A 288,358-nucleotide genomic window follows, 5' to 3' on the forward strand; every position below is an offset into this window, starting at 1 on the left:
ATGGCATTTTGGTGCCTTTTGGTGCAGTTTTGGATTGAATTGGAGTACATGCATGGGGAGCAAGTTGGATGGACGTTTTTGGTGCTTAAATGAGGCTAGAAACATGCTACAAATCTGGAGTGCAAGTTGCAAGAATGGTTGGTGCACTCATTTAACCTACCAAAATTTGAGTTGTTGGTGCACTCACCTAACTTACCTAAATTGAATGGAATGTGCACTCACCTAACTCACCTAATCCATCCTCTCCCTATAAATAGCCGTGCATTTCATTAGGAAAAGCAATCAATTATTCATCATACCATTCATCATTCACACAATCAAAAACACATCAAACCATCATTTGCCACAACCATCATTCATCCACTCACCACCATACATACTTTCAGCCATTCTCTCATACAAAACACCACTCACCACCATACATACTTTTAGCCATTCTCCCATACAAAACACCTCTCAAACCTTCACCCATAGCTTGTGCCGCAACAAAAAGAAGAAGGAGGACCCTTGGAGTGCTTGCTATTCAAGTTTGGATTGCTGGATCATTCTTAGGTGTTTTCAATCTTTGTTTTCAATGTCTAAATTTATGTATCTTTATTTTGTGAACATGAGGAGCTAAACCCCTCTTAGCTAGGGGGAAATTCGAAACCATGATCATATTTGCAATATGAATTGATTTCTTCCAATTATGATTAGATAAGTTGTGAATGCAATTCAATTAACTGTTTTCTTCAAAACTGATTCTTGTATGTTGATTAAGGATGCATACTTAGTTTTCAGGCATGAATTTGATGCTAGAATATAAATGAGTTTCACCTAATCATTACAAATTTATATTCATGAGTAGTGAAGGTTGCTAGTCACAATCGCGTTAATTGAATTCTTGGCAAACGTATCATGCATTCATAGTTACAAATGTCTCGTTAACACTTATGATTTTCACAGAACGTAGTGATCTCTGATTGTATCTCTATTATTCATTCATGTAGGGGACCTTTGGGGAATGATTTGGGTTGTCGCATGCATTCATCCAATTCAATGAGTAAAGGAAAATATGAGGGTTAATTAGTGCATCACGGTTAATCTGGGGTGTTGAGCTTCATAATTTTTTGAAAAGCAATTGGAAATCGATTCATGTACAAGTGTGTCATGTGTGAAGAATGGACCTCTAGCTAATGCATCAACCATCTTATTTCTTAAAATTCGTCCAAAATCTGTTTTAAGTTTTAGTTACTTGTTTTTACTTAAAATTCATCCAAAACCCAATCCCATTTACTTTAGAGTGTCAAATTAGTTAGAATCTGTCTTAGTTTGTGTTTTTAAGTGTTTTGAGTCAAGTTAAAATCAATTTTCGTCCAAATCTCTTCCTAGTGTCTAGTTTGAGTCTATTTGGTTGTTTTAAGTTGTTTTGAGTATTTTAAGTTTGTTTTGAGTCTTGTGAGTCTTGTTAAGTGTTTTAAAGTTTATTTTTGTGTTTTTAAGTCAGTTTATAATAGATTAGCAATCCCTCCTAATCCCCGGTCTAGAACAATCCCTATTTATCCATACTACAATTGTCAATAAGAGGGTTTAATTTGTGTGTTAAGTTAATTTTCGCATCAAATTTTGGTGTTGTTGCTGGGGATTTGCTAATCCCTAGTTTAATTTTGTGTCTTTGTGTTTTATTTTGTGTTCGTGTGTTTGTGTGTTCTTGTTGTGCCTTATATCTAGTTGCTGATTGTGTTTGTTTCTTCGTTTCAAGTACTAGTTTATGACTCGTAGCTCGCAACCTATTGGTGTAAATATCTTGGAGTTCGACGACGATTTTGAAAGAACTTTTAGAAGGAAGAAGAAGCAATCATAATTTAACCCACCTAGTTCAAGTTCTGAATTTGAAAAAGAAGAAGAAGAAGAACAAGTCATGGCAGCGGACAATCGTACAATCAAAGAACTCTCAGCCTCGGGGTTGGACAATGCCGTGCCACTTTGCATTCAATACCTCGTGGCTACCCAAGGAAAGACCGATGAGTTCGAGTTGAAGTCAAGCTTGCTGCACCATATCCCCAAATACCATAGGTTGTCCATGGAAGATCCAAACAAGCATTTGAAGGAGTTTGAAGTGGCGTGCTCGAGCATGACACCAATCAATGTCGATGGGAGCATTCTGAAGATGAAGGCCTTTCCATTATCTCTTATGGATAAGGCTAAAGATTGGCTATACGAATTGGCACCTGGAACTTTCACCTCTTGGGAAAGCATGAAACGAGCATTCTTACAAAAGATTTTCCCAACCTCGAGAGTCATTATTTTGAGGAAAAGTATCAATGGCATTAAACAAGGCCAAGGCGAATCTTTCCCGACATATTATGAGCGTTTTAAAGGTCTAGTTGCATCTTGCCCTCAACATCAAATGAAGGAAGAGCTGTTACTTTAATACTTTTAAGAAGGACTGTAGACATCGAAATTTCGGTAAATAAATGTTGACCGATAAATCAAAGTTTCAACGCTCATGTATTACATAAATTTTACACGTAGCGTATGTCTAAACAAAAAATCGAAATAAGTTGGAAAAGTCATCAAACAGGACACATGTCAACACCTGGCAGAAACGACTTATTTCATCTGGAATATTATATTCAAAATTAGGCCTTGAAAAATTCTATAAATAGAAGCCAATTTCATTCATTTTGGAGGAACCAAAATCATTAGGCAAAATTCTTGAAGCTCTGAAACTCCGAAGCTCTCAAGCATCCAGGTTCCCGAAGAATCAAGAAAGCTCTATTCGTTCTTCGTTCTTCTTTCATCGTTCTTCCAAGATCAAGCCCCAACGGCCCTTTGGATCAACAATCATCCACCAATTCAAGATCAAGCCCCGACGGCCCTTGAAGAAAGTGTTCTTCGTTCTTCGTTCATCGTTCTTCCAAGATCAAGCCCCAACGGCCATTTGGATCAACAATCATCCACCAATTCAAGATCAAGCCCCGACGGCCCTTGAAGAAAGTGTTCTTCGTTCCTCGTTCATCGTTCTTCCAAGATCAAGCCCCGACGGCCCTTGGATCAACCTTCCACCAATTCAAGATCAAGCCCCGACGGCCCTTGAAGAAAGCACCATCGTTCATCATCCGTTCATCTTAAGATCAAGCCCCAACGGCCCTTTGGATCAACAACGTCGACAAATCCACACATCCAACCGTTCTTCAAGATCAAGCCCAAAATTCCTTGAAGATCCGTTCATCATTGTTCTTCAAGATCAAGCCCAAAAGCCCTTGAAGATCCGTTCATCACCGTTATTCAAGATCAAGCCTCAACGGCCCTTGAAGAAACATTCATCCTCAAGATCAAGCCCCAACGGCTCCTTGAAGATCCGCTCAAATCCACTTTCAAAGATCAAGCCCACGGCCCTTAAAGAACGTTCATCCAAGATCAAGCCTCGACGGCCCTTGGATCAATCACAAATCCACAAATCAACACCTTACGGAGATCGAATCAGAGGATCAAATTTGAGAGAGATTGTAACCCAAAATCATCAAATACAAATATTATTTTGTGCACGTTGTTCTTGTCGCTTTCGTTTCAGGAAATTTTCGTGTTCATAAATTTGGCACGCCCAGTGGGACAATCTCTACCTCTCATCTCTTTCTCCGTTCAAGAAATCCAAACATACCTTAAAGTCAATGGCATCAAGCAAGGGACAAGCCGTTCTCGCAACCACTGAGGGAAGGATCCTAAGCACTTTTGCCGCAAACAGACAATCCATTGGCACCACAACCACTCCTCAACATGCCATTTCAAAGTTGGTGCCGCTAAAAGAGCAAGGGGAGCATCAAAGGTGCAGGTCCGTCATCAACCTAACCTTGCTGGCGGCATCAAAGCATGTCGTTGAGGCACATCAGATGACATCCCAAAGCGGCCAACGGGGTCCTTCATCAACACCCTGGATGCCTGAAGAGTCACGCATAATGGTTGCACAAGTCATGACCATCGGCGTTACCTCCATTGAAGAACAGCTGGCTCAAATGAATGAAGCGATCGCAAGGCTAACACGGATTGTTGAAGAAAAAGACTTGCAAATCGCTGCACTAGTTAGCCGACTGGAGCCACAAGACGGTGAGAACCCCGACCCAAAGGATGATCCACTAAAGACAAGAGATGGCAAATAAGAGGAGCCTCCGGTGAAGAATATCGATATGAAGCTGGAGCCATACCAAGCAGCGGCACTCATGGGATCTCTTTCTATCCAGCAGCTGAAGGAGATGATCACCAACACCATCAAGGCACAGTACGAAGGGAGCTCAAATACCTCTGGGTTGTACTCGAAGCCGTATTCAAAGAAGATTGACGCCTTAAGGATGCCGAGGGGTTATCTACCGCCAAAGTTCATGCAATTCGATGGAAAGGGAAACCCGAAACAGCACGTTGCCCATTTTGTTGAAACTTGCAACAACGCAGGGACCGAAGGGGACTACCTCGCCAAGCAGTTTGTGCGCTCGCTGAAAGGAAACGCCTTTGAGTGGTACACGGATCTAGAGCCTGAGTCCATCAACAGTTGGGAGCAATTGGAGTGGGAATTTCTCAACCGCTTCTACAGCACCCGCCGCACTGTGAGCATGATAGAACTGACGAGCACAAAGCAGTGGAAGGACGAGCCAGTCATTGACTACATCAACAGATGGCGCACTCTAAGCCTCGACTGTAAAGACAGGCTCTCGGAAACCTCTTCAATCGAGATGTGTATCCAAGGCATGCAATGGGGTTTGCAATACATCCTTCAAGGCATTAAACCACGGACCTTCGAGGAATTGGCCACCCGTGCCAATGACATGGAGTTGAGCATCGCCCATCATGGGAAGAAAGAATCGATCGCCGACTATAAGAACGACAAAGTTCTTGGGCCAAAGTTGGAGAAGACTGCGTGGAAATCCACCAAGGAAGCAATGACGGTTAACACAGCTCCCGTCAAAATCCCTACACGAGGCAAGGCGATTCAAACCGAAGCTTTTTGTGATCAAGAGATGTGTATACGCACTTTGAAGGAGCTTGAGGAAAAGACTTATCCATTCCCCGACTCTGATGTGGTTGCCATGCTGGATGACATGTTGGACAAGAAGGTGATCGGTTTGCCTGAATGCAGACTGCCAGAAGAGATGAATCGCACCGATAGTCCAAGGTACTGTAAATTCCATCGCTTCATCAGTCATCCAACGGGAAAATGCTTCGTGCTGAAAGATCTCATCCTGAAGCTAGCACAACAAGGGAAAATCGAACTTGACCTCGAAGACACGGTTGCGGTACACACTACTACTATTGTGTTTGGATCACTCGATCATGTGCCTCTCCGAAGCATGCATGACCATTCCCGTCAATGTTCAAGTCACACGGTACTTCCTACACAACCATCACCGGGGGCAAGCAATCAAGATGCATCTACCGGTAATAAGGAAGGGTGGACATCGGCAACCTACAAAAAAATGAGGAAGCCAAGAACACAAGCCACAAGGCCAAAAGAGGAGCCTAAACCCGCCCCTCGAACTTTAGTCTTCGACAGGCTGAAGCATTCAAAACCTAGAATTTCGGCACTTGATCGCATCAGTGGTCAAGACCAAACTTCCGTCTTCAAAAGGCTTAAGACGCCAACACCGCAAAGATCTGTCTTTGAAAGGTTATCAAAACCCAAGAAACAAAGCGGCACAGCTAGATCTTCCCCGCAACAGTCGGCTGCGGACAAACTTGAAGAAACTAAGAAGTCTTTTAGAAACAGGAAGACAACACCAAAGGGAGAAAAGCTCGACAGTCTAGCAAGAAAATACGATGTTCAAAGCTTGATTCCTTCAAGGATGAAGCGCCAAGCAACTTTGGAAGTCGACACAAAAGGACCACTGAAGGTAAGGAGGCGCACCATCATCTACACCGGCCAATCTTCACGCCAACAAACCCAAGAGGACCGCACTGAAGAAAAGGCCCAAGAAGACAAAGAAGACAAAATCCCTAAAGAATACCTCACTTCCAGCTCTGTCAACTCAAAATCTTCACCTCAATCGCTGGGGGCATGCTCCAAAACCATGCCAGTTAAGCCAAGTGAAGTTGAAGGATGGATTCATGTCACTCCGAAGAAACTGCACAAGAAGCATATGTCTTCTCCACAAGTGCACCAATCAGAAAGGGGGCAAAACAACTTTCGTCAACCTCCAGAACAATGTGAAAGTGTTGGAGATAATGAAACTTTGACACAAAGATCATCCATCCCCATCACGATGTGTGACATCTTTCCTGAAGACTTCTTCAACTACTTAGTCAAGGCTCCTTGCTATGAAGATTGCGAGGAACAACTCTCCCGGATTGCTTGACAAAATTCACAAATTCTCCTCGCCCGCACGAGTCTAAACTGCATGGCACAAAGCTCCTGGTCTGCATGAGCATAAAAGGCAACACCAATGCTCCTTGTTCGCACGAGCCTAAACTGCACGAACCAATGCTCCTTGTTCGCACGAGCCTAAACTGCACGAACCAAACACTCCTTGCTTGCATGAGCTAAAACTGCAAACGGCACAAAGCTCCTGGTCTACACGAGCATAAAAGGCAACATCAACGCTCCTAACCCGCACGAGCATAAAAGGCGACACCAATGCTCCTGGTCTGCACGAGCATAAAAGGCAACACCAAAGCTCATGGCCCGCAAGAGCATAAGCTGTGTACGGCAAAATCATCATCAAAATCACTGTTAAATTCATCACTCATTTGAACTACGTTTTGACTTGATCTCTTTCTTTGGAAGGGTACGTAGGCAGCTCAAGCATTCAGTTTTGAGTTCAGTCACATTCAAAAAAAAAAAAAAAAAAAAAAAAGGGCTTTATTAAAGTTTCATCGATGAAGTTCAATTTTATTACAAATTTATTTACAATTTTCTTTGTACAAAATTAAATTACAGTTTCTTTATAAAAAAAAAAAATTTGAATGCATATGTTATTATGTATTAAAAAAAATATATATATATAATAAAAAAAAATTTAAAATATATATATATATATAAACAGCCTCCAAATCCAAGGAATCCAGGCCCAAGCCCAGCAAGTTTCTCCATCTCGTCCCAACCAAGCTGCCATGTCCTCCGGCCCTTCTTTCTCTCTTCGGAGGGCCGAAAATTATATACCCTACAAATAAGCCCATATATAGATGGCCTTATAGTATGTCGGCAAGCCCAAATCTCTCATGTTGGGCTGAAATGGTGAAGAGGAAGCACAAAATGAATACGCACTTAGAAGCCGTCCACTCCCCTTGGGCTTGCTATGCCATCCGTCATCCGCAACGTCCTCATTTGCCACCTAGCCCTCCACCTCATCCACTTGTTCTTAACCCTCTCTCATTCTTCTCAGCACACTCGACCGACGGCAAGGACGAGGATCCCAGCTTCCTCGAAAAGCCCACAACATCAAAACATCTGGGGCCGCTCTGAGAGAGAGAGAGATGGCGAGGAAGCCGACATCTTTAACCTGAAGAATTTGCTAGAATCCTTCAGCTTTCTTTCGTCAAAACATTTCCGACTATAAAAATTAAAACCCAAATACGAAATCGGCATGCAATTTGGAGATTAGAGAATGCCAACATGAACCATACGAATATGGAAATGATGGAGGTGGAGACGACGGCGACTGGGCGGCCGGAGCTGCCGTCCCGCACCGGCCAAGGTGACGTCGCCAGGGACTTGCTCACATTGTCTCGCCAGCTCCTCAATCAAGGCAAGCCTTCCCAGTCCCTCCAAGCGGTTGTTATGGCAATGAGAACAAGAGGTGGGGACGAGGCTGTATTTCAGTCCTTGTATCGTGCTCGTGAGCTGTACAGAAGTAGATTGCAAGAAAGCTCTGCTGCTGATCAACTAGCTTCTTTGTTTGCCGAGTGTGCAATTGTCGAAGCTCATCCTTGGAAGACTGAACAAGAAGCAGCATGTAACGTGGGTGGTCCATCGGTTGGTCTTGGACCTGATGGTCAAGGAAGTTCCATTCTAGCAGAAACTGGCAGGATGTAAATTGTTTTGGATGCATTTTCAGATGGGAGTAGCTCCATTTGTTTACACTGCGGAGGTCTTGTTAGCAATCATCGCAATAAACGCAGCACTCAAACTGAAACGACAAGCAGCGACGGCGACGGCAAAAGTCTTCGACATCAAGGTTCTCAGCCTTCACGTCCTCATCAGCATCGACGAAGCTCACTGCCTATAACTCCAGTTCCGTCCCTTGCAGCAGACGCTCCCTCAGCAGCACCAGCAGCTGCCTCACTCCTCCAAACCCCATTTGCTGCACATGGTGCGCACACTCGGAGCAAGGTGGCCTCCACCACCAGTCCACCTCCGCCATTCTCGCCAGCAACGTCGTTTCCTAGCAGTTCAACGCCCTCTTCCGTGCTCTCCTCTTTCCTCGCTCGAGCTTCCCAACTCCTAAATCAACTTGTGGCAGTGCGAAAACCCTCATGCAACAGCATGCAGTGGCTTCCATAGCAGCAACGAAGCAGCAAAGACATCACGTGCAGTCCAGCATCCCTTGCATCGATGAAGCTCAACCCATTTGCAGCAGCTTTCGTGCAGTGAGCGTAGCAAACAGCAAAGGCAGTGCAACGAGTGTGCAGTGGCTGTACTCGGTGGCGGTGCTCGGTGGCAGTGCAACGGATGCGCAGTGGCTGTGCTCGGTGGCGGTGCAACGAGTGTGCAGTGGTTGTGCTCTGTGGTTGGGCTCAATAGGCTGTGCTCTGGGTTCTAGCTGGATCCGACATCAAGGTCACCTCCACGCCAGCCCGTATCCGTCCACTCCTCCAACCGCGCCAGCAACGTCGTTCCCAATAGTCCAGTGCCTTCCTCCATGCTATCCCTCATCCATATATATATATATATATATATATATATATGCCAGAAGAATAAAGAAGGAATGGTGGTATGCCAGAAGAATAAAGAAGGAATGGTGGAGTCTTGGGTGCTCTGGCACCATGAAAAAAAATGGAATGTTGATTCATCATGGCACCATGTGTAAGTACCACCGAAGGCAAAGAAAAAAAAAGTACAATAATAATGTAAAAATGGATGGTGCTTCAGGCACCATGTGCAAAGAAAATAAAAAATAAAAAAAAATTAAAAAAAAAATAAATAAATAAAAAAAAATAAATAAAAAAAAAAATATATATATATATAAATGGATGGTGCATCGCACCATGTGCCAGCAAAAAGAAAAAAAAAGAAAAAAAATTGAGTGATAGTGGTAGTGCCAGCAAAAAGAAGAAAAAATAATAATAATAAAATTAAAAAAAAAAAAAAAAAAACAGAAGGGAGTGGTAGTGGTAGTGCCAGTAAAAAAAAAAGTATATATATAATAAATAAAAAAGAGGAGAATGGAATGGTGGTGTCGGCATGGGCATCATGTGAATATATATATATATATATATATATATATATAGTGGATTGTGGGTCTTCACCATTGAAAATATATATATATATATATATATATATATATATATATATATATATATCTTTATGCTTTTGGCACTAAATATATATACACACACACACACACACACACACACAAAGAATGAAATAAGGCTAATTTATTGATTTCTCTAAAAAAAATTTACATAAATTCGCATTCCACATGCCATAAAAAAAAAAGAAAAAAAAAGAAAAAGACAAATCAAATTTACAGGAGGGGATCTTCAAGGTTGATCAGATGGCGCCTCAGTACTCGGCGGAGCCCCAGATCGAAGAGGCACCAGAGGGTGATTATTCAGAGCCTCAGTACTAGGCAGAACCCAGGAGGAGGAGGCACCGAAGGTTGATCATTTGAGGCTTCATTACGCGGTACAGCCCTAGAAGACGAAGGCAAATGCTGCTGGAACAAACCCACAAACCTCTGATGATCAAGTAAAATCTGACCATCAGATTCCTGCATCTGGTCAATCTTCCTCTTCATGTTTGTCGCATAGCTATGTGCGAGCTTATGCAACTGTTTATTCTCTTGCTTGAGCCCTATAATCTCCTGTTTGAGACTCATCATTTCAGCCGCCAATGATTCAACTTGACGGGTTCGAGCAAATAGGCGTTGGGCCATATTAGACACAGAAGCTGCACACTGCACACTGAGAGCCAGAGAATCCTTAACAGCCAACTCATCAGACCATTTGGAAAGTAGTCTGTTATCTTTGGGAGTGACAAGGTTCCGGGCCACCACCGCAGCGGTTATATCATTCTTCATCACTGAATCCCCAACAGTAAGAGGACCAGTAGGGGATATGAAGGATGAGCGCCATATGTTGTCTGGAGAAGGCTGGACTGCCTCTTCACCAAGGTTCAAGTTAAAACGACGGTCAGAGGGTCCAGACATTTTCAATGGTGTTAAAGAAAGAAGAGGTCGGACAAATCAAGATCTTAGAAATGCAAGAAGGGAGTTTCTACAAGCGAAAATTCAAGTGTGCTTTGAAACGAACTGCGTGCCTTTATAAAAATCAGCACTCGACGGGATTTCAGAGATCGAAGAGGCGAGCTCAGAATTCGAAGAGGCCAATTCAAAAATCGAAGAGGTGCTAGCTTTCTCAAAAGCTGGGCTTGCTCAGAAACCACGGGCGATCTTCCTTTCCAGACTTGTCCGCACTTGTCACATGCAACCTCTACATTCGACGAAGCTAAAAAATCGGAGAGGCATCTTGCTTTTCCAGACGCATCAGCACCCATCACACGCAAACTCAGCTTTGCGGAAATCATGGGTAATTTGTCGAAGCGCCGATCCCAGTTATCGAAGAGGCGCCAGTCTTTTTCAGCCGTGTCAACACCTGTCATATGCACACTCAGCTTGGCGGAAATTACGGACAATTTGTCGAAGATTTCTGATGAAGAAGAAAGCGCGTGAAGCCATACTGATCAATCACTCAATAGTTGTCGACACGAGTGAAAGAATAGTACCTCTACAGGTATTGAAGAACTTCCTATAACTGTCCACCTTCACCTTCTATAGCAAGGCATACATACAGAGCCTTTCTTCATCTCCATAAATGTTTTCCCAACGAAGCCTCGCGAGTCATTCAGTGTTCCTTATTCCTTGGGGTACCTCAGCAAACAAATGACACCAAAGAAAAAGTATCTCATATCACCAGGGTAGAAAGCAAGAGTATCTCATATCATGCGTTCTCCCTATCCTTTCCTTTGTCCTTGTTCTTACCTGCAAAGACAAGGATAAAGAAAGCAATATGCCGGAACCTCCACTCAAACTCGGGTAAGGAACCGACTGCTTGGAACCCTTCCCTGATTGCCTACTTAGCACTGCTCTCGAGTACTCGTTTCCCACTGCTGCTGTACTTCCAAAGAAGCTGCCACATCTGCCTGAAGAACAGATAAGGCAAGTGAAAATAATACCTTGCAGCATGTGGAGACAACGTGCAAAAGAAACAAGCAGAGAAGAATGCAGCCTGCACAGTCAACTCAGCAGAAGGAGTCTGAGATGAGGAACTCGAGAAGATGCCACATCTGCCTGGAGGACAAAGCAGAGAAGAATGCAGTCTGCACAATCAACTCAGCAGAAGGAGTCTGAGATGAGGAACTCGAGAAAATGCCACATCTGCCTGAGGAACAGATAAAGGAAATGAAAATGATACCTTGAAGCATGTGGAGACAAGTGCAACAAAGCACGTGCTGATTCATCCGCTGCTTCTTCAAAATCAAAAGTATCTCATATCATCAGGGTTGCAATCACTTTGGACGGTGAATTCGTTTTGACCCTCAAATTCTTGGGTCTGCTTACTAGGCGTTGTGGGCTGCACGTGCCGATTTACCACCCTTGAATCAAATCCTTAAAAATCAAGTCACCAACTGGAAGAAGAGCCCATCAATCTTGAAGATCATACCATTGACCAAACTGCTCAGGTGTGAATTAGAAGGATTGAACAAAGCAACAAGTCATCACCTTCACCTCGTACCTGCTTACCATATGTTCGAGTCAACCTTCAAGAATCAAGCCTCAACGGCCCCTGAAGAAGCTTCCAGCCAAATTCAAGATCAAGCCTTGACGGCCCTTGAGGAAATCAAAAGTCCGATTCAAGATCAAGTGTCTACCACTCTTGAATCAAAACCTAGTTCAAGAATAAGCTGTGGAAAATAAAAAATTGGAGGAATCCAGAAAATCCTCCAACCCAATTCAAGATCAAAGCTGTGGAAAGTCAACAAAGCGTAAAAAAACAAATACGTGCCGATTCATCCACTACCAAAGCCAAAGATCATCTACCACATGAAGCTCCTTGGGGTCCAATTTCAACCTTCAAGATCAAGTCTCGACGGCCCTTGAAGAAATTTCAAACAAAAGTTCAAGAACAAGCCTCAAACGGCCCTTGAAGAAATCTCAAACAAAGTCCAAGAACAAGCCTCAACGGCCCTTGAAGAAATCTCCAGCCCAATTCAAGATCAAGCCTCGATGGCCCTTGGATCGACATCTACAATAAGGGACTTCAAAACAAATCTCCTACACGTGATAAGCACATGTATACGACGCGCCTTGAAGTGGGGGCATTTGTAGACATCGAAATTTCGGTAAATAAATGTTGACCGATAAATCAAAGTTTCAACGCTCATGTATTACATAAATTTTACACGTAGCGTATGTCTAAACAAAAAATCGAAATAAGTTGGAAAAGTCATCAAACAGGACACATGTCAACACCTGGCAGAAACGACTTATTTCATCTGGAATATTATATTTAAAATTAGGCCTTGGAAAATTCTATAAATAGAAGCCAATTTCATTCATTTTGGAGGAACCAAAATCATTAGGCAAAATTCTTGAAGCTCTGAAACTCCGAAGCTCTCAAGCATCCAGGTTCCCGAAGAATCAAGAAAGCTCTCTTCGTTCTTCGTTCTTCGTTCATCGTTCTTCCAAGATCAAGCCCCAACGGCCCTTTGGATCAACAATCATCCACCAATTCAAGATCAAGCCCCGACGGCCCTTGAAGAAAGTGGTCTTCATTCTTCGTTCATCATTCTTCCAAGATCAAGCCCCAACGGCCTTTTGGATCAACAATCATCCACCAATTCAAGATCAAGCCCCGACGGCCCTTGAAGAAAGTGTTCTTCGTTCCTCGTTCATCGTTTTTCCAAGATCAAGCCCCGACGGCCCTTGGATCAACCTTCCACCAATTCAAGATCAAGCCCCGACGGCCCTTGAAGAAAGCACCATCGTTCATCATCCGTTCATCTTAAGATCAAGCCCCAACGGCCCTTTGGATCAACAACGTCGACAAATCCACACATCCAACCGTTCTTCAAGATCAAGCCCAAAAGCCCTTGAAGATCCGTTCATCACTGTTCTTCAAGATCAAGCCCAAAAGCCTTTGAAGATCCGTTCATCACCGTTATTCAAGATCAAGCCTCAACGGCCCTTGAAGAAACACTCATCCTCAAGATCAAGCCCCAACGGCTTCTTGAATATCTGCTCAAATCCACTTTCAAAGATCAAGCCCACGACCCTTAAAGAACGTTCATCCAAGATCAAGTCTCGATGGCCCTTGGATCAATCACACATCCACAAATCAACACCTTACGGAGATCGAATCAGAGGATCAAATTTGAGAGAGATTGTAACCCAAAATCATCAAATACAAATATTATTTTGTGCACGTTGTTCTTGTCGCTTTCGTTTCAGGAAATTTTCGTGTTCACAAATTTGGCACGCCTAGTGGGACAATCTCTACCTCTCATCTCTTTCTCCGTTCAAGAAATCCAAACACGCTTCAAAGTCAATGGCATCAAGCAAGGGACAAGCCGTTCTCGCAACCACTGAGGGAAGGATCCTAAGCACTTCTGCCGCAAATAGACAATCCATTGGCGCCACAACCGCTCATCAACATGCCATTTCAAAGTTGGTGCCGCTAAAAGAGCAAGGGGAGCATCAAAGGTGCAGGTCTGTCATCAACCTAACCTCGCTGGGGGCATCAAAGCATGTCGTTGAGGCACCTCAGATGACATCCCAAAGCGGCCAACGAGGTCTTTCATCAACACCCTGGATGCCTGAAGAGTCACGCATAATGGTTGCACAAGTCATGACCATCGGCGTTACCTCCATTGAAGAACATCTAGCTCAAATGAATGAAGCGATCGCAAGGCTAACACGGATTGTTGAAGAAAAAGACTTGCGAATCGCTGCACTCGTCAGCCGACTGGAGCAACAAGTGAATGAGGTAAGTGTTATTTCTGAACTTCAAAATTAAATGGCTAATTTTACTACTCTTCTTTCACAGGTGGTTGAAGGACCAAAGGTACAAAGTGTAGCTGCTTGTGGCGTGTTCTCAATGCAAGGACATCTCAAGGATAAGTGCCATCAATTGATCGAGAATGGAGGGTGGGAATCTGCCAATGCCGTGGGCTTTGGGAGCCAACACTAACCAAGCAGTGATCTTTTTCTAATACATACAATCCGGGGTGGAGAGATCAACCAAATTTCAAGTGAAGAGAACCACAACAAACTGCCCAACAAGGAGGATTTTGGCCACAACCTCCTGGGATGTATCAAAGGCCATACGCACTCACTCAAGTCCAACCACAATCTGCCCAAACCAATTCAGGTACATCCATGGATAATGATCAAATTGTTCAATTACTAACTTCTTTGGTGCAGGGGCGGCAAAATCAAAACAAAACAATGCGCAATCAAGCTAAGGAGGTGGATGAGTTGAAGAAACAAATGGGCCAAATGGCGGAGTTCATGGGGTAATGTAAAGAGCAAGGCAAACTGCCTAGCACAACCGTTGTGAATCCAGGGCGAGGATTTGAATCTACCAAGGTCATTACGTTGAGAAGTGGAAAAGAAGTTGGAACGAACCCCCAACCATCAAAATATGCCCAAACGGAGGATGAGAAGTTGCAGTTTGAAGAGGAAAACCATGACAAGGCCACGTCAAGGAATGCACAACCCTTGCCGTAGCCTCCTACACTTCCTAATCCATCCAATCTGTCCACCATAGGTAAGCAAGGTCCAAATTTGACTCATTTTAACCCTATTCCACTCAATGCACCTTTCCCTCGCAAATTTATGCAAGCCAAGAACGAAGAGGATGAAAAAGACATTCTGGAGACATTTAGGAAGGTGCACGTTAATATCTCACTTCTTGATGCTATAAAGCAAATCCCAAAGTATGCTAAGTTTTTGAATAAACTTTGTACAACAAGGAAACGGATTCGGGAGAAAGAGGTGGTACATGTAAGTGAGAATGTCTCTGCAATGTTGAAAAGAAAGCTACCACCTAAATGCAAAGATCTAGGTACTTTTACTATCCCTTGCATAATTGGTAATACAAGGTTTGAACATGCCATGCTAGATTTAGGTGTTTCCATTAATGTCATGCCATATTCTGTTTATACATCTATGAATTTAGGAGAGCTTAAAAATGATGGTGTTATTATTCAATTAGCCAATCGATCTAGTGCCTACCCGAAATGAGTGTTGGAAGATGTTCAGGTGCAGGTAGACCACTTGATTTTTCCTGCAAATTTCTATGTGCTTGACATGGAGGATTTAGCCCACTCTCCACCATCGTCAATCTTACTTGGACGACCTTTCATGAAAACAGCTCAAACCAAGATTGATGTGGCCAAGGGAGCATTAACAATGACGTTTGGTAGCGATATGATTAACTTTAAAATTCCTGAAGCTCTTGAGAATTCTAATGATGTTCGTTCTTGTTTTGCCATTGATGTAATTAAAGATGTAAGGTAGGAAAATTCAGCACCAATTAGGAAGGATGAATTTCGAACCACTAAAGACGAGGGAATTTGAGTGGAGCACAAAGAACATGCCACTAACCTCAAAATGGTGCTCTTGGCCAGATTGTGCATTTTGAGGTTAGTGGCGTGTTCTTTGCGCTCCACTCCAATTCCCTCGTCTTTGGTGGTTCGAAATTCATCATTCATAATTGGTAATGAATTTTCCTACCCTACATCTTTAATTACATCAATGGCAAAACAAGAACAAACATCATTAGAATTCTCAAGAGCTTCAGGAATTTTAAAGTTAATTATATCGCCACCAAACGCCATTGTTAATGCTCCCTTAGCCATATCAATCTTGGTTTGAGCAGTTTTCATGAAAGGTCGTCCAAGTAAGATTGACGATGGTGGAGAGTGGGCTGAATCCTCCATGTCAAGAACATAGAAATCTGCGGGAAAAATCAAGTGGTCTACCTGTACCAAAACATCTTCCAACACTCTTTTCGGGTAGGCACTAGATCGATTGGCTAATTGAATAATAACACCATCATTTTTAAGCTCTCCTAAATTCATAGATGCATAAACAGAATATGGCATGACATTAATGGAAGCACCTAAATCTAGCATGACATGTTCAAACCTTGTATTACCAATTACACAAGGGATAGTAAAAGTACCTGGATCTTTGCATTTAGGTGGTAGCTTTCTTTTCAACATTGCAGAGACATTCTCACTTACATGTTCCACCTCTTTCTCCTGAATCCGTTTCCTTGTTCTACAAAGCTTCTTAAAAAACTTGGCATACTTCATGATTTGCTTTATAGCATCAAGGAGCGGGATATTGACGTGCACCTTCCTAAACGTCTCCAGAATGTCTTTTTCATCCTCTTCGTTCTTGGCTTGCATAAATCTGCGAGGGAAATGTGCATTGGGTGGAATAGGGTTAGAATGAGTCAAATTTGGACCTTTCTTACCTGTGGTGGACAGATTGGATGGATTAGGAAGTGTAGGAGGCTACAGCAAGGGTTGTGCATTCCTTGTCGTGGTGTGGTCATGGTTTTCCTCTTCGAACTGCAACTTCTCGTCCTCCGTTTGGGCAGATTTTGATGGTTGGGGGTCCGTTTCAACTTCTTTTCCATTTCTCAACGTAATGACCTTGGTAGATTCAAATCCTCGCCCTGGATTCACAACGGTTGTGCTAGGCAGTTTGCCTTGCTCTTTGCATTACCCCGTGAACTCCGCCATTTGGCCCATTTGTTTCTTCAACTCATCCACCTCCTTAGCTTGATTGAGCATTGTTTTGTTTTGATTTTGCTGCCCCTGCACCAAAGAAGTTAGTAATTGAACAATTTGATCATTATCCATGGATGTACCTGAATTGGTTTGGGCAGATTGTGGTTGGACTTGAGTGAGTGCGTATAGCCTTTGATACATCCCAATGGGTTGTGGTCGAAATCCTCCTTGTTGGGCAGTTTGTTATGGTTTTCTCCACTTGAAATTTGGATGATCTTTCCATCTTGGATTGTATGTATTAGAGAAAATATGACTCATTGGTTGGTGTTGGCTCCCAAAGCCCACGGCATTGGTAGATTCCCACACTCCATTCTCGTTCAATTGAGGGCACTTATCCGTGAGATGTCCTTGCATTGAGCACACGCCACAAGCAGCTACACTTTGTACCTTTGGTCCTTCAACCACCTGTGAAAGAAGAGTAGTAAGATTAGCCAATTGATTTTGAAGTTCAGAAATAGCACTTACCTCATTCACTTGTTGTCGTGGGGTGTCTCTTTGCCCAACAACTTCATATTGTTATGCATTCAACGCTCGGTTTGCAATTAAGATCTTGGCAGCCACCGGTGTTTTATCTTCCAAAGCACCACCCGCTGAGGCATCTAACATTTGTCTTTCAATTAGGAGAAGTCCCTCGTAAAAGTATTGAAGTAAAAGCTCCTCCTTCATTTGATGTTGAGGGCAAGATGCAACTAGACCTTTAAAACGCTTATAATACATCGGGGAAGATTCGCCTTGGCTTTGTTGAATGCCATTGATTCTTTTCCTTAAAAGAATGACTCTCGAGGTTGGGAAAAACTTTTCTAAGAATGCTTGTTTCATGCTTTCCCAAGAGGTGACAGTTCTGGGTGCCAATTCGTATAACCAATTTTTAGCCTTATCCATAAGAGAGAATGAAAAGGCCTTCATCTTCAGAATGCTCCCATCGACATTGATAGGTGTCATACTCGAGCACACCACTTCAAACTCCTTCAATTGCTTGTTTGGATCTTCCATGGACAACCCATGGTATTTAGGGATATAGTGCAGCAAGCTTGACTTCAACTCGAACTCATCGGTCTTTCCTTAGGTAACCACGGGGTATTGAATGCAAAGTGGCACGGTATTGTCCAACCCCGAGGCTGAGAGTTCTTTGATTGTACGATTGTCTGCTGCCATGACTTGTTGTTCTTCTTCTTTTTCAAATTCAGAACTTAAACTAGGTGGGTTAAATTCTAATTGCTTCTTCTTCCTTCTCAAAGTTCTTTCAAAATCGTCGTCGAACTCCAAGATGTTTTCACTAATAGGTTGATAGCTACGAATCATAAACTAGTACCTGAAACGAAGAAACAAACACAATCAGCAACTAGATATAGGGCACAGCAAGAACACACAAACACACGGACACAAAATAAAACACAAAGACACAAAATTAAACTAGGGATTAGCAAGTTTGCTAATCCCCGGCAACGGAGCCAAAATTTGATGCGAAAATTAACTTAACACACAAATTAAACCCTCTCTGTTGACAATTGTAGTATGGATAAATAGGGATCGTTCTGGACTGGAGATTATAAGGGATTGCTAATCTATTCTAAACTGACTTAAAAACACAAAAATAAACTTAAAAACACTTAACAAGACTCACAAGACTCAAAACAAACTTAAAATACTCAAAACAACTTAAAACAACCAAATAGACTTAAACTAGACACTAGGAAGTGATTTGGACGAAAATTGATTTTAACTTGACTCCAAACACTTAAAAACACAAACTAAGACAGATTCTAACTAATTTGAACTCTAAAGTAAAGGGGATTGGGTTTTGGACGAATTTTAAGTAAAAATAAGTAACTAAAACTTAAAACAGATTTTGGACGAATTTTAAGAAATAAGATGGTTGATGCATTAGCTAGAGGTCCATTCTTCACACATGACACACTTGTACATGAATCGATTTCCTATTGCTTTTCAATAAATTATGAAGCTCAACACCCCAGATTAACCGTGATGCACTAATTAACCCTCAGATTTTCTTTTACTCATTGAATTGGATGAATGCATGCGACAACCCAAATCATTCTCCAAAGGTCCCCTACATGAATGCATAATAGAGATACAATAAGAGATCACTACGTTCCGTGAAAATCATAAGTGTTGACGAGACATTTGTAACTATGAATGCATGATACGTTTGGCAAGAATTCAATTAACGCGATTGTGACTAGCAACCTTCACTACTCATGAATATAAATTTATAACGATTAGGTGAAACTCATTTATATTCTAGCATCAAATTCATGCATGAAAACTAAGTATGCATCCTTAATCAACATACAAGAATCAGTTTTGAAGAAAACAGTTAATTGAATTGCATTCACAACTTATCACATCATAATTGGAAGAAATCAATTCATATTGCAAATATGATCATGGTTTCAAATTTCCCCTAGCTAAGAGGGGTTTAGCTCCTCATATTCACAAAACAAAGATACATAAATTTAGACATTGAAAACAAAGATTGAAAACACCTAAGAATGATCCAGCAATCCAAACTTGAATAGCAAGCACTCCAAGGGTCCTCCTTCTTCTCTTTGTTGCGGCACAAGGTATGGGTGAATGTTTGAGTGGTGTTTTGTATGGGAGAATGGCTGAAAGTATGTATGGTAGTGAGTGGATGAATGATGGCTGCGGCAAAGGATGGTTTAATGTGTTTTTGATTGTGTGAATGGTGGATGGTATGATGAATAATTGATTACTTTTCCTAATGAAATGCACGGCTATTTATAGGGAGATGATGGATTAGGTGAGTTAGGTGAGTGCACATTCCATTCAATTTAGGTAGGTTAGGTGAGTGCACCAACAACTCAAATTCTGGTAGGTTAAATTAGTCAACAACTCAAATTTTGGTAGGTTAAATGAGTGCACCAATCATTCTGGCAACTTGCACTCCAAATTTGTAGCATGTTTCTAGCCTCATTTAAGCACCAAAAATGTCCATCCAACTTGCTCCCCATGCATGTACGCCAATTCAATCCAAAACTGCACCAAAATGCTATTTCTTGCCACTTTAGCCCTTTAAACCTACAAACACACGAAAATGGCTTGAAATACTAAATTAACTAAGAAATAACAACATAAATGCACAAGAATAAGCTAACTAAGTCGCATAAATATGCTCCTATCACAATCCACTCGACAAACCATGCAACTTCTCCAGTATATGCTTCTGGGTATCATTGGAGGTAATGTATAGATACTCCACATTTTTTGCACTTTTCATTTCAATGTGGTATCCATTTAAACGTATGTTTTTGAAACTCAACAAGTTTCGAGTAGATCGAGTAGCGTACAACGTATTTTGTATGGACAATATAGTTCCATTTGGTAACATAATCTGGGCTTTCCCTGAGCCTTCAATTACATTTGATTTGCCTGATATTGTTGTTACCCTTATTCTTGTAAGCATCAAGCTTAAGAAATACTTTTGATCACGAAGTATTGTATGCGTAGTTGCACAGTCTGCAAGAAAAATGTCTCCGCCATTTCTCATGTTTTGAGAATGACCATAGTTTTTATCCATGCTTTATGAGTAAGGAAATCAGAGTTAAAAGCAAGTTATAACAAGAAATTTACATGCCACTTTTATTGAATCTGAAATGCTAGTTTTACACTACAAGTTCAGCATAATAAAAGTATATCAAACATAAACGATTCAGTCGGACCAGTATACTTCATTCCCCATTTCCATAATGAAGTTTGAAACATCTAGGTGAGTTGTGTTCAACTGTCCTGATAAGTCACACACTTGATTAGGTATATCCATTGGTTTAGCCTGGTCGAGAAAATTAGTCTCGGCACCCTTCTCTTTGAGTGAGGCTTGATACAGATCCACTAGATGTTTTGGGGTACGACAAGTACGCGCCCAATGCCCATTGCCACCACACCTATGGCAGGCTCCTTCAGAGTTCCTGGGAGTATTGTTCATGTGAGCTTTGCCTTTGTGGCGATTCACATTTTTAAAGCTCGGGCCTGAATTATGCCTTGGAACCTGGTTGTGAAACTGACCACCATGATTCTTGCCTTTCCTATTCCATCGACCTCGCTTGTGGCCACGTCCTCATTTATGATTATCACCACTAGAGGATGTGGCGTTCACTTCGAGGGAAGCAACATTCACTTCTGGGAATGGTGCAGATCCAGTAGGGCGGGAATGATGATTTTTCATCAGGAGCTCATTGTTCTGTTCAGTTACCAGAAGCACAGATATCAGTTGGTTGTATTTAGTGAAGCCTCGTGCTCTATACTGCTACTGTAGGAGCACGTTAAAGGCATAAAATGTGCTGAAAGTCTTTTCCAGCAAATTTTCCTCAGTAATAGTATCCCCACAGAGCTTCAGCTGAGAGGTAATTCTGAACAACGCATAATTGTACTCTGCCACTGACTTGAAATCCTGGATCCTTAGGTGAGTCCATTTATAGTGAGCTCTTGGAAAAATCACCATTGTCTGGTGGTTGTATCTGCTTCTCAATGCATTCCAAAGAGTTAACGAATATTCAACCGTTAAGTACTCGCTTTTTAATGCCTCATTAAGATGGCGACGAATAAAAATCATAGCCTTCGCCCGCTCTTGAGAGGATGAGCTGCTCTCTTCCCTAATGGTATCTCCAAGATTCCCTGTTTCCAGATGAATCTTGGTATCCAGTACCCATGTAAGGTAATTATTCCCGGTAATGTCCAGGGCAACATAATTAAGCTTCGCCAAGTTCGCCATTTTCTTTTCTAAAAGAAAATGAGATGTGTAAGAACTTGCAATAATATGTATTCTTGGAGGAATATAGTGTTAGAACTTTTGATTTTTACAAATTTTTCATTTTGATCTTCATGCCAAAATGATAAGCACTCGAAACTTCTAGCTCGAGATTTTCAGGGTGAATGAGAAGGGCGATTGTACCGCACCATTCTCATTAAAATAATGTAACATAGAATGAGCGATTATTCCGCACCACTCAAGTAGCAGGAAAATTTAAATAAGCATAGCAGTGTGGGCGATTATACCGCACCACCTAAAATTGTAATGAAATTCAACTGCATGCAAATTAAATATGCAGGGTAGGGAAATCGATTGTACCGCTCCACCTAAAATTTGCAGTAAAATTAAATCCGTAGTCCAAGATAGGCCATGATACTGCACAATCTTGGATCGCAGTAAGATTAAATTTGCAGTTCAAGATGGGCGATTGTACCGTACCGTCTTGGATTGCAGTAAAATCAGCATAAATAAATACTGGGTTAGTAATCAATATCTATACCAAACAAGAAATCAAAGATGTATGTAACCGTTAGGTTGAGAACTAAAAGCAGGCATGGAGCAAACAGTTCTTCGTGAGGGTATATCGCGCAATTGAGGCAGAAGAAGAAGATGAACAGTAAAAATCTTAGAGGAAACATTTTTTCTTTCGTTCGGTGAAGAGAAATGATTTTCATTCGGCGAAGAGAAATAAGGAATAGTTATATTTAGATACTCGTGCTGATAACGTGTTATAAATATGTAGAAGTTAGAGGGCTAACCTTTTTAGTGAATGTAGCGAACCAGGTGTAAAATGTCACACTAAAACTATAGCACAAGAGGATAACAAATAAAGGACGGAGGAATAGATGATGTTATTGATCTTTCTTTCTTTCCTTCTGTATGTCTCTCTATATCTTTTAACCATAGTCGGAGCGCTGTATTTATAGAGCGGCTCCATACAAACAAGTTCATACAATTTGAAAAATGACATCCTTCATTTCCAAAATCTATTCTAATTTTCATGGGCATTGAACACTTTACCAAATACACTATGGGCATTCATTACCCATCAGTATTTTCAACAAACGAAACGTTATATAACAATATACGCGTATCACATCAGTCTTTTTATGTCAAACAATAACTCCAAGAGCAGGTGGGTTCCGTTTCTCACCACAATTAGGGTTGACCATTTGGCAAGAAACAGTGAAACACTTGTCCACAAGAAAGGACACATGGGCACATGCACTTGCAACTTGGCAACAACAATTTTTAGCATGAATGGACAATGGGGTCCGAGATCGAAGACCATTCTGATTGTGAGATTGATTTTGATTTGTGAGATGTGAAGGCTTCTCAACAAGTTTCAAAGACGATACGGATTATGGACCGACAATCTAGGCATTGATTATTATTATTATTATTTTAGCAAATGATATCATTTATCGAAAAGAGTGGAGGAGTGGGTCAAGTCTCAGAAATAGATTAGCAATAATGTGATTCAAATAATCAAATCTAAGACCTACTATTAGACCGTAGTACTAAGTAACAGTAATGTTCGCCTCCATATTTCTTTATTTAAGTTTTAGTTTAACCGTCAAGTGATGGTAATGTTCGCCGCCATATTTATAACCATTGTATGAGTTTAAATTTCGAAATATATGTAATGGGTGGACATAAATCTCAAAATTTAAATTTATCTAATAATAATAAGTAGAGTAATGACTATTATAACCACTCGAGAGTGATGAACAAAAATACACCCTTATAAACACAATTAACCTGGCTTGTTCTATCTAAAGAATACTTATTTCACAAAAAAATATAGAATCTAAAGTATAGTTTATTAACATTGGCATGATATCATATTTTTTTAGTTCTTAGTGTAAAGTATTAAAATAGGCTTTACTAGGATATCTGAGCATTTTCGCATGAAAAACTAGACGACAAAATTATTCACTTGTATAATTTGTTACTTACACCGACACGTTTCGATCCATGACTTGTATTACTTAGTTGGCAAAATTGTAGTATACTCCAAGTGTGTGATTTTTTTAGGTAGATATGTTCGCAATTGCCACTTAGACTTTTTATTTTGATAATGTACTACCTAAACTTCGTGTGCAAATCTATCACCTAGCTCAATTACCATTCATATTGTCGTTAAATTAAGTCATGTGCCAAGAACATCAACTAATATGAGAACAATTTAGTAAATTTGATCTATATTGATTAGAAGAAAAGTAAAGTATAAAACTTACTGAATTCAAGAACAAATTAAGAAACTAAATCCCCACACCAACTCCCCAACTCCCAGAGTCTCCCTCCACAATTCGTTCACCACCATGGAATTACCCATGGACGGAGCCAATGAAGGCTTACTGGGGGCAGATGCCCACTCAAGTAATTCGTTTGTTTAGTTGTAGACTACAATTATATAATATACACGGGTTATCTTTGAAGAAAATATATGTATTTAATATCCAACATACATTCATTCTACTTATACTCTATATCAAATATTATATGAGCAATAGTGCTCTTGTTTTGTCATTCAAACTGAAAAAACTCTCTCCCATCTATCTTGTACTTATATTTTTCTCATCACTTTGTAATTTTCCACTACTATATTGAAATTTTTGTAACATTGGAATTGTGATACATTATCATTTGAAACCATCTTTAATATCATATTGCGTATAACCATATTAAAATAAGGTTTTCTTAGTTGTTTTCGATTACCCCCATTAAAAGAAATTTCTAGCTTCATCCCTGGAATTACCTATGGGGGATCAAAATTGAAAGTTGAAAGGAGAGTGCTAGCAACATTTAGACTAACCTTTGCATTTAGATCTTTCACTCCTTCAAAGACACGTGTCATTTTTCACAAATATAACAATACCCAACCTTACCTGCCCCTCCCAACCCCAGTCCTCTCTCTCACCAAAATAATGGCAGCTACAGGCAAGTGTCTTTTGAAGGAATAAAAAGATCCACATAAATGTTAGTGCAAATGTTGCTAACACTTCATGTTTAAATCATTGTAGATTTTTTATTAGTTTTTGGATTTTCTAATACAAGGATAATTTTATAGCAAATTTTTGTAGTTTGGGTCCCCAAAGAAAATTGTAGGTTGCTCCTAAAATTATTTAACAAAAAATTGGATGGAGGTTGTAGATTTGCATCAAATGTGAGATTTGGGTGGTAATTGCATACACACCTATTAGTTTATGTGGTATTTGTACAAAATCTCATTTTTTTAATCATAAGTCATTCACATAATTAATTAAAATACAATTACATCTGTATATTTATGTGCTATATATTCGCACTGATAGTAAAGATTTTATTAGTTTTCTAGCACCACATTTTCCAACAAGTTTTACAACACTTGCGTAACTAGCATTGGTACTTACAGGATTTCAATATTTATAATGATTTAAGAGTTAATATTACCATATATGAAGATGACTTTAGCGGTAATTTAATCAGGCCGCTAACGAGCAAAAAAAGACCTCTTACAGATAAGCTAAGCGCCTTTATAACATAATAAAATGCGTTATAATCAAGTTTCTTGTTTATTGCTTTAGAAAGATTACAGGTAAATCTTAGCTCATTCCTTCAATTAACTCCATCCTATCTAGTAAATTCCACTAACAAACAAATCAACAAGAATTGGAAGTATTATGTATTATATTATATTATTGGAAGTTTTAACGAAAATTCCAAGTTATTGTTTACTTTAACGAAAAATCATTTTTTTACACTAAAAAGTCAAACATAGTACTATTCACTTTACCCTTTATTTTATCTTTATCATTAAAACTCAAAATTTTCAGACAATTTTCATTAATTTTCCTTATATTATTAGTGTCGGGAATCACGTAATGCTCACAAAAAGTTTGGGGTGATCAATTCAGTGCACATAATTGAGTTTTGAATTGATAGATATGGACTGATGAAAAGAAAAGAAAAGAAATTGATAGATTTGAATTAAAATTGAATTATGAGTTCGTGGTACACAGATTTGAGACCCTATTGACATATGGAATTATATTACTTTCAATCCGTGACTAATATGATTACAAATCGACAAATTGGTCTAACAAAACAACAACGTTATTATTCTTTCAAGTATGAAATAACAAGCTTTTTATTTTTTTATTTATTTTTTGTTTTGTTTTTAACAAACGATATTATTTACATTAAGTGGACGAGAGAATTGACTAAACCTCATAATGAGCAAGCAATAATATGATTCCAATTTGCTTTTGGAGAGAATCTAACCTAAAACCTCTCATTTACAAATGAAGATAAATACCACTAGATCGTAATATTAAATGACATGAATCATCTCTAGCCCCAAATGTATGAAACTTTGTTGCCAAACTTAATAGATTTACCAACAAAAAGGAAAATGATGAGAGGAAGTTGCATGTCACAATCTGATCGAAATTGCCATATAACGAAGGTGACACAACACCTAAGAGTGGACTCAGCATTTAAAGTAAAATATTGTTGTATAAAAAGATTTGAACGATGTACATTCGAATAGGGCTTTCGACTAGTCATATCGATCATTATTAAGGGTTGTGCTAAAAGATAGTTCACTATCCTCCCTTTGACAATTATTGATTCATTAATCCAACTAACAATTTGAAAAGGACTCTTGCTCCCACACTAAGGGCTGGTTTGATATTGCTGTGCTTTGAAAAAAAACTGCTGTGAGAATAAGCGGCTGTGATGTGAGAATAAGCGGCTGTGAAATAAATCAGCAGAGTGTTTGGTAAACTTTTTTGTAAAAGTGCTTTTGGGAAAAAAAGCAGTCTAATAGTGGGTCTTTTCATTAAAGGAGCAATGTAGCTCTGTGTGCTTTGAAAAAAAACCAGTTTTCCAAAGCTGCAAATAGCAGCTTTGGCTTTTTCCTTTGATTTCAGCTTATTCTCACAGCAGCTTCCAAAATAAGCCATTTTTTTTCAGTTTACCAAACACCTAAAATCCTCACAGCTTTTTTTTCATGGGTGCTTTTTTTTTAATCACCTTACTCCCAAACCACCCCTAAGTTTAGTTTTAGACCATTGAATTCTCATTCCCTTAATCCACAATTTATAAATGTTTTTAATTTATAAAATTTGTGGAGGTCAAGTGCCTCTCCAAGCAGCATATCCAGGTGCTTGAACGGAAACACACTTTGTTTTAAGTAAAAATTTCAACGTGCTTATATCGGAAACCTTTTTGGCAAAAAATATATTAGAGAGAAATATTTATCGGTACATGCACACATAACATTTTTTTGTTTTTAGTAGGTGTTTTGAATATATATATATGCATGTAGAAAGAGAGCTCTGGAGTATATGATATTTTCTGCTTTTTAGCCGTTATATTTTGTTTTTTGCATTTTTAATTAAAAATCTAAAGATTCAAAATGTTCGGAATCTGGAACTCCATAAAAATTCTATTTTAAATGAGACAACTTTTGAAGAGCTCATAAGTTCAACACACATACCACTAAGCACCCGTTATATTACTGAATAGATGAAGAGAAACAAAAAGGGTTTCAAGTGCCACATGGAAGAAGTTTATAGTGCGTGGAGCTTATTAAGTTAGGGCGGTGCTATCGGCATATATATACAGAGAGCTTAAGGGGAGGAGGGATCCCTATTTTTTGAAAAAAATGGGGATTAGGTATGGGGCCCACTTTATATCTAATTTCAACGATCCGAACCGTCTATTTTGTTAGTCTCGATTCATAGATCATCCTTACAAAATATTAGCTAAATTGGAAATGTTTAAGACATCTAATTGGGTTCAAGGAAATGAACAAATACTTTGTTATATAAGAAAATATGAAATATGATATTGATAATTAAATAGGCAAATGATTTCGGATTGAATTGAATTTTTGCAAGGATGATCTATGAATCGAGACTAACAAAATAGACGGTTCGGATCGTTGAAATTTGATGTGAAGTGGGCCCCACACCTAATCCCCATTTTTTTCCCTCCCCTTAAGCTCTTTGTATATATATATTTTACATATTTTGTTAATTTTTATCATTTTGATTTTTTTCAATTCATTTCAATTTGACAGTCAAAAATTAAAAAATGTGCGTAAAAAAGTAAAAAATAGTGTATGGATAGCAGTATAACACCACTTAAGTTATTATTTGGCATGGGAAGTGAGGGTGGGACATCTTCCTTTTCCATGAAAGCTCGGCATCCACTTATCCATGGAATCGTCTGTTTCTTGTTGATTCAATTGAACGATCAACAGACACACTGAATTGAAATAAGTTTGTGGTACTACTCCACTTCTTAACTACAATTTTAAATGATATGGGGTAAAGTCACATCGTTACTTATTACATTAGTCGTACTTAGGATATTTCAATTGTAAATTACTACGAAATTAGATAAAATAATATATAAATGACGTACTTATAGACATAATCACAAAAATAACATTAAAATATCAGCATTTCCTAATCTCTGTAACCTATTGAAAACAGTTCACTTGACTCAGTTGATCTATCAATATTCTCAAAATATTTAAGACTTTACCTCAAAAACTTTGTAGAAACTAGAGAGAGCTGGAATGTCGTGTGTATTGCCTTAAGAAAAAACAATGTGAGGGAGGCCATGATCATGTTGTCCTTCAGGCAGTTTTTCTTTTACAATAAAAGCGAATTTTGGGTCGTTATTTGGCTTACGAATGCATGATAGCAATTTTAATTTTTACAATAGTCATATTAAATAATTGTTTTTCCCAATCCTCTCCTTTTTGTTGGTTGTCATTGGTAATTTCCAAAGACAAGTAAGGGAAATTTATAAGGCTATATTTGGATGACGAGTTTTCAAATTCCAAGTGATGGTACTAGGTTAGTAAGAGACGAATTACAAAATGTTAGATCGGTGAAATTAAAAACGCACACAAAAGCATGTAAGAGAGAAATGTAAATAACTCATTTCAAGTAGGGGTTTACAAAAATACCTTTCCATCCCTTTGTAATACTCATAATTTTGTGATGCACTTTTTTACTAAATTGGCATCATTCCCGTTAGATTTAGAAATCCCTCGACCAAACAAAGCTAAAGGTTTTTCGAGAGGAATTATTTGGGTTCCTGCTGGGTATTGATCAAATTGTTAAGTGGAGCTGGAAATCCATTTAACTCTTTGGACATCAAAAAGATGATAACAGCCCACAGATGATGGACCTAATCACCTTTTAAATTGTTGGAGAATTCAAATGACTCTCACATACCCAATGGGCCTTCAGCCTTACGGGTTCCAGCTCAAGCAGCAACTTTGTTCTATCACTTTCCGCTTTTAAATTAGAATTTATCTTAATACATCCCACGTATTTTCTAAGACTACCTTCGCATCTCACATTCTCTCCACCTATAAACAAATAAAAAGAAAACAACTCGTGTAATCATATTCTCTATTCAATTTTAGGGTTTCCTCCTTCTCAATTGAATTAAGAATTTTAGGGTTTCCTCATATTATCTATTCAATTTTCTGCAAATCTAACTTTCTGTCGTTCGAAAGTTTTGTAATTCATCAATTTCAAGATTTCTATCAATTTAGGACCACCCAATGGCGTAGGCCCAAGGAGAGACCAAGGAGCCCAAGGCCCAAAGGTTTCAAAGAGAGCCTCCTGGGCACCCGAGCCGATCGAGACGAAAAAAAGGGTTGCCCGACCGCATCGAGCACGGGGGCAAACTGAAAAGTACTTGGCGAGACGGGGCAGAGTAACCAAGAGTAACCAATGTCCGAGTGGGACGCTCGGCTTGCCTTAGTTTAAAAAGGTGTGTCACCCAGGCTGCAGAAACGTCACCTCACTGACGAGAGCTTGGGCGAATAGGTAGAGTGATGTCAGTGAGCTAGTGCAAGTTGTTGACAGAATAAATACCAATTTGAGAGGCCCCAAGAGGGGGAGGCATATATAAAAGGGTAGAGACCTCCAAGGGGTTGTGACGAATCGGAGAGAAGAGAGTGAATGTATAAAAAAACTCATCTTCTATATTTATATTATTTTTTAATATGTGAGGTGTTAATAAAAAAACTCATCTTCTATATTTAGATTATTTTCCAAAGTCACATATTTAGAATGAACAAACATTTTTGTTTTCTTTCATCAACTAAAAGTAAAAGAAACAATATAACAATTTATCAGACTACAATAACGAATTAGAATTAAGATAGGTCTAGAGTTCGTTCAAATTAAATGTAAGATATATCAATCACCCCACTAGAAGTTACGTTAAATAATTGAATGTATATGTACATACTATAGGCTAAGCTATGTGCTAGAACCAAATCATTGATTCATCATCCTAAACAATATTAATGTTTTGATTGTATACGGGTATATATAGTCATCCAACATGATGCTTGATAGATATATTGATAAAAAAAACAGCAGACAAAAATCTATCGTTGATGCACTTCCAAACCATATGCTACACCTACACAGACGTTAACCATAAGCAACATGCCGCACTCTCATTTATTATTATTATTTGTTTACATGCATGCATATTTATACATTACTATTTGGATTTATGAACAAAAGAAAACCATTTTCTTGTTCAAAGGGCTATCAGAGCAGGTTCATCCACCTTTCCATTCTTCCGTTTTTAATTAAAATTTGATCAGATGTGTAAATATGAAAACATGAACGGCTTTATTCGATTTTTTCTCAATTTAATTAAACGTTTCCCATTGTTTGATCCAAATGCCATTTTTAGAGGTGTTTCCATATCACACAGAGATCTACCCCATAACATAAAATGTGCAGTGTGAAATATAATTGTGTTTTTTAAGAGCATCTCAAACAAACTATCTTCAAAGTTATTTTTCAACTAAAAATGTAGAGTCACGTCAGGGAAACAAGCTCCAATAGCCTCTTCAAAGTTCAAATACAAATACCAAACTTGGGACCTTACAATTCATGGTTGCGCGGTTGAGTTTTGGGGGAGGGGTTATTGTAATGTCGATAGTCCCCCAACCAAAGAAAGAAGTGGTCAATCAATTACAGTTTTTTTTATTTGAAAATATTTTATTTAATGAATGAGAAACTTAAGAAAAATTAAAAATGTGTAAAGGCTATTTTAGATAAAATGGTGGGTGGGAAAATAATGTTTTTATATTTTTTTAGTTTTGGTGGCAAGTGAGAATATAAGGTGCGTAAAGAAATAGCATTGGTGGTGGATCTAACATCAATCTTAAAATAATATTTGTGTATCCCACATGGAAGGTAACGGAAATCAAACTTTACCACGTAACGTATATCTCCTTTTTAATTATATGCAAAGTAATGGTACTGCAAGTACTTTGAAAGTTAAAACCATGGGAGTGGCAAGTTGGTAGATTATCAATCTTATTAAATACATTTTGTTAATCTGCATCCTCACGTTGCTTGCCAGAGACTTAACAAATTTAAACTTTCCAACCGATTTGTGGAATTTGGAAATTGCCCCGAATTTGACCCGATGACCATGTTTTACTAGCTGTCACACAAGCTTTTCCATATGGATCAAATTAATCAAAACCCTAATAAAGTGTAAAGACCGTGGGCAGTCGCATGCAGCTGACCATTGGAATTTGAATTTATATGCTTCAAGAAATTTCGTGGATGGAGCTTAATTAGGGTTACTTAGCAAATAATGCGATTCTTTGAACTAGCAACCAAGTCGTGCCAGTTAGTTTCTTTGTTGTTACATAAGAAAATTTTGTTTTATCACGTTGTATGCAGACACAAAGTTCACCAACTTCGGTTGAACATCATAACAACAAAATATTACAGAGAATCAAATCTAAAATGATCCCTTTTCTGATTCCTAAAATTATTGCAGCAATCTAAAGTGATATATATATTGGGAGAGAGAAATAATTTTTTTGCTAGACTGTTTGTATTAACCAAACAGTCTAGCTATATTGCAATGGGGCATGCTATTTATACACCCCTCTTAATTTTTAATTGTAAGATCGAATGAATTGAAGAAGAACAAATGATACAAATTAAAAAAAGGTGCGTGGATAGCACACCCCTATTGCCATAACATTCATCAAGTTGGTTCTTGTTTGAATATGTGATTCATATGCAATGGTGGATTCGTGATTTGAACCTTGGAGGCTCCATTGTCAAGTACAAGTTTTTAGATAGAAACATAGCGCAAAGTGTGTAGAAATTTTTTTAGTTTATTCACTGAGACATTTCGTTGATCAAGCCTTGTCGGCCAAACCATGTTGCCCACATGTCAGCAGATATCAATATATGCCGAAGCATTCTTATGAGTGATATTGAGAGAATTTGTCAAGTGTTGTCGGCACAATCTATTGAGATATGTCTAACAGACATTACATCAAACATTGAGTAGGCACAAAAGAGACTCGTACCAATGTTCAGAGGGTCCTCTGAAATATTTTCGGGACTCCGAGTGGTACTTGAACCACCTTGGTCCCGATATACATCCACCACTAATCATACGGCAACAAAAACATCACAATAACATAGAAATTTAGGGTTCTATTGCAAAGCTATGAATATAAACATTGATAAGGTACTCTTTATGGAGACGTAATTGATCATATGACAACATAAATATCCGCCTAACTAAGTTTTTTCGACGATATAGCGTTATAATATACAATCTTAATTAATGAATATCATGAACCTCATGCTGTTTGAATGTCATATATATGAGGCAGTTTAAGCGGGTCTTATACTATTAACTTCTTAATTTCTTAACAATGTTGAAACCTTAGGATGTACCATTATACATTATTTTTTACGATTTGAATTAGTAATCCAGAATTAAGAGCTAAATCCTAAATCCGAAGGCTAAATTTTCATGCTCTCATCTTTGTATATAATCGCATTATAATAGTAGATAATTAAACGTGCACAATAATTTACATGATAATTTAATTATAGGCTGGTATATATACAAAAATTAATAATAAAACTTTTGATCCTTTTTCCTCTGTGATCAGCTTTCTGATGCAAAATTGTGATCATAAGTCTGCTGCGTACATTCTAATCTCTCAAGAACAGAAAATATAACCACAAATATAAAATTAAAAAAAATAAATTCTGGCCTTCAAAGTTTAAAGTACCCTATTAGGCACCCTGATCTCTCTCACAGTCCTAGAGTGTACCAAACCTTCTTCTCTCCGCTTACTTATGGGACGAAGCAACTTCGTCCAAAACCGACTCTTCTTCTTCTCTTCACTGCTCAGCTCTCTCTTTCGTCTAGGAAAGTAATTCACCAGCGACCTACTTTTACTAAGAACATTACTTTCACCACTCAACAACCAAGTTATCGTCGAACCCTTTTGCTCGTAACCTGGTGCAGGAGACGAAGCAGAAGAACCCGAAGAAGACGAGTAATGCGAAGATAAAGAAGAAGTCGTAGAAGGAGAAGCGGAAAAAGTTCTACGCAAGTAGGGAACAGAATAAGTTGACAGCTTCTGAGCAACTCGTTCTAGCTTTTCCTTCAAGCACAAGGAGCAAACGCCCGGCGATTGTTGGTGTTTCGGGTGCTTCTTGCAGGCGATGTCGGACTTCTTTTTCGACGATCTTCTGAGCTTTTCCATTTGGTGATTGATTTGCAGTCGCAGTCTGGAGGTTTTTGTGTGGTATTTATCGAGGAATAAGTGATGCGAAATTGTGTTTTGGTGTGTTTCCACGTTAGTTCATGCGAGCTTCTTTGGGTTTTCTATAATACCTTTTCTGACGGGTTGTGGGGTTTGAAAAGTTGAAGATTGAAGACCAAGTGGACGGCTGTGATTGATGGGATAGGGCTCGTCCACTTGGGATTGGAGTCGGTTGCTGTGATGGTTGGAGGATAGATTTAAGTGTGGAAATGTCGACAGGGAAAAAAAGATAAAAAAGTACGAATTTTCCAAGCTTTCTGTGCGGGCGGCGTGGAAAGGAAAAAGTGTAGGCGTGGACGGGATCAAAATAAGCTACACGAAGTTTGGAACTTTAGATGCGAGGGAATGTATGAAAGTATTCTAATAGGACGTCGGTTTGTTTTGTTTTATTTAAAAGGAGAATTCTTGTTTACTTTTTCTTTTATCGAATAAAAAATACTTGCATTCTCTTCAACGAGATGAGCTCATTTTTCATGTAGATAAAATATTTTTATTGTACAAATTTCATATGATGCTTAAGAAATTGAATAGTATGATTATTGAGTTTATATACTGAATATACACTATTCAAAAATGATTTTTTTACGTTGAAATACTATTATTCACAAATTCCACCAAATATTACAAGTGTGGTAATCAAATTTCACCGGCTATAAAAGGGGATGCCGTGTGTATTGAAGCAAACTTGGTGCCCCTCATCACGTCTATCATGGTTAACTGATATTCGCTAAATGAACGGGATATTCTGGAGTTCAAATAGATCAGGTGTATTATGAAATATTTGGATGTGGTGTTGTCAAATCCGCCCACTATCTATTGCGATGATCAATCTGTTATAGCATTAAGTGATAATCTTGTGTTTGACTCAATAATCAAACATTTTGGCACAAACTACCATTTTGTTAGAAAAAAAGTTCAATGGTTAGACTTGCAAATTTTGTACAATCCTACTAATGATCAAACTGCAAATATCTTGACAGAGGGATTTCATAGCCCTACATTTGTAAAGGCACTGTTACAATCTCAAGCTTGGAAACTCCAGTTGAGATTGAAGAGGGATGTTGACTATTGTTGACCGTTCTATTCTTAAGTTTGTTACTTTGTTATAAAAGTAGCTGCTAAGTTTGTTAGTCTGGATATAATAGTAGCTAAGTTTCTCCATTTCGTATAGACAAGATCATTTATTGGAGCCACATTGGTCACATGACAAAATAATATACAATTAACAAATGAGAGTTTCCACCTTTTTAACAATACCAAGACTTTTTATGACAAAACCCAACACCTAACAATAATAATAGGAAAAATTAGTATCCATTCCCTAGTTATTAATGTTCATTGATTAAGACCTTATTAGTTTTCAAATTTTGTTTGAAGTCCCTAGCATTAATGTGATAATGAATTTACATGTTAATTACATAATTTTTTAAAATAAAAATTAGTAATTGATTTAGGGTTTTAATACTTACAGCTCTATTAAACTCCTAATTAATTTTCGATTCAAACATTTCAAAAAAAAAAATTAATAATAAATTAGAATAAGTTTGTACCCATTAGTTTTTTTTTTTTTTTACAAAAAGATTCTCAATTTTTTAATCTTAAATGTACCCCTTCATATAATTTTCAATTTTTTTAATCTTAAATGTATCATTCTTAAATATACCAATTTGTTATATGTAAAATGTACCCCTTTTAATATAAAATGTACCCAATTTTTCAATATAAAATCCATTCAATTTTTTAAATCTATTTTTAAAATTATATGGGTATATTCTTTTTCGTTGATTTGAGAATGTATCCATGTCAAGTTTAATTGAAGAAATTTACTAATATTATTAAGCCTAATATCTTTTTTTTTCCTGTGGTTTTTGAAGAAAGTACCCATGTTTTGGTACAATAAATTTTTTTGTTAATATGTATATGCACACAATATAATAGAGAGTATAATTTATAATTTATTATTTTTAATCCCACAAATTATGGATTTTATTTAAAATCTCATTAATATACACAAATACACATTTCAAATTTTTATTTTTAATTTAAAAACTATAGTAATTTACATTATTACATTAATGTCAGAGACTTCAATAAAAAACTAAAAATAGACAAAGTTTCAATCAATGAATATTGATAGTTAGGAACCGCATCCAAATGTCGCATAATAATATTGACAAAAAAAAAAAAGTAATTAAGTTGAAGCAATCTGATGCTCCTCGATCTTTCTCCTGCGCCTCAGCCAGTTAAAATGGAAATCTAACGTTTGGGGAAGGCAACAGTCTTGCAAATACAAGAAAAATACCATAATGTGTCGGTCATATCAAGCAACAAAACACGGAATGTGCCTCATGCTTTGAAGTTACAAAATTTGTATTAAACCTACTGCTGCATTGTGAACCTTGTAACTGAATCTTAGGGGACAATTTCGGTCTTCGAGGACTAAAACCTTTGTTCTTCATCATGGTGTAAGCACCTTAAACACCACAATAAGAAGACTTGCTCAACATCCTTTTGATTAAAAAGTGTGATATTCACACATCATTTTTTATCTCTCACACAACCTCTTAATTTTCGACCATTGGATCGAATGAGTTGAAGAAGATTAAATGATAGAAATGAATTAGGGATGTGTGAGAAGTAAAAATTGGTGTGAATATCACACCCCTTGATTAATCAGTCATGTCTATCATTTTTTTTGTATCTTTTCTTTGGTAGGATTCGGTATAGAATAGATTTCACCTTGAGTACGTTTTAAACTGTGAGATACATCTACTCTTTCATTATGTAAGCTCATTCAGTATCCAACTATTGTCAAAACTGCATCATGTTTTTACTTGGAGCGACGTGCACATTACGCACCAATCCATAGAAATCCTAAAAAATCCATGAAAATACTAAAATCCTAAGAAATCCATACAAAGCCATACAAAATTATAATAGAAATCCATATAAATATGTCAGAATCCATGTTGAATTGCAAGTCTATTAAAATCCTCTGAAATTTGTCACTTAAAAAAAAATCCATTAAAATCCCCTGAAATTCAAATTGACTATATGGTCTTAGACTTGAAATAGTTATAATATTTAAAAAGTGGGCCAAATACGACTTAGTACTACGGTCTAGTAGTATTCCTCTTCACTTGTAAGTGAAAGGTTTTATGTTCGATTCTCGCAAAAGGTAAATTTGAACCACATTATTGCTAGCCTATTATTGGCTTAGTCTACTCCCCCACCCCTTTAGTGAAGATAATATCATTTGTTCAAAAACAAAAGTGGGCCAAATAATATATAGGATAATACTTACATTCTCCCATAAGGGAATGCACATATTCTCCTATTTACGAATAATATATCTTGACCGAATAAAATCAACGGTCGGAACTGCTCGATTTATTAATTCTTTATTCAAAGACCAAACATATCAAATAAATGAATGATTCATCATGAATATATTACTTTATACCTACATCTTCTAGTTGTTCTATACATTTGAATAACTAAATAATCTCTAATTGAAATGATATTTTGTAAGTGTTCTTCAAATGAAGATTAATAAATTGAACTGTTCTAATTATAAAATTTGTACGACCAAGATACATTATTCGAAAAGAGGAATGAGATGATCCCCGATAAGGGAATGCAAGTATTATCCTAATATGTATGAATAATATGATTTGTTATATTCCTAAGTCCAAACTTGGAGTGGGAAGCATGTCCATGTGGGAACAGGCATCATATGTTGGTGAGGCATCAGCTTTTGGTCTAACAAAACTGTGAGAACGATATTTTATTAAGTAGCACGCGGAGAACCACGTCCTTGACAGTGGGACTGGATTCCTTCCAGCCAGGAAAATCCATACCCATTCCCATGCATTTAATTTCCTATTATGCTTATAGTCCTGTTTGGACTATAATCTCCTGTCCCAAGGTAATCTCTTTTAAAATGCAATAGCAAAAAAAAAGTAATCAGTGGTAAGAAAAAGGGATGTGATATCCACGCACCTTATTTTACTTCTTACACATCTTTTTAATTTTCGGCCGTCTGATCAGATGTATTGAAGAAGATCAACGAACATAAATTATCAAGGGCTGTGTGAGAAGTAAAATGAAGTGTGGATAGCACAACCCTAAGAAAAATTGACAGTTAGAAATGAAATAAGAAAGTATTATTTTTTCCCAACTGTCAGTTAATGGATAAAAAGTCAGATTACCCTGTAACCAAACTTCTAAAGACTAACCCCCCTCCACATCTGACATTTTTTGGTTGTTGCTCCATTTCTAAAATAAATTTAGAGCTACATATACAATCTCTCATCTCATGTGCAAATTATCAGGAAATTGTGTATTTGTCCTTAAAACTCACAGGTGGTCTCTGCAATTTTGGCAATTGAGTATCAAGTCTAATGTGCTATGGAAAACAACTCTGACTTGTTAATTTTTTGTAAGTTTGTAAACAAATGTAAAAGAAGGTTATGCATGTGTCAAACCATGGCATATACGTAAAAAGTATGTAATGAGCTGAAAGACATTTATGTGCATGTCGTAAAAGTTTATTTGTATTTGGTTTCAATATACTTGCTATTTATAAGTATAAGGCGAGTGTGTAATAACAAGGCGAGTGTATAATAAGAAGGCTAGTGTTTATAGTGAAAATTAAGCACCATGTGACCTTTCTCACCTGAGTTCTAGACTCCCAACTTATTTTCCCTTCACCCTAAGAACTAGACCTGACATTTTAGACCTAACACGTTAACTTGTTAAATTAGCATTTGGGTGAATGCTTAACGGCTCGGATCGTCAGCGGATTAACTCGTTAGTACCCGTTAATACACGTTAATTGATCACAAATATATTACTTTGTACCTACGTCATTGATTTGTTGTATACATTTGAATGATTAAATGATTCCCGATTGAAATAATTTTTGTAAGGGTGATTTTCAAATGACGATTAAGAAATTGAACAATTCTGATTATGTAATTGAACTATTTTGATTATAAAATTTGTACGATCAAAATAAGTTATTCGCAAGAAAATAATAAGCTCAACCCCGGGAATACAATTATTATCCTAATGTGTATGAACAATATGATTTGTTATATATTCCTAAGTCCTAACTTGGTGTGGGAACAGAAGCATGCCAATGTGAGAATTAAAGCCATAAAACAAGGTTGGGATGCTGCTGAGGCATCAGCTTTTGGTCTAACAAATCTGTGACAGTGATTTTTTATTAAATAGCATGCGCAGAACCAGCTCCTTGACAGTGGGACTGGATTTCTGCCAGCCAGGAAAATCCATACCCATTCCCATGCATTTAATATCATATCATGGTCAATCATCTTATTTAATTTCTAAGTTAAAAAAAGAAATTATTTAATTTCTTTTCAATAGTTTGGCCCACTTTTTTTTCTTTTCAAAATTTGGATTACTTAGTAATATGAAAAATTGACTGTTAGAATTTGAATTAAGAAAATACTATTTTTTCTCAATTGTCAATCTAATGGATAAAAAGTCAGATTACCTAGTAATCGAACTACTGAAGACAAACTCCCTCCTCTCATAAGTTTTTTTGGTTGTTGGTCCATTTCTAAAATAATGTGGGGTTAGATATACAGGTTCTCATCTCATGTGTGAATTATCAATAAACTTGTGTATTTGTCCTTCAAACTTTCAGGATCCTTGCAAATTGTGCAATTGAGTAGAGGGTCTAAATTGTTACGGAAAAAAACTAGACTCACTTTTTGTAACTCTGTAAATAAATAAAAAATAATAATGTTGTAGTTGTATGTGTCAAACTATAATGTGTATGTAAAAAGTATGTCATTAATCGAAATATGTGAGGAATGATATTGAATAAACAAGTGTTGATGTGGATGCCATAAAAGTTTCTATTTTACTTGCTCTAAGTTTAAGAGCAGCTCCACCCCTTTGGGAAATAATTGCTTAGGCAATTGGGCAATAGGCAGTTGGCTTTTGAGGTTTGATTTTTGTTTGTGTTTTGCTGCAGTTGAGTTGAAGAGTTGTGTTTTTAATAACCTACAGTCAATTATAAATCATGCTTTGATAGAAACCAACTGATTCAGCTGTAACTTCCCAACTTGAGGCCATTTGAAGAACACAATGATCAATTTATGTCTATGAGCCTTTGTTGAATCTTGTTTAGAATTTCAGGTTTCTTTTAGGAGATGATTCTCACACACCCATTTTTAGCCTCTCACATACCCTTATTTACTTTTGGCTATTTGTTGACCTTAAAAACTACCAAGCCTACGTGGTGCACAGACTGAGTAACTAATAAGCTAACTACGTCATTCGGTTGTGTGCGGAGCGTGCCAACTCATCTGTCGAACTCGGCCGAGGAGTAGAATGTGTTGATGTCGCGTTGGGCGCGCTGCTGACTTCTCGATCTTGCGGCTTTGGCCGAGGAAGGAACACGTCTTGGCCTTCAGGTTCTAGACCATGAAGACAAGGCTGCTAGTTCTGCAAAGTTCACAAATCGTCAGCGCCGGGTTCGGTCATGATGATTATATTCGTGAGAGCATAAGCACGCCGAACTGGCACCAGACTATATGGACATAAATACTCGAAAGAGATGTATGTCTTGATGGTAATTGTGGTTCGGCCATCAGAATGCCGAACTCTAAAGTGTACTTGTGAGTATCCAATCATAAAACAAATCGGCACTCAATGTGCCAAGCCTCGTAACCTGTAACACCTCACTTCACCGAGAAGGTTGATGAGATAACCTCTAGCAACAAGATCTTGAAAATCCTTATCGACCGAGACTTGGATAAATAACCAGTCGGCCTCGAAGCAGTACTGTTTATCTAAACTGAAGATACTCCTTGATCGGCTGATTATACGACTCCAATGTTGTTTATCCAAACTAAAGATGTCGTCGGTTACCTTCACAGTGTTGTTTATCCAAATTGAAGATGTGTTGGTGAGAAGAAAATGGAGAAGGATAAAATCTCAAAAGTTGTTGAGAAGTTTTCCGTAAGGCAATTTGTGTGTTGAATTGGAAGGCCTTGAATGATGCACTTCCTTTTCTATTTATAGCAGCAAAACCCCCTCATAACCGAACTAGAAATATACTCGGATTAGAACTCCTCAACCCAATCTAATTAGGTTTCGGCCAGTCCTAGCTCCAATAGGACTTTGAACCAAGCCCTATAACAAACCAGATACATCTCCTGATCCTAAGCACCTTCGACTTCAAGACTCTTTGTTCCATTAGGAATCGATTTCACCCTTTATCTAAACTAATCCTCTTCGAAACAAGATTCGGCTGACGCTAACTGGACGACCCATAAGAAAATTCTAGACAAATGCCATTGGGCTGAGAATAATCCCAGGCTTGGCCCAAAATAATATTTTGGACCCAAACATTACCCCTTCTCTTCTGAGGTCTTTAGCCTTCAAGTCTTGGCCGAGCCTTGACATTGAAAAAGCGAACAACCATTAGCACATTCCTAGTAACCTAGAGGATACTAAAAAGCCTCAAATACTTCATCTAGGCTCATTTATTAGACACGATTGCACGATTTTTATACTTGTCAGATTCCCTGCGATGTGCCAGTTCCTCAATCTAATTGTCCTTCTTTAATAATGACGTCCGAAGTGTGTAGGCACTGAAACGTCCGTTCGCCATTAAAGTCGTCAGTACACACAATCGTGCACCCTCAATCCACGAGCTTTTCTGCCTCTTCACCTGGATTTTCAAATATCTATTATGATTACAAAATTATCCGGTCGGATTTTCCCCTCATTTCTTTAAACTTAAACTGTTGATCTTCTTCCAAAATGTTTATAAATACCCAGCTTGTATTCACTTGACCTTTTACGTTTTCAAATCTCCAGAATTTCTTGCCATATGCTCTCAACCTAGAAAAGAAGCCAAACTTTGAAACCCAAAAAAACCTTCAACCTTCATCAATGGCTGCCAACACCTTCATCACCAAACTCACCAAAGAATGCAACAAATGCCGAGACTTCGTTGATCAGAATGCCATCAAAACCTTCCAATCCGAGGGTGAATCGAGCGCTGTCCACAAAACTTCGGGACCACTTTTCAAGGATGACGTCCCAGAAACCATCACTACGATGTTGCAGGCCCACTGCCTTGCACCCCCTTGACCTGGGCTGTTTGGGTTACCCGGATGGAGCCACACTTCGAGGGAGAATGGAAGACACTCGACATCTTTGATACTATTATGCTCTCGATCATTGAGATCATCATGGATCAAGAACTTTTAATGGCTGGCTTGAGCTTTTGGTGTTCGGCCACCAATACTATGGTCTTCCCTCTTAACTCTATTGGTCTGACCATGCTGAATGTCTCAACCATACTTGGCACTTCCCCATCCGATTTTTCAATTAATACTGCTCTTTCTCGGTATCAATTCGACCTGGACTTGAAGGCGGTCTTCAACGAACCTGTCGTCGAAACTTTGAAGAAAGACGGCCAGAAGCCATCGAGAGAAGACGTGCATAAGTTGCACAAAAACTTCTTCAACTACAGCACCCTGATCACCCACTTTGCTGGCTAAGAAAAGGAAACTCTTATGAAGGGAGAGCACGAGGCCTTCTTGTTCTACTGGTACAACAAATTCAACATTTGTACCAAGTATAACAAGTGCTTGGTCGAGAACATGCTGGTGGCCGAAGCCCTGGCCAGTGGTCATGTTTTGGCCCTCAGCCTAGCCATCCTTACCAACATTACTCAATGCCTGTCCGAAGCCTCTTCAAGGAAGATCGATCTGCACTAGAACGGCCCGCTCTGGGTATTCCAACTCTGGCTGTAGGTCTATTTTTATACGCTGAGGCTGGAGATCCTTAGCTTCAACTCATCTAAAGCAATGGGTCTTCAACTGGCCTCGCACCCCCTTCCCGCTCACTCGGCTGAAGACATATTCAAATATTTCTTCGGCCTTGAAGATTTATCTGAAGAAGAGTTTCTGGTCTATCGCTACCAGAAATATCCATCTTCTGTCAGGCTTTCTACCTCAGCGTAGGGATAAGCAGAGGAACCTGACCTTCAACAATCCTAGGGGTCATTTATCCTAGGTCGCGACCTTCCCTTTGGTTGCGATGCTCGACATGCCAGTTGGGAAGTATATCACCCTTACTTCGTGGCCCGTCAACTAGGCTACCTCCATGGCTATCCTCTGCAGCTTCTTAATTCTTGCTCACTCTTGAGCCGAGAACCCCTCTTCAAATTGAAGCGGGAATGCGAGGAGGCCGAAAGGGAATTCCAATAGCCGTGCACTAAATTCTGCCTTCGGCCGTATACCCTAGAAACTGACTGTACCAGCACCTTCGCCAACTGGTGGGATACCTACGTCAAGGATTTGTTTGGTACTTCGGCTGAAGAAGTTTCAAAAAAGCTCTTCAGCGACCAACAGAGGAAGATTTTTGCCCTAAAATCCAAAGAAACATCACAAGGTATATATCTTTTACCTCTCGTTTAATCCACTCAATTCAAACTTAGTTTTTCCAGGTGGTCGTGCAATAAAATAAGCTAACATGGTTGTGATGGTCGCGGCCAAAAGAAACTCACTCCTCATCCCAAGAAGGCTGCGACCACTCCTAGTGCCCCTTTTCATTCCCGTTAACCAGGTCTCGGCAGAAGTGCCGTAAAACCCCTCGATCCTAACCGTGGGTCAGGCGACAATTATTCGACCTACTACGCATGCCACCATTACTCCTACTAATGTCGGCCCAATAGCTACTATATTGGAGGTGGCGACCACCATGGTTGAGAGGAAATCTCCCCCTAATCCAAATAAGGCTCTAGTGGTCATTCTGGAAGAAGAGGTATGACAATTCCCTTTGTTCTTTTATCTTAACTATATATTCTGACTAACGACCAACCCTCCTTTATGTCTAGGAGGACGAGAGCGAATGACCCTTACTGGTGAGGTACCCTTGACCGGATGAACTTCTAACCATCAATCCTCAACCAATGGTCTAGACGGCTGGCTAGGTCGACACTCATGTGGCCTAAATAGGTGCGGGACATGAAGTGGTGCCTCCTGTCGAACCAGAAGCGATGACAGAGACATTGATTCATCCTCAGGACCAGAATCTCAGCATTCCTCCTCATGAGGTTACTTCGACCTTTGTAAGACTCATCATCATTTTCTTTTATTAATTTCCTGCCTTAGAATTCTAAACCAAGAAATATTAAATGCTAGGTGCCCAATCGCTCATTTCACCAAAAATTATATGCCCCGAATGGTGTTATTTATATTTCATGGCCACCCTAGTGGCCATCAAACATAGATAACCTTCATTGACCGCATGAAATAAAAGGCTACCTTAAACACTAGGCTCAGTCATTAAGCTCTTTAGGTTCAAGCAATGAACCAGCAGACATGGCCGAAGTCTCTTTTTAGTAAGTCTAACACAACTTCCTTATCTACTGTCCTTTTAACTTCTTTTTTTCTAACAACTTTTTTTATGTAGCCTTTATGGGAGGTCGAGCTTGATGCTTTCTTCTTCAGCCCTTTTGGGGAGGTCGGGCCTTCAACAACCACGGTCGAGTTTTCTGTAACCTCGGTCGTGTCTAGTGCATTTGCCAAGCTGCAGGAGCTTTTGTCTCTCTCAGCCTAGCAAATCCTTCAACACAAAGGCCTCAATTTTGTAGGAGAATGTCTGAAAGACCTTGCAACCGACGGCCTTATGAGCAACAAGAGTGTTGTTCACCTGTCTTCTGTCCTAGAATGAACCAGACAATATTTCACTATCTTCGAGAGGGCTTTTCAGGCAGATGATGACCTTAAGGCTGCAATGGTAGCTTATGAAGCTATTCGATTAGAGCTTAAGGCAATAAATGTAAAAAATGAACGACTGGCCAACCTCGACCGTCAAATCGATGAACTTTAATGTCAAAGGTCGGCTGTTGTTTCGGAGCTTGAGAGGGATTTTGAGTCAAATAAGCCTCAACTGGCAGAATACGCAGCTGGCGCGAAGCAGATACAGCAACTGTAACTTGACAAAAGAACAAGGCAGGCTGAGGTCACGATGGGCGAAGCAAGGTGGCTAGAACTAAAAGCCACTATTGAAGTTTTCCTTCCTTCAACCCTTTAGGACTTTGTAGTTGTAGGCCGGTTGACTATTTGTAACTTGTACACCCTTTTTAAATTAATGAAATAAAATTTTTATTCTTCCATTTACCAAGTGACTGGATAATATTTTTTTAAGAATTTTCCATTGATTGGTAATTTATGAATTAAACTAGTTCGATCCTTGAGGTGGTATGCCCATTTGCCGAGAACTTTGTGGACGACGAACGGTCATTCCCAATTCGGTGACCATTTCCCAAATCTAGGGTCTTTAATCCCCACTGGCAACAGGGTTTGCCATACTAATTCCCCTTTGCTGAACGTCTTCTGCCTAACTCGTCGATTATAAGCTCATTCGGTAATCTTTTTAGGTGCTACTAGTAAATTATAGGCTTCGAGCCGAGCTTCTTCCAAGTCCTCAAACTCTTGCCTCATGGCCTGACTATACTCAGCACTGAGCAAACTGCTTTGTTCGATAACTCGTAATGAGTTTATGCTTAGCTCCACTGGTAGCATTGTGTTGTGTCCATAAGTCAACGCATATGAGATCGTCCCTGTTGCTGATCAGAGTGAAGTTTGGTATGCCCATAATACCTCGTTTAACTTCAAATGCCACAAACCATGCTTTTCTTTTATCATTTTCTCAAGGATACGGATTAAAACTTTATTACTTGCTTCAGCCTGTCCATTCGCTTGTGGGTAATACGGCGTGGATTGGTCGAGCCGAATTTTCAAATTTGCAACGTATTTTTTAAACCCGTCGGCTGTAAAAATCATGTCGTTGTCTGTGATGATTGTTTTTGGAATGTCGAATCTGGTTACAATGTTTTCTTCCACAAAATTACAAACTTCTTTAGACGTTAATTCAGCGTATGATTTTGCTTCGACCCACTTGGTGAAGTAGTCTGTCAGAACAAGCATCCATGCATGCTTTTCTAACCCAGAAGACGACGTTATTTTGCCAATCACATCCATGGCCCATCCTCTGAACGACCACAGTTTGGTGACCAAGTGAAGTAATTCAGCTGGGACTCTCTATACGATCCTATGGATTTTACATTGTACACAACCTTGTGCGTATTCGATGCAATCTTTCAACATATTTGGCCAGAAATAGCCGTGTCGATTGAGCAACCATCGTATTTTACGTCCGGATTGATGAGCCTTGCATATCCATTCGTGTACCTCTATAATAGCTTGGGTGACCTTTTGTGGATTAAAACATAACAACAACAGACAGTCTTCACCTTTTTCGTACAGCTCATTCTGGTACATTACGTAATTTGTGGCATCTACCCTTGTCTTGTGGTTGTGGTTACCACTAGGATTATCAAGATACTGCATAATTAACCTTCTTCAGTCGTCAGGTAATGTCTCAACCATGCAAACATCTACAGGATCGTCTTATTCCAACAACAAAGGTAGGGACATAACTCGTGTACAGATTACGTGGTCATGTTGGAGAACTTGTTGATTAACCAAGGCCAGGGGTGGACGTCGCACTACTGGTATAACCCGGCCTAGCTTGCCCTCTAGAAGTTGTGCTCCAAAGGCTATTTAAGCCAATTTATCTGTGTCAGTATTTCAAACTTGTGAGATGTGCTTGAATGTAACACCTTCAAACGATTCGACTAAATAGTTGGTAACCATGTGATAAGGCGCCAGAGTACAACTTATGCAACGAAAGGTTCCATTGATTGGTTGATCACAAGTTCTGAATTGCCAAGAATAAGCACGCGGGCCACCCTCAAGTCGTGAAGGACGTTAAGGCCAATGATAAGGGCTTTGTATTTGACCTGATTATACGTACAATTGAAATCCATCTTGAAAGAAAGCCGAGGTCGGTAGTGGTCCGGGGATTGGATGACAATTCCAACGGTAGCCGAGGTCGAGGTACTAGAGCCATCAAAATACATCATCCAATAATTATCACGTGTTTCCACCATGACAATTTCAACGTCGTTGCCCCCAAAACCATATAGAGATGGGTGTTAAGTTAAGATATCGGCCATCGTTTATCATCAGCTTTTGGGGGTACGTATTGCAAACTAAATCTGGGCAGCGTCATTGTCCATTTTCTGATTTGACCTTTCACTATCGGCCGAGTAAGCATGTAGTGAATAATGTCTGTTTGGGCGATAACCTGTGTAACAGAATGGAGAATGTAATGCTTGAGCTTAGACGCTGTGAAAAACAAAGCTAAACAGAGTTTCTCGACGGGTGAATAATTTATCTCAGTCGAGTTAAGGTTCCAGCTAAGATAAAAAATGGCTTGCTCTCGCCCCGTGTCGTTGTTTGTGCGAGAAGACAGCCAACTGATTCCTCGGCGGTCGAGATGTACAACTTGAGGGGTTTACTGCGTGAAAGTGGCCCGAGGATATGTGGAGTAGTGAGGGAGACCTTAATTTGTGTGAAAGCATCCTGGTGCTCTTCGCGCCATTCGAATTTGTCAAAATCATTAAGTTTCAGGAGCATGGAGAAAGCTTTCATAGTCCTTGCTAAATTAGAAATGAAACGACAGAGGAAATTGATTTTATTGAGTAGTGATTGGAATTGCTTCTTAGTTGTCGGGGGTGGGGCATCAATGATCACTCAAGCTTTATTCTCATCCACCTCGATACCACGATAATGTACAAGGAAACCTAAAAAGTTGCTGGTTGATACACCAAAGACGTATTTGGCAAGGTTTCTTTTAAGGTTATGTTAGCGTATACGAAGGAAAGTCTGCCAAAGATCATCTAAATGTGTTCGACAACGTTTCGATTTGACCACAACATCATTGATATATACCTCGACGACGATGCCAATTAAATCGTGAAAATAGTATTTATAGCGCTTTAGTATGTGGCATAAGGCCGATTGACATGACGACCCATTATTAAGTCCCGAGTGCCCTCGGGAAATGAAAAGAAATTTTGTGGACATCGGCCTCAATAATGAAAATCTAGTTGTAAGCAACATGGCCATCCATGAAGGATAACATATTGTGGTTTGCTGCTACTTCGATTAACAAGTTTGAAATTGGCATTGTATATTCATCTTTAGGGGTTGCCAAATTTAAATTTTGAAAATCGATGCTAATACGTAGAGCACCATTTTTCTTTCAAACTGGGACGATGTTCGCCAACCATTCGACATATCGAGCTGTCCGAATAAAATCATCTTTTATGATGGGTTGTACTTCGGTCAAAAATCGTCAGGGGGGGTTGGTGGAACGGTTTACAACTAGCCTTGATGCGTAATTCATGCTCGACGAGTGTTCGACCTAAACTAAGCATCTCATGGTAACTCCAAGCAAAACAATCTTTAAATTCTTGGAGTAATGTACAAAGCTCTGTTTTCATAGGTTAGGGTAACAAAGCACTAATAAATAAAGGCCAAGGGTCTTTGGCTATTCTAACATTTATTTCCTCTAATAGGTCATTGACCTAGGGTTGATTGTTTTCGAGCTTGGCTAGGGCGGCTTGGACTTTGTCAAGTGATAGGACTGGATCGTTGTTTCCTTCGGCGAGGAACTCTGCTAAGTTCACACCATAATTTAATTGCTTCGAAATAACATACAATTGGGTCAGCAGTTGTTCCATGGTAGATGAAACTGCGGCCCGGTGTCTATTCTGTTTGGTATCAAACATCAGGATCCTGATTCTCGTTGAATTATGGTGAACAATCTTAGCGCCAACCTCAATGGCTTTCTGAACTGAGATTCGAGTCGGTCGTCCTTCCTTGTTAAAACCTTGCAAGGTGATCTAGCCAATGTGATCATCCTAGTAACGAGCCTGAATCATATTAGCTTTGAACGGCTGATTGTTGGTCAGATAAACCACGACTGATTTGTCGTCTCAGAAGATGAAGACTTGATATAATGATGAAGGGATACAGCTCATTTGGTGGATCTAGTCACGACCAAGCAATGAATTATACTCGGTCTTTGAATCCCCTATAAAGAATGCAGTCATGTGATTTCGTCCAGCGATTGTGACCTCTAAAGGAAGTACTCCCTTGGTCTGGGATTTGTCACTGACAAAGCTGTTCATGGTTATCCCTAATGGAATAAGTTCATTGTTGGAGCGACGTAATGTCTTCATGATAGAAACGGGCATGATGTTGATCGTTGCTCCACAATCGACGAAAATTTTGGAAACTGGGTATCCTTCTATATGAGTTGTAACATACAAAGGCTTCAAATGATGAAGATTAATGGACGAAGATCGAGGGAACAATTCGGTAAGAGCTGCTTTAAGTTTATCTTCTTTGTTTTATTACTCGATCTCTTCGGTAGCCACAAAATCAACTTGTGCGGCTTTCTCGGCAACCATGTCGTCGTCCAGGAAGTTTGGTTGAGATGTGTTTGGGTGGAACTCGGCAGGTAAGACATGGACCATGCTGATTTCCATGTTATCCAGAACCGAATGGCCCATCGGATCGTGATTTTGGACCTCTGGATTCTTTAGATAGGTATCTTGCTCATGAGCATCGCCGCTATCTTCGGCTATAGTGACAACTTGGTTATGCAGCATATCTATCAGAGCTATTTTATTTTGAGTTTTGACTTCTAGCTTACTCTATGTCGAGACTTGGTCTTGTAAAGCCTTGCGAGTCTGTTCCTGATACGCGATGCAGGTGTCTCTTGTGTCAAGGTAAGCATCTAATTATGCTACGCACTTCTTCTTATCGACCGTGAGGTCGACGAGGGAAACCGCTAAAAAAAATTCAAAATGGTATCGTAAATATTCAAGATTCTCGAGAGAGAAATGGAGATCGGCAGTGTCGAATCGGTATATGGATATACTTTAATGCCGAGAACTTGAGCCTCGCGTATATGATGGAACCTAGCCCCCATCCCTATCTTCGTGGTCTTTTGGATGATTTGTTCGGCATCAGGGCAAGTTAATGCAAGATCAAGAGCCTGTTAGTATACTTTTGGCAGGCTATATAAATCATTAGCCGAATGCTTCTTGTGGAACTCCCGCATGTATTCTAAAGCTTCGTCTAGAAACGATGGATGGAGATTCCGTCGGATTTTGATTATTGGCTCTTGTGGGGGTAATGGAGGAAGTTTGCTTTCGGCTTCCTTCCGGAAGTGCTTGAGGTGAGCTTTCATCTTCCCCGACCATAGAAGGAGTTTGATTCGCTTTTCAGATTCTTTAATCGTTGTTTCAAAGTCACGATCAATCACTTTTTTTCCTTGAAGCAACTCGGCCATGATGGTCGGAGGTTGTCGGTCGTCTTCATTTCTGGCCATTTCTTTCGGCTACCATTTGATGGTCGAGGTATCTTGGGCTACTCGTCGGCAAGCCATACAGTCTATTCTTTGGTGCCAACATTTCTACGATTTGACAACGCAGTGTATCACCAGTAAGAGAGTTGTAAGTATACCAACGCTGGTCGCGTGGCTCAGGTGGTTTGAAGGTGCGCTAGTTTAGGAGTGAACTTGAATTGCCAGTTTTGTGTGCATAATAATCCTTGTTGTAAAATGGTGTGTCGAAGTCAAGGCGTCGTCTGGCCGAATATGACTTGTTATCTTATACCTGGGGGCTAAACCTGTCGAAAACTTTCTAGCGTTGGCTTGCACCGAGCACGCTTGTTGCAGTATTTGAGCTCGAAATGGCTTTTCTTTCGACTCAGTTAAGATGACGTTTGCTTTGCACTAACTACATAAAACCATCGGCCCGTCAGTTTCCTCTGCGCCAGAGTCTGACATTGACTCGACAATAGTTAGTCATGAAAAGGTCCTTGGGTGGCACATTTGAAAATAAATCAATCTTTAATCGTGGCCGAGAGTTTTGCTTAGGGACAAATTGCATTAGAATGAACTCGACCTTCCCTTTTCCTTTATCCTTAGGTAGATGAGCATCCACCATGCTTACCGTCGCCACGAGGAAATGATCGGCATCAACGATCATTTGTTTAAAGGGAAATTTGAGTTTACCATTGTCGATCTTTTAGATGGCGTCACGAAATACGACACAGTTGTTCGTCGTATGCTTGTTTGAGTTATGGTACTTGTAATATGTCTTTCCTTTCAAATCCTCAACCTTGGGAATATTATGCCCTGGCCGAAGTTTGACAATTTTGGCAAGTAATAGCTGGTCGAAGATAGCGTTTACCTTGGTGATTTTAAAATTATAGACTTTTGACGTTTAGACGGCAGCTTCCTCAGAGGCCGAGAGGGTTTTGGCATTTTTGGGATTAGCATGAGCCAATGCTTTGCATATATATGGTTTGTCAATTACTATCTCGGCTGCGTCTATACTGGTATATTGGGACTCTTCACCTTCGGCCGATGCATAACTGACCGTAGGGTTTTTGTAGATCGTTCTACTAGATGGAGAATTTGAGATATTCTGCTCTTGGAGCAAATAATCATATTATATTGCTCGATATGCTGGGCTAGTTTGTACATATCCTGGAAATTTGCCTTCAAGAATTTCTTTTTGTACTCCACATCTAGGCTGTTTAGAGCAAGCCTAACGAACTTGACTTCAAGCAAAGGTACTTGGCACCAGTTTCTGGCCGACTTAAACCTCGTAAGGTATTGTATTGGCGACTTGTAGAGGCTTAAGCCATCATGGCCAAAGAAGATACTGACACGTCCATCCCTGATCAATATAATTGCTCATGAAACTTCTCGACTAGTTCCTCCCAGGTTTGGATGGAGTTGGGTGGGAGGTTGATATACCATGCGAATGCTGAGCCAGTTAATGAGAAATTGAACAATCATAGCTTATGGAAATCACTGTTAACGTCCCCACATTGGGCAGTGAATCGAGCCACGTGTTCTAATAATGATAGGGATGATTCTTCAGCGAAAAGGCTGAAGTCCGGGATCTTAAGCCCTTTGGGGTTCTCGAACTTTTCTACAAAAACAGGATATGGGTGAATGAATTTTGGAAACTTCGGCCCCTTTTTCAAGGTCAAATCAATCATTCTCTCGACCTCAACCATGTCAACAGATGCCGCTTCTGCTCATTGGTCGACTAAGTCCGCTCTACTACTTGATCCACCATTTTTTTCCAAATCGATCATTTTGAGCCAAGCAGAACCTGTCTCGGCCTGTGTCGTTGGCAGAAGGCTGTTCTTAAATAAGGGCTGCCTGGAATGATCGGCGAGTCCTTCTTCGTGGGCTTTGTTAACCAACACTTCGAGCAACCTATTGTGTATAGTGTTATTACCACGCATCTCTTCGAGTATGCTTTTTACCTCACGGTTGAACATTAGTTCAAACTGCCGAGATTGTTCTTAAAGTCGTCGTCGGAGAAACGATCTAATTGGTAGATCACAAGCCTCACCATTGTCCTCGTCACAATTCTCCACCAATCCTTCAACAAAAATGCCTTTTGTCATTTTGGTGGGGATTTTTGTATCACGAGTCTGACCGCCGAGATTAACTTCATTTTCTCGGCGTGTTGCACTTGTGGCTTCAAGTGTCACGGTAGTAGAAGGATTATGTGCCTGTGGCAAGCCATCTTGTCTTGGGTTTTGGACTGGGAGATTAGTCGTCGACTTTCCCATGACTGTTTTCTTTTTTACTGACCGTGTCTCAATGGCCATGAACTTCATAGCTTTAGCACTGGGTCCCACTGGGCATGCCAAAATGTTGACCCTAAAAACTACCAAGCCTATGTGGCGTGCAGACTGAGTAACTAATAAACTAACTACGTTCTTCGATTGTGTGCGGGGCATGCCAACTCGTCGACCGAACTCAACTGCGGAGTAGAATGTGTTGATGTCACGTTGGGCGTGCTGCTAACTTCTTGATCTTGCAACTACGGTCGAGGAAGAAACACGTATCAGTCTTCAGGTTCTAGAGCCTGAAGACAAGGCTTCTAGTTTTGCGAAGTTCACAAATCGTCGGTGCCGGGTTCGGTCACGGTGATTATATTTGTGAGAGTATAAGCACGCCGAACTGGCACCAGACTATATGGACACAAATACTTGAAAGAGATGTATGTCTTGATGGTAAATGTGGTTCGGCCATCGGAATGCCGAACTCTAAAGTGTACTTGTGAGTATCCAATCATAAAACAAATCAGTGCTCAACATGCCGAGCCTCGTAACCTATAACACCTCACTTTGTCGAGAAGGCTGATGAGATGACCTCTACCAACAAGGACTCGAAAATCCTTGTCGACTAAGACTTGGATAAATAACTAGTCGGTCTCGAAGCAGTGCTGCTTATCCAAACTGAAGATACTCCTTAATTGACTGATTCTACGGCTCCAATGTTGTTTATCCAAACTGAAGATGTCGCCGGTTGCCTTCACAGTGCTGTTCATCCAAACTGAAAATGTGAGAAAAAATGGGAGAAGGATAAAATCTCAAAGGTTGTTGAGAAGCTTTGCGTAGGGCAATTTGTGTGTTGAATTGGAGGGCCTTGAATGATGCACTTCCTTTTCTATTTATAGCAGCAAAACCCTCTCATAACCAAACTAGAAATGTACTCGGATTAGAACTCCTCAACCCAATCTTATTAGGTTTCAGCCAGTATTAACTCTAATAAAACTTTGAACCAATCCCCATAACAAACTAGATTCATCTCCTGATCCTAAGCACCTTCGGCTTCAAGACTCCTTGTTCCACTAGGAATTGACTTCACCCTTTATCTAAACTAATCCTCTTTGCAACAGGATTCGGCCGACCCTAACTAGACGGCCCACAAGAAAATTCTAGAAAAATGCCATTGGGCCGAGAATAATCCTAGGCTCTGCCCAAGATAATATTTTGGGCCCAAACACTATTGGATTGAATAAATTAAACAAATTCAACGGCTGAGAGTAGATGTGAAAGTGTGAGAAGCTAAAATGGGTGCATAGAAGATACCTTAAAATTGGGTACTAAAACATTCACCTTTCTTCATACTTTCTGCCAGGTAGGACTAGAAATGATGAAGAATGACATGCTTCACTTCCATGGCCCCTTAAGAGAAGAGTTAGAAAATGTGGCTTGTGAAACATATGCCTGCCAACAATCCCCCAAATCATCCTTTGGTCGTTTGCTATTGTTTGATTAATGCTTCACTTCTATGTGTCCATCAGTTTGCTATTGTTCGAATGCTTGAAGATGGTTTTTATTAACACTTTATTGTTGGACCGAAACATTTTATACGTATTGTGTAACTAGGATCGGAGGACACACGCTTTATGATACAAAATTTAAATCATTAGATAAAGAGCTTTCAATGGCTAAGATAGAAATCATATATTAATATGGCTTCTTCCATGAAACTGGTCCCTCCCCTTCGTCTTTCTCCTGCAATATAGGTATATTGTACTATAGTTTCCACAACAAGTTTCATGGAAACTGATAACTATGTGGTCGAGGGAGAGTTTTAGATAAGCTTTGAGAATATATCCCTATAATTTCTTCTTGTGATGACAGAGACCACTTTATTTTCTTCCTCGCAATGTTTGGTCATTGATGCTGAAGAAACTCAAAGAACTTAGCAGTTTTCAGAGAACGAAAAACATAAAGAAAAGGCTTTTTAGTCAAAATGGTCCCTGAGATTTATATAACTCCTCACTTTGGTCTTTGAAATTTGAAATCAATATAAGTGATCCCTAAGATTATCCACCATCAATCATTTTAGTCCTTGGATGAAAAATTATGTTAAGTAAGGATCAAAATGACAAAACTACCCTTAATTTAATAAACAATAAGCCAAAATGATTTGACAAAATTGAGGATATTTTTGTCATTTTACCCTTATTTTATGAAAATTTTTCATAGAATGACCAAAATGATTGGTTGTGGACAAACTCATGGACTAATTTTATTGATTTCAAATCACAGGGACCAAAGTGAGGAGTTATGCAAATCTCAGGGACCATTTTGGCTAAAAAGCCTAAAATAATGTAAGAATTTATGGGGTTCCTTTTTTCGTCAGCTTGGACTGGGAGCTTGAGAGCAAGATAGGAACAAAAGGAGAGAAAAGGTGAAATGAATAATATTTTTATTAGACACTTGAAAATTTAAATTTACATTTCCAAGCCACATTAAAAAATAAATTTAGAAGAGCAAAAGAAAAATAATCTAAAGGTTCAAATGGTGTCAAATATGTGTTTTAGCAAGATACAGAACCAAGTGAATGTTAATAAGTCATGCTACTTTTTCATTCTTATCTGCACGAGGGTTGCATTGGTTAGTTATACGGGTTTATTAGTTTAGCAACGATATCGAACTGCGTTTTATTAATGTTGTCAATGTAGAACTGATTGGTCAATTGAAAAAAAAAAAAAAAATCCATGTCGAATAAGATTCTTTGGCAAAGTGGAAAGTGTTTGGGCCAATAGTTTCATCACCATTCAACTCCAAAGAAAGCGTAATGAGATGAATGAATAGTGCAATATAGCGTAGCCTTATTGGGCAAGGCTTCCCTCATACGCTCTGGATTGATTGCAGCTTATAAACGTGGTTGTAACGTATATCTGAGGTCATGATACGAAATCAACATGGAAGTTTTCGAAGGTCTTGCATGGATTGATTCAAATAGTTCTAGACCTCAAAACAACTTTACAATTTAAATGAGACTTTCATTTTACGCACATGGAACAATTCGGGCGGATATAGTATACCTATATAAGTAAATATTTGATCAGTTAAGGATATACGCTCATGCGTGTACAATACAAAATTGCTAGAGTTACATCTTATGTTGATGATATGAATCTAAATTAGACTCTTGCAGAGCTTGATAAAACTACCTTGCACCGGAACTCAGACTTTGAGATGAAAGATCGTGGGAAAAATCGACAATATCTAATTCTGAAGTTTCGACCCAGAAGATGTTGCCTTTGAGTACATCCATTATCGTCTGTATGTTAGATGCAGATGAGACCCTTTAAAAGGTTATGGGGCCTGAAATTCCATATTTAAGTACAATTGGTGTTTGTTATAGTTAGCTCAAAGCACTTGATCAGACATCTCAGTTGCTGATAATCTTTTGCCTGAAGATCTGATGCGGCTACTACTTGAGTATTTACACACTCAAGGGGGAGTGTTGTAACTAATCTTTCATACAATGGGTGTGTAAATCCTAAGTAGAGATAAGTTAGGAATCCTTCCGGATCTAGAAAAATTTTCCTATTAAACTTTATATTACTTGGAGAGCAAGTTATTTTCTCCCTCTTATTAATATAAATAAAGGCATATGAAGAATCACACACAAGATACCTCAAACCTTTCACGATCTTCTCTCTATCACGCACTCTGTTTCTCTCTCTAATTTTAGGTCACAACAATTTTTGTATTTTTAGTAATTTTCAATATGACGATTAAAGGTACAAAAATATATATTTTTTCTTTCTTTTGTCAAATATTTTAAAATAAAAGTTAAGATAAACATATAATACCTCATCAAGCAACATATATGTTTTGTTCATTTTACAATTCACAACAATTTTACATAAAATTTACCCAACACATTGACATTACTTTTTTGTTTTTTTTTTTCAATTGTAATTTTCAAACACTTAACTGCTTTATCTCACAGCTTTTCATTTTCACAATACACAAAAACAATTTTTTTTCAAAAGCATATCAATACGAAACTAGCCCTTAGTCCTTTATTTTTTCGAAATACGACCAATTTTATATTCCTCTCAAAGGCTGGTAATGTAAAGTAACCTCATAATATGCAGAGGACGATCAACTATATTTCAAGAAAGATTGAATGGATTAACTATTTTTAGGGCTGGAAGTTTTTTCCGAAAATCCCAAACCTCATAATCTAAAATTTTTGGGATCTATACCGAACCGATCTCGAACATTTCGGTATGGGAATCGGGATTACATATTCATTGGTTCAGGAATCTCGAACTGAACTGAAAATATATATTTATTTTGGTTGCATGCATGTTGAATGTTGAATTTAAGTAGTTTGATAGTAGACTTACATTAAAAATAAAAGTATGAAATTAATTTCTTTGAAACTTTGGAACGTCAATTTGACTTGGTTTGAATGAATTGGTATTTCAATTGGTATGAAATTCAAATTGGTATAAAGTAAAAAATCTAAATTTCAATTATATGAAATTGGGCAACAAAATTTCAAGCCAAAAGCCCAAAAATCTCAAATTTCAGCTCAAAACCCAAAACCCAAAATCCAGTCACAATCTATCCCAAAATACCGATAACATTTTGTGAATCTTGAGAATTGGGAATACTGAAATTTCAGTTCGAGAATGGTCTTCAAATTTCCGTCCCAAAAATTTTTGGTTTGGGATTCAGGATCCCATACCTAACTATCCCTAACTATTTTATCATTTGCAAAAGAATTGGTTGAAAAATTAGAGTATATAAATTTAACTAGTACATTTGTATCTAAAAACGCGAGAGTTGCAATATTTAGATAAATGTTTGTATATCTTTTTTCTTTTGATATTGATTTTTAATGATATTTGATGTCGAAATAGAACTTTTCATGTATTTAGCGAATTCTTTTTTATACATACCAATGTACAAAAAATCGAAGTTTAGTAGGGCACCACTTCGAAGGCTCGCCTAGGATCCTAAATTCTCATAGTCGGCCCTGATAGTGCTTTAGAGTTTGTTTCTCCACAGGAAGAACAAATTAGGTAAGCTGTAATTGTGGATAGTTATTACAAGATACATTGCACAAGTACTCGGTGAAACATAAAAATTTCTGGTGACATTCATCTAGAGCCCTTCCTTTTCTCTTTTTTTGTTTTCCTTTTTTTTTCTTCTTTATTGATATATGGAAAGGTGTTCAAAATCATTTGAAGAAAATATTAATGAGTCCATGATATATGAGAGCCATAAAGCACGTGGAAAAATCTGCTTAATTATCAAAATCTGAAAAATAATTCACCAAATTCATCCTTTGATTGCTTTCTTAAATTGTCAATGTCCAAACCACCGCTATATAAATCATACACCAAGTCTCTCTCCCAGGAGGACCTAGCTAGAGATTTGAACAACTCAAATAACATTGGAAAGGGAACACTCCAAAACAAATCAAAGTCGCGATGCGTTCTCTCAGCTCCCTGCTCGCACTTGTTGCGCTCGTCATCCTTCCTCTCGCCTTTGCGGTCGCCGTCCCTGACATAAGCCCACAAGAGCCCCGGGGGGCCTATAGAGCTGTAAACACCACCGACCCAGACATTATAAAACTTGGGCAGTTCTCGGTCTCTCAAAGCAACTCCACCCATGGAGCCATCCCTCTTGACAATCTACTATTGAATCCACCATATTGAACAGTAACTGCCTTTAATGAATAGTAACTGTCATTAATGAACAGTAATTGTCATTTGCATCTCCACCCTTAGAGCCTCCCCCTGGCAATAGGCAATAAAATATTAGTTTTTTTTGTTTGTTTAAATAATACAAAATAAAATTATTTGTAATTTCGGATAAGATTTTTTAAATCGTTCTCGTTGCGTCACGTGTCATTATAAAAAAAAATTATTTAGCGATGGAGTTCGATAAGATTTTTATCCAATGTCATCGTGCCACGTGTCGTTATCTTTTGAGAATCTTTGACGATAGATTTCGATCAGATTTTATCTCGTTCGATAGGAATTTGATTGAAAGTAGTTGAGAAAATATGAAATTGTAGTGTAAGGTAGATGGAGAAGAAGTGGTATTTATAGAAAAGTAAAAACAATTTTTTACAAATATTTTTTCAGATTTTTTACAATTTTTTCGGATTTTTTTCATTTTTTTTAAATTTTTATTCAAATAATTAATCTCTGCCGTTAGATTTTAAAAAATTTGATTTCCAACACTCCAGATTGTGCCACGTGTCACAACGGTAACTTTTCTTAATTTTAAAACTATTTTTTCTTTATTTATAAAGCATATTAATATCGACCGTTGATCTCAAATCGAACGGTTGATATTAAATAAGATTTTTTTTATTTTTTTTACCGTTGAGATCCAACGGTCCAAATTAAGGAGCCGTTGAGATCGAATGGACAGTGGGAAGCCACATGGCTTCCCAACGGTAACTGAGACCACTGCAAAAGTGGACTGCTTTTCTGAAAAGCTGTCGGGCGACGCGCCCCCACGCGCGAGTGGGGTGCACGCGCCTAACAGAAAAAAATAAAAAAAGGTTTGGAGCTCGGGCTCACGGGCTGTCAAAAGTTAACAGGCCTTCTGCTTGAGCCTTCTCAACAGCTTGGGCTCTTCAAGGCTGGAGTTGATTCACAGGGCCTCGGGCCCTTTCCTCTCCCCTGTCCCCCGGGCTACTCCTATGGCTGGAGCTGCTCTCAGCATAACAAGGAAGCCAAGAAGAAACAGGTGTTTGAGCGCATGGTTTCGGGCAGGGATGCATTGCTCTTATTAGGTAAATACTATGAATTTATCGTGAAGGCCAAGGATGAATCACTGCCTACACCCTCAGCTGCAAATTATAAGGCTGTTCTTTTTTACAAATACAATCCTTGGAAGACGATTAAAATTGTATGCTTATCACAACTTACCCCCTTAAGAAAATTCGTCCCCGAAATTTCCATACAATAATTACAAACCACTAATAATCATAAAACAACCTTGGATACGTATCTCTCATCCGGTCCTCTGTCTCCCAGGTGGCTTCTTCCAGTGAGTGATTTCTCCACAAAACCTTCACTAGGCGTACGGTTTTATTTCTCATAACCTTATCTTTCCAATCTAAAATCATCACTGGCTCCTCATCATAAGTCAAATCCAGATTAATTTCCAATGGTTGATGAGGTATCACATGCGACAGATCGAAAATATAATGACGAAGCATAGAGACATGAAAAACATCATACACTTTAGACAACTCTGGAGGCAACTCGAGTCTATAAGCAACCTCACCGACTTGCTCGGTGATCATATATGGTCCAATGTACCTAGGACTTAGCTTACCTTTCTTTCCGAACCGTACAACGCCTCTCCATGGTGATAGCTTCAAAAATACCCAATCACCTACATTATACACCCGGTCAATGGCATGTCTATCTGCTAAACTCTTCTATCGATCCTAGGCCGCTTTCAAGTTAAACTTAATCACCTGAACATTCTGCGTAGTCTCATCCACAATCTCAAGGCCCACCAAAACTCTTTTGCCAACCTCTGACCAACATAAAAGTGTACGACAAGATTTGCCATAAATTGCCTCAAATGGTGACATACCAATACTTGAATGAAAGTTGTTATTGTAGGCAAATTCCATTAAATCCAACCGCTTATGCCAAGCGTCACCAAACTGCAATACTGAATATCTTAGCATATCTTCCAACGTCTGAATAGTCCTCTCTGATTGTCCATCTGTTTGAGGATGATATGTTGTACTATAAAGTAATCTAGAACCAAGAGCTTCCTGGAATGCTATCCAGAACTTAAAAGTGAATCTAGGATCTCGATCCGAGATAATACTAACTGAAATCCCATGGTACTTCACAATCTTCGATATGAACAATTCAGCTAATCGGCTTAAAGGATATTTCTCCTTCACTGAAAAAAATGTGCTGACTTAGTAAGCCGATCAACTATTACCCAAATGCCATCATAACCATTATGTGTACGAGGAAGCTTGTACACAAAATCTATAGTAATATTTTTCCCATTTCCACTGTGGAACGGGAAATTGCTGCATCAATCCAAAAGGCTTCTTTCTTTCTGCTTTGACTTGCTGACAAATGACACACCTACTCACATATTCAGCAATTTCTCTTTTCATACTTGGCCAATAATAAAATGGTCGAATGGTATGATACATTTTAGTACCTCCTGGATGCATTGCATAAGCTGAAATATATGCTTCATCAAGAATTGCTTTCTTTAATTCCACATTATTCGGCACATACATTCTACTTTCCTGCATAAGCATGCCATCAGTTTCTCGAATTCTGAAGTCTTTCTTCTTCCCCTGATTCCTTGCTTGAATTATTTCCTGGGTCTCTTCATCATCCATCTGGGCTTCAAGTACACGATCAATTAAAATTGGCCTGACTTGAAAATTAGCAAGTAAGGCTTCATCTCGATCTTCAACTCCTAACATCATTCCAGTGGACCTTAAATCCGCAAGAAGAGGAACATGACAATCATAAATGGCATTAAGTCTAACTGGAGTTTTCCTACTAAGTGTGTCAACCACCACATTTACACGACCAGGGTGATACTCAATTGTGAAATCATAATCACTAAGCAACTCAACCCACCTTCGTTGCCGAAGATTAAAATCCCTCTGAGTAAAAAGATACTGAAGATTCTTATGATCTATGAAGATCTTACATTTCTCACCATAAAGATAATGTCTCCAAATCTTCAAAGGCTGCTAACTCCAGGTCATGAGTAGGGTAATTCATCTCAAGAGGCTTCAATTGTCGTGAAGCATAAGCAATCACCCTACCATGTTGCATCAACACACATCCCAGACCATTCAAGGAAGCATCACTGTAGACCTCAAAATTACCACTATCATCTAGGAGTGTCAAAACAGGTGCATGAGTGAGATAATACTTCAACTGTTGAAACTTTGCTCACAATTATCATCCCAGTCAAACTTAACTTCTTTTCTAGTCAACTTCATTAATGGCAAAGCAATGACTGAAAAATCCTTAAAAAACTGTCTATAATAACCTGTTAGGCCAAGAAAACTCCGTACCTCAGTGACGGTTCGTGGTTGTTCCCAATTCTCCACAGCTGCCACTTTCTAAGAATCCACCTGAATACCTTGAGCAGAAATGACATGTCTCAAAAATGCTACTTGATTCAACCAAAATTGGCATTTGCTAAACTTAGCATACAACTGATGTTCCCTTAATTTCTTGAGCACCAAAGTAAGTTGTCGAACATGCTCTTCTTTAGACTTAGAGTATACCAGAATGTCATCAATAAAAACAATGACAAACCTGTCTATATATGGTTGGGATACTCGATTCATCAAATCCATGAAAGTTGATGGCGCATTCGTTAACCCGAATGACATCACAAGAAACTTATAATGACCATAACGAGTCCTGAAAGCAGTCTTAGGGACATCATCACTGCTGATCTTCAACTGGTAATAACTAGACCTCAAATCAATCTTAGAAAACACACAGGCACCTCAAAGCTGATCAAACAAATCATCTATACGAGGCAACAGATAACGGTTTTTAATTGTTACCCAATTTAATTGCCTATAATCAATACATAGCCTTAAAGTTCCGTCTTTCTTCCTTACAAACAAAACTAGAGCTCCCCAAGGTGAAGTACTAGGCTGAATATAATCTTTATTGACTAATTCCTGCAACTGGACTTTCAATTCCCTCAATTCAACATGAGCCATTCTATATGGAGTCACAGATATAAGATCCGTACCTGGAAGCAAAGCAATAGTGAACTCCGCATCTCGATCTGGCGGCAATCTCAGTAAATCATCAGGGAATACATTAGGAAAATGCTTGATTACCTCGCCCCCACGCGCGGTCAACCCTGACGAAAACTTAACTACCGTTTGGAATATTCCGTTAAAACCCTAACAGAATTTAACGGTGTTACCTGACGCCGTTAAAATATTCCGTTAACTTTGACGAAATATTCTTCTCATTCTCCGGCTAGCCTAGTCGATCACCATCGTCCGTCGCCGTCTGCAACTTGAATTTTCGCCTGTTTCTGGAAAAACTTTAAAACCTCATATCTTCTTCATTTCTTAACCAAAATTCATGAAATTTTTCTCAAAATGAAGCTTAGAGTGAGTAGAACACAATATTACCATTTTCTTGAATTCCACGAAATCTCGCCAGAGAAACCTCTAACACTCCGGCAACCTCTGCAACTCGATGAACTCGAGCTTCCCGACGTCCAAAACACTTCAAAATTACTCCTCCTGAAGACATCCTAAAGCTTCCTAGAACCTTAAAACTCATTGAAAATTCCACGATCATGATCATATGAACAGTGCTCAAAATCTGGGATTTCTGGGTTCTCGGGTTTTCGAAACATTCACATTCTAAAAATGGTATAGGTGTGTTCCTAAGCTCACAAGGAACACGAAGATGGCTTCCAAAACCTTGATCCGTGCCTGAATTGATTGGTTCATGAGTTGACCGTACAATTGTACGGATAATGGATGAAAACTGAAAGAGAGAGAGGAGAGAGAAAGGTCAACGAATAAGGGTATGGGTGTGTGTGAGTGTGTGTGGTCCAACTTTGGGTTACTAACAACAACAAAACCATTAACTTTAAGTTCCAAAAACATAGGAACTAAATAGATTAGTCTAAAACCCAAACTCAAACCACAACACTACACAATGTGCTCAACGTCCAAAGGTATAAAAGGAATTTCCACGCTATCAAGGATAAAATAATATATACTTTCGAGACGGGTTGTCACAATATGTGTGTGTATCAAATGTTTTTTTTTTTTGTAGGTAAATTATTTTTACAGTATTTCTAATCTAAGTGGATTTTAACATATAGATAGGCAAATGATTTTCTGTGATAAGAAAAAAAATACAACCATTATTTTGTATAATTTTTTTGACACATTATTTGTCCATGTTTCAACATAAAACACCATAATATTTTTATTTATATTACATATTGCATGGTAATAAGGTAAGTTGGTTTCACAATAAAACAATTGTTGGTAAACAAATTTGAGAAAAGAAACCCTAATTAAACAATAGGTTAATTGACGTTTGTTGATGCACAAAATCAGTGAGGACTGTGGTACAACAGAGAGTGTTAAGTTTGTTACCTTCGTTAGATTGCTCCGATTACTAGTGTGGATAAGTATGTAAATGGAAATAGATAGGGAAGCAAACACAAGATGTACGTGGTTCACCCAGATTGGCTACGTCCACAGAGTAGAGGAGTTCTCATTAATTGTGAAGGGTTTACACAAGGACATAGGTTCAAGCTCTCCTTTAGTGAGTACTAGTGAATGATTTAGTACAAATGACTTCGGAAATATTGTGGGAGAATGATCTCCTTTTTATAGAAGAGAGTTTCTAGCTTTGTTTTGACATTGACACGTGTCGTGTTGTGATTGGCTTTTGATGTTGACACGTGTCGTGATATGATTGGCTTCTGATGTCGATACGTGTCATGCTATGATTGGCCTCCTGGTTGGAAGGAAACTCTTCTGGGTCCTTGACGGTATAACGTTGATCGGTGCTCAGTAGTTGTAAGATTGGTCAAGTATGGTACAAACAGTGCTCCCCTAAGTTCCCAAGTGAGGGAATCTCCTCGATTGGGGACTTGCAAGATCCAAGTCGCTGAGTAATCATGAAACTTCTAAGTACCGAAGTGTGGTATCATTTTCACTTGTCATATCTGTCTCATAGGTAGATGTGGCATCTTCTATGGAAGTACTTTTCCTCTATTCATGGGTGGTATCTTTAACCGATGGAGATGCACAAGGTAATGTATCAATTTCACTTGAAGCTTACTTGTAGTTTCATGCTTGGTCAAGCACGATACAAACCATGTAGTAGGAGTCCCCCAAGTCGCCGAGCTAGAAGATCTGCTGAAATAGGTGATAGACAAGTTAAGCAATCAGAGCTCCCAGCAATCAGTCCTATATCAAAAGTTTGATTTCGAGTTCTGACTGATTGTTCTCATTCTCCCTATCTTGCAGGCAGCAGGAAGGATAAAGAGAAGAAAAAGGAGAATAGATGATATGAGATACTTTTGCTTTTGAAGAAGTAACTTTCCATAGGCTTATTCTTGAACTGGGCTGGAGGGTTTTCTAGTTTTCTCCAAAGTATAAGGCCTACTTAAGAATTTAAGGGTCAAAACAAGTCATCAAATCAAGAGTGCGCTCGACCTTGATGATATGGGATACTTTTGCTGTTGACAAAGTAATAGATGAATCGGCATGTGTTCTGTTGCGCTTGTCTTCACATGCTTCCTTGTATCCTTCTCACTTGCCTTATATGTTCCTTAGGCAAATGTGGTATCTTTTCTGGAAGCATAAGATGTTGAAGATGAGTACTCGAGAGCAATGCCAGGTAAGTAATCAGGCAAAGAGTTCCAGGTAATCAGTTCCTGACTGAAAGCTTGATTCCAAGTGCTGACTGATTGCTCTCTTTCTCCTTGTCTTACAGGTAAGAACAAGGCCAAAGGAAAAGACAGGGAAAAAGCATGATATGGGATACTCTTGCTTTTAACCCTGATGATATAAGATATTCTTGCTCTAGTGTAGCTTGTTTACAGAGGTATTATCGGGGGGAAAGAAAGCTGAGTATTTCAAGAGGCTTCATTAGGAGTGCCCTCTTAGATATGAGGAAGTGTTGAACATTTTTGCAGGTCTGCTTGTCCGTGGAGGATGAAGGTCGACATATATAGGAGTTTCCCCAACAACAAGTAGTAATGTTATTCCTTTACTCTTCTTGGTCATAGCAATGTAGTGGGAGCTGCAAGCTTCACGTGTTTTAACTTTGTCAGAACACTTTGAAAAAGTGGTATATGGTATTTGGAAATCTGATGTTGCGTGCAAAGATTGCAGACAAATTTTATCCAAGGAAATCTAGCTCTCGAAGTTCGGAGAGCGATGCCTATTCGGTTTTCAAACAAGCAATCCTGTTGGGGATTTGGCTCTCGAGATTCGGAGAGTTTTGCCTCTTCAATTTTTGAACAAGCAATCCTATTGGGGATCTGGCTCTCCAGATTTAGAGAGCAATGCCTCTTTGATTTTTGAGAAAGTGATCCTAGTAGGAGTCTGGCCCTCGAGATTTGGTTAGCGGTGCCTCTTCGATTTTTGAGAACGTAATCCTAGTGGGAGTCTGGCTCTCGAGATTCGGATAGTGGTGCCTCTTCGATTTTTTAGAAAGCAATCCTAGTGAGAGTCTGGCTCTCGAGATTCAAGGAGTGGTGCCTCTTCGATTTTTTAGAAAGTAATCTTGTTGGGATTGTTTTCTCAATGTGAGTAAAGGTTGGGCATTTTTACCAGTTTGCCTTGCCACGGAGCACGGAGGTTGATACACACAGGGACTTTCCAGTTATCAAGCAGTGGTGCTGTTCCTTTACCCTTATGGATAATGGTAAGGTAGCTGGACCTTCAAAATTTATGTGTCTAAACTTTGTCAGAGATCTTTGGCAAAGCTATCTATGGTATCCGAGGAGCTGATGTTGTGTGTGAGGATTGTCGACATATTTTACTCAGGAAAATCTGCTTCTCGAAATCTGGAGAGTGGTGCCTCTTCGATTTTTGAACCAACGGCCCTGTTGCCCTTTCTTTTATAGGGGCACCAATTGTGTGCAAGAAGTACGTTAAGAGAGTTATTGCTTGCAAGAATTTTCCCTTTATTTTTGTACTTCAGAGATTTATTGCACCTCATTTCTCCTTCATCATTTCTGAGAATGTCTGGCCCATCCAACCGTCGTTATGACTTGAACTTTGGTGAAGAGGCAGCCATGCCTTCTCAAGACAACATATGGAGCCCATCCTTCTTATCCCCTACAGGTCCTCTTACCGTTGAGGACTCTGTGATGAAGAATAATATGACCGCAGTGGTGGTGGCCATGAACCTTCTCATTCCCAAAGATAACAAACTACTTTCGAAATGGTCTGATGAGTTGGTTGTTAAGGATTCTCTGGCTCTCAATGTTTAGTGTGCAGATTATGTGTCTAATATGGCCCAACGCCTATTTGCTCGAACCCGCCAAGTTGAATCATTGGTGGCTGAAGTGATAAGTCTTAAACAAGAGATCAGATGGCTTAAGCATGAGAATAAACAGTTGCACATGCTCGCACATAACTATGCTACAAACATGAAGAGGAAGCTCGACCAGCTGCAGGAATCTGATGGTCAGATTTTACTTGATCATCAGAGGTTTGTGGGTTTGTTCCAAAGGTATTTATTGCCTTCGTCTTCTAGGGCTGTACTGCGTAATGAGGCTCCAAATGACCAACCTTCGGTGCCTTCTCATTCTGGGGTTCTGCCTAGTACTGAGGCTCCGAATAATCACCCTCTGGTGCCTCCTCTTTCTGAGGCTCTGCCGACTGCTAAGACTTCTTTTGAGCAACCTTTGTGAAGGCTCATTCTTGTTTGTTTATTTTGATTCATGTATAAGTACATATTTGTAACTTATCTGAGATATCAATAAACAAGCTTTGCTTCATTTCAACGTATTGTGTTAAATACACCAATACATTCTTCACTAAGTTCTTTGAATTTTTCCTTTTGTTGAATCTTGTATGTTGAAGCTTTGTGAGTGAAGCATGTAGGTTGAGGTAGTGCTCCCTTAATTTTCCGAGTGAGAAAAACTTCTCGGTTGGAGACTTGAAAAAATCCAAGTCATTGAGTGGTCGTGAGACTTCCGAGTATCAAGGTGCAGTAGCATATGGTAGGAGTCCCCCAAGTCTCCGGTCGAGGGGGTTGACAAATGAGGCATTTCCTTTCTAAGTGGTAGCCCAAAACTCCTTTTTCATATATATTTGTTATGAAAGTTGTTAGGCCCAAAGAAGAGGAGGCCTAGGCAATTTTTTTTTTTCAAATTTTCGAATTTTTGAATTTTCAAATTTTCGAATTTTTGAATTTTCGAAAATATATATATATATTTAAGCTTTGTAGGTGAAGCTTTGGTGTTGAAGCTTTGTAGGTGAAGCTTTGAGGTTGAAGCTTTGTTAGGTACCATGAATTGATTTTGCTTCACACTATCTTAATCAAGATAGTGTGAAGCTTTTGTGTTGAAGCTTTGTAGGTGAAGCTTTTGTGGTGGGTGAAGCTTTTGTGGGTGAAGCTTTTGTTGGTGAAGCTTTTATGGGTGAAGCTTTTGTGTTGAAGCTTTGTAAGTGAAGCTGTGGAGTTGAAGCTTTGTAGGTGAAGCTTTTGTGTTGAAGCTTTTGTAGGTGAAGCTTTGGAGTTGAAGCTTTGTAGGTGAAGCTTTGGAGTTAAAGCTTTTGTTGGGTACCATGAATTGATTTTGATTCACACTATCTTGATCAAGATAGTGTGAAGCTTTTGAGAATTTGTAGTTGTCCTCCATTGATGAAGTTTTTGTTGGTGAAGCTTTTGTGGTGAAGCTTTGTTGGGTACCATGAATTGATTTTGCTTCACACTATCTTGATCAAGATAGTGTGAAGATTTTGAGAATTTGTAGTTGTCTTCCATTGATTAAGCTTTGTTGAATTTCCATTTTTTTTTTTTTTGGAAAAACTAGAAATTTGTTGAATTTCCCAATTTCCCTTTCTTTCTTTTTTTCTTTTTCTTTTTTTTTTTTTTTGTTTTTTTGTTTTTTTGGGAAACTAGAAATTTGAAAATATGGGAGAGACAACATAAACAAATTTTGCTTCTACACTGTTAAGTAATAGATTGTGATGCAAGCCACACCTTGTAGTAGTCGAAGGTTTGGATGAACCAAATAAATTGAATTTGCTTCGAATAGTCTTGATCAAGAGTGTGTGAAACTTTCTACGAGTTGTAGTTGCCATTTATTGATGAAGCTTTTGTTGGCATCATAAATTGGTTTTGCTTCACACTATCTTGATCAAGAGTGTGTGAAGCTTTTGAGAATTGTGGTTGCCCTCCATTGATGAAGCTCTTGTTGGCACCATAAATTGGTTTTGTTTCACACTATCTTGATCAAGAGTGTGTGAAGCTTTTGAGAATTGTGGTTGAACTCCTTTGATGAAGCTTTTGTTGGCACCATAAATTGGTTTTGCTTCACACTGTCTTGATCAAGAATGTGTGAAGCTTTTGAAAATTGTTGTTGAACTCCTTTGATGAAGCTCTTGTTGGTACCATAAATTGGTTTTGCTTCATACTGTCTTGATCAAGAGTGTGTGAAACTTTTGAGAATTGTGGTTGAACCCCTTTGATGAAGTTCTTGTTGGCACCATAAATTGGTTTTGCTTCATACTGTCTTGATCAAGAGTGTGTGAAGCTTTTGAGAATTGTGGTTGCCCTCCATTGATGAAGCTCTTGTTAGCACCATAAATTGGTTTTGCTTCACAATGTCTTGATCAAGAGTGTGAAGCTTTTGAGAATTGTGGTTGAACTCCTTTGATGAAACTCTTGTTGGCACCATAAATTGGTTTTGCTTCACACTGTTTTAATCAAGAGTGTGTGAAGCTTTTGAGAATTGTGGTTGAACTCCTTTGATAAAGCTCTTGTTGGCACCATAAATTGGTTTTGCTTCACACTGTCTTGATCAAGAGTGTGTGAAGCTTTCTACGAGTTGTAGTGTTTGCATTGTTACAGAGGAGAAATGTCTGAAGTAGATGCAAGAGGGCTGAATAGCTTGATCTTCGTATGCCATGCACTGATGTTGTTGGCTTGTAATAAGACTTTGTTGGTGACTATAACTCTTGTTAAGCATAAGTGCTCCCCTAGTTGAGTTGTCAAGCTTGAGGGTTTTTGATAATTTGTGAATGCTAGGTGTCACATGTACAAGTTGTACCATTCATCTTCTGGTAGGTGGAATGAATGGTGAGTTGCTTTCATCACTTGGTTGGTGGTACGAAGGTGAGTTCCTTAATCACCTTTCATCACCTGGTTGGTGGCACGAAGATGAGTTCCTTCTTCACCTGGTTGGTGGCATGAGTGGCAAGTTGCCAAATCATATTAGAGTACGGGTTATACATTTCATCACCTGGTTGGTGGCATGAAGGAAAGTACGGGTTGTACATTTCATCACCTAGTTGGTGGCATGAAGATGAGTTCATTCTTCACATTTCATCACCTGGTTGGTGAGAATAAGGGCAAGGTGTCGAGGCACATTGTAGCAAGTGTTGAATGACACAAAGTATGTTGAACCCTTTCGAAGCACAGTTGGCTTATGTATGAATGTGTTGGAATGTATGATTGAACGAATATACTGTGAAGTTGTTCGTTTATTTGTATAGTCTTGTTAACATATACTTAGACTTTGTTTCATGTTGGAAACATTCATGTTGAAGCTTTGAACCCGAGTGTTTCATTGCTAGGAATGTAAGAGGATTAGGACCGAGTTGTCTAAATCACCTCTTTATTGAATTCTTGCCAAATAGTCTTCGTTACATAGGATGCCGAACGGCTGAAGTTTAACACTTGTACAATGTGAGTTTACTTGTAATAGTACTTCAAGTGATCAACGTTCCATGGATGGCCAAGGATCTTGCCATCGGAGCTTCTAAGCTTGTAGAAGTCAGGGCGACTGATGCCAACAACTTCAAACGATCCATCCTAATTTGGACTAAGTGTTCCTTCACTCGGGACTTTGTCGCAGAGTAATCTTTTCTTCAATACCCAGTCCCCCACTTTGAAAGAACAAGGTTTGACCCTTGAGTCATAGTAGTTGAAGATGCACTGCTTGTAAGCGACATTCCTCAAGTGAGCCTGGTTTCTGTGTTCCTCGACTAGATCTAAGTTGAGGGTAAGTTGTTTGTCATTTTCGCTTTGCACGTAGTTCTGAACTCGGAACGTTTCTTACTCAAGCTCAACTGGGACAACTGCCTCTGTACCAAAGCCAAGTGAGAATGGGGTTTCTCCTATTGATGTCCGATACGAAGTGTGGTATAACCAAAGAACTTGGGGTACAAATTCTGGCCAACAACCTTTAGCCTTGTCTAAGCTAGTTTTCAAAGTTCGCTTGATTATTTTGTTGATGGCTTCGACTTGTCCATTAGACTGGGGATGAGCTGAGGAGGCAAAACATAAGTTGATGTTAAACTTAAAGCAGAACATCCTGAACTTATTGTTGTCGAACTGTCGCTCGTTGTCAGTGACTATCGCATTAGGAATACCGAATCTACAAATGATGTTCTTCCATACGAAGTATTCTATTTTTTCCATAGTAATGGTTGCCAAGGGTTTTACTTCAGCCACTTTGTGAAGTTGTCAACTGCAACGATTGCATAGCGGACCTTACCCTTCTCTGCAGGCATTGGGCCGATCAAATCAAGTCCCCATTGGGCGAAGGGCTAAGGGCTGATCATAGGAGTGAGCGGCTCAGGAGGGGAGTGAGGAATAGTTGCGTAGCGTTGACACTTATCATATGAGCGAGATATTCTGATGGCATCTTGGTGAAGTGTTAACCAGTAATATCCTTGGCAAAAAACCTTGTGTGCTAGGGATCGAAATCCAGCATGATCTCCGCATACTCCTTCATGTATTTCCCGAAGGATAATTTCCGCCTCTGCGGGCATAAGGCATCTTAGGTATGGTAGGTTAAAACCCCAATTGTAGAGTTGGTCATTAATGATCAAGTAACGGCTAACCTTGTATCGAATCAGCTTAGCTTGGACTTTGTCATTTGGAAGGGTGCCATGAGTAAGGAATCTATAAATTGAGGTAATCCAACTATCGCCCTGTTGTAAGTTGCACACTTCCGCAGCCATGGTGCTTGGTGTTGCCATAAATTCGACCTGAATTTTTCTCCCAATCTTGTCTTCCACCGCTGAGGCGAGGCGAGCCAAAGCATCTGCATAACTATTTGCCGCTCGAGGAATTTGGGTGATCTGGTAGTGGAAATGCTTGAGCAACAATTGTGTTTGTGCCAGATATGCTGCCATGGAGCTATCCTTAGCATCAAAGTTGTTGGTGACCTGGTTAACCACCAATTGGGAGTCACTGAAGATATCAATTCGTTTAACCCCAATGTGTTTAGCCAAACGTAAGCCTGCTATGAGGGCTTCATATTCGGCCTCATTGTTCGACGCCTTGAATTTAAAATGAAGAGCATACTCCATCGCCACTTTGTCAAGGGTCGTAAGGATTAGTCCTACTCCACTACCCTGTTGGTTGGACGAGCTATCAACATATAGACTCCATGATGGGGCTGTTGGTTATATTTTCTGAGCTTCCGAGGGTAATGAAACCACTTCTTTAGGCGTAGAAACAATGTCAACAAGATATGTGAAGTTGGCGATGAAGTCTACCACGGCTTGGCCCTTCTCAGCTAGCTTTGGTTGGTAAGAGATGTCAAACTCACCCAATGCTATCATCCATTTGATCACTCACCCCGAAGTGTCAGGACTTTGGAGTATCTGTCAAAGATGATGATTGGTAAGCACGATGATGGAGTGTGCTTGGAAGTAAGGGCGAATTTTTCAAGCTAACATGACCAATGCTAGAGCCAATTTCTCAATGTTGGAGTATCGTGTCACCGCATCTTGTAAGGCCTTGCTAGCGTAGTAGACAAGTCGTTCGACATTACCATCCTTTCGAATGAGAACGGAACTTACTGCTAAAGCCGATACCGACAAATAGATAATGAGAGTGACACCAACCTCAGGTTTGGAGAGCAGATGGGCTTTACTCATGTAGTCTTTGAGGTTCTTGAATGCCTCACCATATTCATCAGTCTATGTAATGTACTTCTTACTTGGCTTAAGTGTTTTGAAGAAAGGAGCACATATGTCTGTGGCCTTAGAGATGAACCTAGTTAAGGCTGCCACCTTGCCAGTAAGGCTCTAGATGTCTTTTGAAGTTACCGGTTCCTTCATGTCGATGATTGCTTTCATCTTCTCGGGATTAGCCTCAATGCCTCGTTGGCTTATCATGAAGCCTAAGAATTTGCCAGAGCCTACGCCGAAGGCACATTTGTTGGGGTTCAACCTCATTCGATACCTTTTCAGAATGGTGAAAGTTTCAGATAGGTTGGTGATGTGTTGGTCAGCATGTTTGCTCTTGACTAGCATATCATCAACGTAAACTTCCACGCTCTCCCCAATCTGTTCGGTGAACATTGAATTGACCAGTCTCTAATAAGTCGCTCCTGCATTCTTTAGGCCGAAGGGCATGACTTTATAGCAATATAGTCCCCTATCAGTAGTGAAGGTTGTGTGTTCTTAGTCCAGAGGGTTTATGAGGATTTGGTTGTATCCTGAGTAAGCATCCATGAAGCTCAGAAGTTCACACCCTGTCGTAGAGTCTATAAGTCTGTCTATAAGATGAAGAGGAAAGCTATCCTTCGGGCATCCTTTGTTTAGGTCGATGTAATCGACACACATTCTCCATAAGACTTTTTGAGGCACGAGACTTTCCTTGGTCGGATTCTTTTTAACAAGGACAACATTTGCTACCCACGTTGGATAATTGACTTAGCGGACGAAGCCTATGCCTTTAAGTTTTTCAACTTCTGCCTTCCTTGCCTCGTACCGTTGAGCGTCATAAGATCTTCGCTTCTGTCTCACTGGCTTAGTCTTGGGGTCAATACTTAAGCGATGACAGATTATATCGAGAAAGATGTCTGGCATGTCCTCGTATGACCGGGCGAAGACGTCAGTGTTCTCTTGCAAAAAAAAGATCAATGTCAACCGAATGGGCGGTGACAAGGTGGTGCTAATCTTAACCATGCGATCCGGATAATCTTTTGAAATAGAGACCTTCTCCAACTCTTCAGTGGGTTGTGCTGCTGGGTGAAAGAGTCATCTCGAAGATCGTCGGGTTGACTGTTGCCACCGTGAAGATCCAAGTTGGCTTCGTCTGGGCTGGTCTTTATGACATGGTCATGTATAGAAAGGGTTTCCTTAGGCACAAGCAGGTGTTGTTGCTTGACCGAAGTGTTGTAACATGATCGTGCACTAAGTTGATCTCCTCTGATGTAACCATTGCCATAGGGGGTTAGAAATTTCATCAACAACATATGTGTGGATACCATGGCCTTGAGTTCATTGATGCATATGCGTCCCAGGATGACATTGTATGTCGTTGGGCAATCAACCACCAGGAAGTTAGTGGTAATGGTAGCTGTGTAAGGGCATGTACCAATGGTGAAAAGTAAGTGTATGCTCCCCAAAGGGTGCACGATATCATCGGAGAAGCTTATCAGAGGAGAAATCGAGCGATCGAGCAAGTGTTCAACTACATTAAGTGCCTTGAAAGCTTCAACAAACATGATATTGACCAAAGCCCCCGTGTCTACCAGGATTCGTTGTACTTCAAAGTTGGCTATATGAGCTTCCACGATCAGTAGGTCGTTGTGAGGGTAAATGATACCTCTTTCTTCCTCAGGGTAGAAACATATTAGATCCCAGTTAAGCTTTTGATACTTGCCTCCCCTGATGTCTTCCACGTGAAACACTTGGTGGCCAGACCTTAAAGCTCGTTCACTATTTTTCATGGCCCTGTTGGAAGATTTAGATATGGGTGTGCCACCACTTATGGAATATATCACATTCACCTGGCGTTGGTTACGGTTACCCCTTGGAGGGTGAATGAGGAATTGATCAATTTTTCCTTCACGTGCCAAAGCTTCAATATGATCACGATTGGTGATACACTTCTCGCCGTCATGGCCGTTATGCTCGTGGTAAGAGCAAAACGTGCCCGTGTTCTTCGTGGGCTTGTAACCCGACTACCTTGGCATTGGCTTCGGTATCAGGTGTGCTATCCTGGGGTAAATGGTCACGCATGTGGTGTTCAAATGTGTGTATGTCTCATACCTCGGGGTAGGGTATGTCCTGACACATGTTTGGCCTATTGTTTTGACTGCCTGGGGGCGGGCATTATCGTGGCGATACCCTTGGTTATCGCGATAGTGTCCCTTACTTATTTTACTAAAATGAGACTGGTGAGGATGGAAATCTTTCCTTTTGCCCTGAGATTGATATGTCTGTTGACTTGGCGAAGTATTAAGTAAGGCAAAGGGAGGCACTACTGCCCTTTGGAAGGTCGAAGTCTTCTCATTGGTTGGATCTGGCTTCCATTCCCTACTTGCTGATAAAGGGTGACTGTGGGGGGTTTCCCTTGGTATGTCATTGCTTCGGCGGAGGCATGGTTATAAGCCTAGGCCATCACCTTAAAGTATGTCTTCCAAGTGTTGGCATTGATCATGTACTTAAAAAAAACAGTCATGTAGCCTTGCCGTGAAGGCTTTGAGGGCAGTCTTGCCGTCTGCCTCGGCACAAGGGAATACTCATGGCTGAAATGGCCAGTATACTTACGTAATGACTCGTCTGGCTTCTGCAAATAGTGTACAAGTCATCCGTAAAGTGCAAGCGATTGGTCTGGAAAATGTGTTGAGAAACAAACAATTTCCTCAATTCCTCAAATGAGTTTACCGTCTCCGGTGGAAGACGGCTATACCAGTTTAGAGCTCCACCAAAGAGGGTAGAGGGGAAGAGAAGACACCGCTCTTCGTCGGTGTGTATCCGGTATGCCATGGTGGACTCAAAAAGGTTAAGGTGTTCAATCGGGTCCTCCTTTCTAGTATAGAGTTGCAAGCCAGGCTTCTGCTTTGTCTTTGCTTTGAGGGAGGTGTCGAGGATCCTTCTTGTAAGAAGGCCAGGCCTAGGTTGGTTCCAATCAGGTATCTCAGCTTGTCATTCGGCCTTCAACTTGTTTACTTCCTTAAGAAGCTGTAGGATAAGAGGGTCCTGAGTGGAGTCATGTACCACTGGAGCTTTCTTTCGTAAATCTCCATCTTCTCTTAGAAGTATGAAGGTTTGATCAAGAGAATGTGATTTTTCCCTAGACTCGCCGTACTGACTTCCAAGGTATGTCCGTCGGAACATTTCTAAGTCCCCTATACCTTCGTGTTTCTCTAGGACTTGTTGCCCCTTCCCCAAATTGGTAGCCGGCCTGGGACATAGGAGGGGACCGAGTCTTTCAGAGACCCTTGGGTCATTGATCTTTGAGTTTACATGGATGGGACTATCTCGACGTTGCTTTAGGAAATCTCGACAATCGCGAAAAACGATTTTCGATCCTTCTACTCCTTCTGTAAGGAAGTGTCTTCCTCTACTTTTCCTGCTTTGGGTCGAAGCAGCTGGGTTGAGAGAAGTCTCATGTTGATCAATGTTTTGATGATTAGCTCGCTCCTCATCAGGGATACCCATGTCGAAGGAAGGTGACCCTCCGTGTTGGGGGGCACCCAGATGATGGTTGATGTCCACAGGGGTAACGAGCTCGCATGTTTGAGTACGCCTAGTTTCGTGGAGCGTCTCAAAAAGCTTCTCATACTGCTCTTGGAGGACCTCATTCTTCATTGCTATCTTGTTGTTCTAAGCTTCTAGCTCATCAACTTTAGCTTGAAGAGCAACCCTATTTCCTTCCTTCTTTCATTGCCTCGCACCAAGTGCAAGAGGGGTGTCATTCTGCGTGATGTGGCTTCCTTCGCTCCCCATGTTAGAGAGGGATGCCTGATCAAAAGAGAGTGTACGAATGGTGGAAACCAGCTTAACAAAGCTGAAGAGAGTGGGAATAAGTGTCGTTCCCACAGACAGCGCCAAATGTTGATGCACAAAATCAGTGAGGACTTTGGTACAACAGAAAGTGTTAAGTTTGTGACCTTCGCTAGATTACTCCGGTCACTAGCGTGGATAAGTATGTAAATGGATAGAAACAAGGAAGCAAACACAAGATGTGCATGGTTCACCCAGATTGACTACGTCCACAGAGTAGAGGAGTTCTCATTAATTGTAAAGGGTTTACACAAGTACATAGGTTCAAGCTCTCCTTTAGTGAGTACTGGTGAATGATTTAGTACAAATGACATTCGAAAATATTGTGGGAAAATGATCTCCTTTTATAGAAGAGGGTTTCTAGCTTTGTTTTGACATTGACACGTGTCGTGTTGTGATTGGCTTCTGATGTTGACACGTGTCGCGCTATGATTGGCTTTTAATGTCGACACGTGTCGCGCTGTGATTGGACTCCTGGTTGGAGGGAAACTCTTCTGGGTCCTTGACGATATAACGTTGACCGGTGCTCAGTAGTTTTGAGATTGGTCAAGTATGGTACAAACAACATTTAATTGCATTGAAAACAATAAAATGAAAATTTTATTATTAATTATAAGTCAAACCTAACCCACGTTACACTCTAAGAGGGTATTTTAGGAACACAAGAATTATAAAAACTAACATACCAAGCTTTTTAAGGAAATTTGCTTAGTTTGACTCTAGTAAATGAGGTTTAAGTGAAAAAATAAAGAGGATGGGTTTTAAGTGAGAGAAAATAAGTTTTAAGGGGAAACTCTCATTTTCAGTAAAAAAATTCATGCATTTGTTTCACACTACATATTTATGTTATTTATTATGTGTGAAACATATTCATTTAATAATAATAAGAATAGTTAAAATACAAGACTATTAACATTTCTCGATTTATCTCGAAATACCGGGTTCAGGCCCGGCAACAGAATTTTTTCTCCCCAAAAACGTTTCTCGATTTATGCTGTTGTCCTTTTGCAAAGGTCACGCTAATCTTCTTTGCACGAGTTCAATTTTATCAGATGCCGACGAAGGGACGAAATTTTAAAGCTGTTTGGGATATATTACACCGCTCCACGGGCTAGACAATTTACAAACAGCGTACAAATAAGCCGTGCTCTTGCTGCTAGTTTTCACCTGCCTAATGAGATAGTGCAGACTAGGTACGGACATGGAAAGGTGCAGTATTTTCTGATGAGAAAAGATTGTATTTATCTCTTGGACATCTTGTACCTGTAATCGTACTTGGTATATCAGTTCTAGTCCAGTGAGCTTATATGGTATATAGATAACTATCTTCTAAGATGAACCAAACATTACACACGTGAGGACTTGGTTACACTTTCAGGTGTTCCCACTTAATTTCGACACTTGCTATAGTATATATTAGTATGTGAGATGCATGGAAGGCATGAGGTCGATCTGCTTCAAGGTGCTCCTTTTTCTCTCTACTCTCTCTCTCTAACTCTCTCTCTCTCTACTTTTCAATAGTTTTTACCTATTTTCTCTGCACTTGAATCTCATATTTACATTGCTTGTTCTGTAGTGAGTTCCTTTTTATCTCAGTAGACTTGAAATGGGATGAATTCTTGGCTGGTTTCTTCAATTGTAGAAGAGCATGTTTGCCGACGTAATGTTCTTCGGAGTCATTGATTCATTTTGAATCTCGGGCATTTAAGTTGAAGGGTTTTAATTTGGGATTAGGTTAACAGAATGCCATAATATTCTAAGATGAGGAAAATTAGATGGATTACTCTAATGAGGTTCTCTTAGATTTCCATATTGAATAATGGGTGCGCTGACAAGTGACAGATTTGTAGCTGTTCACATTGCTTCTATCAGGGTTTAGGCATTAGAATCAATTTCTAGGCATTAGAATTGTTTCTCCTTCTTTTCGTCACATTAACTGGTTTGGTATTGCTGTGCTTTGAAAAAAAGCTGCTGTGAGAATAAGCGGTTGTGCTGTGAGAATAAATGGCTGTAAAATAAATCAGCAGAGCGTTTGGTAAACTTTTTTGTAAAAAAGCTTTTGGAAAAAAAAGTAGTCTGATAGTGGGTCTTTTCATTAAATGAGCACTGTAGCTCTGTGTGTTTTGAAAAAAAACCAGTTTTCCAAAGCTACAAATAGCAGCTTCAGCTTTTTCCTTTGATTTCAGCTTATTCTCACAGCAGCTTCCAAAATAAGCTCTTTTTTTTCAGTTTACCAAACACCTAAAACCCTCACAGCTTTTTTTCATATGTGCTTTTTTTTTAAGCACCTCACTCCCAAACTAGGTAAGACGGTTGGTTTCTTTAGTTTGGTTTCTTTCTTTGAAGACGGTTGGTTTTCCGTAGATGTAAGTTTGTTTTCATACCAAATATGATATCGAATCTATCATAAAGATCGATCTGGGTTCGGTATATTGTAGGCTTGAAAACTAGCGGGTGTGAATTCTGAACTGTTTTGTTATAATGTGAATCTTATTGTGATTTGAATCAGGCTAGATAGAGTGGCAGCTTGTAACCTATGTTAGAAAGTGTTGGGGAATGCGATTGTTGACAGTTTTTAACCGCCGCGATGATTATTTCTTGACAGATAAAGACCATCAACAAACGCATTCCTACTTTCTGATTGTCCAAAAGAGATTGAGACACTACCAATACCCATTAATCTCCTCAGCGGTAATGCATCGATGCAAACTATTAGTTTGTTCAGGTGATCAAATGACGAGATTGCAAATATTCAGGGAGCCCTGCTCTCCGCATTACTCAATTTACCATGAAGTTTAATTTGCCAACAAAGAAACTATGGAATTTAACAAGCTGGAAAGGAAATTAAAGGTGTTATTATATGTTATCGATGATCACTTAAACCTTTTTTTTTGCAATACTAATACTACTATTAGTGATCAACAACTTTCAGCAGTAAAGGATAATTTCAAATCAGCCACATCAAAAAAGAACCTGTGATTTGCTTGTTGATAAGCTCCGAGTACGTTTAGCTGCAGATGTTCATCCAGAGGAAGAATCGTCATGCAGAATTGATTTTCTTGGATATACTCTCTGAATGTGCTTTGCCTATCCAAATCCATATATGCATTTTCGAAATGCAGTGTGAGTTTTGGAAATTTATACCTTCCTCCCCTGTGTATCTCGTAGCACAAGTCATAATCTGCATGTTTCCTGGTGTTGTTCAAAGGGTTCCATTCCATCCGTAGGCGTCTTGAAAGTGACTTATCACAGCTCGTTTGAGGACGACATAGGCTTTGGCGGTGATGAAGCTACGTTGTGTTCCTGAATCAATAACTGTCTCACTTACAGGCTCCATGAACAACTTTGGATCTATTGGGACCAGTCTCCCATATCCGCCCTGCCCCAAAATTGGTGTAGTCTGCACGTTAGGACCGAAATTTGTGCAGCTTTACCAAAGTGTATCAGTGTTCCATTTGCTGATTCAACATCCATTACAGGCTTCAAGAAGTTACTAGGTGCCGTGTAGGCTAGGCCTAGAAGCCCTGCGATCGGGTTCCCTTCTGGACCTTGAGGCCCCGTATCAATATGGTTCACTATCCCGCAGCCAAACGCAACGTTCGTGACTAGTTGTTGCTGCTTCTGTTGCCCACAAATTTCAGATTTGAAGGTGAATACGTCCCATCCAAAACGGCCGCTGCTGCTCTGCCCTTTCTCAATGTGTTCACCGTAGTAGCTAACCTCGTACGAACAGGTGTCGTTACGACCCAAAGGAGGAGGATCGGGACAGAGCGGATGACGAGGAGACATGGCTCTGTAGGTAGCCGATTTCTTCCCATCAAAATTTGGCAGAGCTACGGGGAAGCACTTGGTGCAATCTGCGCATTGCACCCAACTTGGGATGGGCAAATACCATCGGTTTACCCGTCCATTTAAATTTCACGGTTACGGTTATGGGTAACCGTTTACCCACGAAATTTAAATGGACGGTTATGGATATTAACCGCGATTATAAACGGGTAACCATTTACCCATTTATTTTATATATGTAAAATTAACACAAACCAAGTTCCTTATCGGACAAAACTTAGATCAATGTTATTGACTATAGTGCATGATTTCTATAATATAATATAGTTTTCCTTAACCACTTTAAATTTCATGGTTTATTATATATATTATGTTAATATTTTACATTCCGAGTCAAATAACCCAAAAATACTATCTTTTAACAGTTTTCGTAACCCAAGAATACTTAGCAAATTTTATATTACCTTCATTGCTAATAGTTGAAAATATTGTCTGTAAACCATTATTTCAATTATTAGAATGATATACGGACTTAAAAAATTAAAATGCGGAAATGTATGATACATAGACAGGTGAAAAATGAGTAAATAGTAAAAAAGAAATGATAAACGGATTTTAAAATGATAAATGGATAAACGGATACTAAACGGTTACGGTTAAATAGGTACACGGTTATGAGTATGGTTAACCGTTTATAAACGGTTATGGGTATGGGTATAACCGTTTAAACAATTACCCAACGGGTAAACAGTTATACGATTATGAGAATAAACGGTTATGAATAAATAACCGCGGTTCCCGCCCACCATAACCGTTGCCCATCCCTACACCCAAATGAGGTCGCTCCCTGTGTCAATGGCCAGGTTGGCCTTAACTGGGGGCGTCCTGATCCAGAGCTCCACGTAGAAGAAGCCACTGAATGAACGCTTCACGGGGGCCGTTATCTCAGTTGTGCTTTGGCGGAGGGAGGAGGACATAGCCGCTGCGCGAGATTTGGAAACTTCGACTTGTTTTTTCTTGGACAAGGGTGTGGTTTTGGGGGAAGGGAATGGGCTTCATTTTCAGTGTGAAAGTTAAGGCTGTGCCTGCAACCATAGCAACGACAAGGAAGAAAATAAATGCATTGCTAGACATCATTGCTTAAGCTTTGGAATCAACTGATTCCATCGATGTTTGAAGTTGTGTGATGATGGTGAAGGACAGTGTGGAGCATGTGTGTGTGTCTATATATATATATATATATATATATATATATATATATATATGTATGTATGTATGTATATATATATATGTATGTATGTATATATATATATATATGTATGTATGTATGTATGTATATATATGTATGTATGTATGTATGTGTATATATAGTCGTTTCTTGCAGTTGCAGGACGCATCCGTCTAAGATACGGTCACTTACATTTCATTGTGTCATCAATGCATGTTTTACATCGTTTCACACTTGCAATTAACCTTAAATGTATTCACCAAACAAAAGATTTAATTGTTGAAATATTTACTAACACGGTTTCATTTATCATTTTCATAACTATATCTAGCTAACCAACAATGTTTAACAGACATTTCAGGGCCTTTATCTTCTCATCTCATTTAATTTGTTGGATTATTATCAAAATTTGAGGCTTCACAAGGCATCCTATTCCTCTAGGTAGGTGTGAGCCTAACTTTTTCTCCCATCAAAAATGTTGTATTTTTAGTATTAATGTGTATAATTTACTTGTGGGACAAGTATTGAGAGAACCTAGCCATGTGTGAACTTTAGTATTCATAATGAATATGCTAATTATATATGTTTCTCATTGGTTCAGACTTACCCAACCTAGCATTCGTAATTGGGACCTCTAAGATCAATCATCCAAAATAAACAATTATCAAAATTAATAAGCATTCACTAGTCATCCAATATACGTGAATCGTTTCCATCAAGTGCGGGACGGAATTATGAACCTTAATCCGAGAAAAATATATCTATAATTATGTCTGAAACCGTAAATTACTCCAAACCATATTATAAATTCAGGCAGCATTGGCACGCACCAATAAAAAATTAAAGAGAAGAATTCGAAGATTAAAATCAGTTTAACGGTATAAATGTGAAATTTTATCTTATTATCAATTTTTGTTTATTTATTCAACCAAAGTGGATACACAATGCATATAACGCAACCAGACGCTCGAGAACCTATATTTATTTTACAAAATACGACCAATTTTATAAGCCTCTCAAAAGGCTTGTAATGTAAAGTAACATTAAAACTTGCAAGTAGGCAGTGATCATCCTTGGCCTTAACCGTCTCCAACAATCCATTAAAATGTGAAGACGGGCACAGCCTACTTTGAACCAAAAAGGGCAAAAAACCCGACAGGCTGCCCTTGCGTGCTTTGGTCTCTATTACGTTGCAATTTTTTTGGCATTGTACTAAAGCATAATGTTTCTCATATTGCTCTGCCAACAGCGTTTTCTCACAATTACAAACATTTTTTTTCCTACAACTGGCAGAATAACTTGAAAATGTTTATGGATCACAAAACTACTTTTTTAAAAATGTGCTTCTTTAGAAAGCACTTCCAAGTAAGTCTCAACGTGCTTCTTACTAAAGCAAACAGACATCAATTAACTTGTTCACCCAATTAACTAACACAGTTGGATCAGATTCGAACGCGAAGCAAAATGGTGACAGATGAATTAGCTAACCCTAGAACATCAATCTGTTACCACAAAATGAGTCCGGTGAAGTTACAGTTGAGTCGATATAAAGAAATGCTTAACTGAAGAAGAAGGGTTTATTACTTGAACATGTCCAGGGCATGAACCTGCCAAACACGAACATGACCTCCTCGGTCTCGCATCAATCCCTACTCAAAATAATATCGACATGAATGACTTAATTCGCAATTACAACAATAAACAAAAAAGTTGAACACTAGTCGCTCGGTTTGCTCATTTAGTTGGTTCAGCAGACTGAGTATTCTTGACGTCTCTGGGGCACTGAGATACATATGGTTTGAGCTGCAAGCACGAAAGGAAACGGTAATTTAGAACTACATGTATACATAAGAGTGAGGAGTAAACTGTTCAATTATAACTTCAAAGTTTTTATTAGAAGGACATTACTTGCATCCACTCCTTGGGTGACATGGACCAAATCCTACCGTCACATGTGTCAGCCTTTAAAAAATAAATGAAAAAGAATACCTGCCTTTCAGCTCAGCAGTCATGCCATGCCAACCTTCAACTCTGGGCAAACCGACATCAGAAGTTGATGACATCAGATGTTGAATGACTTGTTGATTTTACATGGAACATAACCTTTAAATGTGTTGCCCAAATTTTTCATCGCCAACTTCTGGTGTTGCTTTGCTCAGAACTGAAGTACCTGAAGCTGGAGATGGCATGACAATTGGGCTCAAAGGCAAGGATTCTTTTTTTCTTTTGAAAAAGGGAACACGTGTCAAGATGAGATTGGTCCATGCCAAACAGATAGGCATGAGGGTTCATCCAAAAGGGTGGATGCAAGAATCGTCCTTAGTAAAATAGCATAGTTGAAGATGTCATCAGAGCTGCAGAGCATCCATGAAATTCCAAATGGAAGCTCTAACTTAAAAGATGAATATTACCGAAGAATGGAGGAAAAGAGAAACAACAAAAGAGAAATAGAAACATGTTCACCTTGAAGTCAGTTAAATCAGGGACTACATAGTTAGGTAATTTCTCCTGCTGCACGACATACTTAGCTGCAAAAATTTTGGATAATTCGAAAACATGTCAATCAGTAATTTTTACCTGAAAATTTTGAATGAGCACATTGTCAAATTTTTGCAAAAATGGAAATGGGCAAACCTTTTCGGGTGTGGAAACCAGTCGGCTTGCAATTCTTCCCCTTGTAGTAATCCCTTGGGGCACGTTTGGAAGAAAGAATGTCAAGTGATGATGTTCGCTTTCGACGAAATGCCCTTCCTAACCCTATTATTAGTCCCAATGGCATTTTCTTTGCTTTTTTTTTAATCACAATAACTGAATAAAGTAAACTAAAACTAATTAGCAAATATGCTTAAAACCGTCAATGCATCCTATAAAACACTACCAAAGACATCAGCTCGAGAGAAAGCAGCAGAACCGGTTCAACAACAGCCAAGCAAACAGTGGTGAAACCAAGAATTTATCTCACAACAACAAACGCCAAAATTTAAATCTTGATTAAATTTTCATACTATCTTCCAACTATCTTCGAAATATCACGGTCACAACTATCTTCGAAATGTTTTCATACTTTGAACCATAGTTGCCAGATACGAAGTATAGTTCGAGTACGGAATTCGCTAGTAACCTATAGCAACATTCGCTAGAGAGTAGACAGACAGTACAATATTCAGTTCCATTCATTCTAATTTCGTTAAAGAATGTAAATAGACATCGAATATTAATTCATCTTTCCCCAAAAAAATTTCTTTTTATTGCATACAAGACATTGCAGTTTAGCAAATATCAAAATCACTCCAAAAAGACACAAACACTTTCCAATCATTCCCACAAACAAGCAAGACTACAGATTTGATTCAGATTCATGGAACTACGAACTGCAGATTCGATTACTGATAACATTCAAATTTTTAGCCTCAACCCAGTTCAATTTTTTTGGTTTGAGACAGAAATGTCCAGACAAGCAACGAGATTTGAAGATTTTTCAATGATCCAATAGAGTTTGGGTTAGGATAACAAAACCCTTGTCATTCTTCCACACAGACATACAGAGTGAGCAATATTATTCAACAAATTCCAGGTATAAGGAACCTGATAGGGTAGTAGAACTAGAAGGTACCTGAGAGGGCTGAGGAGTGAGGTTCGGATTTTGAAGCTGTCGTGCAAATGAGTGCCGGAGAGGGTTTAGGTTTTTCTGCTTCTCAAAACCAAGAGAAAGAATGAATCGAAAGAAAGGGAACTGGAGAGAGAAGAGAGGGGGAGCAAATAGCATATGGCCTAGGCCTGTAACCTAAAGTGGGTTGGGCTCGGCTTTCTCCTCAATTTTCTATCAAAATCCATTACACTCTACTCTTTTGAACCAGGTTTCAACTCTCCCCAACTCCATAACCCCGCCTTTCAGTACCAATGTTCTAAAAAACACTAGGCGCTATTCTGACAACAGGTAGGGGCTTAGCACCTAGGCAGCGGATTTATGTAATTTTATAGTATATTTTGTAAATAAGTATCTATTTACACTTTAAAAAAAAAAATCTATACTTGTATGGATGATAAAATGAAAAAATAGAAGTAGAAGAATACACAAAGTATATCCATCCATCCATCCAACAAGTTCAATATTTAAAAAGCAGTAAACATATAATCATAATGAGGAGTATTCTTAGATGATAGACTAAATTCTTCTTGTTCATGATCCTTGCATTGGATTGGACATAAACTAAATTATTTAACCTTGATGTATCTAGTTTATTTATTTTCATTGTATGTATCCCCTCAAAAGTGCTTCAATTCATTTCACAATTGGATGAACTTGTAGTAAATCCATGTTTTGCAAATTAGGTACACGTTTGCGAGTTCGGATTATAACGGTATAGTTACGGACATTTGAAGTTGTTTCACTAAACTATATAGTTAAAGGAAAATAAACTCCCACCATGTGGGGATGGTAATCAATTAGAGATTAAGGAGGAAAAGGTAATGAGGAATGAAAGGATAGGAGTGAGAGTTTTTTGCGGAAAAAGAAAAGAAAGAAGGAAGATGGGAGAGGAGGAAGAGATAGGGAGAGACCCATGGACTTGGAGAAACAGAACGAATCAGGAAAAAGAGGAGAGGAGATGGACAAATGAGAAGGGAGAGGAAAGGAGAGAAAGGACGGAGGGGAAAGAGCACCGGATCCCTTCGACCCGTTTCCAAACTCAACGACTCGGATGCTGGCCCGACTCCCTACAACTGTTCTAACGGGTTTTCCCGTTGATTCTCTTGGTTTTCTTCAATCCTCTCACCATCCCAAACCTAATCATAACATCACAGCACCCAAATAGAGTCTAAATCGATGAGTTTTCATAGTGAGTTCATGAAGAACATTGGTACGGGTGCCGTGAAACCTTGGCCTTCGATCCACCATTTCTGGAACAAATACCTACAATTTCCTTCACCAATTGAAACCTCTGAAGCCCAGGAACAGACCCCAAACAAGTTTGGGAGCGGTGGAGCTGCGGATGTGAAGAATCGAAGCTCCCATCTCAAGGTTTTACAGCCGATCAAGGGCGATTTGAGGTGTTTTCCGGCCAAATTAGACTTGGTCATAGGTATAAAGTTTACTTTACTCATTGAGACCTACAATTCTATAAATTTTGATAATTTTTAGAAATAGTTGATTTTTCCGGCGAGTCGAGAGGACCAACCGCCACCCACGGCGGCGCGTGGCCAGGGGACCCTCAATGCTATTTTTAGGCTAAATTTTAGATACCCTGATTTCATAATTAATATCCGTATTACATAATTTGATTATTTGAAGTTAGTTTCATTACGATACTCTACTTGGTAAAAATATGAATCGACGATCCGACTATTGGATTGTCACCAAACTTTAATATGTTATAGTACATAATATCTGAGGATTATAGGAATTGACGAATCGAGAATCCAACTTGCGCATCTTCCCGAATTGGATTTGCAAGTTCATAAAATAAACATTAACCACCACCTTGTTTTGGCAATTGACGGAGATTAACCGTTGGATCATAGTGAAATTTTAGGATAATATTTTAGAAGTATAATGTGGATCTTTGGAAGTTTCTGATCGGAAATCTAAAGAGCGGATCTTCCGGATCGACTTACGTAGAGTTATAGACCCTACCGTCAATCCTTGACCGACGGTTGACTTTTGATCAATTGGTATCCAATCATTCTAAAACGTCTTTAGAGATGTGTTTTACGTAAGTTACATGATCTATTGATAAGGATTCTGAGATGTGGTTTGAAAATTGTCCTAGGCACCGTTCGTCCGGGACTCCTCGATGTACGTGCTAGGAAAATGGTAGGGCGGACTCCAGGTGAGTGAATCTTTTCCTTTTTATCGTATATATATATATGATTGATAATTTCAAAATTACTTTTAAATTGAATTAAGCAATTTGTGCCATGTTATATATATTTATATGTTGTAAAATACTACGAGATGGTTGAGTTTGAATTATGTCATGGTATATCCATATGCATGTTACCTACAAATAATTGTTGTGAACTACGATTGGCTTGATCCCTGTTTAGGGTACGTAGGCAGTCTAACGAGACGTTAGATGCATCCATACAATAAATGAGATTAAATAATCGAGACAAAAGCCTTGTTTGGGGAATTGAGCAATGTGAAGGAATTTGGTGAAAAGGTGAGATTTAACCTTATGATTTTGGTGGTTAAATGTTGGTCATAAATCAATGTGTGAGGAATTGAGAGATTGAAGTAAAGAATCGTAAGTATTGATAGTTAATTAAACTAATATTTAGTTGGACTTGTTCCCGATAATTATTCCCGAAATAAATAGTTCGGGAGTGGGGTGTTACAAATTATGCATATTTCGCCATGTTATATATATGTATATATTGGTAAATGCTATGACATAGTTGAGTATTAGATTGCATCATGGCATATCCATATGTATACTACCTGTAAATAATTACTGTGAATGCTTTAAAGTAGGAAGAGGAACGCAGGACGCACATGTAAGTTCAGGTGAGTTTATGGTGTTACTTGAAATGATCGAGTTATGGCATGACTATATTTATGCTTTAGGCGACTCCGACTTATGAGCTAACATTGATTGATGAGATATGGATAAGTCGTACAGGTCACTATAGGTGACTCCGACTTATGAACTAGCATTGATTGATGAGATATGGATGAGTTGTACAGGTCACTATAGGCAACTCCGACTTATGAGCTAGCATTGATTGATGAGATAACATTGATTGATGGGATATGGATAAGTCGTACAAGTCACTATAGGTGACTTCGACTTATGAGCTAGCATTGATTGATGAGATATGGATAAGTCGTACAGGTCACTATAGGTGACTTCAACTTATGAGCTAGCATCGATTGATGAGATATGGATAAGTTGTGTAGGTCACTACAAGTGACTTCGACTTATGAGTTAGTATCGATTGATGAGAAATGGATAAGTTGTGCAGGTCATTATAGGTGACTCCGACTTATGAGCTATCATTGATTGATGAGATATGGATGAGTCATACAAGTCACTATAGGTGACTCCGACTTATGAGCTAGCATTGATTGATGAGATCTGGATAAGTCGTATAGCTAGCATTGATTGATGAGATATGGTTGCAGTCGTACTAGTCACCATAGGTGACTCCGACTGACGTGCTAGTATGAGTTATTAAGTACATGGTTATTTATATTGCTAATGAGATGATGTGCCATGGTATACTTTTGGATTTACTGTTAGTGTACTTTTGATTTCATACTTATACGTAGTATGATTTTCTGGAAACTATACAGGTTTTACGACAAGAGGTTACTACCTTTGATAATTGAAATGATTTTGAAAATCTTTGTGTTGCTCACTCACACTTTCTATTTTAGCACCCTTCCGGGTTCTAGTAGCAAAGTTTCGTATCGACGAGGACTTATGACACTCCCAGTTCAGGTGGCTCCTTATGATGGTATAATTCTTATCTTACCTCACTGTACTTTTCTTATGCTCTACATCACGTGTGAAATGGGTCCAAAACCTCTCACCACGCACTCGTGTATATAGGCACTTTTAGGTTTAAATTTATTCACATTTTACACATTATCACACTTTATGGCTTTGTCACCTTCCAGATGTCGGCTAGCACAGCTCGATTCGGAGTCCTACTGGACATTCCGGGTTGGGTGTGTCACTTAGCTTACTCCCCCACCCCTTTGGTGTAAAAAAACACCATAAAGCCAGCTCTCCAAGCTTTTTAAGTGGAGTTTACTTTGGCTAGACGACTATAAAATGAGCTGTAAACTTAGACGATATCATATTAATTGACTCTCTGTTGGCTCTAGAATCAGCTCATGTTCAACAGAAGATTAAACATCTATTTTGAATTAATATTGGACAAAAAATTAATACATATGAATGATCACCATTTCCAATTATTTACAAAAGTAAATTATAAGTTAAGCATCAATAACTGAATCAATATTGGACATACATTTTGAATTGGTATTTTCCTATTAAAAACAATGAGAGAATGAGAAATACAAGGGTGGTAAGTGTTCTCCTAAACCCTAAGTCTTTTTTACTATTTTGTGCCGTCATGGTAATAAAAGAGCATACATTTTGGATATTTTAGAAGTTAAGCAAATAACACATCTAATATGCTGCTAGACCTGCCACTTAGTACTATGATCTAGTGGTATTCCTCTTCACTTATATGTGAGAGGTCTTAAGTTTGATTCTCGCCAAATGTGAATTTGAACAACATTATTACTAGCTCATTGTGAAATTTAGCTTACTTCTCTATCCCCTTGGTGTAGTTAATATTGTTTGTTAAAAATATAAAGCTACTGGACCTTTAAAAATGAGTATTAAAAAAATCAAAAGTTTATTATTTGTTGGTCCAAATAGGTGTCATTTGTACAGGTTTTTTATTTTTTATTTTTATATATATATTTGGACTGTTTTGTGCAGTTAAGGCCATCTCCAACCGAAGGCTGGCCAGAGGGCTCGTTTGAGCCCTCTGGCCCTCCAAGATTCCCCAAGATATTAATATTTTAATGAACAGTACAGGGCCATATTTGCCTCCGTCTCCAACCGAGGGCCAAAGGGCCAAATGGCTCGTTTTAGCCCTGTCACAAAAAACCGTCTCCAGCCGAGGGCCAAAGGGCCATAGGGCCAAACATAATTTATTATTTAAATTTAAAAACTACAACAACTTAAATTTAAAAACAACAACTTATATTTAAACACTACAAATTAAATTTAAAAACAACATTAACTTAAATTTAAAAATTACAACGACTTAAATTTAATATCCATAATCAATATTATCTTCATCATCCGCCATTGTAGGAGTATAGTCAGAGATAAACAATTGCCGCCGAGCCATAATTTCTTTTTTTTTTCCTATCAAAATAGGCCTTACTCATTGGAGTGTAATTCGAAGTGTTCATTTCCATATTCTTATCATCCATCTCTTCTTGTATTTGTTTGGCTCGCTCTTCATGTCTACACTTCCTTTCTTTCGCCTCACGGGCATTTTGCTCCGCCAGTAATCGAAATGAGGCCGCCACTTCATGTTGAGCGGCGTAATCAGCATTTGCCTTGCCCTTTTCCCTCAACCTTCGGGCCTTGTTTCGTCCCATAGGCCTAGGTAAAGAAATTTCGGACGGACTCGGATTTTCTACCCTTGTTTGTTGAATGGTAGGAGATCCATCTTCATTCATATCTACAGATGGGGATGCAGCTTCCAAAGGATCCACTCTATGTTGAGGTGGATCTTCAAATAACACCCACCCTTTACAAATTTCCCAACAACCGTGAAACTGAAAGGGTTTTGAGCTGCCCTCCATATACAATTCCTCCGCTTGGCGTACCTAGAAAATATAATTAAAAAATTTTAGGAAATTAATTCACGAAATTAATGTAATATAATTAGAATGAAGGAAATATTGAAGAAATATTATAGATGAAGGAAATATTGAAAAATTGAAACAAATATTATAGATGAAGGAAATATTGGAAAATATATTGAAGGAAATATTGAAAAATTGAAACAAATATTATAGATGAAGGAAATATTAGAAAATATATTGAAGGAAATATTGAAGGAAATATTGAGAAATATATTGAAGGAAATATTGAAAAATATTGAAGAAGGAAATATTGCAAATGAAGTGAAGAATTGAAAGAACTTCACCATATTTATAGAAGAAAAAAATGTTTAAAATAAATTTAAAAAAAAAAAAAAAAAAAACCAACGGCTAGCTGACTCAGCTAGCCGTTACATTCAAAAATATTTCAAACTATTAAAAAAAAAAAGCTCTTCAATGCTGTCGGTTTTAACCGACAGCAATAGGAAACATTAAAAAAAAAATAGCCAGCCAGCCATCCCTCCAGCCCTCCAGCCCTCTCCGATCCCGTGGGGCCCTCCCAGATTCCAGAGCCCTCTGGCCTAGCCCTCGGTTGGAGACGGTTTTAGGGCTATTTTCGGCCCTCTGGCCCTCTGGACCCTTCGGTTGGAGATGGCCTAAGGCAGATAAACACAACCTACAGACAACTAAACGCCTAAAAATTAGTTCATGTCACATCTCCAAGCTCTTCCAATTTAGCAATTAAGTTTTTCAACAAACAAAATAAAATATAGGGACAATATTTGTGCTTAGAACACTTTGGACTTAAAATTAGGTTCGTCCATGCCAATATGAATGTCATCAACACGTCTACATTTAACAAAATAACTTACGCGTTACTTGCTCTCTTATATATACGAAGAAAGATGAAAAATAAAAATAAAAACACGAAACTCGTTACAAGTAAGCTTTTATGCTACTTTTACATGTAACATGATTCGTTGGGTCCCCCTTCTTTCGAGACCAAATCGATCCTCATCAAGTTAATGCAAACTACCCCATTTATAAAAGTTAGATGTAAATGCAAATTTCTACAGGATAATGCAAACTAAGATTAAGTTTAAGATGCTAAATTGTTCTAGTGTGGATGCCTATGAATGATCAATGTTAATGGGACCCTTTTAACTGCTTTGCATATCATAACATTAGAAATCAAGGGTTGGTTTTTGGTGGTTTACCTCTTGTTTGGAAGTGCTTTTAATATGATTAAATCGTTTTTGGTCAAAATGTTTTTGAAACAGATTCATAGTAAAAATATAAGTGAATCCAGAAAAAACACTTCAAGTGCCTTTGAAACTAAAAACATTTTATTTAAAAGCGTTTTCCGTCATTTTAAAAGTACTTCTAAACAAGCTTTTAATAGAGATTAAACTAAAAAGACAAATAATGAAGAGTAACTCAAGGGAGAGATATATTTGAGTTTGGAGTACTATGACCTTAAAATTAAGTTGGTCCATGCCATCAGCATCAACCGTATGCATTAGATTAACTTATATGTAACGAGGTTTTTTTGTCGCACGTGGCGAACAGTACAAAAAGAATTTAGAAAACATGATATTGATACATTTTTGCCCTATTTTTATATGTAACAAGTTCCCTACCCTCTTTCTTTCAAGGCCAAAATCCTCATGGACCTCACCAAGTAATATATCCCCTTGATAAGGTTTAGCTCTAAATGCAACATTTTAAAATCAGCGGGTTTTTTTCTCTCAGCATGAGAGCTTTTCTATTTGAGTGAGAGGTTTTCTCACTGTGTGAGTGTTTTCATTTTCAGATTTCAGTTCAGCCGCCGACCTTAGCTTCGACCAAGGTCGGTGGCAGTCCCTTTCGTTTTGCTTTTCTTGGTTTTTTTTCCCTCTGTATCTCAGCCCTTCCGCCCCATTTGAACTATTCCTTGCCCCATTCAGAAAACTTCCTTTTCCGATCTCCATTTTCTTCTCCCCACTATCTTTCCCCTACCATGCATCCACTTCTTCGTCTTCTTTCTCTCCCACTTGGGATCACTCTCTCTCGATTTCACCTTGAATTTGATATGCTCCCACCTTGTTCCACCATATTCAACAGCTTTATCGAAAAGCGTGTAGAGTTTTAGGTCGGGTGTTCGCACCACCACTTTCCACCTGTGTGTTGGTCTACGCACTGTTGTCAGTGGTTCCATGGACTTCCTCCCTGGTTTTCTACCGTTGGTGACGGCGGATTGGTTCTGTGTGGAGTTTGATTGAGGACGACAACATATGCTTCTCTTTTTGTTGTTGGGTGGGTTGTTGTTGTGGTGGCCCATCTTTTGCTTGTGTTTGTTGTGTTCTTAGACCTTTGTTTTTGCATGTAAGTTGTTGGTAATAAAAATTTACCTTTTATAAAAAAAAATATAAAAAAAAAAGCAAGATTTTAAGAAAAATAATGCAAACGAAGACTGAAGTTTGAGAGGCTAAAATTGTTCTACAGTGGGTGCCCATGCATGATTAATACAAAATGGGACCCTCATATAACAAAAAAGTCATGGGTTTTGTGGGTGGTTTTTTAGTGACTACCACACACTAGGAGTGTAATTGGGGCGAGTTTGACGGATTAGATGGTCAATCCAACTTTAGCTCAACATTCAAAATTTGAATTTGAGTTGGATTTGGGTTTCATATGAGTTTGAGTTTAAATTGGGTTTAGGCTTACTTAGATTGAGTTCGAATTTGCTTTACTTCATCGAGTTCAGTATTTTAAAATCTTCTTTTACAAGATTGTTCAAATTTTGAATCAAACAATGTCAATATATTAGTTAAATTTCAATTTTACACATCATTCTATACAAAAGTTCTAACACGGATCCCCTCTGGATCTATTATGTGAGGATTTTAAGGATCTCCACATCTTAACCGTATATCGTGAATTGTGCAGTTAGATATCATTTTACTTTTATTATTTTAGATTAAATACAAATAGTACATAACGAAAATTGACTATATGATATACGATGAACGACTGAGATGTAGGGATCCTTAAAATCTCCACATAATGGATCCGGAGGGGATCCATGTTCCAAAAGTTCAACCAAATCGTGTAGAGACCACTTCTAATGTTTCAACAATGCAAAGTTATAATATAATCATAATAGAATACAAAGTTTCAACCTAAAGAAACATAAAATCAACATTATTATTAATTGTTCAAATAAAAACCAACAAACTTCAATTTATAGTCACCCTAAACTTATACATAGCTTATATAAAATGAAACAGGATGAACAATATAGGCACGAGAGAATTTGGACTAAAAATTGAATTAGATTTGAGTTGATATGGGCGAACAATGAATCAATACAACGCAAATCAATAAATAATCGAGTTGAGATCAGGTTGGATTTGGCAAAATTTTATTTTATTTTAACCCGTTGGATCAGGTTCAATCGAATTAAGCGTGTACAAATTCGCATTGACTCAACAGAAGTACACCCCCTACATGATACATCACACTAGAAACACAGAGACTGCCTGTCATATGGTGAGCCTCTCAGCTTTTTGGGTTGGCTAGATTCCATAGGAGGCATTAACAGTCAAAGATTGATGACGCAGGGTAGCCCACAACTGACATGAGCGAGACATGGAGGAGCTGAGAGTCGCAGCAGCTTTTTGGTCCGTCTCTTTCCCACCTAAAGTGAGAGAGAAAAGTGAGAAAATGACTTGTGCCTTCTCCAACTCCACGAGTTTTCAAATCAAAAACCTACTCTCCCATGGGGGAACAAAAAATCAAATCTGCCATTCAATGAATTATGTTCCTCTTTTTGAATTAAATTCTAGCATGTGCCTTTTTTATGCAAGTAGTAGTAGTAGTCGGAGCACGATTGCTAGAGTAAGTCGTTCATACAGTTGTGGATAATTTTAGAGTTTAAATCTTTAAACAGTTTATGCAAGTGAGTTCTATAATGAATATTACATTTGCAAGCTACCAGACTTCAGCTCAAGTTCGAAAAATATGTGATCGTAAGTGTTTGAATCTTATAGAGAAACTCACGTGCATCAATGACAAAAGTTCAGTCGCTTACTTATACACTAACATGCATAAACAAATCAATTACGCATGCGTAATTTCTGAATGGTAAGTGCATTTGAGTATTATAATGAAACTCATATGCATCAACGGTTAAAATTCAACCGCCCACTCATACAAGCAAATATTAACGACCAGACTTTAATTACACATGAGTAATTTTTACCATAAGTGCATTTGAGTCTTATGACGAAACTCACATACATCAAATGTCCAAAATTCAGTCAAACGTGTAAGTTTTTATCATAAGTGCGTTTGAGTCTTATAACGAAACTCATATGCATCAAACAGCCAAAATTCAGTCACACCCATACACGACGAACTCCGATCATTTTTCAGGATGCAAACTCACATGCAAGAAGCTTTGGAACGTAGTTTTGCAATTCCATGTGTTAGCTATAGATCAGGATGATACTTTTTCACCAAACACATGGGTTGATAGTCTCCCATCACAAACAAAAAAGTGAGAGAAATTGAAAAAAGAACCATCTGAGTAGGGACATATTCATGTGGGAGCAACAACTACCTTTATATAGACATCCAATCCTTACAATTTTTGTTTTAGATTCCTTGTAAAAAAAACCAACATTGTCTCCTATTTTTAATATAAGTGAGTAATTCATTATCAATTCCCAATTTCAATCGTATATAAATCAGGACCTTCAAACCTTGTCCAATAAGGTGTTTCTAAACCAATTTGAACTCAAGCATTTGGCCAAAATACACCTATACTTGCGCTCATATTCTTACAACTGGTGTTTTACATTTCCTACATTATGTGCGTAATATTGCATAAAATGGACATTTTAGTCGCATGTGCTATACTATACGATATTCAAATGATATCACAAAAGTGAGACACCCCGTTTTATGTACAAGAAAAAGAAATGAAGGAGGGTAGCTTTATGTTTACATGCCAACTTGGCAGTGTGGTTTAATTCTTTGCAGAGAAGTTGTCAAATCCTAGTTAGTGAGCTGCCGAAGCTTTATGGAAATGAGAAATTGACAACTACATGTGAAGTTTGTGCCACCTTTGTTTGATGCATCACATTGCAGAGAGTTTGGTTTTGTAACATTGTGACTTTAGCGTACAATACTTCAGATAAATGATATACACGTCATTTTTCTCCGTTTATGTATTCATGTTTAATATGTATACTGTGTTCATTTAATTCATACACGATGATGATCAGAAATAAAAGAGAGTAAAAAGCGAAAACAAACTTTTTAACTTTTCACAGCAGTTGCACTAAAAGTCCAGTACTAAGGTTTTCTAAAATTGAGCAGAAAATGTGCAAACTAATTATTTATTGATGTGGCAAATAAAAAGCTTTACATTGGACATTTTTGCTTCTAAATTACAAAAATTTATTTTATTAGATCATTCAAAAACCTTAGAAAAATAAAAGGGTCCAACTATTTTTACTGCTCAGCAGATTTACCAATGAAGACTAGGAGCTTGATCGACTGAAAAGAAATTGCAGGACTCATCTGTGGTGAAAAGACTCTGCTCTTCCATCCTCACAAGCTGGCCTTGAAACCCTTTTCCTGCAGCTACTGATCTGGACTCAGATAATTGAAACCAATTCACCATGGAATTTGAAGAAATTGAATTATTATTATTATTATTATATCCAAGAGATGAATTTCCATTGCTCTCTTCCTTCATAAGAACTTCATTTGAATCACTATCTGATGAACCATCTTTGGTCTTCAAGTTCTTGAACAAATCCACCTCAATATTTTCACTGCTTTTGCACGTTGAAATTGGTGATTCTTCTTTCGTGGAGCCGTTGCTCTCTGCACCTTCTGTGCACAGCTTCGCCTTTAACTGACTTAGCTGCAAAAAATACAAACACCCCATTTGAAAAAAGAGTAGTGAACTTTTTTTTCTGCAGACCCTTGTTTATTTTGGACTTTTGGACCGAGTAAATCAAAAGAGAATCATGACACGTAAATAAACAGGGTGAGTAGCATTTTTTTTTGAAAAATATGCAAACAAAATGAGTTTCACTAGTAGTATGAACCTTTTCAGCAAGAGCTTTATTCTGTCTCTCAAGGCTATCATAGTTGTGCTTTAAACCATCATAGTCAGCTTTGAGGACGCTGTAGTCTCTTTCCAACTGCTTAGTCTTCCACCGTGCGCGACGGTTTTGAAACCAAATCGCCACTTGTCTCGGTTGCAGGCCTAATTCCTCAGCCAGTTTGACCTTCCTCTCTGGCTCTAACTTGTTCTCAACCTCAAAGCTTCTCTCCAAGGCCTTGACCTGCTCCGAGCTCAACCGCCTTTTCTTCCCTGACATTTCTTCCCCAATATCTTCTTGTTCTAAAGAATCTAACATTGCCTGAAACTCCTTGCTGTAACCATATTTGTCCCTTGCAAGCTTTCCCTCCTCTGCGTAAATTATGAGACTTCAAACCCATCAATAGAATAACAAAATTTGGCAGAAAAACAAGCTCGAAATGAATTTTACCTTTTGATGGGAAATTGGAGACCAAAGCACCCAATGACTCTGAGCTGCCGAACCTCTTCATAATTCAAAACAAAAATCCAAGACAAGGTGGTATTTGTTGTTGTTTAAAGTCTTTTTCAGTTTTGTGAGAGCGCTCGAACATGCAAATGGGATGCCAGAGTTGGAAGGAAGCTTTTTGGTTGAATGACCAAAGTTGGGAATTGATGCTTCAAAACAGCTAGAAGGTTCACTTGCCTTTAAATTGTAAGACACTATGATCTGGAGCAGAAAAAGCAGACTGCTAGGGGTTCCCCCTTTGCCTTGCTTTTCTTGGTTTCCTTCCTCCAAAACAAACCCTTTCAAAGAAGCAAGGAAAAACAAAGCGCACAAGTACACACCTCACAAACCAATAACCCTTTCTCCTACTTAATCATTATAATATCGCCAATATATATATTGGTTTTGAAATTGTGAAATTTTTTATTACTATTTTTGACACTCCTTTCTAACGTATGCTTCATAATGTATTTCAACAATCCGAATCGTTTATCTTTTAGATCTTCTCTCAACTGATAAAAAAAAAAATCTTCTCTCAAATATCGTATTTACCAAAAATCACAAAAATCTAAAACTATATGACTGTTAGATTAAGGGTTTAGGGTTTCTTTAGAGCACTTCCACCTTGGGCTATTGTCCTGTGGACTAGCTTTGGAACAGGGCGAGATAGCCCGAGGGAGATGGTTCAACGTGTGCTGGCGAGGGAGCCCGAGCAGGCCCGAGGGATAGGCCCCGCATGAGTTGCTAGCCCGAGAGCCCGAAGGTGACCTGACGCAAGGCTGACGTCACATGAAGTATCTGAAAATGCTCCTTCTTTTTTCCCTACTTTCCGTCGGGTTTTCTCATAAGACCTTCAACTCCCACCTCTTGTCGCGGCTGTTGATCCTCGAATACGCAGAAAACACCGATACCCACTTCAAGGAATTGGAGGATGAGATAGGTTTTGAGGATTCAGGTTTTAGGGTTTGCAGATTCGCGTACGTGAACACTTTTTTTTTTTTTTTTGGGTTGTTTAAGTCGCTGAGGGAGGCGATTGCGAGCTAGCAGCAGGTGCAGCAAACGAAGAAGCACAAGGCGGCATTTGCGCCGCACATTGGGGAGGTTGGAGACTGAGAGGGGAAGTCGGCGAGGGTGGAGGGCGTCGGAGAAGACGATGGATTTGTGATTTGAAGGGGGCGGGGCCCACTATTTTTTATTTTGTATTATTTAAAAAAAAATACTAATATTTTATTGTCTATTGCCAGAGCTATTGGGTAAAGATGCAAAAGGCAGTTACTGTTCATTGGTGGATTAAATAGTGAATAGCCTGGGGGGCCCTTTCCCACAGTGGAACTGCTCTTATAGAACTATATTTGTCTATTTTCTTTACTGCAAATGAATGTCTTAATGGTTTTGCATCTTCACTGCAATTTTCTATAATAATGATCTATGAATGATATTCTAAAAGATAATGATTCAAATCGTTAAAATGCATTACAGAATGAGCTCCACAAAAACGTGTGTTTAAAATTATGTAAAAAATGATGCCATGAATTCACTCACATATAATGTGTGTGTGTGTGTATTTGATAAAAATATATAGGGAAAAAGACTGTTTACTACCCTCATGTTTCGTGGTTTTCAACATTTAGTACATCAAGTTTTTTTTCGTCCCAGAGTCATACCTAAAGTGTAAATTTTGGGACAGTCTCGTACATCCGTTAGTCAAACTGTTAAGTCTCCCGTTAACTATGATGTGTCGCCCATGTGGACAATGACTGGGTGTCACGTGTCATCCACGTGAAAATTAAAAAATATATATATATATATTTATAAATAAAAAAAACAAACAAAACCTTCATCTTCAATCCCACCCGTGCCCACCCTCCCATCACCATCTTCGACTCCACGCTCAGGAAGAAGAAGAAGAAGGAAAAACAAAAAAAAACCCAGAAGAAGAAGAAGAAGAAAAAAAAAACGAATCTGCCCAGAAGAAGAAGAAGAAGAAGAAGAAGAAGAAGAAAAAAAGAAGAATCTGCCCAGAAGAAGAAGGAGGAAGAAGAAGAAGGAGGAGGAGGAAGAAGAAGAAGAAAAAAAAAAGAATCTGCCCAGAGGAAGAAGAAGGAGGAGGAGGAAGAAGAAGAAGAAGAAGAAAAAAAAAACACGAATCTGCCAAGAAGAAGAAGAAGAAGAAGAAGAAGAAGAAGAAGAAGAAGAAGAAGAAGAAGAAGAAGAAAAAACGAAACGAATCTGCCCAGAAGAAGAAGGAAGAAGAAGAAGGAGGAGGAGGAAGAAGAAGAAAAAAAAAGAAGAATCTGCCCAGAAGAAGAAGGAGGAAGAAGAAGAAGGAGGAGGAGGAAGAAGAAGAAGAAGAAAAAAAAAAAGAATCTGCCCAGAGGAAGAAGAAGGAGGAGGAGGAAGAAGAAGAAGAAAAAAAAAACTGCCCAGAAGAAGAAGGAGGAAGAAGAAGAATGAGGAGGAGGAAGAAGAAGAAGAAAAAAAAAAGAATCTGCCCAGAGGAAGAAGAAGGAGGAGGAGGAAGAAGAAGAAGAAAAAAAAAAAACACGAATCTGCCAAGAAGAAGAAGAAGAAGAAGAAGAAGAAGAAGGAAGAAGAAGAAGAAGAAGGAAGAAGAAGGAGAAGGAGGAGGAAGAAGAAGAAAAAAAAAATACGAATCTGCCCAGAAGAAGAAGAAGAAGAAGAAGAAGAAGAAGAAGAAGAAGAAGAAGAAGAAGAAGAAGAAGAAAACGAATTTGCCCAGAAGAAGAAGGAAGAAGAAGGAGGAGGAGGAGGAGGAAGAAGAAAAAAAAAAGAATCTGCCCAGAGGAAGAAGAAGGATGAGGAGGAAGAAGAAGAAGAAAAAAAAAACACGAATCTGCCAAGAAGAAGAAGAAGAAGAAGAAACAAAAAAGAAGAAAAAAAAAATTTCAAAATTTTTGGTTTTTTGGCGGGAAATTTTTTTTGAACCCCTAAAAAAAAAGTGAAAACCCCTTCTTTAAAAAAAAAAAAAAATCCACGTGGCGCCCAGTCATTGTCCACATGGGCACCACGTCACAGTTAACGGAATACTTAACAGTTTGACTAACGGATGTATGAGACTGTCCCAAAATTTACACTTTAGGTATGAAGAAGAAGAAGAAGAAGAAGAAACAAAAAAGAAGAAAAAAAAAATTTCAAAATTTTTGGTTTTTTGGCGGGAAATTTTTTTTGAACCCCTAAAAAAAAAGTGAAAACCCCTTCTTTAAAAAAAAAAAAAAAATCCACGTGGTGCCCAGTCATTGTCCACATGGGCACCACGTCACAGTTAACGGAATACTTAACAGTTTGACTAACGGATGTATGAGACTGTCCCAAAATTTACACTTTAGGTATGATTCTAGGACGAAAAAAATTTGATGTACTAAACGTTGAAAACCACGAAACATGAAGGTAGTAAATAGTCTTTTTCCCAAATATATAATATATATCAATACACACACACATATAGAGCTTGGAGTTATTGCAACTAGATGCAACAATTACACACAGGGGCAAAGTTAGAAATAACATTCATGGTACACAACTAAAGAATGACGGATGTAAGTCCTCGTAGAATTTCAAAAAGCGCACCTAATACCAATTTTTTTTCAATTTTAAGTGAGGCATTTTATCATACTTGGCCAATCCATACTCTTTATGTTATTTGAGCATTTCCACCCATTTTGATGGATTTAGATCTATGGCTAGACTTATGACAATTACTGTTCACTTAAATAGTACATTGCTATGGCTGTTACTATTCACAAAGATTTATTTTTAATAATGTATAATTCAATGTTTTAGTAATTATTGAACGAATGAGATTGATTTAGAATATGTGATTGTGACTTTACAACGTGTCCATATTTTACAAAAATCTTGTTTAGAATTTTTATAAATGAATTGTGGTTCATCTTAAAAAACCTAATAATTACATGTAACCATTGTAATTTTTTATAAATTTTTAATTTAATTTTTTCTGATTTTTCAAATTTTTTTTTTGCAATTTTTATGAATTCTAGATTTAAAAAAATTATTACTACGAAAAATAATAAGAATCGTGAATTAAAGTGAGAATTTGAAATGGACGTCTTAGATTTGGCGAAGTGTTGAGCACATTGGAAGTAGTCATTGTGGTGGGCCCCAGGCGACAAAATCTGTCGCCCCACTCTCCCAATTGGATGCATGTAGTGCACGTGTCTGGTGCAATAAAGATTAAACGGCATCACTGACGTTAGGCTATTGTTGACACCCTGGATTTAGATCTAACATCAGGATCACATGGATGGTAAGCCTTGGCGACCCACAAATAGGTGAATGGGTGTTTTAGGTTGATTTGGGATTTAGCCATGTCAATTTAACATGGGCGAAAATGCTAAACAAATAGAGAAATCATATATGTATAAGGTTTGGAGATTAAATTTGTTATACGTATGTATGGAAAGAGGGAATTCTTCTTCGTGAACTGTTAGAATCAACTTTGCAACTAAATATTTTGGTATTATATCCATCTCTTAGTGGTTGTGGATGAGGAGTGAGCAATAAAATTAATGGTGGTGACAGGTTGATTATTATTCGCCATAATCTGATTCAATGTTACGAGAGACACGATTAAGATTTAAGTGGGTGCCTGGTTCCACCAATTTTTTTCCAAGAAAATGATTCGCTCCTGATCCTTTTCTTCTAATCCATCAAATCAGAGAATTTGTGTTGTTGAAATTTGATCACACGGTTGAAATTATTATAACTTTTAAAGTGAATCTTTGTTTATAGCCATTAAATCAAATTTCAACGATACAAATCTCCTAATTTGATGAATTAGAAGAAGGAGATCCAGACAAAATCCTTTTCCTGTTTTTCCAAAACTTGAGGGGGGGCCGGGTGCCCCCTCGGGGCCTTAATGAGATTCGAGCTGCACAGCTAGATTGCATTGTTTTTGCTTTATTGCTGTCAGTCGCAGTGATGCTAATGGTTTGATTGGGACCCCCATTGCACTTTTTATTTTTTTATTTTTTTGAAGGAAAGATGGTAAGTGAGGGTAAGTGAAATTAAAAAGCTGGATTCAACCATATTTTTACTCCATGCATAAAGATTGCTTTTTCACTTAGATTTTTTGTCCTAGGCATCTTATTTTTTTGGAATATTTATTTAATTGGGGACACATTTCTCATTTGTTATTTTAATTCTATTTTTTAATAAGGAAAGTTGTACTTTCACAACATTAAATTGTTTCTTTTCAAAGTGACTCATATAGCTTTCTGTATAAAAAAAGAAAAAAAAAAAAAATTTAAACATAACTTATATCACTTCTTGATTTTAAACAGTTGTCACTAAAAATCAGTGGCAGAAACTGTAGGATCATTGGTTGTCGATGATATTAATAATTTAAAAATTTTCATGTGTATTTGTATGTATATTGTATTTGATCTTTTAAATAGTTAGGACAAATTAATTTACAACTTTCGCCTTCTACTTTTTTTTTCTTTTCTCTTCTTGTGTGTGTCTGTATTGTACGCACCAGATGCTAGATAAAATTCCTCAGTTGGCAAAGCCTTGACAATCTTGAACGTTACTTTATAGCAAATATGATTACGATTAAGGCTCCCCCCCCCCAATCTCCCCCTCCTTTTCTCTCATATTTAAACGATTACAATTATTTCACGTTAACATCTTGTTTTGAAATTTTTATATAGAGAAATAAACAAAAAGTAAAGTGTGAGAGGAGGAGAAGGAAGATGATGGTAATTGGAGGAGAAAGGAACGTAACTTGGAAATTCATTATGAATTTTTTAATGCTCTCAAAACCTTTTTGTATATACAATTTATTGTTATTTCTTATTATTTGGTATATGCTTATGTATAAATTCATTTAATTTTGAATATTCTTAAACTTTTTGGAACGTACAAGGATAACAATCCCTATAATTTTGGCTCAATCAGGCGCTATGATCTCCAGTGTGGTTAAGAGCCTTCCCCACTCGAGATTCTTAACGACGTCAACTTACCACATTTTTCCTAGTCAAACGAATAATGATGATGTGAGGGATAACGAGTCTCGAACCCTCCAATTATAGTACGCCACACGTACCTTTCATGAATGATCTTCAAGCTCAAAACTACCAGTGCATAAGGACACAACCTTCAACCATGAAAGGTAACAATTTCTCTAACCTCGAGCTCTTAAATTTTCATCATCCATTAGTGTGACAAGGTCTAATATGTTTATTCTTTTCGTGGTTGCAGGAACGCTCCAGTAATTCTAAAAGTGTTTAGGCGAAACAGAAATATAGAGACGAACAACAATATAGACAGCAAGGTTTGAATCTCAACTCTATCAATTAGAACTGGAATTGGATTGAGGCTTAAGCATGTAGGGGTCGCATTGATTTGGTGCGTCGAATCTCAGAAGCAGTGATGAATTCCAAAAACGTATTTCAGAACCATAAACGAGGAAGGCACATACATTATCTCAGTTTCAACGGATTTAGGTAGAGAATAGATAGGTTTCCTTTTAAGGAGTCTGATCTGGTTGCCGTGCAAGCTTGGAATTTTGCCATAACATGCCAACAAGAAACAGGTTCCTTGTTGGACACTCCATTTGTGCCACTGAGATTAAGGGCACTTGGTCCCAAAGCCTCACTTCAACATATCTAAGTTGCGTGAGTTTTCATACCCCTTTGATGAATACATTAGTTTCGTTCTCAAGGGAGGGGCCTTTATGAAAAGGAAAAAAAAAGGTAACAAAGAAAGAGAGAGGAATATGAACCCTAGGTTCCGATATTGGGGAAATGGGGAATCAAATTCGAGACCAGAACCTTGGGTGCAAGGGTGAACGATCTTAACCAACTGAGCTACGGGTCCTCAAAATAAAATGAATAGTGAGAAAGGAACATGAGCCCACTTTCATTATTATGCTCTCTTATGTTTGTTTCAGCAAAGGGTAGCTGAATTTGTTGAAATGAACAGAGAACAATATAAACTATGGTGTAAATTGTGAAAAGATGGTTTGGATAAAGACTACCAAGTAATACGATTGAAGAGAGTGCTTACATTATTGTGGAATTCGCAATGCCATACCACAATTTGTACGTCTGTCGGATTTTCCTTTCCCCTGTTGACTCAAACTATCAACACTCAATCTAGAAGTGATATGAATTTCCAACCTTATGATACAACAAGAATGCATCTATGACGGTATTTGAAGTAAATCATGCACTGTCATGTTTGGATATGTCACAATAGCATCCCCACATGACAGTACACGATTGACTCGAGATACCACAATGGAATCTCCATTATATGTAAGTTCTCTCCACTATATATGTTCGACAAGATAGTTACATAACATGTGAAATGAAACTCTTAACAAAAGAGAGAAACGTAACCACGTGTGTCGGTATGTAATTGGGTCACGCAAGGACCAGTGAACAAAAAAATTTAAACTTCACAATACAAGCTATAGTAATTTGTTAACTGCATTTGATTTCATAATATTTTAAATTACACGCAGTTAAGACGGAACAAAAATGGAAAGAAAATCTTTGTCAGATCCTATTCCGAAACAAATTTCCCACACTCTAAATCTTGCAGTTTTTAGCTGCTCCGTGTAATTTCTAGTGAAACAAATTAAGGGCAAACAATTTTACGCTGCCCTTACCTAGTTTACCTTTCTTCAATGTCAACCTCAAAATTGTGTCAAAATTTGTGCCTAACCTGCGATCGGTGTACATTCCTACTTCTAATCTTGGGATGATGAAAACGGAGTGCAGCAGGAAGAAATGTCGATTCCAGCAACCTCCATGGCATCACAGACCCACTCAGGGATATCACCTTTCGGAAACTACAAGACAATAAGACGTGAAACATTTCAAGAGATGAACTTTGGACACACAGATAAAAAAAGATGAAAGCGTCTAAAAGAAATACCATTTGTTGCAGAAATTCACGTACAAACCTGCAAAAAAATGTTTTAAGGAAATGGGTTACACTAGTAACAACCAGAGGTCCAGAACAAGTTAGAAATTCAATTGAAAATCATAGTCAAAATGATAGTTGTGCATATTAACATTTTTGCCGGGGAAATAACTTTGAAAAACAATAAAATTATTGATGGTAAGTATATCACACAACAAATAAAAGACTACGGTTGAGAAGGGTAAAGCAGAGGCAAACATACTCTGGAAACCTTCCCTTGATTATTGAAGAGTGCAGATTTCTACTTAGCTGCATTTAGAAGGGGGAGAGAGAGAAAGAGAGAGGGGGGAAGGGTTTTAGTTATATAATGTATACAACAACAACAAAGCCTTATCCCACTGAGTGGGGTCGGGTATATGAATCCTAGAACGCCATGTAAAAAAAATTATAAGGCAAATAAAATATAATGGCTTTTGTGTTCTAACCTTCATCATGTAATATAAATTGTGATATGACAGAAGCTGAGATCCCATAGCATCTTTTGTAACAAGGCAATGAATGTAAGCTCTAGTATAATTTTTGCAGACCTACATTTGTAGAAATGGAATGAAGCAGTTAACATCATTGATCAACTTCTGCTGTGATATGTCACGCAAAAGATGCTACACATGCGTACCATACAATCACATGTAGGATCAACGGGGCGGGTATCTTCAGCCATCGCTTTCTGTTTGAGTTTCAGCACTCCCTGAAATAGTAACATCACATAAAAAATGAGAGGAAATCTTCTTTCCTACAGTTGAACTATGCATCCACTTATCAACAGAATTAGACCCCCTTGTATAAAATACTGTATAGTGACGCCCAATGAACGTGCACTGAGTGGCGATATCCACATGAATGTTGTACGACACAGTTCTAAGTGCATTAGCAAACATAAAAACATTAGCTGGAAAGCTTTGATGAAACACCAACTCATTTCAAGCATGAACGCTATAAAGTACAAAGGTCGTTGAGAAGTTTTGAAATAAGAAAGTGTTATTTGTCACATTCATATAACGACAAACTTAAAGAGGACAATTAAAGCTTAGCTAGTAGAACAAGATGCAAGCATCTAAATTCGTATCTGAGAAGAATAACTCCCCCATCTAATTACGAAAGAAACGGCAATGACTATGAAGTTCGAAATTAAAGTTCAAACGAATAATCCTGACCAAATAACCACACTTAATTACAAGCGGTGACGGAACTTAACAGTGGAACCAACCTACTTGAATATCAAACTGAATACTCCTTCAAGTGATTACAAGTAACACCATTTTAAAATGGGCTTAACCAGAACTTCGTGGCAGTGCCAAAAAATTTAGCTGCTAGTGTTTCTAATGCATATATTTTACAAGTCGTTCATATAAAAATCTTTAGTAAACATACATACACGGATACAGGAGCTCTTGTAAGCACCTAACATTAATAACTAATCATTCAAGTGTATTGATTCACTCTAGTAAGCAACTAAAATAAATACTAATTATCCAGATCAAAGGAGTATATGAATCATAGATGTAATGGTTCAAATTAGCTTGCTTATGATGTTAATCAATTACGACAGTTGGAGGGCATACATAAATATATTCAATAAAAATGTAAAATTGTAGATCACAATGTTCAACTAATCACCTCGGGTACAAGAGCTGTACCAAAGCGAGCCGTACGTGTGGGATAAACACAGTCATACATGTCAGCACCTAGAGCACTGCAAACTACAATATCCAGAGGATAACCAACACCCTGAAAGATGCACAAGAAAATATCATGACTTGGGATACTTAAAAGGAAGTTCAAATGGAAATTAGTTAAAACGGAAGTCTCCAGCACCATAACATATCGCGGTTTCTCCTCAGGCAATGCAGCAGTGCACTGTGCAACAACACGCCAAAATGAATCCTTACTTTCACCACCAGAAAGACCGCCAATAGCATACCTGTCACAGTAAACTTGGTCAACTCAGCTGCTTAATAGAAGTTACCAACACCACCAACGTGAAACAGAAGTGCATGTGTAGTATTGCAAGATTTTTCAATTCCCATTAAATATTAGAACAAATGTAAACAAGTTACTAATTCTGCAGGGAGTTCGAACCAATAAAGTTGAAATTAAGGAACAATACAGAAAAAATTGTGTTAGCCCATCAGAAAGAGAAGGAGAATTTTAAATTCCTTCTTCCACACTTTAGAACATTATTAACCATAAATAAGCCATTGACAGTATTGCCACTCTGCTTTTAAAGGAAAAATATAATCAACACACCTTAGCCTTCAAAGAGACTAACATAAATGATCAGAGATTTTAAATGTGTTACGGTGTTTTTGTACCATAAGGCTGCACTTATTATCTTATTTTTTCTTGCTTGATAAAAGTGGTATTGGGGAAGAGGGGAATTGAACTTGTGACCTTGGGTGCAAGATGCATGGTCTATGTGATGCATCATAGTTCATTTTTACATACCAGCATTGTTACTATTTTATTATGAAATATTACAAATTCAACAACTATCGTAACTGGCTAACTTCAAAAACTAGAACGGATTACCAATGTGCTGGATAAAGTGACCTTCAACGAATCAGCCACTAAAGAGAACATACCCGGGTAAGTTTCGATTCACCAAGCCCTTTACACATATATCTCTGCTCACAAGTTATGGCATGAAACAATTTGTTAGTTGTTTACAAACATATTATTAGAAGGAACAGAATAATAATAAAAAAATGCACTAAAAGATCAACATACGGCATGAAGATTACAGATTCAGTTGAAGTTCACCTTAATACAGGATCTAAGCCACCTTGTACAATACCAAATAAGTTCTGCTCCGTTGGTCTCTTGTGAGCTGTTTATAAAAGCAATGCAGATAAATACAAAAGCTGACCACCCGAGTCAAGCATAAAAATTGAGAACATAAAGCATTACAACTTATAATAAATAGGACGGAAGGTTAACAAAACTAAAAAGTTACGCACAATCTAAGAATTGTATATGGCTATTATGGATGACTTGGGGAACTAAGGAAAGAAGGAACTGCTGAATAGATAACTATTGAAATAGTTGGATTGTAAGCATAAACAGTCGTATACATATACTACGAGAATCACCTAGTCATGATGTTGTAAATCTAAGAAACTTGCTATTAACCATGAAATTGGACCTAAAGAACAGACTTTCACCTAATTCAATAAACTTGGCATGGCACAGTAGCTCTAAAACCTAATAAAGATCTTCTAGGTAATCTATCAAACTTGAGATGATTATATATGATTATACATGTTGCACACATATACATATATCTATGTTACCTTTCCTGTAAAGTGTAAACTATTTAAAAGTATATATAAAAGAAACACCAGTGACAATCAAATATAATTCACCTTCAATGCATCTGTCTATCCATCGTATAGTGCGATACATGGCCTCCTCAACTCTTGGACCAGTGGTGGTGGTTTTGACTACATCATCCAGCGCCATAATAATATCTGCTCCAATTCTGTTCTGCACAGATCATTGAAGGTACAGAAAGGAGGGTAGAGGGAAACACATGGTGAGAAAATAAATGTTTTAATTAGACATGATATCTTGAAAGCTTTACTCTATGTTACAATTGCACTACTTTAGAACTCATCGAGCTTCTCCCGCTGCTAAAGAACGCAGAAATTCAAAGTTAATATCTCATGCTCTAATACCCAATGAATTATTTTGGTTTACCACTATTCAAAACCTTAACCATCGGAGGCAACAATTTTATTACAAATTCTATGAATTTAAGTATTAACTATCAGAAGTTTAACTATTATTGTATTTTTTGTCTACTTTTAAAAATTCAATTATTTTTTGAGCTGCCTATGTGATGGGCATTGTTTTAAGAGTTTGGATTTCGATACTCTATTCTTATTTCCTTTCTCTTCCCTTTCTTCTATAATTCCATATCTCTCAGTGCTACATCGATATCATTACGACATCTGGATTCTTGATGCAGGACACTCAATGGCATAGCGTGGTTCAAACACATTGGTGGAAAGACCTTGGTAATTAACCCAATAATTATCCACAGATACCCAAAAATGAAATGAAATAGAAGTACGTACTTGGATTTGAATTGACTCCTCAGGTGTCAAAAGCATTGGCTTTCCATCAACTGGTGACTGAAGTAGGAGAATAATCAGTTATCGTCCTTATGGACGTATGACAAACCCAAAATAACAATATTCTTGATACAACCAATAATCAGCATGAAACATTCAAGTACAAAATGAAAAAGTAATATAGCATTAACAATAAACAAGGTTTAGACTTTTATATAAAATAAATGACAACACCCATCTATGCTTACCAAAATGAGATGAGATATAGGAAAAATATTTTCCAAGGTTAGTTTTCCAAATTATGAAACAATTATTGTACATTACGAAAGATGAAGATATAGTGTGTTCACTGGCAAAACAAATGGATATTAAAACTAAATCTTATCCATTGATTACCCTCTCCATCAACCCCAACCCTGTATTTCCCATAAAAAAAAAAAAAAAAAAAAAAAAAAAACATTATGGACAAAAAAAATATTTAGATCACTCACTCTTTTCCTAACAACAACAACAACAACAACAAAGCCTTTTCCCACTAAGTGGGGTCGGCTATATGAATCCTAGAACGCCATTGCGCTCGGTTTTGTGTCATGTCCTCCGTTAGATCCAAGTACTCAAGTCCTTTCTTAGGGTCTCTTCCAAAGTTTTCCTAGGTCTTCCTCTACCCTTTCGGCCCTGAACCTCTGTCCCGTAGTCACATTTTCGAACCGGAGCGTCAGTAGGCCTTCTTTGCACATGTCCAAACCACCGGAACCGATTTTCTCTCATATTTCCTTCAATTTTGGCTACTCATACTTTACCTCAGATATCCTCATTCCCAATCTTATCCTTTATCGTGTGCCCATACATCCCACGAAGCATCCTCATCTCCGCTACACCCATTTTGTGTACGTGTTGATGCTTCACCGCCCAACATTCTGTGCCATACAACATCGCTGGCCTTATTGCCGTCCTATAAAATTTTCCCTTGAGCTTCAGTGGCCTACGACGGTCACACAACACGCCGGATGCACTCTTACACTTCATCCATCCAGCTTGTATTCTATGGTTGAGATCTCCATCTAATTCTCCGTTCTCTTGCAAGATAGATCCTAGGTAGCGAAAACGGTCACTTTTTGTGATCTTCGCTAGATTGCTCCGGTCATTAGTGTGGATAAGTATATAAATGGATAGAATTAGGAAAGCAAACACAAGATGTACGTGGTTCACCCAGATTGGCTACGTCCACGGAATAGAGGAATTCTCATTAATTGTGAAGGGTTTACACAAGTACATAGGTTCAAGCTCTCCTTTAGTGAGTACAAGTGAATGATTTAATACAAATGACATTAGGAAATATTGTGGGAGAATGATCTCGTAACCACGAAACTTCTAAGTACCGGAGTTTGGTATTGTCTTGACTTGCCTTATCTGTCTCATAGGTAGATGTGGCATCTTCTCTGGAAGTACTCTTCCTCCATCCAGGGGTGGTATCTGTAACTGGTGGAGATGCACAAGGTAATGTATCAATTTCACTTGAAGCTTACTTGTAGTTTCAGGCTTGGTCAAGCGCGATACAAACCATGTAGTAGGAGTCCCCCAAGTCGCCGGGCTAGGGGATCTGCTGAAAGAGGTGACAGACAAGGTAAGCAATCAGAGCTCCAGCTGATTGTTCACATTCTCCCTATCTTGCAGGCAGCATGAAGGATAAAGAGAAGAAAAATGAGAAGAGATGATATGGGATACTTTTGCTTTTGAAGAAGTAACTTTCCACAGGCTTATTCTTGAACCGGGCTGCAGGGTTTTCTGGTTTCCTCCAGAGTATAAGGCCGACTGAAGAATTTGAGGGTCAAAACAAGTCCATCAAATCTAGAGTACGTTCGACCCTGCTGATATGGGATACTTTTGCTTTTGACAGAGTAGTGGATGTATCGGCACGTGTGCTGTTACGCTTGTCTCCGCATGCTTCCTTGTATCCTTCTCACTTTGCCCTATCTGTTCCTCAAGCAGATGCGGTATCTTCCCTGGAAGCATAAGATGTTGAAGATGAGTACTCGAGAGCAATGCCAGGTAAGTAATCAGGTAAGGGGTTCCAGGCAGTCAGTTCCTGGCTGGAAGCTTGATTCCAAGTGCTGACTGATTGCTCTCGTTCTCCTTGTCTTGCAGGTAAGAACAAGGCCAAAGGAAAAGACAGGGAAAAAGCATGATATGGGATACTCTTGCTTTTAACCCTGATGATATGAGATATTCTTGCTCTAGTATAGCTTGTTTACAGAGGTATTATCGGGGGGAAAGAAAGCTGAATATTTCGAAAGGCTTCGTTGGGAGTGCCCTCTCAGATAAGAGAAAGGGTTGAGCATTTTTGCAGGTCTGCCTGTCCGTTAGGGATGGAGGTCGACATATATAGGAGTCTCCCTAACATCAAGTAATAATGCTATTCCTTTACCCTGCTTGGTCATAACACGGTAGTGGGAGCTGCCAGCTTCACATGTTTTAACTCTGTCAGAGCACTTTGAAAAAGTAGTCTGTGGTATTTGGAAAGCTGATGTTGCGTGTAAAGATTACAGACAAGCTTTATCCAAGGAGATCCAGCTGTTGAAGTTGGGAAAGTGGTGCCTCTTCGGTTTTCGAACAAGCAATCCTGTCGGGGATCTGGCTCTCGAAATTCGGAGAACGATGCCGCTTCGATTTTTGAGAAAGTAATCATGTTGGGAGTCTGGCTCTCGAGATTCGGAGGGCGGTGCCTCTTCGATTTTGGAGCAAGCAATCTTGTTGGGAGTGTTTTCTCGAATGTGAGTAAAGGTTGGGCATGTTTGCTAGTCTACCTTGCCACGAAGCACAGAGGTTGACACACAGGGACTTTCCAATTATCCAGCAGTGGTACTGTTCCTTTACCTTCTCTTCGATTTTTGAGAAAGTAATCATGTTGGGAGTCTGGCTCTCGAGATTCGGAGGGCGGTGCCTCTTCGATTTTGGAGCAAGCAATCTTGTTGGGAGTGTTTTCTCGAATGTGAGTAAAGGTTGGGCATGTTTGCTAGTCTACCTTGCCACGAAGCACAAAGGTTGACACACGGGGACTTTCCAATTATCCAGCAGTGGTACTGTTCCTTTACCCTCTCTTCGATTTTTGAGAAAGTAATCATGTTGGGAGTCTGGCTCTCGAGATTCGGAGGGCGGTGCCTCTTCGATTTTGGAGCAAGCAATCCTGTTGGGAGTGTTTTCTTGAATGTGAGTAAAGGTTGGCATGTTTGCTAGTCTACATTGCCACGAAGCACAAAGGTTGACACACCGGAACTTTCCAATTATCCAGCAGTGGTACTGTTCCTTTACCCTTGTGGGTAATAATATGGTAGCTAGACCTTCAAAATTTATGTGTCTAAACTTTGTTAGTGTTGTTTCTTTGCAATTCTTTTACCCTTCTTGGTCAGAGCGACGTAGCGGGAGCTGCAGGCTTCACGTGTCTCAACTTTGTCAGAGAACTTTGGCAAAGTTATCTGTGGTACCCATGAGTTACTGTTGCGTATGGGAAGTGGGTGATTGAACAGTACGATTTATGTGCTTTCTACTTGGCCAGAAATCTTCGACAGAATGCCCATAATTTCCGCAAAGCTGAGTGTGCGTGTGACAGGTGCTGACAAGGCTGGAAAAGTAGGTGCCTCTTCGATTTCTGAGATCGGCCTTCGTGGTCTCTTAGCAGCCCAGCTTTTGAGAAAGCAAGCCTCTTCGATTTCTGATATCGGCCTTCGTGGTCTTTGAGCAGCCCAGCTTTTGAGAAAGCAAACGCCTCTTCGATTTCTGAGATCGACCCTCGTGGTCTCTGAGCAGCCCAGCTTTTAAGAAAGCAAACGCCTCTTCGATTTCTGAGCAGGCGCCTCTTCGATTTCTGAAGCTTCGTCGAGTGCAGATTTTTATAGGGGCTGACATTAAGTTCCAAAGCACACTTGAATATCCACCAGTAGAAGCTCCATTCTTGCACTTCTAAGATCTTGATTTGTCCGACCTCTTCTCTCTTCAACACCTTTGAAAATGTCTGGCCCCTCCGACCGTCGTTTTGACTTGAACCTTGTTGAAGAGGCAGCCCCGCCTTCTCCAGACAACATATGGCGCCCATCCTTCGTCTCCCCTACTAGTCCTCTTACCGTTGGGGATTCCGTGATGAAGAATGATATGACCGCTGCGGAAGTGGCCAGGAACCTTCTCACTCCCAAAGATAACAGACTACTTTCCAAACGGTCTGATGAGTTGGCTGTTAAGGATTCTCTGGCTCTCAGTGTTCAGTGTGCAGGTTCTGTGTCTAATATGGCCCAACACCTATTTGCTCGAACCCGCCAAGTTGAATCATTGGCGGCTGAAGTGATGAGTCTCAAACAGGAGATTAGAGGGCTCAAGCATGAGAATAAACAGTTGCACCGACTCGCACATGACTATGCTACAAACATGAAGAGGAAGCTTGACCAGATGAAGGAATCTGATGGTCAGGTTTTACTTGATCATCAGAGATTTGTGGGTTTGTTCCAAAGGCATTTATTGCCTTCGTCTTCTGGGGCTGTACCGCGTAATGAAGCTCCAAATGATCAACCTCTGATGCCTCCTCCTTCTAGGGTTTTGTCCAGTACTGAGGCTCCGAATGATCCCCCTCCAGTGCCTTCTCTTTCTGGGGCTCTACCGACTGCTGAGACTTCTCCTAAGCAACCTTTGTGAAGGCTCCCTCTTGTTTGTTTATTTTGACTCAAGTATATGTACATATTTGTAACTTATCGGGGATATCAATAAATAAGCTTTCCTTCATTTCAACGTATTGTGTTAAATACACCAAAGCCTTCTTCGCTAAGTTCTTTGAATTTTCTTTTGTTGAAGCTTGTATGTTGAAGATGCAATTGAAAATAATTTGCAGATGCAATTGTTTAGAAAGTTTTTTATGACATATCGGCCCCTAAGAATGGGGCAGTTGGATTAAACGATAATCAAATTATTAATAATTATGAGCATAATAGGTGCATAAAGGTATCTTCATGCCTCAGCTGCTCTGTTCAGTTCTCCCCAAGTACACCAAAAGAAAAGAGGAATCAGCATCACCCTTCTTTCTCCATGTCCACCATTGCATCCGCCAGTATGACTCACATACAGTGCTTGATATTAGCAATGCAATCAAAAGAAGAAATAATTGGAGACAATAACTCTTTCACTGCACAAAAATGGCTTTCTTCATCCCAACAAACTCCTAAAATTAATTAAATTTGGTGCTTTAATCCTTCTCCTGTCATTTATAGAAGATATTGGAGACAACTTGTTGGCGATTGTAGAACTTCGCCAGGGCTTGATCCAGTGACAATAGCCCAACATGAGCGAACAACTCAATCATTATTCATCAGCACCTAAACTACAATAAGCATTGCCAAAATAAGAGATTACCTGAAATGTTACACCTTCTTCGGTGATGTCAGCTAAATGCAATAATGATACCTGAAAACAGTAACAAAATAAATTGTATGATTTCACTGCATAAGTTATTTACTGATGCAAAAAAAAAAAAAAAAAGTCCACAAAAACAGCATTAATAAACTAGCCAACAAAACAACCACATCGTCATTAGCATGAGTTCATCAATCCAAGCTTAAAAGAATTATCAAAAACTGGGCTACACATTATGAAAGAATGCCCATTCTACTTCTACAGTAGCATACATTAGAAAGTAAGTTGGCTAGTAACTACATCACTATTTAAAAACACTGTCTTTGATATGTCATTTAGTTATTTATAACAAAGTACAGTAAGCAAACAAGTCATTGGAACAGTAGATACTGACTTGTTCCCATGCCTCCTGGACAAATGCAACATACATAAATAAGGGAAAGCTTAACATAGTAACATAAAGTTCAATGTAGCCAGTAAGAATCACAAAGTAGCGGCAAACCTGGAGAATGAGAATGGAAAAAAATGGAGGGGGAAGAGGCAGAGGGATTTATTTAGGACAATAAATTCATCACAATGCACAAGCATCCATAAAACGTGTTGCATAAATAGTTTCAGATGGATTGTATTTCAATAAGTACATCAACAAAACTCTAGACATGGAAACAATTTAAAATGAAAAAACAATTAAATCAAAATCAATATGTAACATATAGTGAAATACTGAGGGAAACTAACCATCTGAAAGCCACCGGAATCAGTAAGCAATGCTCTTGGCCAGTTCATAAATTTGTGGAGACCTCCCAACTCATCAAGAAGCTCGGAAGTCGGACGAAGTGCCAAATGATAAGTATTGCCAAGTATTATTTGAGCACCAATATCTTCAAGCTGTTCAGTTGTCAACCCTTTTATAGTTCCTGAAACCAAGAAAACCTTATCCATATCATTGATTATTCAATACAACAAAGCCAAGGGCATCCATGAATGTTGTTTATATATGCACATCAACATCTAAGGTGAACGAAGAAAAATGATCAAGGCATTGAATATTGGACAATAGGAGCGAAATGAGTGTGTGCGTCAGTGTGTGCATGCACGCGTGAAGATTTTACACACAATGCACATACTGATAATGTTTTATTAACGTCAGCACCTAAAGCTAGCCTACAAAAATATGTTCTTGAGACAACGAATCCTCAATACCTAAGTCGTTAACATATCAAATACCAATTGAATTGAAAGCTAATTAGCTCAGATAAAAGATTAATATACTCATGAGGAATAGCTTCTATTCAGTACCAAAATGTATGAAATTTAAAGCAATACCTTGCGTTCCAACGGGCATGAAAAGTGGTGTCTGGCACACAAAGTGAGGCAGGGTCAATCTAGCTGCACGAGCACGGTTAAACCTCCCCAAAACCTGAATCACAAAACAGATAAAACCCAACAAATTTCCCACATCAGTAAACAGAAACAACCCAACAAACATTGTATTGATTTCGAATGAATGGAGACAGTGAGCTTATCAATCTCTCATTCATTCATTCCTATGCAAATATAAAATACAAAATAAAAAAGTGCCTGTTGGGATGAGAAAGTTCAAAATTTTAAATATAAAACCATTAAAAATCACATAGTAAAAGAAACCATGGCTCTAGAATTCGAAACCTACCTCGAAACGAAGCGCCATTGGGGAAGGATTTATCAATGAAGGAAGCAGCTCTGTAGCTGTATTGTAAACCCAAAACCTTAACTTGCAATGTAATGGCTGTAGAGAGAGCCCCAGAGAAAGCGAATAATAACGAGAAGAAGAAGAAGAAAAAGAAGAAGAGAGTTGGAATAGGAAGCGGAGAAGAAGGGCCGCGAGAGGCGGAGTTTTGAGTCTGCCGCAGCCGGCGGTGGTTGTGTTGTTCTGTTATCCGTTTGGTTTTCAGTTTTGGAAAGCCCGGGCGGCGGGGATTCTGAGTTTATGTTGGGTTGAAGGCCGGGGCTTGCGCTCAAGTTTGACCGTTGTCACGCGTATTCTACTTGTACTTTTTCGTGTTTTCGGTGCTTTGTTTTCCTCTTCTATTTCTTCTCTCGGGTATTTGAATTTTGGATTTTCTTTTGGGTTGTCAAATGTTGGGATCAAGAGCCACCTCCAATGAAGAGAGCTAAAAAATAGTCTGATTTATCTAAAAATTTATCTCTAACTGAAGGCTAGGCTATAATTCTATGAAGTTCATTAGGCCATTATTTGGCCTTTTGTTTAGGATCGATCTCCTCAGTTGCTATAATTGATTTAAATTCAACGGTTATGAATGTGGAAGGAAGGGCAATTCTTGGCAACAGCTGCATTTAAGTTCGATGGCATTGTTGGAAATTTAAGTAGTTTAAGTAGAAATTTATTTGTCTCACATTGGTCATTCCCAAAAGATTTTATCACTTTATAAAGTTTTGTCCTTTATAGAAAGTGATTGGAGTAATAGGCCTTGGAGAATAAAATTGGGCTTACCCTTGGGGTTGGGCTTTGGGGTGCACTAATTAATTGGTAATTAACTCCATTTGAAGAGATGTCTCCCAACAGTCACATCTCATTCTTATACCTGTTGCGAACAAGCATAATCTCGCTATATATACATCCGTCTGCATGACATTTAGAACACAAAAAACATAAATCTCCTTCTATAATCCATAGCATTCTTACTGAGAGTACCACAAAGAAATTGACCAGAAGTTAAGTTTTCCGTTGCTGGAATTCTAACTTGATCGTTGAATCCTGGTGAAACAGACGTCCGGAGAACTACAAGCACTAAATTGGCCAGAAGTTAAGTTTTCCGTTGCTGAAATTCTAACTTGATCGTTGAATCCTGGTGAAACAGACGTTCGGAGAACTACAAGCACTGAGTAGGGGTGAAATTTCTGTTTTAAGGACATTGCGGTATGCAAGCCTCGATCTTCAATATTTCTGTTTAATATTAGTTCATTGTTCATACACTGTTTATTTATTAGCATATATAAATTTATCACAGATTGTTGACATTTATCTAATAATCTTGAAATAGAAATTCATGGATTAACAATCTGTGAATGTGATGCCAAAATACTCTGAAAAGCTTGAGAAGTTCAAAGGACTAGACTTCAAGATATGGCAACAGAAGATGTTGTTCTTCTTGACAACAATGAATCTCGCTCATGTTGTCAAGGAAGAAGCTCCGAAGTCTAATGAGAATCCAATGACGAAAGAGACTGTCATGGTAATTGAAGCTTGGAATCATTCTGAGTTTTGTTGCAGGAATTATATTCTGAATAGTTTGGATGACAATCTTTACGGCATTTATTCTCTGTGCAAGCTAGCAAAGGAGTTATGGGAATCCTTGGAGAAAAAGTATAAGATTGATGATGCCGGTTTAAATAAATTTGTTATCGGTAAGTTTCTCAAATATACAATGGTGGATTCAAAATCTGTTGTCTCTCAGGTCGAAAAAATCCAGAAATTGATCTATGAACTACACTCTGAGGGATGCAAGATCAATGAACATTTCCAAGTTGGGGCGATAATCGAAAAGTTGCAAACTTCCTGGAATGATTTCAAAATTTATCTCAATCACAAGTGTCGTGAGATGAATATGGAGGATTTGATTCTGAGGCTACGAGTGGAATAAGACCACAGAAAGGCAGACCGTTATGGAGGGTTTGCTGCCATTGAAGCCAATGCAAATTATGTTGAGGGAGGAAACTTCAAGGCCAAGCCGAAGAAGAATAAGGCTTCGAAAACCAAGCAGTTTGTACAATTTGCCCTTGCTCCCAAAGGCAAGAATATGAAGAAGATTAAGGGCGCATGCTATGTGTGTGGCAAATCTGGTCACAATGCATAAGATTGTTATCATCGTAAGGATGGAAATCATGCCAACGGAAACAACAACAACCATGCTAACATGACAACCACCAATGAAGAATTGGCTGCTGTTGTGTCCGAGGTCAACATGGTCTCAAATGTGAGTGAATGGTTGTTGGATATTGGTGCTACTAAGCACATCTGCACTGACAGAAATCTATTCACTGAATACCATCCTGCTGCCCATGAAGAAAAGCTGTATATGGGCAATTCTGCCTCATCTGCGGTGGAAGGCAAAGGCAAAGTGGTACTCAAATTCACATCTGGAAAAAGTCTCACCTTGCTGCATGTTCCTGAAATAAGGAGGAACTTGGTTTCTAGACCTACTCTGATTGCTAAGGGCTTTAAACTTGTAATGGAATCCAACAAATTTATACTTACCAAGGGTGGGATGTTTGTTGGAAAAGGTTATGTGGCTGATGGCCTCGTGAAACTCAATGTAATTGTCATTGATGATGCTAATAAAATAAATGTTTCTACTTATATTGTTGAATCTTCTAATATTTGGCATGCTAGATTAGGACATGATAATTTTCGTTTCATGCAAAGAATGGTTAAATTAGAATTATTACCTAAATTTGAAATTGATTTTAATCAAACATGTACTGAATCGAAATTTGCTAGGCAAACGAGAAAGTCAATTCTGGAAAGATCAAATGAATTACTTGGATTAATTCATAATGATCTTTGTGACTTTAAATCCACACCAACTCGTGGAGGAAAGAATTATTATGTCACTTTTATTGATGATTGCAGTAAGTATTGCTATATTTATTTGATTCATAGCAAGGACGAAGCTTTGAAAATGTTTAAGACATATAAAGCCGAAGTTGAAAATCAACTTGAGAGAAAAATCAAAGCACTTAGATCCGATAGAGGAGGAGAGTATGAGTCTACTGTCTTCTCAAATTTTTGTGCACAACATGGAATTATACATTAAACAACAGCTCCATACACACCACAACAAAATGGTGTTGACGAAAGAAAAAATAGAACATTCAAAGATATGATTAATTCCATGTTACATAGTTTAGGGGTTCCATATAGTTTGTGAGGTGAAACTTTACTTACTGCAAATACCATATTGAATAAGGTTTCTCTAAAGAAGATTGACGAGTCACCTTATGAACTATGGAAAAGACATAAATCCACTTATAAAATCTTCAAAGTGTGGGGTTGCTTAACAAAGATACAAGTTCTGTTACTAAAAAGAATGAAACTAGGACATAAAACTATTTACGTATTCATTGGATATGCAAATAATAGTGCTACTTATAGGTTCCTTGTTGTAAAATTTTCGATTTCTGACATACATGTCAACACTATATTAGAATCAGCGGATGCATAATTCTTTGAGGATATTTTTCCTTACAAAGAAAATGAATCTGGTTCTAATACAAAGAGGGTTCATGATCATAGTCATGATAAAGCCTCTTCTTCTGGTGTCTAAGGAAATGATGTGGAACCGAGAAGAGGAAAAAGAATCAAAGTTTCTAAAAACTTTGGACCAAATTTCATTGCTTTCTTGTCCGAGAATGAACCTAGAACTTTTAAAGAAGCAATGTCTTTTTTTGAGGCTCCTTTATGGAAGGAAGCAATTAAAAGTGAAATAGAATCCATTATGGAAAATAACACATGGGAATTGGTTGATTTACCTCCCGGTAGTAAGCCAATTGGTCATAAATGGATTTTCAAGAAGAAACTAAAGGCGGATGGAACCATTGATAAGTTAAAGGCACATTTAGTAGCCAAAGGTTATCGCCAAAAAGAAGGGTTAGATTATTTCGACACATATTCTCCAGTTTCTTGTATAACGTCAATTAGGACGTTAATATCGATTGCGGCTGTATACAACTTTGATATACATCAAATGGATGTAAAAACAACATTTTTAAATAAAGAACTAGATGAAGAAATATACATGAAACAACCTGAAGGGTTCATGCTTAAGGGACAAGAAAGCAAAGTGTGCAAATTAGTTAAGTCATTATATGGACTTAAACAAGCAACAAAACAATGGCACAAGAAATTTGATCATTCTTTGTTGACACATGGGTTCAAAATAAATGAATCTGATAAATGTGTCTACATTAAGAGTTATAATAAAACTTGCGTCATTGTCTGCTTATATGTGGATGATATGCTCATAATGGGAAGCAATAAAGATGTAATAAACAAAACAAAGAAAATGTTGACTTCAAGTTTTGACATGAAAGACTTAGGTCAAGCCGATGTCATTTTAGGAATTCAAATTAAGAGAAATAGTGAAGCGTATGTTCTTACACAATCCCATTATGCAGAAAAAATATTACGACGGTTTGGTTAATTTAACTGCAAACCTGCGGCAACTCCTTTTGATGCTGGATGCAAGTTGGAGAAAAATAAAAGCGATGTCATAACTCAACTTGAATATTCTCAAGTAATTGGAAGTCTAATGTACTTGATGAATTCAACTAGGCCCGACTTAGCTTATGTAGTAAGTAGGCTTAGTAGATATACAAGTAATCTGGCACAAGAGCATTGGGATGCTTTAGTAAGAGTGTTAAGGTATTTGAAAAATACACTTGACTATGGATTACACTACACAAAGTATCCACTTGTTGTAGAAGGCTTCAGTGATGTCAATTGGATTTCTGACACTACAGAATCCAAGTCGACAAGTGGATATGTTTTTACCTTGGGAGGTGCAGCAATATCTTGGAAATCCTGTAAAGGAAATGTATAGCTCGTTCCATCATGGAGTCTGAGTTTATAGCTTTAGACTTGGCTGGCGAAGAAGCCATCAAATTTTTTTTGAAGGATATTCCAATGTGGCCAAAGCCGGTAACTGCTATATGTATATATTGTGACAGTATGGCCACGCAATCAAGGGCCAAAAGTCATGTATACAATGGAAAGTCACGACACATCAGGTGTCGACATAATACTCTTAAGAAGTTGCTCTCCAATGGAATAATATCCATTGATTATGTGAAGTCAAAGGAAAATATAGCTGATCATTTGACAAAAGGCTTACCAAGAGAGCAAATATTATTTACAACGAGGGGAATGGGTCTCAAGCCAATTCAATGAATCGAACTGGGCGGAAACCTAACCTAGCTGATTGGAGATCCCATGGTTTAGGTTGAATAGGCAAACTGGTTGAGTTTGATTCAAAAGTTGAACACACAACTTACCCATTCTTATAATAAAATGTGTGTTGTCTGTTGAAGTTTGAGGGGTTATGTTTTATACATTTAATGACATTAATATCTTGTTATCAAGAGGAATATGTCAAACTATTCTTAATTAATGTCACCTATATATGAGTAAATGGGGCCGCATTTATGAGAATTGACATGGCTAAATTCTCTAAAGCTCCTACTAAATCCAGGATCTGTTCAGGGCCGAAATGAACACAACCGTATGAATTGACGTGTGGCAGACATGATATGTGTGTAGCATATTGTCTCGGTTTACTACTGTGGTGAACATTTCAAGATCTTCCACATCCACTGCGTCACCAAGTAAACTCGATATGTTTTCACTAGGGTAAGTTCAAGTCCAAAAGACACTTCACCCGTTGCATATCATGCCTATTCTCTCTCAGTTTTAGGCAGCCTAGTCATACATTTGCATTCAAACGTGGGGTAATTGTTGGAGTTTGAATGAAATTTCAACTCAAATGTGGGGTATTGTTGGAGTTTGAAAGAAATTTCAACTCAAATGTGGGGTATTGTTGGAAATTTAAGTAGTTTGAGTAGAAATTTCTTTGTCCCACATTGGCCATTCCCAAAAGATTTCATCACTTTATAAGGCTTTGTCATTTATAGAAAGTGATTGGAGTAATAGGCATTGGAAAATAAAATTGGGCTCACCCTTGGGGTTGGACTTTGGGGTGCACTAATTAATTGGTAATTAATATATAATTAATATCAAAAGTAAATTCTTTAATTAATTATTTTTAATTAATTTCGAATTTAATTTAATTAATTTTTATTTGAACAAACTCATTTTTTCAGATGAAGTCTGAAGTCAATGAAAAACGCAGAAAGCATTGCACCTCATTTGAAGAGATGTCTCCCAACAGTCACATCCCATTCTTATACCTATTGCGAACAAGCATAATCTCACTATATATATACATCCGTCTGCATGGCATTTAGAACAAAGAAAACATAAATCTCCTTCTATAATCCATAGTACTCTTATTGAGAGTACCACAAAGAAATTGGCCAGAAGTTAAGTTTTTCGGTGCTGGAATTCTAACTTGATAGTTGAATCCTCGTGAAACAGACGTCTGGAGAACTACAAGCATTGAGTAGGGGCGAAATTTTTATTTCAAGGACATTGCGGTACGCAAGCCTTGATCTTTAATATTTTTGTTTAATATTAGTTCATTGTTCATACACTATTTATTTATTAGCATATATAAATTTATCACAGATTGTTGACATTTATCCAACAGGCATCACAACACCGTTACTGGCCGAGGTGACTGCTACTCGTGAAGCAGCTTTGTTTCTGCAATAATGGCCCACTGCAAATGTGGAGATGGAGGGGATGCCCTTATGGTTGTTTCAGCAATCCAACTCAAGGTCACGGCCAATAATGGTCCTTTTGGACACCTACTAGAGGATACACCGAGGATTCTACAAAATGTTGGACAATGGAAGACTACTTTCGTTCGAAGGGATGCCAATAGATTGGCTCATCGCCTAGCTAGATTAGGCCTAATTTAGCTCACTCGTTTCTTGGTTCGAGGAACCTCTTGATGTAATTTTTGATTTTTGATTGGAGGATAATATTAGCCGTTAAGTTGTTTGGTGGAACACTATTTTTTCCTTTGATCGGGTTGAAATCCCTGATAAGATTTTCATCGAGGCCCGTTTATGCACTATATCCTCTGTTTGTACGTTTTCTTCTATATTCAATTAATATTGTACTTTCCCTATTTAGCACCACGTGTTGTGTGACCCGTCCCCTCTATCTCTAGTCCCTATCCTTCACATCAGTCGAGAGAGTCAGAGACTACCAAGGTCATTTTAAAGCCTTGAAAACCGGAACTTTATGCTTTTTTATTCTTTCTTTTCCCCATCATATTCGTCTTCTTTCCATTTCATCTTCATCTTCTTTTTCTTTTCGTTTTTCCTCTGTAAATTCTCCATTTTTTTTTCCTCTTAAGCTCTTCTTCTGTTTTGCGCTGTAACTGCTTCTTCTTCGACAAATTTCAAAGAGAGGGAGTCCAGACAGTTAAGAAAGTTGTGGTGCACAGAGAGAGGGAGTTGAAGTGGTGAGAAAGCTTTTATGATTCTGGGTATCTATTTGGAATTTCATTCTAGAAAATCATCTCACTCCGCCCAGACCGCCGCCTAGACAACCGCCTAGACCGCTCAACTTGCCTAAGAGCACCTAGGTGGGTGCCTAATAGCTCCTTGATTTTTCTTAACGATTCAGACCTAATCGCATCGACACCACCACACCCAACGCCTAGGCGCCGCCTAGGCCAATTTTTAGAACACTGGTTGTAATTGTATCATTCTCTCCAATAGAACTTACTAGTTTTTGTTTTTGTAAATTTTAAATGGAAATGAGTTTGGTGTATTCGTTGAGTATTTTGTTCATGGAACAATTGTTGTGATTTAATCAAAATTGTTCATGGAACAATTGTATAAAGGGTGGAGTCGAGAAAATTTGGACTCCATCATGATGTCTTGCATCATATTACACAATATGATGGTGGAGGATGAGCGAGATGGGTATATTGATGGAGAGTCCGATGACGACCAAGACAATCCAAATAGATTAAGAAGGGCTCGTGCAAAAATATATGATAGGCCTAATTTGCCTTTCAATCCAAGAACTGGTAATATCTCTATAAATGAGTACATGAGGCGCTATAAAATGATACGTTCACATGCCACAAACAAGTACCTATACAATAGGATCTTGTTGCACATATTTGGGCCAAAAATAGCTTGAAGTAGGCGTTTAAGTTTTATGTTATTAAATGTTTTTAAAAATGTTGTTTAAGTTTCATGTTGTTAAATGTTTTTTTTTATGTTGTATAATTTTTATGTTGTTTAATGTTATTTAATGTTATTTAATATTGTTTAATGTTGTTGATGCACAAAACCGGATGGTCTTGGAACAACGTAAATCCGACTGTGAATCTGCAAGTAATGTAAATGACACAAGAGTTATCGTGGTTCACCCCAAGGTTTGGGCTACGTCCACACTGATAGTTGATTCTGTTTCTCTGTAAGTGTATGGATACAAGTGTTTGGGGGAAGTCCCCGGAGAAAGAAGAGAAGGGAGAGGAGAGCCTCGGTGGTGTGAGGTCTCTCCTGAATGTAATGATAGCTTCTCTTAGCCTTCTTAGGCTTGGCTCTTTTGCCTCCTTTAGAATGAGGGTAGGAGTCCCCTTTTATAGAATAAGGGGCTCCTCCTCCTTTACAAAGTATGGGCTTTAGTGTGAGGCCTAAATACAAGGCCCAAGGCCCAAATATACGAGGCCCTAAATATGGTATAAACAGTAGTCCCCCAAGTCTTCAGTCAAGAGAGTCTTTTGGCTGGAGACTTGAAATTCAGTCCATGTGTGGGCCGAAGTAACTAAATGTTGTCTTGAACTGATGCTCGATATGAGGCAGTGCTCAATCTGAAATGACGCTCAACTAGAAGTAGCACACGCTGCGAGACTGCTCGGCTCGTGGCTTATGTTGCCTTGGCTAGCTCGGTTTGCGGCGTTGAAGGTGAGGGAGTCCCTTTTATAGAATAAGGGCTCGTTCCTCAATACATAAATGATGGGCTAGAGTTGATGCTCGCGGCGAGGCGGTTGCTCAGCTGGCGGCGTTTCTCTCTAATGAAGGTGAGGGAGTCCCTTTTATAGAATAAGGGCTCACTCCTCAATACATAAGTGATGGGCTAGAGTCCCCCAAGTATTTTTTATGAGGCCCAGTTGAGGCCCAATATATGGTACATAATGTAGTCCCCCAAGTCTTTAGTCAATAGAGTCTGTTGGCTGGAGACTTCAATTTGAATCCATGTATGGGCCGAAGTGGCGGTTGTTCGAAGGCGGTATTTGTATACCCTGCACTGAAGCTTTGTAGGTGAAGCTTTGCAGGTGAAACTTTGAAGCTAGAGCTCTGTAAATGAAGCTTTTGAAGTTGATTGACATGAGTGATGCTCATGAATGTTTATGTTGATTGACATGAGTGATGCTCATGAATGTTGTCATGAGTGATGCTCGTGAATGTTAACATGAGTGATGCTCATGAATGTTGACATGAATGATGGTCATGAGTGTTTATGTATGATTGTCATGAGTGATGCTCATGAATGTTTATGTATGAATGACATGAGTAATGCTCATGTATAATTTGGAATACTGGGCGTACTTTTGATCGCCTGGTTGGAGCAATTTTGGGCTTATGGGCCTTCGCCCTCCACAACATTCCAGTCCAACCCATTTATTTTGGGCTTGTCGTTGTTCTTTTTTTTTTTTTTTTTTTTTTTTTTTACCCTCTGATGGGGTTTATACATATTACCCTCGGATGGGGTTTATACATATGTCTCCGAAAGATAATAAATTACATCATTCTGGTAGAATGTTTATTCCTTACTTTTGTTTTTCTCTTTCTTTTCTACTTTTCTTTTGTAATTATCTCAGTGGGTAGCCATATTTTCTGCTTTGCTCTTTTCCACCGCAAATCTCATGTTGAAAGGGTAGTCATGCTTTCTGCTTTGCTCTTTTACTTTGCTTTGCTTTTGCTTTCCACTTTTTTTTTTTTTTTTTTTTTTTTTTTTTTTTTTTTGTTGCATGGTCCACGAATCCACCCCAAGGCTCCATAATATTCTCCCACACTGGAAAGTGGAGACGTTTGGTGCCGACAAAATGATGGGGCATCTTCTGGTGCGTTTGCCTTTGTTGAGGTGAAAAATGAAGGGGCACGTTGCCCGGACACGTGCCATGCGGAACTCCCAGAATCCGCAGTGGAAAGAACATTTCTTTATCCCGCTGGCTCATCCGTGACTAACCTCGGGTTTCAGGTCAAAGATCAAGACGTCTTCGGCGCCGAGATCCTCGAAAACGCCAAAATCCCAGCCGAGAAAAATCACCCCTGGAGAGACCCATCTTTGGGTGGTTCCCGGTTATTGGACCTTCTGTGAAGCCCCCATGAAACCCGACTCTGCGATCTGGGTCGGATTGCAGTCCACGTGTTCGAGATCTGTTGCTCCTTGCGCTTGCACCAGCACTGCCATGTCCAGGAACACCTGGTGCAGCTCCTATAGGTTTCTCTCCATGTCATTTATGGCGTCGTGTCGCTCCTCTTTCTCGTTCTTTCTCTCTCAATATCTTTATCCACCACGACTCCGCAGAAAACCAAAATTTCGCAGATCTCCCAACGCACCGTGAGTGAGTGACTCGGTGATAGAATGAGTGACTGGGTGAGTCGAGAGACATCGCCGTGGGGACTCTTCAGTGACCGCCCGATGCATTTGGTCCCAACTGGAATCCTGCCATCGCTGAACAAACTATTGGATCCAAAACCCAAATGGACATTGATTTGGTCGGGGACTATGCCTTGGGAAGTGCTGTATGCAATAAACTTGAAGTCGGCGACTAGAAATCTGACGAGCAACATAAGCAAGCACAAGAGGGAGCACTGGCAAAGCTCTTCTCCTCCGATGAAGGTCAACTCTCTGTAGTGTCGAAGAAAGAAGGTAGAAGTCAGAGAAGAGAGGCGATGATCACTCCCTCACCGATCAAGACAGAGGGACAAGATAGAGAGAGGAAAGATTTGATTCCTCTTCCCTTGCTCATCCGTACACTTTCGCCGAAATTTCGAAAAAATTACGCGATCTGCCACTGCCCGATCTGAAAAATTGAAAATCTCGCGGGAGGGAGAAAAAGAGGAAGGGGACGATCGGGGAACCAGAAACCTCCTTCTGCAGCGAAATCAATGGAAACCCTAGCGATTTGCAGGCGGAAGCTGAAATTTGGAAATTTTGCAGGTTTAAAGAATGAGAGAAGATGACTGGCGATGAGAGCAGAGACGGAGACAGCGAAGAGTGCAAAGCAATGGTTCGGTGGAGAAATCGGAGGTGCAGCTGATTCGGATAGGGATTCTTTTCTCCTTGTTTTGCTCCCCTCACAATCAGTATCATCATATTCACCTGATCGATTCCTTTTTCTTCTGTTCTCTTCCTTCTTTTCTTTTTCCATTAGCTCTTTCTCTTTCAATCTTTTGTAATGACGTTTTTCAGAACCTCTCTGACAAGTTACCCATTTAACAAGGGCTGTTTGTTTTCTCCATCTCTAGTTTTCAGATCTAGGAAGTAGTAGTTGCAGAGAGATTAATTGTGAATTAGAGAGAGAGAGAGAAAGAGAGAGAGTGAAGGGAGGAGACAGAGATTTGGATCTTTCTGTTTCTGGGTTTTTGGGTGGATTTTGCAGATTCAAAGTGGTGAGATTTGATGAAAAAATGAAAGAGAACCGACATAGTTTTTTGTATCGATTCCCACAGACGGCGCCAAATGTTGATGCATAAAACCGGATGGTCTTGGAACAACGTAAATCCGACTGTGAATCTGCAAGTAATGTAAATGACACAAGAGTTATCGTGGTTCACCCCAAGGTTTGGGCTACGTCCACACTGATAGTTGATTCTGTTTCTCTGTAAGTGTATGGATACAAGTGTTTGGGGGAAGTCCCCGGAGAAAGAAGAGAAGGGAGAAGAGAGCCTCGGTGGTGTGAGGTCTCTCCTGAATGTAATGATAGCTTCTCTTAGCCTTCTTAGGCTTGGCTCTTTTGCCTCCTCTAGAATGAGGGTAGGAGTCCCCTTTTATAGAATAAGGGGCTCCTCCTCCTTTACAAAGTATGGGCTTTAGTGTGAGGCCTAAATACAAGGCCCAAGGCCCAAATATACGAGGCCCTAAATATAGTATAAACAAATGTTGTTTCATGTTACTTAATATTATGTAATGTTTGATGGTTTAGAAGTTATAGGGGAAAAAATAATTTTTATAATTTTTAAAACAAATTTTGCAATAAAAAATAAATAAAAATAACGGCTAGTTGACGTCAGCTAGCCATTGTATTTAAAATTTTGGCCTACCATTCCTGTTGGATATAACTGACAAGAATAAATACAATGTTGTCGAATATAACTACAAGAATAATGAAATTTCTAGCCCGACCTTGGGTTGGCTAGATTGGGCCAGCCGATTGGCCATTTGGCCCTTTTTTGCCCCTGGGGCCCACGAGCCCTTCGGCCTAGCCCTTAGTTGGAGACGGTTTTCGGGCTATTTTCGACCCTCTGAACCCTTCGGTTGGAGATGACCTAATGACCTAACTAGAATATTTGAATTGTGGAAAAGCTAGTGTTTCTTTTTTTTCTCTCTTCCCCAAAGCCTCCTTATATAGTGATTGGGAATAGTATACAAAGACTGAAAAGCCCATGAAAATCCCAAGTATATTCTAAAATGAATATCTCTTGATTTTCATCTAATTATCACATAGATAATTAGGAGGTTAATATCTTCATGTGGGTGGAATATCCTTTGATATTTATTTATCCCATAACATAAATCCTACAAAAGATATTCACTCAAGTAAGTTTGTCATGCATATACATTCATTAGTCTAAATATGTTTTCAATGGACTGTTTAGTTTGGATTTATTAGTTAAGGTTTAGGGTTTTCCTTTAATAATGTGTTTTAATGAAATTCCTATATGTAGTCGGCAGTGTAAACCCAATTAGTTTATTAAGAAAGCCACTAAGTGTTGTAAGTTGATGGGTTTGTTTAATTGATGTTTCACATTTTTGATGTGCATAAGAAAAACATGGTGATACAATTACAGCACATGTGATTGTATAAATATTAGTAGATTGTATATAGAATATTGGAAGATTTTATGTGATTGTATTACTTGCAAGGCAAAGATCTTATCCAGTTTACTATAAATAAAAGCACAAGGCATGAGGAATATGACACATAAAGTTCTTCAAGTCATTCTCCATCATTCTCTCTCCCTTCAGTAAAATAGGCTACAACATGTTATCAACAAACTCTTGACGCTACGTTAAGGAATTCAAGGATATTCTACTACAAACTCATTCATAAGATTCATCATTGCAACCTAGGTTTTTCTAAAACACATTTTAAATTATCGATATTTTTTCAGCCTGATTGCATGCAATATTCCTTATTGAGCATGTACCGTAAATTTTTTATTATAGAATTATACTCAAATTATTGATCACAATTATATTATATCATTGTTGTTATAACTATGGTGAATTGCATCTGTGTGAATAAGAAAAGAAAAAGGAAAGAGAAAACCTTAATCTTGCGTCGCGCTGCTTAGTTCACGGTCCGAAGCCGTGAATCAAGCCGTGCCACCGATCTCTACAATTCCCTCTGACGACCTGCAATTGTCCTTAACCTTCGAGGAAAACGTTTCAATTATGGAACCACAAGATTCCAGACAAATCTTAGATAGGTTCAAGCTTTGAAAATCCTTGAGTTGTAGTCGAGACACCTCATTGATATTTTTAACTGATTGCTGTCAAATCCATTTGGTTTTTTGCCTTCTACCTCATGATTCATGCTCACAGCTGTCTTTTGTGACACCACATGTCTTTGAGCACCACCGCATGCATCGGTTGTTCATAGTTTCTCAACGAAACCCTACTTAACGCAACAAAGTTGGGCTCGGACCTCACGCCCTTAAGGACTTAGGCCTCCTATGTGCTCGGCCCACACCCAACTTGCTGCCCACTGTTGAGCTTGCCATAGACGGCTTAGTACCCTTGGGCTTCTGCTTCTATTGAGCTTGGTCAACATGACCATAATTCAACCTAGCTTTTTACTTCTGTTTTTTTTTGGGCTTTCAGCCCACCTTCTTCTTATTGAACATGCAGTTCAATTCGTGAAAAAAATATTTTTTTGTTTTCTCTTGAACTTATTTACTTTAGCCCATATGTAACCTTATACTCTATTTATCAAGATTTGGTTTTCACTCTTTCTTTCTTAACCCAAATTAATTTGGGCATGGGTTTTGTCAACCCACCAACTCCCTATTGGCCCGCAGCCCAGTAGCCATCAGATTGGTTTGCAGCCCACGTTAGCCCACAGTTGAGGGCCGTGACTTACTTTTTCCACTCATGATCTTGAAACTACTCATGTTCAATATATTTACTTTCCATTTGCTTTATATATATTGTCTTGTATATAAGCGCTTTTATGCAGGTATTATGAACCAGAAGTTCATACTTTCAAGTTGAACCTGAAGTTTCAAATAGAAAGCCATAGAAACTTGAAGTTTTCTAACACTCACCACTCATGTAGAGACCCGAAGTTCTTCATGATTAATCCACTAAATCAAACCATGTCTTAGAACCCAAATGTTCTAACTTTGATGCCTATGGAGGTTTTTATTTCCCATAACACAAAACACAATCTTATTCCCTCAATTCAATGGATTACCAAACCATCACAAGTTCGATTTCACTAACATGGAAGTTTCTGACAGAAACTACTTTATGTGGATATGAGACGTGAAACTCTGCTTGACTATCAAGAAGCTACGAAACTATTGAAGCCAACAATGAAGGTGAATAGAGTTGAATAAGTCTCCACCATGATCTTGTTCGAAGACTTATGTTTGAAGCATTGCAAAAGTACCTCACTAAAAAGGATTTCATGGCTCTTTCGCTCGCCCTATGGGCCATTCAATCATGAAAGATGATATTGCCTAAAACAAAACATGATTGAAACCTTTATGTCCTTGAATAAGTACAATTCTGAAGTTTATAGAATCCGACTGAATTTCGACTGGAGAAGATTTTGCTTGTCCTTCCATGCCTCTAACATACGCTTGAAATAGTAGTGTAGAGAGTGGAAGTTTACCAAATTTTCGAATATGATTATTATTATAACTGTGAGAGTAAGGTACCAGTGATTCGGCTGGGAGGTACCGAACGATATAGACCTAGCTTCAACTTGAGTTTACGAATGGTTTGACCCAGTTTCGGTTAGAGCTCACCAAATGGTTTACCTTGTTTGGTAGGGATGTATCGAAGAACATGCTCTGCTTCGACAGAGAAGTACCAAACAGAAGGCTCTATTTCATCAAATGCGTATCGAATTTGCTCATCCAGCTTCGCCTAGAAAGTATCGAACAAACCAGCCCAACTTCAATTGGAACCTTCCAAATTTAAGTTTGGTCTGTCTGTCTGTCTTTCTATCTCCCACTTTAAGGTTTGTTTACAACATATGGTAGCATTAGGACCTGCCAAGGGGTGGTATCACTGCCACAAGCATAATTCGTGGAACCTAAGATCCAAAACTTCATGACTAAAGGACAATATTCTTGTACCTTGACCCAACAAAATCTACTTCCATTTTGAGGAAGAGATCATTGGTTATGCACTTGTTTGTGGCCCTACCAATGTTGTTGAGGAGTACTATTCCTATAGCCTAGTTTTGCTCCACCTAACACATTTGGAAGAGTAGAATTTTGAAATGGAAAGACATGTTGGCCGAATTCCTTTAGTAAATTCTAGTTTACTTTGAGAACAATTTTTCTATGTTCTTGAATTCAAGTTTGGTGTTTGTTTTCATTTTGGATAATGTTGTGGATATTGTTCTCGAATATGAGTTCATTGAATCATGTTTATTATGCATGTGACCGAATTCAATTAACACGTGATTAGTTATCAATCTAGGGTAGTTAGTTGTTTGGATGAATGTGCTGTTATGCACACTAACTTTATACCTAAATCACTAATCTGACAACGAATTTAAGTCTATCAAACCTAATTAAGGGTCTTGGCACCATTCCTCATTGTATGAATGATACTAAATTACCATTAAGGGGCTTTAAATTCTCCCTGTTACGAAGAACGTTGTTGAATTAAGGATATTTGAGAGAACAATGATCACGAATAAAACCACTGAAGAAAATAGAGTAGAATATCTTTGTACCACCTTCACATGTGGTCGCCCTAGAGGGACGTTGGGTTCCTCTATGTGCCACCATATGGCAGTTGCTGGGGTCACCACGCGCCGAGTTAGGTCTCCGAAAATTAGCCAAAGCTCTGCCATGGTAGCCGCCGTCGTTGACGCTAAAGCATAGTACCTTCGATAGAGGCACGTGTGCCCATATGCTAGCTACTGCTGTTCCACGCACTGGAGTACAAGGCCTAAAAGCCATGGTGTCAAGCTAAAAAACAACTGGAGAGGGTTCCTTGTGTCGACCTGCAATAGTCATTCACCAAAACACACATGCAACACATGAAAACAATTTTATTTGACGAGATGATTCAATTTAAGGTGTTCTCAAGACTCACCTTCACCAGAAACTATGAGATTATCATGGGGAAACTTTCTCCATGTCAAATCTCCTTGGTTCGATGACTTGTCGTTTGAGTTACAGGAAATAGAGACCAAGAACATGTTCATGGTGAAGAGGTAGTAATAATAGTGTATGTTGTGGTATACTTCACCATAGAATAATAGATGAGTTGTTGTGGTTCATTGTGTGGGCTTAGGGAGAAGAAAAAGAAAGGAAAAAGAAAGAGGAAGAGAGTGAGAGAAAAGAGAAATGAAAGAAGAGGAAGAGAGATGGGTGCGTAGGGAGAATAAAAAGTGATAGGTCCCATACCAAAACCCAACAAAAATAAACCGTATCTAAATGACTGAAATTACTAAAACGTAATTGAACTTCGTAGTTCTATAGAATATTTGTTCCAATTCCATTTTGCTTGCGCCTACGCACTCGTGTCGTCATGTACTATGAGAATATGTATGTGTGTGTATGTTTGGGTCAAGCCCAAACAATAAATTAATTAGGCACTAGGCCTAATTAAAAAAAGTAATAAAATAAATTGGCCTACTTGCCCACTTGTTTAACAAGTCTAAGAGCAAGCCAACAATATCACAATCTTCAGCCTACAATACTGACAGCCCACTGCTATCTAAGAAAACAAGTTGAGAAGGTGATTGATGACCGCATTAGTGTCGTTGCAGTTCCATTAGAAGAAACCAAGATAGTAGCAAAGGCGCAGATAGGAAATTGCCTTCTAGTGGGGTGTCTAGTAAGATGTGACACGCCCCGATCCCAATATTTCTCGAATACTAGGATAGACATGTGCTGGTCGACACCTGAGGGTGACGAAAGCCATTTATTGAGTGCAAAAGCTGAAAACAAGGGATATATAAGACTTAAAAATATAAAAGAATAAGGAATATGCATTTCAGGAACGTGTTCAGAGCACACATCTAATCTAGAACACTAAAAGAATTTATATAAAAATTGAATGAACAAAGAAGTAGGTCCTACACCGAGAGGACTCGAAGATGCCGATGCGGAAGTGCATTGACACCGGGATTGTATGCCTCAATTCTAAGTCTTGAAGGGGTGCAAAACAAAATGAGTGGACCAAGTTGATACATATATACTAAAATAGTTATCAACGTACCAACCCCCAAGTTTTATGAAAAATCATATATCATGATAAAATAGGTTTTCCGAAACCTAGCATGCCATGCCATGTCTCAAATCATAACTTGTATATATAATAATCACTAGTGAATGTCCAATAACCACTAGACCCTTGATGTGAAAATTATGTTGACACACAAATTAACCCTCTTTTTATCAATTGTAGTAAGTATGTAAGTAGGGATCGTTCTAGGCCGGGGATTAGGAGGGATTGCTAAATCACTTGAAAACTGACTCAAATACGTAAAAACAAGTTTAAAACACTAAACTAGACTCAAAGAATGCAAAACTAAACTTGGAAATACCAAAACAAACCAAAAGACTCAAAACAGCACCAAAACACTCAAAACTGCCTTAAAAACACAATCTGGGCAGTTTTGAACACTAGACACAAACTTGGACGAAATTAGGTTTTAACTTGACTCAAAACACTTAAAAACACAAACTAACTTGACTTCTAACTAATATGACTCAACAAAGAAAAGGGGGATTGATTTTGGACGAATTTAAAAACAAAACAAAACATTGTAAACTAGAACAGATTTTAAAACGAATTTGGCTTAAATGAATGGATGGAAAGCTAGCTAAGGGGTTCATCTCCACACATGTTATACTTGCATTCAAAACGATTTCCAATTGCTTTTCAATAACCCATGAATTCTCAACGCCCCAAGTTAATTAGGTCCGCTTAAATTAACCTTCAGATTTTCCTAATGTTATTGAATTGGATGATTGCATACGACAACCCAAAGCATTCCCCACAAGTCTCCTACATGATTGCATAATAGAGATACAAGCAAGAATCATTAAGTTCTATGAAAACCATAAGCATTGACGAAGCACTTGTTACTATGATTGCATGAAACTTATGCCAAGAATTTACTTAACACGATTGTGATTAACAACCTTTACTACTTTTGAATATAAGTTTATAACGATTAGGTGAAATTCCCTTACATTCTAGCATCAAACTCATGCATGAAAATTAAGCGTGCACTCTCAACCAACATACACAAATCAGTTTTAATTCATATAGATAAGTAAATTGAATCCACGACTTATGAAACGCAATTGAAAGTAATCAAATCATATAGCAAGCATAATCATGGTTTTGAATCCCCCCTAGCCAAGGGGGGGTTTAGTTCCTCATACTCGCAAAGCAACGATACATAAGTTTAGAAATTAAAATCAAAGGAAAGAAAACACCTAGAATGCTCCAACGTGGCAGCAAGTGCATCCAAGAATCCTCCTTCTTCCTTGCTGCGGCAGAGAACTTTAGACAGGTTTTTGGGGTTATTTGTGGTGTAGAATGGATGGGGAATGGTATGGAAGGCTTTAGGGTTGATGGGTGATGCGGCTAGGGTTGTTTTTAGGCAGAAATTTGGGAGAATGGTGGTGGAAGGGTGCGGCAGAGAGCAAAGAATGATTTCTGGCGTGAATTGATGTGTATGAGAGGTGGTGATCTGATCTAGGGGTTAATATGAGTATATATATAGGCACTTAAAACCCTAGGGTAATCAGATATGGACTTGGATAACCCAAATCCACAAGGAAATAGGTTTAAACAATCAGATTTTGCAAAGGAAAATGCCTCCTAGGTGCGGCAGGTAAGAGATAAGGTGGATAAGGCTTCTAGAAAGCCTTACAAGGCAAGGAAATCAGATTTCTAGAAGGGAATAGGTGCATCACTAAGGGATAAGGCTGATTGTGAAGGGATAAGGTGTCCTAAAGTGTTTAGGACTCCTTTTTGCAGCTGAAATCTTTGTACATTAGGATTAGGAAAGTTTGTCTTTGTCAATCCTTTTTCATCTTGGATTCCTTTTCCTTCTTGGACTTGGAAAACTTCTTTGTTGCTGAAACTTGATGCCATTTGGATTTAACTTTCCTACTTCAAGTAGGAAACCTTGTTTGAGTAGGGAACTTCATCTTCTAGGAATCCCAATTTCACTAGGAAACCTAATTCAACTAGGAATCCTAATTCAACTAGGATTCCATCTTCAATTAGGGACTTTCCTACTTCAACTAGGAAACCTTGTTCAAGTAGGAAACATCATCTTCAAATCTTCAATTTCGTCCATCCTCATGGCTCCAAGCATATGATCTTCATTCCAAGCTCTAATTTGCTCCAACAGGCTCCAAAATGCACCCTTTTGCATACTTTGCCCTTAAAACCTGAAAACACATAAAACTAGCTTAAAAGACTACTTTAACTAAGGAAAAACAACGTAAATGCACAAGAACAAGCTAACTAAGACGTATAAATATGCTCCTATCAACCCTATGCCGGCTCCCCGTCTCTAAGCAGACAGTCAGAAGAAAATTATCCCCAAGCCTCATGCCGGTTCCCTGTCCCTGTGCTAAATAGCCAGAGGAAATACACTTTAGGCCTTATGCCAACACCAAACTGTCGTCCGGGACGGACTGGAATCTATCCCTACGTCCCGTAGCGGAATAAGGACCACTAGGTAAGTACAAAAAAAATTGAACATATATATATTGAAAAGCAACTTCATAGTATAAAGTCATCCATCATCTATACTATAAAGAGGTGTTCAAAACATTTTCTAAATATCATATCGTCATCCATCGGAAATTCTATAAGAACATGGGTTATAGGAAAAATAGTAATAATTCAAACTAACCTCAATAAACATGTTATCTCATAAAACGTTTCGTAAAATGTAATCATTAAATCATGCTTTTCATTTCTATTATAAGCATTTTTAGAAGGGGTCAACTCATAGATACTTCGTTGCTGAAGAGTCACTCAAACTAACGAAGACGGAAACGCCACAATAATTGCCCCTAAGCACATAAAGGGTCTAATTAATAAAACTCTGTTATAACAATTGAATTTGGGAAAACGGATGTTGGAAACGGATTCAAGACGTCGAATTACCCTAAGAAGGGTCTCGAATAAATTTCGTAAAAGTCGATGGAATATTCCTAGAATATTTCCTGATAGAATATTCCCTAATGGAATATTCCTTAACAGAATATTCTCCATAAAGGGTTTGGGCCAGTTAGGGTTTAAGGTTTTGGCCTCATAGGGCTTTGGGGTTTAATAATTAAAAAGGGTATGGGTTTAAAAGGTTTAGTGGCTAACGGGCTTAAGGCCCTAACAAAAATGGCCTAAGGCCTTTGGGTTTTAAAACAGAAAACAAAATAAATAAAAATAAAAAGGGTTTGGGCTGAAGGGTTTTAGGGTTAATGGGTTGGGGTTTCACGGGCCTTAGGCCTTTTTTGCACGGCCTAAATAGGCCTCAGCTCACTGGGTCTTTGGGATTGAAAGCCCAGCCCGAATTTAAAAAATGGGTTGCCGAACCCAAAGGAAAAAGAAGGCCAGATTTCGGCCGAAATTTTAAGCAAACTTTAAACGTTCATAATTTTGTCAATACACATCTAAATCGAGTAAAACAAAAACAAAAGATGTAGTTCTCGACGAGACAAAGAGAATGGTACCTCGCATGATGTCAAACTCGCCAGGGTTTGACTGGAAAACACCTTGAAAGTCACTGAGGTCGCCAGAAACTGGATAAGATTCAAATGGATATAACTTCTTCAATACTCCATGAATTGGGTGAAACAAAAAGGAAAGTTGTAGTACTCTGCGAGGCGAAGAGATTGATACCTTGCACGCCTGCCAACTCGCCTTGGTTTGGTTGGAAATTGCCTTGAAAGGGGCGGTGCTCACCGGAAAACTAGGGAAGTTTTCCCCCGTGAGGTTCCTACGTCTAAACATCGATAAAACTTCTTAAAACCACTTCCAAACATACACTAAGACATGGTCTACAACTATTGGATGAGGTTCAAGGCTTACCTTCGCCGGAGAAGGAGGAAACTCACCGGAGAACTTCAGTGAACAATGTAGGCCGAGAGAAAGGGAGGGGGGTGTTCTCATTCGATTCTAAGCTCACTAGGGTGCTAATGGACATGTTGATGTTGTTGTGGTGTTGTTTGTAGGTAAGAAAAGCCCTCGGAAGGGTTGAGATAGAGAGAGTTGAGAGAGAGTGATAAGGGAGAGTGAGGGAGAAGAGAGAAAGATGAAGACTTTTCAGAAGAAAGAAGAAAAAAAAAATAAAAGAAAGGGAAAGGGAACCGGGGGACAAAACAAGGGGTAGGCCCCTTGGGCACACCATTTAAGACCCAAAAACCATTTTTAAAAGGAAAAAATATCCCCAAACTTAATGAAAATACAAAAACACCCTTTTGTTTTGTAAATCCGGGATGTTACAAGATGTGTTTTGTATGTTCTTTTTGTATTCCATTTTCTAGGTATTTGTCTTGATTTGGAAGCTTGAGCACTTTTTTAGTGGTGGGTTTTGCCTTTTTAAATTCTACATCAGGTGTGCATATTTTATTTATCTATTTAACTGCATATCGAAGATATTTTCGTATATAATGTTAATATCAAAATTCATTTGAGAATTAAAATTGACATTAAATTTATAAAGTTTGAACCTTCCTCCCCTCTAAACTAGACAAGTATCCATTCTAAAATAGATGCAAAAATTCTCGCATCGCCATCCATCCCACTCTCTCCCTCTCCCTTTCAAAACCTAGAAGTTATAGGAGCCATTAGAGGTGGGCACGGTCAGGTTTGGCTTGGTTCCATTCTCAAATTCAAATCGAAACCGAAAAATATCAACAATTCGGCTCGGTGCGGTTCCACTCAAATTTATTACTAAAATCGTACGGTTCGATTCACGATTATTTCGGTTTAGTACATACTGTTTTACTATTCTAACCAAAATTATATATATTTTTTCAAATCTTCTACTTCCCCGGTTTTTATGCCCACCCTTAATTAGTTTTACTCCACCCTAGAGCCTGCCATACATACACAAAATTGTGCTAGCAAGAAATATATATTCAACTAATGGCTAATAATACCATTTCCTACAACACTCTTAAATAAAATAAAATGAATTCAAATATGAAATGGAGGCTAATGTTGGGATAATGGATAAGGAGAATAATCGAAGAAAATGGGAAAGTGGTGCGGTGCAAAAGAAGAAGAGAGGAAGTGATGAGGTAAAAAAACAAAACAATAATGCTAGCTTTAACCATTAGGGTTTAGTTATGACTTTTAGGTTTGGACTTAATTAAATTTCATTTGGGTTTATATATAGGGGCTAAGTGAATTAGAAATTTTAAAAAATAAATAAAAGGTTTGGTCGGGTTTTGGCGGTTCTATTAAGATGAAAATTGAAACCAGAACCTGTATGAACGGTTCAGTCTGTTATTGAACTAAAGTTAACTTTTTGTTGTCAACGAGATTTTTTATGGTTTATTTTGTTGCGGTTCGATTTGGTTTCGTGGTTCCACAGTTTTTATGCCCGTCGTTAGGAGCCATAAATGCCACCATCTCACTGCCTTTCACACTCGGTATCATCTTCCATGAGTGTGGAAGCCATCGAGAAGGCCTCATTCATTTCCTTTCTCGATTGCAGAGAAGCCAGATTACCCCACTTCGTCAAGTACCACGACCTCGACATAAGAGGAACAATTGATTTGAGTTTTGATATGGTTGATGTCATGCTGATGCCAGCATGATGTTAGATCAAACTCGAACATACAATCAAATAAGAATTGCCTAATTGGGTAATCCGGCTCAATTAGGGCCACCAATTGCCCGACTTTTTGTCATGGTGTTGACCCTAAAAACTACCAAGTCTACGTGGCGCGCAGGCCGAGTAACTAATGAGTAAACTACGTCATTAGGTTGTGTGCGAGGCGTGCCAACTCGTCGACCGAGCTCTGCCAGGGAGTAAAATGTGTTGATGTGGGGTTGAACGCTGCTGACTTCTTGATCTCACGACTGCGCCCGAGGAAGGAACACTTCTCGGCCTTCGGGTTCTAGAGCCTGAAGACAAGGCTACTAGTTCTGTTCATAAATCGTCGACGTCATATTCGGTCACAGTGATTATATTCGTTAAAGTATAAGCACGCCGAATCGACACTAGATTATATGGGCACAAGTACTCAAAACAAATGTACATATTGATTGTGAAAATGGTTCGGCCGTCAGAATGCTAAACTCTAAACCCTACTTGTGAATAACCAATCATAAACAATTCGGTGTTCAATGTGCCGAGCCCAGTAATTTGTAACATCTCACTTCACCAAGAAGGCTAATAAGATGACCTCTACCAATAAGGATTTGAAAATCCTTCTCGACCGAGACTTGGATAGATAACCAGTCAGCCTCAACGCAGTGCTGTTCATCCAAACTGAAGGTGCTCCGCGGTTGATTGATTCTACGGCTCCAGTGCTGTTTATCCAAACTGAAGATGTCGCCGGTTGCCTTCACAGTGCTGTTTATCCAAACTGAAGATGTGTCGGCAAAAAAGAAAATAAAAATCTGAAGGTTGTTGAGAGGTTTCGCGTAGAGCGAGAGTTTGCGCAGGGCAGTTTCTGTGTTGAATTGGAGGGGCTTTTTCCGTTGCCATTGCACCTGTATTTATAAGACTGATGTACTTGCTTGGCACGACCTGATCCTCGAGTAGAGTCTAATTTCAAACTCCCATGTGCTTGACATGACTTGATCTTCAAAGGATTGTATTTGATCTTTGATGACGTGGCTTTACCACATGATTTCCTTCATCCACATGTAATCAAAGCCAAACACCTCATCTGACACTTCAATATTGCACGACACTTGAACCTATGCACATAAATATCTTTGGAATTATCCCTTTGCAATTAAAAACTTCAAAAAATTATCTAGGCAGGTGCATGCAACCCATTTGATGTCAAACTTTGAAAATAAATCCAAATGCTCTAATCCGGTGCACTGCTAACAAATCCAAATTAATTCGGATTGTTCTGCTTGCTTTTGAATTGGGGCTATGATTTGTATCCCTGTTGTTTTGTATGAGAAAATCAAGATGATTTGTTAAAAGATAATTATTATGATTAAAAACCATAACATTATTTTTAACAAAATAAAATTATCTTAACTTTCTTATCCAATGGTCTAGAACCATGCTCACTCAACGGTCTCGATTACTCGGGCCAATAATATAAAATCAGGCGCAAGCATTGGCCTTTAGTTTCATTAAGCTCGGCTCATAAGTCGAATGATCAAGGAAATTATTCATCAACGCATATCAAAATTTCCCTCAGCTTCGGCTAGATGGCCTTGAAACTTGTAACTTGCCGAATGACCAAGAAAAACATATAGCCGAGAACTACTGAGAAACCACCGCCGAATAAAAATTTATTTGGCAAACTAATTTCTAAAATTCCATTCCTTTGACCAAAATTTGAGATAAGGTCCACCGAAATATTAAAACAAATCCCCCATTTAGATAGCCTTTTACTGTAGATATCATGATATGAAAGAGACCCATGATTTTACTGTTGAGCACCAACTCATGTCCGCCGAGCTCCGCAAAAGTTGGCCTAACAAAACAACAATAAAACCCAGATTTGGCCGAGCCATATGGTCGAGGACAATAAAACCCAAATTCGGCCGACACTGACTTAGAAGTTAAGTCTATAGACTTGGTTACATAACTTGAAAAGTATATTTGATGAGTTGGCTGAGCTTGGCCTAAATAAATAGACAAAACTTATGTCTTCCCAATTGTGTTCTAACATGACATGAAAGCAAACCATGACTTCTCACTCTTCCCAATTATGTTTTGACATGACATGAAAGCAAACCATAACTTTTCACTAGCCTGGTACCTTGAAGCAAATCATGATTCCTCACGCCACCATGTCCATAGGCTGAAGCCTACTACCTATTTTGAAGAAATTTAGGGGACAAACTCCAAAACATGTGAGTAGTCGTTCGACATGTCATTCAGCCATTCACTCCTCAGCATTTTTAAAATTCGGAAATGGCATCCTAAAGTGGTGTTTTGGTGGTGGCGTCTTAATGCACGCTAACTATATATATAAACCCCATGACCAACCCATGACCAACCCATGACCAACTGGTTATACATATATATATATACATACATATATATATACACATACATATATATATATATATATATACACATACATATATATATATATACATACATATATATATACATACATATATATATATACATACATATATATATATATACATACATACATATATATATATATATATATATATACATACATATATATATATACATACATATATATATACATACATATATATATACATACATACATACATACATACATACATATATATATATATATATATATATTAAACCCCATGTCCTGTTTTTGTCATGCATGCATATACATACATATATATATATATACATACATATATATATATATATACATACATATATATATATACATACATATATATATATACATACATATATATATATATACATATATATATATATACATACATATATATATACATACATACATATATATATACATACATATATATACATACATACATACATACATACATACATATATATATATACATACATACATACATACATACATACATACATATATATATATATTAAACCCCATGTCCTGTTTTTGTCATGCATGCCTACTTCTTTTTTCTTAGATTCTTCCGTCATGTGATTGCTCTGGAGGACTTCTCCTAAAAAGCTTAAAAAGGGGCTGAATGGCTTTGTTAATATCTCCACTTTCAAGCATGTCTTTAGGGGCACGAACCTCAAAACTTTTTTTTTTTAAATCGGCCAACGCTATGGCCACCATAGCATACTCCTGATTTTCTCGGCTTCGGCCTAGATAGCCGAAAGTTGTTTCCCTTTTTTTTTTAAGTACAAGGTCAGGATGCTTGCTGCCCCCTATTTTCTTATGCATCATCGGCTCAAACAGCCAGATGGATAAGAATATATAAAAAGAAACCTGGAATCTAATATATGGGAATAAAGTGGCAGATCCATGATAAGGAGGAGGCTAACGATGTTTTATTCCTAGTTGAGATTGTTTCATATTAAAATTTTCAATTTGATTTTGCTTTAGGCCGAATAAAGAATAATCTCCAAATACTTTTGACATGGCGAAATTCTTTTTCGGCCGCCGAATGTGTTGAACAATTATTATGCCCACCAGGCATAATAACTTCGCCAATTTCGGCTCTTAACTCGAACAACTTAGCCGAATGAGATTTCTTTATGTCGGCTTTATCACCAATAACCATGTCAATTGGCGTAGTTTCGGTGTCTAAGACGACGTCTCCAATTACCATATCAATTGATGTGGCTTTTTCGTCCGAAGCTGTGTATCGAGCTTGTTCATCATTGGAACACTCTTCTAACAAATCATTTTCTAAGTTGACTTGTGGCTTAGAAACTTGAGCTTTTGTTTTTAGGCCTACCACAATTTCAGTCTCGACAGAAAAAACAGGTGGCCTAGGTTCTTCTTCGGCCGTCTTGACAATCTTCTTAGGCTGAATGTTGGCTATGGCTGGAGCGAAAAATTGCCCCCCGGCCTTTTGATCCAACCATTCTTCAAATGGAATTGGTTTGAACCCAAATGGCGTTTTTTATCGAGCCACTCATAAAATCGAGCTCTATCTTCATTTAACCATTGATCTTGTAAGCTGTGATGAACCTTCACCCTTGTCATTTGAGAGAAAGATTTTTGCATTTCTTCATTTGCTTTAAAGATCTGGTCAAGGAGTTTTTATTGCTCGACAATTTCCTTGAATAGGCGCCGAATCTCATCCTGATTGTGATCTTGATATATCATGTGAACTTCATAGTTTTAGCACTTGGTCCCACCGGGCGTGCCAAAATGTTGATCCTAAAAACTATCAAGCCTACGTGGCTCGCAGGCCGAGTAACTAATGAGCTAATTACGTCATTCGTTTGTGTGTGGGGTGTGCCAACTCATCGGTTGAGCTCGGCCGGGGAGTAAAATGTGTTGATGTGGCGTTAAACGTCGCTGACTTCTTGATCTCACGTTTGCGGCCGAGGAAGGAACATGTCTCGGCCTTCGGGTTCTAGAGCCTAAAGATAAGGCTACTAGTTCTGCGAAGTTCATAAATCGTCGACGCATGATTCGGTCACAGTGATTATATTCTTTAAAGTATAAGCACGCTGAATTGACACTAGACTATATGGGCATAAGTACTCAAAACAAATGTACGTCTTGATTGTGAAAATGGTTCGGCCGTCAGAATGCCGAACTCTAAAATCTACTTGTGAATAACCAATCATAAACAACTCGGCGTTCAATGTGTCGAGCCCAGTAATTCGTAACACCTCACTTTGTCGAGAAGGCTAATGAGATGACCTCTGCCAATAAGGATTCGAAAATCTTTCTCAACCGAGACTTAGATAGATAACCAGTCAGCCTCGATGCAGTGCTGTTTATCCAAACTGAAGGTGCTCTGCGGTTGACTGATTCTACGGCTCAAGTGTTGTTTATCCAAACTGAAGATGTCACCGGTTGCCTTCACAGTGATATTTATCCAAACTAAAGATGTGTTGGCGAAAAAGAAAATAAAAATCTGAAGGTTGTTGAGAGGTTTCACGTATAGCAAGAGTTTGTGCAGGGCATTTTGTGTGTTGAATTGGAGGGGCTTTTTCCGTTGCCATTGCACCTATATTTATAGGATTGATGTACTTGCTTGGCACGGCCTGATCCTTGAGTAGAGTCCAATTTCAAACTCCTATGTGCTTGACATGACTTGATCTTCAAATGATTGTATTTGATCTTTGGTGACGTGGCTTTACCACATGCTTTCCGCTGTCCACACGTAATCAAAGCCAAACACCTCCTCTGACACTTCATTATCGCACGACACTTGAACCATATGCACAGAAATATCTTTGGAATTATCCCCTTGCAATTAAAAACTTCAAAAAACTATCTAGGCTAAGTGCATGCAACCCATTTGATGTCAAACTTCGAAAATAAATCCAAACTGCTCTAATAAGGTGCACTACTAACAAATCCAAATTAATTTGGATTGTTCTGCTTGCTTTTAAATTGGGGCTATGATTTGTATCCTTGTTGTTTTGTATGAGAAAATCAAAAATTGTTAAAATATAATTATTACGATTAAAAACCATAACATTATTTTTAACAAAAAAAAATTATCTTAACTTTCTTATCCAACAGTCTAGAACCATGTTCACTCAATGGTTTCGATTATTCAGGCCGATAGTGTAAAATCAGGCGCAAACACATGGGCTGGAGCTGGTTTTTCCAACTTTTGTCAGAAGGTTGGACTTGCTCTTATTGCCCCATGGATCCGAAAATACATACAAACGAGCCACTTAGTATTACAGTATAGTGATATTCCTCTTTATTTGCAAGTGAGAGGTCTTATGTTCGATTTTTGCCAGATGCGAATTTGAACCACATTATTGCTAGCCCATTGTGAGGCTAGGTCCGCCTCATTCCCTTTAGTGTAGATAATATCGTTTGTTAAAACAAAAAATAAAAAAATAAAAAAAGGCTAAATTGGATTAATAGTTCCGTAGTAATAGAGTAATCGGAAGATAGTTCCCGTAATGAAAAAATTTAGATTTAAACCCTTATGGTAAAGTCCGTTAGGATTCAAGTCCAAAATTAACATTTCTGTCAACTCTTCGTTAACCCATTCAGCCTTCATTCATAACTAGAAGGACTAAAAAAAATTCATTCATCGAAGGTGGTTATGAATTCACAATCTGAAAAAAATCAAATCCCAACTACTTTCCTAAATTCCAAAAATATGACCAATTAATTCCGCGAGGAGAGATGTTATAGCAGAACTAGCAGATATTAAGAAGATAACCACAATGCTTCTCACGTAGAAGCGTGATTGTTTGACGCAATATTTGTGCCAAACAGATGCATAAGTTCCTGCATTCTCTTTGCAGCAGCTGCTTCCCTAAATGCTGCAGAGACCTAGACGGCGAAATGGATAGTCTCGAGAGGTGAGAGAGGAAGAAGAAGGAGTCCATGAAGGCGAGGATTAGGGATTTGTTTTGGAGGAGCAGCATGTTGTGGCTTCATAAATTTGGTTGGTTTTATGTGGAAATTGGAGGTCATTGAATCATTTGGGTGCGGAATCAATTGGTCATATTTTTTAATTTAGGAAATGTTAATTTGGGTGAATGAGTTGATGAAAATGTTAATTTTGAGATTGAATCTTAACGGATTTTATCACAAGAGTTTAAATCCGAATTTTATAAATCTATATTCCAAATACTCTATCATTACAGTAAATATTATTCCAATTTAGCCAAAAATAAAAAAACATACAAACGTGTGGACGATTTGATTATTCATAGAGGAAAACTAATGAAAATAGTTTGATTTAACGATAAGGGCAAAATAAAAGATAAAGTAAATAGTACCAGGATTAACTTTTTAGTATAAAAATATAATTTTTCATTAAAATGAATAATACCGAGAGTTTTTCGTTAAAATCCCCTTTTCATTGCCCTTCCTTTTATTGCCCCGTGGGTCCTTACAAAGATTTAACAAGACCATGATTTGAAGTTTCTAACAAATCTGAGGGGTATAAACGTAATTTTAGAACCACACCCCTTCCTCATGCCATCCCATTGCACAGTAGCGAAAACAGGTCGCCCCTCAGACATACGAAATTTCAGAAAACTTGGAACATTCACATTTCTTCTCAGATCTTCCCAGCTCAAGGTACCAAAATTGAAAAACCCTAATTTTGCTACTCCACCGCACTCAAATCTTCATCAGGTATCCATAATCTTCCTCTTTCACTTCATTCACTCTCACAATCCACTGATCCATCACTGCCATTTACTAATCAATATTCTCCGGGAAATGCGATCGGTTTCTGACGCCATTGTTGATTTCGATCAGGATATTCGCAAGAAAACAGCGGAATCTGTAAATAAAAGCAATTGAATTTGATTTTTTCCGGATCTGTTTTTTATTTATTTGGTTTTTTCATCATTTTTGGGGTTTATGATTTGAATTGTTTGCATATGGCAGTGATTGATTTTCAGTTTACTGGGAAATTGAGTGGAAATGCAGCGCGCTCCGGCAACGATCGAGGAACAGTTGTTACTGAAAGCAATCAAAGAAGAATGCCCGTGGGAGAGTCTCCCGAAACGGCTTCAAGTCACTTTGTCTTCCAAAGAAGAATGGCACCGAAGGTTAGAGTAGCTAATGCTTTTGCCATTCTTCTCTTTATAATAGGCGGTTAAAGTACTTCGGACTGTGAATTAAATGATAGTTTCGGGTTCATAGTTTAATGTTTTGTCGAGAAAGTGGAAGGACTGGAATGTCATGTTTCATAAAAAAGTTTACACTAGTAGTTTAGTAGACGAATTAGGTTTTAAAATAGTGTGGTTTTGTACTTGGTTTCTGGTACTGGCTTAAATTTGCTAACTCCGTGCAGGGTAATTGAACATTGCATAAAGAAACGACTCCCATGGAACACTTGTTTTGCTCGGAAAGTGTGCAAAGAAAGTGAATATTATGAAGACATGATGCGGTACTTGCGAAGGAATTTAGCAGTGAGCTTCTTACTTTTGAATTTCATTCGAAGTCCATTCTTTGAATTGGTCTGAGTTGAGTTACATTTTTAGTTTACATGCTAGGGACGCCTCTTTCTTTCTGATAATGAAAAGAGCGACACTATTTACAACTTCAGCTTTTTGGAGACCAACTGGAGAATTTAAGTTTTGAATTTTCGATTTTGATTCTGCATTTATTTGGGTTAAAAACTGTTTATGTAAACAACTAGGATGAAATTGATACTTTGCTTTGTCCTTTCATTTTCATATGAATTTATTCAGCCATCAGAGTAATATAGGTTTTTTTTTTTTTTTTGGTTTTATTTAATAGGTTTCTGCGGTTAATGTGTTTATTTTATTACTTGCAGCTATTTCCCTATCACCTTGCGGAGTATGTTTGCCGTGTAATGAGGGTATCCCCCTTCAGATATTACTGCGATATGATTTTTGAAGTTATGAGAAATGGTATTAGTTTATTTACCAAATCCTTTCCTAGTATGCTGAAGTTTCCTGCTATTTACTGTTTTTACTGTGATTTGTATGACAGTTTCTCTTCGAAAGTAGGTGTCTTAGCCATTTTTTAATTTTGCAACACTCTTATTTGTTAGAATAATTGTCTGATTGAAGGTGTAGTTTGTGGATTTCGTCTGCTGGAGCAATGATTGATGCGTATAAACTATAAACCGTGTGGGAACTATTAATTGTTGTCATATGGCTTTCAAAGATTTTGCGTCCTGCTTATGCAGTATCAATTTAAATTATTGGAGACCTGAGCTTCAAACTTAACACAATTTATCATAGGTACATTTTTTATGTAGGCTAATGAAGATTTTTAACTTCTATGTAAGAAACTTGTCGCAAGGGCGTGAATTTGGCTAAAAGAAGCTACTTAAATGGGTGATGATGCTTATTAGTTTACAAGTCTGTATATATATTTATACAGGTATACGAAAGGGACAGTGTTACTTTAGCAACTAGGATTTGAAGTATCGGTTATATCCAGGACATATCTGGTGGAGTAGCGTATCTGACATGCCAGATCTAAAATTTTTGGAGTATCCATGCTTCACAGGGATTAGATTACGGATTTTTGTTTGTTGGAAAGGATTGATTGTATCACGAGAGATCTAGAAAAAGCAATAAGTTGAAAGAGCTAATTGGTCTTACAGGTGATTGCTTAGTATGCGAGTAAAAGACGCAACAAAACATTACATTATTTTCTCATCAGATGTACAAAATTTAACTAGAGTATGCCCTTCAGTTACATTGCATTTAAAAAGAAAAAGCAGAAAATAAAAGAGAATCTGGTGCTGATAGAGCTTGATCAAGTTGAACAAGTGTGCTAAGAGTGTGTTTTGTGAAATATTTATTCACTGAGACACTTCATCAGCTTATGCTTATTCTCATGCATATCACATTTTTTGCAGAACAACCTTACGACAGCATCCCCAATTTTAGTGCTGCAGATGCCTTGCGCCTTACAGGGATAGGGAGAAATGAATTTATTGATATAATGAACAAGTGCAGATCTAAGGTATTAATCAATTTGCTCGTTTTGTATATGGTCCATGTTACGGTGTATGCATAGTGCATACGTGGTATCTGGATTGGATACAAACATTGCAAGGCACCCCGGCATATACGAAGTATCACAATTTATGAATTCTATGGCATAGTTTAGAGCAACTACACCTGGTCTTACAAATTTTCAGTCCAACCATTCTTTAATGCAAGACATCCTGGGGGATAAAAAATTGAAGTTTGCATTTGTTTATTTAGTCTCCAAATTTGGAGACTTAGGAGCTGGCATCCCTTAAGTCCTTCCTGTTCATCTCTTGCAAATTGTACATTTAAATTAGATGAATTTCTAGAGTTTTCAGATGAAGGTCTGTACTCTGCATCACAAGATTAAATTGATTTAGGTCATGCATAATGAGCTGTGTGTCAACTGTCATTTGCCTTGTAATTTTATTCCTATTAATGCTAGACATACTGTTTAGTTTCTTCTATATAATTTTATGATGGCAATGCATATTTTTACCTTAAAGAGTGCTTCAGCTTTAGGCATTATAGTTACTACAACAAAATGGAACTTCATATCCTTTACCTGTTGTTTACTTTATTTTGAGCTATCCAGAAAATTATGTGGAAGCTGAACAAGTCAATTGCAAAAGAACTTTTACCTACACAACCTGTGGATTTTACAATTGAACCGTGGTGGGGAATTTGTCTTGTGAATTTCACACTGGAAGAATTTAAGGTGAGAACTGCAAAACGACAATGTCATTAGATATGTGCTTTTTGGATGACCTTACAGTAATTTCCCGTATTTTTAGAAACTCTCGGAGGAGGAAACAGCAACAATAGATAAAATATGTAAAGAGGAAGCAAATTCATATATTCTCTTCGATCCAGATATTATTAAAGGTCTTCACCAACGAGGATTAGTATACTTTGATGTCCCTGTATATCCGGATGACCGTTTTAAAGGTAAGTTGTATGGATGAACAATTGGCATGCAAATTCTAACCTTTTTGATTTTATCTTTGTATACTGCCTAATTGGATTAGATGCCCAAATATTTACATGGTTTTACCTTCCAAACCTACACAAATGGTTTATGGTCATTGACTCATTTTGATCAAATCATTTTTCTAGTCACTATACAGTTCTATATACTGATAGTTGTGTCAGCATGGAGTTTCAACATATAATCCTATACTTCCTTTTTTAACTTTTCAAGTATTTGGTGAAGCCCAAACTTTTAACCAATCGTACTTCTACCCAACTCCTTAGCATCTGAGCCAAAACCTAGAGTATAAGTACCTTCTCTTTTTCATCATTTATTCTAAATAAAACTGTGAATGGACGTACATGCCGAACTCCCACCAACCCCACTAAGAATGAAACTGAACTTCTAATGTATTGTGCTAAGGAGAAAAAATTCTATATGGTGGTGGAATATTGTGATGAAATATTAATAAATGTTCTCGTTCAGTTTCCAGGCTCGAAGGATTTGTTTCGAACAGGGAGCAATCCTATGAAGATCCTATAGAGGAGTAAGGAAGTTGTCTAGTACAAAGATACCTTAATTGTTAGTTTGTCATTTGAATTTTGTTTCCTGCAGTGGAACCAGGATAATAATACTCTACGCTTCATTGTTCAGGTTACTATATGCAGTTTTTGTTGTTTCAAGCGAGTATGCAACTGTTGCTGAACTGGCAACAACATTACAGGCTGACCTTTCACAGCTGCAGGCTGCTGCATCTTTTGCATGTCGATTGGGATGGGCGGTAAAAGTATTTGATCCAGCATCTGTGCTTCAAGATACAAGTTTACCTGGATCTCCTAGAAACAGTCTCAGTGAAGAAGATACTTCTGGTCGTAGTACAAGCTCAGCAAATATGTTTGCTGATGGTGAAGCTAGTCTACAAGGAGATGTTTCGGGGACGGAAAACTCTTTGCATGATCGTGTTGCATTTGTTGTTGATGCGAACATAACATCCTATCTTATGATGGGGTCTGTCTCACCAGGTTTGTTTCTTCTTCTCAAGACCGAATTAGTTTATTATATTGAATACCATCAAGTTCTGATCTGCAATCTGAGTTTTGCTGACATACTAGTCATGTGGTTGAAATAGATAAGGTGGGTTGTCTAAGCAGTTGTGCTTGAGACCTTACCTTAAGATAGATATCAGTTTAAATGTCTGGAAGTGGTACCAGCATGTTCTTTACAGCTGCTGTACCAGTTCATTGGGAGCTCTCAGCATCTATAGTGTCTCGTACAATTTTTCTTTTTGTGCTGGCTTTCCTCGAAGTGGCACTACAGTTTTCATGAACTTATTTTTCTCTGTCCTAAAATTTATCCAATAAGTACTAAAGTGATGGTAGCCTTTCACATAACCTTTCACAAGTCGGCTTCTCAAGCAAAAAAGTGGAGGTTATTCTCATTTTGGTGGAATGTGCTTGAGTTGGGAAGTGACATAGACTCCGTCTCAGTATCTGGCTTACACATCGGAGAACAGGCTTTCTTGAACTCAACTATTAGTTTTGCTCAATCAGCTTCTTTAAAGTCTTTAAATAATGTTCGTATTTCTGCTTGAACGTTTAAGCAGTTGTCTACAATTGTTTGTAATCTGGAAGCCGACTTAAGCATAATGCCTTACACAGCCTGATATTTTATCATTATGACAGACTTGCGCAGCAACCAAACTATCCTTGCCATCTTGCATGAAACGTCAGATTGTGCCATAACTGACTTTAACATTGCGTCAGTTGTAACATCATTTGTTATTTATCTCCCATTTTTCATGAGTAGGATAACGATTCAATTTTCTGCTTGAAAGTTGCTGGAGCTTACTGCTTCAATACAAAGGGATTAGCTCAACTTAATGGGATGACTTATCAGTGTCATGAGTAGTACCCCTTGGGCATTATATTCAAATCATGAAAAAGAGAGATTGCCACTTGGTACTACGGTCTAGTGGTATTCCTCTTCACTTGTAAGTGAGAGGTCTTAGGTTTGATTCTCGCCAAATGTGAAGTTGAACCACGTTATTATGGCAAACCCATTGTAAGGTTTAGCCCACTCCCCTATTATCTTAGTGTATACTATCGTTTTCAAACAAGAAAAAAAGAAAAAAAAAAGAGAGATTGAATTTTGAATTGTCTTGTTCTCTTAGAATAAGGGAATGATGTGTCCCTTTCCCCTTAATACCTTTTTGAGGGGAAGAGCTGCACCATCATCTCCTTCCGCGAGAAACTCAATCAAATTTATTCCAGAGTTGAGTTCCTTCGAAATTGCATACCAGTGGGCCAGTAGACGTTCCATAAGGGATGAAACCGCTACCTGTCAACGATTGCCAAAGGTTGTACTATACATTGGAATACTTAAGAACATTGTGAATGTTTTTGATAGCTAAAGGAATGTGGACCTGATAGAACGAAGGAAATTGAAGAACTGATATGCATCAAATAGATCCTAATTTTTCCGTGTAGTATGAGTTTCATGTAGGATGGAGAGTAAGGGAAAGCAAGAGGAGATATCTGGACTCAATTCGAATTTTGGCATCACACAAGAAGTTTTCGTTTTTTGGATTCACTTCGAGAGAGAATGGAAAATTTGTGGCATCGGAGCCAATGGTGTCTTGGGCTCATGCCTAGTCAACTCACCATTCACAAGCAAGTTCAAACTGACAAGAGCTTTAAGTTCTTTCTCTGTTCACTTCAAGGCTTACAAAGTATGTGAATTGTTGAAGGACAAAATTAATATGCGTAGGATTCTAAAAGACATAATAGATAACACCTTAGGTATTGTTCATGTGGCGTAGAGAGGCTCAAAGACAATGAATATTACACTACAAAAAATAGACCTATGCATTTAATTTGCATTAATTACACAAAGAATATCAATCATGTGGTGCTTGTTACTTGATAAGATTATTTATCATATTTGAAAATTGGTACTTGGTACTTGGTGTAATTTGCATTGATTACATGAAGAATATCAAGCATGACGTAAAGGCTTGTAGATTAAATTTTTATTCACGTACAAAAAGTTGTATTTGTGCATTGTTGAAAATGTTGTGTTTGTGCTTTGTATCAGTCATCATCTGCATTTCATGCTTTTATATGTTCTTCCAATCTTGAGTCTTATACTTGAATATTTTATGCATTTTGATTTCTTGTATTTTCTTTTAGGCTTGAAATCGCATGCTGTGACACTGTATGAAGCAGGAAAGTTGGGTCATACTAGTATTACAGATCTTTGTAAGGATCTGAGTACGCTAGAGGGGACAAAATTTGAAGGAGAACTACAGGAATTTGCAAATCATGCATTTAGCCTCCGTTGTGTTTTGGAATGCCTTCAATCAGGAGGAGCTGCAACTGATGTGAAAACAGAAGAAGTTTGCAAGAACATGGATATGATGGTATCAAACAATGATGCGGCCACACTCATAGCTGACATATCTGATGTCACCTTGACTAAGAAATCAGAACACTTAGCTACACATGAAGTTGATGTCGATGATGATATTTCTGTGAAATCAGGAATACCTCAGGAAGGTTCTGTTTTGGCTGAACCTGCTACGGATAGAGGAAGTGATGAAATATTAATTGGTACATTATCAGAAGATATCACCAGCTTAACTGAAGTCCCTAAACCAGACTTGAATCTCCAGAATAATGAGAAACCGATACATGCTAAAGGGTTAGATGTTGGAACAGAAATTTTAAAGAAGAAAAAGAAATTCCGAGTGGATATCCTTCGCTGTGAAAGCTTGGCGTCTCTTGCAACAGCAACGTTAGATCGGTTGTTTCGTCGTGACTATGATATTGTTGTATCTATGATTCCTCTTCCACCTTCGTCAGTACTTCCTGGACCAGCAGGTCCTATTAATTTTGGGCCTCCCTCGTATTCATGCATGACACCTTGGATGAAATTAGTTTTGTACTCAAATGTGGCATGTGGACCCCTATCTGTTGTTCTGATGAAAGGACAATGTTTACGCTTACTTCCTGCCCCGCTGGCCGGTTGTGAGAAAGCCCTTTTGTGGTCTTGGGATGGTTCTACAATTGGAGGGTTGGGAGGCAAGTTTGAAGGAAATCTAGTGAAGGGAAGTGTACTTTTACATTGTTTAAATTCACTTCTGAAATATTCTGCTGTACTAGTGCAGCCCCTCAGTAGATATGACCTCGACGAATCTGGAAGAATCATCACCATGGATATTCCATTACCCTTAAAGAACTCTGATGGTTCAGTTGCTTGCATAGGGGAGGAATTGGAACTGAGTGAGAAGGAAAGTTCAAAACTGAATTCTCTCTTATGTGATATGGCAAACAAGATAGAGTTGTGGACAGTTGGCTATATTCGCTTATTGAAACTTTATAAAGAAAGAGATTCAGAACACTTTGCACCTGATGATGAGAAGTATGAATGGGTCCCATTGAGCGTCGAATTTGGAATGCCACTGTTTAGTCCGAAATTGTGCAATAACATTTGTAAAAGAGTGGTCTCGTCGCAATTACTTCAAAAAGATTTACTCACTGAGCATCATGATGCAATGCAAAGTTTAAGGAAAAGGTTGCGTGATGTTTGTGCAGAGTACCAAGCAACAGGTTCTGCTGCCAAACTTCTTTACCAAAAAGAGCAATCAAAGGACTTCTCACGACATCTCATGAATTATGCTAGTGGAAGGTGGAATCCACTTGTCGACCCATCGTCTCCCATTTCAGGAGCCTCGAGTGAGCATCAGAGACTAAAACTTGCTAACCGACATCGTTCCCGAGCTGAAGTTTTGAGCTTTGATGGAAGCATTCTAAGGTTTGTCTCAAAGTGTTCTCTTCTATATTTGCATCTTATTCCTTTCTCTAACATCTATATGTTTAGTATTACAGCCAGATTTTTATTTTATAGTATTCACTATTTGCTATATGATCATCGTAACTTCCACTGTACATTGCATCTTTACGCTTGTGCTTTTCTTTGGACACAATGATACTTCCCACTTACAAGTATCTTACCCTAATCCCCATGGTTCTTCATGTAATAGTAAATGAGTGTCGGACATGAATGGAGAAGAGTGTCGTATTCTTAAGTGTCTTAATAAATCAATTTCCAGTTGGGAGAAGTGTTCTATGAGTCATGGATGAGGAATAATGAACGAAACCCTTGTATATATATGAACAGTATTCAGATGTATCTTCTTTGTATATGATGGTATTCAGATCGTATGTTCTAGCTTCTTTGTTATGATAGTATTATAGAATTTTCTCAAACTCCATTGTATTTACTGGTATTTAGATCATATGCTCTAGCTCCTGTTTATGAGGCTGCCACAAGGCCAGTTGAAGAAGCCCCTCCGGTGAGCACTACAAAAGTTGAGGAAGAAGAAGCAGACAGCAGAGAAGTAGTCCTTCCTGGCGTTAATCTTGTTTTTGATGGCTCTGAGTTGCACCCCTTTGAGATAGGTGCTTGTCTACAGGCTCGTCAACCTGTCTCATTAATAGCAGAGGCAGCTGCTGCCTCAGCAACTCTGCAACAAAGTAGGGGTTCATGATAGAATCTTGCTTGGATGGCGAATATAGAAGATTCCATCACGTTACTACGAGTAACTTCATGCTTATTTTAGTTTGATTATTTGGCTCGCTTGCTCATCTTTGCTGTTGGTCATTATGCACCAGCTCCAGCTTTGTTCAGAGGTAAACACCAGGGAGTTTCTTATTCATTAATGTTATCAGTTCAATGACTTATAACCTCTGCAGATGATTCAAAACAAACCATAAAAAGATCTCTGCATATTGCTTTAATTCCTGATACAAATTACCTGAGTAGCTGATATCTGTTAATTGATGCAGGTTGGTGTTTCCGTACAAAGCTTTGCTGATGATGGAAACGCCCCCCGTGTCTGTAACTACAGCGAAGAGAGCATATGGTTTTTCTTAAGTTTAACCTTAATCGTACCTGGTGCTTAGATCCGGGTGATTTATACCCACCAGTGAAACAGTACACCCTTTTGTTTCATTTAATTTTACTTTTTTTCTTTGTTCTTCTAGGGGGTGGGGATAAAACATACAGATTTTTCGGGTGCGCTATAGCATGTATGAATGAAAATGCATTAGAATATACATTGTAAGTCTGAAATGACATTATGATTTTGTAAAAGAAAGATTAAATGTGAGCAACTGATGAGAGGAGGTCTACATTGTGATCCCTCTTCTCTTGAGATGTGATTCCAAGCTTCTGAAATCTTTATTGTTCAATTCTTGTAATTTTGTTGATAGTCCTTATTTCTGAATGTCGTCAATTTCCTTAAAGAAGTTGTTGTCGAGTTAGCAGGGCAGTCCTCTCTTCTAAGAACACGGTGCGCGTAGGGTCAGTTCTCTTCTAGAGCGATACATTTTCTGGCACGTATTTTTCTTGTGGTTATATCATTCGGCAACTTTTTTCAACGTTTCGAACCGTTTATATTTTAATACATAATTTATAGATTATCCTTTAAAAAATTAGATAAATTCAAAATCATTAAGACAATAATTTATAGTGACGAATCATGAGTTTCATCCTTTAGACCGTACAGCTAAGTTTAATGATAAAGGTTTTGAACATTCTTGCTAACATACTAAGAAGAAAAATTCGTGAAGAAGTGGGAGACATTATTTTTTATATTCTTGCCGATGAAGCATTGGATACTGCTCCAAAGAGCAAATGACTATTATTTTAAGATTTGTTGATAATGATAGTTTTCAACGATAACATTTTTTGGACATTGTCTGGGTTGAAGACACTATGCATCGACACTTCATAGGGAGATAAAGAAAGCCCTTGCTTTCCATGAGTTGCCTATAAAAAAGTTAAGAGGCCAAGGCTATGATGGTACGAGTAATATGGGAGGTCAGTGGAATGAGCTACAATCATTATTTGCTAAAGATTGTTCATTCGCTTATTATGTGCATTGTTTTGCCCATCATATGCAATTAGCATTAGTTGCAGCCTCAAAAGGAGTGGTTGTTATCTAGTTTTAGGTCCAATTGTTAATGTTATTATTACTTCTCCAAAGCGTTATACTTAGTTACAGGTTGCACAAGCAGTTAACATTGCAAAGTTGCTGTTGTGAACTTGAGATGGGAAGATAAGCTAATCAAATTGGTACTATACATTGACCTGAAGCTAATCGTTGGGGTTCTCATTATGGTTTAGTATGTGACAATACATATGTACAATGCATCTTGTACAATATTTGAGAAAATAAAGAATGATAAATTTGCTACAAATGCTTTGTGTGGGGAAGCTACTGGTGCTTACAATGCAATCAGATCGTCTGAATTTGTTTTCATCTTGCATCTATTGCAGGAGATCATGGGAAGCACTGATATCCTTTATCGTGAACTGCAAAATAAGTCGCAAGACATTCTAAATGCTATGAACCTGTTCATTACTACAAAAGATGTCCTTCAAAACTTGTGATTAGATGGTTGGGCTACCTTTATTGACAAAGTGAATTCATTTTGTAAGAAACACGACATTGATATGCCCGATATCAATACTCAATACAAAGTAGAAACTAGTCGTTCTTGTCAGCAAACAGGTCATATTACAATTGAGTATCATTATCGCATTGTTATTTTCAATAATGCAGTAGATTTTCAGTTGGCAGAGCTAAATAGTAGGTTTAACGAGGAGGCAATGGAACTTCTTATTCTCAGTTCAACTTTAGAACCAAGAGATATTTTTAAGGCCTTTAACTGATCATATATGCAAGCTTACAGAGAAATTTTATCTCAAGATTTCACTCAGCAAGAGCTACATATGTTGAGGTGCGAGTTGAAAATCTATGAATCAGATCTACCGCATCATCTTGTGTTTCAAAAAATGTCTAATACTTCAGAATTATGTCTTTAGAGCTTAAAATCACAATATTTTAAACAACATAGAGCTCAAAACTTTGTAAAAACAAACTAAAATTAGTAGCCTTTCAATCTAGGCAAGTTAAAGAAAGACCCAAGTGTCGATAAAGACGGAGGAGAAATTCAGGAAGGTCAGAAGGGGATGCGCCCCACTAAAAAAAATAAAAAAATTATTTTCTTCTTTTTAGTTTTTAAATTATTTTCTTTTTAATATAACATTCTAAAAATTCTATTTTAATTTGATTTGTTTCACATGGTATGTTTTTTTTACTTCAATATCACCGTAAATATGAATTTCATACTTTTAAAGTCATTATTTAACAGTCAAACAAACGGATTGACTAACAGATATATAACAGTGCAATAAATTCGTAAATTTTTAAATGAAATTACAATGTTTAAACTTTAGGTATGAAGCTGTATTTGACCTAAACTAGAGAGTGCAAATGTAATTTACCATTTAACACCTAACAGTGACATTTAAAAAAAAAAAAAATCATCTTTTGCTCATAACTTATCAAGAAAAAAAAAACTTCGCATATAATCCAAACTAGAAAAAAACTGGTGACAATTTTAAAAGTAAAAATTCTACGCAAATTGAGATCGATAATGGACTTAACTACAAAAGATCAATAACACATAAACAATTTGTATAATTTAGTTAATATTTTTGAAGGGGATTAATTTCAGTTTGCTACTTGAAATTTCTTGGTTTTCAACATTTCATACATGAAGTTTTTTTCGTTCTAGTCAGGTACTAAAGTCATAATTTTGAGATACTTTCATACATCCGTTAAGTGTTCCATTAGAACCTTCATTAACTGATGACGTGACTCTCAAGTGTACCATGACCGGACGTCACGTGTCAATTTGGGCTCACGTTGAATTAAAAAATTAAAAGTAAAAAAATTAAAAATTAAAAATTTAAAAATTAAAAAATTTAAAATTAAAATTTTATAAAATAATAAAAAAAAATTATTTTTAATTTCGAATAGAATTTTTAACCAATCTTATCACATCACGTGTCATTTTCCGAAAGTACAATTTTTGTGAAAGATGGTTAAGTATTTATATATATATATATATAATATTTTATTTTTTTTCTATATTTTTAAACAATTTTTATGTTTTTTTATTAAGTTAATTAATCTGGATCGTTGGATTTAAAAAATAATGAAATCCAATAGCTTAAAAGTGGACATGTGGCCCAGAATAAAATTCTGACATTTTATTTATTTATTATTTTTTTAATGCTGGAACGCCTGCCCACGGGAGCTTGTATCTCACACACCAGCTGCAAAAAAAAGAAATTCACATAGCTGACATCAGTCTGGCATCATGTAAGGCGGTCTCTTGCTCAGTCCATTTATGTGCCTCCACTTTGGACCAGCCTATTGGGTGGGGTGGAGTGGATTTTTTTTTTAGGGGGGGTGGGGATGGCCTAAAATATAGACTTTGAGCTAACACCCTTAAGTCTCCAACAAAAAAAAAAAAATGAAAATATCACAAAATAAGTCGGTACAAAAATCAAAAGAAATGAAAATGATGTTAAAAAAGGTTATCGAACACGTGTCGATTACAACATCAAACTTGACCCCACTCTCTCGTATCCGTTCACGTGGCAGACATGAAAAAGCATCCCGCTTCTATGCCGTTCTTGGTAGTTGATCCTCTCTCTCTCTCTCCATCCTCCCACTCTCACCCTCCGACTTCCATTCCATGCGATGGAGCTTCAGCTTAGCTCAATCGAAACGTCACTAAAATGGTGCTCTCCTTTTGTCCCTAACTTTCTCAGATTCATCATCTTTCTCTGAAAATTCGATTCCCATCTGGCTCTCAATATTCTCTCCCACAACTTTTATTAAACACTTTGCATCCCAACAAAAAGTCAATGATGCTTCGAACCCCACATTTGTACGATTCAAATACCTCCATGTTCCCTCTCTTGGCATCTCCCCCTTCATCTCACAGTAGTGCTTCATGCACAGTGGCTTCTCCTGTCATCGAAATGGGGTAATTCTCTTTTACTTCTCTGTTTTCTTGATTTTTTTTATATGATTGATTGAATTTTCAGTTTTTTGGTTTGAATTTTCATTTTTTATGCACTTGGGGTCCGTTTTAACGAAAAAGCTTTGGTGGGTTTTGTTTTAAATTAATAAAAATGAATACTTTTCAACTTTCAAGTTTAAAGAATATCATACAGAATTATACCAAAATGTATGTGTAGGAGTGTAACTACCAGTATTTTATGTTATGGAAATATAGTGGTTTGTGATGAATCATTTGGGTTATTGTTGATTTCGGCGTTGATGGTTTATTAGATTGAAGTGGAGTAAACATGCATCGGGTAGCAATCAGCAAGGAGTTGTCAGAAAGGCATGTTTATCTTTCGATAATGCAGGGAATCGAACTTTGTATTTATTTTGGTTTTGCATTGTTGGTAATTATATGGATGGACTTCTGGCATAGGTTAGACCAGGAATGGGGCCAGGCATAGTACAGCCAGTGCTTACGGTCAGCGTGCTCAAGAACGTGTACTTGAGGTAGTTACTTCTTTTCATATAGGATCATATCTTTGCCTTCTATATCTGTTGGCTGAAACTTCCAAATTATGTAATATTCATAAATACAATACTAAAACAGTGATGTTTCATCTATGTTTGAGAGCCAGAAACTGATTGATGACTTTTTTCCTTAATCAACTCCTTGCCAATGCCAGAATGGGAATATTTCACATTTTCATGTGTTCACTGTCTGTGTAGGAAGAAGCCACCCAACTGTCAGAATCGAGCCCATCATGGAAACTTTTCCCAGGTCAAGCTTTTCCGTTGGGTGTATCAGAAGTTGACAGTGGGATAAATTTTGCTATCTTTTCACAGCATGCAACTGCTGTCACACTATGCTTATCATTTCCAGAGAGGTAACATTGTAGTACCATTTTGTTTGTTGGTAAATATATTTGTACACTCATGTATATATGTAGTTATGTACATATGTATACAATACCAGGTCTGTTATGTTGCAGATTGACAATTTAACAATATTACTGAAACTTGAGGTCTGTATTGGGGCTGAAATTTGACTCGGATGAAGGCCCTTTATGTATCTCCACATTGTGTGCTTTTTGTAAAAGAGTGGTTGAGAGCATTCATCATTCTTTTTTCAGATTGTCCATTGACTCCATTCACTATGCAAATATGGATTAGGTTTATGCATATTTTTCAAGGTTCTAAAAGGCGTTGGGCGCTAGTTGGGCAGCAAGCAGGGGCTAGCGCCTAGGTGGTTTTTAAATTTTTAACTAAATTTATTATATAACATTTAAATACATGTCTACTTATACTTATAAAAAATATATAATTGTATTAGAATACATAAATTGCAAAATAGAATGATATAAATTATAAAGTAGTAGAACATATTGAAAACAGGGGAACATGAATATAATTAGTGTTAATCCAAGTTCCAACAAGTCTCTTACAATTTATTTGAAAAAGTAAAATGAAAAATGGAAGTTATCTATATTCTGTCTAAGTGGGAGTTGCAACCTAGGTGGTCTAGGCGGGTGCCTACATAAATGATCCGCTTGCTCTGAAATGACCTAACCTGGGTCTAGGCGCCCTTTCTTATTTTTTAAATGCCTAGGGATTAATTGTGACGGTGGCCAACCATCTAGCTCTTAGGCGGGGCCTAGGCAGCCAAAAGCGGGGATTTGTAGAACAATGATATTTTTGAAGTGGCCGGGGTTTGGCCTAAAAATTTTCATTCCTAGGTGGAAGCTTACTTGAGTACTAGACTATCAGAAGGGCAATTATTGTTTTGTGCTGTCTCAGCTTGTTGGCAGCAGTTTCCCATTGTTTGAAACAAATTAGATCAGTTTTTCTTATAGGAAACTGGAAAAAGTAGATTTTCAACTTCTCCATGGACATGTTTTCTTCGTTAGAGGGAGCTTTGATCTGAATGTAACTTGATTTCTTTTTTAAGTTCAAACTGTAGTTTTGATGTAGATGGATCACGGACATCTTCTGCAGCCTTTTTGGAGATATTCGTTCTTTCTTTTTAGTCCTATAAAAAAAGAGTCATCTTTCAAATAATATCTTTGATTTTTTCTTTTTGGTTTAAAATGCTCAGTTTATATATTGTTGTTACTGGATGTATTCATCTGTTGACTGATGCTTTTAATGAATATAATTTTGTCATGGTAAGGCTTGGAGGGCTGGATGGTGGAATGATGGACCTGCCTTTGGATCGTAATGTTAACAAGACCGGTGACATTTGGCACATATGTATCCAGGTAGTATTTGATTTAGGTTACTCAAAGCACTACCTGTCTCTGAGATGTCCTTGATTTAATGATGGCGTTAGTTCTTTGCTGGTACACACACTACTCATGATAATGAAATTATTTCTTCCTAGGATTTGCCCAGGAGCAATGTTCTTTATGGTTATCGTATGGATGGGCCACGAGGTTGGCATCAGGGACATCGATTTGACAGCAGCATTGTGCTTGTGGATCCTTACACAAAGCTAGTTGAAGGCCGTCGAATTTTTGGAGATACCACAAAAAAGTTATCTAAATTTCTTGGAACTTATGATTTTGATAGCTTGCCTTTTAACTGGGGAGACAACTACAAGCTCCCAAATATACCTGAGGTAAATATGGTTGTACGGTTGTCATGCAGTGAACAGGATAAATTGTGGTCTTGATACATTTGTTCAATCAGATGGAAATTTGATAGTTCCTCTTTCTTTCTCCCCTCAACATCACATCTTATGGTTTACGAGAAAACTCATAACTGAATGCATTTTTATTAATATCTGTATTATTTATATGCTCATAGTTGATATGACTTAATTTTCTAATAAATGATATTTTCGTTTTTTTAGCCAACTAAACATTTGATGCTCCATCTTGTTTCTGAGTTACATGTAGACTTCAAATACATCGCATCACATCTCAACCTGTATGTTGTCTGCTGTTTTTTCAGAAGGATCTTGTTATCTACGAAATGAATGTTCGTGCATATACAGCTGATGAATCCAGTGGTTTGGATCCTGATATACGTGGTAGCTACCTTGGTGTGATCCAGAAGGTATTAATTGGTTCTACCAAGAAGTATGAGAATCTATCTATCTAATGGCATTTTAATACAAAGTGCAATATCTGAATCAATTATCTGATTGCTCCCTTCAACTCTATCCTTCTTTAACTTGATTTTATAACATTTTACGTTTGTTTTTTGAAATTTCAATTGTTTTCTTCTGTTTTCAAGCAACACTCCATACATGATATTTACCAGAAAACTATAACTAAGTTACGGTAAGGAGCTACTTCTGGAGACATGCATAATGGTATCTAAGTTTTTTCTTCTTTCTTTTCATTTGAAAAGATGGTCTCTTAGGTTTTTATCTGCTGCCTCACTTTTAATTAAAAAAAGAACTTTAATTTTTGGTGTGAGCTCTATAATTGTCTGAAGTGATGCCCAGTTGCCTATAAATATGCCTATTAAAAACCAAATTTGTTGCTAAGTTGTTCCGACCGGATACGATTTCCATGAGACAAGACTAGTGAACCTTTATGCCCTCAGAAGAAGTTGTCTTACGGGCCTTGGTTCTTATGTGCTTGAAGATTTGTTTTACAATGTGAATACTTCTAGTGCTTTCTTAAATGAAATAAAGTTTGGCAAGTTCAAGATTGATCATGAATCATGACAACATATACTGCCTTGCAGTTCCACGTATAAATAATTGAAATTGCATCTTCAACTATTAAATTGCTATCCTTTACAGTTCCACGTATGATGGACTTCTCTGATTTTTCCCCTCCATTTTAATCTTTAGATTCCACACCTTCGAGAGCTTGGTATCAATGCAGTGGAACTGCTGCCGGTTGTCGAATTTGATGAGTTTGAGTTCCAGAGGAGACGAAATCCTAGAGATCACATGGTGTTTAAATCAACTTCTCTTCATTTGTTACTGAATTTTATAATATATACCTTGCTGTAGCTTTCTTTGTAACTTCTCTTCATAGTCTGAGATGAAAATCTAGATGTTGTCAATTAAAAATGGGACATTTATATTGATAAATGAAGAAATGGATCTGATGAGAACTTAAAACCAACATTGTGCAGGAGAAAAATCCATCTAATGAATCACCATCAACCCAAATTATGTTATGACATTATCCTCAGTATCACAGGCCATTTTGTATACTGTATATGAAGTCATTGCCACAGATAGATGCTAGTGACTGACAAGTTGGATACCCTAGGTGGTTTCAAAGTTTAAGCTGGTTATTCGAGGCGTCTCAACAAGATGATCTTTCAATAATTGTAGATAATTATTGTTTATTTTTCTTTTTCCAATTTTTAAATCCTGTAAGCATTAACTGTTACCATGGTCAAGTGATCTAATTTGTATAACACTGTGTATGTATGGCTTCTTTTTCTTTGAAGATAAACACATGGGGCTACTCGACAATAAATTTCTTTGCTCCTATGAGCCGCTATGCAAGTGCTGGTGGAGGACCCCTTAAAGCTTCTCAGGAATTTAAACAAATGGTTAAAGCCTTGCATGGTGCTGGGATAGAGGTAAAGTATGTCTTTTCTGCAAAGTTCCTAATATTGCAGTTGTGAAACCTTATCCTTTTGGACAGGTCATTTTGGATGTTGTCTATAATCATACTAATGAAGCTGATGATGCCAACCCCTATACAACTTCATTTCGCGGCATAGATAATAAGGTGATGTCATACTTCTGTTATGAGTATTTTAGGTACACTATTTTCATGCCTTGACTATGTATGTTAATCCCCAAACAGTTGGAATTAAGGCTTAGCAGCTCAACTAGATTTTACTGCCATCAATTAGAGAGAAAATTTCCTTGCACCTCCTAGGTCTTAAAGACTGCAATTTAATCAACTATATAAGAGCAAATTGATTCATTTTAGTCTCTATAAATATCGTTCATTTAATCTAAGCTTGAATTTTGCTAATAAGGAGGCTACAACTGTTTAGGGTTCTGAATTATGGAGTTAACCTACAATTTCTAATTCGGAGTTAACCTACATGGTTCCCTTGTGGAATAAACTTCTGGCTGTGGCAGGATGTACAACTTTAAAAAACTGGACATCTATTTTAAAATAAAGTATTGGAGGTATTATTTCAGATTTTCTTTATAAACGATGCATCCTATGTGTACAGGTTTACTACATGCTGGATGTAAACAACAATGGCCAATTACTTAACTACTCTGGCTGCGGTAATTAATTCAAATGTCTTTACTAACTGTGTTCTTACCTGCAAATTGTCACTTCTTGTAGAGATATCTATAAAATGAACTTTCTAGTCTCTTCTATTAATTATCCTTCTCATGTGATTTACGGATATTCTGATGGTGCTGTTTTATTGAAGGCAAAGTGTATGGAATGTTTATATAGTATGAATGTGTTATAACTTATATCACATAGATATGGAATTGATTTGTCAATGAAGGGAAGGTGTATGTATTTTGCCAAAGTAAACTTTGAAAGTGACAATTTTTGGACTGTACTGCTGGATTTTGGACGCAAAACATGATTGACTTTGGCCTTGAATAAATGTTAAAACTAGCATTGTTAATATCTGAAGTTCTAAGATTTTGTATTCTTTGGTTTTCAGGGAACACATTAAACTGTAACCATCCTGTTGTCATGGAGCTCATTCTTGACAGTTTAAGACATTGGTAGGACACAATTCATAGAGTACTAATTCATAGAAGGATTGTAACATATATATTTTTTAACTTATTGTGTTGTCATCTGTTTCAATCTGTTGGCATTTCTATCCATCTGGCGATTTAACATTGTAATTGTATTTGTGATGTCTTTTATCATTTGACACAATATTGTAATCATTGTTTATAAACTTATTCAAATGTGATATATGACATAAAAGTCTATAACCTTAGTGCCCCCTATACCCTTACACCTTTTTTTTTCCTTAGTACTTTCATGGAATTATACCTTCTCCCATGATTCAGGAAATGAATTAATATTTAGGCGAAAATGACCCGTAATTTCATTTAATATTGTTGAACTTAAGTTGGCCAATCCAAACTAATTGGCAATGGTCAGAGAAGCCCAAAAGTTTGTATATTGTGGTGCAAGACTTAGAATTCCCGATTTGGGATTTTATATTCTCATTAAGCCCTGGCCCTTGTGGCTAGACTCAGTCGAACATGTAGATCTATTGTACTGGGTGATGTGGAGCATGTGTGGCCAAATTGGGCTGGACAAGTGGAGAAATTGCCTGTTATGGTGTCATGTTAGTATTAGAGCATGCAACCCTTAACCAATTGGCCATGAGTCAAAGGCCTGGAGTTTATACATTCTGATGCAACACTTGAGAATTTCCAGCGTAAGAAGTTTAAATTTTTCGACAAAAATGATTAGTATAATATTTTCCCTTGTCTCATAAATCGTCTTCATTCATTGATTTATACAATGAATAGCTATTTCATATCAAGCTTCATACTTCATCTTTTGTTACACATTTTCAGGGTTACTGAATATCATGTGGATGGATTTAGATTTGACCTTGCCAGTGTTCTTTGTCGGGGAGCAGATGGGACTCCTCTTGACGCACCACCACTTATTAGGGTAAGTTATTTGCAAACCATACGGAAGTCTGCTTCGTGTATCTAGTTTTAAAATCGATATCTTTGTTATTCTGAATTCCTGAAAATGTCCGTTGTTACTTTTATAGTTACAAGTTGGTGGCCATTGCTATGGGCATAATTATATGTGATTTTCCATGTAGACCTGCCTTGTAGTTAATGAGTGAAGTTCTAGATGTTTAGTTATGTGAGGATTGACTTAGCCTTGTTTGTTGGACCAGGCTATTGCAAAAGATGCCATCTTATCAAGATGTAAAATCATTTCCGAACCTTGGGATTGTGGAGGCCTTTATCTTGTTGGAAGATTTCCAAATTGGGACAGGTAATTCATTTTACAAATTTACAATTCATCATAGTTATGCGGGAGACGCTCTTAGCCTGAGATTTCTACAAATAAAAGTTACTTTCTTGTCAAAGAAAAAAGAGGACACTTTTTTGCATCCTCTAATTTTATTTATGTAATTTTTTTTTTCTTTGTGTGAATAAAGTTGGCTTGCTGGAAAAATGTAACAATTCATTGTCTCCATGTTTTTATTGTTTGGTGAAGGATGCGAATGTTGATGTTAGTGGAGATATTGGAAATATGCATAGAATGATAATTTTGAATTGAACCTGAGGTAATGTAAAACCAGTTATTAATGCATCAATAAACATGTGGTTGTACTGGCTGGTAGCCAATTACAGGTTCATTATAATGCATGCAGTGGATTTGACTTGTCCGACACTTTTACTTTTAGTAATAGACACAAAGAGCTTAAGAAAAATTGGATACATTGACAAGGCCTCATAATTGGACTTGGACCAAGAGACTTAATCTTATGATTTAAGATACTATTTTCTTTTTATATTGTATTTACTATGCACTGTATCCATCACTTCGTATCATCATAAAACTGGGCATTTCAGGGATCGTCTGTATGCATTTCAGGCGATTGTTAACAAATGTGGTATTGCAGCCACACAAAAGAAAAAAGAAACAACAAACAGATAATTGAAATGTGGCTTTCCTAGTTGGAATTTTGACAAGAGAATAAAACTTTAATTTTTGGCAAAGGGGCTCTGGCCTTCTCCCTTCTGTTGGTATTTCAATATTGGTAGAGACATATTATTCTCTCCCTCAAAATATAAGGACTCAGAGGTTGGTTTCCTCTTGAGCAGTCCTAACTTGTTTCTTTTACGTGGTGGGCACTCTTTTCTCTTATGGTGCTCGTGGTAACTAGAGATTACTCTCTCATAATCTCATTAGAGTCCTAACTTGGTTCCATTTTTCATTGTACTTGCTCTTGGTGTTTGGTGTTTTCTTTAATACTTTTCCACCAGTACATGGCACACAATCTTTATTGTAGCTAATGCACGCATCCACTAGGAGTCTAGTATGAAGGACTTTTAAACCATCCAACGTCTCATTGTGCATGGATTAATATTTCAAAGGTCTCATTTATCCTAATTACAATAATATAATCAATACAAGACATGAATTTTATCATTCCAGATCCAGACGTATTGACCAATATTGGTGCTTTGCCAACAAAGTTTCTTTGCAGGGCTATACTAAAAATAGATGATTGAAAATTATAGCTTTGTCAATGATCACAAGGGAAGCTAAGATAATTAATTATAATAATTTTGAGATTCTGATGTTACCTCTGCCCTTTGAAGTGCACTCGACCTGGTACTTTTTTTTTTGAAGAGTTATATACCAATTTGTTTGTAAAGATCCTTGTATGCCTGTGAAAGTTTGGGTGGCTCTCCCCCATTACTCATGAGATTCCTTTAATGCAGGTGGGCTGAATGGAATGGGAAATATCGTGATGACTTAAGAAGATTTATAAAGGTATTCTTAAGAAATGACAGTCGTCTTAGATGCTCTATAACATATCCACGCTCTTAACTTTAACGCAAAGTACAAGAACTGATATAACAGCAAATATTAAAGTGCAAGTATGGATTATTACTCAAAAGGGATTTCCTCTCATTTGAATCCATAAAGGCTGAATTAGATAAGCAAGGGCCTGCATAAGATTCAATACATTCATTTATTTAGATCAGTGGATGCTTTTTGACGCTTTGCCATAAACTGATGCAGTGGGATTAAGTTTAGTGTATATGTCATTTTGTTCGGTGTTAACACTGTTATGATATTTCTTTTTACTGCCATGAACTTTCTTTAATAACTGCATTTATATTTGTCTTCCTCTTTTGCTTGGCATGACTTTTACCATTTTATGGTTGTTGTTATTTGTACCTTCTAAGTACCACTTTCTTGTATTTTATTGTGTGGTTTAGGGAAGCTAAAGCAACATTTGGATTATAAATTACATAAAGCCACACACACACACATGTATACACATATATGTATATTTACATATTCAGATTTTTCATTGAATTTCCTTTATACAGGGCGACTCTGGTATGAAAGGAAGTTTTGCCACTCGCGTTTCTGGATCTGCTGACCTTTACAAAGTAAGTTTTTTCATCAATATTATTGCATTATACTGTTTTCCGTTTACTATCATTTCCTTTTTCTATTCATAACTATCAATTTGGTATTGTTGATGTTCACCATGCAAACTTGTTAAGCTGCCTAATCTGTATTTTGAATTTCAACTGGGATGATTTGTCCCAGCTTGAAAATTCAATAAAATTGAACATGGAACCGGGTTCAGTACTGGGATCGAAAACTTATCCCCCAAGTTTTATTGTCTCGAGTGAAGTTAGATGCGGGGATACCCCATTACAATCAAAAGAACAGAATGCCTTTTATTTCATATTAAGGCAGCCATACATCTTTTCTGAAAATGATATTTTTTCTCCACAAACTATCTTGATTAAAACTGGTTCCAGTACCCTCATTACTGAAATTTTTGTATTCTGATGCAACCAAAGTACCCTCATGCTCATGCTTAATATGATTGAATGTGCTTTTTTCCTTTCTAGTTTCTACAATACCCCAAAACTCTTTTTAGGTTTATGGTTCTTTTTTCTATCACCTTGGATAATAGAAAGATGTAGAGTATCTGATTTCACGACCTTGAACTACAATTACTATTTCTTCTGTTTTATCAACTTATCAACTTCTTAATCTGGATTTGTATTATTTTACTCTCTTTTCATCTGAGAACTTGTTTGGCTTCTGTTGAATGTACTACCATCCTGTAGTAAACGTACATTGCATCGTTTTTTCTACTACTAGCTAGTTGTTTAGCTGCAAGTCTGCAGCTGTGTTGTATTTTTTATTTATTTGTGTTTTACATTTTAATGCAAGCTCTGGTTACATGTTCTCATTATTTTCACTTATTCCACAGGTGAATAAGCGCAAACCCTATCACAGTGTTAATTTTATTATTGCGCATGATGGGTTCACACTGTATGATCTTGTTTCATACAATTTCAAGGTACTTCAACATTTGTTAATACATCAATTGTTTTTTGTTTATTTAAGTCTACATCATCCAGTATGTCGCTTCATTGTTGATTTTGTAGCACAATGATGCTAATGGAGAAGGAGGAAACGATGGAAACAATGATAATTTGAGCTGGAATTGTGGTCATGAAGGTAGGGCTAAATTCGACTCTTGCTCCTTGATATATTTTGTTATTATTCTAGCTTTAGTGTATTGGCAGGATTGAAAATTTGTAGTCAAGGCCACAGGGCATCAACAAAATTGATGCATCATTTTTATTTTCAAACTAGCATTGTATTAGTCTGTGTACTGGGGAGCCCTGGAGGGGGTGGTTATTAGTATAAATTCTACATCTTAAAAATAAAATTTCATGTCCTATCTCTGTCTTTGATCTATCTCTATCAAGGCATTAGATTTGATATTTTTGTTATCTTCACTAACTTCCTAAGTGCCTAGGTAGTTTAAGTTTTAATCATTGTAATTACAATGATGGTATCAAGTGTTAACTATCCGTTTCCATGTTATGTAAAACCACAAAGTAAATAAATATGGTGTACGTAGAGAAGATGAAACTACTCGTGCAAATGGGACATGCCGGTTCTCTATTGCAGTTGTCATGTATAAACATACTGCCTAATTAAAAAATTATATTATATTTTGTCCCCGCAGCATTAGTTTGTGTTTCTACTTGCATGTGTTGAAATTTCATTTTTTCCACATTTATTTGACAGGAGAGACCAATGATTCTACCATTAAAGCTATTCGCTCCCGCCAAATGAAAAACTTTCATTTGGCATTAATGATATCCCAGGTAAATTTATTCAAAATCTAATTTCATGTGTCATATCTTATGCATGCGTTATCTTGCTTTCCGTTTGAGCTATATTAAACTTGGTAAGTTCAGACTTCAGATACGTGGTCTCAAAATTCAGATTTTACTTGATATTTTCTGAATTTGGAAGCATTGAAAATTATTATACCTCCAGTATAATCATGTACTCTTGCTAGACAAATCTTTTTCGGGTCTAGCAGCATTAATATCTTAAAAATACTTAATTTGCACCGTGCAACTTTGAGCACATTTAGTGCTGATGTAAGCATCTGAATGCACTTGATCAGGGAACCCCAATGATGCTGATGGGGGATGAATACGGGCATACTCGACATGGAAATAACAACAGTTATGGACATGATACTGCTCTTAACCATTTCCAGTGGGGACTGGTAAAGTTGTTTTATTTGGCTTTTGTTCAACTTTAATCTATGACTGGCATGTAATAATCATTTGGCATGGCAGTTGGAGGCACGGAAGAACAATCACTTCAGGTTTTTCAAGGAGGCGATAAAGTTCCGACAAGCACATCGCGTATTTGGTCGTGATACATTTCTTGAGAAAGTAATCTCCTTTTCCTTTTGTTTTATTTTTCGATGCATTCATGCTTGAATTTGAACTTTTACGGATCCACTTGTTCCAAGACTCATTGAACAATTATTGGTGTAGCATGATGTGACATGGCATGAAGACAACTGGTACAACTATGAGAGCAAATTCCTTGCATTTACGTAAGGACTTATGCCTATCTTCTTTGTAAAGTACAGATATTTGATACCGTAAATTTGAACATGCTTTCAAAGGTATTGCTTGAGGGGAGTGGATGAGTAATTAATTTATTAAGTGATCACGTCTTGCTTCAAGGTATCCTTACGTTTGATGGCTGTTGGTCCTTAATGTGGTTTTGTACTTTTGAGCATCCGCTGCTAAGTTAGATACTCAGCACCTGGAAAAGCATCTGATTTTTCCCTTGTTTTTTCCATTTTCTGCTAACAGCAGAGTCTTGGACTTGATTCTATGGCTTGCTGTATAGCATTTTCTGTTTTCTGTTTTTTCTTTTTCAATTTTTAGTTCTCTTTATAGAAATTTTAACCTTGAAGGTTAAAGTCCAAGACTGTTAAATGCATCGTAAACATAGACATTGAAACTTTTGTTTTGCAGGTTTCATGACAATAGTGAAGGTGACATCTATTTGGCATTCAATGCTCATGACTGTTTTATTACAGTTCCAATGCCCGCACCACCGGTCAAGAGGAAATGGTTTCGAGTGGTTGGTTTTTTTTTTCCCACTTCTAGTGCATAATCCTCTTCGTTTTCTGGTTCACCAAAATACCTGCATTTTTTACTGTATGCAGACCTTTAGAAATTCATAGATTGCGGCTTCCGTTAATTTTGCTTCTTATTATCATCCCTCATGCAAATAGCCCCGGTGATTCGAATAGTTGTTGACTTCAATGAAATGGAGCATATGTGTTCATTTCTTTATCATTATCATCCATTTCCAAACTCAACTGATACAAATCCTGTTGAATTCCAGGTTGACACTAATTTGGTGTCTCCCAATGACTTCGTGCCTGATGGCGTCCCAGGCATTGCAGGCACTTACAACATGGCCCCCTTCTCCTCAATTCTTCTTCAAGCAAAGTAATGACATAGCATTCCGAAGCTGCCTGCGGATGAGTTTTCCAAATGAAGTGGATTATCTGGAAGCTGGGTGAAGAATTCGGGTTCTTTCGATCTAGAACAAGATTTTCTAGTTTCATTCTTAAAACTCCTCCAGCTCTAGAAATGCATGCTCATGTGACTGGGACAAGTAAAGTAAGTACAGAGTAGTTCAAATCACCAATAAGAGGAGCCACCAGCCTCAACCTTGTATATGCAGGGAGCTATGAAGACGTGTAATTACTAGAAATAAACAAGGTTCGTAGTGAAATTAAATATGAACAAATGAAACACTTGTAACTTATTTGGTATCCGAAAATTTTATGTAAAATTACTCTAATTATCGAAGTATTTGAATAGAAAGATCGATTACTCGTGTTGTACGGTCACCCAATGAACACCAATGCCTGAGGAAAAGGAGAAAATCAGGGCTACCGCGTACAAAAGCTCTCCCTCGGATTGTGGGAAGGCGTCTTGCGCAACAGCCCGACCAAGATACTTTTTTGACAAGGATCTGCAAGAAAAACTTTGCACTTTTGACTTGATCAAGAGCAGTGAAGAGATTGTTGTCTAATTGTCTTATGATGCAACAGGGGGTAGCTAGACAAGTGAATCACACCAACTATAACACATGTATGTAATAGAGAAAACGGTAGCAATAGTCTTTTAACTTTAATTTAATTTGAGCAATAGACCCTCAACTAAAATACCATGACCATTGGTCCCTCCAACCCATTAAAATGTGTAGTTATGATCCTTTTCATCAGCTTAGTCAGAATTCTGTCAAAATGAATCATGTCAGAATGATCATTCCTACAGTTTGGTTAAAGTTGAGAAACCATTACTCCAACTACGTTAAAGTTGATAGATCATTTCTCTAATTGAGTTAAAGTTGAGGGACCATTTCTACAATTTTTTTCATTTAGTTTTCCATATTTGCCTCTTGATTCAGCCTCACGTAGGTGGCACATGACTCATTTTGATGGAAGTTCTAACGGAGTTGATGAAAATGACCATAGTTGTATGTTTTAATGAGTTCAGGGACCAATGGTCATGAATTTTTAGTTAATGGACCATTACTCCAATTGAGTTAGAGTTGAGGAACAATTTCTACAATTTCCTCTATGAAATATAAAAGTGGTTGTGTTTGGGAATTTCCAACTCTCTACGGTCTACATCCACTCTTACCCATATTTTTGGGCATCGGTGTATACTTTTGAAGATTTGGTTTTTAAAAAAAAAAAAAAAAACAAATACGATATTCATTAACATAATGCAGAATTCGTACAAACTGAGGGTGGTGTGCTAAGTGGGCCTCGATAAAAACCTTGATGGGCTTTTCAACCCCGGTCTAAGGAAAAGAGCGTCCCGCACAAACAAAGAGCTACCTTCAAAAGTACAATAGAAATTGAAATTACATGCCTTCCTCAAACAAAAGATAGTGGATCAAATCCGGAGGTTCCTCAAACCACAGTACATCATGGAAACAACTGGTGCCCATCTGTGCAAGGCGATGAGCAACTGAATTTCCTTCCCTTTGAATATAACCACACTCCACATAAGGCAGCTCCAAATAGAAAGACCTCAAGTCATTTATAATCGTTCCCAAACTGGAATCATCGTCCCCTTTTCCTGCCATAGCAGCAACCACAACTGATGAATCCCCTTCAAATATGACCTTGACTGCAGGTGACCAAAACCTCTTAAAATACTCCACAGCATGACAAGTAGCAATTAGCTCTGAATGCAGAGCCGACGTTGACCCCTCAACAGGTCTCACGGTAGCTCCCAAGAATCCTCTCGTATGATCTCTAACCACTACACCATAACCCCCCTAGAAGCACCTTTACTCCATGCACCATCAAAATTACATTTGACCCATCCCACCCTAGGTTTCTTTCATTTTTGAAACACCCGAGCCGTCCCCAGGGTAAGGGGTTTGTGCCATCTATGAAATTCATACAACCAACCTTCAGTCCTCAAAACTATCTCCTGCAGTGGCAAACTAGTCCCAGTCTACAACACCTCATTTCTATGCTTCCAAATTGCCCAAATCAGCATCAACCAAAGTGCAAAACCCACCATGGGAAGATTCTGCGCACAAAACTCCATCCACTGCATGAAAGGCATTCGGACCCACCTATTATCCACCCTCAACCCCAAACTTCGAAACCACACAGCTCTCGCCAAGTTACAATTACGAAGAACATGGTCAACTGATTCTATCGGTACCCCATAGACCACACACACCACTTCCCCTAATACTTTCTTTTTACTCAGATTGAGGCGTGTGGGTAATGAATCCAAGCAAGCACGCCAAACACAGATTTTCACTTTCCCCGGGACACTAGCATTCCAAATCTTCTTCCCGGACTTCTCCCCCAAACCACCAAAAGAAAATGAAGAACCTGCAACACTAGGGCCATTATTATCAATTATACTCCGAGCCACCTGATAGGCACTTCTTACTGAGAACTTCCCATTCCTTTCGTAATGCCATATACGCCTGTCTTCAACATCCCGAAAGCTAAGCGGAATACTTTGGATTAGTTCCGCTTCCTCTGATGAAAAAAGACCACTCAACAACTAGACATTCCACTACTTTGGTGCTCCACACAATAGCTCTTCCACCTTGACCTCCATGTCCCAGGGCCTTGGTGGTGGTGTTAAAATTCAGAAAAAAAAAGTCCCGCGGGATCCAATTGTCCTTCCAAATTCTGATGTTTTGCTCGCTGCCCACTCGCCATCAATGACCTTTATCAATGATCTGTCTCGACGCTGCGATACTCTTCCACACATATGAACTAGTAGGAGTCACAGTTGCATCCATAAATGTGGACCTAGGAAAGTATCGAGCTTTAAAGACCTTAAAAACAAGAGCCTTCGGTTGTTAAAGAAACCTCCAAGCTTGTTTAGCCAACAATGCCAAATTAAAAGCATAGAGATCATGAAAACCTAATCCCCACTCATACTTTGGCTTACACAACTATTTCCAATTGAGCCATGTATTTTCTGCCTGCCCGTATCACCGCTCCACCAAAACTTTGCTAACATCCTATTTAGCTCCTCACACAAAGATTTGGGAAGAAGAAAGCATTGCATAGAATACATAGGCAGGGCTTGAGCCACTGTTTTAATGAGTAGTTCACAACCCGTACGACTTAGTAAATCACCCTGTTCATTCAACTTTATTTCTTCCTCTCCCTCCTACCACACCATTCTTCATTCATCATTCATCGTCTATCTCACGTACTTTCCTTTTCTAGAGATTAAATGTATAAGAGAGAGTCAACATAACAAGTGAGATAATTACATCAGATATAAATAGAGTAATTTTGGGAGCCACGGGGAAGTTTCTCTCCATATCCCCACAATAAAAGCAAAAGGTTTCAACATTTCCCATTTGCACAGGTTGTTAACTCCACGACTCTTTCTGTGTTTCCATTCATCTTCGTCTGTAAAATTCACATTTATGCATATCAAACCAGCCATGTTTTTGGTTCACGCGATATCAACTTTTGCTTCAATTAGAAATTAAATTAATTCCACACCATAACCCTAATCAGGCACTTCCGAATCTAGTTGAAGTTTATATATGTGTGTTCAAGGAAAGCGTACAAATAATTAATTAAATAAGTTCCTAACCCTTATTTAAATGAAATCAATTTGTTTATTTGAGTCCTAATTCTTCTATTCTTTTTTAGACATACCCCAAATCATTCTTAAGCATGTACTTTCTTCGGCCTTTTATGTGCATAACAATATTTATTGCTTGAGTACATTGTCACTGTGCATTCTCATGTCAAGCTCTGAGAGTTGTGACGGACCCCACAATGCAGGTGTTCTCTTTAATTGACTTTTAGTCTCAAACATGGCAAGTGGAGGAAGTTGATGGGAAGGTGGCTGAAAGTGATAGATTGGTAGTTCTGGATATCCTGATCGGTGCCCTCGAGCAAATGGATCGTCTGATTTGGCTGTATGATCGGAGGGGCTGGTATACGGTTAAATTGAGGTCTCATTGGACCTATGACTTGAACCGTCGGATGCATGCTCTTTAACCTTCCTCCTCTATGGTTATTGACTCGGGTATCTGGAAAAAACTATGGTCCATGCGTACCCCCCCCCCAAAACAAAAATTAGACATTTTATATGAAGTGCAATGCGAGGGGCCATAGCTACGAAGGTGAACCTTTTCCGTCGCAGGTGTGCTCCTTCCCCATTATTCCCCATTTGCTATGATCAAAAGGAGTCCATTGAGCATGTCTTGCTCCTATGCTCATGGGTGGATCATGTTTGGTTTGGGGGTGCTTTAGGATTGAGAATTGTGAAGCCCACAGTAACAACTCTATTTGCGTGGCTCGAAGGTGTATGGAACAATTATCCAGGGCAGAATGAAGATAGGAGGAAAACATTGGCCTATATTGCATTTACGTTTTGGTCCATATGGAAAGCAAGATGTGAGGTGGTCTTCAATTCTAGACAACCATCCCCGGAGAGAATCATTCTTGTTGTTTCCATGGCCGACTCTTCCTTCCTCGAGGCCTGTTCAGATCTTGGAAATACGCGAATAATGGTGAATGAGAGACCCAATGGTTCTTCTGGGTGGTTTCCACCGGCGAATGGTGTGGTAAAAATGAATGTGGGGCTGCTAGTTGGAAGGGATTAAACGAGGGTTGCCATATCAAAGTTGTTATTCGGGACTTTGCATGCCGATACTTGGCTATATATGAGAATGAAGGAAATATGGGCTCCTAGTGTGTTGGCAACTGAGGCAAATGGGATTTTGGAGGGATGTGTGATGACTAAGCAACGAGGTTTCGAGAATATCGTGGTAGAGTCGAACTCGAATGAACTCATTTCTTGGTTGAATGAGAGCATTGATCAAAGAAACTGGGAGGTTTACCCGACCCTGTATGAGATTCGCAAACCAGGTATGGATTTCAGGTCGTGTATCTGGTTTTGGGTGCCAAGAACTAGCAATGGAGCGGCGAATTTTGTTGTCACATCCCAGACCGGCTCCGCCGTAGCACGATATTGTTCGCATTGGGCCCCGACCATGCCCTCACGGTTTTGTTTCTGGGAACTCAGATGAGAACTTCCCAGTGGGTCACCCATCCTAGGATTGCTCTCGTCCCAAACTCGCTTAACTTCAGAGTTTCGATAGAACCCGAAGCCAATGAGTTTCTAAAAGGCATCGTGCTATATGGAGGTGGGCATGTACATATAAGACACATCACCCCATCTCCATTGGTCGATGTGGAATATTACAATCCATCCCCCTTAGGGGCCCGACGTCCTCGTCGATACACTTGCACCACACGGCAAAGCGACTCTGATACCATTCTGTCACATCTCAGTCTCGATTCCGCCGTAGCACGATATTGTCTGTTTTGGGTCCCGGCCACGCCCTCATGGTTTTGTTTCTGGGAACTCAGACAAGAACTTCCCAGTGGGTCACCCATCCTAGGATTGCTCTAGCCCCAAACTCGCTTAACTTCGGAGTTTCGATGGAACCTGAAGCCAGTGAGTTCCCAAAAAGCCTCGTGCTAAATGGAGGTGGACATGTACATATAAGGCACGTCACCACCTCTTCGCTGGTCGATGTGAAATGTTACATTTGTGGCGTCGCATGTGGGTGCGGAGATGAGCGACTTAGTTTGGGTTCAACGACCCCCATCTTCATTTGTTCGAGTTCTAAACAAGGATGGCCTCCCATGCCTTGCATCCTAATTTTATGTTTTGATGGGATTAAGGTGACTTGGGGAAGCCTCTGTGTGATTGTATCTACCTCTTTCTCATTATGCCTAGTGTTGTTGGCCTGTGGTGGCATTTTGTAACTCTTTTGGCTTCAGCCTGGTTATGTTATTCTTTAGTTTTCTAAATAAATAAATAATAATAATAATAATAATAATAATAATAATAATAATAATAATAATAAGAACAGCGTATTAATTGTAACTTACATAATTTCCTATCGTTTCCTCACAATTTGGATTGAAGTAACTAACTTATCAAAGAATGTTAGTACCTCAGCTGAACTACAAAACCATAATATTAACAAAAATTAAAAGGGTTTCACATTTTACGTATTTGTTTATCAATTCTAATTAAAAGTGTCTGACAAAATAACACTGTTTTCCGGCTGCTCTTATCGTGCATAATTAGCCAACATGCATGCATGCTCTGAGATGGGTAAGATCTAAATAATATATCCATGCATGGCCCATGGGACAATATATTGACCTAGGTACGGTGTTTTAATAGCCTAATCTAAATGTTAATTAGTGTGATTTGACACTCCAAATGTGGATTATCTGCTCGAACATAGGATGATGTTGGCCACTCAAAGCGAAAAAAAGAAAAAAAAAAAAAAAGCAGTTGGAATGCCTGTAACACATTATCATGCTTGGGCAGGGGCAACAAAGAAAACACAAACGGGCCACCACCATCACATAGTGTCGAGGACGGGGCCATTAGGTACACCCAAAGTACCGTACCAACTGAATGTGGATGGCGCATGGAGACTTGAATCAGAGCAATGGGAGTGATAGAGGAGGGTAACGTCGACGCTGACCATGGACGTGGAGGTTATGATAACGCCTAGGGATCCATAAGGAAGATAGTAGAGCTGAAGAATATAATTATTTGATACAAGATGCTAGGTATAAATCTCTTCACATTCTTGAGTTAGCCTCAATGATTTGTGTATTCAGCATGTATCGTGCATAATGATCTTTTATTTCTCTCGTATTCTTTGTTATAAACAATTTAAAATGACGTCGGTTGCCACTAGTATGTTACAGTCTAGTAATATTTTTCTCTTCTTATAAGTGAAAGATTTTAAGTTTGACTCACATAATTTGAGGTTTGTCTCCCTGTATTGCTCAAATCTCTAACACATTAAATTAGAATGTTGTCGTATTGGATAAAAAAGGAGCAGGCTCAACCAAAGACAATTTTGCAATATTAATGAGGGTAGTGTTTTTTCATTGTAAACAAAAGGAAAAAAAAATTAAAATGTGAACAAAGTAGGGTTAACGACTTCAATCCAATTGATTTTTTTTTCGAGTCGTAAGTTTTTCAACATATCGTCAGTTTGCAAGTAATATGAGTAATCCTAGATTTCGAACTTTGAATCATATTTAAATCTACACTTAAGCTTAGATCTTAGGCTCCGATCTCTAACTTTGACCTTAAATTCAAGGTTTCCAACATATAATCTCAAACGCCAATTTACCACTTGTAATTAAGTAAAGTAATTAGTTGTATGAAAAGGTTGGACCTGACCTTAGATCCATAGGGTAAATTCTGTCCACCAGGGATTGACGTGATTAACCTTATTCATTCATATTTTAAATTATTTATTTTCCTTTTGTTTACGATGAAAAAACACTTATATAAAACGACATTTGCGCTTTTCAATATACCCTACTTGAAAATGGGAAATATTTACCTTAAAGAGCACGGATAATGCTCCTACAAAACACAATTACCAAATTAATTCAGAGGTTAAAAATGAAAGATGTTCTATATATATATATATATATATATATATATATATAATAGAAAATCCAAGCAAAACACAGAAATTTTCCGCTAATAAAAGTAAATCGAATTAAGATTTTTACCAGAAAAAACAAACGCGTTTGCAGGCCACCAATATGGACGGCTGGGATTTCACCTTCCCCTTAATTTTTTGCAAAAGCCTGGTCTTTCCATACACGTGTACGGGTGGACATCAACGTCAACAGACTGAAATACAACCAAAACCTCACTATATATATTCCTCCTCCTGTCTTCCCCTTTCAACCGTCTTTGTCCAAATCACAAACCCTCCTCCTCCCTCTCTATCTCTCCACTTTCTCTCTCTACCCGTCTGTGTTCTCTCTCCTTACTCACAATGGCTCGCTCTTCATTCGCGTTGTTGATGGTGACAGTGGCTCTCCTCGCCGCCTCCGCCTTGGCCGACGACAAGGCTAAGGTTGCCTCATCCACCTCCTCCCAACCACCATCATCCACTCCATCACCCTCATCAAACCCAGCAGCAGCTGCCAAGACACCATCCGCCACCCCGGCAGCGACCCCAGCCGCCACCCCAGCAGCGACCACATCCGCCACCCCAGCAGCGACCCCATCCTCCACCCAAGCAGCGACCCCATCCGCCACCCCAGCAGCGACCCCATCCGCCACACAAGCAGCGACCCCATCCGCCACCCCAGCAGCGACCCCATCCGCCTCCTCTGAGGCTCCCAAGTCCTCGGCTTCATCAACCTCTCCGTCCTCCGCCCCCACCACCTCCTCCTCCTCCTCCTCCTCCCCATCCAGCTCTCCATCATCCGATTCTCCACCCTCACCACCCACCTCCACTCCCGCCTCCGGCCCATCCTCCGACGTCACCTCTTCTGCTCCTACCGAGTCGACTACGTCTGCTGAGGCTCCCGCCCCATCTGGTGCAGCCGTGAACAGAGGCTTCTCTGCCGGTTCCGTGGTCGCCGTCGTCATCGCGGCGTCGTTTTTGGCCTAGATGTGTTTTGCGGACGAGGCCTTTATCCGCTGGTTCGGTCACCGAGAGAGAGATGCAGCAGGCGGATCTTGAGTTTCGTATATTAGCGGGTAGAATTTAACTACTATTTTTGGTTTTTTAGTTTTTTTCAATAAGGTGGATTATTATTGGTGATGGAGATATTATTTGGACGGTGTTGATTTGATCGGACGGTGGTTCTACGGCAGATGATTGCTCCATCGGCCTTAATTATTAATTATAACTATTATTATTAACTTCATCATTACTGTTGCTAATGATGATGACTGTGGAGATTCTTTTGTTATGATCTAATGATATATATTAATTATATTTAATTCGTTGAGTTTAATAGCTTTGATTTAAGCATGGTTGTGTTTCTTTCTTTGTTTAAGGACTCTCTGCGCCGTTTAATTAACTCATTTTATGTGAGTAGTGACCTTAATTATTAATTCGAAAGTAATTTTCAAGTAAATTTAATATTTCGATTATTGTATAGTCTGGCTTTATTTTTAATAGATTGATAAATTATCAATTTAATTTTACCATTAATTTTGTACTATTGAACGTTCCAAGAAAAAATAATAATTTTTATCCCAAAGCACTTATTTTTATTTTTATATTTTTCCAAAGCACTTATTTTTTTAATAATATTCTGTTTAAATAATAAAACGTGAGAATCATCCAAAGTAATGTTTAGTTTAAATAAATTAAATGGACACGGGAATGTAGTTTAATTCCTTAGTAAATAAAATGTTAGCTTTATCATGTGTATTGGTTCGAATCTCTTTTTTTTTTTTTTTCAAATTATTAAAATAATTTGAGCCCTTTCTTTAATAATAGTAAAATAAAAAGAAATCAGAACGGATATATTAAACATTAGTCTTTGATAATTAAAGCGTTGGTGAGATTTTATAAAGTTTACGATTATTATTCTTATGATCCATGCGTTACTTTATTTTGTTTGTATAACTATTGTGTTAATATTATAAAATAATTTAGTATTTCTCATTTTCTTAAACTGATTTGGTTTTTGTCGTTTGGTGAATAAAAAGTAGAGCAAAGGTCTACAGAGTACACACCCACGTGGTTTGCGACAGAGACATGCATAAAGCAACACACTTTAGCTTTGGGAGAAGTTGAAAGAAAGTAAGGGTTTATGTTAGTTGAATCCGAAGCCCCTTGAGGAATTCGAGAATCCGAATCCGGGTTTCAAGAATTATAAAATTGTGTATGTTTATTATATATAATACTATCAGAAATTATTTTAAATTTTTTATTTAAAATTAAACATAAATAATACTTAACAAAAATTGATTGTACGATATACAATAAACTAATACGATTCATAAATTTCTGACATCTTCATATCCGGAGAGGATCCTATTGCATGTTGGTTTAGTATTAATTAATTTGTGGGCCTTTTGTGTTTCATAAAATTTTGTTGGTTGCGCGATTTGATGATAATTGATGTTGATTAAAAACGTGCGATTAGATTCCTTTAACGTATGGCGCCTTAGGTCTCCTTTGGCACATCGTGTAAAAATTGGATATGACTAGTTACACAGACTCAGTCTTTTGGCGTTCACTCGTGTTAAATAAGTGCCAGATTAATTTAATTAGTCTGCTTATTTAACACAGTATATGTAACATTCTACATCGCCTAGGGCTGAATTTTGTAAGCCTTATATGTATATTCTCATCTCTACCTAGCACGAGGCCTTTTGGGAGTTCACTGGTTTCGGGTTTCGTCAGAACTCCGAAGTTAAGCGAGTTCGCGCGAGAGTAATCCCATAATGAGTGACCTACTGAGAAGTTCTCGTGTGAGTTCCCAGAAACAAAACCGTGAGGGCGTGGTCGGAGCCCAAATCGGATAATATCGTGCTACGGCGGAGTTGAGACTAGGATGTGGTGGGGGCCTGGGCTGGGATGTGACAATTTGGTATCAGAGCGACACACCCCGATCTCGATATTCCCTGAATACCAGGATAGGCACGTGCTGGCTGACACCCGAGAGTGACGAAAGCCATTTATTGAGTGCAAATGCTGAAAATAAGGGATAGATAAGACTTATAAATATAAAAGAATAAAGAATATGCATTTAAGGAACGTGTTCAAAGCATACAACTAACTAGAACACTAAAAGAAATAATATAAAATTTGTTTGTACCATACTTGACCAATCCTGAAACTACTGAGCACCGGTTTACGTTCTGGGATTTAATTTTAAATTCACATTTCACAATCTCATCAATTTGGATGCCAATATTGTTCTGTTTTCGTGAAAATTCCCTCAAGAATCTTTGATGTGTGAGATTACAAGACATGTGGAACCGGTACAAAACTGGACACGACAGCAAAACACCAAATTGTACAAAAAGATTGTCTTCACGCAATAAGAAAGTTCTCAAATTACTTTACCGTACAAACGTCAAATTCAAAGTTATTTATTCCCTTCTCCTTCTTATTAACGCAGGAAAGAATCAAGTGTCTTGAAGAGACGAGGAATAGATGACTTAGGAATCGCTTAATCAGGAGGCGGATTCGCTCATGTTTGTACGGAGATAGAACTTAGAAATCACTCAACCAATGACAACGGAATCACTTATGTCGCTAATCGTGAATTCACTCGCACAACCAAATCAAAACACTTGATTTTTCGAAAAAAGAAACATTCACTTTAATTGCACAAAAGAAATATATTATTCATTCATTACAGTCTGTCAATGGCTTCTAATACATGATATTTATAAAGAGTACAAACACAAATAAAAACCCAAGTCCCAATTGGACCTTTAGTCTCCCCGAAACTATTTAAAATGTTGTTAAATGACTACTAATATTTGTGTTGCTCTAAAACTTAAAATTAAATATATTTGATGGTTTCAATATCCATGAGACTCTTGGTAAATTTCTATACATGCATCAAGTGGGACTTTACCACGGTATTGGAAAGGTGTTGAGCTCTTACATGGTGACGTGGGTTCGAACTTCATCGATGACTAATCTAATAAAATCTATCATTTGAACCAAAAAATAAAAAATCTATACATGCATGAGAGCCTTGATTACTGCCTCAATTATAATCTAAACATCATCTCTTCAAGTTTGTATGGTAAAACGATGTTAGGGGAGAAAAACTTCCTTTCTTAAGGGAGGAGGGAAGTATTATTTGATGTGGAAATAAGCTCAAGCTTATGATTAGCTAAGGGCTGATTTGGTATTGCTGTGCTTTGAAAAAAAACTTTTGCTGTGCTGTGAGAATAAGCTCATTTTTTGCTACTTCACATTTTCAGTTTTTTTTTCTCACCAAAAACTAGGAAAATAAGCTGTTTTAAGTGTTTACCAAACACCTTTTTGAGCTCAACTTTTTTTTATACCCACTTTTTATAAAAGCACCTCAGTAGCAAACTTGTACTAAGTTGAGCTCGAATAAGCCACAAATGACCCAAACTTGAAGCATACGTATCCAATTTTTCAGCCTTAGATGTAAGCAATGAACTTGAAAGTGAAAGAAAATCACTCAGCTACAAGTAAATTACAATCTGACACATGTACATGCATTCATTTTTTTAACTAGTTAAGCTATGAGATGCCTGAGATTGTGATTTGCAGGTTACAATCTTAATACAAAATTGTAAATTAACACCACCTTTTATAACCTAATCCCTTCTACTTTATTTCTTAGTTAATTTATCAATTTACCTTCATTTTATAATTTGGTTTACCAGTTTGTTATCCATTGGGCTCTAGTTCGGCTTGTGTGTTACAATTGGGTTCAGACCATTTCGACCTTGTTTCCAATGGGCCTATGGGCCAGCTCATTGCCTCTGTAGTTAAACTTCAATCATTATTTATTTTTCCTTCATTTTCTCTTTCCACCATCGTATTTTCACGAATTCATTTTTTTTTTAAGGAGGAAAATGTTGGTAAGTTATGGTTATTTCTTCTTTCTGGGTCTAGAGAGGCTATAGGGAATTTTACCCTGCCCGTGGCCACATTGCAATTCTTTTCAATTTGTACTTTTTGTTCACTTAATGCAATTGTTATAATTTTCATTCGGTTTGTTTATACCATACTTAGGGTCTCCGTATTTAGATCTCGTACAAATACTCAGGGGACTTAAATGTAATTATGTAATAAAAGAAGGGGCAAATATGTAATAAGTGATGAGCCCTTATTCTATAAAAGGACTCCTCACCCTCACAATTAGAAAAAGACAATTTCTTAAGGCTCCTTCATCCTCTCAAAGCTCTCACATTACAGAGCTCCCTCACTCCCCTCACCTCTCAGATAAATACATAATCAGTGTGGACGTAGCCCAAACCTTGGGGTGAACCACGATACATCTTGTGTTATTTACATTACTTGCAGATTCACGGTCGGATTTACGTTGTTACAAGACCTCCGGTTTTGTGCATCAACATTTGGCGCCGTCTGTGAGAATCGACACCACAAGTTATGTCGGTTCTCTTTCATTTTTTCACTTCTACCGTGAATCTGCAAAATCACAAAAAACTCAGAAACCCATTAACCTTTCTCTATCTCTCCCTTCATTCGTAGTCAGTACTAGCACATTTTCCAATCTGAATCCATACTTGGGGGTCAAAGAAATCAAAATCCAAAAATCAATTGAGAGAAATTTAGAGAGAGGGAGAGAGAGAAAGTGTGAGTGAGTGAGAAAGATGAAGTCCAACCCCTCAACCTCGGTCAAGCTTTTACTGACATGATGTCTTTCAGTTGTTTACGTTGCAGAAGATTTTGATTTCTTCTACTTTGTCCAGCAATAACCCAGATCATATTGTGACACAAAGACAAGTTGCTACTATCCAACAACAGTGAAGCCTGCGGCTGATTTCGGCAATCATGGGCTTTGGCCGAAATCACAATAACAGCAGCAATGCCTCCAACAAAGAGGGTAATCATGGACACTCAACCCGGAAAGTTGAACAGCCGATCAAATTCCATATTCGACTCGACCAGAAAGATTCTCGCATTCTGTACGTCGGGCCTTCTCTTCTCATCAGCAAACAGCGACCAGAAAATGGCACCACCATTTACCGCTGAAGACAGCCGATCCAGGGACCTCGACAAGCTACTCCTTCGCGCCGGTAATCTCGTCGGACCCACCTTCGAACCTGGCCCCGGACTGCGAGATGATCTCAAAGAGTACGCCAGAGTTTTGGTGGTCGGGGCTGGTGGGCTGGGCTGCGAGCTGCTTAAAGACTTGGCTTTGTCTGGCTTTCGGGAGCTCGAAGTCATAGACATGGATCGTATCGAGGTTTCCAATCTCAATCGCCAGTTTCATCTTCAGCTCAGTCAGCTACAAGTGTAGTCCAGGCAGGCACAAAAGAGATCACTACTAAGTTGTATATGGAATCTATTCAAGATTTGCCTGCACCAGAAAAGATTAATATTCCTATTCACGAGGACCCGAAGACTGGTGGGGCTTGACCCACAATGGCAGTGCATAGGGAAAGGAGAAAGTCTGTACTAGTGGTAACCTACCTCACCTTTGGAACATGTGGAAACTTAACAGTGTTCATGAGCTTTTGAAGTGTGATTCCAGCTGCGTCCTATTGCACAAAAAAGAAAGCAAAAGCAGTGAAGGTAAAGCAGGTTCCTTTAAACACACAGCTAGAAAGTAGTCTGGCGACCACGATGATAAAGGAATTCAAACATTTAAATGCCAAGCTGTTTGCCATCCCACTACAAGGTCCCAGCAGCAACCAGGCTGAAAGCAAAAGCAAAATAGAGGGTCGGATTTATTTTTGAATGATTTAATTTATTTTTCTTATCTGTTGGAGACATATGTATAAACCCCCATCAGAGGGTAATAAAAAAAAAAGGGCAAAGCCCAAAATAAATGGGCTGGAATGTTGTGTAGAGGGCGAAGGCCCATAAGCCTAAAACAGCTCCAACCAGGCGATCAAAAGTACGCCCAGTACTCCACAATTATTCGGCAACCCGTCGCTATTATCGCCAACCAGGTGACCAATAGTACGCCCAGTACTCCAAAATTATTCGGCAACCTGCTGTTATTACCACCAACCAGGTGATGAAATGTACAACCCGTACTCTAATATCATTTGGCAACTAGCCATTCATGCCACCAACCAGGTGATGAAATGTACAACCCGTACTCTCCTTCTTGCCACCAACCAGGTGATCAAAAGTACGCCTAGTACTCCAAATTATACATGAGCATTACTCATGTCATTCATACATAAACATTCATGAGCATCACTCATGACAATCATACATAAACATTCATGACCATCATTCATGTCAACATTCATGAGCATCACTCATGTTAACATTCATGAGCATCACTCATGACAACATCCATGAGCATCACTCATGTCAATTAACATAAACATTCATGAGCATCACTCATGTCAATCAGCTTCAAAAGCTTCATTTACAGAGCTCTAGCTTCAAAAACTTCATTTACAAAAGCTCTAGCTTTAAAAGCTTCGTTTACAGAGCTCCAGCTTTAAAGCTTCACTTGCAAAGCTTCACTTGCAAAGCTTCACTTACAAAGCTTCACTTACAAAGCTTCAGTGCAGGGTATACAAATACCACCTCCGAACAACCGCCACTTTGGCCCATACATGGATTCAATTTGAAGTCTCCAGCCAACAGACTCTATTGACCTAAGACTTGGGGGACTACACTATACACCATATATTGGGCCTCAACTGGGCCTCATGAAAAATACTTGGGGGACTTAGCCCATTATTTATGTACTGAGGAACGAACCCTTATTCTATCAAAGGGACTCCCTCACTTTCATTAGAAAGCACCCATCACTTATGTATTAAGGAGCGAGCCATTATTCTATAAAAGTGACTCCCTCACCACCATTAGAGAGCATCGCCGCCTACTAAGCAACCGCCTCACCATGAGCATCAACTCTAGCCCATCATTTATGTATTGAGAAGCAAGCCCTTATTCTATAAAAGGGACTCCCTCACCTTCATTAGAGAGCAACGCCGCTAGCTGAGCAACGGCCTCGCCGCGAGCATCACTCCTAACCCATCACTTATGTATTGAGGAGCGAGCTCTTATTCTATAAAAGGGACTCCCTCACCACCATTAGAGAGCATCGCCGCCTACTGAGCAACCACATCGCCGCAAGCATCAACTCTAGCCTATCATTTATGTATTGAGGAGCGAGCCCTTATTCTATAAAAGGGACTCTCTCACCATCATTAGAGAGCATCAACTATAGCCCATCATTCATGTATTGAGGAGCGAGCCCTTATTCTATAAAAGAGACTCCCTCACCTTCAACGCCACAAGCCGAGCCAACCAAGGCAACATAAGCCACGAGCCTCGCAGCATGTGCTACTTCTAGTTGAGCATCATTTCAGATTGAGCACCGCCTCATATCGAGCATCAGTTCAAGACAACAACTAGTTACTTCGGCCCACACATGGACTGAATTTCAAGTTTCCAGCCAAAAGACTCTCTTGACTGAAGACTTGGGGGACTACTGTTTATACCATACTTAGGGCTTCCGTATATAGATCTCGTACAAATACTCAGGGGACTTAAATGTAATTATGTAATAAAGGAATGGGCAAATATGTAATAAGTGAGGAGCCCTTATTTTATAAAAGGACTCCTCACCCTCACAATTAGAAAAAGGCCATTTCTTAAGGCTCCTTCATCCTCTCAAAGCTCTCACATTACAGAGCTCCCTCACTCCCCTCACCTCTCAGATAAATACATAATCAGTGTGGACGTAGCCCAAACCTTGGGTGAACCACGATACATCTTATGTTATTTACATTACTTACAGATTCACGGTTGAATTTACGTTGTTCCAAGACCTCCGGTTTTGTGCATCAACACGGTTAATGAAGTTAATTAAATCACTCCAAGATTATTTTTCTTTTCAAATTTCATATTTATAATAGCAAATATCGATTAACTACCAAAGAAGAATTAGAATGAAAAAAATAAGAATCATTCTCGTTCATGTTTGAAAAGTTATAGTACGAGAAATTGTTGTTGAGTGAGATGGGTTTGGGAATCATGGCCCTTCAAAAGCAAAGTGCATAATATATATGAACCTCAATCATGATACACAAATAATGTATCATGGACCCTAGAAACTCAGAGTACTTAACATTTAAACAAGAAGAAATAAAATAGCACTGCCTCTATCCTGGCACTAGGAGTGATATTGCCAAAATTAAATTAGAAGGAACATACAAAAACCAACCAAACTAATAACACTCCACAAAGTCACAACAAGAGAGCTAGAGTGGCTACTCCCATCACCAGTTGATGAGGGTTTGGTGGTACTTGCGGGGGTGGTAATTGTAGAGTTACCGTCGGAACCACCGGATGTTGATTTACCGTTGCCAGATGGTGCTGCGGTTGATCCTGACGCTACAGTCACAGAAAGCTTCATCCCCATCGTACAATGCCCAACCGAGCCACAAATGTAGTTATGAGTCCCGGCAGTCTTGAGGGGGATGGTGGTCGTTCCGCTGCTATCACTTGTAATTGAATTTCCCACAGTGCAAGTTTTGTAGTCACTGTCAGTCACTTCGTCCACCGTGTGCCCACTTCCATAGTTGAACACTAACATGTACAAAAATTTAGGAAAAATTGACACAATCAGTTCAAACCGTAAACCAAGTGGCAGTGTTACTAGACTATAAATAATTCTAACACCACACACTAGTTAAATAAAATTGACCTGATCAATTATCTAAATTGATTATCTATACGAAATTCTCAAAACACGTATCTAGATTGAATGTTTGTACTTAATTCTCAAACTTTACTCATTAAACAAGAGCTCCCTTAATCAATAGTCTAGATTGAATCTATACGTAACTCTGAAACGACACATCAAAATAACACCTTACAAACATTATTTTTGAAGCATGTTCACGACAAATAATCAAAAGGGAGTAAGGATTTTACCCAGGCTGTCACCAACTTTAAAGGTCTTGCCACTAGTCCAAGTGCTATAATCCACACCACTAGCCCACCCAGAGGAGTCTCCAACGGTGTACACGGTGGCTAAGCATCTTGGCATCATGACCATGGCAACAACCAGGACTAAACCCACAATTCTGGCCATTCTCGATGAGCCAGCTACAATGAGAGAGAGAGAGAGAGAGAGAGAGAGAGAGAGAGGGAAGAAGAAGCCTTTTGTGATGATATAATTCTAAAGAGTGGGAATTCAGTTATATAATGGTATGAAGGGGGTTGGAGTAAGTAGGGTTTGGTGGCCCTTGGTCGACTTACTTCCGATAAAATGCAAAATGTTCCGTCAAGGAACTCATTGCATGGGGATGACTTAGGTTAGACGTCACACCTAATGCTTTGTTATAATAATGTGACCTTTTTTCTTTTTATTTCTTTTTGCATTGTTAATCTCTTAACTTTCACAAGAAAGAAATGTAATAATAAATAAGGCTATCATAATCTAGGTTTGTTAGGATAATGTTCTATCTTTCTTTTAAACCCATTTCTAAGCACCAAAGTGGACTAATTAAATTAAAGAAACGTGATTAAAGGGTTGGTTTACTTTTAATTTGTTCTGTGGCTTTGTGAATAGACCTTTCACCATCTCTTTAATGATGGATTGCGAGTTAAGAAAAGATTAACATGTTATGCTTATAAAAGCTATGATTAATGCCAACGAGAATCCAAAGATAATCATAATAGACATAAAATATGTGAAAGATGGTACATTTGAAATTTTGTAGTCTTAGCACCCTAAGCCCTTATTACATACATATGGAAATGTGTTGATACTCCAAATTAGTCAGCCTGAATACTCCCATAAAGAAATATAGGAGAGAATAACATTAAAAATGAGTACGTAATGACTTTTTAAGAGTGCAAATAACATTTTCCTAATAGAAATGTGAGTTTTATTGATTTAGTATTGACATCACGCTTAAACAAGTTGGAGGTGATCTCCCTTTCACGACCCTGAATGCAAGGGTAGAGAAGTAGCAAGCCAAACTTTTTATTGGCATGGACAAGTAAAAAATTATCAGCGTTGAGAGAGATTTGAGATTATATAAGTAACTTAGTACAACATGGTAAATTTCATTGAGAGGAATCAAAGCTCTAACAGGTTGTCTTCAATGAACACAAAGTTCATATACAAAAGTAAAATAGAAATAAGTTTAGAATCGAAGCAATAAAATCGTAAGAAGTCAAGAGAACAAATTTGCAATTAACCCTAAATTCAAATACAAAGAAAAAAAAAAGTCTCAATGTTGGTTACTAGTTAGCATGAAAAGAACGTAAACCTTACTAATATTGTTTCTAGTTCTGGTTAATCTTTTTATTCTTGTCCGAGTGCAAACATAGGTCAAAGTGGGTTTGGTCTTTGGAGATGAGAAGTCACATTCTCTGAGCAAAACGGTTCACCTAACAAAGTGAGCATTAGACGTTATGGGCATGATTTTCTGTTCATGCATGAGATGAGTCATGACCCAAATAAAAAATGTGGGTCCATCTCACCACATGTCACTTTTTCATATGTGAAAAATAGGGTTTGACTACTTTGGTTTTGGCAAGGGTTGTTGGAGGCGATATGGTTCCACCAACTGCCTATGTTAGGGAATCTGGTTAGTAAACAATTGGCCAGGGAAAAGAATTATGATATGAATCGCAAGTGTTTTGAGGGAGATAGTTGAAGAATTAGAATTAAGATAGGTTCACTGTTTGATTCTATCAACATAAATGAAAAAAATAAAATAAAATAATACAATACAATGTTTAAACAGATAAAAAAATTATTGAACTTATCTACGTGCGAATTTGGTGATTGCACGTATCCATAGTTTTACTTTTAAAGTTTATACTCAACGAAAGAGAGTTTTCCAGTTTTTCTCAAACTTTTAAAGCACAAACTTCAGATTTACTTCAGAGTTCTTGAGAATTATTGCACATGTAATAATGCAATGACATTTTTTTTCTTTTCTAGAATCGTACTTTGAAACGTAGCTAATTCTTTCGTAAAGAATAATATTTGCATCTCATAACGGTTCATTATGAAAATGTTACTTGGTACCTACATCATTAATTTGTTTCGTTCATTCGTTGATTAAGGGATCTCCGATTTTAATAATTTTTTGTAAGTAGGATCTTTAAGTGCTGATTAAGAATTTGAACGATTCCAAGTATGAAATTTGTACGTGTCATGAAATAAACTAAAAGTGGACAAGTTCCAAAACAAATCCTGAAAAATCTCCAATGCCATAATGCATACCTAATCCTTAACTAAAATCTCAACGTAAAAAAGCATTCAATCTCTTTTCTGGTTGTGTTTTTCTTTCAATTGAAGACACAGCACTCACACTCTAATAATGTAGGCCAAGATTACAAAATTTCTTTTTACAAGTTAGAGGGTTTTTGGGAGGTCATCGGCATGGTAATCTACGTCCTAAAATATATAGAAACTTTACCAAGTCTAGTGATACTTCTTCAAATGTTGGCAGATGTTTCAAGTTTGTAGTCGCTTATGCCGTGAATACGAAAAACGAAAAACAATGGAAACTTGATTAGGATTCCATTTTTTTTTCTTAACAAGGAAGACTAAATGTCACATATATAAGAAATAAGATCTCAAAAATGAACTTAAAGTCTTAGAGTTAGGTGACAAGATACATCAAGAGACTGAAATATTTTCTAGTACAAGTAGCTCAATTTATCCAAACTTGTAGCCTACGTACATAACCAGCTTCGAGCCTTCCAGCAACTTGTACAAGTACCAAAGTGACGGAACCCATTGAATGTTCACCCCCACCCCCCCCCACCCCCCCTTCCCTCCCAAACGATGGGCGAGAATCTCACCAAGTATGCAGGGAAAGTCCGAGTGAGCATACACAAATGTTCCTGCAAACGAAAGGGAAGGAGAGAGATTATTACTATGAAGGTACCCAAAGCACAGATAATTGTTTAACTAGAATGCTTGAACAAGCTAACAAGTGTTTGCTTATATCATGCCTGATCAATAATATTGCAAGTTGGCTGCCAAACATTTGATCCCACTCTCTAGGTAAATCAACGAAGTTCAAAAACTCATTCAGCCTAATATAGTAAATTTGTCTACCACTCTCTAGCAACCAAATTATTCTAGAAGATCAAGGCAACCCGTACTTTTTAACTACACTTTTCCTGAATCATTATCCTGAGGTCCAGAACATCTCACAGCTTTCCTGTTGGTATGGTTAATAGTTTGGAATCGAAGGAGAGATGCTAAGTTGCTATGCAAAGTGCAAACAGAGACGTGTCGATCAAACAAATTCATGGCATTGAGAGAGGCTAAATGCAACGACCTCCATTCAACTTTAGGTCAATGGGAAAAAAATAACGGACTTTACCTTAAATCTATGTAATTAAACTTTTGGATGAAGACATTAGCCATTTACAGTACATATCTAATTCGAAGTAGTTTAAACAATGCAGAAGTTACTGCAGAAATTTTGGTACCATATTACTATGCATATTCTAGTGAACCAACTAATGCTCCATCACTGAAAGAACTAATCATCTGACTAACAAAATGTTTATTACAAAGCTAAACAAAAATCAAAAGGGCATACCACATAGCTAGTTACATTAGTTTCAAACAAGCAGAACATGATTTAAAGAGAGGACATACCTACACAAATATGATGTGAAGATAATGCAGACATTTCACCGTGCCAGCCAAATTTCAGTTTGTATCATTGACAACCGTGTTCACTTCCTCGACACTAGAATTCAATTCTGTACATTTATCACCCAACTTAGAACTTTCTGTTTTTGGCACTTTAACAAATTGTTTACCACGTGCCACACGAATTCGTCTTCCCATAAGCAGCTGCAGGAAACAAAAGTTTCCAAGGGGACATCTTCATTTTAATATAGATTACTAAAAGTCTGTATAGAATACGGTTGAGAATTTTAACTTTTCATGCCCTAGACATTATTTGAACACATAATTTAAATTGAATCAGAACAATCATCAAACAGAAAATTACCTTCCCGTGGGAAGCAGAAAGAGCTGCCTCAGCCTTGGCCTTGGTTTTGAAGCCCACAAATCCATATCCTGCGGACCTTCTCAGGTTATTTTGGAATACAATTTCTGTGGTAACAACATTATAATCCTCTGACTTAAAGAGCACCTTGAGATCTTTAGATCTTGCTTCATATGGCAAATTTTCCACATACAAATTGAAAGTTATTGGCTTGGGTTGCAAAGAAGGGGGAGGAATCTTCTTCTTTTTTGGCCTGGTATAAGCCATCTTTATGACACGACCCTCCATTTCCTATAAGGCATTCCAAATACGAGAAAAACACAATATGGGAGGGAAGCCGCATAAATAAATATCATACATTTAGTTACTCAAAATATAGTGGAAGATAAAACTAATTTTGCAGAACTTTTGATTTCTTTATCTAACATGTTTGCAAAAGCAGAAAAGGCAACGTATCCTTGGAATATTTTAATAGTTAACCCACACTTAACCCCTTAAACTATAATTCGTGTGTTTGGTTCTTATTGTAATGTCGTGAGCAGTCACTCAGTGGCATATTGATCACTTATTCAAGGGCATAAAATGATGTAGTTCTCCAATATTGAGAAATTAGTGGCAGCACAACAGCACTGCCTTCTTCCCTCTCCCTTTCCCTACAACATCTCCTAATCTCCGCCACCGCTATCATTCCATTCAAGCACATATCTCTTCCTATCGCCCTAAAAAACTTCATAAAAACCACTCCTGCCCCTTTCTTAAATTCTCCCCTTGCTTTCTCCTCTTTTGACAATTTGACACACTTGTCACTCTCCTAGCACCAAAAGGTCTCCTTAGAAGAAAAGGAACACGCTCAGTGGATGAGGAAACTACGCTTTAAAATGACAGCTTGGATCAAGGATGGGCCTATGGATTTCAGCTATTCATCAAGTGGGAAAAACAAAGGGTAAAGCAAGCCAATTGAGTGAGTGTACCTATGTTTAAGGAGGATGCAGCTGACAACCAACAGGCTTGTCAGGGCATTTATTCATTACATGATTTTATAAAGATTCTGGTGGTTAAGTACGTGCAGGTTCTGGAGATTTTATTGCTCCGCAATATGTATGCCTTATGTAGCCATTACTATAACAAAATAAGGAATTTGCATAATTTTCTCCAACGAAAAATATACTTCCACTTCCAACCCCAATTGCTAGGGCACCAAACAAGTTTTATTGTCATTTTGACAGGGTACTTTTTTTAGCCTCCAAAACAACAAAAAGCTAAAATGTGCATAGTAGAAGTACATGACATCATAGTTCCAGCTCAATCCCTCGTTCCCTTAATGCTAGATTAGCTCTGCTTGTTGAACAAAGTTGATGGTATGTCCAACAAGAGTAAGAAGTAAGAAGATCACAACCAATGTCAGAGGTGGAAAAATGTAAATAAGAAAGTGAATGTGTGAGAGGGTAATAATGGCGCCATGAGAAAGAATGAAGGCATATAGATGTTTTGGCATGAATTGATGACGATGATGATGGAGTTAGCTGGTTTCTAGAGGTGTCAGAAGCCTCTAAGAAATTGTCACTTATGCTCTCTTAGTGACTGAATGAATGACTTTTATCATCTACAAATGAAGAGGCGAAACAATAGACCTCCCCTCCAGGAATACGATAACAAGTTAGGCCCTTAAATAAGTAGTCATGTGCCACCCCCAATTGTATGAAATAATACAACGTCTCACATTCCCAGATTCAGTGCCCAATATGGGACAGAAGTTAAACTTAAAGTCAAAGGGATACTATCATAGTAGTGAATTTTGCCAATAAATTCAGCTCTAAAGTTAAGACACAGGGCAAATGCACACAGATATACATAAAACAAAGAACTAAAATTCTCTTCTTATATTTTCAAACGGCAATGAATTTTTCATTACGAACGAAACAAACACAAAACAAGTAGTGAAGTAGATAGGTAGAACACAACAAAAGGAATCTTGGTGGTGGAATGAGGAGGTACAAACAAATGTGAAGGCTAAGAAGGAATGTTGTAAAGCCTTATACAAGGATAGGACCGATGAAAATGGTGAAAGGAATAGAACAACGAAGCAAGAGGTGAAGAAAGCTGTGAGATAAGCTAAGTTGGCGGCTTATGACGATATGTATAAGCGACTAGATACCAAAGAAGGAGAGTTGGATATTTATAAACTAGCTAGAGCAAGGGAAAAGAAGACAAGGGACCTAAACCAAGTGAGGTGCATCAAGGATGAGGATGGAAAGGTTCTTGCTACAGAGAACGCGGTCAAAGACAGATGGAGAGGTTATTTTCATAATCTTTTCAATGAAGGACATGAAAGGAGTACTTCTTTAGGGGAGTTGAGTAACTCAGAAAAGTGTAGAAACTACTCCTTTTATCGTCGAATCAGGAAGGAAGAAGTGGTTGTAGTTTTGAAGAAGATGAAGCATAGAAAAGCAGTGGGCCCAAACGATATACCGATCGAAGTGTGGAAAGTCTTGGGAGAGACAGGTATAGCATGGGTCACTGACATTTTCAATAGGATTTTGAAAACGAAGAAGATGCCAAATGAGTGGCGAAAGAGCACTTTGGTGCCTATCTACAAGAATAAGGGCGACGTACAAAATTGCATGAACTATAGGGGTATTAAGCTAATGAGTCATACAATGAAGCTCTGGAAGAGAGTCATTGAGCATAGATTGAGGCAAGAGACACGAGTTTTGGACAACCAATTCGGGTTCATGCTAGGGCGCTCAACCATGGAGGCAATCTATCTCTTACGAAATTGATAGAAAGATATAGAGATGAGAAAAAGGATTTACACATGGTCTTTATAGATTTGGAAAAAGCGTATGATAAGGTCCCAAGAGACATTTTTTGGAGGATTTTAGAGAAGAAAGAAGTACGAGTAGCATATATCCAAGTTATAAAGGACATATATGAAGGAGCAAAAACTGCTATAAGAACTCATGAAGGACAAACCGAAAGCTTCCCTATAACTGTAGGATTATATCAAGACTCATCCTTAAATCATTACCTTTTTGCGTTGGTAATGGATGAGTTAACATGACATATTCAAGATGATATTCCTTGGTGTATGCTTTTCGCAGACGATATAGTGTTGATAGATGAAACTCAGGAAGAGGTAAATGCGAAGCTTAACCTTTGGAGAGAAGTGTTGGAATCTAAAGGTCTTCGCCTAAGCCGATTAAAGACAGAATATATGGAGTGCAAGTTCAGTGCAAATGGAGGCCAAAATGAGTTAGGGGTGAGGATCGGAGATCAGGAAATACCAAAGAGCGACCGATTTCGCTACCTAGGATCTATCTTGCAAAAGAACGGAGAATTAGATGGAGATCTCAACCATAGAATACAAGCTGGATGGATGAAGTGGAAGAGTGCATTCGGCGTGTTGTGTGACCACCGTATGCCACTGAAGCTCAAGAATTTTTTTTATAGGATGGCAATAAGGCCGGCGATGTTGTATGGCATAGAATGTTGGGTGGTGAAGCATCAACACGTACACAAAATGGGTGTAGCGGAGATGATGATGCTTTGTTGGATGTGTGGGCACACGAGAAAGGATAAGATTAGGAATGAGGATATCCGAGGTAAAGTAGGAGTAGCCGAAATTGTAGGAAAGCTGAGAGAAAATCGGTTACGGTGGTTTGGACATGTGCAAAGAAAGCCTACTGACGCTCCGGTTAGAAGATGCGACTACGGGACAAAAGTTCAGGGCCGAAGGGGTAGAGGAAGACCTAGGAAAATTTTGGAAGAGACTCTAAGAAAATACTTAGAGTACTTGGATCTAACGGAGGACATGACACAAGACCGAGCACAATGGCATTCTAAGATTCATATGGCCGACCCCACTCAATGACTTGGATTTTTCAAGTCTCCAACCGAGAAGTTTTCCTCACTCGGGAAATTAAGGGAACACTACCTCAACCTACATGCTCCACTCACAAAGCTTCAACATACAAGCTTCAACAAAAGAAAAATTCAAAGAACTTAGTGAAAAAGGCTTTGGTGTATTTAACACAATACGTTGAAATGAAACAAAGCTTATTTATTGATATCTCCAATAAGTTACAAATATGTACATATACATGAGTCAAAATAAACAAACAAGAGGGAGCCTTCACAAAGGTTGCTTAGGAAAAGTCTCAGCAGTCGGTAGAGCCCCAGAAAGAGAAGGCACCGGAGGGGAGGGGGATCATTCGGAACCTCAGTACTCGACAGAACCCTAGAAGGAGGAGGCATCGAAGGTTGATCATTTGGAGCTTCATTACGCAGTACATCCCCAGAAGACAAAGGCAATAAATGTCTTTGGAACAAACCCACAAACCTCTGATGATCAAGTAAAATCTGACCATCAGATTCCTTCATCTGGTCAAGCTTCCTCTTCATGTTTGTAGCATAGTCATGTGTGAGCCGGTGCAACTGTTTATTCTCATGCTTGAGCCTTCTAATCTCCTGTTTGAGACTCATCACTTTAGACGCCAATGATTCAACTTGGCAGGGTTCGAGCAAATAGGCGTTGGGCCATATTAGACACAAAACCTGCACACTGAACACTGAGAGCTAGAGAATCCTTAACAACCAACTCATCAGACCGTTTGGAAAGTAGTCTGTTATCTTTGGGAGTGAGAAGGTTCCTGGCCACCACTGTAGCAGTCATATCATTCTTCATCACGAAATCCCCAACGGTAAGAGAACCAATAGGAGATAAGAAGGATGGGCGCCATATGTTGTCTGGAGAAGGTGTGGCTGCCTCTTCAACAAGGTTCAAGTCAAAACAACGGTCGGAGGGGCCAGACATTTTCAAAGGTGTTGAAGAGAAAAGAGGTCGGACAAATCAAGATCTTAGAAATGCAAGAAGGGAGCTTCTGCTGATGGAGATTCAAGTGTGCTTTGGAACTTCATGCCAGCCTCTATAAAAATCTGCACTCTACAGAGCTTCAGAAATCGAAGAGGCGCCTGCTCAGAAATCGAAAAGGCATTTTCTTTTTCAAAAGCTTGGCTGCTTAGAGACCACAAGAGCCGATCTCAGAAATCGAAGAGGTGTTTGCTTTCTCAAAAGCTGGGCTGCTCAAAGACCATGAAGGCCGATCTCAGAAATCAAAAAGGCGCTTGCTTTCTCAAAAGCTGGGCTGCTCAGAGACCACGAGGGCCGACCTCAAAAATCGAAGAGGCACCTGCTTTTTCAGCCTTGTCAGCACCTGTCACATGCACACTCAGCTTTGCGGAAATTACGGGCATTCTGTAGAAGATTTCTGGTGAAGTAGAAAACACGTGAATCTTACTGTTCAATCATCCACCTTCCACACGTAACAACATCAGCTCATGGGTACCACATATAACTTTGCCAAAGATCGATGACAAAGTTTAGACACGTGAAGCTTGCAGCTCCCATTACATCGCTATGACTAAGAAGGGTAAAAAAATAGCAAAGAAACAGCACTAACAAAGTTTAGACACATAAATTTTGAAGGTCTAGCTACCATATTATTACCCACAAGGGTAAAGGAACAAGACCACTGCTGGATAATTGGAAAGTCCATGTGTGTCAGCCTCTGTGCTCCGTGGCAAGGTAGACTAGCAAACATGCCCAACCTTTACTCACATTCGAGAAAACACTCCCAACAAGATTGCTTGCTCCAAGATCGAAGAGGCACCGCCCTCCGAATCTCAAGAGCCAGACTCCCAACATGATTACTTTCTCAAAAATCGAAGAGACACCGCTCTCTGAATCTCGAGAGCCAGATTCCCAGCAGGATTGCTTTCTCAAAAATTGAAGAGGCACCGTTCTCCGAATCTCGAGAGCCAGATTCCCGACAGGATTGCTTGTTCGAAAACCGAAGAGGCACCGCTTTCTCAACTTTGAGAGCCAGATCTCCTTGGATAAAGTTTGTCTGTAATCTTCATACGCAACATCAATTTTCCAGATACCACAGACCACTTTTTCAAAGTGCTCTGACAGAGTTAAAACACGTGAAGCTGGCAGCTCCCACTACCGTGCTATGACCAAGCAAGGTAAATGAATAGCATTACTACTTGTTGTTAGGGAGACTCTTATATATGTCGACCTCCATCCTCAACGGACGGGCATACCTACAAAAATGCTTAACCCTTCCTCATATCTGAGAGGGCATACCCAATGAAGCCTCTCAAAATACTCAGCTTTCTTTCCCTCCGATAATACCTCTGCAAACAAGCTACACCAGAGCAAAAATATCTCATCTCATCAGGGTTAAAAGCAAGAGTATCCCATATTATGCTTTTTCCCTGTCTTTTCCTTTGGCCTTGTTCTTACCTGCAAGACAAGGAGAAAGAGAGTAATCAGTCAGCACTTGGAATCAAGCTTCCAGTCAGGAACTGACTGCTTGGAATCTCTTACCTGATTACTTACTTGACATTGCTATCGAGTACTCATCTTCAACATCTTATGCTTCCAGAGAAGATACCACATCTGCCTGAGGAACATATAGGGCAAGTGAGAAGGATACAAGGAAGCATGTGGAGACAAGCATAACAGAACACGTGCCGATACATCCACTACTTTGTCAACAGCAAAAGTATCCCATATCAGCAGGGTCGAACGTACTCTAGATTTGATGGACTTGTTTTGATCCTCAAATTCTTCAGTCGGCCTTATACTCTGGAGGAAACCAGAAAACCCTCTAGCCCAGTTCAAGAATAAGCCTGTGGAAAGTTACTTCTTCAAAAGAAAAAGTATCTCATATCATCTATTCTCCTTTTTCTTTTCTTTATCCTTCATGCTGCTTGCAAAATAAGGAGAATGAGAACAATCAGCCGGAACTCGAAATCAAACTTCTGATATGGGACTGATTGTTTGGAGCTCTGATTGCTTACCTTGTCTGTCGCCTCTTTCAGCAGATCCCCTAGCTCGACGACTTGGGGGACTCCTACTATATGGTTTGTATCGCGCTTGACCAAGCCTGAAACTACAAGTAAGCTTCAAGTGAAATTGATACATTACCTTGTGCATCTCCACCAGTTAAAGATACCACCCCTGGATGGAGGAATAGTACTTCCAGAGAAGATGCCACATCTACCTATGAGACAGATAAGGCAAGTGAAGATGATACCACACTTTGGTACTTAGAAGTTTCGTGATTACGAGATCATTCTCCCACAATATTTCCTAATGTCATTTGTACTAAATCATTCACTTGTACTCACTAAAGGAGAGCTTGAACCTATGTACTTGTGTAAACCCTTCACAATTAATGAGAACTCCTCTATTCCGTGGACGTAACCAATCTGGGTGAACCACGTACATCTTGTGTTTACTTTCTTGTCTCTATCCATTTACATATTTATCCACACTAATGATCGGAGCAATCTAGCGAAGATCACAAACTAAATATTTTCTGTTGTACCAAAGTCCTCACTGATTTTGTGTATCAACAATCCTTAAGTCCTTACCTTTTTGCGTTGGTAATGGATGAGTTAACAGGACATATTCAAGATGATATTCCTTGGTGTATGCTTTTTGCAAACGATATAGTGTTGATAGATGAAACTTAGGAAAGGGTAACTGCGAAGCTCCTTTGGAGAGAAGTGTTGGAATGTAAAGGTCTTCGCCTAAGCCGATCAAAGACAGAATATATGAAGTGCAAGTTCAATGCAAACGGATGCCAAAATGAGTTAGGGGTGAGGATCAGAGATCAGGAAATACCAAAGAGCGACCGTTTTCGCTACCTCGGATCTATCTTGCAAAAGAACGGAGAATTAGATGGAGATCTCAACCATAGAATACAAGCTGGATGGATGAAGTGGAAAAGTGCATCCGGTGTGTTGTGTGGCCGTCGTAGGCCACTAAAGCTCAAGGGAAAATTTTATAGGACGGCAATAAGGCCGGCGATGCTGTATGGCACAGAATGTTGGGCGGTAAAGTATCAACACGTACACAAAATGGGTGTAGCAGAGATGAGGATACTTCGTTGGATGTGTGGGCACACGAGAAAGGATAAGATTAGGAATGAGGATATCCGAGGTAAAGTACGAGTAGTCGAAATTGAAAGAAAGATGAGAGAAAATCAGTTATGGTGGTTTGGACATGTGCAAAGAATGCCTACTGACGCTCCGGTTCGAAGATGTGACTACGGGACAAAAGTTCAGGGCCGACGGGGTAGAGGAAGACCTAGGAAAACTTTGGAAAAGACCCTAAGAAAAGACTTAGAGTACTTGGATCTAACGGAGGACATGACACAAAACCGAGCGCAATGGCGTTCTAGGATTCATATAGTCGACCCCACTTAGTGGGAAAAGGTTTTGTTGTTGTTGTTGTTGTTGTAGTAGTAGTCTTTCTCGCTGACCAAACCGAGCATAAACCTAAACTCACAACAACACCAGCATTCACAGAAGATTCCACAACCCGATACACTTACTGATGATTCGAGATTATCCAGAGCCATACGAGCCTTCTCGGGCAAACCCATTGTTACAAATGCCAAACCCCTGTTCCTGGTCTTTGTCATACATGGCAAGCTTACACCACCATAGGAAAAAACAGACAAAAACAATCAAAACCCATGAAATAAAATAGCAAATTATTAATACCCAAAAAACAAAAAAAATCCCTCTTCAAGCAAACTAAAATGAAAAACCTCAACGTCCACGACGGTGCCGTACTTCTTGAACACAGTACGAACGTCTTTCGGGGTACAATGCCAAGGAACATTCTGGGCAAGCAATCTTGTGTCGGAGAACTCTTCGGGCTCTGCCTCCAGAACTGGGGTTTCGTCAAGGGCTTGGTCTTGGGCGACGGCAGAGAATTGAAGAACGAAATTGTCGAGCTTTTTGGCCCTGAGGGAGGAGGAGCGAGATTGGGTTTGGGGGAGAAAGATAGAGGGGGAGGAAAGAGACGTAGAGAGCGAGAGAGTGGTCTAAGCGTGCTTGGAGAGGTGGTGTGGATTTTGGAGAGAAAGGAAAGGTGTGAGAGGGAGGAGTTGTTGAGTGGGGAAAGAGAGATGATGAAGTAAACCCATTGCTGTCGAGCTTTGTTGTGTCTATGAAGGGGAAAGTTGGAAGTGGGGGTAGGGAGTGTGTGTTGGGGTTTTGGACAAGCAAAGTCTTGCGGTGTCAAGTAGGAGCAATGTTTTAAAAAACTCGCCTCGAGGCGCGCCTAGGGCGCCCTTGAGGCTGGGCGCCATGGCTAACGCCTCAGCTTTGCTGGAGTGGGCAAAAGGTTTCGCCGGAGCCGCCTAGGCGCACCTCAATGAGTTTTTTTTTTTTTCTTTACTCCCAAACCCAAATTTTGGGTAGGATTTTAACTACCTCATACCTCTTCCTTGCACTCTTGTCTCTATGCCTTTTTCTGATTTTTATTTTTTATATAATGGATGTGTGTGTTGTTTGTGTGCATTGTTATATGTGTGCTCATTGTGCTTTTCATCCTCTATTTTATGCATATATAATATATGTATATATATTTTTATAATATATGTGTGTGCTCAGGGTGATTATTGATTAATAATCTTCTTATTTTTAATATAATATATGTGTACGCTCAGTGTATATATTAAAAAATTTAGGTCCCATGAGGCTTCGCCTCACGCCTAGGCCGAACTTCCCCCTGGACGCCTCGCCCACGCCTCACGCTTTTAATACACTGAGTAGGAGACTGGCAGCAGAGGTGATAAATTACAAGAGTAAATTGTAGCAATGGTCCCTCAACTTTAATCAAATTGGAGCAATGGTCCCTCAACTAAAAATCTATTACCATTGGTCCCTCAAACTCATTAAAATGTGTAGCTATGGTCCTTTTCATCAACTTCGTCAGAATTTTGTCAAAATAAGTTATGTTGTCCATTTCGTCAACTTCATCAGAATTTTGTCAAAATGAGTTATGTTGGAAAAATCATTGCTACAATTGAGTTAAAGTTTGATGGACCATTATTCCAATTGGGTTAAAGTTAAGGGACAATTTCTTCGGTTGGATTAAAGTTGAGGGACCAATGGTAATTGATTTTTAGTTGAGGGACCATAGTTGCACATTTTGATGAGTTGAGGGACCAATGGTAATGAATTTTTAGTTGAGGGACTATTGCTCCAATTGAGTTAAAGTTAAGGGACCATTGCTATAATTTACTCTTCTTACAAAGTTGGCTAGAGGTAGTTTAGAAGCTCGAAAACTATTGATTTTCTTTAATTCATTCGATTCGACAGTCGAAAATTAAAAGGAGTGTGTGAGATGTAAAATAAGAAAAATCAAAAGTCAAAGATCGGAAGGGTTAACCAAACCAGAGGCTATCCTTCAAGACTGATCAATATTCTATGATATTTTATCATGCTTTAATTTTATATGAACCAAATAAGAGTGGACAACTGAACTTGAAACCTTGAAGTAAATGTTCTTAACTAATTAACTAATTGTAATCTTCTTAAAAAATAACACAAAGGATTAACTTTATGATTGAATAAACAATTAAGCAATTCCATAGGCAATTAAGCAATTACTCACACAAGGCTTCGCTACTCGAGAACGAGGAGTAATTGCTCCCCAAAACGCTTAGGGGTCAATTCACAAAAGTTTGTGCATATAGGCTTCAACCTCAGTAATCTTTTGTTCTCCACATCTAGGACTTTGTTTTCTTCAAAAAGCAATTTGACCTGCATACGTTATATATATGGGATATCATTCTACGATATACTTACGTATATACATCACAAGTATGGGATATAGTTATACAATAACGAGTATTCCAGGGAAAACCGAGCGAGAAGACAGATAAAGAAACTAAGCGGAGGTTGAAAATAGTCAGCATTCCTTACCTCCTCTTCAGCCGTACGAAGATTGATCCTAAGATGTTCCTTATCCTTCTCAAGTGTTTTTACCTCAGCAACTAGTGATAGAACTTTTTGAGAGGACGGCTTCAAGCTACCACATTATCAAGACAAAAGTTAAGTGATGGCTCAATTCAGAAACAAGTTCAGATATGGGCATCCACTCTCAAAGTAGACTTTGCATAAGTAGATTCTAATTCATAAACTACAATGTTAGCACTCACTATATCATCTGAGAAAAGGATCATTCATAATTGTGAACAAACTCACCAGTTCCACATTTTTAGCAATCTTGCACATGACTCATTGCCTTTGTTGGCCTCCAGAAACGCACGTACAGACACAACTTCATCTTTACTGATCAATGTTGCCAAAACAGAATCCAGTAGTTTGTCTTCAATTGCTGTGTCTTCAGCAGATGAATCAACCTTCAATATAAAAACTTTTATCAGCCTTCATAAAATCGTATACAAATAAACTTAGATTTTACAACCTATTTGTCAATCACAATCAAAATAAAAGAGAATTAACAAGATGGGGGGGGCAAGAAAAAGAAACTAAATCCAAGAATTTCACAAATGACTACAACATTTATCTAAATTACCTATTAACAAAACCCTCTTTGTCAACCAAAAGAGGATGAAAAGACAATTTGGTCTTCTATCACAAAATAAAATCATGGTCAGTAATGTAATTTTACACAAACCAAATTTTGCTGTGTTTTTCCAAACCTCACCCACATGTCATCATAGCATCTCTAATTTGAAAAAGAAACCCACATTTTCTCTATCTCTCTATTTCTCCCTCTCACATTTCTCTTTAACTTCTCTTTCCAATATTATAGTTTTTTTTCTTATCAAAATTTTTATATTTCCACACTTAATGTGAGCTTCATCTAGTATACAACAACAACAACAACAACAAAGCCTTTTCCCACTAAGTGGGGTCGGCTATATGAATCCTAGAACGCCATTGCGCTCGGTTTTGTGTCATGTCCTCCGTTAGATCCAAGTACTCAAGTCTTTTCTTAGGGTATTTTCCAAAGTTTTCCTAGGTCTTCCTCTACCCCTTCGGCCCTAAACCTCTGTCCCGTAGTCACATTTTCGAACCGGAGCGTCAGTAGGCCTTCTTTGCACATGTCCAAACCACCGGAACCGATTTTCTCTCATATTTCCTTCAATTTTGGCTACTCCTACTTTACCTCGGATATCCTCATTCCCAATCTTATCCTTTCTCGTGTGCCCATACATCCCATGAAGCATCCTCATCTCCGCTACACCCATTTTGTGTACGTGTTGATGCTTCACCGCCCAACATTCTGTGCCATACAACATCGCTGGCCTTATTGCCGTCTTATAAAATTTTCCCTTGAGCTTCAGTGGCCTACGACGGTCACACAACACGCCGGATGCACTCTTACACTTCATCCATCCAGCTTGTATTCTATGGTTGAGATCTCCATCTAATTCTCCGTTCTCTTGCAAGATAGATCCTAGGTAGCGAAAACGGTCACTTTTTGTGATCTTCGCTAGATTGCTCCGGTCATTAGTGTGGATAAGTATATAAATGGATAGAGATAGGAAAGCAATCACAAGATGTACGTGGTTCACCCAGATTGGCTACGTCCACGGAATAACGGAGTTCTCATTAATTGTGAAGGGTTTACACAAGTACATAGGTTCAAGCTCTCCTTTAGTGAGTACAAGTGAATGATTTAGTACAAATGACATTAGGAAATATTGTGGGAGAATGATCTCGTAACCACGAAACTTCTAAGTACTGGAGTGTGGTATCGTCTTGACTTTCCTTATCTGTCTCATAGGTAGATGTGGCATCTTCTCTGGAAGTACTCTTCCTCCATCCAGGGGTGGTATCTGTAACTGGTGGAGATGCACAAGGTAATGTATCAATGTCACTTGAAGCTTACTTGTAGTTTCAGGCTTGGTCAAGCGCGATACAAACCATGTAGTAGGAGTCCCCCAAGTCGCCGAGCTAGGGGATCTGCTGAAAGGGGTGACAGACAAGGTAAGCAATCAGAGCTCCGGCTGATTGTTCACATTCTCCCTATCTTGCAGGCAGCATGAAGGATAAAGAGAAGAAAAATGAGAAGAGATGATATGGGATACTTTTGCTTTTGAAGAAGTAACTTTCCACAGGCTTATTCTTGAACTGGGCTGGAGGGTTTTCTGGTTTCCTCCAAAGATAAGGCCGACTGAAGAATTTGAGGGTCAAAACAAGTCCATCAAATCTAGAGTACGTTCGACCCTGCTGATATGGGATACTTTTGCTTTTGACAGAGTAATGGATGTATCGGCACGTGTGCTGTTACGCTTGTCTCTACATGCTTCCTTGTATCTTTCTCACTTGCCTTATCTGTTCCTCAGGTAGATGCGGGATCTTCCCTGGAAGCATAAGATGTTGAAGATGAGTACTCGAGAGCAATGCCAGGTAAGTAATCAGGTAAGGGGTTCCAGGCAGTCAGTTCCTGGCTGGAAGCTTGATTCCAAGTGCTGACTGATTGCTCTCTTTCTCCTTGTCTTGCAGGTAAGAACAAGGACAAAGGAAAAGACAGGGAAAAAGCATGATATGGGATACTTTTGCTTTTAACCCTGATGATATGAGATATTCTTGCTCTAGTATAGCTTGTTTACAGAGGTATTATCGGGGGGAAAGAAAACTGAATATTTCGAAAGGCTTCGTTGGGAGTGCCCTCTCAGATAAGAGGAAGGGTTGAGCATTTTTGCAGGTCTGCATGTCCGTTGGGGATGGAGGTCGACATATATAGGAGTCTCCCTAACATCAAGTAATAATGTTATTCCTTTACCCTGCTTGGTCATAGCACGGTAGTGGGAGCTGCCAGCTTCACAAGTTTTAACTCTGTCAGAGCACTTTGAAAAAGTGGTCTGTGGTATTTGGAAAGCTGATGTTGCGTGTGAAGATTACAGACAAGCTTTATCCAAGGAGATCCAACTCTTGAAGTTGGGAAAGTGGTGCCTCTTCGGTTTTCGAACAAGCAATCCTGTCGGGGATCTGGCTCTCGAGATTCGGAGAACGATGCCTCTTCGATTTTTGAGAAAGCAATCCTACTGGGGGTCTGGCTCTCGAGATTCGGAGGGCGGTGCCTCTTCGATTTTGGAGCAAGCAATCTTGTTAGGAATGTTTTCTCGAATGTGAGTAAAGGTTGGGCATGTTTGCTAGTCTACCTTGTCACGAAACACAGAGGTTGACACACAGGGACTTTCCAATTATCCAGCAGTGGTACTGTTCCTTTACCCTCTCTTCGATTTTTGAGAAAGTAATCATGTTAGGAGTCTGGCTCTCGAGATTCGGAAGGCGGTGCCTCTTCGATTTTGGAGCAAGCAATCTTGTTGGGAGTGTTTTCTCGAATGTGAGTAAAGGTTGGGCATGTTTGCTAGTCTACCTTGCCACGAAGCACAGAGGTTGACACATAGGGACTTTCCAATTATCCAGCCGTGGTACTGTTCCTTTACCCTCTCTTCGATTTTTGAGAAAGTAATCATGTTGGGAGTCTGGCTCTCGAGATTCGGAGGGCGGTGCCTCTTCGATTTTGGAGCAAGCAATCTTGTTGGGAGTGTTTTCTCGAATGTGAGTAAAGGTTGGGCATGTTTGCTAGTCTACCTTGCCACGAAGCACAGAGGTTGACACACCGGGACTTTCCAATTATCCAGCAGTGGTACTGTTCCTTTACCCTTGTGGGTAATAATATGGTAGCTAGACCTTCAAAATTTATGTGTCTAAACTTTGTTAGTGTTGTTTCTTTGCTAATCTTTTACCCTTCTTGGTCAGAGCGATGTAGTGGGAGCTGCAAGCTTCACGTGTCTCAACTTTGTCAGAGAACTTTGGCAGAGTTATATGTGGTACCCATGAGCTGCTGTTGCGTGTGGGAAGTGGGTGATTGAACAGTACGATTCATGTGCTTTCTACTTCGCCAGAAATCTTCGACAGAATGCCCATAATTTCCGCAAAGCTGAGTGTGCGTGTGACAGGTGCTGACAGGGCTGGAAAAGTAGGTGCCTCTTCGATTTCTGAGATCGGCCCTCGTGGTCTCTGAGCAGCCCAGCTTTTGAGAAAGCAAGCCTCTTCGATTTCTGAGATCGGCCTTCGTGGTCTTTGAGCAGCCCAACTTTTGAGAAAGCACACGCCTCTTCGATTTCTGAGATCGACCTTCGTGGTCTCTGAGCAGCCCAGCTTTTGAGGAAGCAAACGCCTCTTCGATTTCTGAGCAGGCGCCTCTTCGATTTCTGAAGCTTCATCGAGTGCAGATTTTTATAGGGGCTGACATTAAGTTCCAAAGCACACTTGAATATCCACCAGTAGAAACTCCATTCTTGCACTTCTAAGATCTTGATTTGTCCGACCTCTTCTCTCTTCAACACCTTTGAAAATGTCTGGCCCCTCCGACCATCGTTTTGACTTGAACCTTGTTGAAGAGGCAGCCCCACCTTCTCCAGACAACATATGGCGCCCATCCTTCGTCTCCCCTACTGGTCCTCTTACCGTTGGGGATTCCGTGATGAAGAATGATATGACCGCTGCGGTAGTGGCCAGGAACCTTCTCACTCCCAAAGATAACAGACTACTTTCCAAACGGTCTGATGAATTGGCTGTTAAGGATTCTCTGGCTCTTAGTGTTCAGTGTGCAGGTTCTGTGTCTAATATGGCACAACGCCTATTTGCTCGAACCCGCCAAGTTGAATCATTGGAAGCTGAAGTGATGAGTCTCAAACAGGAGATTAGAGGGCTTAAGCATGAGAATAAACAGTTGCACCGGCTCGCACATGACTATGCTACAAACATGAAGAGGAAGCTTGACCAGATGAAGGAATCTGATGGTCAGGTTTTACTTGATCATCAGAGATTTGTGGGTTTGTTCCAAAGGCATTTATTGCCTTCGTCTTCTGGGGCTGTACCGCGTAATGAAGCTCCAAATGATCAACCTCTGATGCCTCCTCCTTCTAGGGTTCTGTCCAGTACTGAGGCTCCGAATGATCCCCCTCCGGTGCCTTCTCTTTCTGGGGCTCTACCGACTGCTGAGACTTCTCCTAAGCAACATTTGTGAAGGCTCCCTCTTGTTTGTTTATTTTGACTCAAGTATATGTACATATTTGTAACTTATCGAGGATATCAATAAATAAGCTTTCCTTCATTTCAACGTATTGTGTTAAATACACCAAAGCCTTCTTCGCTAAGTTCTTTGAATTTTCTTTTGTTGAAGCTTGTATATTGAAGCTTTGTGAGTGGAGCATGTAGGTTGAGGTAGTGTTCCCTTAATTTCCCGAGTGAGGAAAACTTCTCGGTTGGAGACTTGGAAAATCCAAGTCACTGAGTGGGATCGGCTATATGAATCTTAGAACGCCATTATGTTCTGTCCTGTGTCATGTCCTCCGTTAGATCCAAGTACTCTAAGTCTTTTCTTAGGGTCTCTTCCAAAGTTTTCCTAGGTCTTCCTCTACCCCTTCGGCCCTGAACCTCCGTCCCATAGTCGCATCTTCTAATCGGAGCGTCAGTATGCCTTCTTTGCACATGTCCAAACCACCGTAACCGATTTTCTCTCATCTTTCCTTCAATTTCGGCTACTCCTACTTTACCCCGGATATCCTTATTCCTAATCTTATCCTTTCTCGTGTGCCCACACATCCAACGAAGCATCCTCATCTCCGCTACACCCATTTTGTGTATGTGTTGATGCTTCACCGCCCAACATTCTGTGCCATACAGCATCGCCGACCTTATTGCCGTCCTATAAAATTTTCCCTTGAGCTTCAGTGGCATACGGCGGTCACACAACACGCCGGATGCACTCTTCCACTTCATCCATCCAGCTTGTATTCTATGGTTGAGATCTCCATCTAATTCTCCGTTCTTTTGCAAGATAGATCCTAGGTAACGAAAACGGTCGCTCTTTGGTATTTCTTGATCTCCGATCCTCACCCCTAACTCGTTTTGGCCTCCATTTGCACTGAACTTGCACTCCATATATTCTGTCTTTGATCGGCTTAGGCGAAGACCTTTAGATTCCAACACTTCTCTCCAAAGGTTAAGCTTTGCATTTACCCCTTCCTGAGTTTCATTTATCAACACTATATCGTCTGCGAAAAGCATACACCAAGGAATATCATCTTGAATATGTCCTGTTAACTCATCCATTACCAACGCAAAAAGGTAAGGAGAGCATCATCTAGTATGAAATAGCAAAATATTGGAACAAAAATATGCATTCTGCTATATGTAAGAGCAACAATACAACAGCAGAACTCCAAATTCATTATTAAGAAACATGCTACAATGTCGAAAACGAATTATTGTCTTTTACGCTCATTCCTGTTTGCTTAATTCATTTTATTTTGGTTGGACTTAATGCTTCAATTGAAGTTTCTGATTTCTGAGAGGTTTACATTAATTTTGCTTCCTAGCTAATTTTTGCCATCAACATCAGAACCAAATTGCATGCATACAATTATTCTTCGAAGTGCTTCAAAGAAACCGAAAAAGGTAAACCTCAAGAAAGGGCACTAGTTTTATCATAAGTTTTTTTCTGTGATTCTGTGGACATGTATGCGATGTTTGCACCAAGCACAAAGGAAATTTCATGAAGGTGCAATAACATTCTGGAAACCGAAAACATTACACACACACACACACACACACACACACACACACAAAAAAAGAAGCAATTCACCGTATAAGGTGTAAACACATGAACTTGCCAGTCTCACAAACCCACCATAGTAAAATTCCGACTCATTGGCCAAGTTCATTTCTTTCAATTGATCAAAACCTATTCACATTGCCCAAAAAAGAAAAATGGAAATTACCAAATGCATCTCCATTTTGTACTTGTATAACCCTAATTCATCCCTCAACTCTCTGACTTCGTCCTCCAACTCCTGAACACGAATCTGGGCCTCCTTGGCACGCTGATCAGCCTCGTTCCCAAAATCCACCAAAGCCTCTCGGTCATGATCGTAGAGCAAGCACTCCCTCTCCCACTTGTTGCATTGAGTCACCAGATGCGCACACTCCGATGCCAATCTCTGATTCTCCTCAACGAACTTCCTCAAAGCTTGTGCATTCATGCTCGCTTCAGCCTATCTTACAAAACAATCAAAAACCCAAAAATCCAAAATATGTATGTGTGTGTATATATACACAATTATATGAATAAGTAAAGTCACGAACCTTAGCGCGCTCCAGGACTTGCTCCTTCTCCTTCAAATTTTATGTAAATTTTGGTTTGAGGAAGCAAGGAAGAAATCTGGTCGATCTATAGAAACGAGATTTGAATCGACTCGATGACAATAAACGGCGAGATCGTAATATACGGGAAGGTTCGACTCAATCATCCTACGGGACTTCGCTGGTGAGATATAGAAAGAGAGAGTGTAATGGAAGCTTCAACGGCCGTGTGAATTGCCGCCGACTGCGGCAACTGGTTGCTCGGAAAAGATTGGAGGGAGTTGCAAACTTTCCGACTTCCAGTTGGGATTTGTTTTCTTTTTGTTTTGATTTTCAATTTTCTTTAGTGAATCAGTTTTTGTATTTAAATAAATATTAATTAATAAAAAGAAAAGTTGACATCGTTAAATTGGGAGTTAAATTAAGGGAACTTTAACGAAAACCACCCGCTACTGTTCACTTTAACGAAAAACCACATTTTTACACTAAAAAGTCAATCCTGGTACTATTCACTTTACCCTTTATTTTGTCCTTATCATTAAAACTCAAAGTTTTCAAGCCCTTTTCATTAGTTTTCCTTTAAATTAAAGGGTAAAAAACTGTTTACTACCCTTAAGTTTTGTGGTTTTCAACATTTAGTACATCAATTTTTTTTCGTCTCAGACTCATACCTAAAGTGTAAATTTTGGGACAGTCTCATACATCCGTTAGTCAAACTGTTAAGTCTTCAGTTAACTGTGACGTGGCGCCCATGTGGCCAATGACTAGGCGCCAGATGGGTCGTCATGTGTGTCCACCTGTTTTTTTTTTTTTTTTTTGTAAGAGGGGTTTCAGTGAAAAAAAAATAATTCCCGCCAAAATTTTTTTTCCCACCAAAATTTTTTGAAAAAAAAAATCAACAAAGTTGAATACCACCCTGCAAAATACCACAACTTTCTGTTCCAAATCTGCAAATTTAATTCCAAATAAACTTTGAATTCTAAATATGCAAATTAATCATTTAAACTACCAACAAAGTTGAATTCTCAACAACTTTCAATTCACAACAAAGTTCAATATACACCATCCAATTCACACTAATGGGTCAAGGTGTTCTTCCAAAAACACTAAAGATCTGTCCAAAAAACTGTCCAAAACACTGTCCAAAACACTAATGGGTCAACTTAAAAAACTAATTGACTGTCCAAAACACTAAAGATCTATCGAAAAGTTGTTTTCAAAAAAACTAAGGGCATATTCAACTATAACAAAATGAACCCTTAAACAACCTAAAGCATTAAAGCAGCATCATGGAACATTCCTCCTCCTTTTCTGACCTCTTGCAGTAGACTTTGAAGTGGTTTGAGAGGCTTGAGTTGGCTGAGATGAATGTTGTGGAGCTTCCTGAGTGCATGGCTGAGATGACTGAGAGGGTTGTGATGCCTTAGATGTTGAGGCCTAAGTAATGAACCCATATAGCATTAGCACTGACAGATAGTACACTTCACAGATAACAAATTCACTTAAGAAATGAAAAATCAACAAAAAATATCAAAATTCACTTAAGAAATGAACCCATATACCTCATTTTTCTTGCTTTTTCTTCCTTTTCTAGCAGCTGGAGGAGGATGAGTGGTAGGGCATCTGGCCTTGTTGTGTCCTGAGGCCTTGCAAACATTACATTTCACACTTTTTTGCCCTATCTTGCTTAACTTGAATTCATTTTCATCAGCCTTTCTATGTCTCCTCTTTTTTGGTCTCCATGGCTGCCTTTTAAAAGTTGGAGGAAGAATGCATTTGTTTTCAGATGGCTCCCAAAATTTCATGCCTTGGACGGGTTGAATCAAGTTTTCGTAAGCTTCAAAGTACTTCTTCTTCTTGTACCAAGAGGAAACAAATTCCTCAGGCTGTCTCCTTGCATAATAGATGGCCGAGCAACCATGTATGCAAGGAAAGCCTGTAAAATCCCATCTTCTGCATGAGCAAGTGCACCCATTCAAATCCACCACAAATACATTGCCTCTGCCTTCATCCACTTCAAATTTGTCTCCTCTAGACCATGTAGCTACAGTGTGTGAGCTTTTCAGTTTGTACTCTTCCAACTTCTTCTGGATTTTTGGGCATATAACTCATTTATCCTTCCTCATTGCATCTCTTCTCAACCATATCCTCTTCATCAATAAAACTCTTATAGTTTCCAGCATGGTAATAATAGGCTTGTCCCTAGACCTTAGGATAAAAGAATTGAAGCTCTCACAGAGGTTGTTTAACAGAATGTCACACTGAGTGTGTGTCTCAAAGTGTGACCTACTCCAATGCAAGGCTGGTTTCTTCTCCAACCATTTATAAGCTTTTTCATTCAGCCTATTCACCTCAGCCATACTCTCCCTAAAATCAGCGATGGTTGTTGCCTTGGTAGCATTCCACAAGGCATCCTTTAATCCTTTCCCTTTAAACCCATCTGCCTTGTAGTTAGTGTATAAGTGCCTAACACAGAACCGATGATTACAATTAGGCAGCACCCTCTCAAAAGCTGGTATTAAACCCTTTTGTTTGTCAGAAATGAAAGTCCAAGCACGCTGGTTCACAATTCCCAAGTCAGCAGCTAGTAGTTCCAGAAACCAAACCTAACTGTCCTTGTTCTCGAGATCTACTATAGCATATGCAATAACCCAAGTTTGGTTATTTGCATCTATTCCCACTGCAAATAGTAACTGTCCCTTGAACACTCCCTTCAAGTGACAACCATCCAACCCTACAAGTTGCCTACATCCATTCTTAAATCCATTTTTACAAGCCCCCAAACAAATATAAATCCTCTGGAATATCACATGAGCATCATCATAGGGCAGCACCTTCATCTGAACTGTACTACCCGGGTTTGTCCTCCTAAGCTCATCACAGTACTCCCACAACTTTGTGTACTGATCCAAGTGACTCCCCTCAATGATTTTCAAACACTATGCTCTCACTCTGTAGGCTGTCTTGATGTGGATCATTCTTTCCTTTTTCACTGTTTCCACAAATGTAGTGATGGGCATGCTTGGGTTGAGTCTGAACTTGTCCACATACCTCTTCACAAGCCATGCCATTTTGCAGTTAGGATTTTCCCTCCAAATCCTCGGACATTCATGTTTCCCAACATAGGTTTTCACTTGGATTGAATCTTCATTGTACATCCTGGAAGCATACAATCTCCATGGATAGTTTTCTCAAACCTTGCACTAATCTTCCATTTCTCATTCCTTTTTAGCTTAATAAAAGGTGTATCGTGCTTAATGGAGTAAGACCACACTGCCTCTCTCAACTGTGCATCATCTCTGAACTTTAATCCCTTTTCAAACTTTGGATCATCCCTGTCGGCTTCTTCATTAAACTCAGGGTAGATGACCTTATCATCACATTCTGAACCTTAATCGTCAACATTGTGCAAGCCATCTGAGTCTTGTCTCTTATCATCAAGGGGAACGTCTTCTACATCCCTTGCATCAATAATGTCTTCTGGATGCTGGTTCCCAACCCCTTCACCCCTTTCAGCATCTCCAACGACACTTTCTACAGCCGTATCATCTACTGCACGACGATCATCATCTTCCAAACTGTAGTCACTGTCCACAAACTCACTATCTGTAGTGTCATCCTCTGCATTTACTGCCACAAACAATGCATATTTGTTAAAAACCTAAACTTTGCAAAAATAATTGAATACTGAAATTAAAATTGTAAAAATAAATGTTTCAAAAATTTTACCTTCATTAGCTTCTACTTCGATCCCTTCATTAACTTCTTCAGCTTCGTGACCTTCTTCAGTTTCATCACCTTCATCACCTTCATCATCAGCATTGAGAGGACCATCTTCAGCCTCATCTCCACTTCCTTGTCCTCCCTCAGTTGCTTCAGCCTCATCTCCACTTCCTTGTCCTCCCTCAGTTGCTTCAGCCTCATGTTCATCATCACCATTGTAGGCTATGTCATTCAAAAGACATAGCCGTTTTTCTAAGTCATCCGCACCCCCTTTTGCTCTACCCTTCTTCAGTTTTGATCCACTTCCCTTTGTAATTGAAATTGCCACACTCGATTTCTCAATATCTTCTATAATGACACCTTTTTTTAATATGGCACTCTCATCTACATTCATCAAAAGCTTATGTTTCAAGGCAGTTTCTTTCGGACTTAGATGTTCTAGGTACATTTCTATTTCCCTAACCCCTGGAACATACTTGCACATTTCACCCACATCTTGGTCCCGTTCAATAAGCCTTAATCCCTCACAATAAGACATCCCAGGAATCCTATAGTGATACAACATAAACCCATCATATCCTAACTCCTTAACCATTTCATCAATCTCGAAAAAAGACATGAAGTCTTTGTCTACATAATCAAACCAAGCCTCAAACCCTCCCGTATATGCACTTTCAGACCACTTCCCACCGTGGTTAATTTTAAGGCTAAATAATTCGGGCATGCCTGCAAAGTCAAGGAGAAAGGTGAAAACAACATAAAATCCTGGAGGCACACAGGGAAAAAGGTGAAAACATTAGTAGGACCATGAGGAAAAAAGGTGAAAACAAAACCATGGGGACCATGAATACAGTTCCACCTTTTTTCCTTAAACCATAGAAAAAAGGTGAAAACAAAACCAATGGGGACCACGATTGAAGACAAACAATTGAAAATTTGAAAGCAAAACCACGGGGACCACGATTGAAGACAGACAATTGAAAAATTGAAAGCAAAACCACGGGGACCACAATTGAAAACAAAACCAATGGAACTCACAAATCCCTAATCCCTACAATTCAAAATTGAAAAATCGAAAAAGGTAGGTTACTTACGATAAAGTGGTGTTTCACTCACTTCGATCCTCCTTTTATCCCACCCCATCGGCAGCGATGGCTTTACGACAATCTTTCCCAGAAACGTGTGTGCAACGTACGACGGCGTGCGAGGTCGAGCGACGGCGACGTGGAGCGACGGCGTGCAAGGTTGAGCGATGGCGACGTGGAGCGATGGCGAGGTCGAGTGAAGGCCCGTGGGTAGGGTTTTGAACAGAGATGAGGGGTCGCGATTTTCTGGGGAGTGAAAAGTGGTTTCACTTTTCACTTTTTCACTTTTTCTAGGTAAGATGGGGGTCGCGATTTTTGAATTTTGAGGTGGAGCGATGGCGTACGAGGTGGAGCGACGGCGAGGTCGAGTGACGGCTCGTGGGTTTCGGACGGAGATGGGAGGTCGCGATTTTCTGGGGGAGTGAAAAGTGGTTTCACTTTTCACTTTTTCACTTTTCTGGGTAAGATGGGGGGTCGTGATTTTTTATTTTTGAATTTAAAATTTTTTTTTTCACTGAAACCCCTCTAACCAAAAAAAAAACACGTGGACTCACGTGGCGACCCACCTGGCTCCCAGTCATTGGCCACATGGGCGCCACGTCACAGTTAACTGGAGACTTAACAGTTTGACTAACGGATGTATGAGACTATCCCAAAATTTACACTTTAGGTATGACTCTGAGACGAAAAAAAATTGATGTACTAAATGTTGAAAACCACTAAACTTGAGGGTAGTAAACAGTCTTTTACCCTAAATTAAATGACATAATTAGAAGGAGTCGCAAATAACACCGGACCATGGGCTACTTGTTACTAGAGCTTTGACTAACATCGTAGCTTCTCGGATGCCTAATTTGATCAACGCTCTACTTCTGGATTTTGCATTTTCTTTGGCAACAATCTTATTTCAAGGAGTGCAAAAATGCAAACTGTTGTAGTCGCTCATCTACTGAGAGTGCGTATCGCTCCCTTACACCGCTGCTGAAATCTCTTGGCTCTGTTATCTACTTGGGGATCCTCGCTTCTACCTTCAGACACCACCTCTGTTGTTTTGTGACAATTTAAGTTCCCTGCCCCTTGTTGCTAATCCTATTTTCCATGCTACAACGAAGAATATGTTGCCGTGAGTGTATTTAAATAAAAAGGATATGTAAATATATTGTAAATATTAAAATCCTTTATTAGGAAGGATATGTGTGTGTCTTTTATTGTTTCCTTATAGAACAAGGATTGTATCATGTATATATTATCTATTATGCAATACAATGAGAATTAAGTCGTAAATTCAATTTGGCATCAGAGCCAAGCGTAACCCTAAAAACATATTCCCACCGTGTCGCTGCTATAGTAACAAAAACCCCAAGAAAACCTTTGTGATCTCTGCTGCGTTTCTGCAACAAGTTCAGCTTGCTGTGTTGCTTTTGTAGGAGACAAGGGTCACTGTGATCTCTGCTGCATTTCTGCAGTAAGTCCAGGCTGCTACATTGTTTTTTTGTAGGAGACAAGGACCGCTTCGTTATTTTTTTTCTTTTTTTCAGTAGTTGTCGCTACATCCCTGCAGCAAAAACTCTGGGCTTTTTGCTCCGTACCTTGTGTGTGGTGGATATTGTGATTAATGGCGAGTGTTATAGGAGAAGCTGTGCTGAAATTGGAGGGTAGGACATCAGGCTCTACCCACGGGTCAGTTGTCAATCCTGTGGTTATTCAAAGTGATGCTTCAAACGTACCAAATACTGTAAAACTCAATGGATTAAATTACCCTATTTGGTCCAAAGTATTAGAGATGCATATTGCTGGGCGTGGAAAAAAGGGGTTCATGATAGGGAGTATTAAGAAGCCCAATGAAGACAGTGCCGAATATGATGCTTGGGAAACTGGGAATGCAATTGTGAAATGATGGTTGATTAACTCCATGGATCCTATAATCATGGGTTTTTTCATTCATCTTTGTACTGCTAAAGAAGTATGGGAAGAAGTTGCCAGGACATATTATAATGGATCTGATATCTCTCAGATTTATGAATTGAAAGTGAAGTCATTCCGACTTCACCAAGAAGGGAGGCCTATATATACTATGCCGATCTTAAAGCTGTATGGCAAGAACTCGATCAGAGAATACCAGTCAAGATGGCGTGTGCTCTTGACTTGAAGACACTTCGAGAAAAAGTTCAACTAGACCGTGTGTATGCTTTTTTAGCAGGCCTCGATGATGTTTTTGACAAGGTCCGCTATGATATTTTGAAAACTCAACCTCTACCATCTGTGGAAGAAGCGTTTTCAGAGTTAGACGGGAAGCTCAACGCCATACTACTATGATGGGAGGTAGTGTTGCTGGGAACCACAGAGGAACCCTTCCCGTGGCTATGGTGTCACAGCCCTCTTCTGGCCGAACCTATGGTCCATCTTCATCAACCGATTCTCGTCATTTCACTCAAGAGAATAAGGATGATTTAAAGTGTACTTTGAAGGAAAAATTTTGTCCTAGCTAAGAACAAGTATGAACATTTGAATACACATGCAAGCTATTAACACTTTAAAGTAGGCATGCATCCAAAAACAATTCATAAAACCCATGACTTTCAAAGCCTAGTATATGGTGAACCAAAATAAACTCTTTAACAATATTAAAGAGAAGTAAAGATTTAGTGATTCTTTACCCTTGAAGCTCATCCTTGATTACACAAGGGATTCACCCAAGTGGAGGGCCTTCAAGTCACCTCCAAGCTCCTTGAATCCTCCTTGTGTTTTCCTCCCTTTAGTGCTCCTTTGATGATTTGAGGAAATAAGGATTTGTTCTCCAAAAACATCAAAAGCTTGATGTCTCTAAGTCTCTTCACCAAGGTTGTATATTGTGAAGATGATATGGATGACTTAGAGAGATTTTAGATGCTAGTAAAAATCCTCTAAGTGGCCGGCCTCTATGTAGAAAATGAGAGAAAATGTTTCACCCAATTTCTATTAGAAAACCCTAAATGAGAAAATTGCTATAAAGTTGCTTTTATAACATTTTCTTTGGTGAGTGGCAAACTTGTAATTAAGCAAGCTTGCCCATTCACCCTAATGGCCGGCCTCTCCTTGTTATTGGGCTAATTTGCCCATTTTGTTTTAGTTGTCATACAACTTAAACATAATGGGCCTTGTGGACCAAAACACTTTTGGGCCCCGAAACCCAAAACCAACATATAAGCCCAATACGAACCTTTCGTATAATTAATTAACTAATTAATTAATCTTGACCATTCTTCAATTAAACCATTTAATTGCTTATCCATTTCATATAATTTCTTCACTAACATCCTTATGTGGTGTGCGATCCATTAGGTTCCAATTAGCGAGGCAGTGGGCGATGTTACTCTTAACGATCGATTGTGAATTGAAACCACATTTCAATTCTCCCTTAAGATTAGTGTTTGCTAATCTTCAGGGCTTCCACAAACCATGAGTGATACCTAGCAGCATATCATGGTTACCCAAGCTAAGTAGAATTGGTTGGAGAACCTATCCAGTTACAACTACAATGCAATACGGTCCTTCTCTAATACAATACTCTTAATCACATTGTTTAAGTGATAGTTTGTTTCATGTCTACTATCCAATGTGATACTTTCCTATATGATTCCTTTGAATATGATTTGGAACAAACTTCCTAAGTCATATTCATATGCTTTGGCCAAAGACTTTAGAATCATATCTTAGAGTATTCTCCTTCCACCATGGAAGGTTAGAGATCCCTTGTTGTGCATTCATATGCCTACATGACTAGATAGCTTGACCCCAACAATGCCGTGGACAATCCGAAGGAATGCCGTTGACATGATCAAAGATCAAGGACCTAACCATTAGACATCTATGATGCCTCAGGTCAAAGGACTACTTTGCATATTGCAACTTTAGAGTTCATACATGACATGTATGTTCGAACTCTCTTTTGATCGACGTTCAGTGTACTCGATTACTTTTCGAGCACCTATGTGTTTGTCTCAGTGTCCAACACCAAATGACTTGAGACTAGTTCACACTCACGTTTGAGTCAACATAACACATACTAACCTTAGCGGATTGTCAATGCCCAATTGGCAATCCTATGGCTAGGAACGTTTTAGGAATGAACATAAGAGAGAGGTCTCGATAATCTAACTCATTAGATCACTTCTCTCTTAGAACAAATACATTCCTTGGATTCCCTTATTGCTTAAACACATGATACAATAAATAGTGATTAACAATAAGCTTTGCCCTTCATTAAACATATAAAAGTTTAATACAATAAGTATTCCAAAAGCTATTACATCAAATGAGTGGCTTTGTGGGCATACTTCCAACAATCTCCCACTTGCACTCAAAGTCATCTTCCCATGTATCTAATACCCATCTTATCCATATGACGATCAAGCTGGATTTGAGACATTGGCTTTGTCAGTGGATCTGCTACTTTATCGGCTGAGGCAACTTTGAGGATGTTGACTTTCCCCTCGGCAGCATATCTTCTAATGATATTAAAGCGCCTATCAAAATGCTTGTTCTTTTGATGTGCCCTGGGTTCCTTGGCTTGAGCTATCGCCCCACTATTATCACAGTACAAAGTTACTGGTGATGTAATGGTTGGAACCACTCCAAGTTCAGTAATGAACTTCTTCATCCAGAACGCTTCTTTGCTGGCTTCAGCTGTAGCGACATATTCAGCCTCTGTCGTGGAATCAGCAATTACACTTTGCTTCTTGCTTTTCCAACTGACAGCCCCACCATTCAGAGTGAATACATATCCGGAGTTGGAACTTCTATCATCGACGTCAGATTGGAAATCTGCGTCTGTATAGCCTTCCACTCGCAACTCTGATGCTCCTCCATATACGAGGAACATGTCCTTAGTTCTTCTTAAGTACTTAAGGACCATCTTGACAGCTGCCCAGTGTTCTAATCCTGGGTTAGATTGATATCGACTAGTAATGCTCACAGCATATGCGATATCAGGCCTTGTGCATATCATGGCATACATGAGACTTCCTATGGCGGAAGCATAAGGAATCCTATTCATATGCCCTATCTCTTCAGGAGTCTTAGGTTCCATGGACTTAGAAAGGTGAATTCCATGTCTTACAGGAAGAAAGCCTTTCTTAGATTGTTCCATCTCGAACCTACTTAGCACCTTATCAATGTACATAGATTGGGATAATCCAATTAATTTTCTGGATTTATCACGATAGAGCTTTATCCCAAGTACATAAGATGCATCTCCTAAATCTTTCATGTGGAAGGTTTTGGACAACCACACTTTTACAGAAGAAAGTATTGCAGTGTCATTCCCGAATAGTAATATGTCATCTACATATAACACTAGGAATACAACTGCATCCCCAACGACCTTTTGATAAACACAATTGTCGTCTTCGTTTTGAGTAAAACCAAACGTTTTGATTTCAGTGTCGAAACGAATGTTCCAGCTCTTGGAGGCTTGCTTGAGTCCATAAATGGACCTTTGAAGCTTGCATACCTTAGTCTTTTCAGACTTGGACACGAAACTTTCGGGTTGAGTCATATAGAGCTCTTCCTCTAGGTAGCCGTTCAGAAAGGCCGTCTTCACGTCCATTTGCCAGATCTCATAATCATGGTACGCAGCTATAGCAAGCAAAATCTGAATGGACTTAATCATGGCTACAGGAGAGAAAGTTTCTTCATAGTCAATCCCTTCTCTTTGCCTGTAACCCTTGGCTACTAATCTAGCCTTATAAGTCTCCACGTTCCCATCAACGCCTATCTTCCTCTTGAAGACCCATTTGTTTCCAACTGGTACAATACCTTCTGGAGGGTCTACAAGAGTCCAGACCTGATTTTGATACATGGAATCCATCTCGGATTTCATGGCCTCTTGCCATCTCTTTGAATCAATGTCGGACATTGCTTCAGTGTAGTCTCTAGGGTCCTCCTTTGTTTCATTGTCACCTAGAAGGTACAATTCATCAAAGTCATTGTCTAAGCCATACCTCTTAGGTGGCTTACTAACCCGTTCAGATCTACGTGGAACTAGGGGTACGGGAACAGGGTTGTCAATATGTCCAGTGCTTGTTTGTGGTTCATTATTAATCTCATTAATTTCCATCTCTTTGCTTATAGTTCCTTTGAGAACGAATTCGTCCTCTAGAAACTTAGCAGTTCTGGCGACAAAGACTTTCTGGTCGTCAGGATGGTAGAACTCATATCCCATAGTTTCTTTAGGATATCCCACAAAATAGCATCTTACTGATCTTGCTTCAAGCTTAGTAGCTTCAAGCTTCTTGACATATGCTTCACAACCCCAAATCTTAATGTGTTTAAGACTTGGCTTTCTTCCATGCCATATCTCATAGGGCGTTTGTGAAACTGATTTGGAAGGTACTCTATTAAGCAAGTAAGCTGCTGTATATAGAGCGTATCCCCAGAATGTTACTGGTAGATCAGCAGAACTCATCATAGAACGAACCATGTTCATCAAGGTTCGATTTCTCCTTTCAGAAACTCCATTGAGTTGTGGAGTTCCCGGTGGAGTCCACTGTGATATTATTCCACACTCTTTGAGGTAATCTAGGAACTCGTTACTCAGATATTCACCCCCTCGATCCGATCTTAGGATCTTTATCTGTTTCCCAGTTTGCTTCTCAACTTCATTCTTGAATTCTTTGAACCTTTCTAAGGATTCTGACTTGTTCATAAGATACATATAGCCAAACCGAGAGTGATCGTCGGTGAATGTGATATAGTAGGAGAAGCCTCCTCTCGACGTAGTAGACATAGGTCCACATACGTCAGTGTGGATTAACCCTAGAATTTCAGTGGCACGCTCTCCTTTTCCAGTAAATGGAGATTTGGTCATTTTCCCTTTCAAGCAACATTCACAAGTACCCATCCGGTCATCACCTAATGGGTGGATGTATCCGTCTTTCGACATCTTGTGAATCTTTTCAAGGTTCACATGTCCAAGTTTAAGATGCCACATCTTTTCTTGGTTAACTTCTTCTCTAGCCCTTTTGGGTTTTGAGGTATTCCTGCTTGCAATACAGTGCATCCCACTATTCGTCTCTAGGTGAAAAAGTCCCTCTATCATATTACCATGAGAGATAATACGACCGTTCAAGTATAAAGTGCAACTCATTTTGTCAAACAATACTGAGTGCCCATCTCGTAAAAGCTTAGAGATGGAAATCAAATTCTTTATACATGAAGGAAAATATAAACAATTTTTAAGTTCCAGGACTTCCCCAGAGGGTAGGTTAAGCATGTAGGTGCCTATTGCTTTTGCAGAGATTTTAGTGCCGTTCCCAACTCGCACAACCATCTCCCCATTGCTCAGTGGCTTGCTCCCCACTAGTCCCTGCATCGTATTACAGATATGTTGACTAGCGCCTGAATCAAATATCCAGGAACTGGAGCTCACTATAAAAGAACTCTCTATGACAGAAATATTCTCTTCAAAAGTTCGTGTCATAAGGCTCGCAATGCGCACCCTGTATTTCTTCTTCCAACGTTCATCCTTTCCACAATGAAAGCATGTTCCTTTGGATTTCTTTGCCTTCTTCTTATGCAACCTTTTCCTTATGTTTGCATTCTCACTCCCACTGTCCATTTTGAAACCTCTTTCAAATTTACAGCACATGTCAATCATCTCTTTCAAAGAATGATCGAATCTATTCACTTTATAGTTTACAATAAACTTAGTGAAATCATCCGAGAGAGATGCAAGGAAAAAGTCTTGGGCTATTTTCCCATCGATGGAAGTTCCTAAACTTTTAAGATCTTTAAATATCATTTCCATCTTTTGTCCATGTTTATGGACCGATGTCCCCATTGCCATTTTGGCATTCATTAGACTACAAACATTTGAGAATCGTACATTACTAGTCTCAATGTCATGCATCTTATGCAAACTTTCAACCATGGCACAAGAAGTGTCCATGTGCTTATGTAGCTTCATAAGCTCCTTACTAAGTGAAGTGAGGATTAAGCATTTGGCTTGTAAGTCATCCTCATAGTGTCTAACATAGTTTTGACACTCCTCCTTTGAAGCTAATTTCGTAGGAGGTACATGAGGAGGGGATTGCTTAAGCACATACAATATGTCTTTCACCTTTGAGACATTCTCAATGTGGCGATACCAAGCAAGGAAACGTTGGCCCTTAAGGCCCCTTTTGTCAAGTATAATGGTGGGTATAATTTTAGGCATGTCGTTCACTACATAACATAACAGAAATCGTATTAGATTGTTTGTTTAAAACTATTTGATTGGGTCTTTGAATCAAATAGTACCACCCACTATTTTTGGCAAATTCCACATCCCTCAATAGAATTCGAGAGTTATATTGAACTCTTAGCGGGTTATGGGAGACTCACCATTACCAAGCCCACCTCACGATGATACGATGTTGGCTAGCAAAAATAATGATCAGAGAATAACGCATTATTCATTTACAACTTTTGTAATTACCCATCCGTTTGGCCTCTAGAGAATGTTGCCTCACGATGATACGATGTCGGCTTCATTGCATTTAGTTAAGTTATTCCCACAATGCTTAGTTTGTATAGGGGTTCAAGAATAGCCTCACGATGATACGATGTCGGCTATCCTCGTTGCCTACATTCACCTCATCATATGTATATGAATTCCTCCTGGATGTAAGCACATGCTTTGTACTTCCCCATGATAGGGTGAAGCCGGTGCATGAGTCACAAACGCTTGGAACCCACCACGGTGGAAGGCCTACGAAGAGATGTTCAAAACATCTCTCGCTTATCAACTTAATATTTGATTTGAGGGAGTAGTTTTGGGCTACATCAAAACATTTTAATCACATTAAAAGAACTTGGGCCTATCACAACTATTGGTCCAAGTCAATATGATTTAGTAGCATATAATACTCCCACTGTTTCGTTGAAACAAGCGAGACTATATGGAACTACTAACGAATGCATTGCATCCTCATATGGACTATATAGTCATATTAGGTTTTAGGATGATTATGAACCGTTTGATTTGATCCAACACGAGCCTTGTGTTGGACCTTGGGTTTAAGGTAGATAGTTGTTGATTTTAGTTACGCGTTTAATCCAATTAAACCGTTATTTCCTATTGGGCGTTGGACCCAACTATTCCATTTTGCATACATATAAACAAAAAGGAATACATGAAATAATAATAAGGGCTTATGCCCTTTTACAACATAAATCAAATGATGGACTTATGTCCATTTACAACAAATAGAATTAATCAAATTACATTCAAATCTATACTACCAAACCCAAACATTCATAATGTATATCGGCCAATTACATAGCTCAATTATCGAGGCCTTTGGTTCATAATCACCATTTTCTTAATCAATCATATTAACTAAGAAAACAACTTTAAACAATTGGTTTTTGGATCCATATAATTGATTTAAATGGAACTAAATGAAATGAAAATCCAATTCTCATTAAAGAGACAAAACAATTTTGTTCTCATTTTATTTGGGCCAAAAGGAAACTATGACCACAACAATTGGGCCATAATGCAAATACAAAAAACTTTTGGGGTCACTTTGTATAAACACAATAGTCCACAACTTCATGTAAATACAACTAGATCCCAAAATTTTAATAATGTAAAAACATCATTAAAGGATCAAAACAATTTGTCCTTTAGAGTTTTAGGGCCTAAACGTAAAAACGTAAACTTTTGGGCCAAAATGCAAAAAAACATAAAAGTATCAAAACTTTATGTTAATTGCACAAAAGGCCCCAAAAGGACCCCCACTAGGGGTGGCCGGCCATTTTATGAAAAATTGAAAAAATTCTAAAAAGTTTTTGCAAGTTGATTTTATTAGGTGAGGTTAAAGGTGAAGGTGATGGTTTGTAAGAAAGACTTAAAGTTTATGACAAAACATTAAAACATTTCATCACATCTCACCAATAACATCACCCATCAAATAATAAATCAATTATATACCAAAACTTTATGAAAAACATAAAATTTTTGAATCAAAACTTCAAAACTTTATGTTCTTGGCAAGAACACCAAGAACAATGAAGAACACCATGAAAACTCATAATAGTTCCATGGATGTTTTCATTCACCAAAACTCAATTTTTCACCTCTCAAAAGAGGGCTAATATCCTAGGGTACTTAGGGGTTCCAAAAATCACCTTAAAACCATTTTAACAAGACAAACATGAACCCAAAAAATCACCCTAAGGATTTGGCCGAATTTCCCAAAACTCATGGCACCAAATTTTAGTTCCAATGTTCATGCTTAAATGAAATACATCTACAACATTTGAGATGCTAAATTTTCTAGCAAAATTTATATATTCAAAAGCAAGAACAAAGCTTGTAACATTTACAACAATTAAATCACAAAATATGAACATCACAAAACCCAAAAGGATTCACCATAAACTAGGCCTAGGCTCTGATACCACTTGAAGGAAAATTTTTGTCCTAGCTAAGAACAAGTATGAACATTTGAATACACATGCAAGCTATTAACACTTTAAAGTAGGCATGCATCCAAAAACAATTCATAAAACCCATGACTTTCAAAGCCTAGTATATGGTGAACCAAAATAAACTCTTTAACAATATTAAAGAGAAGTAAAGATTTCGTGATTCTTTACCCTTGAAGCTCATCCTTGATTACACAAGGGATTCACCCAAGTGGAGGGCCTTCAAGTCACCTCCAAGCTCCTTGAATCCTCCTTGTGTTTTCCTCCCTTTAGTGCTCCTTTGATGATTTGAGGAAATAAGGATTTGTTCTCCAAAAACATCAAAAGCTTGATGTCTCTAAGTCTCTTCACCAAGGTTGTATATTGTGAAGATGATATGGATGACTTAGAGAGATTTTAGATGCTAGTAAAAATCCTCTAAGTGGCCGGCCTCTATGTAGAAAATGAGAGAAAATGTTTCACCCAATTTCTATTAGAAAACCCTAAATGAGAAAATTGCTATAAAGCTGCTTTTATAACATTTTCTTTGGTGAGTGGCAAACTTGTAATTAAGCAAGCTTGCCCATTCACCCTAATGGCCGGCCTCTCCTTGTTATTGGGCTAATTTGCCCATTTTGTTTTAGTTGTCATACAACTTAAACATAATGGGCCTTGTGGACCAAAACACTTTTGGGCCCCGAAACCCAAAACCAACATATAAGCCCAATACGAACCTTTCGTATAATTAATTAACTAATTAATTAATCTTGACCATTCTTCAATTAAACCATTTAATTGCTTATCCATTTCATATAATTTCTTCACTAACATCCTTATGTGGTGTGCGATCCATTAGGTTCCAATTAGCGAGGCAGTGGGCGATGTTACTCTTAACGATCGATTGTGAATTGAAACCACATTTCAATTCTCCCTTAAGATTAGTGTTTGCTAATCTTCAGGGCTTCCACAAACCATGAGTGACACCTAGCAGCATATCATGGTTACCCAAGCTAAGTAGAATTGGTTGGAGAACCTATCCAGTTACAACTACAATACAATACGGTCCTTCTCTAATACAATACTCTTAATCACATTGTTTAAGTGATAGTTTGTTTCATGTCTACTATCCAATGTGATACTTTCCTATATGATTCCTTTGAATATGATTTGGAACAAACTTCCTAAGTCATATTCATATGCTTTGGCCAAAGACTTTAGAATCATATCTTAGAGTATTCTCCTTCCACCATGGAAGGTTAGAGATCCCTTGTTGTGCATTCATATGCCTACATGACTAGATAGCTTGACCCCAACAATGCCGTGGACAATCCGAAGGAATGCCGTTGACATGATCAAAGATCAAGGACCTAACCATTAGACATCTATGATGCCTCAGGTCAAAGGACTACTTTGCATATTGCAACTTTAGAGTTCATACATGACATGTATGTTCGAACTCTCTTTTGATCGACGTTCAGTGTACTCGATTAATTTTCGAGCACCTATGTGTTTGTCTCAGTGTCCAACACCAAATGACTTGAGACTAGTTCACACTCACGTTTGAGTCAACATAACACATACTAACCTTAGCGGATTGTCAATGCCCAATTGGCAATCCTATGGCTAGGAACGTTTTAGGAATGAACATAAGAGAGAGGTCTCGATAATCTAACTCATTAGATCACTTCTCTCTTAGAACAAATACATTCCTTGGATTCCCTTATTGCTTAAACACATGATACAATAAATAGTGATTAACAATAAGCTTTGCCCTTCATTAAACATATAAAAGTTTAATACAATAAGTATTCCAAAAGCTATTACATCAAATGAGTGGCTTTGTGGGCATACTTCCAACATACTTTTTGTGGGCAAACTCGTCATACAGAAGATACATGTTTTCAGAAACATGGAGTATATGAATGGTTTCCAGAATTGAAAAAGAAATTGCGTGTTAAAGAACGTGCTTCTAGCGGAGCTAGTGGAAAGCGTCCACATATGGTTGCCGCAACAACTGGAAACAAAAATCCCGTGCCTATTCAGGGGGATCCAAGTCAAGCCTTGTTGACCCCACTCAATCCCAGTGAGTCTTCGTCCAATACAGGTACTGAGAGACGTGTTGTTTTAGCCTCTGGTATTGAACACCATACAGGTTGGATTCTGGACGTTGGAGCAACTGATCATATGACGTTTGATAAAAGGTTATTTAAGCATATGACAACGACACATCAAAAGTGTGTTGCCACGGCAAATGGCACCACTGCCGTGGTAACTAGGGCTGGCACAGTAGACATCACGCCATCTCTTTCTCTTTACCACTGTTTGCTTGTTCCGTCGTTGTCTCACCATTTATTATCTATTCCCTAAGTTACTGAGCAATTGGATTGTGTTGTACTTATGTATCCATCTCTTTGTTTGCTTCAGGATATTCAGACCAAGGAGATAATTGGGCATGGCACTAAGAGAGAGGGGTTGTACTATATGGATGACGTCATTCCTGGCAGAGCTAATGCAGTTCGAGCATCCCGTACTAGTAATCTGCAAGCAGTTTGGTTGTTACATCATCGGTTAGGACATGTTTCTTTTGGTTATTTAAGGCGTATGTTGCCTAGTATGTTTCAGGAAATAAATGAGTCAGACTAACATTGTGAAGTATGTATTCTTGCTAAGAGCCATCGTGCTTCGTTTCCTTCTCGTATGAATAAAATATTGCTTCTATTTAAGCTTGTGCATTCAGATGTTTGGGGGCCCTCGCCTGTTAATACAGTTTCAGGAGTTAAGTGGTTTGTTACGTTTGTTCATGATTGCACTCGTATGACATGGGGTGTATTTGTTGAAACATAAAAGTGATGTAAGAGCCATTATTCGATCATTCTCTCAGCTGGTGGCTGTTCAATATTCCTCCGTTATTAAAGTTCTTCATACTAATAATGGGGGGGAATATTTTAACTAAGAGCTTTCTAATTTTTTCCGTGATCAAGGAATTGTTCATGAGACAACTTGCTCGTACAGCCCATAACAAAACGGGGTTGCTAAGAGGAAAAACTGTCATATTTTGGAAACCGCTCGTGCCCTGCTTATTGGTGGGTCTGTTCCCAAAAGTTTTTGGCCAGACGCCATCACCTATGCTATGTATGTTATCAATCGCATGCCATCCCAGGTTGTAGAATTTCGTACTCCACTCCAAGTGCTGACGGAACATGTTCCGGTTGTTTCTACCAATACACTCACTCCTCGGATGTTTGGCTGCTTGGCTTATGTTCATATTCACAAGATTCATCGTAGTAAATTGGATCCTTGTGCTCTTCGGTGTGTCTTTGTGGGTTTCGCATCCCACCAGAAAGGTTACAAGTGTTACCACCCTGCCCCTCGTTACATGTATATCACCATGGATGTGACCTTCTTTGAGTCTGAATATTTTTATACTCTCGTATTACCATCTTTAGATCACAAGGGGGAGAGTTCTAATTATGATCTTGATGGTGTTCTCGAATGGTTGGATGTACAAGAGGAAACGTTTTTAGAGGGAGTGCACGGTGTGCCGAGTGATGCAGATGATGATGCTCGGTCTACTCATGCCGAACCTGCTATTGTGAGTAGACAACAAGGTCTCACCGAACCTGCCCCAAGTATTACACAGCTTCTCACCGAAGAAAAGACTGCTAGGCCATGTATTGGTGCTGCTGAAGGAGAATGCATTAGTGATCAGTCGACTATTGCCGAAGCTTCCCCTTCTTTCTCCAGCTCAATAGTGTCGTCGTCCAATGCATCTTCTCTGGATACCCCTGAGATAAGCACTAGTGATACTCATGTAACTAATGATATTATAAGTACATATAAATTGCCACCAAGGCAAAATCGTGGTGTACCTCCTGACAGGTTCTCTCCACAAGGAAAAGTGAAGTATCCCATAACCAATTATGTGTCCTGTAAAAATCTTTCATCCGAACGTCAAGCGTGGGTGAATAATGTGGATTCGATTCATGTACCAACTCGGGTAGAAGACGCTTTAAAGAGTCGAGAATGGACCGAAGCAATGGATGAAGAGATGAGGGCATTGCAGAAAAATAATACTTTGGAAGTTGTTAAGCTGCCAAAGGGAAAGAAACCAGTTGGGTGCCGATGGGTCTTTATCGTAAAATACAAGGCTGATGGAACACTTGATAGATATAAAGCAAGGTTGGTGGCGAAAGGGTATACTCAAACGTACGGAGTTGATTATCAGGAAACTTTCTCTCCAGTGGCTAAGATGACTACGGTACGAGTCCTTATCTCATTAGCTACAAATTTGAATTGGCCACTGAAACAGTTTAATGTAAAAAATGCATTTCTTCATGGACATCTGAAGGAAGAAGTGTATATGGACTTCCCTCCAGGGTATAGTAACGGAGAAAAAATGGGAGTGTGCCGATTACAGAAGTCTCTTTATGGGCTTAAGCATTCACCGCGTGTATGGTTTGGGAGGTTCACTGAGGCTATGAGAAAGAATGGGTATTATCAGAGTCATTCTGATCATACTTTATTTGTGAAGCGGAGAAACAGTAAAGTAACAGCCTTGATTATTTATGTAGATGATATGATAATAACAGGTGATGATTCATATGAAATTGTCAAACTGGAAAAGAACCTTTCTGCCGAGTTTGAGATGAAGAGTTTGGGTGACTTGAAGTATTTCCTTGGTGTGGAAGTTGCTCGTTCGTCTAGAGGTATTTTCTTGTCTCAACGGAAATATGTTATGGACTTATTGAGGGAAACATGTATGCTTGTGTAAACCCGTGGATACTCCCATTATGAAGAAACATTACTTAGGAATTTATCCGGATAAAAAACCAGTGGATAAAGGCAGATATCAAAGACTGGTAAGAAGACTAATTTACTTAGCTCATACCCGTCCAGATATAGCCTATGCAGTAAGTGTGGTGAGTCAGTTTATGCACTCGCCAAGTGTGGATCATATGGCGGCTGTTATGCGGATTTTAGCTTATTTGAAGTTGGCTCCAGGAAAAGGAATTTTGTATAAAAATTCTGGTCATCTGAGGATTGAAGGATTTACTGATGCTGATTGGGCAGGTGATGTAACTGATAGACGCTCTACTTCTGGGTATTTTACGTTTGTTGGCGGAAGTCTAGTTACTTGGAGGAGCAAGAAGCAAAATGTGGTGTCAAGGTCGTCAGTTGAGGCCGAATTCAGAGGTATGGCACACAGATTATGTGAAGTCCTTTGGTTACGTAAGTTACTTGGTGGTCTAGGTTTCAAAGCAAAGGAGGCTACAAGTTTGTATTGTGATAATAAATCTGCACGGGAGATTGCAGAGAATCCGGTACAACATGACAGAACAAAGTATGTGGAGGTTGATCGTCATTTTATTAAGGAGAAGCTGGAGAAGAAAATCGTTTCAATACCGTTTGTGAACTCGGAAGAGCAACTTGCGGATATCCTCACTCATGTCGTGTGTAGTAGATCTTTTGGTGACTCACTTGTCAAGTTGGGTATGTGTGATATCTATGCTCCAACTAGAGGGGGAGTGTTGCCGTGAGTGTTTTTAAATAAAAAGGACGTGTAAATATATTGTAAATATTAAAATCCTTTATTAGGAAGGATATGTGTGTGTCCTTTATTGTTTCCTTATAAAACAAGGATTGTATCATGTATATATTATCTATTATGCAATACAATGAGAATTAAACCGTAAATTCAATTGAATATCGAGATCAATTACCATTATATACGAGAATTAGTCACTAGCAAAGCCATTGATACAGCTTATGTTGCCTCCGAGAATTAGCTTGTGGACATCTTCGCAAAGAGCTTACCAAAGTCTCGATTCAAGTTTCTCAATTCCAAATTAATTTCTCCACCACCACAACTTAGATTGAGGGGGATATTGTTGGATTTATCCAAAATAATTAGACAATAATATTGATTGTGATTTGATAACTTTAAGATATCAATTCTATATAAGGTGTCTTACATTGGAAAATAAGATTGAGGAAGTCCTTAATTGACTATGGTTATGATATTTAACTTGGAGGCCGAGAAAGTAAGTTTAGGTTTCTTTTATGGATAGAAACTCTAGCTTTTAGCCTATATAAAAACATCGGTCCCTACAAGTCCTTGAAAATAAAACATAATACTTCTCATAAAATAGTTGTATCCGGCTAGGTGTTTGTAGAAGACTTTGGTGTTGTCTTGCCCTTCATCTTCCTTGGTCGACTACCATAATTACAACAAGAATCAGGTTTACCACTCTTTAGTTTGGGTTTTTTTTTTTTTTTTTTTTTTTTTTTTGGAGAAACTGGATCCGATTAAAAACCAGGGCAAAGATGCCAAAGGAACAACAGAAGCCTACCCAAAGGCAAACAACAGAGGAACCCGGGTAATGCAAGGGGTTGAAGGAAGCAGACGCAACAAACAAACAACAAGCGTCACCCCTCCCATTACCAAAGCTAACTCAAGGAGGACAAGGAAGTCCATCATTACATAATACATGAACCAAAGAAGATGGCGGCCTATCGACCCAAGTAAAATCACACATCTCCCCATTTCTTCGCGACGCTAAAGAATCTGCCGCCATATTGGCTGATCTTGGAGTCCAACACCAGCGACAGTCTTGAAAGGAATCTCCAAGCAGTTTACACTTCGTCAGCACTGGAAAAGCCTCCCACCTGCCATTTGAAATCTTACCCTTAAGGCAAGAAATAGAATCCTGGGAATAAGATTCAATCACAACAAAATTGAACCCCATAGCAACACCCATCTCACAGCCATGACGGATCGCAATCGCCTTTGCCACTGCCGCAAATTGAGCAACAATACTGCTCCTCCTAGCAGCAATAAAGGTTCCAGAAGAGTCCCTAACAACAACCCCCGAGAAACCCGATTTTGTATCTTGTTCCCAACTAGCATCGACATTGAGCTTGGCAAAAGAAGGAGGTGGAGGACTCCAACGGGCTGGCACCTTATATAACCTGGCTAACATATATTGGACATAGTCCAGATCTTAAAGTCCAATGTGTCACACCTCATGAAAAGCCACCCACTCAACTGATCAAACCATCCAAGCTCCATCTAGAAAACTCAAGACCTCTTCATTGACAACAAGACAAAGACAGCAAGGCATTGACAACTGATAAGATTGAATGAGAAGAATTTTCGTTAAGCATATGTTTCTAGGGTTACCAATTGTGACACGGTACAATTATATTTCGTGGAACTTGCATCTAATAATTAATAAATTTACAATAATAAATCTTGAACCCAATGAGAAGATTTTTCGTTAAGCATACGTTTCTAGGGTTACCATTTGTGACACGGTACAATTATATTTCGTGGAACTTGCATCTAATAATTAATAAATTTACAATAATAAATCTTGAACCCTAGCTCCTCATTGTACACACGATGATTTAAATTACATAACTAAAAGTTTAAATCAAATAAAATACATGAGTTGCTACTTTGAGTCATCTACTGCATCAGTTTTTATTGTCTCTTTTTTAACAACATTCGTTGCTTTGATCTCCGCTATCTTTGTTTTAATATCAGTCGCATCTTTAATTTTTGCCGTCTCATCTTCGGTATCATTTTCTTCTTCGATTTTCTTATTGGCTTGCTGAATGATAGAATCCACCTCCTTTTCGACTTCGTCAACCTACAAAGTTTGGTAATTATCAAATCACTTATAGTCTCAACGCATCCATTATTTCTTAAAAAAGTTCATATCGCAACAAAATCTTATATTATATGTCTGACGCTGACAACCACTAAACGCGGACGGAGCTGACTAAATCATGTGACCCTCACCCGTTAACTACGAATATATTATATATGTTGGTTCAGTTTTAAACGTGGAAATCAAGAAATTAAACAAGTGGATTAATTAGGTATAAAGGAATATTACCTTGTCAATGAGATCATCTGCTAGCGCAGCATCCTTGCCTGCTTCTCTTGCCACGCTTTCAACAATCCTTGCTGCCCTTTGAAGTTTCCCTTCCGGAAGATGATCGGCAATGTCGTCAGCCACCTTCTCCACTTCCCCAGCAACCTTCTCTACTATTTCTGCCACATCTTCCACTTTGTCCAGCGCCGTCGAAAATCTCTCTGTACATAATATTGGGGCTGTTATATATGTTCATATAAACACGGAGAATGTTACATCACACTAGTATTTGATCATAAAATTAATTAACTAATTGATCTGATGATATTTCTCTCTACTCGAAAAAAAAAAATCTTTAATTCAAATCTCTCCTTCCACATCGGAGGAGAAAGTGACGAGGACGGTGTTGATGATAATTACATTAAGTATGTCCGCATTCCTTACCTTTGATATTTTGCAATGGCCACCATTTGTTCTTCCAAAAGGGTATAGCTATTGAGAAAAGCATCCCCACAAGCCATAGTTTCCTGCATATGTAGTAATGTTGAAATTAATTAGACAAGTATTTCAAAGAGATCAAGTAGTAGAAGATCATCGATTCGACGTACCAATTAGTACCGGAAGGATCAGAAGGAAGAGGAGTTCCTGGTTCAACACTATTGACAACCACGGCCCTGAAAATAAAGGGCGTACTATTTATCCATGACAATCAGATTTAGGAAACTCATGGAGTTGAAGATATACAGCTAGGAAAAATTTACTTACATCTTTTTCTGGCTACCACTTTCGACCTTCAGGATAAGGGGCTGCAAGAAGCTCCGATTTCCGAGAAAACGACATCCGTCCCGATGATTAGTACTCAGACAACTAGGTCTTAAAACTGAAGCCTTCAAATGTCTAGAACTGCAAGGAGAACTTATTGAGCTTCTGATCGACATGGCTATGGCCTCAAAATACATTGTTGAGATGGGCTTCTGTTGAAGACTGAGAAACAAGGTTAGAAAGCTAACAAAAGTGTGTAGAACAAGAATCTGCTTGCTTGTAAAAGCACTTTCAGAGAAAGTGGCTTTCTAGGCTTACAGGATTAAATTGTTGGAACTCTAGGTTTCAGAAATATTCGATTTAATGCATAATTTGGAGACCCTATTTGGTGGATTAGATGCAAAGTCAATATTATATATAGACTGATCAAAGTCAATGATCATCACCGATCTCTTTTCCTCATTCGCTTCACGTCTTGTAATTTGTCTGTATTATTCTAGTTTCACATCGGTGGAACTTTCCTCGTTAATTTTCGAGACGTGTGATTAAACAACCCCTTACATTATCAAATCAAATTGCTCGTCCTGTTCAATTTCAATGAAGTGTTTTTCAACACCACGACTTCTTGCATCGTTTCATTCAACAATAAATCTTAATGAAACATTTCGGGTATTATTTATTTTTAACTTTAAAAATATTTTTACTTTAAAAAATCACATACTATTTATTTACATAATTATTTAATCTTTTTGATTAAAAATAAAAATTTTGACAACTTTTGGTCCAACCAACCGGGGCCACCCCGCAGGTTACTATAGCAAGTCACGATCAGCCTCAAGCTGTCGAAACTTGACTATTGACTATTGACTTTTGGCGCCATAATTATGTACGGTACAAAATTAGTGAGAGCAATTATTATCCTTTTTATTTTCTTCATTAATTTTTTCAGTCGCGACTTTACAAGTCCTAAAGGCAATGCAACCAGTGTAGGACAGCTTCTTTGCCTGCACCAGCGGCACTTGCCACATGGTCAATAATTCAAGTGCATAGTTTATAAATCTTAGCATTTCGTTTACCAAAAACATCTTAGCATTTCATGTGAAAATAATTAAGAAAACTAATAAAAATGATTTGAAAACTTTAAGTTTTAACGATAAAGACAAAATAAAGGGTAAAGTGAATAGTATCAAGATTGACTTTTTAGTGTAAAAATGTGGTTTTTCGTTAAAGTGAACAGTACCGGCAGCTTTTCGTTAAAGTTTCCAAAATAATTTTATTCTGACACACAAAATTATTATATTTTATTATAAAAAATATAATTAGTGTATGTATTAGAGAATGTCAGCAATTATATTTTTTTTACAAAAACTCTAAATAGTGATGTGGAGTAAAAAATAATCAAGAAAATTATGAAGACGACATGTGTACTTTTGGGTGAAAGAAAAAGACAATATTACCCTCGAGGCACACTGGAACTTCTACACGCAAGCAGCGGACAATCATGGCACAATTAAGGTCAAAAGTGATCAAAATAGGTATTTATTTCTATTTCATCCATCTTTATCAAATACTCCCCACAAGGTAACCTTCAATTATTCATTCAAAATATGATTAATTACCTAAATTAATTGATTAATTTCCTAATTGATTGCAAGATATTTTGCAATTACACCCAAAAACCACCATAGGTGGTTGGTTCCCATCTCTCTAAAGAGAGCCCGCCACACCCCTATAAATACCACCTCATTTCTCCAAAAACCTAATTCCAACTCTCTTGCAAAATTTTCCAAATTTCTCTAAACATTTTCCCTCAAATTCTAACTTTGGTATCGGAGGTTCTTTGGCCAAAGCCCCACTTCATCGTGGGCGCGTGAGGCTCTTGGCCTTAACCTAAGGTGTTAATTGTTTTGCAGGTGCATTTTCCTCCAAGAAGAAGGAGGCGGAAATTTGCATCCACAAATTGGTGCTTTCATTGAGTTTGATTCACATGCTCGAAGAAAACTCTCGCATTCAAGGTTTTCCATTTTTTCGTTCATTCGTAGATTTTTCATACGTTCTTATTCCTAGAATTTTTTATAAAAATTCTTTGAATAAACGTAAAAGAAAAGTACAATGACAAGAAATTCGAAAACCATGACGAACAAAGCTTCCCACGTTCAAGGATTTGGACCACAACGATCCACAAGGCTCAACACGACGACGAGTGGAGTGGCACCACCATGGTAGTAACCACGGCAGCGACCCTTGGTGAGCCCACTGCCCACGATGAGCAGGCCATCTCGTAGCAGAAGGCCCAAGCCCGTGCCACAAGGCAGCTAACCCAGATTCAACGGGTCTAAGCAGTTACGGCAATTGGAGCAGCCCACACCTCGCAGGCCCAAGCCTGTGCCATAAGGCAGCCAGCCCAGATTCAACGGGCCCAAGCAGCTATGACAATTGGAGTAGCCCACACCTTGCAGGCCTAAGGTCGGCGAGAGCCTAGTGCGCCCTAAGGCTAAGCCGCGTTACTCCAGCCCACACGGGCCCAAGCCTAAGGCGAGCCACGACCTGATGCGAGCCCAACGCGCTCTCGAGTTGAGCCTAGGCCTAGCACCCACGTGCGCTGCATGCAGAGCAGCCCACTCCAGTGGCCTTCCAAGTAATCCAAACTGGTCTTGGATCAGTTCAACCATCTCGGCTTTATATTTTTGGGCCGACGATTGAACCGAGGGCATTTTCACCCCATTTCTTCGCATATTTGACATTTCCTAACTCAAATCTCGCGCCCGAAGTCCACTACACTTCTAACACTTATAGAGAAACCTACCATCCAAGACCTTCCATCCTGCATGGTGAACAACACTTGTCCCGACAAGTCATAGAGTTAACAAACGCCCTTGAGCAGCAGACGACCTTGGTGAATCAGCTTTTGCAGCATGCCTCAGACGAGGGTACTGGCAGTTTTTGCAGCGTGTCTCTCCAGCAGTGTCTCGGCAAGCAGCCTCTTAACCAACCACGATCCGAGGGTACTGGCAGTTTATGCTCCCACTTGGGCACTCGAGATAGTGTATACTCTCGTCTTAGCAAGCGAAGAAGAGAACACTTTTGGTTAGCCCATAGACGAGCATACATTCACGGTTGGGGCCACACATCGATAATCAACATAAGTAACCTTCCGGGCAAAATGTTCATTCACGGCTAGGCCTCGTAAGGAGTATCATCCACCTCACATTAGAGTAGGCAGCACGACGGACGGAGAGAAGCAGTCACTCAATCCGGCTCAAGTTCAACTGGCAGTCTACGAGGAATTCACTTACCTGCTAGAAATGTACCACATGCACCGTAACCACGACATAGATGAGACGAGCACATGGAAAAGAAGCCTATACCAACATGTCACGACGGGGGGCAGCCTGAAGCTCCGCTGCTCTACTAAAGAAAAATTCAGGAAGAAGTTGAGAGGCTCCTAACTAAATAATTGCGCGATTTCCAGCGCAACGAAGTTACAGACGAGGCACTTCAACGAGACATGACCAACACAAGCGGGACACCTTTCATTAACAAGATCAGGCAAACGAGATTATCCCACATATATTATTGAATACAAAGATTACTTATATTCCGACAAACGCAGCAGCTCAGCCTAATGGCGCGTCGGGGGCAGATGAGTACCATAAGGACACACCAGCCTAACTTCCAATAACCAAGGGTAGGCCTTATTCTCAACACTCCAGACGATTCAATACTGAAGCAGCACATCACCAATAACTGAGCATCAAGGACCTAATGGTCCAAGTCCTCATGCTGCGCACAACTTGGCCCAATCTAGCCTTAGCTCTGCCCTCACAGCCGTGCCTACCTACTCCACGGCTTCTGGCAACCCTTGATTTATCACCATGGCTTATAACTGTGCCGATCTTACACAGCCCTGCCGATCTCGCCCTGTGGCTCCTAATCGTGTCGACCAAGCTCATGGCACTCCAAACTATAAAGCATCCAACGACGAAATAGAAGACAATGCTTTATTGGTAGCCCCGGCTAGCAAAAGACTTAATGGTGAATAAGTTTGCAATCCATCCAGATTCTCAGCTGATCACCAACCAAGTCTAAGAAGGGCACACGACGAAACATCTAATGATGACACAATAATTGAAGAAAGTCCAGGTTGAGCTCGATGCGTTTCCCGCTTACACCCTTATGCGGATTCCACAAGCAGATCGAAGTCTCAAGTAGATCACCAAACAAGACCTCGCATGCTAAGGATTATTTTAGTTGTCCAGCAGTCCAGCTTTCCTTAGCTGTACTCACGACAACGACTTCCATGCTCTCCAATGTGAGAGGGTAAACCAATTCTCCGACATTCATCTGGGTCTGCTCTCCAGTGCGAGAGGATAAACTAATTGCTCTTTAGTGCGAGATGGTAAACTAATCCCTCGACACTTATCTGGGTCTATTCTCTAGTGCGAGAGGGTAAACCAATTCCCTGATACCTATATGGGTTTGCTCTCTAGTGCGAGAGGATAAACTAATTGCTCTATAGTACGAGAGTATAAACTAATCCCCCGACACCCATCTGGGTCTACTCTCTAGTATGAGAGGATAAACTAATGGCCCCTGCCACACCACCTCCTTGGCCCATGCCAAGCCGACTCCTGACCCCTGCCAATTGACGTGCCGCACCACCCAAGAAGAAGACAAGGAGAATTAAGTTTTTCTAACATTGGTGCGATGCGGAGAAGACAAAGAAATCAATGGAAGACAGTTCCTTGTAGGGGTAAGCAAAGAAGAGTGCTAGGGGAGAGGGAACAAATATCCTCTAGTTTTCTTTCTTTCTTGTAGGGACAAATAATTGCCCTTCGAAGTTGATTTAATCCCCTACTTAAGGTAGGCTTAAAGAGGTTTTGGAGGTTATTTATTTCCCTTTCCTAGAAGAATCTAATTCCAAGTCCAAGTGAGAATTTGCATCAAAGCTGGAGATCTTTACACCTGCTGCCCTTTCCTACGAGCAGCCCAGCAGGTGTAGGGGCATTTGTGGAGTAAAAAATAATCAAGAAAATTATGGAGGTGACACATGTACTTTTGGGTGAAAAAGGACAATATTACCCTCGAGGCGCACCGGAACTTCTACGCGCAAGTAGCAGACAATCATGGCACAATCAAGATCAAAAGTGATCAAAATAGGTATTTATTCAAAACCTATTTCATCCATCCTCATCAAATCCTCCCCACAAGGTAACCTTCAATTATTCATTCAAAATAGGATTAATTACCTAAATTAATTGATTAATTTCCTAATTCATTGCAAGATATTATTTTGATATAATATCTTGCAATTACACCCAAAAACCACCATATGTGGCCAGTTCCCATCTCTCCAAAGGGATAATATCTTGCAATTACACCCAAAAACCACCATAGGTGGCCGGTTCCCATCTCTCCAAAGGGGACCGGCCACACCCCTATAAATACCATCTCATTTCTCCAAAAACCTAATTCCAACTATCTTGCAAAATTCTCCAAATTTCTCTAAACACTTTTCCCTCAAATTCTAACTTAGGCATCGGAGGTTTTTCGGCCAAAGCACCCTCCTTCATCGTGGGCGCGTGAGTCTCTTGGCCTTGACCTAAGGTGTTAATTGTTTTACAGGTGCATTTTTGTCTAAGAAGGAGGCGGAAATTTGCATCCACAAATGGAACATACCTTTACCAAAAAAATATAAAAAAAGCAAGATAAGGAATGCATCTTTTACAAAAGGAGAGGATGGAATTGTATATCCACGAGAGAAAGGAATTGTGTTCAGCATATCAAATGATGATACAATTCATGTGTGATGAATAAAAAACGTGTGACAAAATTGTTAGAAATGATAAGTTCATATATCATTTCCAAACAGAACGTCAAAATGGAATTAAATTAAATTAATAGTTTATATGTCGTTAAGTTGCTTGACAAAAACCCCCTTATAAAAACTTGACATACTAGCAGGTTGTATTATAACAGCATTCTCAGGGGGGCACTATATGAGATTAAAAAAGTGGTTGATATATTTTAGAATTCTGATAAATTTTTGGAGCTTTATAAAATAATATCTCCTAATGGCAGGTTATTTACTTTCAGGCTTTATATGAGGATATATATATTTCTATGTAGTTATTTGATTACACAATAAATTTATGAAATGTTAAAAAATTTATGAACATTTCATCACTTATGAACCGTTGGATTAGGTTCTTTTATCTCAATCGTGTCCATTGGTTTGTTTATTTGAAATCAGACAAAATAACGCCCATGCACTTTGGTGATTGCACGTATCCATGGTTTTACTTTTAAAACTTATCCTCAACGAAAGACAGAGTTTTGAGTTTTCTAGTTTTTCTCAAACTTTTAGAGCACAAACTTCAGAGTTCTTGAGAATTGTTGCACTTGTAATAATGCAATGACATTTTTTTTTCTTCTAGAATCGTACTTTGAAACATAGCTAGTTCATTTGTAAAGAATAATATTTGCATCTCATAACGGTTCATTATGAAAATGTTACTTGGTACCTACACCATCAATTTTTTTTCGTTCATTTGATGACTAAATGATCTTGATTTTAATAATTTTTTGTAGGAAGGATCTTTAAGTGCTGATTAAGAATTTGAACAATTCCGAGTATGAAATTTGTACGTGTCATGAAATAAACTAAAAGTGGACAAGTTCCAAAACAAATCCTGAAAATCTCCAATGCCATAATGCATACCTAATCCTTAACTAAAATCTCAACGTAAAAAAGCATGCAATCTCTTTTCTGGTTGTGTGTTTTTCTTTCAATTGAAGACACAGCACTCACACTCTAATAATGTAGGCAAAAATTACAAAATTTCTTTTTACAAGTTAGAGGGTTTTTGGGAGGTCATCGGCATGGTAATCTACGTCCTAAAATATATAGAAACTTGACCAAGTCTAGTGATACTTCTTCAAATGTTGGCAGATGTTTCAAGTTTGTAGTCGCTTATGCCGTGAATACGAAAAACGAAAAACAATGGAAACTTGATTAGGATTCCATTTTTTTTCTTTGTAAGGAAGACTAAATGTCATATATATAAGAAATAAGATCTCAAAAATGAACCGTTGTGAGTTTGGTGACAAGATACAGATCAAGAGACTGAAATATTTTTTAGTACCAAGTAGCTCAATTTATCCAAACTTGTAGCCTACGTACATAACCAGGCTCGAGCCTTCCAGCAACTTGTACAAGTACCAAAGTGATGGAATCCACTGAATGTTCCTCCCCCTTCCCTCCCAAACGATGGGCGAGAATCTCACCAAGTATGCAGGGAAAGTCCGAGTGAGCATACACAAATGTTCCTGCAAATGAAAGGGAAGGAGAGAGATTATTACTGTGATGGTACCCAAGGCACAGATAATTGTTTAACTAGAATGCTTGAACAAGCTAACAAGTGTTTGCTTATATCATGCCTGATCAATAATATTGCAAGTTAGCTGCCAAAATTTGATCCCACACTCTAGGTAAATCAACGAAGTTCAAAAACTCATTCAGCCTTGTATAGTAAATTTGTGTACCACTCTCTAGCAACCAAATTATTCTAGAAGATCAAGGCAACCCGTACTTTTTAACTACACTTTTCCTGAATCAATATCCCGATGTCCAGAACATCTCACAGCTTTCCAGTTGGTATGTTTATTAGTTTGGAATCCAAAGAGAGATGCTAAGTTGCTATGCAAAGTGCAAACAGAGACATGTCGATCAAATAAATTAATGGCATTGAGAGAGGCTAAATGCGACGACCTCCATTCAACTTTGGGTCAATGGGTAAAAAATCACAGACTTTACATTCAATTTATATAATTAAACTTCTGGATGAAGACATTAGCAATTTACAGTACATATCTAATTCAAAGTAGTTTAAACAATGCAGAAGTTACTGCAGAAATTTGGGTACCATACTACCATGCATATTCTAGTGAACCAACTAATGCTCCAAGTCACTGAAAGAACTAATTATCTGACTAACAATGTTCTTATTACAAAGCTAAACAAAAATCAAAGGGGCATACCACAAAACTAGTTACATTAGTCTCAAACAAGCAGAACATGATTTAAAGAGAGGACATACCTACACAAATATGATGTGAAGATACCGCAGAAACTTCACTGTCCCATCCAAATTTCAGTTTGTATCATTGACAACTGTGTTCACTTCCTCGACACTAGAATTCAATTCCGTAGATTTATCACCCTGCTTAGAACTTTCTGTTTTTGGTACTTTAACAAATTGTTTACCACGTGCCACACGAATTCGTCTTCCCATAAGCAGCTGCAGGAAAAAAGTTTCCAAGAGGAAATCTTCATTTTAATATAGTTTATTAAATGTCTGTATAGAATGCCTTTGAGAATTTTAACTTTTCATGCCCTAGACATGATTTGAACACATAATTTCAATTGAGTCAGAACAATCATCAAACAGAAAATTACCTTCCCGTGGGAAGCAGAAAGAGCTGCCTCGGCCTCGGCCTTGGTTTTGAAGCCCACAAATCCATATCCTGCGGACCTTCTCGGGTTATTTTGGAACACAATTTCTGCGGTAACAACATTATAATCCTCTGACTTAAAGAGCTCCTTGAGATCTTTAGATCTTGCTTCATATGGCAAATTTTCCACATACAAATTGAAAGTTATTGGCTTGGGTTGCGAAGAAGGGGGAGGAATCTTCGTCTTTTTTGGCCTGGCATAAGCCATCTTTATGACACGACCCTCCATTTCCTATAAGGCATTCCAAATAAGAGAAAATCCCAGTATGGGAAGGAAGCCACATAAGTATCATACATTTAGTTGCGCAAAATATAGTGGAAGATAAAAGTAATTTGAAGAACTTTTGATTTCTTTATCTAACACGTTTGCAAAAGCAGAAAAGCCAACGTATCTTTTCTAAATATTAATAAAGTGAGCAGTCACTCAGTGGCATATTGATCACTTATTCAAGGGCATAAAATGATCTAGTTGTCCAATATTGAGAAAACAGTAGCAGCACAACAGCACTGCCTTCTTCCCTCTCCCCTTCCCTAAAACATCTTCTAATCTCCACCACTGCTATCATTCCATTTAAGCACATATCTCTTCTCGTCGCCCTAAAACTTTATAAAAACCACTCCTGCCCCTTTCTTAAATTTCTCTTGCTTTCTCCTCTTTTGACAATTTGCCACTCTTCGTCACTCTCCTAGCACCAAAAGGTCTCCTTAGAAGAAGAGGAACAAACCCAGTGGATGCGAAAACTATTCTTTAAATTGATAGCTTGGATCGAGGATGCGCCTATGGATTCAGCTATTCTCCAAGTGGGACAAACAAAGGGTAAAGCAACCCAATTGAGTATGTGTACCTATGTTTAAGAAGGATGCAACAACCAACAAGCTTGTCAAGGTTATATTCATTACATGATTTTATAAAGATTCTGGTGGTTAAGTACGTGCAGGTTCCGGAGATTTTATCACTCTGCAATATATATGCCTTATGTGGATATTACTACAACAAAATAAGAAATTTGCATCAATTTTCTCCAACCAAAAATATACTTTCACTTCCAGCCCCAAACAGTTTCTAGGGCACCAAATAAGTTTCATTATCATTTGACAGGGTACTTTCAAAGCCTTCACAACGATAAAGGTCGTACCCAGTGCACAAGGCTCCCGCTTTACACAGGGTCTGGGAGAGGTGAATGTCGGCTAGCCTTACCCCCATTTTATGGAGAGACTGCTCCCAAGTCTCGAAACAGTTTCTAGGGCACCAAATAAGTTTCATTATCATTTGACAGGGTACTTTCAAAGCCTTCACAACGATAAAAAGATAAAATGAGCACAGTAGAAGTTCAGGATATCATAGTTCCAGCTCAATTCCTCGTTCCTTGATGCTAAATTAGCTCTGCTTGTTGAGCAAAGTTGAAGGTATGTCCAACAAGACTAAGAAGGTCACAAACCAATGTCAGAGGTGGAAAAAGGTAAATAGAAAGTGAGTGTGTGAAAGGGTATGGCGCTAAATAATGGCGCCATGAGAAAGAATGAAGGCATATAGATATTTTGGCATGAATTGATGACGATGATGATGGAGTTAACTTGTTTCTAGAGGTGTCAAAAGCCTCTAAGAAATTGCCATTTATGCTCTCTTAATGACTGACTGAATGACATTTATCATCTACAAATGAAGAGACGAAACAATAGACCTCCCCTCCAGGAATACGATAACAAACTAGGCTCTTATATAAGTACTCATGTGCCATCCCTAATTGTCTGAATAATTCAACGTCTCACATTCCCAGATTCAGTGCCTAATATGGGACAGAAGTTAAACTTAAAGTCGAAGGGATACTATCATAGTAGTGAATTTTGCCAATCAATTAAGCTCCAAAGTACAGACACAGGGAAAATGCACACACATATACATAAAACCAGGAACCAAAATTCTCTTCTTATATTTTAAAACGGCAATGAATTTTCAATTCGAACGAAACAAACACAAAACAGTAGTCAAGTAGATAAGTAGAACACTACATAAAGTCTTATCTAGTGAAAAGTTATAAAATTCACAAATTTAGTAACTAGTAGTCTTTCTCACCAGCAGCCTCTCCATAAATGGGGGTAAGGCTAGCCGACATTCACCTCTCCCAGACCCTGCGTAAAGCGGGAGCCTTGTGCACTGGGTACGACCTTTTAGTAGTCTTTCTCACCGACCAAACCGAGTATAAAACTAAACTCACAACAACACAAGCATTCACAGAAGATAACAGAACCCGATACACTTACAGATGATTCAAGATTATCCAGAGCCATTCGAGCCTCCTCCGGCGAACCCATTGTTACAAATGCCAAACCCCTGTTCCTGGTCTTGTCATACATGGCAAGCTTACACCACCACAGGAAAAAAAACAGACAAAAACAATCAAAACCCATGAAATAAAATAGCAAATTATTAATACCAAAAAAAAAAACCCCTCTTCAAAGCAAAGAAAAATGAAAAACCTCAACGTCCACGACGGTGCCATACTTCTCGAACACAGTACGGACGTCTTCCGGGGTACAATGCCAAGGAACATTCTGGGCAAGCAATCTTGTGTCGGAGAACTCTTCGGGCTCTGCCTCGAGAACTGGGGTTTCGTCGAGAGCTTGGTCTTGGGCGGCGGCGGAGAATTGGAGAACGAAATTGCCGAGCTTTTTGGCCCTGAGGGAGGAGGAGCGAGAGTGGGTTTGGGGGAGAAAGAGAGAGGGGGAGCAAAGAGAGGGGGAGAGAGAGAGAGTGGTTGGAGTGTGCTTGGAGAGGTGCTGTGGAATTTGGAGAGAGAGGAGAGTTGTGAGAGGGAGGAGTTGTTCAGTGGGGAAAGAGAGATGACGAAGTAAAGCCATTGCTGTCGAGCTTTGTTGTGTCTGTGAAGGGGGAAGTTGGAAGTAGGGGTAGGGAGTGCGTGTTGAGGTTTTGGATAAGCAAAGTCTTGCGGTGTCAAGTGGGAGACTGGCAGCGGAGGTGATTAATTACAAAGTTGGCTAGAAGTAGTTTAGAAGCTCGAAATTTATTAATATTCTTCAATTCATTCAATTTGATAATCGAAAATTAAAAGTAATGTGAGATGTAAAATAAGAAAAATCAAAAGTTAGGGACTAGGAGGGTTAACCAAACTAGACACTATCCTTCAAGACTGATCAACATTCTATAATATTTTATGATGCTGTAATTTTATATGAACGAAATAAGAGTGGAGAATTGAACTCGAAACCTTGAAGTAAATGTTCTTAACTAATTGTAATCTTCTTAAAAAATAACACAAAGGATTAACTTTATGATTAAATAAGCAATTCCATAGGCAATTAAGCAATTACTCACCCAAGACTTCGCTACTCGAGAGCAAGGAGTAAATCCTCCTCAAAACGCTTAGGGGTTAATTCACAGAAATTTGTGCTTATGGTCAGGATAAATTATTATTTAATGATCATTTCTAAACAATTATTAGATTGTTTGATTATCGAACTGTATAATAATAAATGGAAAAATTCTTTCTTTTCAAATTGTTGCTAAGAATTAAAAATTAAGTCCGAATCCAGCGTCATTTTGGTTGCCTTCTCCATCGGGTATGCATTCTCTAACAAAACTCAATCTAAGTGCCTGCAATCTTATGGAACTTCCCAACGGTTTTGGCTGCATGATCTCGTTAGTTGAATTAAATCTGAGTAGAAATCCATTTGAAAGCATACCTGAGAGCATTTCTCGACTGTCTCAACTTCACTTGCTTGACGTGCAGGATTGGATTGCCCCAAGCTTCAAGTGTTACTCGCTGCGCATGTCCATTTGTTTTTCCTGGAAATGAACATCCAGAATGGTGGCTCAGTCGTACAAGTGCGGCGGGATGTTGTGCAAGTGTACAACTGCAACTGCATCCAGGTTGGTTTACATGCAGTCCATGAACAAGTACACCCACCTTGGTTATAGCTCCTCTGGATTTTATGGAAACCGAAAGAGGCTGGATCATTGGCCATCTTTGTGCTGTGGGTTCAGGTCATTTATTTATTTAATTTTTTTTTTCTGTTCTCGTCTGTTTGTTGTTGCCTTTGTTTTTCCTCTTCGTTTATGAAGTTGTTTGACAGAAAATAAAATTTAAACTGAAGGCGAAGTCGAAAATGATTTGTTAAAAATAGAATAATTACACTGAAATACATGAATAGGATATTCAAATTTAGGTGTAGAGGTAAAATCATACTGTTATAGCTAACTTGACTAAACTCATGTCTGCATACCATCATCAACGCATGATTTAAATCCAAGAAATGATGCTAGTGTGCAAGATCTAGTCTAACTTTGCATTTCAGATTCATTCATCTTAGACCTCTAATTAGTTAAATAACATCCATTTAGTATTACGCTCTAATAATTTTTTCAGTGTCCAACAAATTTCAACTCTTCTTCAAGTAGATAAAGCAAAGGGTCAAACCAAGCCAATTGGGTTTTATGTGTACGGTTTACCCGCTTTTAATGAGGATTATGAGTTGACATTATGCATTGTGCGGTTGGTCTAAATGAGTACTTAGCACTTGATTTAAGTATTCCAACCTCCTTTATGAGAAGAATTTACATGGAACGGGTTCATCGCTACTGTGGTGCCACGTGACGGTGTACCCATGCCATGGATCCCTCTGACAGGTGTACAAGTCACAATTTTCGAAGGATTTAGATTGCTGATTATTGAGCGTGGTGACGTCGTGGATCTCTCTAGTGGTCTAGTAGCACTTAACATGGTCTAGAGTGGAAGTGCAGAGATGTAGTTTCTGTATAGTACACGAGCAAGATGTGGAGATTTATCTCGACGCTGAGCAATATGCTGGAAGATTTATCTCCTTGTTCATTCATACCACTAGGCAACAGTAATATACGAGAACATGATCAGTGAAATTCATCATAAAACGCAAACAATTTGACAACTGCAAGTAACTGCTGCATCCCTAGAAGTTACCGAAGCTGTAAAGACAAGCACTTGTCTTTGAAAAGAAAGACGCCCAACCATTTACTAAAAGACTTAGCAAACGATTCTTACAATCAAACTTGTTAGTAAAGCATCCTGAATACACAAGGTACAAACGGGACTCGTTGAAAAAATTTCTACTACCTCTTAGAGGTTCTAGAGTTGGGGGAGTTACAGCGCAAGGGTGATAGGGGCTGTCTTGCTGCTTCTTGCTCACTGAAATCAATCTTCCCTTGAATTGGGCTGCTTGTCTTAGAGCTTGATTTGCGCTTATTTGACTGCGACAGAAAGACAATACATATGTTACTATGTTAGAGCAGACCAACACATGGAACAAACGAGTCAAAGCTGTTATTTGCCCTTGTCTCACCTTCGCTGATGCACTGTCAGTATGTTTTCCACCAGAAGCAGAATGGTTTCTTTCCTTCTGGTACAGCCTCAGTAATCTTTTGTTCTCCACATCTAGGACTTTGATTTCTTCAAAAAGCAATTTGACCTGCATACGTTATATATATGGGATATCATTCTACGATATATTTACGTATATACATCACAAGTATGGGATATAGTTATACAATATCAAGTATTCCAGGGAAAACCGAGCGAGAAGACAGATAAGGAAAATAAGCGGAGGTTGAAAATAGTCTGCACTCCTTACCTCCTCTTCAGCCGTACGAAGATTGATCCTAAGATGTTCCTTATCCTTCTCAAGTGTTTTTACCTCAGCAACTAGTGATAGAACTTTTTGAGAGGACGGCTTCAAGCTACCACATTATCAAGACCAAAGTTAAGTGATGGCTCAATTCAGAAACAAGTTCAGATATGGGCAGCCACTCTCAAAGTAGACTTTGCATAAGTAGATTCTAATTCATAAACTACAATGTTAGCACTCACTAAATCATCTGAGAAAAGGATCATTCATAATTGTGAACAAACTCACCAGTTCCACATTTTTAGCAATCTTGCACATGACTCATTGCCTTTGTTGGCCTCCAGAAACGCACGTGCAGACACAGCTTCATCTTTACTGATCAATGTTGCCAAAACAGAATCCAGTAGTTTGTCTTCAATTGCTGTGTCTTCAGCAGATGAATCAACCTTCAATATAAAAACTTTTATCAGCCTTCATAAAATCGTATACAAATAAACTTGGATTTTACAACCTACATGTCAATCACAATCAAAATAGAAGAGAATTAACAAGATGGGGGGACAAGAAAAAGAAACTAAATCCAAGAATTTCACAAATGACTACAACATTTATCTAAATTACCTATTAACAAAACCCTCTTTGTCAACCAAAAGAGGGTGAAAAAACAATTTGGTCTTCTATCAAAAAATAAAATCATGGTTAGTAATGTAATTTTACGCAAACCAAATTTTGTTGTTTTTTTTCAAACTTCACCTGTCACATCCCAGCTCGACTCCGCTGTAGCACGATATTGTCCACTTTGGGCTTACCATTCCCTCATGGATTTGTTTCTGGAAACTCAAACGAGAACTTCCCAATGGGTCACCCATCCTAGGATTGCTCTCGCCCGAACTTGCTTAACTTCGGAGTTCCAATGGAATCCAAAGCCAGTGAGTTCCCAAAAGGCCTCGTGCTATAGAGAGGGGAGCATGTCCACATGTCATCATAGCATCTCTAATTTGAAAAAGAAACCCACATTTTCTCCATCTCTCTATTTCTCCCCCTCACATTTCTCTTTAACTTCTCTTTTCAATATTATAGTTTTTTTTTTTTATCAAAATTTTTATATTTCAACACTCTTAGTGTGAGCTTCATCTAGTATGAAATAGCAAAATATTGGAACAAAAATATGCTTTCTGCTATACTGTAAGAGAAACAAAACAAAAACAGAACTCCAAATTCATGATTGAGAAACATGCTACAATGTCGAAAACAAATTATTGTCTTTAACACTCAGTCCTATTTGATTAATTCATTTTATTTTGGTTGGACTTAATGCTTCAATTGAAGTTTCTGATTTCTGAGAGGTTTACATTAATTTTCCTTGCTAATTTTTGCCATCAACATCAGAACCAAATTGCATACATATACTTATTCTTCGAAGTGCTTTAAAGAAACCGGACAAGATAAACCTCATAAAAGGGCACAAGTTTTATTCTGTGATTCTGTGCACATGTATGTGATGTTTGCTCAAATCTAGAAAAATTGCGGAAAACTGAAACCAGGAATAACAGCTTATCTACAGCATCTAAATCAAAAATGAATTTTGTAAAAGTTTACATGCCATTTCACCAAGCACAAAGGAAATTTCATGAAGCTGCAATAACATTCTGGAAACCGAAAACATTACACAATTGAAAAAAAAAAAAACAAGCAATTCACAGTATAAACTATAAACAAATGAACTTGCAATACTCACAAACCCACCATAGTAAAATTCCGACTCATTGTCCAAGTTCATTTCTTTCAATTGATCAAAACCTATTCACAGTGCAAAAAAAATAAAAATAAAAATAAAAAAGTTGAAGAAATTACCGGATGCATCTCCATTTTGTACTTGTATAACCCCAATTCATCCCTCAACTCTCTGACTTCGTCCTCCAACTTCTGAACACGAATCTCGGCCTCCTTGGCACGCTGATCAGCCTCGTTCCCAAAATCCATCAAAGCCTCTCGGTCATGATCGTAGAGCGAGCACTCCCTCTCCCACTTGTTGCATTGAGTCACCAGGTGCGCACACTCCGATGCCAATCTCTGATTCTCCTCAACGAACTTTCTCAAAGCTTGTGCATTCATACTCGCTTCGGCCTGTTTCACAAAACAATAAAAAATCCAAAATATGTATGTGTCTGTGTACACACACAATCATATAAATATGTAAAGTCACGAACCTTAGCGCGCTCCAGGACTTGCTCTTTCTCCTTCAATTTCGAGAGAAGAAGCGAGTACTGATTCTGAAGCCGCCGTTTCGCTTCTTCGCAGCATCGAAACTTCAATTCGAGGGTGTGCGTCGACACAGGGAGGCCCAGGGAGTGGTCGATCGACTCTTTGATATAGTCGTCGATTTCTTGCGGAAGATTCATTCTTTCTCGTTAGTTCTTATGGATCTTGGAAAACCTAGACTCGCCAAAACCCCAGAAACGCAGCAACAAAAAATCTGATTTATCTTCCGCTAAGGTTTCATGGGAAGGTGAAAGGAAGATTACCGATAATCACTCTGGGTGCGAATTGAAACCCTAGAAATGGTGAATTTCAAATTCGCGGGGCGTGGAGATTAGGGATTTGGGGATTTTGGGGTCTGAAATCGAGAGTATGGGTTTATTTGGGGATTTCTTCGCTCTTTCTTGCTGTACTTTTTGAATTTTGGTCTGGAAGATTTCAAAAATGAAGGGGCGCTAGCCGTTGGAGCTAGTTTTTAAAGACGGGCGTCAACCTGGATCCACGTGGCAAACGAAACGGAAAATGAATCACAAATAAACTACGATTTTTGTTGGGCTGGCCACGATTCGGACTGGATCGTTTCTTTTTTTAATTTTTTTTTATAATGAGATTACATTTTACTTCTCACACATTTTTTTGTTAATTTTTATCTTTTGATTTTTTTTAAGTCATCGAATCCAATGGCTAAAAATTAGAAAAATGTGTAAAAAGTAAAAATGATGTGGATATCACACCCCTAATTAAATAACAAAAAAATGTCCAAGTACAAATAGCAAAAAGAAAAGAGGTATTGTTGATTTGCTCGTTGACCTTGTATGCAGCTGCTCCAACCCCCCCCCAAACTTTAATTTTAGTCGATTACCCCCCTTAAACTTTTTAAATTAGCCAACTTCTCCCCTGAACTTTAATTTTTAGGCGAGCCCCTGAACTTTTATAAATAGGGAACTTTAAAGCTGAGCCCTTAAAGCCAAGCCAATATGATGATTAGTTGTTGGGGTTTGTTTAGAACCATTGGTAAGTGGAAAGGCGGTTAGATGATACTTGTTGACTCGTTTTTCTTTTCTTTGCTGATTCATCTCAATGAAATTTGTCGTGTTGCACTAAGTTACTTACGGATGTATGCATGCAATCCGGGAACAAACTTTCATTCAATTTTTCATCTATCCAATTTTTCATTCTTTTTGCACTCATATATTGTCATGTGTTGTTTTCATGACCACGATGGGTGGAAAATTAGATGAATTTTTTTAAAATCTTAATGCCAGGGGAAAATTGGCTATTTATAAAAAGTTGATGGGGGTAAATTGCTAAAATCAAACTTCAAGAGGAAAATTGACTAATTATAAAAGTTTAAGGGTAATCAGTTAAAATTAAAATTTTGGGAAAAATTGGTAGCTCCATACAAGTTCAAAGAGTAAATTGACAAATATGCCAAAAGAAAATACATCAGTCCAACACCAAGTCTGAAGCCCAAAAAATTAGAAGCTCAAACTCAATGATGTTCATGACACTACTACAAAACCATTTATTAGTGTCGCTATGATAACCAACAAGAAACGTATATTACTGTCGGATATTAAGCAAAATTTGACAGAAAATTGATGCAATGACGGATATAATAAGCGACAGAATTGCCAGCGTCAGGAAATGAAATTTCCGACAGAAAATACTCTAAAATCGATAGAAATTGTGTCAGATATAACCGACAGAGAATATATTAATAATGAATAAATAAGAGCATTCTCTGTCGGATAAAATCGACAAAAAATACTCTAAAACTGACAGAACTTGCATCGAATATAACTAATAGAGAATTTATTAATAATGAATAAATAAGAGCATTATCTGTCAGATAAAACCGACATAAAATATATTAATAAAAAAATATATATAAACCACTTTTTGAATCATTTCTTTCCCTTTCAAGTTGGCCTTCCCTGCATTCAGTGCATTTTCCAGCTTTGAGATGTGCAACGTTCTTCTAAGGTACACCATATTCTTCAATTCTTTAAGTTTGTTTCTAGTTTCGCAACTAACCTGAATATATATATATACAAACATTCAGAGATTACGCAACGGAACAAAAAATTTCTACAGTTATAAACGAAAAATCACAATTTAACGGTTATTTTAGCTCCGATTTTAATGATTTTTTTACAGCTACACTCCTCGACCCTATAAGAATGCAATGAATAAATTTGATCTTCAATTTAAAATATTTAAACTAGTGGATACCACAAAATCTTATTTTGTACTTGGTGGAAGTATAACATTAACTCTTAAGTGTTTATTTAATCTACCGTTTTGACGCGATACACATTCTATGAAACTTTTTTCAATGATCTAACCGTCAAATTTGTTTATACACATTCTGAGATCGCATACGTAAAAAGTCACAAAAAACAAACATTCAGATATTAGGTAACACAACAAAAGTTTTCAACAGTTATAAACGAAAAATCACAATTTAACGGTTATTTTAGCTCCGATTTTGATTATTTTTTACAGCTACACTCCTCGACCCTATAAGAATGTATTGAATGAATTCGATCTTCAATTTAAAATATTTACACTAGTGGATACCACAAAATCTTATTTTATACTTGATGGGGAAGTATAACATTAACTATTAAGTGTTTGTTTAATCTACCGTTTTGATGCGATACGCATTCTATGAAACGTGTTTCAACGATCCAACTGTCAAACTTGTTTGTACACATTCTGAGATTGCATACGTAAAAAATCGCAAAAAATATACATTTAGAGATTAGGTACGGAACAAAAGTTTTCGATGGTTATAAACGAAAAATCACAATTTAACGGTTATTTTAACTTTGATTTTGATGATTTTTTACAGCTATTGATGCACAAAATCAGTGAGGACTTTGGTACAACAGAAAATGTTAAGTTTGTGGCCTTCGTTAGATTGCTCTGGTCATTAGTGTGGATAAGTATGCAAATGGATAAAAACAGGGAAGCAAACACAAGATGTACGTGGTTCACCCAGATTGGCTACATCCACGGAGTAGAGGAGTTCTCATTAATTGTGAAGGGTTTACAGAAGTACATAGGTTCAAGCTCTCCTTTAGTGAGTACTGGTGAATGATTTAGTACAAATGATATTAGGAAATATTGTGAGAGAATGATCTTTATTTATAGAAGAGAGTTTCTAGTTTCATTCTGACATTGACACGTGTCGCGCTATGATTGGCTTCTGATGTCAACACGTGTCGCGCTGTGATTGGCCTCCTGGTTGGAGGGAAACTCTTCTGGGTCCTTGACAGTATAACGTTGACCGGTGCTCAGTAGTTTCGGAATTGGTCAAGTATGGTACAAACAACAGCTACACTCCTCGACCCTATAAGAATGCAATGAATGAATTCGATCTTCAATTTAAAATATTTACACTAGTGAATAAATCTTATTTTATACTTAATGGAAGTATAACATTAACTCTTAAGTGTTTGTTAAATCTATCAATTTGATAGGATATGCATTCTACGAAACTAATTTCAATAATCCAACCGTCAAATATGTTTGTATATACTCCGAGATAGCATGTGTAAAAAATCGCAAAAGAAAAAAAAAATCAAAGATTAGGTAACGGGACCCAAAATTTCGACGGTTATAAACAATAAAATCACTATTTGTTTAATATAATATAATATTTTTTAAGAAAGTTTAATTAAAAGTAATGGTTTAAAAAAATTGGAAATAATATAATATTTTGACACAATTTGTGTTGGATATAACCGCCATAATTAGTATAAAAAATTTGAAAATATTTTTGTCGGTTATAACTGCCGGAGTTAGTATAAAAAATTCAAAAATAATTGACATATTTAACATATTACTTACTCTCGTCAGATATATCGGCCAAAATTGGTTAAAATTATTTTAAAAATGTATTTAATGGAGTTAAGGGCCCACTTCATTATTCTTGTCAGATATAACCGACAGTAATACTTTATTTTCTGACACTTTTTAAACATGCTGTCAGAAAAACATTTTATCCGACAGTAACAGTAGAAAACCACCACCACTAACCGACACAATAAAGCCAATTTTGTAGTAGTGTGATCTTTTGTCCAAGGCTAGCATGCTTATGCAAATCCGTGAGCCTATCCCCCCTAATACTACCAAGCTTGATCCATAAGCAGGGATGGTAATTCTAACCATTAAACCCAATAACGCCCCGAATGGAACATGTTTGGGTATGAAAGATTGGGTATATTTTGGATAGGGGAAAAATCGTGAATATGTAGATGTGGCATCTTCTCTGGAAGTACTTTTCCTCCATCCATGGGTGGTATCTTTAACCGATGAAGATGCACAAGGTAATGTATCAATTTCACTTGAAGTTTACTTGTAGTTTCGGGCTTGGTCAAGTGCGATACAAACCCTATAGTAGGAGTTCCCCAAGTCACTGAGTTAGGAGATTTGCCGAAGGAGGTAACATACAAGGTAAGCAATCAGACTTCTAAGCAAGCAACCTGGATCGGAGGTTCGACTTCAGCTTACGGTTGATTGTTCTCCTTCTCCTTGTGTCGTAAACAACAACAAAGATAAGGAAAAGCAAATGGAGAAGAGATGATATGAGATACTTTTGCTTTTGAAGAAGTAACTTTGCACAGGCTTATTCTTGAACTGGGCTGGAGGGTTTTCTGGTTTCCTCCAAAGTATAAGGCCGACTCAAGAATTTGAGGGTCAAAACAAGTCCATCAAATCTAAAAGACGTTCGACCCTGATGATATAGGGTACTTTTGCTGTTGACAAAGTAGTGGATGTATCGGCATATGTTCTGTTACGCTTGTCTCCACATGCTTCCTTGTATCCTTCTCACTTGCCTTATCTGTTCTTCAGGCAGATGTGGTATCTTCTCTGGAAGCATAAGATGTTGAAGATGAGTACTCGAGAGCAATGCCAAGTAAGTAATCAGACAAGGGGTTCCAGGCAGTCAATTCCTGACTGGAAGCTTGATTCCAAGTGCTGACTGATTGCTCTCTTTCTCCTTGTCTTGTAGGTAAGAACAAGGCCAATGGAAAAGACAGGGAAAAAGCATGATATGGGATATTCTTGCTTTTAACCCTGATGATATGAAATACTCTTGCTCTGGTGTGGCTTGTTTGCAAAGGTATTATAGAGAGGAAAAGAAACTGAGTATTTCGAGAGACTCTGCTGAGAGTGCCCTCTCGGATGTGAAGAAAAGTTGGGCATTTTTTTTTATTTGCAGGTCTGCCTGGCTGTGGAGGATGAAGGTCGACATATATAGGAGTCTCATTAACAACAAGTAGTAGTGTTATTCCTTTACCTTTCTTGGTCACAGCAATGTAGTTGGAGTTGCAAGCTTCACGTGTTTTAACTTTGTCAGAGCACTTTGAAAAAGTGGTCTGTGGTATCTGGAAAGCTGATGTTGCGTGTGAAGATTGCAGACAAGTTTTATCCAAGGAAATCTGGCTCTTGAAGTTCGGAGAGCGGTGCCTCTTCAGTTTTCAAACAAGTAATCCTGTCGGGGATCTGGATCTCGAGATTCAGAGAACGGTGCCTTTTCAATTTTTGAGAAAGCAATCCTGTTGGGAGTTTGACTCTTGAGATTCGGATAACAGTGTCTCTTCGATTTTTGAGAAAGTAATCCTGTTTGGAGTCTGGCTCTCATGATTCAGATGGCGGTGCCTCTTCGATTTTTGAGCACGTAATCCTGTTGGGAGTCTGGCTCTCGAGATTCAGAGAGCGGCGCCTCTTCGATTTTTGAGAAAGCAATCATGTTGGGAGTCTGACTCTTGAGATTCGGAGAGCAGTGTCTCTTCGATTTTTGAGAAAGTAATCCTGTTGGGAGTTTAGCTCTCGAGATTTGAAGGGCAGTGCCTCTTCGATTTTTGAGTAAGCAATCTTGTTCGGAGTGTTTTCTCGAATGTGAGTAAAGGTTGGGCATTTTTGCCAGTCTGCCTTGCCACGGAGTACGGATGTTGACACACATTGGGACTTTCTAGTTATCAAGCAGTGGTGCTGTTCCTTTACCCTTGTGGGTAATAGTAGGGTAGCTGGACCTTCAAAATTTATGTGTCTAAACTTTGTTAGAGATCTTTGGCAAAGTTATCTGTGGTACCCGATGAGCTAATGTTATGTGTGGAAAGTGGTGCCTCTTCGGAATCCGGAGAGTGGTGCCTCTTTGATTTTTGAACCAATGGTCTTGTTGCCCTTTCTTTTATAAGGGCACCAATTGTGTGTAAGAAGTACATTAAGAGAGTTATTGCTTGTAGGAATTTTCCCCTTACTTCAGAGATTTATTGCACCTCATTTCTCCTTCATAATTTCTGAGAATGTCTGGCCTATCCGACCGTCGTTTTGACTTGAACTTTGGTGAAGAGGCAGCCATGCCTTCTCAAGACAACATATGGCGCCCATCCTTCTTATCCCCTACTGGTCTTCTTACCGTTGGGGACTCTATGGTGAAGAATGATATGACTGCTGCGGTGGTGGCCAGGAACCTTCTCACTCCCAAAGATAATAGACTACTTTCCAAACGGTCTGATGAGTTAGCTGTTAAGGATTCTCTGGCTCTCAGTATTTAGTGTGCAGGTTTTGTGTCTAATATGGCCCAATGTTTATTTGCTCGAACCCGCCAAGTTGAATCATTGGCGGCTGAAGTGATAAGTCTCAAACAGGAGATCAGAGGCCTCAAGCATGAGAATAAACAGTTGCACAGGCTCACATATGACTATGCTACAAACATGAAGAGGAAGCTCGACCAGCTGTAGGAATCTGATGGTCAGATTTTACTTGATCATCAGAGGTTTGTGGGTTTGTTCCAAAGGCATTTATTGCCTTTGTCTTCTGGGGCTGTACTGCATAATGAAGCTCCAAATGATCAACCTTTGGTGCCTTCTCCTTCTGGGGTTCTGCTTAGTACTGAGGCTCCGAATAATCACCCTCTGATGCCTCCTCTTTCTGGGGCTCTGCAGACTGCTAAGACTTTTCCTGTGCAACCTTTATGAAGGCTCCCTCTTGTTTGTTTATTTTGATTCATGTATATGTACATATTTGTAACTTATCAGAGATATCAATAAACATGCTTTGCTTCATTTCAACGTATTGTGTTAAATACACCAAGGCCTTATTCACTAAGTTCTTTGAATTTTTCCTTTTGTTGAATCTTGTATGTTGAAGCTTTGTGAGTGAAGCATGTAGGTTGAGGTAGTGCTCCCTTAATTTCCCGAGTGAGGAAAACTTCTCGGTTGAAGACTTGAAAAAATCCTAGTTACTGAGTGGTCGTGAGACTTCCGAGTATCAAGGTGCAATAGCATATGGTAGGAGTCCCCCAAGTCTCCGGTTGAGGGAGTTGACGAAGGAGGTGTCTTGCTAGTAGCCAAGTTTCCAAAGTAACAAAACTTAACAATTTTCCTTTCTAAGTGGTAGCCCAAAACTCCTCTTTCATATATATTTGTTATGAAAGTTGTTAGGCCCAAAGAAGGGAGGCCTAGGCATTTTTTTTTTTAATTTTCGAATTTTCAAATTTTGGAATTTCTGAATTTTCGAATTTTCGAATTTTCGAATTTCCGAAAATATATATATGTATATATATTTTAAGCTTTATAGGTGAAGCTTTGTAGGTGAAGCTTTGAGGTTGAAGCTTTGTTGGGTACCATGAATTGATTTTGCTGCACACTATCTTGATCAAGATAGTGTGAAGCAAAATCAATTCATGGTACCCAACAAAGCTTCACCACAAAAGCTTCATCAATGGAGAACAACTACAAATTCTCAAAAGCTTCACACTATCTTGATCAAGATAGTGTGAAGCTTTTGTGTTGAAGCTTTGTAGGTAAAGCTTTTGTAGGTGAAGCTTTTGTGGGTGAAACGTTTTTGGTGGGTGAAGCTTTTGTTGGTGAAGCTTTTATTGGTGAAGCTTTTATTGGTGAAGCTTTTGTTGGGGAGGCTTTTGTGGTGGGGGAAGCTTTTGTGGGTGAAGCTTTTGTTGGTGAAGCTTTTATGGGTGAAACTTTTGTAGGTGAAGCTTTTGTGGTGGGTAAAGCTTTTGTGGATGAAGCTTTTATGGGTGAAGTTTTTGTAGGTGAAGCTATTGTGGGTGAAGCTTTTGGTGGTGAAGCTTTTATGGGTGAAGCTTTTATGGGTGAAGCTTTTGTAGGTGAAGCTATTATGGGTGAAGCTTTGGAGTAGAAGCTTTTGTTGGGTGAATTGATTTTGCTTCACACTATCTTGATCAAGATAGTGTGAAGCTTTTGAGAATTTGTAGTTGTTCTCCATTGATGAAGCTTTTGTGGTGAAGCTTTGTTGGGTACCATGAATTGATTTTGCTTCACACTATCTTGATCAAGATAGTGTGAAGCTTTTGAGAATTTGTAGTTGCCTTCCTTTAATGAAGCTTTTGTTGGCACCATAAATTGGTTTTGCTTCACACTGTCTTGATCAAGAGTGTGTGAAGCTTTTGAGAATTATGGTTACCCTCAATTGATGAAGCTCTTGTTAGCACCATAAATTGGTTTTGCTTCACACTGTCTTGATCAATAGTGTGTGAAGCTTTTGAGAATTGTGGTTGCCCTCCATTGATGAAGCTTTTGTTGGCACTATTAATTGGTTTTGCTTCATACTGTCTTGATCAAAAGTGTGTGAAACTTTCTACGAGTTGTAATGTTTGCATTGTTACAAAGGAGAAATGTCTAAAGCAAATGTAAGAGGGTTGAATAGCTTGATCTTCGTATGTCATGCACTGAAGTTATTGTTAGCTTGCAATAAGACTTCGTTGGTAACTATAGCTCTTGTTGGGTATAAGTGCTCCCCTAGTTGAGTTGTAAAACTTGAGGGTTTTTTTATTCTTTGTGAATGCTAGGAGTTCACATGTACAAGTTGTACCACTTTTTTTCTAGTTGGTGGAATGAATGGTGAGTTGCTTTCATCACTTGGTTGGTGGTACGAGGGTGAGTTCCTTCATCACCTTTCATCATATTTCATCACCTGGTTGGTGGCACGAAGATGAGTTCCTTCTTCACCTGGTTGGTGGCATGAGTGGCAAGTTGCCAAATGATATTAGAGTACGGGTTGTACATTTCATCACCTGGTTAGTGGCATGAAAGAGAGTACGGGTTGTACATTTCATCACCTAGCTGGTGGCATGAAGATGAATTCCTTCTTCACTTGGTTGGTGGCAAGAGTAGCAAGTTGCCAAATGATATTAGAGTACGGGTTATACATTTCATCACCTGGTTGGTGGCATGAAGATGAGTTCCTTCTTCACCTGGTTGGTGGTATGAGTGGCAAGTTGCCAAATGATATTAGAGTACGAGTTGTACATTTCATCACCTGGTTGGTGGCATGAATGAGAGTACGGGTTGTACATTTCATCACATGGTTGGTGGCACGAAGATGAGTTCCTTCTTCACCTGGTTGGTGGCATGAGTGGCAAGTTGTCAAACGATATTAGAGTACGGGTTGTACATTTCATCACCTGGTTGGTGGCATGAGTGGCAAGTTGCCAAATGATATTAGAGTACAGGTTGTACATTTCATCACCTGGTTGGTGGCATGAAGATGAGTTACTTCTTCACATTTCATCACCTGGTTGGTGAGAATAAGGGCAAGGTGTCGAGGCACATTGTAGCAAGTGTTGAAGACACAAAGTATGTTGAACCCTTTCGAAGCATAGTTGGCTTATGTATGGATGTGTTGGAATGTATGATATTTATGTTGATTGATATGAGTGATGCTTATGAATGTTTTGCTATGTATGAAGGGATCCATGCTTTTGATATGTGAACCATGTTGGTTGTAACACTTAGTATCACGTACTTTGTGTCAAAGTACGCATGTTGAAGCTCTGAGTTGGAGTATAAGGGTAGGTCAGCGTAGACTAAGTGTTCCAGTGCTAGGAACGCAAAAGACTTAAAAGAAGTTGTCTAAATTCCCTCTTCTTTAAATATTTGCCGAATGGCTTGTGTGACAAAAGATCTCAAGCGGTTGAGAGTCAAAACATTTGTAATGTGTATGCCTTCTTATAATAGCATTTCCTTCAGTACCTAGTCCTTCAATTTGAAAGAGTGAGGCTTGGCCCTATAGTCATAATAGTCGACGGTACGTTCACCCCTAGTTGTCTTGATATGAACTTTTATCCCTCTTGTTGTAATGGGTTTGTTGAGAGTAAAAATCTTTCCTCTTACCAAGAGACAAATACGTTTGGTGACTTAGTAAGTAGCTAAATGAGGCAAGAGATGATGCAATGGGTGTTGAGCAAAAATTGTACACAATATGTAAACAAATAATTCACTTGACACAATTTCACCCTTGTTCATTCGTTTGAGGAGGGTTTTCTTAATTCAAGTTCGACCCATTCTAGGCTACGCACTTATTAATTACAACATTTCTTTTAGGAAAGGAATACCTTTTGATTCTAATATGAATAAATCGTAACTTGAGGATTTGGGTGTTTATTTGATTTTGTGACTGCATCTAGGTAGAGCCCTAGATTACCTACGTACCCTCGTTGAGGGATAAAGTCACTCGTAGTTCCTTGTATGCTTGATACTTGTTTAGATTTGATGCCTTGTGTAGTTTTAGCTCATACGGGTGAGGACTTTGCGCCATTGGAGCGTTTGATGCCTTGTGCAGTTTTAGCTCATGCAGACGAGAACTTTAAGTCGTTGGAGCATTTGATTCGGCTTCATGCCATTTGAGATTTTTCTTCAGCTTCATGCCTTTTGGGATTTGACGCGGCTTCATGCCATTTGAAATTTGATATGGCTTCGTGCCATTTGTAACTTGAAACGGTTTTGTACCATTTGAAGCAGCTTCGTGTCATTTGTAATTTGAACTGGCTCACTTCTCTTTTACTCTTCGTAGAATTTGTAATTACTTGGTCAAAGTAACATAAGTGAATTTAGTTTATATAAACCAGGGATTCGTCTTGATTTCACGGTTGCGTCTATAATTTGATATCAGATTGCCTACGTATCCTTAACGGAATTAAACCGGCGTAGTTCATATTTTTTATTTGGATTTGCCTAATTGTGTTCAGTCTTGGCAAAATGAGTAGTCGATTGGATTTGTTTGAAACCCATACATGACCTTTGGTAATGTCCAATAGATCCTTGTGAAATGGGACTTCACTTTTTTCTTCAAGTAATAACCTGCGTGGGATGCGCAGTACAAAGTAAATAGGACTTTGTCCTTTCCTTGAGTAGAAGGTGAGATTCACGCCATATGGACTGAAAAGGCATTTAAACAGCCTTTTGTTTTTGGTTGGTTGAACACTAATGAGGCATCTTGAGCCTGCTCTTTTTTGAGAGTTTTAACTCTTATTTCAAATAAATGGTACACTGAAGACTGAAGATAATGACATATATTCATATGCCGTTGCTTTTTATTTTTGAGGTGCCATGCACTAAGCTTTTTTTTTTTTTGAAAACAAGTATTTCCCCTATTTTGAGTTTTACTGCATCCTGCATGGATTTGTCTTCGCAGGGGCAAACTAATCTTCAATTAAAGTCACGAATCCTTCTTGCTTACTGAAGATTATATTTAAGAATTTGGATGAAACTGGGTTAGTGACAACCAACGCCTATTCCGTTATGCTTTCTTCGCGTTTCCATTTCTGGGAAGAACACCAAGGGCTCTTGGAGACGACCACGACCTGTCGACTGACCTGGAGGTCTTCATTTCTTGTTTCTGGTGCAAGGCTTTAGTGCAATTCTTCTTCTTTTGTCAGCAACCTTTTTTTTCCTTCAATCGACGGCTGCGACGGGTTTCTTTGTTGTTTTTCTTTTGACTTGGAGCTTCTATCAATCCATTTCCATCTCATCTTTTCTTTGTGTTTGTGTCAAATTTCCCAGCAACTTTGAAGACAACTTCCCTTTTTTTATTCCCTGCTGTAGCTTTCTTTTTGTAGACTTTACAATCTCCATTTTTCCTTCTCTTTCAGGTTTGATTGGAACTTCATGGGGTGGTTTAAACCACCCCAAAGAAATTCATGGGACTAACTGTAGCGGCACAAATTGCTCCTTTTTTTCTTCTTGGCGTGGACGAACTTGCTGGGCAGGGATCATGGCATGGTTGTCTTCTGGAGGACTGACGGAGACGACAGTTGAAGAGCGGTGGTGTTGCTGCAGTGAGGTGATCATCTAGACATGGTTGGAACTTCACAGGGTGGTTTAAACCACCCTGAAGAAATTCATGGGATTGACGGCAACGGCGAGGAGCGGACCACTCAGATTGATTGGAACTTCACGGGGTGGTTTAGATCACCCTGAAGAAATTCATGGGACTGGGGATGGGAGAGGTTTGAAGAAACAAATTGCTTTTTTTTTTCCTGCAAAGCTGAGAGAAACCATACAAAGAAAGATTTAGAAGGATAGATTTATACCTTTAAATGCTTTGTAGCTTTTCCTGCTCTTTGTTCTTGCAGGTATCACTTGATATCTTCTCCTGTTTTTCTCTCTATTTCTCCTTTTTCTTTTTCTCTCTTGCTTTGCCTCTCGTACTGTGCTCCTCTATTGTCCTTTTTTTTTTTTTTTTTTTTTTTTTTTTTTTTTTTTTGATGTGTTTGATGTCCTATTTATAGACTTTGAAGCAATGTGGGGTGAAAAGTATGGTGAAAGTGGGTAGTTTGCACTAACTTCTTTTGCACGTCCAGAAAAATGGAGGAATTGTTTCACATTATAAAATTAAAATTTATTTTATTTTACAATGGATGGTGTAGATTTCTTTAAAATAATGTGTACCATTGATTTGTTTGCCACTCACATTCCTACTTTCCTTGAATTAAGGAAACGCTTCTTCCCTTTTTTTTTTTTTTTTGACCTCAACAATGGGTGTCTGAATGGCCAATATCTCCTCACTTGGTAGAACTTGACTTCCACTTCCCATTTGTTGATAGGGGTTAACCATATGGGGGTTCCCTTGGTATGTCCTTGCTTCGGCGGAGGCGTGGTTGTAAGCATGTGCCATCACCTCAGAGTAAGTCTTCCAAGTGTTGGCATTGATTATGTACTTGAAGAAACAATCCCGTAGGCCTACCGTGAAGGCCTTGAGGGCGGTCTTGTCATCTGCCTCAGCATAGCGAGAATACTCATGGCTAAAGCGACCGGCATACTCTTGTAGTGACTCGCCTGGCTTCTGGCGAATAGTGTACAAGTCATCTGCAGAATGCAAGCGATCGGTCTGGAAGATATGTTGAGAGACAAACAGTTTCCTCAGTTCCTCAAATGAGTCTACTGTCTCAGGTGGAAGACGGCAATACCAGTTTAGAGCTCTGCCAGAGAGGGTGGAGGGGAAGAGAAGACATCGCTCTTCATCGGTATGCATCCGATATGCCATGGTGGACTCAAAAAGGTTAAGGTGTTCAACTGGGTCCTCCCTTTCAGTATAAAGTTGTAAACCAAGCTTTTGTTTTATCTTCACTTGAAGGGGGGGTGTCGAGGATCCTTTTTGTGAGAGGGTCAGGCCTGAGTTGGTTCTAGTCAGGTATCTCGGCCTGACGTTTGGCCTTCAACTTGTTTACTTCCTCAAGGAGCTGTAGGACAAGAGGGTCTTAAGTGGAGTTATGTACCACTGGAATTTTCTTTCGTAAGTCTCCATCACCTCTTGGAAGTAAGAAAGTTTGAGCAAGGGCGTGTGGTTTTTTCTTGGACTCACCGTACTGATTTCTAAGGTGAGTCTGTCGGAATACCTCAGAGTCCCCTGTACTTTCATGTTCCTTTGGGACATGTCGTTCCTTCCCTAGATTGGCAGCTGGCCTTGGTCGTGGGAGGGGACCAAGTCTTTCAGAAACCCTTGGGTCATTGATCTTCGAGCATATGTGGAGGGGATTCTCTCGATGTTGCTTTAGGAAGTCTCCGCAGTCACGATAAACGGCTTTCGATCCTTCTAACCCTTCTGCAATGAGGTGTCTTCCTCTACTTCTTCTGCTTCGGCTCGAAGCATTTAGGTTGAGAGAAGTCTCATGTTGATCAATGTTTTGATGATTAGCTCGCTCCTCATCAGGGATACCCATGTCGAAGGGAGGTGACCCTCCCTGTTGGGGGACACCCAGATGATGGTTGATGTCCACAGGGGCAACAAGATCGCGTATTTGAGTATGGCTAGTTTTGTGGAGCGTCTCAAAGAGCTTCTCGTACTGCTCCTAAAGAACCTCATTCTTCATTGTTATCTTGTTGTTCTGAGCTTCTAACTCATCGACTTTAGCTTGAAGAACAACCCTTTTTCCTTCATTCTTTCGTTGCTTCGCACTAGGTGCAAGAAGGGTGTCATTCTGTGTGCTGTGGCTTCCTTCACTCCCCATGTTGGAAAGTGATGCCTGATCAAAAGAGAGTGTACGAATGGTGGAAACTAGCTTAACAAAGCTGAAGAGAGTGGGAATAAGTGTCGTTCCCACAGACGGCGCCAAATGTTGATGCACAAAATCAGTGAAGACTTTAGTACAACATAAAATGTTAAGTTTATGACCTTCGCTAGATTGCTCCGGTGATTAGTGTGGATAAGTATGCAAATGGATAGAGACAGGGAATCAAACACAAGATGTACGTGGTTCACCCAGATTGGCTACGTCCACGGAGTAAAAGAGTTCTCATTAATTGTGAAGGGTTTACAGAAGTACATAGGTTCAAGCTCTCCTTTAGTGAGTACAAGTGAATGATTTAGTACAAATGACATTAGGAAATATTGTGAGAGAATGATCTCTATTTATAGAAGAAAGTTTCTAGTTTCATTCTGACATTGACACGTGTTGTGTTGTGATTGGCTTCTGATGTTGACACGTGTCACGCTATGATTGGCTTCTGATGTCAACATGTGTCGCGCTGTGATTGGCCTCCTGGTTGGAGGGAAACTCTTCTGGGTCCTTGATGGTATAACGTTAACCGTTGCTCAGTAGTTTCGGGATTGGTCAAGTATGGTACAAACAACAGCTACACTCATCGACTCTATAAGAATGCAATGAATGAATTCGATCTTCAATTTAAAATATTTACACTAGTGGATAAATCTTATTTTATACTTAATGGAAGTATAACATTAACTCTTAAGTGTTTGTTAAATCTATCAATTTGATAGGATATGCATTCTACGAAACTAGTTTCAATGATCAAACCGTCAAATATGTTTGTATATACTCCGAGATAGAATGCGTATAAAATCGCAAAAAAAAAAAAAAAAAAAAAATCAAAGATTAGGTAACGGGACCCAAAATTTCGACAGTTATAAACAATAAAATCACTATTTGTTTAATATAATATAATATTTTTTAAGAAAGTTTAATTAAAAGTAATGGTTTAAAAAAATTGGAAATAATATAATATTTTGACACAATTTGTGTTGGATATAACCGCCATAATTAGTATAAAAAATTTGAAAATATTTTTGTCGGTTATAACTGCCGGAGTTAGTATAAAAAATTAAAAAATAATTGACATATTTGACATATTACTTACTCACGTCGGATATATCGGCCAAAATTGGTTAAAATTATTTAAAAAATGTATCTAATGGAGTTAAGGGCCCACTTCATTATTCTTGTCAGATATAACCGACAGTAATACTTTATTTTCTGCCACTTTTTTAAACATGCTGTCAGAAAAACATTTTATCCGACAGTAATAGTATAAAACCACTACCACTAACCGACACAATGAAGGCAATTTTGTAGTAGTGTGATCTTTTGTCCAAGGCTAGCATGCTTATGCAAATCTGTGAGCCTATCTCCCCTAATACTACCAAGCTTGATCCATAAGCAGGGATGGTAATTCTAACCGTTAAACCCAATAGCGCCCCGAATGGAACATATTTGGGTATGAAAGATTGGGTATATTTTGGATAGGGGAAAAATCGTGAATATTATTCGGTTATGGTTTTGGATATGGTTACAAGGGTTTCCGAGTTCGTATCCGTACCCGAATTCCATCTGAATACCCTAATATATAATATAATTGTTATAATATATATATATATGTATGTATGTATGTATGTATGTATATGTATGTATGTATGTATGTATATGTATGTATGTATGTATGTATGTATGTATGTATGTGTATATATATATATATATATATGTATTTATGTATATATGTATGTATGTATGTATGTATATGTATGTATATGTATGTATATGTATGTATATATATTTATATATTTATATATGTATGTATGTATGTATATTCATTATTTACCGAACCCATTACATTGAGAATACAAAAGTTGTATTGTTTGAGTTGCATTTTGTGGAGAAGTTCAAAATTTTTGAATCAAAATCAATGATAATTCAATGGTGCGTATGGGAGATATCAAAGATCAGCCATCATCACCAATGTTTTAAATTCAATGCTTTAATTTTTATGCTCCACGAGATTCGTTCATTGAACCATTTATACATCAAATGTTTAGTGACGAAATTAACATCTACTAAATTATAATGCGTCAACTGAACAAATGTATTTTTTTTTGTATTGGCGAAGAGGGATATAACCGTCAACCATGAGAAATCCGTTACTCGGTGAGTATGTTTATGGATAATTTCTGATGGTTAATTTGCGGTTATGAATATGGTTAATTTCCATGTTTATGGGGATGTATATACCATTTTCGTCCCCAAATCGAACCGTTGCCATCTCTACCCACAAGCTATTGATCTTTAGTAGGAGTTCTTCATTACCTAGAATAGACAAGATTGGAAATCTCATTCTTTGTTAATCAAGTATGTCAGCATCTTCAAAATCCTAGATAGGACTTCTCATCTCACCGGTGTAAAACGAATTCTTTGGTACCTAAAGGGAACACCCGATCATGGGCTACTTTTTAGCATTGTTCTAAAAATCCTTGGCTAGTGCATCCTAGGCCCCGCCCAGGTGCTAGGCGACTGGCAACGGCCCCGATTAATCCCTAGGCGTTTGAAAATTAAGAAGGGGTGCCTATACATGCTTAGGCCCCCGGCTAGCCTACCAAGTCCTACACCCGCTTAGGTCGCAATCCTCATTTAGACAAAAAATATATAATTTTTATTTTGCATTCTATTTCGCAATCCTCAATTACTTCTATACTTGGCAGTCATTTTTAAATTTGGGTTTTATTTGGATATTTATAACTAGGTGGGTTTTTATCTAGGAAATAAAAGTTGTAAGGGTTTATATTTAAAGAACCCTTATCTGAAAATATGAGTACACCCTTGAAATTCAATTTTCTTTAATTAAAACCCATCATGATAAATTTCTTTAACAAAAACCTAATAACTAGGCTCCAACTAAGCAATATCCATAATTAAGTTTGACTTGGCAAAATTTGTATATTTGGATGTCTAAATTACCCCTAATAACACTTACTTTGGGTCTCTCATTTATTATCTACATTTATTTTACATTATTTTATTCAATTACATGTTCAAATACCTTATGGGGATTTGTAAAAAAAAACATTTAAATGTCATGATTCCTATGTATTTAATAGCAAAAATTTACATGATACCAATGTTCCTTATATAGTTGTTTTCACATGATGCTAACAATTAGTATATTCTACAACATAAAAAAGTTATTTTATTCAAAATTATCAATATTTTAAATGTAACATAGGTAAATTATTTTTCACAACATATATAACAATATAAGTTCCTAGTAAATTATAAAATGATACATGCAAAATAATTTACCTACAAAATAAATAAATATTTTTTATTCAAAATTAATTAAATACCAATATTTTGCAAATATATATATATATATATATATATATATAAATTTACCTACATGCAAAATAATTTACCTACAAAATAAAAGAATGTCGATTGATTGCACACTCTATATAATAATAACAAAATGTGGCTAGTATACATGTAATATCACATGAAAAATAAATAAGTGTTTTTAGCCAATTGATTCAAATAAATTAAGTACATATTATTTTACATAAAAATATAGATAAATTATTTGTATGCATATATATAATTTTAACAAAATGTGTCTAATACATACATGCAAGATAATTTACCTACAATGATTGTCAAACAAATAAAAGAAATGAAACATATGATGGTAAGAGAAGTATAAGGTAGATAATTTTATAATAATAAGGCACTTATTTCTCACAATTATGGTGAATAATTAAATTCATTAACATAATTAGAGTGTTGTGGCACAATTGTAAATAGTTTGAAAATAATAGGAATTTATTTGTTTACATGGCAGTCTACTTCAAATTTGGATTTTATTTAGATGTTTAAAATGAGATGAATTTTTGTCAAGAAAATAAGTGTTGCATGAATTTATATCTAAAAAACCCTTAATATTATATAGGCTGATCAAAGTCAATGGTCATCCCCAATCTCTTTTTCTCATTCGCTTCACGTTTAGTGTTAAAATGTGATTTTTCGTTAAAATAAACAGTACCGGGAGCTTTTCGTTAAAGTTCAATTTTTTTGTTGTTGTTGTTGTCGAAGCTTGTGATTTCAAAGTGAGAGTTTGACTTTATAATAGCAGAATTGACAAGTAAATGTTAATGTCTAACACATCACCTAAAACTGTCTCTTTTTTATAATGATCTTAGAGATTTGTGAATCTTGTTCATTTATCGTACATTGTGCAATCAGTTTTTATCAGGTAATGTTTATGTTTAATTTTAAATAAAAATATTTAAATTGATTTTTAACCACACGATGTATAATAAACGAACACGATGAACAGATCTCCGGATCCTCACAATGAGAATCCGGCAAGGATCCAGATTCTTATTTGATAACTATTTTTTATATACAAATTCATTTGACATGCATTTCACAATTTTTTCCTGTACTCTTTTTCATTCTTCATTTCTCCTGCTTACTTTTCCCTTACAGATTCATTTGACATGCCTTTCACAAATTTTTCATTCACTCTTTTTCTTTCATCATTTCTTCTACATACTTTTTCTCTATCACACAAACTTCTGGAATATCGATCCTATTGATCTAGAAGAAAAGATGGCTACCTAGAGAAAATGGCTGCCTGTACAGAAAGAGAAGCTCTAATAAACCCTACTTTGGATTTCAAAGGTGGGGCAGAAAGATTAGCTTCAACTTGCATTGGATCACTTCGCAAATTGTTGATATGTTTGGGAGAAAATACTAGACATTCTTGTCTAAACACACCACAATCGATGTCATTCCTACTTACTCTTGTCTTTAGAGAGTTTGTAGGTATCCAAGAAATAGAAGCAGGATGTGCAGAAAAGTGCATTAAAAAAAAGTGTTGTGATCAAGGTGAGGATCATGTCAAGTCATTACACACTTTATGCCCTGGACGACACATGTGTTACAATGGCAGGGACAAAAGGGTCACGATCCCATGAAGGTGAGCTAACTCCAAAAACCCGTCCTCAGTTCAGATTGTAGGCTACAACTTGCTTACATGAAGCTAGAATAGCTAGTAATCGCCGGTCAGCCATACGGCGGTGAATTCATTCTTGAGCCTTGTATTTACCGCTCATCACACTATGGGAGCTGGCCATACCCGAAGTCGTTACCTTAACCGCAAGGGGGGATGTCAAAGGTAGGGCTAGTGATTGAAGTGAAGTTGTAATAAGGTAGCCGTACTGGAAGGTGCGACTGGATCACCTCTTTTTCAGATAGAGCTAATGCTTGTTGGGTATTTTGGTTTGACACTGCTTCACACCAAAAAAGAAGTGAGCTACGTCTGAGTTAAACTTGGAGATGGAAGCTTTCTTTCGTTTCTCAATGGTGAAGTAAGACTAAGCTCATGAGCTTATTATCCTAGGTCGGAACAAGTTAATATGATCCCCCTTTTTACGTCCCCATGTCCCTCCCATGTGGCGACGTGGAGGCGTAAAAAATGAAAGAAAGGGATGGGGTTTCTTTCGCTTTTGGCATAGCGAGCCTCCAGCGGGAAGCCTGCACGACAGGCTATTAGCTTAATGGTAAAGCGCGCCCCTGATAATTGCGTCATTGTGCTTGGAATGTGAGGGCTCTCAGCCACAAGGATAGTTCAATGTGCTCATCAGTGCCTGACCCTGAGATGTGAATCATCTAAGGCACATTAGAATGGCGTACTCCTGTTCTAATCGTGATTTGAAACCAACTTCTACTTAGGAGGATAGATGGGGCGATTCAGGTGAGATCCAATGTAGATCAAACTTTCTATTTACTCGTGGGATCCAGGCGGTCCGGGAGGGACCACCACGGCTCATCTCTTCTCGAGAATCCATACATCCTTAGGCTATAGGATTACTATCTTAAACAAGAACAGTTATTCTTTCGCTTCAACAAAAAACACAGATGTAATCAAAAGGACTTTCATTCTGAATATGTCAGCATGAAGATGCTTAAAAGGAAGTTACAAGATAAAAGAATTCAAGACTTAACTACTTGTAGTCTGGCAAGCCTGTACCAGAAAGCAGAAGCCTTACTCAATGAGCATTGTCAATCTCAGCAATTAAGGCAAATCATGAAAGCTTCTGGACATACGACACTTGCAAAATTTTGTAGGAACGATTTACAGAAGTTTGGATGCACAACAGCAAACTTGTGCTGATTTTCGAAAAAGAAAGGCAAGCCTTAGAAGAAGAAATCCTCTTCCTAAATCCAATAAATGTTTCTTATGTGGAAAACAAGGTCATTGGGCAAAACAGTGTCCAAAAAAGAAGAAAACTCCAGCACACCTGATTTATATGATGGATGACGAGTCAAGTGTTTTACATGATAAGTATGCCGCTGAAGTACATGTATACATAACTTAAGAAGCGGTGTTAGCGTGAGTTGACATTCTTGTAATTAATTGTAAGTGGACGATGGGATATGGATGAATGATTTATCAGACCTTTGTTGATCCAACATGTTGCGGAGGCGCAAGGTTTGACATCGATAAACTTGATGAAGATGAAACTCTACAGCCTTCTATCCAGAAACCGTTTAGCAACGATTGGGCAAACAGATATGAGGAAGATGTGGAAGTGCAGAGGTATAATTTCTGTGTAGTATACAAGGAAGATGTGGAAGCACTTATTAGGCCAATAGATTTGACTTCGTCGCAGAGCAACAAGCTGGATGATGTATCTCCTGGTTCCTAGTTCTGAAGAGGTTTTGAAAATCCTTTTGATGGTGAACGGAAGAACCGAAATGTTAACTTCGTTATCTATTAGTTTCATCGCTTTAGTTTTGTGGGTTTAGTAACTTTTATCTATCAGATCAATTTCATGAACGGGTTGAGAGTATTGTCAAAGTATATACCTTTTGTGAACAGATTTTTAAAACTAATAGGCAATAGTAATATACGAGAACATGATCAGAGAAATTCATCATAAACGCAAACAATTTCACAACTGTAATTAACTACTGCATTCCTAGAAGTTACCGAAGCTGTAAAGACAAGCACTTGGCATGGCCTTTAAACAGAAAAACGCCCAACCATTTACTAAAAGACTTCTTACAATCAAACTTGTTAGTCATTCCTAACTTTCTCTGTGATCTTAACCCTAATCAATCATAAGGCATCCCAAACACACAAGGTACAAATGGGATTGTTCAAAAAACTTACTACTTCTTATAGGTTCTAGAGTTAGGGGAGTTACAGCGCAAGGGTGATAGGGACTGTCTTGCTGCTTCTTGCTCACTGAAATCAATCTTCCCTTGAATCAGGTTGCTTGTCTTAGAGCTTAATTTGCGCTTATTTGACTGCAACGAAGAAACAATACATGTGTTAGAGGCTTAGAGCAGACCAACATAAAGAATAAATGAGTCAAAGCTGTTATTTTCCCTTTGTCCCACCTTCGCTAATGCACTGTCAGTATGTTTTCCACCAGAAGCAGAATGGTTTCTTTCCTTCGGGTACAACCTCAGTAATCTTTTATTCTCCACATCTAGGACTTTGTTTTCTTCAAAAAGCAATTTGACCTACATACGAGATATATGGGATCTCATTCTATGATATTTTGATGTATATACATCACAAGTATGGGATATCATTTGTACAATAGAGTTTTCCAGGGAAAACCGAGCGAGAAAACATAAGGAAAACAAGTGGAAGTTGAAAATATTCTGCACTCCTTACCTCCTCATCAGCCATATGAAGATTGATCATAAGATGTTCCTTATCCTTCTTAAGTGCCTTTACCATAGCAACTAGTGATAGAACTTTTTGACACAACGATTTCAAGATACCATGTTGACAAGACAAAATTTCAGCGATGGTTCAACATCAGAACAAAATTACATGTAAGTAATTTATATACTTGTTCTGCCAAGTGCTTCAAAGAAACCGAAAAATGTAAAACTCAAAAAAAAGGGCATAAGTTTTAATCTAAATATTTGTCTGTGATTGTGTGCACATGTATGTGATGTTTGCACAAAGCTGGAAAAATTGGTGAATATTGAAACCAAGAATAACAACTTGTTTACAGCATCTAAATCAACAATGAATTTTGTAAAAGCATAAATGAAGCTGCAATAACATTCCGGAAAGCATACACCAAGCACAAAGGAAATTTCATGAAGCTACAATAAAATTCAGGTAAAACAAAATAGCATTCCGTGAAAACATTACACAGTGAAAGAAAAACAAGCAATTCACATTATAAACACATGAACTTGCAAGTCTCACAAAACCAACATAGTAAATCTAACCCGTTGTCCAAGTTTAGTTTTTTCTATCCACCAAAACCTATTCACAGTGCAAAAAAGATAAAAATAAAATGTTGAAGAAATTACCGAATGCATCTCCATTTTGTACTTAAATAACGCCAATTCATCCCTCAACTCTCTGACTTCGTCCTCCAACTCCTGATCACGAATCTTGGCCTATTTAGCATGCTGATCAGCCTCGTTCCCAAAATCCATCAGAGCCTCTAGATGCGCACACTCCGACACCAATCTCTGATTCTCCTCAACGAACTTCCTCAAAGCTTGTGCATTCATACTCACTTTGGTGTATTTTACAATTCAAACCCCAAAAATCCAAAATATGTATGTGTGTGTATATATAGACACGTACACACACACACACACACACACACACACACACACACACACACACACACACACACACACACACACACACACACACACACACACACACACCAAATGGGTACGGAGCGTATATCTACTGATAATGGTAGAAATTATGAGGACAACAATCAAGACTACAGTCATTATGTTCATTGGGAGTGCATATATCATACCAAATGCTATAAACAGTAAGGAAGAAGATGATAAACGATCGATTGGTATTTACCTTGAACTTGAGATACTCAATAAATTGACTCTGAGTAAGAATTTTATGCCATTCAAAATCAGTGGTTATGAAAGTATTCTTCATAATGAAATTAATGAATTTAAATTAATGATGCAGATATGAGTTTAAAATATTTTTATTTCAAATTGGAAACCAACTTACAATTTCTTCTACTGAAGATTGATAAGAAAAACAGTGGTGCTCGCAGGCATCCTGGTAATTTTAACTAGATATGAGATGGAGTAGAATAATGGCTTCTGTTCTTGAGAGAATTCGCAGAAGTCTTAGCTATTTTTCGTCTAAAGTCCCCTTCTTCTGAAAACGAATTTTGCTTTTGTAGAGAGAAGTGAGATGATTGAGGCTGGGAATCCCGCTGCTATCTGTAGCTTGCATATGCCAAAGGCTGTAAAGGCTGGCAAATGATAATGTTTTTCCTTGTGGATTCACGTTGCTACTGGCTGAAATGATGGATGAATAGTAAAAAGTGATTTTACTATTCATGGATAGTGTTATGTCTGAATTATTGCTGCTACTGCTGATGCTGTTTTTTTGTGAAAAATCACATGGTTTTCTACTGTGTGATTTACATGGGTAAAACCCTGAAATGATTACAAATTATTACATTTTCAAAATTTCAAATTTCAAATGGGTCTTGGGAATCTGGTGGGTAATCTGCCCACTTGATGGGTTGAGACGAAGCGTCTGATGAGTCTGAATTTGTGTCTTCTTTTTCATTGTGCAGCAAAGCTGCTTCTGCCATAAGCATATCGACTAATTCCTTGAGCTGTGAGGATTTCTCTTTTTTCTTCAAACTTGTTGTTTTGGAGGACCTGGATGATTTGGTTTTTCCCTTGAGGGAGGATGAAGGACTAATGTCTGATAATGATTGTGTTTTTTCTAGAATTTCTGGCAATGCCTTTGTTGTTGTTGGTGATACCATTAGAATAGGAACAATAGAAAATTCTGATGAGACTAAACTGATAATTTTTTGGTAGTCGAATTTGTCCCACCATTTAACCCACTGGGAATGGTAAACTTGTCCTGTTTCAACTTCGTAGTTCCATTTCATGATCCAAGATACCTTGTATTTTGCCATGAACAACGGTAGAAGAGTGATCCTATCGTCGAACCAGCTTTGATTAAACCTTTTCTAGAAACCAGATGATAAAATTTGCATGAGATCTAGTAAGCTGGCTGTTGGGCTGTGAATTGACCACCAATTGGGAAACCATGCTAGGAAGTTTAACCTGAAACTTTTGTCAAATGTGATGAACCAAAAGTGACTAAAATCAGATGTTTGGTGTAGGAATATATTGGTCCATGCTTGAATATAATCAAAATAATTATAATGGTTGTTGGGAATAAGAACATTTTGGGTGTGAAGTGATTTAGTGTGATAGAGGGGGAGTCCCCATTCTTGTTTGGTAAGGAAGCTTTCAATATGGAGGGAATGGTAGAGTATTTTGTTTTCATGGGTGGTACTGTAAATGGGTTTGATGGCAATGCTTTCGGTCTCACTGAGAATTGCTTGGTAGTATTTGAGGGTTTTGAAAGATTCAGTTGGTATATGATGGAAATTCGGAGGTAAGATTGTTTTGGTTAGTTTTTCTGGGGTTTGTTTTCTGTCAATGTGGTTGGGGATGCTGAAGAGGTATTCCATTGGATTTTTCTTTACATAGGGGGATGTTTTAGCAAAGCTAGGTGTTCTGGGTGTTGATGGTGATGGCATTGATGAATATGGATCATATGGGTTGGCTAAAGCCTTTTGGTAATTTGGTTGGATATGTCCTACAGTAGATCCTAAGGGAGTAAATATGTTGGTGATGGTTAAGGCCGATGAGGAATTGGGAATAGATTCCTTTTTTACTGGTGGTGGAGGTGGAAGAGTAGCCGGAAGCCTTCTCTGGCTATTTCTGTTTCTTGATATTCTTTCCCTGCAGAAATTCTCTTGTTAAAAAAATCTAGAATGCAATTGTGGCTGCCTTTGATGTATTCAATATCAAAATCAAAAATACTGAATATGGCTTGCCACTGTGCAAAAATCTATTTGGATGCAATGTTTTGAACATCTTTTTGTAAAACATGTTTTGCAAATTTGCAATCAACTTGAACTAAAATTTATTGATTTAATAAATCATCTTGAAACTTGCTAATGCATAATACAATAGATAATATTTCTTTCTTAATAGTACTATAATTACTTTGTGCAAGATTCCATACTCCTGAATGGAAACGAACAATTTGTTTAGGAGATCCGTAAGAAGTTTGCTGTTAGAGGATACCTCCATAACCGATATCAGATGCATTAGTTTCAAGTATTTTGAATGAGTTGGGAGTTGGAATGCCAAGACAGGGCAATCTCTTAACATGTGACTTGATCTGTTGGACAATGGAGGTATGAATGGTAGACTATGCTGGAGGATTATCTTTGAGACGATTAAACAATGGTTTACACTGTTGACGAAGATGAAGGTAAAATTCTGATACATAATTTAGTAATCCAAGGAATCTTTGAAGTTGAGTTTTATCAGTAATCTGATATGGGAATTTATCAGTAAATTGAATGAATCTATCAATAGGTTGGATGGTAGATCGATGAATATTGTATCTTAAAAATCTAACATTAGTCTGAAACAGTTTAATCTTAGAAGCAGATACAACTAATCCATTGGATTTGATTATTCTAGCGAACATATGCAAATGTTTCCAATGTTTGTCTACTGACTTTGAATAAATAAGAACATCATCAATATAAACAATTGAAAATAACTATATTGATTAAAAATCTCATTCATAATATTTTGAAATTCACTTGGTGCATTCTTAAGGCCGAAATACATTACATTCTATTCATAATGTCCAAAAGGAGTTATAAAAGCTGTTTTGTATTTATTAGATTCATGTATTTGAATTTGCCAAAAACCTAATTTCATGTCAAATTTTGAAAAAATAACTGCTTGAGAAAACCTTTTTATCAAATCTCTTTTGTTGGAGATTGGATACTTAATCCATTCCACACTTCATTCAAAGGTTTATAGTTAATAACTAATCTGGGAGTGCCTCTTTCTAATTCTACGTTTTTCTAAACATAAAATGCAGGGCATGACCATGGTGATTTACTTTTTCTAATAATTCATTTATTAAGAAGTTCTTGGATCTCTGTTTTGCAGAATTCCTGACTTTTTGACTCATTTGAATTGGTCTGGCCTTAGTAGGTATTTTCGATTCATTAAACTCCTTTATGTATGGAAGTTTAACAATGTGTTCTTTTCGATGCCAAAATGCATTGGGAATGTCAGAACAGACCTCCTTAATAAGTTTCTTCTGAAAATTATTAATAGTTTCTAACAAAGATTTGTTTGTTAGCTGTTCTTCCATTCTTTTGTGATTAATTTCTTCTTTTAAGAAATTAATGTGTTGTGACTTATTAGTGATAATACTAATGGTTTTTGAAATATTATTTTTTCTGTAAATGTCTTAATTTTTTTAGATCTGTTTCCAAGTAGAACTCAAACGTGACTTTCTGTCCCAAGACTATGGTGGTAATCCTATTGTGATGAACTTTAAAAGGATATATGAGTGCTAAAAAAAGGGAGACCTAATATGACTGGATCAAAAATAATTTTTTATTAAAACAAATGGGGTTTTAAAACAAATATTGTTTTGACACACATGTGCTTTTGGTATTTCATAATTTAATTGCATTGGCGACTGGTTTGCAGCACTCAATATTTCTGTTGACTTATGAAAATACTTAGTAGGTATTAACCCTTCTTGAATACGATTCAAGTCTGCACCAGAATCAATCAGAGCAATTGTTTCTAAGTGAAAATATTCTATTATTTTAATTTTAGAATACCATTTCTGGATTCTTATCTTGTCTAAAAGACTTAAGACTAAATTTTCTATGGATTGGGATCCCGAATCAGAACTAAAGGAAGAGTCATCTAGTTCTTCTTTGTGAGGATTTGTTAACAAATGTGTTTGAACTCTACTGAGTTGTGTTCGGACTTCTAAGTTTTCAGACTTTAGAAACTTAATTTCTTGTTTGATTTTATTTACTTCTCTTTGGAGATCTTTAATTGTGATTTCTTTCTTAGACTTATTAAACCTTTCCAAAGTTGTGCTAAAAGAGATTTTTGGGGTTGATTAGGTTTGGCTAGTGCTGGATTCATCTAAAGAAACTAACTTCTTTAGTTTCTTGAGATAAAAGGATTTAAGTTCAGGATCATCGACCTTACTTATTAATTCAAGTAGAAAATCTTCTTGTTCCTCTTGTTTATTAAGGATCATCGACCTTACTTATTAATTCAAGTAGAAAATCCTCTTGTTCCTCTTGTTTATTAAGGACTGAAATTTTATTATTGCAACAAGCATCGGTGCATCTGACTTTGATGTCTAAAGATGAGCTATTGCTCGATAAAAGTTGATCAGAAGAAGATACTTCCAAATCATCTTCGAACTGACCATGATCAGTGTCTTTTAATTCCAAAACTTGGATTAGCCGAAGTTTCTCTTCCTCAGAAATCTTCAATTGGTTGATAGTTTTCGTAACACGACATTTATTGGCATAATGGCCAAGTTTGCCGCATTTATAACATTTTCCTTTTTGTTCCTTAGGGAAGAATTTCCCTGAAGGTTTTTTCTTTGGCTTATTAGTCTTTGGTTTTTCATAAAATTCATTTCTTTCAAAATTCCTATTTTTATATTTATTGTATTTAGGATGTCTTCTGGAGTATTTGGTTGGATACCTATTATAAGTATCTGACCTTTTCTTTTTGTTGGAAGGAGCAATATAAGGTAATCCATATTGTTCACAGAACGTTCCTAATTTGTATTTAGTGATGGATTTGTCTTTATTAACTTGTTTTGAAATTTTCATATCGATGCACATTTTCAAACCTTCCTTCTGGATAATATTTATTATATTCCCATAAGTAAGGGTATGATACGGTACAATAATTTCTTCGTTTACTAAGACATTTATGATTTTATGTGCAAAAAGATTTGGTAATCCATTTATAAATTTTTCTTTCCAAAATGGTTGATTACTGTCTTCTCTGAGCATGACTCCAGACATGAAAACATATTTGTACCATCTAAAGTCGCTTAGAGTTGGACATCTTAGATTGCTGAGTTGATCATGGATCCTAGATGTGACATTACTAGGTGTTCCTATGAAATGTTATATGGTTGTGAAAAGTAGTATGTTAACTGCGTCAGGGATGCCTTGTCCAATATTTTCATCAAAAATAGGTAATCCTTCTTCATCTTTTTTAACAGAATTTATTATTTCATATCTGGATTGTTTAGTGAGATGTTTCTCCCACCAGGAATGGAGCATTCTTGTAAATCCAGTGACCAAGAGGTCGACAACTTGGGGTTGACTGAGATTATGATTGGTAATATAGCTATTAGCAACCATAGAAATATGTTGGAGTTTATTGAGAATTTTTTGTTCTGACAAACCATCTATATTTCATTCATAGAGTTTATCAGAAGAGACTGAGAATTAATTTTGAATATTTCTTTCTTCAAATTGAATATCAGGAGGTGTAGGTTTGGGATACCAATTCTTGGTAAGAGATGTTGGATTGACATGTTTGTTGGTAATCCTTTTGAGTTCAAGGTTTTGAAAAGCTTGTTCAACTTTTCTAATGGAATCTGAATCACTCTCAGACTCAGTGGATGATGAAGATATTTCGGAATGAGTTTCATTAGGATGTTTTAAAACATGAACTTTTTTTTCCTTTTTTAATTCTAATAAAAGTTGATCAATTTTTTTGGCTTGTGGAGGTTGTTTTCAAGGCTACTGCCTTTGAAGAAGAATCTGGGAAATTAATTAGAGGGTTTTCCCTGATTAAGGACTTTGGTTGAGAGAGTTTGTCAATTTTAGTTTCAATTTTATCTAATTGTTTTCCAATTGTATGGAGACTTTGATTAGTAAAATTGTTTTGTTCAATGATGGGTTTAGTTCCTGCATCTTCTTTTGGGATTTTAAAATGAGTTGCTGGAATCTGCTTATTAGCAGTTGTAATGAGAATAGTTTCTTGTGGTGGATGACCAGAAGAGACAATAGTCTTGTCTTCTTTGAGCCAATTTTCTTTGGTTATTACCTATAATTTTTTATCAGACTCATAATACTTTTCCACATAATCGAAGAAAAATACTTAAAATATGCGGGTTTCCATAAATTCATTCCATTTTTTATAAATTTTTAATTTTTCTTCCTAAGTGTATTTATTTCGGAAAATATTCCTTCGTGGAATGTTTTCTTCAGCTTCAATATCAGCATTGAGCCTTTTGCGGTTCTTTTTAAATGGATTATTTAAAACTAAAAGTTGATGATGAATCTGACCTACATCAAAATCAGATTCTGTAGGAGAAGTTTGTTCTCCTTGATCTTGGGTTTGGGGTTGGTAGACTGGATGTGTGACCTGAGAGGTTGTTTCTACTGATTTTAATTTGATATTAATCAAATCATTAATTAATTCTTGTTGAGTTACGGATGAACTAGTGTCTGCTGCTTTTAATTTCCTATTGGCTAATGAATTGATTAACTCCTGATCTTGACCTATCCTATCGGTTGGTATGGATCCAGAAAAAGAATTTCTGTTGTGAGCAAAAGATTTATGTGAGTGAACTGACCCACAAGATCTTCTGGCTGGGTGGTCAAAATTGATTTTGACAGTCCCATCAAAATATTGTTCTATGTTGTCTAGGTTAACTAAACTGTTCTGGATGGTTACTGGCCGACTTTCATTAATCAAACACCAATCTGAAGGTAAACTGATATATGACCACCTAATGGTTCTAGGAAGTTTAATGTTTGCCTTTTCTTGGTTTGTTTGAATTAAGAGTGTATGATCTCTAGGACTTTTGGTTAAAGCCTGGAAATTCATGTTTGTGCCAATGACTTTGTAATAAACTCTATGGATTAAAGCCAAGGGATGTGTTCCTTCAAAGACTTGGTATCCTGAAGTTTTGATGTTTAATGTGAGTGCTTTCAGTATATGAGGGTCTGAAAGACTTATGGTAAGATCTGGAAAACAATCAAAATGGATAGGTCCATCATAAAGACTGGATTCAATCATTCCAAGTATACTATCACTAAAGTTAGTGAATCTAGCATCTCGGAGACACAATAAAATAGAGGTGTTAAGGCATCTTCATGTTAATGGTTTTACGGCTATTTGTACTAAGCTTATATGAATGTGATTATGACCATCTTTCCTATGGGATTTGATTTGTTCAGGTGAAAACAATTGGCAAGTTTCATGTTCTTTACTAAGAGCATAAGCCTTTTCAACTGTTTCAACATGCTGTTCACTGCTAAATGAGGTTACTGACCATTTCTTTTTGTAAATATTTTTACTTGAAACCTTGGGGATATTCCAATCTCCAAAGTCAACACTTTCATCAGTTTGTAAATCAAGTTTTTGTTCTTCATTAACAATATCTGGAATTGCTCCTAAACTGGACTTAGAGCTAGTGCTGGCCATTGAATTAGATCTAAATAATCTACTCATGAAGTTCACAAAACAAACAAGAAAAATACAGAAAACTTATACTGATTCACCTTCCTCGTGTGTTAGCTAAACTCCTTCCTCGCTTATGCTATCCACTCATGCCTCTCCTAGTACTTATTGTTTGGGACACGCCTTACTGTTTGGTTGGGGAATTTAAACAAACGACTGTGAGGACCGACAAATAAGATAGACTGTAAATTGAAAGCTTGAGTATGAACCTAAATTGTAGATTATGAAGATGCTAATTCAATTACCACTCACTTGGCTCTGATACCAAATTGGTGCGGAGAGTATATCTACTGATGATGGTAGAAATTATGAGGACAACAATCAGGACTACAATCATTATGTTCATTGGGAGTGTAGATATCATACCAAATGCTATAAACAGTAAGGAAGAAGATGATAAATGATCGTTGTCCTCATAATTTCTACCATCATCAGTAGACCTTTATGGTAACCCCAATCTGCTTCTTGAACATCATGCTTACTAACCTTTGATAGGTAGCTTCTGCGTTCTTGAGGCCGATTGTAGTAGTAGGTGCCCCGCTTGATTACAAACACAGTTTTCTCATTGTCAGGCTTAAACATGGCGATCTGATTGTTGCCGGAATATGTGTCCAATAAGCTAAGCAGTTGGTTCCCTACGGTTGAGTCCATCAAAAAGTCAATTCAGGGGGCAGGGAACGAATCTTTCTGGTAAGCCTTGTTGAGGTCGGTGTAGTCTACGCATACTCTCTACTTTCCATTATCTTTCTTCATTACCAGCATGACGTTGACTATGTTGAGTGTACCACTTCCTTAATGAATCTAGCTTCCAGTAGCTTGTCTATCTCTGCCTCAATGATCATTACTCGCTCTGGAGTGAAGTGTCTCCTTTTTTGGATCACCAGTTTAGCAGTACGGTTAACATGTAGCTTGTGGCAGGTTGTCTTGGGATCAATGCCAGGCCTGTCAGAGGGTGACCATGTAAAGACATCACCATTTTCCTTAAGGAATGTCGTGGGTGTTGGAAATGTGCCCTAAAACCAATCATGTGATGATACTTTACGGACATTTCACATGTTAAACTAATCTAGTTTAATATAAAGGGCAAAGATTATTGTTTGAGCCGTCTCATATAAATGTTATATGCTTAAACGATAAAGTCCAAGGAATATGTGATTGGAAGAATGTAATCTAATGAAGTTAGATTCATGAGACCATTCTTTCGTAGACACATCCTAAATGTTCCTGATCATAGGATTGCCAATTGGGCATTGACAGTCCGTCAAGATCGGTACGTGCTATGTCTTCTCTCAGGGAGAGTGACTAGTCTCGAGTCATTGGTGTGTGTGACATCAAGACAAGTACGTAGGTGCTCAGTAGAGAATGAGTTCACTGAACGTGATCAACGAAGAGTTCTCATACTCATGTCACATGAGAACTCATGTTTGGGATAATGCAAATTAGTCCTTTGACCTGAGGCATCACAGTTGTCTTGTGGTTAAGTCCTTGATCTTTGATTATGTCAAAGTCACCCCATCGGGGTGTCCACGGCATCGTTGGGGTTAAGCCACTTAGTCATGGAGGCAAGTGAATGCGCAACAAGGGATCTCTAACCTTCAAATCGTTTGAGGGAGAATACTCTATGATATGATTTAGAATCTCTGGCCAGAGTATGAATGAGATTTAGAAAAGTCGTTCTAAATCACATTCAATGAAATCATATAAGCACACGAATCACATTGGATAGTAGACATGAATAAATAAACTATCAAACCAAACAATGTGGTCAGGAGTATTAGATTAGAGAAAGACCGTATTGCATTTGTAATCCCAAACTGAATAGGTTTTCTCTACCTCTTCTGATTAGCTTGGGTAACCATGATATGCTGCAAGGTGTCACTCATGGTTTGTGGAAGCCCTAAACGTGTGTAATCACTAAAGGGAGAATTGAAAGTAAGTTTCAATTCACAATCGATTTGAAATGGTTTTAATCGCCCACTGCCTCGCTAAAAGGAACCTAATGGATCGCACACCATAAGAGGTGGAGATTGGAGATTAAACGGAGATGAGTAAGAATGATTAAATGGTTTAATCATTTATTTATGGCAAAGATTAATTAATATGTTAATTAATCAAACGAATAAGTTCGTTAAAGACCTCGGGATAGGTTTTGGACCTTAAGGCCCAATGGGCTTCGAACGTCAAGCCCATTGACTTAAGTTGTATGACAACTTAATGAATAATGATTCACTAAGACCCAAAAGCCCAAACAACACCCCATGGCCGGCCATTTAGAGGAAGGGTAGTGAACTTGCTTTAATTACAAGTTTGCCACTCAAATGAATAAAGGTATAAATATGACTTTATAGCCTTTTATTCATTAGGGTTTCTTTTAGAGAAAATTGGTGAGAACTTGTCTCTCCATTTTCTCTCTAGGAGGCCGGCCCCTTGGGGGGTGCATCTTGCAATCCCACTACTCCAAGGTCACTCATTTCTTCTCCAATCTCTCCTTGGTGAAGAGACTTAGAGGTTCCCTACTTTGGGAACTTGGAGAAACCTATTCTTCCATCCAAAAATATAGATTTAAGATGCAAGGAATGAAGGCCCTCTCTTTGGGTGATTAGCCTTTGCTTATGCAAAGAGGAATCTACAAAGGTATAAATCTCAACTCACTTTGTTTTGAGTTGATTAATGGTTCACCAATCTACTAGGCTTTGAATTTCTTGGTTAATGTTTTGTTTTTAAGTGCTTGCTAGCATGATTCCGCCTTTAATTGTTAATTGCATGCTTATAGATGTTGCTTAAATGAACATGTTTTCACAAAATTATTCCTTCAAGTGGTATCAGAGCCTAGGTCTAGTAGTTGGTGAATCCTTTTGGGTTTTGTAGTTCATAGTTTGTGATTTAAAAGTTGTAATATGTTACAAGCTTTATTCTTGTTTCTTTGAATGTAAATTTTGTTGGAAAATTTGCCATCTCAAATGTTGAAGATGTAGTTCATATGAGCATGAATATTGGAGCTAAAATTTGGTGCCATGACTTTGGGGATTTTCGGCCAAATCCAAAGGGTGGATTTTTGGGTTCTTGTTTGACTTGTTAAAAGTGTTTTAAGGTGACTTTTGGAACCCTTATGTACCCTAGTTTGGTTAGATGTTATTTCCCTAAAGTTTGAATGGTTTTGGAATGTTTTTGGGTGAAAAATGTTCATGGAAAATTTTGAGTTTTTTCATGAGTGTTCTTCATTGTTCTTGACATTTTTGCCAAGAACAAAAAGGTTTGTGTTTTGATTCAAAGTTTTGGTTAATTTCATAAAGTCTTTGTTTTGTGTTGGTTGATGTGAATTTTCTATCACCAAAACATTTATTTTGAAAGGTGATAGAAATTGTGATGGGTGTGTAAGACTTACACACCTTACACACCACATGCATGGTTTAATGATTTACACCAACCAAAAACCACTTGCAAGGCTTTATGAAATTGTTGAAAAAATTTCCAAATTTTAGTGGACTTATCTCCACTCCCTTTCCCTCTCTAAAACCGGCCCTCCCTCAAGTGGGAGTACTTTTGGGTCTTTTATGCAATTACATAAAGTTTTGATACTTTTGCGTATTTGCACTTTGGCCCAAAAGTTTACGTTTTTACGTTTAGGTCCAAAAACGCTAAAGGACAAATTGTTTTGATCCTTTAATGAAGTTTTTGCATTGATTAAATTTTGGGTTCTATTGTAATTACATGAAGTAGTGGACTTTTGTGTCTTTACAAAGTGACCCCAAAAGTTTTGCAATATAGCCCAAAAGTTGAGGTTAATTGCAAGATAGCCCAAAAGTTGTGGTTATTGCATGATGGCCCAAATTAGGTTGAGAACAAAATTGTTTTGTCTCTTTAAATGAGAATTGGATTTTCATTTTGTTTAGCTCCATTTAAATCAATTTTATGGATACAAAAACCAAATGAAAATGTTGCATTCAATTTAATTAGTTAAAGTGTTAATTAATTAAAGGGTGATTATGAACCTAAGCCTAAAATAATTGAGCTATGTGAAAGGCCGTTTCAAATTTGTTTGAACCATGGGAATGTGTAGATTAATTTTGGTTGTAATTTGATTTGATCAAATGTTGTAAAAGGGCTTAAGCTCTTCTTTACTTTAAAGTAATTTGTTATATGCAAATGTTGTAATGAGCATAAGCTCACCTTTACTTTGAAGTACTTCTTTCTTGCTTTATTTGGTATGCATGAAAATGAAGTAGTTGGGTCCAACGCCCCTAAGACAACACGCCTTAATGTGATTAAACGCGTAACTAAAATCAATCACCATCCCTAGACCGAGATTCAACACAAGGCTCGTGTTGAATCTAAACAAAGGTTCATAGTCATCCTAAGGCCCTAAGGCAACTATATAGTCCATCAAATGAATGCAAAGGTTATGTTAGTAGTATCATATACTCTTGCTTTAAAAACCGTTTTATAAGCATAGTGGGAGTATTATATACAACTAAAAACAATCATATGGACCAATAGTTGTAATAGGACCAAAATAGTTTTAATAGAGATTAAAATGTATGTTTATATGTGATGAGACCTAAAACCCTCAACCAAACCATTATTAAGTTGATAAGCGTGAGAGTGCTTTGAACACTCTTTCGTGGCCTTCCACTGTGGTAGGCTCCGATCGTTTGTGACTCGTACACCGGCTTCACCCTATAATGGGGGAGTACAAAGTGCGTGCTTACACTCAGGAGGAGTTCTATATACATACATGATGAAGTGAGGTAGGCAACGAGTTTAGCCAACATGATATAATTCTGAGGCTATGCTTGAACCCCTACACGAACTAGGCATGGTGAGAATGACTTAACTAAGTACAATGACGCCAACATGATATAATTCTGAGGCATCATTTTCTAGAGGCCAAATAAGATGGGTACTTGCAAGAGGTTGTTGCAAATGAGTAAGTGTACTCTCTCATTATTATTAACGCTAGCCAACATGATATAATTCTGAGGTGGGCTTGGTAATAGTAAGCCTCCCATAACCTACTAGGAGTTTCATCCAAAACTCTCGAATTCCAATGAGGGATATGGAATTTGCCAAAAATAGTGGGTGGTGCTATTTTGATTTAAAGGCCCGAATCAAATGGCTTAAAATCAATCAATTTATATTCGTTATGTATTTGTTTACCAATATATTTGCAAACGCTATCCAACACTTGACAAATAAAACCGAATGTTTTAGTTTCCGGACTTGGTACCACAATCCCAAAGAATGTCTTAAAAGGATTGCATATGTATCTAAGTAGTCTCATCCTCACAATCTTCCTAATGATAATGTATCATTGGAAGAACATGTTAGAAAAGTCTATCATGAAGAGGACAACACAAACAACCAATGCTTATTCCTTCGTTATATGAACAAAGGAACTTACGAAGATTAGCATAAAGAAAAGGACACTTTTAGTGTTATTAGTTCTTCACTTACAAATCGTTGTATGAAGAAATAATGAGTTGTTTTGAACAACCCTTAGTCAATGCAAACACTTAGTGCTTGCTTCTTTGTTAAATGAACAAAGAACTTAAGAAGAAAGCACAAAGGCATGGACACTTAATGTGCCATGATTCTTCACTTACAAATTGTTGTATGAAGAAATGAGAGTTGCTTTGAACAACTCTTGAAAGTTTGTAATTATGTTTAGAACATAATGGTTGGTTGACAAAAATAGTCCATCAACATGGACTTATGATGATTTTGAATCATTGAGTGTTGAAGTATTAAAACACTTCTAGAGACGGGAACTAGGCAAGGACTTCACCTTTGTGTCCCTATCCTAATCGTTCACTAAGTTTATTGTAAACTATGTAGTGTACAATAACCACATGCTCTCCAAAATGTTTGATGTGTATAACACAATTGAAATAAGTTTCAAGAGAGATAGTGGGAGTTTAGGGACCTTGACTATGGTAGTCAAAGGAGAAGTCAAATGAAGAAAGCGAAATAACTCCAAGGGAACAAACTTTCTTTATGAAAGGATGGACATTGGAAGGGGTATTTGCAAGAAATGTCTTGCAAGTGTCAAGAACACACCTTTCGAAGGTGTTGTAAAATGTTCTTGAATAGTTCAAAACAGTTGATTCTTCTACTTGA

General features: G+C 38.3%; 17 protein-coding genes, 1 long non-coding RNA gene and 2 pseudogenes across 27 annotated transcripts; 6 read left to right on the forward strand and 14 right to left on the reverse strand.

The window, feature by feature from the left end:
- Positions 1-7,532: 7,532 nt before the first annotated feature.
- On the forward strand, positions 7,533-8,871 carry LOC126633223 (uncharacterized). The gene has a single exon (XM_050303796.1). It carries the CDS (start codon positions 7,580-7,582, stop codon positions 7,997-7,999), a length of 420 nt encoding a protein of 139 aa, XP_050159753.1. The 5' UTR covers positions 7,533-7,579; the 3' UTR covers positions 8,000-8,871.
- Positions 8,872-21,272: 12,401 nt separating this feature from the next.
- Positions 21,273-21,737, reverse strand: LOC126631447 (uncharacterized). Its single transcript, XM_050301573.1, has one exon. The coding sequence runs from the start codon at positions 21,735-21,737 to the stop codon at positions 21,273-21,275; it is 465 nt and encodes a 154-aa protein (XP_050157530.1).
- Positions 21,738-32,607: 10,870 nt separating this feature from the next.
- On the reverse strand, positions 32,608-33,446 carry LOC126633221 (uncharacterized). Its single transcript, XM_050303794.1, has one exon. The coding sequence runs from the start codon at positions 33,355-33,357 to the stop codon at positions 32,869-32,871; it is 489 nt and encodes a 162-aa protein (XP_050159751.1). The 5' UTR covers positions 33,358-33,446; the 3' UTR covers positions 32,608-32,868.
- Positions 33,447-76,480: 43,034 nt separating this feature from the next.
- Positions 76,481-76,575, reverse strand: LOC126633620 (U6 spliceosomal RNA; annotated as a pseudogene).
- Positions 76,576-78,858: 2,283 nt separating this feature from the next.
- Positions 78,859-80,273, reverse strand: LOC126631448 (aspartyl protease family protein 2-like). The gene is made up of 3 exons (XM_050301574.1): positions 80,127-80,273; positions 79,761-79,788; positions 78,859-79,364 (listed from the first exon to the last, which is right to left on the reverse strand). Exons 1-3 carry the CDS (start codon positions 80,271-80,273, stop codon positions 78,859-78,861), a joined length of 681 nt encoding a protein of 226 aa, XP_050157531.1.
- A 1,809-nt stretch (positions 80,274-82,082) lies between these two features.
- On the reverse strand, positions 82,083-84,295 carry LOC126630938 (uncharacterized). The gene is made up of 4 exons (XM_050301092.1): positions 84,138-84,295; positions 83,159-83,332; positions 82,988-83,052; positions 82,083-82,327 (listed from the first exon to the last, which is right to left on the reverse strand). The coding sequence occupies exons 2-4, from the start codon at positions 83,301-83,303 to the stop codon at positions 82,259-82,261; spliced, it is 279 nt and encodes a 92-aa protein (XP_050157049.1). The 5' UTR covers positions 83,304-83,332; positions 84,138-84,295; the 3' UTR covers positions 82,083-82,258.
- A 10,958-nt stretch (positions 84,296-95,253) lies between these two features.
- On the reverse strand, positions 95,254-96,848 carry LOC126633523 (homeobox-leucine zipper protein ATHB-6-like). Of its 2 annotated transcripts, none has more exons than XM_050304143.1 (3): positions 96,437-96,848; positions 95,990-96,374; positions 95,254-95,802 (listed from the first exon to the last, which is right to left on the reverse strand). In XM_050304143.1, exons 2-3 carry the CDS (start codon positions 96,302-96,304, stop codon positions 95,401-95,403), a joined length of 717 nt encoding a protein of 238 aa, XP_050160100.1. In that variant the 5' UTR covers positions 96,305-96,374; positions 96,437-96,848; the 3' UTR covers positions 95,254-95,400. The 2 variants fall into 2 exon arrangements, with proteins under 2 accessions (XP_050160100.1, XP_050160099.1); XM_050304142.1 differs by having other exon boundaries at positions 95,990-96,357; positions 96,437-96,847.
- Positions 96,849-103,926: 7,078 nt separating this feature from the next.
- Positions 103,927-115,969, reverse strand: LOC126632680 (uncharacterized). The gene is made up of 15 exons (XM_050303126.1): positions 115,580-115,969; positions 115,234-115,327; positions 114,646-114,824; positions 113,908-113,958; positions 108,520-108,576; positions 107,806-107,926; positions 107,204-107,270; positions 107,026-107,067; positions 106,259-106,364; positions 106,061-106,171; positions 105,060-105,131; positions 104,869-104,970; positions 104,646-104,692; positions 104,396-104,423; positions 103,927-104,309 (listed from the first exon to the last, which is right to left on the reverse strand). Exons 1-15 carry the CDS (start codon positions 115,595-115,597, stop codon positions 104,208-104,210), a joined length of 1,197 nt encoding a protein of 398 aa, XP_050159083.1. The 5' UTR covers positions 115,598-115,969; the 3' UTR covers positions 103,927-104,207.
- LOC126632689 (uncharacterized) lies at positions 109,915-208,744 on the forward strand. The gene is made up of 3 exons (XR_007626794.1): positions 109,915-110,565; positions 110,662-111,557; positions 207,249-208,744. It is a non-coding gene; the product is annotated as an uncharacterized LOC126632689 (long non-coding RNA).
- LOC126632678 (uncharacterized) lies at positions 145,788-155,481 on the forward strand. 3 transcript variants are annotated; one of them, XM_050303123.1, is made up of 13 exons: positions 145,800-145,947; positions 146,074-146,100; positions 146,206-146,369; positions 146,615-146,732; positions 147,101-147,197; positions 148,160-148,266; positions 148,870-148,992; positions 149,069-149,222; positions 149,731-149,791; positions 149,899-150,266; positions 152,433-154,056; positions 154,537-154,934; positions 155,091-155,481. In XM_050303123.1, the coding sequence occupies exons 3-12, from the start codon at positions 146,242-146,244 to the stop codon at positions 154,790-154,792; spliced, it is 3,036 nt and encodes a 1,011-aa protein (XP_050159080.1). In that variant the 5' UTR covers positions 145,800-145,947; positions 146,074-146,100; positions 146,206-146,241; the 3' UTR covers positions 154,793-154,934; positions 155,091-155,481. The 3 variants fall into 3 exon arrangements, with proteins under 3 accessions (XP_050159078.1, XP_050159080.1, XP_050159081.1); XM_050303121.1 differs by lacking the exon at positions 146,074-146,100 and having other exon boundaries at positions 145,788-145,947; XM_050303124.1 differs by lacking the exons at positions 145,800-145,947; positions 146,074-146,100; positions 146,206-146,369; positions 146,615-146,732; positions 147,101-147,197 and having other exon boundaries at positions 148,862-148,992.
- LOC126632679 (isoamylase 3, chloroplastic-like) lies at positions 158,776-172,078 on the forward strand. The gene is made up of 24 exons (XM_050303125.1): positions 158,776-159,152; positions 159,461-159,515; positions 159,614-159,682; positions 159,902-160,059; positions 161,343-161,430; positions 161,553-161,789; positions 162,125-162,229; positions 162,978-163,082; positions 163,592-163,726; positions 163,792-163,878; positions 164,339-164,396; positions 164,795-164,858; positions 165,675-165,774; positions 166,013-166,113; positions 167,574-167,625; positions 168,192-168,254; positions 169,097-169,186; positions 169,275-169,347; positions 169,927-170,006; positions 170,315-170,419; positions 170,493-170,591; positions 170,697-170,758; positions 171,189-171,297; positions 171,565-172,078. Exons 1-24 carry the CDS (start codon positions 159,031-159,033, stop codon positions 171,673-171,675), a joined length of 2,328 nt encoding a protein of 775 aa, XP_050159082.1. The 5' UTR covers positions 158,776-159,030; the 3' UTR covers positions 171,676-172,078.
- Positions 179,489-180,548, forward strand: LOC126632687 (uncharacterized). The gene has a single exon (XM_050303138.1). The coding sequence runs from the start codon at positions 179,590-179,592 to the stop codon at positions 180,211-180,213; it is 624 nt and encodes a 207-aa protein (XP_050159095.1). The 5' UTR covers positions 179,489-179,589; the 3' UTR covers positions 180,214-180,548.
- On the reverse strand, positions 188,261-189,401 carry LOC126632688 (blue copper protein-like). The gene is made up of 2 exons (XM_050303139.1): positions 189,157-189,401; positions 188,261-188,808 (listed from the first exon to the last, which is right to left on the reverse strand). Exons 1-2 carry the CDS (start codon positions 189,314-189,316, stop codon positions 188,414-188,416), a joined length of 555 nt encoding a protein of 184 aa, XP_050159096.1. The 5' UTR covers positions 189,317-189,401; the 3' UTR covers positions 188,261-188,413.
- LOC126632683 (28 kDa ribonucleoprotein, chloroplastic-like) lies at positions 191,744-202,627 on the reverse strand (annotated as a pseudogene).
- On the forward strand, positions 196,262-201,532 carry LOC126632684 (uncharacterized). The gene is made up of 2 exons (XM_050303130.1): positions 196,262-196,402; positions 200,815-201,532. Exons 1-2 carry the CDS (start codon positions 196,309-196,311, stop codon positions 201,498-201,500), a joined length of 780 nt encoding a protein of 259 aa, XP_050159087.1. The 5' UTR covers positions 196,262-196,308; the 3' UTR covers positions 201,501-201,532.
- LOC126632686 (uncharacterized) lies at positions 203,513-211,541 on the reverse strand. 4 transcript variants are annotated; one of them, XM_050303137.1, is made up of 6 exons: positions 211,227-211,541; positions 210,938-211,135; positions 210,653-210,667; positions 204,297-204,454; positions 204,015-204,120; positions 203,513-203,852 (listed from the first exon to the last, which is right to left on the reverse strand). In XM_050303137.1, the coding sequence occupies exons 2-6, from the start codon at positions 211,121-211,123 to the stop codon at positions 203,715-203,717; spliced, it is 603 nt and encodes a 200-aa protein (XP_050159094.1). In that variant the 5' UTR covers positions 211,124-211,135; positions 211,227-211,541; the 3' UTR covers positions 203,513-203,714. The 4 variants fall into 4 exon arrangements, with proteins under 4 accessions (XP_050159094.1, XP_050159091.1, XP_050159093.1 ...); XM_050303134.1 differs by lacking the exon at positions 210,653-210,667 and having other exon boundaries at positions 210,863-211,135; XM_050303136.1 differs by lacking the exon at positions 210,653-210,667 and having other exon boundaries at positions 210,863-211,139.
- A 21,171-nt stretch (positions 211,542-232,712) lies between these two features.
- Positions 232,713-235,503, reverse strand: LOC126632685 (uncharacterized). Of its 3 annotated transcripts, none has more exons than XM_050303133.1 (5): positions 235,108-235,503; positions 234,951-235,016; positions 234,787-234,869; positions 234,364-234,581; positions 232,713-233,589 (listed from the first exon to the last, which is right to left on the reverse strand). In XM_050303133.1, the coding sequence occupies exons 1-5, from the start codon at positions 235,299-235,301 to the stop codon at positions 233,512-233,514; spliced, it is 639 nt and encodes a 212-aa protein (XP_050159090.1). In that variant the 5' UTR covers positions 235,302-235,503; the 3' UTR covers positions 232,713-233,511. The 3 variants fall into 3 exon arrangements, with proteins under 3 accessions (XP_050159090.1, XP_050159088.1, XP_050159089.1); XM_050303131.1 differs by lacking the exon at positions 232,713-233,589 and adding an exon at positions 233,715-234,114 and having other exon boundaries at positions 235,108-235,497; XM_050303132.1 differs by lacking the exon at positions 232,713-233,589 and adding an exon at positions 233,715-234,114 and having other exon boundaries at positions 234,364-234,563; positions 235,108-235,496.
- Positions 235,504-241,869: 6,366 nt separating this feature from the next.
- Positions 241,870-246,593, reverse strand: LOC126632682 (28 kDa ribonucleoprotein, chloroplastic-like). 2 transcript variants are annotated; one of them, XM_050303129.1, is made up of 5 exons: positions 246,097-246,593; positions 245,881-245,979; positions 243,563-243,850; positions 243,208-243,404; positions 241,870-242,433 (listed from the first exon to the last, which is right to left on the reverse strand). In XM_050303129.1, exons 1-4 carry the CDS (start codon positions 246,475-246,477, stop codon positions 243,258-243,260), a joined length of 915 nt encoding a protein of 304 aa, XP_050159086.1. In that variant the 5' UTR covers positions 246,478-246,593; the 3' UTR covers positions 241,870-242,433; positions 243,208-243,257. The 2 variants fall into 2 exon arrangements, with proteins under 2 accessions (XP_050159086.1, XP_050159085.1); XM_050303128.1 differs by having other exon boundaries at positions 243,204-243,404.
- A 1,846-nt stretch (positions 246,594-248,439) lies between these two features.
- Positions 248,440-251,945, reverse strand: LOC126632681 (protein MLP1 homolog). The gene is made up of 6 exons (XM_050303127.1): positions 251,445-251,945; positions 251,089-251,361; positions 249,523-249,680; positions 249,241-249,346; positions 248,953-249,078; positions 248,440-248,860 (listed from the first exon to the last, which is right to left on the reverse strand). The coding sequence occupies exons 1-6, from the start codon at positions 251,634-251,636 to the stop codon at positions 248,723-248,725; spliced, it is 993 nt and encodes a 330-aa protein (XP_050159084.1). The 5' UTR covers positions 251,637-251,945; the 3' UTR covers positions 248,440-248,722.
- Positions 251,946-273,010: 21,065 nt separating this feature from the next.
- LOC126631449 (uncharacterized) lies at positions 273,011-273,611 on the reverse strand (the record flags this gene model as incomplete). Its single annotated transcript, XM_050301576.1, has 3 exons — positions 273,011-273,148; positions 273,242-273,367; positions 273,525-273,611. Coding segments are annotated over 3 exons (351 nt in total), but the record flags the coding sequence as incomplete, so codon positions are not given.
- Between the last annotated feature and the right edge of the window lie 14,747 nt (positions 273,612-288,358).

Source organism: Malus sylvestris, chromosome 8 (genome assembly GCF_916048215.2).
Source record: "Malus sylvestris chromosome 8, drMalSylv7.2, whole genome shotgun sequence".
NCBI classification, from domain to species: Eukaryota; Viridiplantae; Streptophyta; class Magnoliopsida; order Rosales; family Rosaceae; genus Malus; species Malus sylvestris.

Excerpts from the sequence above, each read along its gene's own strand:
- LOC126632685 (XM_050303131.1), bottom strand. The coding sequence starts at position 235,301 with ATGTATTTTGAGGCCATAGCCATGTCGATCAGAAGCTCAATAAGTTCT. Across the intron at positions 235,017-235,107 it reads AGTGGTAGCCAGAAAAAGAT|GGCCGTGGTTGTCAATAGTG; the intron begins GTAAGTAAATTT and ends CTTTATTTTCAG. Across the intron at positions 234,115-234,363 it reads CAGATGATCTCATTGACAAG|GTTGACGAAGTCGAAAAGGA; the intron begins GTAATATTCCTT and ends CAAACTTTGTAG.
- LOC126632684 (XM_050303130.1), top strand. The coding sequence starts at position 196,309 with ATGCTTTTCGCAGACGATATAGTGTTGATAGATGAAACTCAGGAAGAG. Across the intron at positions 196,403-200,814 it reads AGAAGTGTTGGAATCTAAAG|GTCTTCGCCTAAGCCGATCA; the intron begins GTCTTCGCCTAA and ends TGGAATGTAAAG.
- LOC126630938 (XM_050301092.1), bottom strand. The coding sequence starts at position 83,303 with ATGCCATTGGGACTAATAATAGGGTTAGGAAGGGCATTTCGTCGAAAG. Across the intron at positions 83,053-83,158 it reads TGGTTTCCACACCCGAAAAG|CTAAGTATGTCGTGCAGCAG; the intron begins GTTTGCCCATTT and ends AAATTTTTGCAG. Across the intron at positions 82,328-82,987 it reads CTGATTTAACTGACTTCAAG|CTCAAACCATATGTATCTCA; the intron begins GTGAACATGTTT and ends TCGTGCTTGCAG.
- LOC126631448 (XM_050301574.1), bottom strand. The coding sequence starts at position 80,273 with ATGTCCTCCTCCCTCCGCCAAAGCACAACTGAGATAACGGCCCCCGTG. Across the intron at positions 79,789-80,126 it reads CAGGGAGCGACCTCATTTGG|ACAATATTTTCAACTATTAG; the intron begins GTGTAGGGATGG and ends AATGGTTTACAG. Across the intron at positions 79,365-79,760 it reads TTCAACTATTAGCAATGAAG|ATTGCACCAAGTGCTTCCCC; the intron begins GTAATATAAAAT and ends TGCAATGCGCAG.
- LOC126632679 (XM_050303125.1), top strand. The coding sequence starts at position 159,031 with ATGATGCTTCGAACCCCACATTTGTACGATTCAAATACCTCCATGTTC. Across the intron at positions 163,083-163,591 it reads GAAATCCTAGAGATCACATG|ATAAACACATGGGGCTACTC; the intron begins GTGTTTAAATCA and ends TTTTCTTTGAAG. Across the intron at positions 170,759-171,188 it reads AGCAAATTCCTTGCATTTAC|GTTTCATGACAATAGTGAAG; the intron begins GTAAGGACTTAT and ends TTTGTTTTGCAG.
- LOC126632678 (XM_050303121.1), top strand. The coding sequence starts at position 146,242 with ATGCAGCGCGCTCCGGCAACGATCGAGGAACAGTTGTTACTGAAAGCA. Across the intron at positions 147,198-148,159 it reads TTTTGAAGTTATGAGAAATG|AACAACCTTACGACAGCATC; the intron begins GTATTAGTTTAT and ends CATTTTTTGCAG. Across the intron at positions 149,792-149,898 it reads TATGAAGATCCTATAGAGGA|GTTACTATATGCAGTTTTTG; the intron begins GTAAGGAAGTTG and ends TTCATTGTTCAG.
- LOC126631447 (XM_050301573.1), bottom strand. The coding sequence starts at position 21,737 with ATGGCGAACTTGGCGAAGCTTAATTATGTTGCCCTGGACATTACCGGG.
- LOC126632682 (XM_050303129.1), bottom strand. The coding sequence starts at position 246,477 with ATGGCTTTACTTCGTCATCTCTCTTTCCCCACTGAACAACTCCTCCCT. Across the intron at positions 245,980-246,096 it reads GCACCGTCGTGGACGTTGAG|CTTGCCATGTATGACAAGAC; the intron begins GTTTTTCATTTT and ends TGGTGGTGTAAG. Across the intron at positions 243,851-245,880 it reads TGGATAATCTTGAATCATCT|GAAATGGAGGGTCGTGTCAT; the intron begins GTAAGTGTATCG and ends AATGCCTTATAG.
- LOC126632686 (XM_050303134.1), bottom strand. The coding sequence starts at position 211,123 with ATGAATGCACAAGCTTTGAGGAAGTTCGTTGAGGAGAATCAGAGATTG. Across the intron at positions 204,455-210,862 it reads ACAAAATGGAGATGCATTTG|GTTGATTCATCTGCTGAAGA; the intron begins GTAATTTCCATT and ends TTTATATTGAAG. Across the intron at positions 203,853-204,014 it reads TTCGTACGGCTGAAGAGGAG|GTCAAATTGCTTTTTGAAGA; the intron begins GTAAGGAATGCT and ends TAACGTATGCAG.
- LOC126632687 (XM_050303138.1), top strand. The coding sequence starts at position 179,590 with ATGGCTCGCTCTTCATTCGCGTTGTTGATGGTGACAGTGGCTCTCCTC.
- LOC126633523 (XM_050304142.1), bottom strand. The coding sequence starts at position 96,497 with ATGAAGAGGTTCGGCAGCTCAGAGTCATTGGGTGCTTTGGTCTCCAAT. Across the intron at positions 96,358-96,436 it reads CTCCAATTTCCCATCAAAAG|AGGAGGGAAAGCTTGCAAGG; the intron begins GTAAAATTCATT and ends TAATTTACGCAG. Across the intron at positions 95,803-95,989 it reads ATAAAGCTCTTGCTGAAAAG|CTAAGTCAGTTAAAGGCGAA; the intron begins GTTCATACTACT and ends TATTTTTTGCAG.
- LOC126632680 (XM_050303126.1), bottom strand. Across the intron at positions 107,271-107,805 it reads GATAGACAGATGCATTGAAG|CTCACAAGAGACCAACGGAG; the intron begins GTGAATTATATT and ends TTTTATAAACAG. Across the intron at positions 104,424-104,645 it reads ATCAAGGGAAGGTTTCCAGA|GTTTGTACGTGAATTTCTGC; the intron begins GTATGTTTGCCT and ends ATTTTTTTGCAG.
- LOC126633221 (XM_050303794.1), bottom strand. The coding sequence starts at position 33,357 with ATGGAAAAGCTCAGAAGATCGTCGAAAAAGAAGTCCGACATCGCCTGC.
- LOC126632688 (XM_050303139.1), bottom strand. The coding sequence starts at position 189,316 with ATGGCCAGAATTGTGGGTTTAGTCCTGGTTGTTGCCATGGTCATGATG. Across the intron at positions 188,809-189,156 it reads TAAAGTTGGTGACAGCCTGG|TGTTCAACTATGGAAGTGGG; the intron begins GTAAAATCCTTA and ends TGTACATGTTAG.
- LOC126632681 (XM_050303127.1), bottom strand. The coding sequence starts at position 251,636 with ATGAATCTTCCGCAAGAAATCGACGACTATATCAAAGAGTCGATCGAC. Across the intron at positions 251,362-251,444 it reads AAGTCCTGGAGCGCGCTAAG|GCCGAAGCGAGTATGAATGC; the intron begins GTTCGTGACTTT and ends TTTGTGAAACAG. Across the intron at positions 249,347-249,522 it reads TTGCTAAAAATGTGGAACTG|CTTGAAGCCGTCCTCTCAAA; the intron begins GTGAGTTTGTTC and ends ATAATGTGGTAG.
- LOC126633223 (XM_050303796.1), top strand. The coding sequence starts at position 7,580 with ATGAACCATACGAATATGGAAATGATGGAGGTGGAGACGACGGCGACT.